Consider the following 255,764-nt stretch of genomic DNA (forward strand, 5'->3'; position numbering starts at 1 on the left):
AGCCTCATAACAGAACTCATTTTGGTGAAAATTTTAAAGTACAAAGACGGAAAATGTGTTGACAGATCAACTCGAATGAGTGTGAGGATTTTGTATTTCCCTTTCTGCCCTCCTTCTCCCATTTCACTGCTCACTAACTTTTCATGGAGCGGAGAGAGTAAAGGGTCTAAAACTAGAAGCATTTATTTTTGTAAGCCTCAGCAGCCAACGTAAAATTTTAGAAAACCAAAAAACCAAACCCAGTGCCATTGAATCGATTCCGACTCATAGCGACCCGATAGGACAGAGTAGAACTGCCCCATAGAGCTTCCAAGAAGTGCCTGGTGGATTCAAACTGCTAACCCTTTGGTTAGCAGCTGTAGCACTTAACCCCTGCGCCACCAGGGTTTCTGAAAAGAAAATTAACACAAGTGGCTTAGTGGAGTATGATAGGGTGACACTCTGTGGATTTCGCTTATCCATTTCCTTCTTATTCCATTACCAAAATACTCTGCGGACAGATTTGTGATCCACCAACCTGGATGGAAGGGGAGAGGCCCCAAAAAGATACAGATAGAGATGGAAAGAGAAACGCCTAGCGCATAATTACACAGTGGGAGGCAAGTTGGAGAAGGAAAAATAGACTTGGGAGAAGCAGTGTAAATAGTTGCAACGCCCTAGAGAGGAAATGAAAGTAGCACTTACAAAGTCATCCTCAGAGAGAAGCGGCAGTGTGCTGAGAACCGGGGAGAAGCAAAGACTGGGGTCGGGGAATGGGGAGGCAGAGGCTGAGCTTATGATGGGAGGGCAGTGTCACCCGCCTGAATGAATCCTGACACCCTGAGGAGACTCAGTCCAGCTGTCCCCCTCCCCTGCAATGCCCCTTCTCCAACTGCAAGTCAGGCCCTGCCTCTGCCCTCTTTACCAGGTTAATGATGACCCTAGTGGTACAGTGGTTAAGCATGCAGTTACTAACCGAAAGTTCGGTGGTTCAAACCCACCAAGCAGCTCTTCTGGAGAAAGATGTGGCAGTCGGCTTCCGCGAAGATTACAGCCTTGGAAGCCCTATGCGGCAGTTCTACTCTGTTCTGTAGGGTTGCTATGAGTCGGAATCGACTCAACAGCAATGGGTTAATGAGCTAACTGCGTTTGGAACAGGTAACGTTGTATAAGAGGAAAAATACAAAGATTCTGTTCATTGTCCCCCACTCTCCAAAAGAGGGCCCACTTTCCTGAGGCTATCTTAAACAACACACTCTGAGGGAAGAGAAGCAGCACACAGGCTCTCTAAGAGCAGAACTTTCCAGGAGGCGACAGCTGCTGCTTTCTCTGCTGCCCACAGCCCACTGTGTATAGCACACCACCTGCCAGTCCAGAGGCCTCTTGGGGTGAGGGGCTGGCTCTCTCTGGCCTGTTGAGGTCAAAACCACTGGGGTCTGCTCTGACCCCTGAGTCAAGAAATGAAGGAATCTGAGCTTCTCTTGGGAAGTGATTTCTCTCTGGTCTCCTCACTTCCTCCACCCCACCCATCGATCCCACACATTCCCTGTTGCAGACGGGATACAAGGAAAGAGCAGAGCAATAACAATTGTCTATAGGCGCTTTCCACGCACATTCCACAGGTATGAAGGAATAATGTTCAGGAAAGACAAAGACTGGAGATGATGGAGGGAAGAGCCAGTCAAGATGGAGAAAGAAATATCCATTCTGAAGAGCTGAGAGATGGAACCCCCGAACTATTATTCCTAGACCCTCTGCTAACACAGAGCTGAAACCACTCCCAAAGCCCACTTCTCAGACAAAGATTAGATGGGCCTATAAAACAAAAAAATAACACATGAGGAATGTGCTTCTCAGTTCAATCAAATGTATAAGACCAAATGGGCAGCTCCTGTCCAAAAGCAAGATGGGAAGGCAGGAAGGGACAGGAACTGAAGGAACGGACACAGGGAATCCAGGGTGGCAAGGGGGAGTGTGCTGTCATGTTGTAGTGATTGCAACCCATGTCACAAAACAGTGTGTGTATAAAATTTTGAATGAGAGATTAACTTAAGCTGTAAATTTTCACCTAAAGCACGAAAAAAAATAAATAAAGTGGTCTTTGCTGGAGGAAAAAAAAAAAAAAAAGAAAAGCACTGCAAAGAGTCCCACAGAGGAAAAAAAAATTGAGAGGAAAAAATACTGGCAAAAAATAAAGAAGGAATAGAACCTCAGGAAGCTGTGGAATGTTTTCAGAAAATCTAGCATTCATGACATCGGAGTCCAAGAGGAAGAAGAGAAAGAGACTGGTGCAGAAAGCATATTTGAAAAAATAATGATCCAAAACCTCCTAAATTTGGTAAAAGACATAAATTTGCAGATTCAAGAAGCTCAACGAATCCCATACAGCATACATTAAAAGAAACTATGTCCACACACATGATAATCAAATTGCTGAAAGCTGAGGGAAGGAAAAAAAAAATCTCAAAAGCAGCTAGAGAAAAGCAACATATTATTTAAAGGAAAATAATGGTCTGTTGTGTTGAGTAGGTTCCAACTCATAGCAACCCCATGCGTTACAGCGTAGAACTGCTCCACAGGGTTTTCTTGGCTATAATCTTTATGGAAGGAGATCACCAGGCCTTTCTTCTGCAGTGCTGCTGGACGCGTTCGAACCGCCAACCTTTAGGTTAGTAGTCAAGCGCAAACCACTTGTACCATCCAGAGACTCCTTTTACAGTTCTATCCTAAGAAACCATGGGAACCAGAAGACAGTGAAATGATTTCTTAAAAATGCTGAAAGAAAAACCCTCAATCCAGAATTTTGTACCTTATGGAAAGAGTCTTCAGGAATAAAGGAGAAATAAAGACATTCTCAGATGAAGGGAAACTAAAAGAATTCACTGCCAGCATTCTTTTCATTGCTCCAAAAGAAATCCTAAAGCAAGTTCCTCAGGCTGAAGGGAAATGGTGCCAGAGGGAAACTTGGATCGTTAGGAATGAAGGAGGGCAACCCCAAAAAACCCAAACCCACTGCTGCCGATTCCAATTCATAGTGACCCTGAAGGACAGGGTAGAACTGCCCCATAGGGTTTCCAAGTTCTAAATGTTACGGAAGTAGACAGCCATATCTTTCTCCCTCGGAGCAGCTGGTGGGCTCAAACCACCAACCTTCCAGTCAGCAGCCAGGCACTTAACCACTGGGACACCAGGGCTCCTTTCTCACAGTGTAGGAGGCTGTAAGTCCAAATCCAGGGAGCCAGCTTTGAGGAAAGGCTGTCCCTCTCTCTCTGCTTTGGGAGAAAGTCTTGGTGATCATGTGGCATGTATCTTTCCTGCCGTTTGTGCTTGCTTAAGAGATTGACTTAATACTTCACATTAACATAACAAAGAAAAGCCATTCCCAAATGGGATTATAACCACAGGTATAACGGAAACCAAACCCATTGCAGTCTAGTCAATTCTGACTCATAGTGACCCTATAGGACAGAGTAGCACTACCCCCATGGGGTTTCTAAGGCTGTAACCTTCACAGAAGCAGACTACCACATTTTTCTCCCACAGAGCGATTGGTGGGTTCCAACTGCTGACCTTCTGATTAGCAGCCAAGTGCTTAACCACCGTGCCACCAGGGCTCCTCAACCACAGGTATAGAGGTTAGGATTTATACGACACATATTTGGCGGCGGGGGCCACAGTTCAATCCATAACACTGCTACTTGTGCTTTTGTAGACTCTATATCAAAACATTTTGAAAATCAGAACAGTCAGGAAAGTTCTTTTGAGAAATCAAATCTCAGTTGTCAGTGGTGTAAAACAGAATGTAAATTGGCATGTAGGCTTTTACAGATGAATACCAATGTTGCCACCTGCAAGTCTGATATGTAGGGCTTAATCATCTCCCTTCATTCCGCCGAACAGAATGTTTTTATCACAGATTCTCACTGGAGACCACAATCTTGAATTGTTTGTTATCCAGTCTTTATCAAAAACCTTTCCTAAGGTCATTGATAATTTGAAGTAGATTTTGGAAGACAGAAATGTCCATTCATACTTCTAAGTAATTTAAACTCTGATTCCTTTCTTGGGGTATACCATCAGAAACTTATTTACCTACATTTCCCATAGAAAAGCCTTCACAAAATTACTTTTTGATGATATGTCTTTGGCTTTTAGTCAAAAGCTGATATCAGAAGTGGCCATATGAAGAATATCTTTGCATTTTTGCAAAACTACAAAGACATTCTCCATTATACAAATTTCATAATAAAAATTCCAGGAGAAAATGTACCTCTCCTGATAAATTAATACGTCTGCTTTTGTTTAATAATATAATTTACATTTATATTATTTATATATACACAAATATAATAAATATAAACATAATAATATATAATAATAATTATTATTTTCTCAACCTAGGTTGGAGCCCCAGCAGCACAATGGTTCAGAGCTTCTGCTGCTAACCAAAAGGTCAGCAGTTCAAAGCCACCAGCTGCTCCCTTGGAAACCCTTTGGGGCAGTTCTACTCTGTCCAATAGGGTTGCTATGAGTTGGAATCAACTCAATGACAATGGGTTGTTTTTTTTTTTAAAACTGAGGTTGCAGATTAGAATCACCTGGGACACTTTTACGGCTTAAGTCTTACCTTGGGGGATGGGACTCAGACATTGCTGTTTTTTAAAAAGTTCTCCAGGGGATTCTAATGTGTACCTAGTGTTAAAAATCCCTGCTATAAATAGTTTATTGTTTTACCCTTTTAGAAATATCTTGACTTTCAAGAAATGCAAAGCTAAATTCCACATGATAACTAGCCAAGATATTTGACATAGTTTATTCCTCATCCTCTGTGCTTTCTTTTTCTCTATTTGTCTCCTTTGGACTTCCTGCGTGGTGCAAACGGTTAATTTGCTTGCCTGCTAACGGAAAGGTTGGGGTTCGAGTCTACCTACAGGCAACTCAGAAGAAAGGCCTGGTGATCTACCTCCAAAAAATCAGCCGTTGAAAACCCCATGGAGCACAGTTCTACTCTGACATGCGTGGGGTCACCAAGAGTTTGGATCAACTCAGTGGCAACTGCTGTGTGCCATCGAGTCGATTCCGACTCATAGAGACCCTGTAGGACAGAGTAGAACATCCCCACTGGGTTTTCTAGGCTGTAAACTTTATGGGAGCAGATCGCCAGGTCTTTTCTCCCGAGGAGACTCTGGTGATTTTGAAATGCCAACCTTTCAGTTAGCAGCTAAGTGCTTTAATCATTGCACCAACTGAGTTCCTTTCAACAGCAACTGGTATTTGTCTTTTCCATTTTCATCAAAAATGCCTCATAAGTCCACTTAAATCATTTTTAGAAGCAGGTAGAGAGTAAATGCCAATTTTTTTTAAAAAAAGATCATCCATGAGATCATTAAAATTCTTCTAAAACCTTTGTATTTTTAAGTTTATCAATTCTTTGGATAACAGGTTCCATAAATTTATTCTCTAGTGTGTTAGGTCAGACTTTTAGTCATTCAAAAACTAATTTCATTTGGGCTTTAAATGGCGGACCCTAGTTCCAGGATTTAGTAAATGAGCTCTGTATCCGCTTTCTATTGCTGTGTTAAAAAATTATCACAAATTACTGACTTAAAACAGCATCCATTCATTACCTCATGGCTTCTGTAGGTCATGAATCCAGACACAGCTTATCTTGTCTTCTGTTCAGGGTCTTACATGGCTGAAGTCAGGTGTCAGACAGGCTGCATTCTCATCTGGAGGCTTGAGTAGAGAAGGACCAGCTTCCAAACACATGCTGCTATAGAAGCCATGGCAGCTTACTTCTCCAACACCAGCAATGGAGAGGCAGAGTTTATTACTTCGAGCCTCTCACTTCAGTACAGCCCTGTACGCATAGGGTTTTCTTGCCTGCAATCTTTACGGAAGTAAATCACCAAGTCTTTCTTCCCTGGGGTGGCTGTGAGGGTTCAAACCGCCAACTTTTCTGTTTGCAGCTGAGTGCAAAAGCATTTGTGTCACCAGGGCTTCTGACTGTAATGATACTTCACTGCAAAACAGTTGATAGGATATGTGCTCATTAGGCATCTGTACTGTGGATTCTGTTAGCCTGGGATCACCCCCTGCAGGAGCCCTGGTAGTGGAGTGGTCTAGCACTTGGCTGCTAACCGAAAGTCAGCGATTCAAACTCAGCAGCAGCTCCACTGGAGAAAGATGTGGCTGTTTGCTTCCCTAAGATTATAGCCTTGGAAACCCTATGGGGCAGCTCTACTCTGCCCTGTAGGGTTGCTATGAGTCAGAATTGATTCGATGGCCCAAAACAACAACAAATAACTGCTCAGTACATTTTGGTTGAATGAAAAGTTAAAAGAGGTTAACTTGGAACACCTAAGTAGACATCCAAATGTGAAACTAAATGTGGCCAAAAATAGAAATTAATGTTGATTCCTCAATTTTCCTTTAGGGAACTTCTCTGCTCCCAGTGAATGCAGTCTTGAGAGTATCACTAAAAAAGTGCCTGTCCCCCTTTGGCTAGGGTTTTGAATCAATATTTAAACATTAAGCCTCACACAAGTGGCCATAAACCTCTCCTCCTCCCTGAGGTCTTTGCTGATTAATATGCCTTCCATCCCCCAACTTCTTTGAATTTCTAGAGAACTATAGTCCACGTAGCTCAAAACTAACAGCTGGGCAATCAGACTGTCTCTCCTAGGATTCTCAAACTTGAGCAGGATAACAGCAACAGAAGCCAGATTCTCTCTAGTGGCCAAGCCCTGGAGATACCATCGAATGAATCTCTATAGTTCCTGTGTTCTTGTCCTCTCCACGGCCTGCTTACGCAGTGTTGCCTTTAATTCTCTGAGGTGCTTTATATCCTTCCAATACATTCCTTTTGCAGTAATTAACCAGAGTTAATTTCAGTTGCTTGCAACCAAAGCTTCTTAACTGATTTACCACATTTCTTCCCATTATTCATGTTTTGCCTGAGCTCTATTTTGCATTCCAAAATCCCAGAAGTGAGCAGATCATATCCTGGAATCTTTATCTCTCCTTTTCTAAGGCTCATCCCAGGGATTCTCATTCTGATTTCAAAGAAGAGAACTCCATGACAACAAACAGTGACAGGAAGCAGCCATGTGATATCCTTGCACATTTCATATCTCATACCTAATTTATTGAAACAGGTATCTGGGATCCTCCTGTACTGGACTATATTTTCAATTGCCTTTGTAAAACTTTGTATCACTTCCTAGGCCATCTATTTCTCCCACTCTGAATACCCTCGCAATGTCAGATGCCCTTGAACAGTCTTTAGGGTATTCATCTTCATCCCTTCTATCCTGTCCTCCTAGTTGTTGTGCTGCTGTTTGAGTGATCACTTTTCCTTTTCTTTCTTTCTTTTTTTAAGTATCTAAGAACTATAACGCCCCCAACATTACCAAAACTTGTGTGTGTGAGAGAAACAAAGATAACTTCTGGGTATGGAAGTCTGAGCTTTCATTAGTCCTAGAGTTAAATGCTTTTTACCAGACTGAAAACAAACATCCCTAAAGGCAACAATGTTACTTGGCATTTATGCAACACTTTTCATCTTCAAAGCAATTTGTAGACATTAAAGAACAAGCTGTCAGTTCTTCCCAGATAAGAATAAATACACAGTGCTGGGTATAGTCCTGTCCAGTTCCTTAGACCTAAACAATGGATCCTGCTTATCAACCGTGACTAAACAAGATGGTTTCTTATAGGCAAAAAAAGGGGAAAGGTGGGGAAACGAGAAGAGTAGGAAAGAAGAAAGAGATAAAACCTACAATTTATCTAGTGAATATTGTGAGTCTGGGATGACAGTTTGGAGAAAAACATCTGAGAGTTCTGGTCTGGTTCTGCTTCCATTTATCCCAGTTTATGACTGCACTGAGGAATTTCCAGAGAGATTAAGTCATTCTCAGAGTCTTTCCTGAAGCTGTGGTATTACATCTTTTGATGAGTTTTCCTCTGTTTTACTAGCTTACGTCCTTATTCCCACTTCAAGTGTTTCCCTGCATACCAAAACAAATCAATTTTAAAATGACATTTGTATTTAAAAAATATGTACATATGAGTGTGTGAATATACACACACACAAAAACACATATACACACCTGGATTTTTCTTGCTCCCATCTCTACCTCACCTTTCTTATTTGGGGGTGTGGTTGGGGATGGGGAGGAAGGTAAATAAGGAGCCGTGCCTATTAGTCCAATGTTTTATAATGATGTGACTGGAAGGAACACAGTGAGATTAAGGACTGGCTTACTCCTACTCAACAGATCATCCCATCAAAAGAACAAACGAGCCTCCACCTATTCAGAGAAATTGCTGGCTGGACTTCTTAGCAGTTAGGCACCCTGTGAACTGCAAATAAAGGCAAGGCATGAAGGCAGGGACCACAGATTTTCAACGGCTTTGTGCACGTGTGGTTCTTAAAGCCCACTGTACTTGTGAGTTTAGTCACCCTTAAAGTATCCTTGTGTGCCCTGGTTCTCCCAATCACCACCATGAATCATTCTGTCCAAGCCAAGGAAAGCTGACATAGAAGTGCAATTCCTTCAACGAGGCTCCTTTCCTCACTTCTCAAATGTCATACTAGTGTATGGAGCCTGTGTGACAGTTAACAGATATGCAACAAATTGTATAAGTGATCATTTGATGGGTAGCAATCATGGCAGGATTTTTTTTTTTAACTGTAGGATTATTTTCTCATAAACACAATAAACCCACCAAAAAATAAACACAATAAATTTTATTAAACCAACTTTTAATTCACAAAATTTTACTTATTACATCTTAACCCATTACTATAAATCCAAGCACATCTTCATTTGCCGTTATTTGGCCGTGAACTTAATATCCATGCACACATTTTTCCTTAGATATTGTGTGTGTATGTGTGTGTGTCCCTATTTCACCACTGGATTGTAAATCTCCTCAAGATCAGAAGTTACTGCCTCCTAGGGTTGCTATGAGCCGGAATGGACTCAATGGTAATGGTAAAGGATAACTGTCAAGGGCTTTTGAAAACTTAAACTAAGGGAATCAAAGAATCAGGAAAAGGAACAGTCAGAGAAAAAAACACATAGCAACTTAAGGCTCAAAAACCAATGAAAGTTCTAAAATTTTGCCCTGTTGGCAATTTTCATTCCCAGCAGCTGTACAGATGCATCGTGGTTATACTCTACAGTGGAGAAGAGCAATAACAAAATGGACCCACCCAGTATCAACATATAAGCTTTCAAATTTCAACATTGGGAAAAAAAAAAAAAAACTACTCACAAGGCTGATCTGTTAATAGCTGTTTCCCTCAAAACGTAATGAAAGTTGATTGAGCTATTCCATTAGAATCCATGTAACCCAAGAACACTATGGCACCATGCCCAGTCATACAGCTTCACTGTTGTTTTACCCGAAGGGACCCCATTAAGCCAACAGCTTACCCAGAGGCACACAATAAAAACAGAAACATGGGATGGTGAGCAGTGTCATTAACTGCAGAACCACAACAGAGCAGAGACGACTGTGGAAGCCTGGAGCAGAGTGAACACTCTCGGGGCTGTCTCCCTGGCCAGAGGGAAGAACAGTGGCCTCCCAGAATCCCACTGTGGCACTAAAGTGAACACAACCTGGCTGGTGAAATGGTGAAAGAATCGTTAACACCTGAAATAACACAATGAAAAAAGTCAGCTCTAAAAGGAGTAAGGAAATTCCAAGTATTATTTTGTATACTTCCAAGTTCCTGTACTTGGTATCTAGTTCATGAAAGGAGGAGCCACTTTATGGCCACCACTAGAATTTTCCCAGAAGACTGTATAAATTTTAACTTTTAGGTAAAAATTATAAGGGCTACAGATTGAATATAGCCTGCGTAAACCTGCACAAACTTCAGGATATTCTTAAGTGGTTTTTGAAGATGAATAATGTAGAGTGGAGAACACGGGCTTTGGATTTTAACTAACTAGCTGTTACCTCGGGCAAGTTATCTGAGCTGAAGATCCATCTTTTCTAAAATGAGGGGAAATGTTGCTGAACTCATATGGCTGTAGAGTTATAAATTAGATAATGTACAGATAGCATTTGGCATTCCTTATCCTAGAATTTTTTATTACTAGGTTTGTCATTTCTTGTGTCTCCTTAATGGATGCATTTTTCTTGGTCCAAAATTTATTCCTTTAGTCTAATTGTACTTTAAGCATTCCTGATAATGCATTTTATTTTCAGCAAAACATTTATCCTTATGCAGTCCCTTCCTTATTCCCAGGTCAAATGAGGTGGCTGTGGAGATGCACACACTGTATCTCAGGTACAGTGAGAATTTGGGGAGTTGGGTTAATACTGGTTCCACTCGAGGCAATGGCTCTCTACATTTATATTATGGTAGGGCAAAGGATGGACACGCAGATAGGATGGAGAAAACAAACACAAAGGAATCTCCCACCATAACCCTTCCCCCCAACGCAGAGGAAGGTAGAAAGCAAAAAATTTTATTGGATTATTACATTTTAGATGTAGACAGCTCATTGCTGAAAGTTATATAAAGACAATAACATAGTTCAATAGAAGCGATAGCTTATACTTACTGAGCATTTACTACGATGTTAGGCAGTGTTCCACATTGAATTCTGGCAACAACTCTATGAAGTAGGTACTACAGTTATCCCTAATTTATAGAAGGAAACAGAGGGTCAGAGAGATTCAGTAACTTGCCCAGGATTGTGCTGCTAGCAGGTGAAAGAGCCAATTCTAACCCAGGGAGTCTGGCTCTAGAGTCCATTTGAGTAACTGCCAGGTTATGTGATGTGCAACAACCAACAGGAAAATTTTCTCCTTAGATGCGAAACAAACAAAAATTTGAAACATGGGGAAGGCATAGCACCCCAGACAATGATAACAGTTCTGTTTGGGTTTAGGCTTGTACATGTCTAATATCGAGGTAGTGCTTGTTAATGTTGGGGATGGGGAGAGGGGAAAGAGATATTAGCGCTTGAAAAAAATGAAAGGCAAGCAGTCATAGAATAGGCCAGACTGAGTTTCTGCAGGATTTTTTTAGAACATGTAGGCAGAAGTAATTACTCAGATGGAATTTATTCACTTTAAGGGCTAGAACATGTTCAACCAAATGTTATGAGATAAAAGACCAGCAATAAGGTTTATGATAATTTGGTTCAGTTAAGGAAAGGCCAAGCACCCTTCAATAACTCTTTGTAGTAGTGATTCAATACTGTGAATAAAAAGAACAGATTAGCATATATAATTGAGTGTTGCACTATTCAAATTGTCAACCTCGCGAGTGATGCAATAGTTTCAGTGTTATCTTTGTTGTGGAAAATGTTTCTGAAACGCATTCTGAATTGCTCCTAAGTCAGAACACCGTCAATGATGCTAAATCACATTCCATTTGGCCAAGATAGAGCACCATACCAAGTACTATGAGGAAACAAAGCCAAGGCACAAAGCTAGGCCTTCCGTAAGTTTCCAATTAGTAGACTTCCCATTCCCATTGATGTTGAGTTGAATTCTGACTCACAGTGACCCTGTAGGACAGAGTAGAACTGCCCCATGGAGTTTCCAGGTGTATCAATCTTTACGGAAGCAAACAGCTGCATCTTTCTCCCAATGATCAGCTGGAGGATTTGAACTGCTGACCACTGCGCCACCAGGGCTCCTTTAGTACAGTTAGGACACAAATTCTACAATACGAGACAGTGTTCTAAGCAGACTTTTGAGGCAAGCCTTGAAGGCTGGCTTTTAATAAGGAGATGGTTGCATAGGGATGAGTTGTGGTGAGAGGGTGCATTGAAAGCAAAGGAAAAGGTGAGAAAGGTCAAAACATCCTTGAATATCTCAAGTAATACAGGTTAGTTGGAGAATAGTATGTGCAGGTAAGAGAAAAGTTAGGCCATACAGACAGACCGAGGCAATACTGCAATGGCTTTCATTGTCCATTTGAGAAGTTTGTACTTTTAAGAGGTTTTAAGCATTCAAATTTGACTACAATTACAATTCAGGAAAACTAATGTCCTAGTGGTGCATAGGATGGATAAAGTCTTCATGAAGCTAACATGTGAATTGTGGAAAGATTCTGAACCAAAAATGGTGAAAAAAGAAAGGCGATATGCAGCTGTATTAACACAGTCAGCCCTTCGTATCTGCAGGTTTGCATCCGAGGATTCACAAAACCAAGGACCAATATACAAAAATAGCACCCCCCATCCGCGGTTTTGCTTTGGGAGGTTTCAGTTACCCACGGTCACTGGTGGTCCCCGGCTCGCCTGGAGCCATCGCCTCTGCTGCGTGTGCCTCTTGGGCAGCAGACTGCCGGATACGGCTCCCCACAGACCTCAGACCTTCACCTCCTAATCTTCCTTTTTTGGAGTCACTTTGGCTTGGCCGCTCCAGGCAGGTGGGTCAGAGTGCCTGCCCTAGGTGGGGCCTTGGCGCCAGAGCAGGGAGGGGTGGGGGGGGAATGGGGACAGGGCTAGGTTCTCCAGCCAAAGTGATTTTGTGTAAGGGACTTGAGCATCCACGGATTTTGGCATCTGTGGGGGTCCTGGAACCAGGTAAAAATAAAATAAAGAAGGTATTGAATAAAAGTAGTAAGATTTTCTTCTGTGGCTTATGAATGGATCTGATGGAACTTCCAAAAGATGCAAGAAGAGGTTTTGGAATGCAGCAACTTCACAAAAGTGTGTAGTCTTCTTTAGAGCAGGTGGTTTCAAGGAAAACACCTATTCAAGTGAATAATCGGTTTGCTACTTTAAACAAACAAACAAAAAAAACACCGAATTACTTTAGTCACACAGTATACTCTTAAAATAGATCCATTACAACCCAGTGCCAGAACTAGCTTCTCAAAGTGCAACACCTTCCTAACCAGTCTGTGATGGCTTTTCATGTGTCAACGTGGCTGGGCTACAAAAAAAAAAAAAAACAAAAAAACCACTAAATCAGTCAAGCACTAATCTAGGTGGTACAGTGAAGGGATTTTTGCAGATGTAATTAAAGTCCCTATAAACTTTAAGTATGGGAGAGTATCCTGGTAGTCTGACTTAGTCACAAGGCTTTAAGAGCAGGGCCAAGGCTTTTCTGAGAGAAAAAACGCCACCTGTGGACAGCAGCTTCAGCCTGTGCCCAGGGAGTTCCAGTCTGCTCCTGCTTTTCCCTGCCTGACTGGCTGCCCTAAAGACTTCAAACTTGCTTAGCCAGCCTCCACAATTGAGTAATAAACCCATTTTATATTTTTAAATATAACAAAGATTATATGTAGTATAATAAATGTAAATACATATATTTAAAAATCTGGTTCTGCTTCTTTAGTTGAACCCTGACTGATAACAACTTACTTTGTTTATGAGAGCTGACAAATCACTTCTCTGAGGGGGAAGTACTATAAATTAATTACATAAACACCATCGTTAGAAATGGTATTTAAGCTGCAAGTAAAGCTGGTCTGCTAACTTGCTGTTTGTAAAATGGCTCTGTTCTTATGACTGCAGAAGCCTTCGTTCCTAATCTTACTCTACGTGGCTTTGTTGTTGTTGTTAGGTGCCGTCGAGTTGGTTCCGACTCATAGCGACCCTATGCACAACAGAACGAAACACTGCCCGGTCCTGAGCCGTCCTTACAATTGTTGTTATGCTTGAGCTCATCATTGCAGCAACCGTGTCAATCCACCTCTTTGAGGGTCTTCCTCTTTTCCACTGACCCTGTACTCTGCCAAGCATGATGTCCTTCTCCAGGGACTGATCCCTCCTGACAACATGTCCAAAGTATGTAAGACGCAGTCTCGCCATCCTTGCCTCTAAGGAGCATCCTGGCTGTACTTCTTCTAAGACAGATTTGTTCGTTCTTTTGGCAGCCCATGGTACACTCAGTATTCTTCATCAACACCACAATTCAAAGGTGTCAATTCTTCTCCAGTCTTCCTTATTCATGGTACAGCTTTCACATGCATATGATGCAATTGAAAATACCAAGCCTTGGGTCAGGCGCACCTTAGTCTTACAGGTGACATCTTTGCTCTTCAACACTTTGAAGAGGTCCTTTGCAGCAGATTTACCCAATGCAATGCAACTTTTGATTTCTTGGCTGCTGCTTCCATGGCTGTTGATTGTGGACCCAAATCAAATGAAATCTTTGACAACTTCAATCTTTTCTCTGTTTATCACGATGTTGCTCATTGGTCCAGTTGTGAGGATTTTTGTTTTCCTTATGTTGAGGTGTAATCCTTATTGAAGGCTTTGGTCTTTGATCTTCATTAGTAAGTACTTCAAGTCCTCTTCACTTTCAGCAAGCAAGATTGTGTCATCTGCATAACACAGGTTGTTAATGAGTCTTCCTCCAGTCCTGATGCCCCATTCTTCTTCATATAGTCCAGCTTCTCGGATTATTTGCTTAGCATACAGATTGAATAGATATGGTGAAAGGATACAACCCTGATGCACAACTTTCCTGACTAAACCATGCAGTATCCCCTTGCTCTGTCCGAACAACTGCCTCTTGATCTATGTAAAGGTTTCCCATGAGCACAATTAATTGTTCTGGAATTCCTATTCTTCTCAATGTTATCCATAATTTGTTATGATCCACACAGTCGAATGCCTTTGCATAGTCAGTAAAACACAGGTAAACGTTTTTCTGCAATTCTTTGCTTTCAGCCAGGATCCATCTGAGATCAGCAATGATATCCCTGGTTCCATGTCCTCTTCTGAAACCGGCCTGAATTTCTGGCAGTTCCCTGTTGATATATTGCTGCAGCCATTTTTGAATGATCTTCAACAAAATTTTGCTTGCGTGTGATATTAATGATATTGTTCTATAACTTCCACATTCGGTTGGATCATCTTTCTTGGGAATAGGCATAAATATGCATCTCTTCCAGACAGTTGGCCAGGAAGCTGTCCTCCATATTTCTTGGCATAGACGAGTGAGCACCTCCAGCGCTGCATCTGTTTGTTGAAACGTGTCAACTGATATTCCATCAATTCCTGGAGCCTTGTTTTTCGCCAATGCCTTCAGAGCAGCTTGGACTTCTTCCTTCAGTACCTTTGGTTCCTGTTCATATGCCACCTCTTGAAATGGTTGAACATCGACTAATTATTTTTGGTGAAATGACTCTGTGTATTCCTTCCATCTTCTTTTGATGCTTCCTGCGTCTTTTAATATTTTCCCCATGGAATCCTTCACTATTGCAACTCGAGACTTGAATTTTTTCTTCAGTTCTTTCAGCTTGAGAAACGCCGAGCGTGTTCTTCCCTTTTGGTTTTCCATCTCCAGCTCTTTGCACATGTCATTATAATACTTTACTTTGTCTTCTCGAGATGCCCTTTGAAATCTTCTGTTCAGTTCTTTTACTTCATCAATTCTTCCTTTTGCTTTAGCTGCTCGACGCTCAAGAGCAAGTTTCAGAGTCTCCTCTGACATCCATCTTGGTCTTTTCTTTCTTTTCTGTATTTTCAGTGACCTCTTGCTTTCTTCATGTATGATATCCTCGATGTCATTCCACAACTCGTCTGATCTTTGGTCATTAGTGTTCAATGCGTCAAATGTATTCTTCAGATGGTCTCTAAATTCAGGTGGGATGTACTCAAGGTCATATTTTGGCTTTCGTGGACTTGCTCTGATTTTCTTCACTTACAGCTTGAACTTGCATATGAGCAATTGATGGTCTGTTCCACAGTCGGCCCATGGCCTTGTTCTGACTGATGATATTGAGCTTTTCCATCGTCTCTTTCCACAGATGTAGTCAATTTGATTTCTGTGTGTTCCATCTGGTGAGGTCCATGTATATAGTCGCCGTTTATGTTGGTGAAAGAAGGTATTTACAATGAAGAAGTCATTGGTCTTGCAAAATTCTATCATTGGATCTCCGGCATTGTTTCTATCACCATGGCCATATTTTCCAACTACTGATCCTTCTTTTTTGTTTCCAACTTTCGCATTCCAGTTGCCAGTAATTATCAATGCATCTTGATTGCATGTTCAATCAATTTCAGACTGTAGCAGCTGATAAAATCTTCTATTTCTTCATCTTTGGCCCTAGTGGTTGGTGCGTAAATTTGAATAGTAGTCATATTAACTGGTCTTCCTTGTAGGCATATGGATATTATCCTATCACTGACAGCATTGTACTTTAGGATAGATCTTGAAACGTTCTTTTTGATGATGAATGCAACACCATTCTTCTTCAAGTTGTCATTCCTAGCATATATGATTGTCCAATTCAAAATGGCCAATACGAGTCCATTTCACCTCACTAATGCCTAGGATATCAATGTTTATTATGAGTTCCATTTAATTTCTGATGATTTCCAATTTTTCTAGATTCATACTTCATGCATTCCAGGTTCCGATTATTAATGGATATTTATATTTGCAGCTGTTTCTTCTCATTTAGAGTTGTGCCACATCAGCAAATGAAGGTCCTGAAAGCTTTACTCCATCCACGTCATTAAGGTCGCCTCTACTTTGAGGAGGCAGCTCTTCCCCAGTCATCTTTTGAGTGCCTTCCAATCTGGGGGGCTCATCTTCCAGCACTATATCAGACAATGTTCGGCTGCTATTCATAAGGCTTTCACTGGCTAATACTTTTCAAAAGTAGTCTGCTGGGTCCTTCTTCCTAGCCTGTCTTAGTCTCGAAGCTCAGCTGAAACCTGTCCTCCATGGGTGACCCTGCTGGTATCTGTATACCATTGGCATAGCTTCCAGCATCACAGCAACATGCAAGCCCCCACAGTACGACAAACTGACAGACACGTGGGTGTATATGGCTTTAAAAAACCAGGGATTATTAATCTGGGGTCTACAACTCCCTAAGCTTGTTTGTAAACATTTTTCTGAGTCCATGGGCTTCTTCAGATTCTCAAAGAAATCTCATGTCCTTTCAAAATACTAAGAATTTCACAAATTCTGAAGGTCATTCCATTATTTATACTCAGTTTCCCAATGATTGATTGCATATATGCTATGAAAGAATAGTTGACTCTCCCGGGACTTGCCTTGTTCCAAAATTACTGATGACATTTTATAGATTTTTTTTTTTTTTTTCTGAGAAAGGGGAGCAGCCCACTTGTAATTAAAAAAAAAAAAAAAAAATTTTTTTTTAGTAGAGGGAAATTCAGCTTAAGTATTTACTTGATTAAAAGTCCATAAATACATGACAAGATAATCCCATCTAAGAACGAGACACATTCAATAGTCTCAAATAGGCAAGAAATTCAATGATGCAGAAAATACATTTTGGCATCCTCAGTTCATATTGAGGCTTTAACAAAACTGAATCATAGTTAGAGAATCTCAAAGTGATTATATTCCTAAATAGTGTTAAATTCTATTGTGTGAAGATATTTGTACTTTATGCATAAAAAAATCAATATGCAGTCTAAATTCACCTTAAATACCACATTAGGTCTTTTGACAAATTAAGAGATCATTTCTCATAATACACAAGAACAATTATTTTCTGTCATCTTATTCAAAATCTTAGCAGTATTCATAAAGCTATTTCCTGATTTTCTTTCTTGATTTGGCCAGGCCTTTTCAACTTACTCCTATTATTCACCCAAATTCTAATCATTTGGAATTACCTCAGTAAGGCCTTGGGCCTTTTCTCTGTAGGTAGCACCATCTATTCCAGTGATTTTAAGTGTCAACACATGCTAACTCCCTCAATTTTTATTTCTAATCCAAACTACCCCTTTGACATCTATCCAATGGTCTTTGATATCTTCCTTTGGATAAGTCACTAGAATCTCAAATTCTTTATGTCCAAAACCAAATCTTGATTTCCCTCTCAAACTGATTCCTCTTTTAGTCTTTCCCATCTTAGCAAAACTGAATCACCTTTGATCAAACTGACAACAGCAACTTGAAAGATTAGAAATTTAGGGGGCAGCGAGTGTATGTTAATGGGGGAGAAGCGACTTGGAAAAGGAGGGTGAGAATGGTTGTACAACTCAAAGAATGTAATCAGTGTCACTGAGTTGTACATACAGAAATTGTTGAATTGGTGTACTGCTGTGTTTCTTCTCAACAACAAAAATAACTTTAAAAAATCGTGTCATCTACTGCCCAGTAGCTCGTTAGAAACCTCAGTATTATTCCTGATTTCTTCTTTTCCTTCATGCTATATCTCCTGTCATTACTACCTCTCAACTATATCTCTAATCAACGCAAAACCAGAACTACCTTCTATAAGCACAACACCATCCTAACCAATCATTTTATCTCACGTTCCACCACTGTAGCAGAAACCACCATTATTACCACCAGGCATTGTTCTCCAACTGATCTTCCTACTTTCCATATGTTGTTGTTGTTAGGTGCCATCAAGTCTGTTCCGACTTACAGAGACTGCGTACAATAGAAAAAACGCTGCCTGGTGCTGCACCATTCTCACAATCATTGCTAGGCTCAAACTCATTGTTGCCACCACTGTATCAGTCCATCTCATTGAGGGTATTCCTCTTTTTCTCTGACCCTTTTTTTTTTTACCTTACCAAGCATGATGTCCTTCTCCAGGGACTGGTCCCTCCTGATAACATGTCCAAAGTATATGAGATGAAGTCTCACCATCAGTGTCTCCAAGGAGCATTCTGGCTCTACTTCTTCCAAGACAGATTTATTGGTTCCTTTGACAGTTCATGGTATATTCAATATTCTTCGCCAACACCATAATTCAAAGGCATCAATCCTTCTTTGGTCTTCCTTATTCATTGCCCAGCTTTCGAATGCATATGAAGGGATTGAAAACACCATGGGTTGGGTCAGGTGCACCTTAGTCCTTAAAGTGATGTCTTTGCTTTTTAACACTTTAAAAGAGGTCTTTTGCAACAGATTTCCCCAATTCAATGCATCATATGATTTCTTGACTACTGCTTCCATGGGTGTTGATTACGGATCCAAGTAAAATGAAATCCTTGACAACTTCAATTCTTTCTCCATTTATCATGATGTTGCTTATTGATGCATTTGTGAGGGTTTTTGTTTTCTTTATGTTGAGGTGTAATCCATATTGAACGCTGTGGTCTCTGATCTTTATCAGTAAATGCTTCAAGTCCTCTTCACTTTCAGCAAACAAGGTTGTGTCATCTGCATAACGCAGGTTGTTAATGAGTCTTCCTCCAATCCTGATGCTACGTTCCTCTTAAACAGTCCATCTTCTCAGATTATTTGCTCAGCATGCACAGTGAATAAGTACGGTGAAAGGATACAACCCTGATACACACCTTTCCTGACTTTAAACCACACAGTATCTCCTTGTTCTGTTTGAATGACTGCCTCTTGATCTATGTACAGGTTCCTCATAAGCACTCTTAAGTGTTCTGAAATTCCCATTCTTCACAATGTTATCCATAATTTGTAATGATCCACGCAATCAAATGCCTTTGCATAAAACCCAGTGTCGCCAAGTCGATTCTGACTCATAGTGACCCTATAGGACAGAGTAGAACTGCCCCATAGAGTTTCCAAGGAGCGCCTGGTGGATTCAAACTGCCAACCCTTTGGTTAACAGCTGTAGCACTTAACCACTACGCCACCAGGGTTTCCATGCCTTTGCATAGTCAACAAAAACACAGGTAAACATTTTTCAGCCAGGATCCATATGACATCAGCAATGATATCCCTCATTCCACATCCTATTCTGAATCTGGCTTGAATTTCTGGCAGTTCCCTGTTGATGTAATGCTGCAACCACTTTTGAATGATCTTCAGCAAAATTTTGTGTGTGATATTAATGATATTGTGCAATAATTTCCACATTTTGTTGGATCACCTTTCTTTGGAATAGGCATAAATATGGATCTCTTCCAGTTGGTTGGCCAGGTTGCTGTCTTCCAAATTTCTTGGCATAGACAAATGACCACTTCCGGAGCTGCATCTGTTTGTTGAAACATCTCGATGGTATTCCATCAATTCCTGGAGCCCTGTTTTTCACCGGTGTCTTTAGTGCAGCTTGGACTTTTTCCTTCAGTACTATCAGTTCTTGATCATATGCTACCTCCTGAAATGATTGAATGTTGACCAATTCTTTTTGGTATAGAGACTCTGTGTATTCCTTCCATCTTCTTTTGATACTTCCTACATCATTCAATATTTTGTCCATAGAATTCTTCACTATTGCAACTTGAGGCTTAAATTTTTTTCTTCAGTACTTTCAGCTTGAGAAATGCCAATCATGTTCTTTCCTTTTGGTTTTCTAACTCCAGGACTTTGCCCATGTCATTATAATACTTTACTTTGTCTTCTCAAGCCAGCCTTTAAAGTCTTTTGTTTAGCTCTTTTACTTCATTTCTTCCATTCACTTTAGCTACTTGAAGTTCAAGAGCAAGTTTCAGGGTCTCTTCTGACATCCAATTAGTCTTTTCTTTCTTTCCTGTCTTTTTAATGACCTCTTGCTTTCTTCCATAAAGCCCTGGTGGCATAGTGCTTAAGAGCTATGGCTGCTAACCAAAAGGTCAGCAGTTTGAATGCACCAGGTGCTCCTTGGAAACCCTATGGGGCAGTTCTACTCTGTCCTATAGGGTCACTATCACTCAGAATTGACTCAACAACGAGTTCAACTTAATTCGCATATAAGCAATTGATGAATACGGCCCCAGGCCTTGTTCTGACTAATCATATTGAGCTCTTCCATTGTCTCTCTCCAATGAGTTGGAATCGACTCGACGGCACTGGGTTTCTTTCTACAGATGTAGTAGATTTGATTCCTGTATATTCCATCCTAGGAAATCCTGGTGGCGTAGTGGTTAAGCACTACAGCTGCTAACCAAAGGGTCGGCAGTTCAAATCTGCCAGGTGCTCCTTGGAAACTCTATGGGGCAGTTCTACCCTGTTCTATGGGGTTGCTATGAGCCGCAATTGACTCGACAGCACTGCTTTTGGTTTTTTTGGTTATATTCCATCCAGTGAGGTACATGTATATAGTCATGGTTTATGTTGCAGAAAAAAGGTTATTTGCAATGAAGAAATCATTGATCTTGCAAAATTCTATCATGCAATCTCCAGCATCATTTCTGTCACCAAGGTCATATTTTCCAACTATTGACCCTTCTTCATTTCTAACTTTCCCATTCCAATCACCAATAATTATCAACGCATCCTGATTGCATGTTCAATCAATTTCAGACTGCAGAAGTTGATAAAAATCTTCCATTTCTTCATCTTTGGCCTTAATGGTTGGTGCGTAAATTTGAACTAGTAGTCACATTAACTGGTCTTCTGTATAGGCATATGGATATTATTCTGTCACTAACAGAATAATATCTATTTCAAGCTAGATCTTGAAATGTTCTTTTTGACAAGGAATGCAACTCCATTCCTCTTTAGTTTGTCATTCCCGGCATAGTAGACCATATGATTATCTGATTCAAAATGGCCAATACCAGTCCATTTCAGCTCACTAATGCCTGGGATATCAATGTTTATGGACTCCATTTCATTTTTGACAATTTCCAATTTTCCTAGATTCATACTTCATACATTCCACATTCATTAATGGATGTTTACAGCTGTTTCTTCTCATTTTGAGTCATGCCACATCAGCAAATTGAAGTTCCCAGAGTTTTACTTCATCCATGTCATTAAGGTTGACTCTGCTTTGAGAAAGCAGCTCTTCCCCTGTTGTCTTTTGAGTGCCTTCCAACCTGAGAGGCTCATCTTCTGACACTGTATCAGACAGTGTTCCGCTGCTATTCATAAGGTTTTCACTGGCTAATTTTTTTCAGAAGTAGACCGCTAGATCCTTCTTCCTAGTGTCTTAGTCTGGAAGCTCAGCTGAAACCTGTCCACCACGGGTGACCCTGCTGGTGGTATTTGAATACCAGTGGCATAGCTTCCAGCATCACAGCAACACACAAGCCCCCATGGTACGAGAAACTGACAGATGTGTGGGGGGTTTTCCACATAGAAATCAGAAAAACACTTTAAAAAGATAAATCAGTTTACATTTCTCCTTTGCTTAAACCCTCCCAGTGGCTTTTCACCTCACCTTAGAATGAAATCCCAACATCTAACCTTGGGCAAAAAGGCTGTGCATGATCTGGGTCCTGCCCATCTCTCCCCTCCCCACAATGGTCCTGTTTGAGCTGCTCCAACTCCGCTCAAGGCCTTTCTCGCCTTGCTATTGTTGTGTGCCATCGAGTTGATTCTATCTCGTAGTGACCCTACGTAATAGAGTAGAACTGCCCCATAGGGATTCCTAAGCTGTAATCTTTAAGGGAGCAGATCGCCAGGTCTTTTCTTCTGTGGAGCAGCTGGTGGGTTCGAACCACTGATCCTTCAGTCAGCAGCCAAGCACTTAACCACTGCACCATGAGGGCTCCTTAGGACCATCTTATGCATGCTCTTCTGTGTGGGGAATGTGTCCCCCTCTTAACATATAGGTGGTTTCTTCTCATCCTCAGATCTCAGGTTAACTATTCCCTCCTCAGAAGTTCCATCTCTCAAAGTTGATATCTGTGTCCATATCCCATTGCTTATTCTTCTTTACCCTGTTTTGTTCCTTCACAGTATTTATCATAATTTCTATTCATTTACTTAGTTCTCATTGTCTATTATATTGTTAGGTCCATGAAGACAGTAACATGCAGGAAATATGCACAGCACTCAACACAGCCCTGGGCCCAATAAACATCTGTGAAATGAATGAGTGAGTGCAACAGTATACATACCTTAAGGACCCATTTCTATTAGCTTTTCAAACAGTCTATATTTATTTAGGAGTGTTTTATTTTGGTTTTCTTTGGTTAAAAAAAGGGAATATATTTGAATCCATTATCTCGTCAGGTTATTAACTGACAGACTCACTGCTGAAGTCCCATAACATACGGCTTTTAGTTATTTCAACTACTTTTTTGCTAGTATGTCTTGTATTCCTATTCTTCAGGCCTTTTCTTAATGTGTATACTTAATATACCTGTGTTGTGTATGACTGGCGAGTTTATCATTATTTATTCCTTTTTTTTTTTGGCATAGTTACTGAAACTGTTTTCTATGAACCAAGACAACACTTGAATAAATGATCACATTTAGTTAAACTGGGAAGTCTGCCTTTAAAATATCTTAAAATGGTTAAGTCATCTCTCAGGGTCAGCCTGGTTAATATGAACATGAAATTGCATTGATCTTTCAAAGACAGCTCTTTCCTCATTTAATTCCTCTATTATTTAATACTTCTCTATTTAATCTAAAATTAAAAAGAAAAGAAAAAAACCAAACCTGCTGCTGTCGAGTCGATTCTGACTCATAATGACCCTATAGGGCAGAGTAGAACCGCCCCATAGAGTTTCCAAGGAGCACCTGGCGGATTCAAACTGCTAACCTAGCAGCCGTAGCACTTAACCACTACGCCACCAGGGTTTCCTACACACAAATGTGTCAAATAAATTTGTACTTGCTTTTATTTAAAATTTTTTCTTCAACATTTTATTATTAAAATAACATTTTGTCTTGTCTAAAACTTACCGATAAAAAGTATCAAGGTAGAAACCCTTAGAAAAAAACCATTAGATCAGAAAATTCTTTTTTAGTTCTGATTCTGCTACCATTAAGATTTTCTACAAGTTTTAACTACTCTGGACAGCAGTTTTCTCATCTGAAGAAAGAAAAGAAGGAAAGAAGAAAAGTAGAGGAAGGAGGGGAGGGAAGACTTGAGAGGGAAGTGGACAAGCCGGAAGAGGGGAGGAGATGGAGAGAAGGCAGAGAGCGAGGGAGGGAGGGAGGAAGAGAAGAGAAACTGGGCTGAGTGACTTCAGATGTCCCTTCCTACTCAAAATTTTCTTGATTCTGTTAAAAAGAACTTGCCCTTAATACACCATGGTCTGCAAAAAAAAGAATGATGATAATAATAGCTACCATTTGTTGGGGGCTTATCTCTCATTTAATGGACACAATCAACTTATGATTATTATTCTGCCATTTTATAGGTAAGAAGACAAACTCAAGCCAAAAGTATCTGTCACATAAAGTTTTTTTTTTGCTTTTTTAACAGACACAATCCTTAATCACCAAAAAGAGAAATGGGTGAGGTAGATAAAATTCATAAACTGGGAAAATGCAAATCTAAATGGAAAAAAAAATTTTTTTTTTTAACAACTTTTGGCAAAGTCTGCTGTACTGGGGGCCCCTGCTACACACCACTGCTTGCTGGACAAAGAAAACATGTTATCTCAACCTATCAAAATCAGCAGCTGTAATGTCTTCTCTTCAAATGCAAGGATACTGGAACAGGCTAAGGCATCACATATGTATTAATTTTCTAAATTTAAGCACAAATCTTAAGGACCTCAAAGAAAGAACAGATACTGCCAATAAAATATAAAGATGATCCAAAACTAACCTTCGGGCAGCATAAATGATATCTGAATGAAGGAGGATATTTCCTTCATATTAGTCTATATTTAATATTAACATCAGGATAATCAATTAAAATTGAATATACTAGGGAAACAATGTACAAAAATCATGTTTTTGAAAGTGAAGTGAGAGTTAAACTTGAGAATTTCCTCAGGAAAATTAACGCATTTTAATCCAAGAGTTGTACTGCTTATGAAAAATTTGCTACATTTTGCTTGAGTTGTTTTTATTCTATATAGTCTACATTTTTTCAGCTGGTACCAAACACATTTACTTTTTTTTTTTTTTTTCCACTTGCGTAATTTTGGAGAAGCCAACTTTCAGTTCTAATCTTAAATCAACTCACAATACTAAATCCCTCCATCATAGATGAACAGACACCTATGAGCAGCTTAAAAAACAAAAAGCATTTTTTTCTACAGCATGAGTTTTTTTTTTTTTTTTGAGTGAGCCTGTACCCTCACTCAAATAAGTGGCCTCAGAAATGGCATTTGATACACGGAATACAAAGATCACAACCTTATCTTTGTATTTTTGTATTCAAAATACTTGTATCAGTGGTTGTAGCTGTGAAACCACAAACAAAGTCAAAGAGTTCGAGATAACCAAAAAGGACTATCTCCACTATTACGCATAACCTGCCTTCACTGCAAAGAAAGAGGAAACTCTGCCTCACTGCTCTCTACATCTTCCTATGGGCAGCACCCGGATGTGTCATCACGTGATAAGAAACATAACTCCCACTAGTAAAATATTCTTTGATACCACATTACCCTGGGAAATTGTGTATTTCCTTCAAACTGTGGTTGATATAAAATAATACACAAAAAACACAGCAGGTACCTGGCACACAGCAAGTGTTTAGTAAACTAGATATCATCATCATCATCATTTAGAGCACTAGAGAATGGCGACTAAAATGGTGGTTGAAAAAAGGGAGTCTACCCTCAAAAATTCCAATTTTTTTAAAGGCCAAATTATAATTAAATCTGTGATAAACCAAACCAAACCAAACCTATTGCCATTGAGTCAATTCTGACTCCCAGCAACCCTATAGACAGAGTAGAACTGCCCCATAGGCTTTCTAAGGAGCAGCTGGTGGATTCGAACTCAAACTGCAGACCTTTTGGTTAGCAGCTGAGTTCTTAACCACTGCACCACCAGGGCTCCAAATCTATGACAGTTTTACTAATATACAGTAAGGTGGTTATGATACACATAAATTTTCATGATTATCTGATAGTCTGAGAAGTCTACATTCTTTCAGCTATGCCGAAACTGAAGCTAACCTGATAGGAAAATTATAAGAAAAACCTCAAAGTAGAAAAAATATTTTCTATAGTAAATACGGTTCTATTTTTTTTTTAATGGAGAAGCAATTAATAGAGAATCCATTTCTGTATAACAAATATAAATCTGCCCATCTACTTGATAGGTACAAAAATACCAGCACAAGAAACCTAGATAACTAGGCAAGTGTTTCATAAAAAATACTTTATCATCAGAACAGCATGGTTTCCTGTGTTTACGATCTATTTATTGTTAGTTTTTACAAGTAGCAAAGTCCCTCCATTTTTATCCCAAATTAATATACATGAATATAAAAAGCTATTGATTTCCACACTGCCCGCTCCCACCCCCATCAGATTAGGATTAATAGGAAGTTGTGGCCTATGAACAGTCTCCTGGTGTAGGGGACGGCTTCCTCTTTAACTTGGTCTTGAATGCTAATCACTCATCCTCTTGCTGATTTCTTTTCTGTCAAAAGAAAGCAAGAATACATTAAAATAGCACTTTATAAGTGGGATATTTGCTCAGCCAAGATTGTTTTCTCTGCCACAAGAATAATTTTCTAGAGGTCTTGGAAAAAGATGTGGTTGCAAATTATCATGGAAAAACATGCGTTAACCCACTAGTTTATGATTTTGGCTCCTGGGCAAGTTGTCCTCAGGTATTTGAATATGTTCTTCCATACATACATACACTCCCACAGACACACACACACAAATAAAAATATTCACACTACCCCCTGAGAAACCACAGCAGAGATTTTATCTTCTCTTAGCCCTAAAATAGTGTACATATTTTCTTAAAAATGAGAAGTACTATGAAATTATTCAAACAGTACACACAACATAAAAACATTTTCTAGCCATTCTAAGCAATAAATTATTCCTTCGGCTCAAAGAGAAATGCTATTATATATTTCATTACAAAATGATTTAACTCAATTCTGTTCCTTTAATTCATAATCATAAAATTAAAGTCTAGGTAGTACAGGACTAGAACAAAATATTAAAAAGCCAATTTCAAAACAAATATGACCAATACACTTAAAAAAAAAAGCTACATAAATACATAGACGCACACACACACACACACACACACACACACACATATATATATCTTACCACTTTAAGAAAATCTATGAGTTTATAAGCATCTTCACCAGTAGAGAGGTCTACAAAATCCTTGGGCAGTCGATAGCTCAGGTAAGGACTGGGTTGTACTGTAACTTCACTGTTTGTACAACGAAAAGCTGGAGAATCCTTTAAAAGGAACAAAAAAGAAGTAATTACTGAGAGCAATTTTTTTTGGGGGGGGAGTCTATCCTCCAAACTAAAAAAGATCCTAGCAAAACAATTTCAAGATTTTAAAATAATTCTACATATTCACTAGAAAATAAATAGAAGGAATCTGAAAACAGTATCCTCCTAGAGAGCTAGGATCCGATTACACCAAGAGCGGAACTTACCAATCCTTAAATGCCACCAGTGTACGGCCACGTGTGTCGCAAATGGGCTATGGATTACTTTAGACCTGGGGAGGCCAGAGGCCTGAGGCCAGCCATCTTGGCCTCAAGCAGTCTCACATAGGCCAGAGCGCTTTGTATATACTATCGTTTGGGTGCCTGATTAGGAAGTACTGCGTTGGAGGATAAAGTTAATAGTGAGGGCAAATGACTGCTTTGAATTTCACGACACTTTTTTTTTTTTTTTTGGTACCTTTTTTTGGTCATTTAACTTACTTATTTGTATATCTGTCTCATCGTCTATGTAAATTCAAGTATCATATCTAGAGAATTTTCACATTCTTTAACGTATCTGCAGAGTCTTGCATATAATACTGACATGTTGCCAAGGGCCAAAAAAGATTTCGTATAGCTGAATGTAATATTTGCTAAGCCCATTAATAAGCAGAGACAGAAGAGCCTGCTTGGGTTTGGACTTCATGGATGGGAGATATCTAGGTGAGGAACAGTGGTGACCTTGGAGCCCTAGAAAGCAGGCCACATCTTATGACAGACAGGCCAAACATCTGGCAAATATTTCTTAAACATCTACTTTGTGCTGGGCCTTGTTCTAGGTACTAGAGATAAATTGGTAAAAAACGCTGGTAGACAGACAACAAAAAAAGCAAACAAACAGATTAACAGGATGATTTTCAGGTAGTACAAAATATTATGAAAACAAAGAAGCAGGGTGATATAATAAGAGGACAATTATGCAGGCTACTTGAGGGGGTGGCCAGGTATGACCTCGTCAAGATGACATCTGGACTGAGACCTGAATGGTATGATGAAATCAGTCTTGCAAGGATCAGGGAGCAGGACATAGCTTTGATGGCAGTGGACCCGACTAGTGCAGAGATCTTAAGGCAAGGCAGGGCTCTGCAGCATCAAGGCGTGGAGAAAAGGCCAGTTCTCTGTGCAGTGGAATAAGCACGGGGAAGGAGGCAGGAGCCAGTTTCTGTTTCTTTTGTCATCCCTCAGCCTCCACTATAATTTTGTTTATACGAAGAAAAGAGAATAACAAATTTGGATCATAGAGTTAATCTTGTACAAACTGTTTCTATCCAATAATTGTGTCCCCCATATTTAAAAATAACAACAGTGTTGATATAATTACATTCTCCTCCTTGGTCTCTCAGATTTAATGGCCCACAACTGTAAGATGCCAGCAGCGATAAAATCCCTTCATTCATTAATTCAACAAATACTGTGTCTGGCGTTGTGCTAAGCTCTGCAGATACACAGAGAACAAGAGACACACTATCCCTGCTCTCGTAAACTTACAATCTTATGCAAGGCATAGGCAAGTCAACATGCCAGTAGAATTCTGTGTGGCAAGTGTCATGTAGGGTAAGTAGAGATCTAGCTCAGGTTTAGAGAAACAGGACAAAAGAGCGCCCAGGACAAAGGAATGATAAAAATATTTCAGACATGGGCAAAAGAAAAGATGCTCAAAATGAAGGCAGAGATGCAGAAAGAAAACCAGGAGAAGAACATGTGCCACAGAAACCAAGGGAGAAGCATGACAAGAATAAAAAGGAGGGTAACATTTTCAAATGTTGCCAAGTGGTTATAAGATGAGGACTGTGCATTGTTCACTGAAATTTGTGACAAGTCCTAGGTGACCCAACTAACAGCAGTTTCCGTGGAGTGGTAGGGGCAGAAGCTAACTGGCAGAGGGCTGAACGGTACATAGATGAGAGGGTGAGAACCAACAGGCAATAAGAACGGATGACCATTTAAGGAAGTTGCCTGTGGCGATATAAACTACTCAACAGTTAAAAAAAAGCACTGACTAAAACTAGCATGATTCCACTTACATAAAAGATGTGTGTCTATGCATACAAAGAAATGCCTGGAAAAATATTACCTGACGTGTTAAGGATGGCTATTTCTAGATGGTAGGATTTCAAGTCCTGCCTTTTTATAATTCTATTTTTTAAAATGACCATGTGAAAATAAAACTATTTTTTAAAAGATATAAAATGCTCACACTATAATGCTAAGTGGAAAACTCAGGATACACATACACTGCATACAATCTCATTCATTTAAGAAGGTTCATATGTATGTGTACACCCTCTCTCCTCACTTATCCACATGGTTAGGTTCCAAAGACTGGGTTGTTATGCGAAATCAGTGTTATGTGAAAATGGACGAAGACCACATCAGATAACAAAATTGAGGATGACCACATTACATAACTGCCAAGTTACATCATTACGTAACTGCCAAATGACATCACTATATACCGGCCAAACCACTGAGAATCACGGCCCAGCCAAGGTGACACATAACCTTAACCATCAAAGCCAGTATTACTCTCACCTTGCACCTCAGCATTCGTTACTGTCTGATATTATGTTGTTAATGTGCAAAATAGTAATTTTTTACTACTGTCATAAATGCGAAATGTCAGATAATGAGACAGTCAATAAGTGAGGAGAAGGTGTTATATGTATGCTATATACTAAAATATGGAAATCCTGGTGGCATAGTGGTTAAGAGCTATGGCTGCCAACCAAAAAGTTGGTAGTTTGAATCCACCAGGCGCTCCTTGGAAATCTGATAGGGCGGTTCTACTCTGTCCTACAGGGTAGCTGAGTCAGGATCAACTCGATGGCAACGGATTTGGTTTTTTTTTTATACTAAAATATAGACGGTCATTCTCAAAGGGGTGAGATTATGGGTGATCTTATAATTTTCTTTTAAAATGAAAGTGTATGACTTTCATAGCCAGAAAAACAGCAATACAAAGTTGTTGTTTAAAGAAAGTTTGGCTGTGAGGAGGGAGAAAGGGGAGTAGCAAAAGGTACCGGGTTAAGGAATTTGTTTGTTTTTTAAGATGGAAGCTATCTGCATATTAACATGGTCAAATACTGATGGACAGGAGTTGGTAGAAAGGAAGAGACATAAAAAAATAGGAAAGCGTGAACAGCCATCTAAGATACTCCATTGATCTGACCCGGTCTGGAACAAGGCAGAATGAAGTAAACCAAAGACACGTGGGAAAGATTAGTCCAAAGGACTAATGGACCACAGACAGAGCTGGATAAATATGTAGAACAAAATTCACACTCACACACACATGCACACACACACACACAGAAAAAGACCAGACTTATGGGTCTGACAGAGACTGGAGAAACTCTGAAGAATATGGCCCCTGGACACCCTTATACCTCAGTAATGAAGTCACTCATGAGGCTCACCCTTCAGCCAAAGATTAGACAGGCCTATAAAACAAAACGAGACTAAACGGGCACACCAACCCAGCAGCAAGGACAAGAAGGCAGGAGGAGACAGGAAAGTTGATAACGGGAAACCCAAGGTCAAGATGGGGAGAGTGTTGACATGTCGTGGGATGGGCAATTAATGTCACAAAACAGTATGTGTATTAATTGTTCAATGAGAAACTAGTTTGCTCTGTAAACCTTCATCTAAAGTACAATTAAAAAAGAAAAAGAAAAAATAAGAAAGAAAATAAATAGTAACACAAGGTACCTGGAGAGATGAAAGGAAATGGTATGTTGAGCAGGTAGAGAGATGAGATTTAGGACAAAGGATGCGGGTAAATTTGTAGGTTTGATGACAATTAAATCGAATGAATTCTCATCGACAGATTATTTTTTCCTTAAGAAGAAGGAAGTGAAATCATCTGCTAAGAGGACAGAAAGAAATAACAGGATAGCAGATTTGAGGAGGGTGGAGAAAGTGGAATACGCTATGATAATGAAAGACAGTGCTGACTAGGAAAACACTGCATTAAGGGCCCACTTGAAAATGGAGGCCACAAATGTGAAGAGACATCAAGCAACCTGAGCACCTGGGCAATTTACCCTATCAGTGTTCAGCAGCCTTGGGAGGGAATCAGAATACACAGACGTATGTCTTGATGCAGGGCTGAGATTTCTTCCAGGTGGGCATGACAGAAAAAGCCATGAAAAAATTAACTAGAAAAATGTATCAGATGATCATTATTTTTTTTTATACAGGGCTAGCTGAATGAATCACAATGTATATCCTTTTTTGATCACCTCCATGAGCAAGTAACTATTAGTAAATCTGTGTTATACTATGCACTTCCCAAGGGTACAAGTCACTGCATATCCAAGTGCCTAAAGAACAAGCAAGCAATTATTTAATGAATTTATTTCCTTTCTATCTTTTTTAATGTCCCACCTGCTCCAGAGCATCTCCTTCATTTAGATCAGCTTTCAAGTTTTTTCCAGATATCAGTTCTTCCCAAGTAAACAGCAGTGAATCTGTTACTTCACCAAATGGATTAAAATCAATTAGCCACACCTTACCCTGTAGTATAGAGAAAAAAAGTTATTAAGCATAAATTAGAAACAAATACTTAAAGTCTATAATTGTTCTTATCAGAAAGATACTCTTTATATTATTTGCCCCAAAAGACAATCTTATAACTTATTTCAAAAGATGTTTCCTCCAGGTCCTATCTGAGGAAAGGCCACCTGTCTAGATAAAGTAGCCACAGATCTAAAGTGAAGGTCACCTATGAAGGCAGAAAAGGAGGATCTGGGAAGGAAAAGCCCTGAAGAAGAGATATATTCTAACTCCCTCCTCTAGTCACATTAAAATTTTAAGTAAAAAATCCAAGTGAGAAAAATGAAAAACTCACAAAACGTTTCACCCAAAGTAGAAGTAGTATGACTGAAAGGAGCCCTGGTGGTGCAGTGGTTAAAGGCTCAGCTGCTAAACGATACGTTGGCGGTTCGAACCCACCAAGCTGCTCCGCGGGAGAAAGATGTAGCAGTCTGCTTCCATAAAGACTACAGGCTTGGAAACCCTATGGGGCAGTTCTACTCTGTCCTATAGCGTCGCTATGAGTCAGAATAAACTCAATGGCAAGGGGTATAACAACAGCACAAAAATAAGTAGTATGACTGAGTTCAAGAGCACCTTCAACATACTTTCACAAGGAAGCAGGCAGATGAAGGGAAGATGGCTAGAAGTGTTCAGCACCACTTCTTACTCCTGAAAGGCTGCTATGAAGAACATTTTTTTTTTCAGACCAGACTTAGTGGTCTGACTGAGACTACAAGGACTCCAGTGGTCATGGGCCCCAGACCTTCTGTTGGCCCAAGACAGAAACCATTCCCGAAGCCAACTTGTCAGACATGGATTGAACTGGACAATGGGTTGGACAGGGATGCTGGTGAGGAGTGAGCTACTTGGATCAGGTGGACACTTGAGACTGTGTTGGCATCTCCTGCCTGGAGAAAAGATGAGAAGGTAGAGGCAGCTGAAGCTGGCAAGATAGACATGAAAAGAGAGAGTGGAGGGAGGGAGTGGGTTTCTTAGAGGGAGAAAAATTGGGAGTAAGTAGCAAGATGTATAGAAGTTTCTATATGACAGATTGACTTGATTTGTATACTTTCACTTAAAGCACAATAAAAATAAAAAAACACTTTTTTTTAACATACAAAAAAAACTATGGAAATGCTCAGTTTTATTTTGAATTTTAATGTAATATTTATATTACATTATATTTTAAATATCTGCATATGAAGCAGATATTTAAAGTATATATATAAACCTCTTAAAGAAATCTCTACCCTTTTTTATTCTGACAGTAGTGGTGGGCAACCTGTTATATTCTAGCCTCAAGTCAGACTGGTCACAGTTGGAGTCAGGTGCATCTCAATATAAACTGGCATAGCACCGACGTAACAGAGCTCGGGACTCTGGGAAATCATGCCAAGAAGTAAACCAACACATTTGATCACAGAGATATATGTAACATTTAGTAGTTAAATGTTTGATATTTTTATCTCTACTCTGCTGATTTTTATCACTGACCCATTCATATAGGTGTAATATTCTGTTGTTTACAATTAATTCATTTTTTGCTATAAATGTATACCAAACAGGTCCTGATCAGATATGTGAGTATAAAAATTACATATGCCTAAGGAGCTGGGCAGCATTACTAGTATCTAGCACTGTTTCTCACCTGAGTTGAAGTAAGATTTTAAGATGAAAAACTCTGACTAGGATTTGTTTCAAGCATCAGAAGCCTCTAATAAGTGGCAAAGAAGCATTAAAGGAATTTTCAGCCAAACACCATTTGGATAGGATTCTTATTTGATACAATCCCCAGGAGAAATCCTACAAATATCTCTTGCCACTTGTTTCCTCACATCAATTCAGTATTCACTTCTACATTCTTTGATTATGTGAAATAATATCGGCCCTTAATCAACTTCTTGGTAAGATGTCAGCTTTGTTTTCTGGGCTATTACAAAGCTATCTTTGATATACTGTATGTTATTTTAACAAAATGGATTATTTTCTAACCACCAAACCCTTTTTACTTGATTTTCTATAACCAGTAAAACCATTCCACTATTAAAAAAAAAAAAAAAAAGATCCCACCTGTTATTATAGGAATATTGAGTTCTACAAACTAAAAATGTGGCACACTACCAAAAAAAAAGAAAACAAATCACCACTGTTAGGACTGATAACAGCTGGCAGAGTTTATTCTGTAGTTTAGAAGCTATCCTCCAGTTCAAACAAAAACAAACTAGCTGTTGTTGTCCTCAGGTGCCGCCCAGTTGGTTCCGACTCATAGCAACCCTAGGTACAACAAAACAAAACACTCCTGGTCCTGCATGCTATCTTCACAATAGTTGTTATGCTTGATCCCACTGTTGCAACCACTGTGTCAATCCATCTCGTTGAAGGTCCTCCTCTTTTTCGCTGATACTCTACTTTATCAAGCATGATGTCCTTCTCCAGGGACTGATTCCTTCTGATAACATGTCCAAAGTATTTGAGGCAATGTCTAGCCATCCTTGCTTCTAAGAGCATTCTGGCTGTACTTCTTTCAAGGCAGATTTATTCATTCTTCTGGCAGTCCATGGTATATTCAATATTCTTTGCCAACACCATAATTCAAAGGCATCAATTCTTCTTCAGTTTTCCTTATTCATTATCTAGCTTTCACAAGCATAAGAGGCAACTGAAAACACCATGGCTTGGGTCAGACGCTCGTTAGTCCTTAAAGCTACATCTTTGCTTTTGAACACCTGAAAGAGATCTTTTGCAGCAGATTTGCCCAATGCAATTCATCATTTAATTTTTTGACTTCCTTCCATGGGTGTTGATTGTGGATACAAGTAAAAGGAAATTCTTCACAACTTCAATCTTCTCTCCGTTTATCATGATGTTGATTATTGGTCTGGTCGTGAGGATTTTTGTTTTACGTTGAGGTGTAATCCATACTGAAGGCTGTGGTCTTTGATCTCCATCAGTAAGTGCTTCAAGTCCTCTTTAATTTCAGCAAACAAGGCTGTGTCATCTGCACATTGCAGGTTGTTAATGAGTCTTCCTCTGATCCTGATGCAGTGTTTTTCTTCATATAATCCAGCTTCCCGGATTATTTGCTCAGCATACAGATTGAAGAAGTATGGTGAAAGGATACAACCCTGACACGCACCTTTCCTGACTTTAAACCACGCGTACCCTCTTGTTCTGTTCGAACAACTGCCTCTTGGTCTATGTACAGGTTCCTCGTGAGTGCAATTAAGTGTTCTGGAATTTGCATTCTTCACAGTGCTATCCATAATTTGTTACGATTTACACAGTCGATGCCTTTGCATAGTCAATAAAACACAGGTAAACATCTTTCTGGTATTCTCTGCTTTCAGCCATGATCCATCTGACATCAGCAATGATATCCCTTGTTCCCCTTTTCTGAATTCACCTTGAATTTGTGGAATTTCTGGAAGTCCTCTTCCTTCAGTACCATCCGTTCCTGATCACACGCTACCTCCTGAAATGGCTGAATGTCAACCAATTATTTTTGGTACAGTGACTCTGTGTATTCCTCCCATCTTCTTTTGACAAAATGACAGACATGTGGTGGAAAATGGCTGTAATCTGGCATAAAACTATAAAGATCAGGCTTTTATAGCTATATTTTTCATGTGATATCACAGACACAAGACTTCCTGGGAAATTCTGTTTCTAGGCAACCCATCAGTTAAGAACATCCAAACTAACCTTGCTTATCTCTACCAACTGACCATCTGTCCATCTACTCAAACAAGTCTCTATGTACCAGACCAGCGTGCGCACGTGCGCACACACACACACACAAACCATCCAACAATTACAATACAGAGTGATCAGTATGTTAACAAAGGTAAGAAAAGGGCATTACGAGACTACAGTGGAATATATGGAAAGGAATCTAACTAAATTTGCATAATGAGGTTAGAAAAACCTTCCCAAAGTAGCTGGATCTTAAAGGGTAATGGTTAGCCATGATGACCCAGGATGCGATGTTAGAAGGAAGGGTAGACCATTTCAGGGGAAAACAACAGCAGAGGTCCTAAAATGATGGCCCATTCTAGGAATAGGTTATTTTGACTACGATGTAAATACATGAGGATTCCAGAATTATAGTGGGCTACAGTGACCTTAAAAGCCGCCTGCAAACGGCCAAGCGCTGGGCTACTAGCCCAAAGGTTAGCAGTTTGAACCCCTCAGGGGTGCCTCAGAAAAAATACCTGATGAGCTGCCTCTGAAAGATGACAGCCATGAAAACGCTACGGAGCCATTGTGCACTTTAACACACGGGGTGGCCAGGAGTTGGAATTGACAGGTCTGGTTTTTCTTTTGGTTCTAAACAGAATGAAGTTCAGGTTAAAATGATCCCTTTAAACGTATAAATGAGATTACAAGAAAGAAAGGAGAATCTCCTGAAGCCAGAAATAAAGAAGAACCTGATAAACAGAGAGAAGTAAACTTAGGCTGTGGGAACCCTTGAGTTTCCTCCCACGAACCTGAGGGCATGGGTGTTAACGAACACAAAGGACTAGGAGAGACTGCCCTTGAGGAAGGGAATTAGGCTGAGAAGTGAACCTCAGAGGGCTGCCACCTCAGTAAAGGGAGAATGAGAAAAAAATTCTAGCTCCTGGAACAGGACATAATGAAGTATGCCTTTCTTTGACTGGATTTTGGGGAAAATGGTAAAAGCCAATGAAAAACTCAAAACTTTGGATCTTTGGAATTCCTACAAAACAAAACTCACTAAAGATGAACTCACAGTAAAAGAACAAACTGGTTAATTTACAAAACCAAAAGGAAACAATGAATAAAAAAAAAAGCAATGAATAAGAGTCTGCAAATAACAACAAATGGGATTAATGACTCAAGAGTTTGGCATAATCATCATCAATCTAAAGGGCAATATAAACACATTGGAGTTGAGACAAATCTATACAAAGATAAAGCTGGGTTTATATTGTATAACAGGAAAAATACCAAATAGATTAAAGATTTAAATGTAAAATAAAAAATCATTAAAGAACTAGAAAAAAACACAGGGAGGTCTTTTTTTTAAGATGATGACTCAAATTCAGAAGCCATAAAAATGATCAATATATTTGATCTCTTATAAAGGACTAATAACAAACTGAGATAATCATAAACAAAGGCCTAACCTCTGTAATACCTAACTGTTGTTGTTAGCTGCCATTGAGTCAGCCCTCAACTCATGGGGACGCTAGGCACAATGGTATTGGACCACTGTGATCAACAGGTTTTATTCACTGATTTTTGGAAGTAGATCACCAGGCCTTTCTTCCTAGTCTGTGTTAGTCTAGAAGTGTCACTGAAACCTGTCCAGCATCAATGCAACACGCAAGCCTTCAGGGACAGGCTACACCTGAGGTGCACTGGCAAGGAATTGAATGAGTCTCCTGTGGGGAAGTTGAGCATTCTACACTGAACCACCACTGACCTTATAACATAAAAAAAAAAAAAAAAAAAGAGCTCCTATATTCTGAGGGGCAAATAAATAAGACAACAGAAAAAAATGGAAAGGACATGAAACAAAAGTTCACAGAAATGACTCTTAAATACATGAAAAGAGGAACTTTAACCTCACTCATAATAGAAAAATAGAAATACAAATTACACTGAGATATCATTTCTCATCAATCAGAGCCAAAAAAAAAAAAGTCCCAAAGTTTGACAGTATACTCTGTTGCAAAGCTTGGAGAAAGCATGCAGGTACTGTCATACGCTCCTGGAGGGATTACATCTGGTCTAACTTCAAGAGAGGATAAATGCAATATCTATCAAAATTAAAATACGTTTTGCCTTTTGACACAGTAATGCTAACTTCTGGGTAATTTATCTTATAGATACACCTGCACATATATGAAATGACATGTGTACAGGATCATTTACCACTGGGTCTGTGTCTGAGATAATTCACTGAGAAAATGAAACCATTCTAAACTAACAGGTGTCTAAGAACATAACCCAAAAGTAACACAAATACTGACAGAATTACGAAGAAGGAGATTTTAACATACCTTGCTCAGTAATTGATAAATCGAGCAGACAAAAAGTTAGGAAATATATATATTTTTTCATGGTTTTTAAAGTTAAAAAAAAAAAAAACTTTTTACAGAAGCTGAAAAAGAGACAAAGACATCCCCCAGAGCCGAGAGGTAGAGAAAGCCTTCCCCTAGGGCCAGCACCCTGAATTCAAATGTCTAGCCTCTTGAACTGTGAGAAAATGAATTCAAACGTCTAGCCTCTTAAACTGTGAGAAAATAAATTTCTGTTCATTGAAGCCACACACTTGTAGCACTTCTGTTATAGCAGCACTAAGAAGCTAAGCCACCACAGATCTACTGAATCAGTGCGTCACCACTTTGACATACAAGATGGTTAGATCTATTAACACTGAGTCACCTTGCCCAGGCACAATAAGGAAGAGGAAACAGCAACATTGTGCCAAGTTCAAACACACTTCAATTATATTTCATCTAAGAGACCACCATAAAAGAAAAGTTAGTTTCCTACAGGAAGGGCCACAAAACTATATATTCGAGAAAGTGCACAGATACATGAGGAAATGCTCATCATCATCGGCCATTAGAAAAATGTAAATCAAAACTACAATGAGATACCATCTCACCCCAACAAGGCTGGCATTAATCCAAAAAACACAAAATAATAAATGTTGGAGAGGTTGTGGAGAAACTGGAACACTTATACACCACTGGTAGGAATGTAAAATGGTATAACCACTTTGGAAATTGATTTGGCGCTTCCTTAAAAAGCTAGAAATAGAACTACCATACAATCCAGCAATCCCACTCCTTGGAATATATCCTAGAGAAGAGCCTTCACACGAACAGATATATGCACACCCATGTTCACTGCAGCACTGTTTACAACAGCAAAAACATGGAAGCAACCATGGTGCCCATCAACAGATGAATGGATAAATTATGGTATATTCACACAACAGAATATTACGTAATGATTAAGAACAACGATGAATCTGTGAAACATTTCATAACATGGAGGAATCTGGAAGGCATTATGCTCAGTAAAATTAGTCAGTTGCAAAAGGACAAATATCGTATGAGACGACTACTATAAGAACTCTAGAAAAACACAGAAGAAAATATTCTTTGATGGTTACGAGGGTGGGGAGGGAGGGAAAGGGGTATTCACTAACTAGACAGTAGACAAGAACTATATTAGGTAAAGGAAAAGACACCACACAATACAGGAGAGGCTGGCACAACTGGACTAAACCAAAAGCACAGAAGTTTCTTGAATACAACCGAACACTTCTAAGACCAGAGTAGCTGGGATGGGGATCTGGGGGCCATGGCTTCAGGGGACATCTAGGTCAACTGGCATAACAAAATGTATTAAGAAAACATTCTGTATTCCACTTTGGTTAGTGGCATCTGGGGTCTTAAATGTTAGCAAGCAGCCATCTAAGATGCATCAATTGGTCTCAACCCACCTGAAGCAAAGGACAATGAAGGACACCAAAGACATAAGGTAAAGATGAACCCAAGAGACAGAAAGGGCCACATAAACCAGAGACTCCATCAGCCTGAGACCAGAAGAACTAGATGGTACCCAGCTACCACCCTTACTGCCCTGACTGGGAACATAACAGAGAATTCCTGATGAAGCAGGAGAACAGTGGGATACAGACCTCAAATTCTCTCTCATAAAAAGGCCAGACTTAATGGTCTGACTGAGACTAGAGGGACCTGGGAGGCTATGGTCCCCTGATCTTCTGTTAGCCCAAGACTGGAACCATTCTTGAAGCCAGTTCTCCAGACAGGGATTGGACTGGACTATAAGACAGAAAATGATAGCGGTGAGGAGTGAGCTTCTTGGCTGAAGTAGATATATGAGACTATGTGGGCAACTCCTGCCTGGAGGTGAGACGAGAAGGCAGAAGGGACAAGGAGCTGGTTGAACGGACACAGGGAATACAGGGTGGAGAGGGGGAATGTGCTCTCTCATGAGGGGGAGAGCAACTGGGAGTACATAGCAAGGTGTGTTTAAGTTTTTGTATGAAAGACTCACTTGATTTTTAGCTTTCACTTAATGCACACTAAGTTAAAAAAAAAAAGTGCCTAACAAACTGATACAAGTGCCACTGAGTAAATCCAAGTGAGTGTGAGATCACGGCTTAAATCTCTTCTTAAAAATTGTCTGAATGTTTATACCAGCATATTTCTCATAAAAAAATAAATAAATAATTTCAGTTCTGTGAGGTAACAGCAGTAATTATTCATGCACATGTCCAATTTCACGTAAGAAAGACATCCATATAACTCTCACCAACTTATACATTTGTACCTACCACCCAGCCCTAATGAATTATAGTACACCTTGACATAAGCCAGGGATATATTGAGAGACTTTGGCAAACTCTAAAATTTTCAAATGCCACTATAAAATACAATTGCCTTAGTTTTAGTATCTGTAACATGGGGGAAGTAATACATACCTGACAGGGTTATATTGATTAAGTAGGATACCAACTAAATGAGAATGGTGTTCTTCTAAGCTGCATATTCAAGGCAATGGGCTAGGTTTACTCACTAACTGACTTGATCCTGCTTGGCACCAGGCCATTTCTTGGAATGTTGACATCTCTGTAGACCCCACTTGAAGGTAAGCTCCTCAAGGGTTGGAATATTATCTTGTTTGAAACTTCTTGTTAGAAGCACAACATCTAACACATTACAGGCTCTCAATAAATGTTGGCTTCATGAGTGACATGTCTTGTCTAATGCCTATCACTTAGAAGCAAAGCCAGGACTAGAACCTTGGGCTCTTGTTCAGGTTTCTAGCCATCCCATCATACTGGCTTCCCATTCTTTTACTAAGGTTTGTTTCCACAAAGTTGAGACTTGGCCAAGTAACATCTCTTTTCTTTGCCAAATCTAAATTTATAGCCCCTTTTTTTCTCTTAATAGATATCATCATCCTTGAAGACAAAGAGGTGAAAATATAGTACGTGATGCCATCTGACATGCCAGAGTTAGTAAACAGTTAACAGTTATTCTAGAATTCGACCATATGGGCCATATCTTTTTCTCTAAAAACTAATTCAAGAGTATCACATGCGTCACTACAGTGAGGATGAAATGAGCACGGGAATAAGAAAATTCCGTAGGTGTATAGGTAACATATTTGGAAAATACATCTGCCATCTTCTTAACAGCTCAGTCAATGAGTACTAATCACAGGACAACATTTAATAGCCCACGTGTCTCTGAAAAGATTAATTTTCTTTTATTAATAAAATTAAAATTAATTTCATTATTAACAGTGAAATCTCTGTAGGATTTCTTTATTAAATAAGGTTTTTTTCTTTTTCATTATAGAAGTTTTCGTCACTTTTAAGATTTAAAGAATAAATCTTAACTATTCTAATCCTCACCTTCAGTCTAAAAATAAAAAGGATTCAAATCATGCTAAGAATCTTTTAGTAGACTAAAAAATGTTTATCTAAATATCAAGTGACGAATTCCTGGCCACATGTTAGTGTGCAAATGAACTGTTTTAAGCAGGCCCAGACCTCTTACAAAAGTGTAAAGGAGGACATAAAGTGGCCATTTAGCCATCTGTTAAATTAATAATCCTAAAACCTGTGACACATAATTGTGCAAGATATTATGTCTCCTCGAAACCAAAAACAAACAATTTCAACTCATAGTGACCTCACGTGTTAGAGAGTAGAACTGCTCCATAGGTTTTCTTGGTTGTAGTCTTTACAGAAACAGATCACCAGGCCTTTCTTCCCTGGCACTGCTGGATGTGTTCAAACCGCCAACATTTAAATTAGTAGTGGAGCACAAACCGTTTAGGCCACTCAGGGACCTATATGTCTCCTTAATTAGGTATACTTTAAGGGGAGATTCTTGACCACTGTAGAATATTTGCACAAAAATTCCAAGCACCTTAGTTGGTTTGGGATATATTTTGAGTAGTGGGATCTTTACACGTGTAATGGTACTCTGCTTACTTAAAGCATATCAAATATGGTTTTTACTTACCCTACTGTCTCGATATATATCAAATACAACTGTAAAGGAGAAGAAAACTCCAAGTTAATAATAAAGGAACACAATTTTAACAGATGATCTAATATTTTCAAGGTCTAAGTCTTTTTAAAATTAAAATGCATTCTATTATTAGTTTATCAAACACTGCAGAAAAGAATTGACTTTGAGGACTTAATGCTCGTAAATCTCAAAACTTCAAACATAAAAAGGCACCCTGCAATGCTTTATTTACATGATTTGCTTTCCTTTTCTCCACCTCCCAATCACAATCCCTTAAATTAAAAAATTCAAACCTAACACTAACATCATCCCAACCAGTTCCCCGTTCATAAATTCGCTATATGGGAACAAAGGATGCTGCCACTGAGGAAGCACTAGTGACAGAGCATCAGCCATTTATTTGATGGGTAATGAAATGAGTAAGATTTGCAGTAGGAAAGCAAAAATCTAGCTATGCTTATGGCATGATTAATGCTTTTTAATCAAAACTGCTCTAGAATCCAGGCTTGGCAAGCAGAGAAAATGTACATCATCCCCATTGCCATCAAGTGAATTCCGACTCGCAGTGGCCCTACGGGACTGAGCAGAACTGCCCCACAGGGTTTCCAAGGAGCAGCTGGGGGACTCAAACTGCTGGCCTTTTGGTTAGCAGCCAAGCTCTTGACCACTGTGCCACCAGGGCTCCATGTACATCATAACGGATATAATTTTAAGACATATAAAGACTCCCTATACATACAACGTACTTTCAATTCTTAAAAACAAATCGCAAATGTTTACCCTGTACCCTGTCCTGTCTGATCGTTCGAATAAAGAAGCTAGAAAGGTAGATCAGCTGGCTAGCGAATTTAATCATAATATGCCACCAGGGCTCCTCGCTATAGACAGACCCTTTAAAATACATAATAAAACATCTGAAATGAGAAGAGAGAAAATTGTCTCCGTATTAAAAGTAACCTCTAATTAAATAAAGTAAAATTAACATGCAAACTATCAACAATACCAAATAATAATAATAATAAAGCTTAAAATGCAGTGTTTCAATCTAGTTTTAAAATATTTACCACTGTTAAACAAGGTTTAGTAACATTACTATGTATTTCACTAGGTCAATAAATACTCACAGTCTTCATCTAAGAATTTATACTGGATGTGCTTCTTGAAAAAGGCTTGTATGGATCTGCAAATTTCTTCCTTTTGTTTAGAAATATGATCATAGTATTGTGTATAGTCCCTTTGAGAAATACCTGACAAGAAAATATTTTATATTGTTATTATACAATATTCTTTTCAAGAACACCAAAATGTGATTTTAACCTGTTTTTGAGAGAACCATTAAAGTAGATCAGGAGACCAATCAGAAGATTATGGCATTATAAATTATTCACCATTTTACACAATATAAAACTTAGCAGTTGTAGAGATCCATATGAATGGGTGACTACTAAAGTTCCATATTACCATGCATTCTTACTTTTGGAAATGAGTTATTTTTATTTAGTACAATGGAAAGAATCCAAAGGCATAAATATACCATATAAAAAATAAAAGAAGCAACTTTAAATGGACACACATAGTCAACTGCTTCTTTGATTTTTCCAAACATGTCTTGCCAAATTGGTATTCTTTTCCAATTTTGGGAGGGAAATTTAAAACGTTCCTCACCATATGTCTTCCATGTTCTCACTGTATTTCACAGGGGCAATTTTCTTGTTTATATACGCTACTCTGCCTCATACATCTGACCTTTTAAGCCATGGGAAAATAAACATTTCTTTTCAGAATGACTTGCTGATATAAGTCCTAACACACCAATGGGACTATTGTAAGAATTCCCTCAATTTGCTCCAGTCCTAGGAAAGGTCTCTGCTCTGAAAGAAGGCTTTCAATTCCTCAACCACATGCCAATACAACTCCCTTCCTAAGCTGTGTTTAGGCTGCATTTTTTTTTTCCAGGAATATATAATAAATTCAAACATCCCAAATTTCTTTTTGGTAGGTTAGTAAGTGTCAACATCATATTCAAGAAATAAATAGTGTTAATATGATTTTATTCAAATCATACTTTTCTTAGTTAAGAGAAACTTTACCTGATAGAAAACATGCATAGAGAAAAAAGAACAAATTCTCTTCAATATTTAACTTGAATAAAATCACAGCAAACAAAATAATCTGAGAGGAAAGAAAATGGGTGACTTTTGAAGTAATGCACTTACTTGTCCACATTTTCTCTTCCTAGAAGAATAAAAAGTACCTCAACAATAGAAATAAAGGTAAAGAAACTTCACTTTTTATGATGCCTAAAATAAGCAATGTACTGATAGCAATTTTCAAGAAAGTCTCAAAGAGACAGCAGCTAATATTACATAAACCCTAAATCTGGAAAGGTAAAGACCATCACTCATCTATGGAGTTCTAAGAGTCAACACCTTTCTCTGTGAAAGCTGATTTTGGCTTCAGGATCCTTATCAACACAGCATTCCAGACAGCCAGTACCAACTGCTCAGAGGGGGCATCAGAGGTTAAAGCTGATCAATATCCTTGCCCTAATTATTGAAAATTTACTTCCATCGAAAGCCTGTCTTCTTTTAAAGATTACTTTCAAAGATAAAAAAACTCACCAATAAGCTTGTTTTCCTTGACAAAACATCGGAACTCAGCCCCAGGAATTAATTCACACCATTTCCGAAGAACAAGCTGCAGTGAATTGAAAAACTGTTACACTACTATGCAACAAGGAAATGTTTACTGGCCTAATAGACTATTTTATGCCAACACTGTATTTACCAACTGTCATTATCAAAGGTTTAAAAAAAAAAAGTATCAGAAAACATTCTAGATAAGTGAGGAAGAGAATTGTGATCTATTATTCTAATCACCAGGGAGAAATTTGTTAAAATGCTTAATGAAAAATATATCTTTGTCACTTATTTATCATTTTGAAGCTCTCACATAATACTTAACACCAAAAAACACTAAGGGAAACTTTATCATGACTGTGTCATAAGTTGACCTGTAATTTATATGTGAAGTCCTGGTGGCACAGTCATTAAAGCACTCAGCTGCCATCCAAAAGGTCAGTGGTTCGAATCCACCAGCCACTCGGTGGGAGAAAAGATGTGGCACTCTGCTTACTCTGCTTTTTTAAAGATAAACAGCCTTGGAAACCCTATGGGACAGTTATACTCTGCCCTAAAGGGTTGCTATTAGTCAGAATCCACTCAATGGCAGTGAGAGTGGAATTTATATATTTTATCAAAAGATAAACACTACCTACCTTAAGCACCATTCTATAACACTTAAACTCGTTGTTGTCAAGTCAATACCAACTCATAATGACCCTACAGGACAGAGCGGAATTGCCCCATAGAGTTTCCAAGGAGCACCTGATGGATTCAAACTGCTGACCTTTTGGTTAGCAGCCATAGCTCTTAACCACTACACCACCGGCATTTCCTCTGTAGCACTTACTCTGATAAAAATAATTATTATGGCTGATGACAAAAAATCATTATAATCCTTCCATGGTTTTCCTATTTGAAAGTAAACCAGGGGCCCAAGTCATAAATGGGTCTTATTACTGTAATTGTTATTTAATATGTGCAAATACTCATATGTTATTGAATTGCTGTAATTTTATAAATAGCACACTTGACAAATGTATGCTTGTTTCCATTTAAAAACAACTCTTTGGGGAAAACCAATCCTGTTCTTTTGGACTATTAACTAATAATAAATTGCTAGCATCTCCACCCTCTCCTATCCTGGCATATACCTCTTTGCTCAACAAGATCTGTGAGATGGAACTTGAATTACTCTAGGCACTGTTCCCTGAAACTCCCTAGTGGGCTCAATATCGCCCCACTGTGTTTCCCATGGTTTCTTGTGCATAACTTTCTATAGCAAGCACATGCCATGTTGTACCATGATAATTTAATACAAACCTCCCCTATTAAATAGCAAGTTCCCTAAGGGCAAGGAACTGGGTCTTATTCATCTTTATGTTCCTAGCGCCAAGTAGGTAATACACAGCAGGTGCTTAATAAATGTTTCTCAAATGAAATAACAAATATATAAGTAGTCACTAAAAATCATGTTATTAAAAAAAGATTTAATAACCTGGGAAAATGATAACACTATGCTATAAGTGAAAAATAGCTTAAAATGGTACACAAGTATTTTATAAAGAATGTGTATATATATATATACACACACACAGAGATAATATACATATTCCAAGAAAGGGAAGTTAAAGACCAAAATGTTAATACTGAGGAATATCTGGGTGGTAGGTTTCTCAAATTTTCTTCTATTTTTAAATTTTTGGTAATGTGTCTTTTCCAGTAAAAAGGAAACTTAAAATGTATGTCTCAGAAACTCAAAATACACTGATTTTTCATTATTGCGAGCTCTTGGTCAAACTCTGTATATGTCATATTTAAAGGAAAAAAAAAACCTAATTATTAAATAGAAAACCCCAAACTAAAATCAGCCAATCAATCTGTCTGTATACACACATACACTGAAATACATATAAATTTTGACAACTGCAGTAACTTTTATTTGTTGTTAGCTGCCATCAAATTAGCCCAACTCATGGCGACCCCATGCATAATGGGATCAGACCATTGTGATCCATGGGGTTTTCACTGGCTGATTTTTGAAAGCAGGTTGCCAGGCCTTCTTCTACTCTCGGTCTGGAAGCTCCCCTGAAACCTGTTCAGCACCGCGGCAACACAAGAACCTCCACGGACAGACGGGTGGTGGCTGCACTGGAGGTGCATCAGCTGTAAGGAACAGTTGTGCCGTACTAACATCAATTTTTTTTTTGAAATTTGCATAAACCTTATTGAAATAATGCTCCGAATAGGCAATTTCTATGCTATGGCTGGAGGAAATACAAAAGGGAAAAGGTGACTCTCGCTCCCACCCAGTATCTCTGTTCTCCTTTCAGAGGAAAACAGTGCTACTGGTTTCTTATCTACCTTTCTAGAAGTATTCTAAGAGTATATACGCCTATACTGTACATCATTTTAAATACTCACAGACAGTAATACACAATACACAGGATTCTGCTTGTAGTTTTTCAAATTTTAATTCTAAGAATATCACTTTCCTGTAAATCCTATGCACTGACATGATAATAGCGTATTCAAAAAAAAAAAAGCAATAAAAGAGCAAAGTGCTGGTGAAATAAATCTTGGGACTAGATGATATTTCAACAAAGATCATGCCTCAGGGCATGGCTAAAAAAACAGCCTTTTTCATCTTTGTGTTCCCAGCACAAAGTAATAAACCACAGCAGGTGCTTAATACAGACGTTTGTTCAGTGAAACACAAGATGTGAATGTATTATACACTCCTAAGTAACATTATAAAAGAATGTTTAATGACCTGAGAAAACGTCCACACTATGCTATCAAGTGGAAAGAAAAAAATTCTCACAAGTGGTATGTAAAGATCTCAATTACAAGTGCTCTAAGATCTAGTAATTTTTTGGTGGCCTGGTAAATAATAAATTAAACAGCAAATTAACCATTCTACATACAATGTAGAATCACGGAAGATATGCCAACTTATATGCTCAACACACTATAATTTACTTGATATACTGAGTCAGTGGACAAATTTTGAAGGCTTACGTATATACAGAGATGGCTGGAAGTAAACAATGAAGAAATTAAAAAAAAATTCATTGGACTAATTCTAATTGGTGTTATAAATCTAATAATAAAAATGTTTTGCAATCATGGAGCTAAGATGGTCATCCTGTCTTCAACAAATTATAAGCTGTCAAAATTTTCAAAAGTACTGCATATGACAATACAAGCGCAAAAAGAAGAACCGGAGTAATGATAAATGATAGCGTATTGTGGATGTAGCTGAAACCTGGAAGCAGCATTTACAAGAAAGGTATGTCTCATATTCATTGATGACAGCTGATGAGCAGTTAGCTGCATCCAAGGACATTGCCCATTTCAGGGAATGTGTGTTTATGTGTGTGTAAAACTTCAAAACTAGGAAAACATGGAATAAAAAATTGGGTTTGCAATGTTTAAATTCTATTAAATTTTCATAAAGCTGCTTTTCACTATCCTTTTATTCTTCTGGATTTGTAAAATGAGTGAAAAATATAAAAAATAAAAAGGTCCATTGGACCTAAATGATAATTATAGACAGATAGATACATACACATATAAATTACATATATTCTGCATATATACTCTAATACATGAGAAACAAATTCTTTTATGTATATTACTTCATAATTTAAAAATTCAATGGCTCTAGGTTCCCAAAAATATTTCATTCATTTCACTTAAGAATAAATAGCAATTACCAACACAGCTTCATCTAGGATTATCAACTTCATTAAGATACAAAAAGTTTCTTACCTCAAATTCCATACAAGGATCTGGGGTATCATCAGTACAATGCATAAATCTTTGGGGAAAAAAAGGCAATAGAATCTTTTTGTATAATGATGTCAGTTTATGCACATATATTACTTATATTTCAACATAAGAATAAAGTTTTACTAATACAATGCATCCAGAAATAGACTAATTTAAATTCAATGAACATTTATTAAGCATTTTATTCTATGTCAGGCATTATCCTAGGCACTCTGCAATGTTCTTTTATTTAAGCTTCAAAACAATATGAGGTTGCTATTATAATCTCCATTTTTATGTCAAAAGGCTTCTTTATTAAGACCCAGAAAAATCCAAATTTAGAGACAAACCAGGACTATAACTCGAATAAACAGTCTAACTCCAGATCCTAAATGAAGGCAGGACAGCACTGCCATTTTACACATTTTCATCATGTCTATCGTTGTGGCTGAGCCAGAAGCCTACTTCTCTGTAACATTAATTCTGCCATCTAAGAGCACCCAAAGTTAAAATAATCCTTTTTCTACATACCATTAAAAAAAGATTAAAAAGACCTATTCAGTCCTCTATTAAATATATTCCTTTCCCCTCTAAAACTTCTCAGTTTTCATGAATAATTTTTCATATCATTTATTAAATGCCTACTGCATGCCAAGTGCTGTACTGGGCACTGGGGATGCTAAAATGCTAAGACTCCCTTGTTCGTTAGGAGGTTAGTTTGGTGGAGACAGTCTAAAGTAGAGAAAGAATTTCACAACACTGGGGAAAAAAGAAAAATACTCTGATAGCATAAAGAAAGAACTGATAAACTTTGTTTTTTGTGTGTGTGCATGTGAACAAGTTAAGAGGGCTTCATTCAACAGGAAGCAAAGGGGACCACATTTAAGGCAAAGGGAAACGTGCTAAGGCAGGGAGGGAGGTGAGAAATGCCACATAGTATTTGAAGAACTACAAGAAGATCAATATTGATGGAGAGGAGAATACAAGAGAATTGTCAAAAAATGAGTTTGGATGGAAACGATGAGCAAGGAAGGGTATCCGAATTGTGAAGCATCTTGTTTGTCTCACTAGAGACACTGTGCTTATTAAATAAAAAATGAGGAGCTATAAAAGGTTTCTAAATATGTGAGGGAGACAATGACATCTAGGCTTCAATTAAGAATATCACTATGGCAGTGGTACTGGATCACCTGGGGTGGGGGTGACAACTTGGGGGACAGAGAGACCAGTTAGAAGGCTGCTGCAATAGTCCTGGTGAGAGATGAGGGTCTATCTAAGGCAATGGGAGTGCAGAAGGAAAAGAGAAGCACTATATAAAAATATTTAGGAGGCAAAGTCAATACTACTAAACTTGGTGACTGACTGAAAACGGGGGATGAGGGAGAAAGAGGCCAGGATGACTCTGGTGTCTGGCTTTGATGACTGACTGGATGGTGATGGCGTACTATTCACTAATACAAAGGGCACAGAAGGAAACGCAGGTGGTATGGGGTGGGGTGGGGAAAAGATAGGACATAACTGTATTTGGCATGTGTAGAACTGAAGATATCCATGGGATAATCACACAAAGATGTCTAGTAAGCAACTGGAAATAACCGCCTAAAACTGAAAAAGGAGGAGGGACTGCAACGTAATTACTTATAAGTAATAATCATTTGAGTGTAACAGCTAAAATCAAAGAAGCAGAAAAAAATCAACTCAGACAGATGACAGAATCCTAGGAAATAACAATTAAAGGGTGAGCGGAAGCTAGAAAAGATGACTAACAGAAACAGGAGAGGAGTGAGAAAGCCGTGTCCTGAGAGCCAACGAAAGAGAGTTTCAATATGGAAATGGGAAGATGACTCAATTGTCACTGAGAAGTGAGACAAGGGACATTTGCTGCATCGAGTGACTTCTGCCAGAGCAATTTTAGAGTACTGCTACTAAGGTGGAAACCCTGGTGGCATAGTGGTTAAGTGCTACAGCTGCTAACCAAGAGGTCGGCAGTTCAAATCCGCCAGGCACTCCTTGGAAACTCTACGGGGCAGTTCTACTCTGTCCTTTAGGGTCGCTATGAGTCGAAATTGACTCGATGGCAGCGTGTGTGGTTTTTGCTACAAAGGTAGAAACCAAATTGCAGAGAACCAAGAAATGAACAGAAGATAAGAAAGCCGTGTCCTGAGAGCCAATGGAAGAGAGTTTCAACATGGAAACGGGACGATGACTCAACTGTCACTGAGAAGTTAGACAAGGGACATTTGCTGCATCAAGTGACTTCTGCCAGAGCAATTTTAAAGTACTGTTACAAAGGTAGAAACCGAATTGCAGAGAACCAAGAAATGAATAGAAGATAAGAAGACAAAATGAAATATTTCAAACCAGCTTGACGAGGAAAGGTAGGAGAGACAGGACACATAGAGAAAAGGAAGGCTAAAGTTTAGGTGGCTGTCTTTAGTTTCTGCTTTTTAGTCTTTAAGAATGGAGTGAATCAGTAGAGAGGGTTTGACCATTTGGAAGAGAAAAGGAAAGAAAGTGAGGTTACCTTATATTAAAACTTGGAGCTGCTACTTTTAAAGATGTCTTAAGCAGTTTATAAGTAAAATTTAGTTTGAAAAGCCTTTTAACTTCCCTGAATATACTACTAAATTGAAATTCTCCACCATTGTTTATTATTTATACTACAAACAATAACAATTCTAGTTTATATTACTGGCTGACATCCTGAGAAAATAAGAACTTTTATTACCACTAACAATTGGGCGCTGACTGACATAATCTGAGTTACAAAGGAAAGGTATACATAGGGTGTTCTGTTAAAAAGCCACCAGGTTTTCTACCAGTGAGTTTTCTTTTTGAACATTTATGTGTCAGGCATGGTATGAAGCATTTTACATTTGCGACCTCATTTAATCCTTGCAATAATCCCTTATGAAGGTGCTACTATTATTATCCACATTTATCATGTGAGGATACCAAGGCTCAGAAAGGTGACAGAGAGGACACTGAAGCAACAACATACCTCCCCTCTCTTAAGGATGAAGTTCTAGAGTTGCCGTTAAAGCTCTCAGATTTACGTTTTAAAAAGAAAAAAACCACCAACCACTGCAGGACTTTAAAGTCAAGCAGTACCACTGCTAAAAAAAAAAATAGGTCTCCCATTAACCAGGCCTATTTCTGTAATATAATGTGGATCTCCAACACACTAATATGTAAAACCTCAGCGTTTATATACATACAGGCAAATGCTGGTGCTATTTTAAGACCTTATTCTTCTCTGGAAAGCAAAAATCCCTTGCTTCGGATCAAACTAATTTAAAGGTGTATGACCTTTAGTTATAGAGTTATATAGTCTAAAACCAGAAAACTTTTAAGTTTATTTAAAGAAACGTTAAATAAAAATTAATCTCATGAATTATTTTATGTTAATCAAAATTAAGTTAATGAATTGTCAGGTTAATCAAAATTACCGTAATTATTTTTATCCTTAAAAGAAAGAAAACCCTTTTACCCCCAGCAGATTGATAACCATCAAGCACGTTTCTGGAACTGTCCACTAAACATTTTCTATCATTTATGAAATTTATGTTTGGACATATAACCAGTACAGAGATAAATAAAATATTCTGAATTGAATAACCTACATAAAAAAGAAAAATGTTCCAAGTAATAAAAAAACAATTGAGCAGAGGTTAAAAAAAATCAGGATCTGGGATTCTATACCAGCATATGATCTAAGAAAAGTCAATTAACTTCTCTGTCCGGCTCTCGCCTGCCTCAGCAGTAAAATGGTAGATGGAATTAGGTGATTTCTAAGGTTCTTTATGCAATTAAATTTGTAGACAACTTGCCTCGCCTCCTTTTCTTCCCATTCTGTCTTTGTATTCAGGTAACCACCTGTCCTGCACACTGAACCTCAGGATATGTCAGAGTTTCTAGAACACAGGTCTGAAAATGAAAGTACACATCAGAATGACTGGGTTGTTTTTTTCAAAATGCATCCTGAGGTTCTGATCCAATGGGTTCAAGGTGGGAACCAGAACCATATATTTTGGAAAATATAAGAGAAGTATCCCCAGTTCTAAAACTATAAGAGGTTCTTGGGAAAATGGATCTACACTTCACCCTAGGAGATGTTTGTTGGTCAGTTACAGGCCCCTTCAGTGGACTTGCACCGTTCTTAGGGAAATGAAAAAGCAAGGAAAAGACAGGAAGCATCCAGTCAGAGCAGCTAGGCATCCAAGCACAGCCTTCAAACCAGTGGCTTCAGCTAGAGAAGGTCAGTTGCCAAAACCAAACCCACTGCCATGAAGAGTCAATTCTGACTCATAGCAACCCTATAGGACACAGTGGGACTGCCCCACAGGGTTTCCAAGGAGCAGCTGGTGGATTTGAACTGCCAACCTTTTGGTTAGCAGCTGTAGCTCTTAACCACTGCGCCACCAGGGCTCCAGAAAAGGTCATTTAGGCTCCACTAAAGTCACTGCAAAATTCAGCATGTGTTCAATTGCTAGGAAGTGACCACTCCACACTATATCTCCCAAGTCTGTGACTAAATAAGATGGAATCCTGGATCTATCTTATTAAGAATCCTATTATACTAATTAATTTTATTCTCAAAATATTTTTCTCAACTCTTTTTAAAGTCTTAAATGAAAAGATGAAAAATGAATGTTAAAAATCCATAAAGTAGTATGAAGGATGAAAAATTATATGGTAAAATACTTTTTCATGATAGAAAAAATGTTTACAATACAGAATACTTCAAAAAAAGTGAAAAAAGGTCCCAAAACTATATACAGTATGATCTCATTTTTGTGAAATAAACCTATACCATACATGGGGTAACAGTACAATAAGTACCAAAATATTAACAATGGTTACTTCCCAGCACTGGCTGTTAATTTCTTCTAATACTTATATCAGTATTTGTAACATTATACTTATCATATTGAACGCATATTACTTTTATTTTGACTTCTAATTTTGAGGAATTACAAAGTATGCATGTATTGCTTTTATAACAAGAAAACCAATTCAAGTTTTCTTTAAAAGTTACTGTTTTAGCTTCCAACAAATAGTTCATTATCACAATAAAATCTGAACTAATTGCCTATTTTTTCTTAATATAAATGTATCTAAAAGATACAGGAGGTAAAATGACACAAGAATTAGAACCAACAATAACAGAACTATCTTAATGGTTAATGTAGTAATAGAACTACTATCATTTTAATTTTTGAACTGTTTAACTTCAAACCATGTGGGTACTAGAATCTTTGTAAAAAATAGAGGATTTTTTTTTTTATTATTAAAATAGTCTATAAAGAACAAGGTAGATAAAGATTTTGTATTTACCTAAAAATACTAAAGGAAAATCAAAAGGGACAATTCCAAAACAGAGGTCTTCACCATCAAATTTTTTAATGCTTCTATATCCCTACAAATACTGTTTTCAACTCCTGATTATTCTTCTTATGGCAACTTTAAAATAGGTATACATTTTGATATGTATTTGCATAGGGTATATGAAATTATTGTACAAGGCTTTTTCTTATTAAGGTGATTAACTAGATGACCAAGTATCCTTCTTGGAAGGAGAAGAAAGTGCTGAGCCATCAGGTTACGACTGGATATAGAGGTCAATGACAGTTTCAGGAGTTTAGCTGAAATATTGCAAAGAAAGTTTTGCAAGTGAATATTTAGATTCCATTTATATTCTTGACGATGTAAGTTTAAGAAGCAAAAAAAAAGAATGAGTAAGATAATTAAGAATACTAATAATAACCCTTGAATTTTTAAATTTCTTATATAAATTAACAATCCTAAAATTCCAGGTTAGGCAAAACAAAACCAAACCAAAAATCCTTAAACCAAGTCTACTGAAAATACTAGTAGAAAATATGAGCGCTCTAATAGAAACACTGAGGTATCTTAAGTCAGATCAATTTAAAATATGTGTATCATTCCCTTTGCTGGCTAAACTAGAACATAGATGATCCAAAAACTTTTGGCTGAAACAGGGAAAAAAATTAAACTGATTCCCTTATTTCCAAAATTATCATTTTTATGATTATCAAAGCAGTACCTCCAAGAGTAATAGTAAGTCACTGATCACCTCCCTCTTAAAAAGGAAAGCCATTTATACTGAGAAAGAATATTGTATTGTTAACTTTCTTTTAGCTTTGTTTCTATGAACATGTAAGCAAAAAATCAAGGTAAGAGGTAGCACAAATTTTCAAATCCCAGCTCAGCATATAACATAAAGGAATAAAAAAAAAAACCAAACCAATTGCCCTCCAGTAGATTCTGACTCAAAGTGACCCTTTAGGACACTGCAGAACTGTCCATAGGATTTCTAAGGCTGTAATCTTTATGGAAGCAGACTGCCACATCTTTCTCCCATGGAGCAGATGTGGGTTCTAACTGCCAAACTCTTGGTCAGCAGCTGAGTGCTTAATCACTATGCCACCAGGGCTCCAAAAGTTGTAGTACACGTTATAAATTAATTTATGAACAAAGGCAAAAAATATGCAGCAAAACTTAACACTTTTCCTGTTCTGACTCAACAACTAAGTTTAAATAATACTTGGAATATTCATTTGAATTATGAAATAAGAAAAGGAAAAGGGACATACAAGAACTATGCTTAGCTATCAATTGATGACTGATAGAAATGTCATCTTTTAAAAAAAATTTCTACCTAAATTATTTGCCAAATTATTCTCTGAACTTAAAGTTAGGTTTCCTGCCAGCCAACAGTCTAACTAGAAATAGGCATATTTGTCATGTCTTAAACATGTCTTAAGACTGACATACTTTTTTCTGTGGACTTCATAACTAAATATGATCAACACACAGTGTTTACCACGCTGGTCCAAATATTTCATACACTGGAAGAGAACACATTTTATACATTCAATGATAAGGATGCGTATCTGGAATTGTGGAAATAGGGGAGCACTGACAATCAGAAAAATAGGGTATAGTATAAAGAAGTGGAATGTTCCCGACGCTGTTACAAAGACAGAAGAAAAAGGCTGAGAAAGGATAATTTACATGTACTATGATGAGCTGAGCTACGCTTAAATATGTTGTGCAGGAAAAAGCTAGAAGGAGGTGGAAACAAGAGGCTCCTCTAGTGAAAAATACTTAAGTTGAAGACGAATCCTAATCGTTGGGGGCAAGGTATGAGGTTCTAGTACTGGTGGTGTAGGTTTACAATATCACCTACTAAAACAGTGTCAGTTCTATCTGACTGAGACCAGTCAGTGTGGCAGGAACAGTCGAAGGAGGATCACAGCATTAGTGTATCTTGAGAATACCTTTGTGAATTATTCACTCTGAACAACTTTGGTATTACCTAAACCCATTGACTGAGATCACAGTTTTGTCATCTTAAAGGTAATGAGAAAACATCATCATTAAAGCTTTTTAAGTGGCAGAAAACAAAAACCATTAAGGCTTTTAAGTTGCATACCATCCTAGGTATTTTCCGGGGCACAATCCTCACTGATAAGCTTTTCTGAAACACTGGCAAGTTATATTGTATCTCATAGTAAACAACTCCTAAAGCATAAGAAAAAAATTTTAAATCATGGGCAGAAAAATAGAAAAAAATTCAAAGCCAGGAAAAAGTTAAACTTCAAAGTTCTGGTATTGTAACTTTTATTGCTGTTAAAAGAATTAAAACTTAAACTAAGAGTTTCCATACACAAATCTCATTTCTTTAGACTGTCACTGGAGGTGAAAAAGAAAAAAGTAAAATGATAATTAAAAAAGTAAATGACTGGGTGTGTTCATTAGAATTGTTTTTCAAAAAGATACATACATATAGTACCTAAAATTAAAACAATCTAAAGCAGAAAAACTATCATCTAAATTAATGGACCTTATTCATCACATTAGCCAGAATGCTCCTTAGAAGTGAGGATGGCGAGACTTCATCTCACATACTTTGGACATGTTATCAGAAGGGACCAGTCCCTGGAGAAGGACATCATGCTTGGTAAAGTAAAGCGTCAGTGAAAAAGAGGAAGAACCTCAATGAGATGGATTGACACAGTGGCTGCAACAATGGGCTCCAACACAGCAACAATTTTGAGTATGGCCCAGGACCGAGCAGTGTTTGGTTCTGTGGTACAAAGGGTCGCTATGTATCGAAATTGGATCAATGGCACCTAATAACAACTACATACCTCACAAGGTAAAAGGTTCTGCTGGGTCCATTCACACACTAAATCTTATGACTGTTTCCTACTGAATTTTAGGAGTAATAATTAGTTTTATGTTATTCTTAAGAAAAAAAGTATAGCTGAGTTTATTAAATTACTGAAACAGGTGAAATTTGCTGATTCCTACTCAAATTTATTTCTCCTTAGCCACGAGTCCCTCAGAGAAATAATTAATGGGTTTATTTTTTCACTGATTCAACCCCTTCTTCTAAATGTCCAATGAATATCAGGTTTTTTTACATGCCTTGGCCTACTTAAGTGACACTTAATCAATAAAATAATTAATGAAAGTAACCTTGTGATTCACTAAGTCTAATCATATAGAATGTTTATAGCTAGACAAATAATTCAGTCAGCAAATACAATGCAGGCAAATTATGTTAAATGTGTCATTTTCAACCTCCACTTTTTCAAGTTTCGGGCCTATAATAACCACTTGAGGAACAGAGGGGAAAAAGGGTACTTAATATTCTATATCAAATTACAACTATGGCGGACACTTCTGGTCTTCCCTCCAGCTATCCCCCACTGTCATCCCTGCTAACAGAATCTTGCTGGTTCAGACACTGGAAGCACCTGTGCTTCATGATCCCCTTCTAGTCCCAGAGATGCCTGTGTTGATTAAGCTAAGTTGTCCTCAATGCCTGCATCAGTAGCTTCTGGGAACTTGCTAGAAATGCATTTATTTTAGGGCCCCACTCCAGACCTACAAATCAGAAACTCTGGAAATGGGGTTCAGCAAACTATTTTAACAAGCTCTCCAGGTGGTTCTGATGTATGCTAAAATTTGAGAACCCCTGGTCTAAACCAATCATGGCAATTCTGTTCTCCTTACCAGCTACTGGATGAGGATGGGCAAGTGTTTCTGTAACTAATGAGACCTGTGAGGAAGTCTTCTGGGAAGCCTCCAGGAGTGCTTTACTCAATCATATAAAGAGATGAGTGGGAGGAAATAGACCTATGCCTCCTATTTCTGATGTAGACGTAGTCATGTTTTCATGTGATTTCTGGAACTATAGCAGTAATCTTGTGACCGAAGACCAAACCAATAAATTGAAGATGGTAGAGGAGAAAGACTAAAAGAGCCTGGACCCTTGGTGACCTTTGTAAGCTGCTAATTAACCCTTGGAATATCCAATTTCCAGACTCCTTGTTAAATAATATATACTTATAAAACCTCATTGATGTAATCTATTTTTAGTTGGTCTTCTGTTAACTTGCAATCCTGACTGTAACATCTTTGTTTCTCTTTGCAAGGCGAGTGCCAAAACAGTATAAACAATGCAACCTTTTTTTTTTTTTTTTTTTGATATGTATCTTAGAAGCATTTTGAAAAGAAAAAAATGCTGTGACTTTACTAAATGAAACAACAAAGAACTTTTAGGATTACATTATTGCAATTCTATTCTGGTTTTGGTTCTACTAACAAATTAGCTATGGGACCTTTAATAAATTACTGAATAGATTTAGACCTCGACTATTGACACTGTATTATGAAAGGGTTAGATTAAATCATCAGTGAAATCCTGCGTAATCCAAAAAATTATGCTCTTCACATTTTAAGAACTCCTAACAAGGCCTTTTTGACAAAAGTTCATCTTTAATGAATTCTATCAATAAAGAATTTTTACATGATGACAATACTTCTTGTTAGGGAACTGACATTAATTGCTATGCAACTGACTACCAACAAGTATTTCCAGAAAAGGGTGACACATTAATGGTGTCCAGTTAAAACGCTGAAAGCTCAGTGCTTTGTATTTGCTCCTGCCAACTCCCAATTATTTATACTAGCAGAAGGATGGCATTCTGTGGGTAAACACTCTTAATCCAAAGCTTCAAGTTCAGCTGCTGATTTAACTTCCTCCCCACACAAAAGTCAAGGAGTACAAAATGCAAAACAAGTGACTGGTATTTCTACTTTCAACTGGAACCACAGTTAACTCCACATAAGGTAAAAAGGGGAATGGGTTAAAGAGGCAGCAAGTAGCTAAGCTGCAAAGATGAGAAACAAACAAAAAAAATGTTTTAAACCATCAGCTTGAGAGAATTAACAGTGATTTATACTTATTTTTGGAAAAAAAAAAGGTGTCCTCACACTCTCACTGCAACTAATACTACAGGTACATAAAAATCCGTATCAGATGCATTAACAGGTACAGAGTTAGTCTCTTCACTTAACTTATAAAAGTGTCAAAAAGCTTTATAATGGCAAAAAAAAAAAAAAAGACATGACTTTCTTCTAATCAGAGAGTATCTCCTAAAATAATGCTACTATAATATTACCAAAACAAGAGCTACTAAATATTTGATAACATCTATGCCAACACAATCATAAAAAGTTGACAACTATTTGAAAGGACAAATGGACCACAACTACCACAGCCTCCACCAGACTAAGGCCAGCACAACTAGATGGTGTCTGGCTACCACCACTGGCTACTCTGACAGGGACCACAGAACTGGAGAAAAATGTAGAACAAAATTTAAACTCACACACACACAGAAGACTTGACTTTCTGGTCTGCCAGAGACTGGAGAAACCCCAAGAGTATGGCACCCGAACACCCTTTTAACTCAGTAATGAAGTCACTCCTGAGGTTCTGCTTCAGCAAAAGATTAGACAGGCCCATAAAACAAACAAAAACACACATAGTTCAACCATGTATATGAGACTAACTGGGCATACTAGCCCAGGAGCAAGGACAAGAAGGCAAGAGGGGACAGGAACGCTGGACAAATGGAAATGAGGAACCCAAGATCGAGAAGGGAGAGTGCTGACATGTTGTTCATTTGGCAACCAATGTTACAAATAATATATGCATTAACTGTTTAATGAGAAACTAATTTGCTCTGTAAACTTTCACCTAAAGCACAATTAAAAAAAGAAAAGTGACAAATGTCAAAATAATATTTTTTCTGTAAATGAACTAGAAATTCCAATATAGGTAAAATCCTTCTATAATAAACTTGCAATACAGCCATACTCATTTAGTTACTTTGCTTCCTTTTTCATTAATTAATACAGTACTAACACCATATGCCTAAGCTGCAGCATTCAGGCGTAAAGAGTTGGTGCACAAGTGTCATGCAGTGAATTTATCTATTTATGCTAGGCTCCACTTCAAAAAAATACCTGAGGGCGAACTGCCAGGGCAAACTAAAATGAATGGATGGGGAAGAGTGACATGCATATGCAATATTTTCACCCCTGTTCTCCTGCTTAGCTTCTAGATTTTGTGATATGTTTTACATTAGAGGTCAGTTAAAAGATTAGTTTAATTGAGATAACAGATTTAAAATGGGAATGATTGAGGAGTCCGGAAGAATTGTTATTCCAGGACAGAACAAAAGAAACATAAAGATCACTGTAGGGGATCTGACCAAGGAGGCCTACAATGCAGATAGCAAATGAGTTCTTTAGCATTACAGTAACTGGCAAAAGAAAGAAAACACAGCAATTCCACTTCTAGAAATGCACATCCTAAAGGGAAATAATTATGGAAGTGCACAAAGATGTAGCTCAAGGCTTTCATGGCAGATTGTAATATTCAAAATTAGGAATTAACCTAAATGCCTAAGAATAGAGAATTGGTCAAACAAATCATGCTATAGTTATACAGTGGAATCCTCTTACAGGAACTAAAAATAATGAGGGATTAAGGTACTCAATGACCTGTAAAGATATTCACTGTATATTGGTAAGTACAAAAGCAGCCTACTAAGCAGTATGAACTATTTGATCCCATTTTTGTTAAAAAAAAAAAAAAAGATCTGGGTGGGGACAGGTATATCTATACTATATCTACCCACAGAAAGAATCCTAGAAATACACAGAGCCAATTGTGATGAGATGATGGGTGTTTTTACATTTCCTGTTTTTGTTTAGCAATAGACTCTAATTTTGTTTTTCTACAATAAACACACGTTGGTTTTATAATAAGAAAAAAATTACTAAAATATTTAATGTTCAGAGATATAGAAAGTACTTGATACATGGAGATATTCATCTTATAGCATTTACCTTAAAAGAAAAAGACAGGTTTGCTTTAATAGGTCATTTGGGAAACACGAAAGAGTGCTGTTACATGGAACTGTTGTTCATGGAATTTCACCTGTAGAAAAACTTGCACAAATACTGAAACTACTGACATCAGAGAACAAGAGACATACTTACGGTTCAGTGAAGTCACGAGTGATGAAATCAGAACTCTTGAAAAGTAGAAAGATGTCGCTGAGGGTTTTACATTTCAGAGAACTATTCATTGCTATCCAGTATGCATCCTAAACAATAAAGCACATGCTATTTAATAAATATTTCAAGTTAGTTGCTATGAATGAAGCTCAAGCTGCTATGACTGAAGCTCAAGCCTATAAACAAATCAATAAGGCATATGACTTCACTGGCTTAAAAAAAAAGGTCAAGAAATTTAACTATATTGTCTAATACCAAACTGCACTTTTAAACAACAGAGCGTTACAATGCATATCAGACACTCAGTTACGAAAATTGAGATGTTAGGGTCCTCGCCCTTCAGCTCAGGCCCACTTTCCAATGTTTTTCCTACTGATGATGAAAGAAGAGGGGCAAGAAGTATCAGAAACACTGATACACGAGCTGGACTATTAAGATAGTAAAGAAATAGCCTGAACAGCTACTCTCTAAGGAAAAAGAGGTTCATTCTTTCTTCCTGTTTCTGGAAAGTGACAACTGGAACACCTGAAGTTTGATGACTAGGGCAATGAAGACACATGTCTATTAAGTCTGAGAGAGAACGAGGTGAGTTATTCTGAACCATCACAACTTTAAATGCAGATTGTCTCATAAAGTTTAGTGAAACATGCCTAAAAGTGATAGATTAATTAATTTATTTAAAAAAAAAAATACCCCTCCTATAGACAGATCAGACACAGGATATCAACTTAATTTTAAGAAAATAACTGCAAGAACTACCCAATTCTCCATGCTACATGGAAGAAGGCACTGGTACCTAGATTGCACTCAATAATAACAAATAAATGAACAAATAATCTACCCACCTTAAGTGGAAAGCCTCAATCCAGATCAGCAGCAAGGAATGACTAGAAATATTCTCATATATAGATAAAAAGTTGACTACTGAAGGACTCAAAATGAGTTTCAATAACTTATTCATTGCTATAATTTTTCCCAGTGAAGAAGATGATGAACTTCTGGTTACAGATGGTGTACTGAACACACACATCTGCTTCACAAAGGGGAAAAAAACCCAGTATGTACACAGAAAATCACACACCTGAACAAACACGACAGTTATCAACTCCATGAAAAATAAAATGTTGAATAAAAAGCATAAGTAATCATGTTGTTGTTAGGTGCTGCTGAGTCAGTTCTGACTCACAGCGACCCTGTGGACAACAGAATGAAATGTTGCCCAGTCTGTGCCATCTTCACAATCACTGCTGTGTTTAAGCCCACTGTTGCAGCCACTGGGTCAATCCATCTCATTCAGGGTCTTCCTCTTTTTTGCGGACCCTCCACTTTACCAAGCATGATGTCCTTCTCCAGGACAAGTACTCATACATTCTACTACAAGTAATTATAGTAAATGTATATTGGAGGTACGCTTAGTGTCTGCAGTATCATCATAATTGTAAATACTACATCTTGATCTAACCACAATTATGATATAACTATAATGAGGATGAGGGAATAGAAATAACAGGGACAAGAGATGAAAGAGAGCTGAATCTTTCTGTTTCTGAGTGGAAGGTCAATAATACCTAAAGTTGAAAAGCAAGAAACAGAGGTAAGTAACAGAATAATCTACTAAAATGTTTGAGTGGTTGCCTCTGGGGAGAGGGAAACAGTGCAGCAAAAGAGGTGCCAGGGCCTGCTGACTTCTGTAGCAAGCTTCCAGATCTCCTTGAAATTTTAAACTATGTACACGTATGACTAATTTTAAAAAGTAAAATAAAACAAAGACTCAATACATTTCATTATTAATTTTACAATAAGAAAAATGTATGAGATGATTTTTGAAAATACAAATAAGTCTTCAACTCATTAAATGAGTTTTGCTGACATAAAATTGTTTTCTATCAGATTAGCAAAAAAAAAAAAGTAAATTTTTCCAGACCTTAACTTTTCAAAAAATCTTGTCAATGTAACATTAATAAAATATAATTCAAGAAGAAAATAATCACTTGATTTCTCAAACTGCTCTATTTCTAGATCCTGTGACATTTTTGTTTTTATTACTTTTCAACACAAAAAGCCTTTTTGTTAAACTTAAGTGAATGATTAAAATTCTAAAAAGTACAGAGAATGCATCTCAGAATTTTAACGCAATCTGCAGTATAAGAGGATGAAACTGTCTCTTGCCAGAAAGAACAGCATTTCACAAACCTAGGAAAGTGTATACCAAAACAAGAAAAATAAAATAACAGGGAAAATAGTAATAAATTCCAGAGCATCTTTTTTAGAATTAGGAATATAATTAGACCCTCGACGGGAATATAAAAGGAAATCAATAGCAAAACAAAGAATATTCAAACAGTAAGAAATTCACTTATGTATTCCTACCCTTGGAGCACTCCAGTTAAGCTTAGGAAATACACTGCCCCCTAAGGAATTGATAGCTTCTTGAACTTTAGTGGTGAACTCAGGAAATTCTGGTGCCTACGGAAAGAAAGAAAAGAAATCAGTTGGGCAAATCAATATAATTGAAATAAACATGGAAAGCAAGATCAAAATCTCAAGTTTATAGTTTAGGATATTACAAACAGAATTTAGAATACAAATTACTATCAGAGCTTCTGAACTCAGCTAAATAAAATCATAGATCAAATAACATTAACCAGAAGGGGAGGGTACGGAGGGGCACAGCTCAAATGGCACTTTCCAAAAGGATCAAATTCACAAAGCTAAAAAAGACAGAGTTCAGTAAGCATCTAGGAATGCGAGGAAGGAATGAATCTCTTAAAATATACCTACTTAAACCAATATTTAAGTGAAACGAGGCAGATGGAATACTACCTGTACACATACTCCAGTTCTTACAAACAACACCCCATATTTAAAGTGCCAGAAGACTTTCCATTTGGAGGGAAAGAATCTCGGACAGATCTCCAAAAGGCTTTATGAGAATGAAAAATTATGTGATAAACTGTATTTAAACACTGCTATTTCCAGACAAGTTTTAATGTAAACAAAACTCAGAAATAGAACTTTGGTCAAGTTAAAAATGTTCTTTCCTTTTCGGTTGATTTTAAAATACATTTTATATAATCAGGTGACTAAAACATTCTAAGTGTTCAACCAAACCAAAAAACCAAACCCACTGCCACCAAATCAATTCTGACTACAGCGATTCCGTAGGGTTTCCAAAGCTGTAAATCTCTGTGGAAACAGACTGCCACATACTTCTCTCGAGGAGCTGCTGGTGGTTTTGAACTGCTGACTTTTTGTTTAGCAGTCGATCCCTTTAACCACTGTGCCACTGGGGCTCCTATTTTATATAAGCAAATGACTAAAAGAAGAAGTGATTAAGGAACTTAAACTTGATGGTCATTTTGCACTGCCTTGAAAAAAAAAAATTTTTTTTTTTTGAGCCTTATGCCACCACCGAAGGATTGCACAGAAATAAACAAGAGGAAGGAGGAATAAATCATTTTAAGAGAGATGGAAGTGAAGCTTTCAGATGAAAGACAAAACAGAAAAATATTAACATATTCTTCACATAGCCACTTATTTGGGTTATCACCCTTATAATTGCTGCCCCCTACTGGGCAATTGCAAGTTCTGAGAAACTCCATTAATGCTAATAAACAACTTCCATACAAAAAAGTTAGAATGGATCTAGAGTTAGCTAAATTACATTGCCCAGGAACAAATCAACTGGTTTATGCTGACCTTCAAGACCTAACCCAGTTATAACACAGAGAGAAAACTATGACAAGAGTCTGGGAAACAGATCAAAGAAACGTACATTTTAAAAATGGCAGCGTATCCCCCAAGGTAGAAATCAGTTTTAAGCAAAGGGCTACTGAGTAAAGGAGCTCTGGTGGTGCACTGGTTAAGCGCTAGGCTGCTAATCGAGAGGTTAACAGTTCAAACCCACTCAGCAGCTCCGTGGGAGAAAGACCTGGTGATGTTTCCGTAATGATTACAGCAAGAAAACCCTGTGGGGCAATTCTACTCTGTCAGGTGGGGCTGCTATGAGTCAGAACGGACTCCACTATACCCAACAACTGGGTAAAGAAGGGAGAGATTAAGTGCAGACTAGGCTACATTTCTTTCTGTTGAACATGTCTGATCTTCACACTGGTGAACAGTATTTTTTAGTTATTTCTAGCCTTCCATTGTTTCAATCTTCTGCTAGACTACTTATTTAACTTCGATACTTGGAATAAAACTGTAGCACTTTAGAGAGGGTTTCAAAATGAATAAAAGCATTAAAAATTCCATTTACCTCTCCCCATCAAAGTACATTACAATTTACATTAAACCAATAATTTCCTTATAATCCCCTGAAGTTGCTGCTTTGGCTCCCCTAAAGTGGTATCAATAACCACCACTTAGATCTGCATCGGCAGTATTTCCTCTGAATGGCAGTTACACAAACCTTACCACATAAAAGGGTTCAACCTTCAAGGGCAAAATAATGTTCCTAGCCCATAAAACTTAAAATCTAAGGTTTGCTTTATATTTACATATTACATTTTAAAAGATGTGATCAGTTCCCTCAAATCCTCAAATTAGTCAGCTTTAGGAAATCCTGCCATAATGGTCCTAAAACAAACTTAAAGTTTGCACACCATAGAGAAAAACTTAGGCTTCACCAGAAGTCTATGGATTATCAACTCACAGGACACCCTCCCAGGTAATCTAATTCTAGCTTGGTTTTTCAGCTCTTTTACAACTAAGTGAAACATAGGGAAGTGAAAGCAATGTAAAATAATTCTTACAGACATGCAAACTCCATCCTGTCTGGAAGAGGTGGAATGGTCTACGTTTCTATAATGGAGAGGGACAAAACCAGCTTCGCCTCATTTACGTATTTATTTCAATATTCCTGATGTATGAATGTATCTGTCTGGGGGTTTCTGAACCAGTTAATATGTTTGCCTGGTTCCATTATGAGTTAAATAGGCTCTTTAGTATGTTAAAGACTTTTCTACCTGTATGAGAGTCGTGCCTTTTTACCTTTCCCTGAAAATTACTTTTCAACCGATTTCATTAATAGAATTCATTTAAGCGCACAGCTCAACTACCAATTTCAAATACATGTAGCACCTCAGTTGTCCCTGAAAAGGTTTCCATCGCAAATGGGATGAAACACACGTTTTCAATCTGATATGTGAAGACCTTCTGTGATGTGGACTCACTGATCTTTCCAACCTTACCCAGCACAGCATTCCTGCATCTCCCTCATTCACAAAGGGTAAGTTTCTTTTCTTAATTTTTTATTAAAATCATGAAGTGCTTTAAATCTACAAAAAATATATATACCCATGTTTCTGGATCCAAAAATTAAGTAATTTGGTGTATGTGATTCAGACCTTTAAATTTTATAAGGAAAAAAAAAATTAGCTATAGAAATGAAGCTTCTTCTGTCCTTGTTCTCCTCCCTGATCCTTCCCCTCTCTCCCCACAGGCAATCACCCTTTCAAAATTGGGTGACTTCTATATTCACGACTTTATACTTACGATATGTGTGCTCATCCATAAATAATAAAATTTTACATAAATGCTGTCTTTTGATTCTATATACTTTTAGCAACTTACTTTCTTAAACTCGTCACTGTGTTTTTGAGATTCACCCACCTCGGTTATTTCTTCCCCCCAATCATTTTTAATTCAATGTTTATGTAGTAACACCACTGAATTCTTCATCATTCTTACAGTATCTTTTACTTTCCCACCCTAGGTTCTGACTCACATTTTTCTCCTATTAAGGTGTTTGCCATGAGTGAGTTCCCTGCTCTACTCCACCTAGTTCCACCAATGAGAGTAAACCACTTTTTTGTTGTTGTTGTCAACTTTTCATTTTGAAATACTTTCAGAAAAGTTACAAGAAGAGTATCAAGGATTCTCAAATACTAGGGCAGTCATCTTTCTATTCTTCAAACAGCAACGCTTTCATGAATATTAAGTGAAGGATTCACTGTTTGGCCAGCTGCATGTTTAGTCAATGAATGAATAGTTTGGTCAATTCAACCCCCAACACCCCCCAAAAAATTCTTCTATACTCTTTACCCAGACTTCCCATTTTACCACATTTCCTTTATCATTCTCCGCCAACCTCCGCTCTCCTCTCTCTCTACATATATACATGTGTACATACACATGTGGTGACCAAGATCCGGAATGGACTTGATGGCAACTGAGTTTTTTTTCCCCAGTTGAGTGTTAAGTTACAGACATCATCTCTCTTTATCCCTAAATACTTCAGTGTGTATTTCCTAGAAAACAGTATATTCTCTTATATAACCCAATAAAATTACCAAATCAGGGAACTAACACTGACACAATACCATTACCTAACCTATAGGATTTACTAGTTTTTTGCCAATTGTCCTAATATCTTTTGTAGCAAAAAAAAAAAACCATCTAGGACCATACGCTGCATTTAGCTGTCATGTCTCTTTGATCTGCAACAGTTCTTTTCTGCTATTCTTTATCTTCCACAATCCTGACGTTTTTGAAGAGCACGGGAGGGCAGTTAGTCTCTACAATTTCTAAAACGTTAAGTGTATTAGATGTTTCCTCATGATGAGATGTGCAGTTTTGGCAGTGACGCCACCAGTGATGCTGTCTTTCCTAATACATCCTATCCAGAAGCACAGAAACAGCTCTGTCCCGTCACTGATGAGTTTAACTTTGGTCACTTGGTTAAGACGGTAGCTGCCAGGTTTTTCCACTGCAAAGTTGTTATTTCTCCCTTTGTAACTAAAAAGTAATTTGGGGAGAGATACTTTCAGAATATGCAAATATTCTTTCTCATCAAATATTCACCCTCTAGTTTTAACATCTGTTCAATCATTACTACAATGGCTGCTGTCAAATAGTGATTTCTAATTCCACCAGCTACATCCATTAGTTAGTGCCTTTTCTACTGCAAAGGGCTTTCCCTTCTCCCCCAACTAATTTAATCATTATGTTAGTACGGGATCATCAGTTCTTATTGTTTTTTCTTGTTGTTAGTTGCCGTCAAGTCAAATCCAACTCATGGTGACCCAATGTGTGCAGAATAGAATTGCTCCACAGGGTTTTCAAGGCTGTGATTTTTCAGAAGCACATTGCCAGGACTATCACCTGAGTAGTCTCTGGGTGGGTTTGAACTGCCAACCTTTCAGCTACTAGTCAAGCACTTAACCACTTGTGCCACCCAGGGACTCTAATTCTTATTACTATTACTTATTCAATCCCCTATGCAGCTGTCCTACTCTGTCCCATTGTATTATTATTACTACTTATTATTATCATTACCACCATTTTTTGTTATAATGCTCAAATTTTTTGGCCAATGAAAGCTCATTCAAGCTGGCTCTGGGTCTTTTTTGTCATGTCCACATCATTTTTTGGAGCCCCGGTGGTGCAGTGGTTAAGTGTTCGGCTGCTAAGTGAAAGCTCAGCAGTTCGAATCCAATAGCTGATCCTTGGAAACCCCACAGGACAGTTCTACTCTGTCCTATAGGGTCACTAGAAGTTACAATCGACTTGACGGCAACAGGTTTTTTTTTTTTTTTTTGGTTTTTAGCATTCATTGAGCATTTCCTTACCTTCTGGCATATGTTTTTTCAGGCTCATTTTACTTTCCTAACTTGGCACAGTGGTTAAGAGCTACAGTGAGCCGTGGCTGCTAATCAAAAGGTCGGCAGTTTGAATCCACTAGCTGTTCCCTGGAAACTCTATGGGGCAGCTCTACTCTGTCCTATAGGGTCACAGAATTGACTCAAGAGCAACGGAGTAGCTGCAGTACTAAATTTCTCCAAGAAGCTTTGATTCCTTTAGTGGAGAATGGTATTTAGAAAACCAAGATCAGGCCACTAAGTGTACTCATTGCTACCATGATGTCATTACTTCTAGACCTCAGTGGACAGAGTTTGGTAAATATACACACATACATACACACAGACACACTTATATTATTAATTTCAGTGTTTATTTATCTACATATATTAAAAACCATGGGTTGACACTGATAATCTTTCTCACTTTTAAGGTTCAGGTCAAATACCACTTTTTCCCTTAAGCATTTCAAGATACTTTGACTTGTAATTGTTCTCTCTGTTTTGTCAGTACTTTGTCACTGACCCCCTGCTTTGTGTCATCTTTCTTCTCTGGTTTATAAGCTCCCTAATGACAGAAATCAAATCATATTCAGCTTTGTTTACCTCATTACTGTTGCTGTGGTAGGCCGTGGAGTTGATTCTGACTTACAGCAACCCTGTGTGACATAGGAGAACTGCTCCATAGGGTTTCTCATGCTGTAATCTTTAAGGGAGCAGATCGGTAGGTCTTTTCTCTCATGGAGCTGCTGAGTGAGTTCGAACTGCCAACCTTTTGATTAGCAGCCAAGTGCTCAACTATTGCACCACCAGGGCTCCTTGTTTACCTCACAGTACCCAGTATAGTGCCTTGAATATGGTAGATACATAAGGTATATGCTGAACTGAACTAAATTCTCATAAAGGAAGAGCAATTGACCTGCATGATATCCAGAGTAAAATAAACATGCAAACTTTCCATTTCTACATATACTGAAGAAAATATATTGGTTTTACGTATCTCCACTTTTTTTTTTTCTGGTACCACAGAAACTGTTATACTTCTTTCGTTAAAAAAAAAAAAAAGCGTCTTCTTATTTAGTTGCATTAGAATATACCCTTCTCCTAAAGCTAGTCTTCTATTTTGTGACTTTACATTTATTTTTAGGAAATTTTATAAAAATCTTTCTCTTTTATCTCAGGGCATTTACCTACTGTATTTTTAGAAGTATACTTTTTGCTCAGTCATTCCCTTAAAATATTTTTTAAGAAAAATATTTTAAGTTAAAATTGACAAGAATACTCTTACTCTGAAAGACTATGTTTAATCAACTTCTATGTTTTTATATAAAATTTTGGTTAAAGTCATGTACTTCTCTGCTCTCACTTAAAAGGAACTGTAATTTTTATGTCATTTAAGTACAAAAAGCATAGATTTTTGTACTGAATAAGTAAGTATAGATTTTTTCACTTTGATTTAGGTTCCACAGATCCAGAGAAACTCAGAAATCTAACGTTAGGCTTGATGTCTTCTCTCAATACTCAAAAGAAATAAATCCAAGCATCACATATACATCTAGAATACTTCCTCTGTAATCAGAGGGGAAAAAAGGGCAAACCATGTTCACTCATTAAACAATTGCTTAAGTTTTTTTTTCAAAATAACACATAATAGCTCACAAAGAAAAAGATATTTAAGATGGTGAGAACATGGGGATTTAGAGAGGTGTGCATTTAATCCTTAACGCTAATCCTTGTGTGACAGTGTGAGGCTGTCTTCACGGAGGCGCTGCTCTGTTCTTACCGTCAGTGTGGCCGTGTTCTCATCATCTGACCACTGCATGGGGAAGAGGACGGAAACAAGACATTAGATTTAAATAGTATAAGTACTGTGCTCCTTTCAAAAATCATCTGTATGAGACCAAACAGTTAATAACTACTTGAAAACAAAGATGAGAATGTAAGGGGGCAGATAAATTAGATTAATGGAAATGAACAACCATGAACAGTGCTGAGAATGTGCACACATCGTAATGAATGTAACCAATGTCACTGAATAATTTGTGTCGAAATTGTCAAACAGGTACCTAAACTGCCATGTAAATAAATCTTCACTGAAAAGACAATAAGATATTATTAAAAAAAAATTTTTTTTAAATAGTGTATTGGCTTCCAAAAATAGTGTTCCATCTAACGATGACACATAAATAGAAGACATCTTTTCCCAGAACAAAAAACATGTAAAAGTATATGTCAAAGTGAGATGTTCATGTAATTTTCTACTTTTATTAAATGTATGCTAAGATCTAAATGTCAGAACCTTTTCAGAGATCACTTAAATTAGAACAGTCTACAGAACAGACATTTTATTTTGTACCAACCTGTATTTCTTCTGCCTCATCATCACTGTCTGGCTGAGAACGTGTTGGTGGGTCTTCCCTAGAAAAACGTAAGACAAGAAAAAGGCTTTGGTATCACAGAGTAATAATTTTAGGTGTACTGAGTACATAAAAAAACTAGAAAGCCTTAGAATTGGAGGGCAACATTAGGAAAAGTTCACTTTCTGAGACTGAAACTAATAAAAACCAATATGAAATAAATGAGAGTACACTTCCAATAAGCGATGGCAGAATAAAAACTTTCAGCTCTCATCTCAGAAATCACTAAAAACAAGGGAAAGAAAACCTCAAACACTACCTCTGATGATAATGAGAATGATACAACTCTCAATCCCAACATACAAGTAAGGAATGCCAAAGATGCAAAAAGAATTGCAAAATCAAGGAAATTACCCAAAAAGTAGAACAAAGAAAACAAAGAGATGGACAACAAAAGAAAAATAAAATTCACAGGATTAATCGAGTAGATCTAAATAACAGGAGTTCCAGAAAAAGAGAAGTGAAAAGAGGAAATTATCAAAGATAAAACATTCTTAAATGGCCCAAATTTAAAAATCTAAGTCTGTAGAACGAAAGGGCCAAACATTGCACACAGCACAATGAATGAAAAAGAATTCAGATGATGTGATGGGTTGTTTACAAAGATGACCACAGTAATTTTTCCCATCTCTTTATGTGACTCTACATGGTGACTCTTCCACTCTTCCCATCAAGAAATGGCATTTATTTCCCTCTCCCTTTAATTGAAGGTACCTAGGAGGTGGAAGCAGTTTGCAGTCAGCTGCTAACCTACAGGTTGGTGGTTCGAATTCACCCAGTGGCTCCACAAAAAAAAAAGAAAAGTCTGGTGATAGGCTTCCGTGAAGATTACATATGTAACATACAGGGTCATCCTGAGCTGGAATCAACTTGATGGCAATGGATTCCTTTACGCTAAGCTGGTTTCAGGACTCCTTTTGACCAATACAATGTAGCACAAGTGACACCATGTTATACTGAGCCTCGATGTCAAGTGCCCTCATAGCTTCCGTTCTCATCTTTTTGGAATGGCTGCCACTGCCATATAAAGACCCCAGAGCTGGCCTTCCTGAGGATGAGCAACCACATGGAAAAGAGGCTCAGCTGCTGGTCAGCATCAACCACCACACATGTGAGTGAGGCCATTTTAAGACTGGTTCAGTTGAGCCACCTGATGACTGCAGCCACGTGAGTCATCTTAACAAGGGCAACAGAAGACCTGCCCAGAGTAAAGAATTGTGAAGGGTCTAAATTTTACCCTACTTGCAAGCTAACAGCCTAGCCTGCCACAGTTTCATAGATGCTGACAGAAAACATGAGACTTCTAGGTCAGACAGAAAGGACTCTTATTGTTCATGACACGGCATGCAGCATGAGCTTCGTCTTCATATCAGTTCCTTCTTGTCCCTCACAGAGTGGTCCATGTGGATGCTGTGCACACAGCAACTTTGCATCACAACTGAAGAGCCCTGAATTTACGAAGCCCATCTTTTACAATGTGCTGCAAGTAAATCCGCCCAATTTTTACCTGAAAAGAGACATTATCTTCATTATACTGGACAGTAAACAAATCTGCTCTCTGCTTGGAAGAGAGAAACTGCATCTTCAAAGGCAGCTTAATATATAAAACACATCCTTAAAAAGACAGTCAGGGATAAAAGTTGGCAGTGCCTTTGCTTGAAGATGTACGATAATAATATGAGAGAACGAAGGAGAACTGTCTCCCAACACCAGTTGAACAATCATTCACAAACAGAATAGTTATTGTCTTAAGCCACTAAGTTTGGGGTGGCGTGTTAAGTCACAATTGATGGTTGACACAGATGATTATCATTAAATATAAAAACATTAGAGAAAATACTGAGAACCTTCATAAAGAAAAACATCTCACAATAAAAAACACAAATCAGAATGACACGGGACGTTGCAGCATACTAGAAGACAGCAGGCAATGCCTTCAAAATCACGTTGTTGTTGCTGTTAGATGCCATCCAGTCTGTTCTGACTCACAGCAACGGTTAAGTACAATAGAACAAAATACTGCCCAGTCCTGCGCCATCCACACAATCTTTGTTATGCTTAGCCCACTGTTGCAGCTACTGTGTCAATCCAACTCCTTGAGGGTCTTCCTCTTTTTTATGGATCCTCTACTTTACCAAGCATGATGTTCTTCTCCAAGGACTGGTCCCTCTCGACAATATGTCCAAAGTAAGTGAGACAAAGTCTTGCCATCCTTGCTTCTGAGGAACATTCTGGCTGTGCTTCTTCCAAGATGGATGTGATCATTCTTCTCACAGTCCTTGGTATATTCAATATTCTTCACCAACACCATAACTCAAATGCATCAATTGTTCTTTGGTCTTCCTAATTGACTGTCCAGAATTCGCATGCTTATGAGGCAACTGAAAATACTATGGCTTGGGTCAGATGCACCCTAGTCCTCAAAGTGACATCTTTGTTTTTCAACACTTTAAAGAGGTCTATTGCAGCAGGTCTGCCCAATGCAATACATCATTTGATTTCTTAACTGCTGCTTCCATGGACGTTGATTGTGGATCCAAGGAAAATGAAATCCTTGACAACTTCAATCTTCTCTCATTTTTATTACCTCAAACTCTGTTGTAGCATGATGTTGCTTACTGGTTCAGTTGTGAGGATTTTTGCTTTCTTTATGTTGAGGTGTAATCCATACTGAAGGCTGTGGTCTTTGATCTTCATCAGTAAGTGCTTCAAGTCCTCTTCACTTTCAGGAAGCAAGGCTGTGTCATCTGTATAACGTAGGTTGTTAATGACTTTTCCACCAATGCTGATGCCACATTCTTCTTCAGATAGTTCGGGTTCTCAGGTTATTCGCCCAGCATACAGACTGAATAACTATGGTGAAAGGATACAACCCCGACACACATGTTTTCTGATTTTAAACCATGTAGTATCTCCTTGTTCTGTTCGAACGACTGCCTCTTTGTCTATGTTCAGGCTCTGCATGAGCATAATTAAGTGTTCTGGAATTCTCATTCTTCACAATGTTATTGATAATTTGTTATGATCCACACAGCTGAATGCCTTTCCATGGTCAATAAAACACTAGTAAACATCTCTTTCTGGTATTCTCTGCTTTCAGCCAAGATCCATCTAACATCAGCAATGATAAACCTCGTTCCGTGTCCTCTTCTGAATCCAACTTGAATTTCTGCCAGTTCTCTGTCGATGTACTGCTACAACTGGTTTTTAATTATCTTTGGCAAAATGTTACTTGTGTGTGATATGAATGATACTGTTCAATCATTTCTGCATTCCACTGGATCACTTTTCTTTGGAATAGGCACACATACGGATCCCTTCCAGCTGGCTGGCCAGGTAGCTGTGTTCCAAATTTCTTGACATAGATGAGTGAGTGCTTCCACTGTTGTGTCCGTTTGTTGAAACACCTCAACTGGTATTCCACCAACTCCTGGTGTCTTGTTTTTCATCAATGCCTTCAGTGCAACTTGGACTTCTTCCTTCTATATCATCGGTTCTTGAACATATGCTACCTCCTGACATGGCTGAACGTCAACCAATTCTTTTGGCACAAGGACTCCACGTATTCCTTCCACCTTCTTTTGATGCCTCTTGCATCATTTAATATTTTCCCCATAGAATCTCTCAATATTGCAACTTGAGGCTTGAGTTTTTTCTTCAGCTCTCTCAGCTTGAGAAATTCCAAGTGTATTCTTCTTTTTGGTTTTCTAAACCAAAAAGGCCTTTGCACATTTCATCATAATACTTTAGTGTTCTCTAGCTGCCTTTTGAAATCTTCTGTTCAACTCTTTACTGCACCATTCCTTCCATCTGCTTTAGCTACTCTACATTTGACAGCAAGTTTCAGAGTCTCTTCTGACATCCATTTTGTTCTTTTCTCTCCTGTCTTTTTAATGACCTTTAGCTTTCTTCATGATGTTTTTGATTTCATACTACTTGTCTGTTCTTCAGTCATTAGCGTTCATTGCATTAAATCTATTCTTGAGATGGTCTCTAAATTCAGATGGGATATACTCAAGATTGTACTTTGGCTCTCGCAGACTTGTTTTGATTTTCTTCAGCTTCAACTGATGAATAAGTCATTGGTCTTGGAGAAGTCTATCATATGATCCCCGGTGTTGTTTCTATCACTAAAGCCGTATCTTCCAACTACAGATCCTTCTTTGTTTCCAATTTTCACATTCCAATCACCAGTAATTATCAGTGCATCTTAATTGCTCAGACTGCACTGGCCAATTTTTTCAGAAGTAGACTGCCAGGTCCTCCTTCCTAGTCTATCATAGTCTAGATGCTACAGTGAAACCCGTCCATGAAGGGTGATCCTGCTGGTATTTGAAATACTGGTGGCAAGGCTTCCAGTATCACAGTAACACGCAAGCCACCACAGTATGACAAACGGACACTGGGTGAGTAGAAGTAAGTAAATATCATTAATTTCTTCATCTTTGGCATTAACGGTTGGTGTGTAAATTTGAATTGACAGTCATATTAACTGGTCTTCCTTGTAGGTATATGGATATTACCCTATCACGGACAGCACTATACTTCAGGATAGATCCTGAAACGGTCTTTTTGATGATGAATGTGACATTGTTTGTCTTCGATTTGTCTTTCCTGGCATAGTAGATCATATGATTGCCCAGTTGGCAGTCCATTTCTGCTAATACCTAGGATATTGACCTTCAAGCATTCCATTTCATTTTTGACAATTTCCAATTTTTGCTTGATTCATACTTCATACATTCCATCTTCCAATTACTAACCGGTATTTGCAGCAGCTTCTTCTCATTCTGAGTTGTACTACATCAGCAAATGAAGATCCCAAAAGCTTTACTCCACCCACATCATTAGGGTCCACTGTACTTTGAGGAGGCAGCTCTTCCCCAGTCGTATTCTGAGTGCCTTCCAACCTGAAGGGCTCATCTTCCAGCACTGTATCAGGCAATGTCCTGCTGCTATTCATAAGATATTCACTGGCCAGTTTTTCTTCTGCAGTAGATTGCCTTCTTCCTAGTTCATCTAAGCCTGGAAGTTCCACTGACACCTGTCCACCATGTGTGATCCTCCTGGTATTTCAAACACCACTGGCACAGCTTCCAGCATCACAGCAACATGCAAGGCACCACTGTACAAGGAACTCATTTTTATTACCTCAAACTCGTGACTATTACTTTTCTACCTAGAATTCCCTACTAAGCTAAACCAAATAATCAAATATAAGAGTAAAATCAAGTTTTTTTCTTTTTTACGGACATGCAAACACTCAAAAGATATCCCTCCTGTGCACTGTGCAGCATGTGCTTCAATAAAACAAGTAAACCCCGAGAAACAAAAATGTGGTATGAAAAACCATAAAATCCAACACAGAAGAATAATGAAGAAAGGTCCCAGGTTAACAGCTGCATGCCACACCTGGAGAACTGCCAGCTCAGACTGGAACAGGAAGATGGAGGGTTGCCTAAGAGATCTCCAGGGAAGAAAAAATGGAATTGGCTAGATTTGAAACTGTACTTGAGTATTTAGAAAGACAGCTAGTAGGCATATGATTTATTGGAACATCTGCAAACTATTAGTGATAGACACATAGGAAATAAAGCAAATACAAAAACGTGATTATTCATTCCGGGGAAAACAAAGTCATAAAAGAAAAAAAAGGTAACTGTAATACATAACATAGCTGAGTAGTGAAGAGAGATGTTATAACACTGTAAACATTGACTACTGACTTGACCAAGAATTGTAACTAAAGTTAAGAGGGTATAAGAGAGCTATATCTTCAAATTTCAGAACAGAAAGTCAAGAAATAATATCTATAATGGAGAAAACGTTAAGAAATAATAGTACAGGTATATAGTTAGGAAATATAAAGCTACAGAGAGTGATTCAGTTCATACTTTTTGAGGGGGTACTATGTGTCGTGTTCTTCCAAGCGGTAGCAATCATTAGAAAGACATATCCTCCTCCTTAAATCAAGAAATTGACAAACTGGTTTATCAATCATTTGTTATGATTTTGGTCAATGTGTGTCCGTTCCCCAGATCATAATAAACTCTTTGTAATCCTACAGAATTGAGTTTCCAGATTCACAAGGCTAAGAACCACGTCCTATACTACAAAGATAATACTAACACACTATCGACTTGGGAATCTCTGCACAATCAGCTAGGCTTTCTTTCTCTTACATCTCTCTTTAATGCCACATTCTATATTTAACTGCGTCATTAACTTTATCATGGTTTACTTAGTCTTACAATACAAAAGGTACTTCGGCAACTTGAAAAATGTATTTTATCACTCTAAAAATCATTTATGATTTTTCTTAGTATAACAAAATATATTTTTAAAACATTTGTAAGCAGTGTATTCGTATAGTTCTTCAGAAGAATTTATTGCAATGTCTACTGGAGGGTATGTTTTAAAACTTGGTCACTCTGATAAAAAAGTGTATAAATTTGCAAATTTACTAAGATTTGGCTTTCTACAGTAAACCTCTAAATACTAAGGACTGGATAAAAATACAGTATTTATATTTTGAAGTATTTTATATTTTCTATATCTATCATATCTAGCAAGGTCTGGTAGTGTTATTACTAATCAAATCTATAAATATAAATCTTGGTGCTGTACGCTGAAGGGGAAGCCAAAATCTGTAACATAGTCCCTGAACGTAAAGAGATTACCACTTAGTAGGGGAGTGAAGGCATAAATATATGACAAAATATTATCAGGAATATAGAAGAAGGTCTTCGAGGTAGAAGAAATATTACAAACAAAGGCATTGATGTCTAAAAAAAAAAATTATGTTTGGAAAACAGCGGTAAGAGCACTGGTTTTGGAGAAGACAGACACAGTCTGAATGTCTTGGTTTTGCCATTGTTGGTCAAGAGATTTGCACCTCTATCTATAAAACGGATAACAGCAGCTACTCTACATAGTTGTGAAGATTTAAAATATGAACATAATGTGTGTTTTATAACTGGTATCTATCATTATCCTATCTTAAGGGAGATAGGGTCAGGAAAGAAAGAACCCTGGACCAATAGGCATGATGAGGATTAGTAGTTGGAGGGGAGAGATCCTCTGAGTCAGACCAACCTGTGAGCCGTGTTCAAGTATCACCTCTATTATAAAAACTTCCTGGATCACCTCGGCTTACAATGATTATTTAAACTCCAAAAACCCTGTTCACCTCTATTATAAAAACTTCCTGGATCACCTCAGCTTACAATGATTATTTAAACTCCAAAAACCCTGTTTACCAGAATACCTGATGCTTTTTTTACAAAATATTTTTCAAAACACAACTCAGCATTAGCTTGTAAATGTGGAAGTTGTTGCGTTGCCAAATGTTTTGGTGTGTATGTTTTCACCATAACAAAGAAATGAAAGAGAGAAATAAACAAAAAAACACAGAATGCAGATGTGTATTTTCATGTTTGGCTTTGTTACCAAGCCTGGATTCCCAAGGTAGGATGTCCCACTCATCTTGTTATTCCAGTAGCAAGCTCAGCGCTCACCTCATAGGAAGCACCCAAGAGTGAAAATGAATCACTCTCTCTACCAGAAATGCATGTCATCTGCCTCCTCTCCTACACTCACAGCAGCAATAATAATAAAACCAAGCTTTCCTTCTCACTGAATCCTGGGTACAGCCTCGGCATGCTTCTCAACACATCACTCCAGCTAACCATTACCAATAGATCTGAGCTAGTAAACAAGATAAACCCAGTTAGCATCCTTGGTCTATACTACTCATTTGACTCTTAGTATAGGCTATCATGGAAAAGAGTGAAGTAACCATATTCATTCATTCACTCAACAATTACTTATTGAGCCCAGATTCTCTGCTACGTTATAACTGTAAACATCTTAGAGTGCTTATATTCTGGTGTACTATACGTGAAAGTAATGGGAGATGGAGCATGTAGAATTAGGGACAATGGCAGACTCCAATAGCCACGAAATCTATTCAGGTATTAAGTGCTTCTGTGCTTTATGGCCCTCTCCCCAACTGTAATAAAAAAAATGGTAACTATAAATTAATCCAAGCCAATCATGGTTATGCCATCTCCCTTCCATGAACTGTGACCCGACTCTGACCAATGGAGTGGTCTACTAGAGTGCTCTAGGGAAAGTTTTATTTGATCTTAAAAATGGATTCAAGACAGGAACTCACCTGTCCCAGCCTCTGGATGTGATGGTATGAGGGAGGACATGATACATGGAAATACTGCAGCTAACTTGTACTCTGGGGAAGAAAACCAAGAAAGTGTCCTAACATCACTGAACGCCTTAATTTTCCAATAACTGCCATGCCTTCGAGTTTCTTATTAATGTAAAATAACATATTTGTCTCATTGTTTAAGCCACTTTTAAAGTTGGATATTCTATGACTTGCAACCAAAATCATTCCGACTGACAGAGAGAGCAAACATAAGAGGGTGATTCGTGGCAGGAGGTTAGGTACGAGTGCAAAGAGCAAAAAGTCCACACTTATTTCATGGTACTAGAGACTGATGAAATTATACTCAGACATGTTCTGCTTTTTTTTAACTTCTATATAACAAATAAGGAGCCCTGGTGGTACAGTAGTTAAAGTACTGGGCTGTTAAATGGAAGGTCAACAGTTCGAACCCATCAGCCATTCTTCAGGAGAAAGATGTGAAAGTCTGCTTCCGTAAAGATTACAGCCTTGGAAATCCTATGGGACAGTTCTACTCTGTCCCGTAAGGGTCGCTATTAGTTAGAATCGATTCGATGGCAGTGGGTTTGGTTTTATACAACAAATAACTTTGAAACTTAAAGAAAACTGAAAACTGTCCAATTCAGGAATTTCATCTTCTGAAATAGGTATTCTACTACACTAATGAAGAGTGCATAAACTGATACAACCATTAGTGAAAGTTATTTGCCTTATAATTTGTGTCTGGGAATCTTTTCTATGGAAATAATCCTAACTGCAAATGATGCTTTATGCAAAAATACATTCACTGAAGCATTATTTTTCAGTAAAGGTGTAAATCACCTAAATGTCTAAAAACTAACTATGGAAATTATTAAATCGATTATGGCAAATGCATATACATGAATATCATGAAGTCATTAAAAATAATTTCATGTTATTTTTTAAATACAAGAGAATGCTTATGCTACAATGCTCAATAAAAAGAATATAAAACCCTACAAGTAGTATGCTCACAACTTAGGCTAAAAGACGTATTTAAAAAGACTAAAGAAAATATGCTAAAATGTAAAAAGAATTTGCTTTTAGGTAGTAGAACTATGGGACTCTTTTCTCCTTTATTCTTTTACAGTATATTTTAAATATACTATTTAAGATCTGTAAATGTACCTCACTTAAATTATAACTATAATTTTCAAGTTTTTACCTACAAAAGTGATTCAATCTAAAAGAGCCTTATTCAGTATGAAGCTCTTCTCAGTCTCAGTAAATGGTATTTTCGTTCACCCAATGGCTAAATCAGAAATACGAGAGTAATTCTTGACACCTTCCTCTCCATCATCAAAAAATATCTCAAACCCATTCACTTCTCCCTGCTTCAGTGTCCACCATCTTAGTTTAAACGACTATTAGGTCTCATCTGGTCCGATGCAACAACCTCCTAACTGGTCTTTATTTTCTACAAAGTAACCCATCATATTCCAAAACTGAAATCAAATCAAGTCACTCTCTTGCTCAGATCCCTTCAATACCTTCCTATTGTCTTCAGAATAAATTGTAAGCTATGACACCCCCAAACACACACACGCGCGCGCACACACACACACACTTAACCTGAGTGCAAACCACTTCCCCCATCTCACCTACTGTGAATCCTGTACCGCTGTCCCCTTCCATCGCCATGCTCCTGCCACAATGACCCTCTCTGTTTCTTGACCATGTCATGATCTTCCATGCCTACAAGCCTTTGTTAATGCTTTTCTTTCAGCCTAGAAGATTCTTCCCTCCACCCTTCAACTGGTTACCTTCCACCCAACCTTCATATCTCAGAGACTCAAAAGTTACTTCTTCAGAGAATTCCCTGACTCTGCTTACAATCCTCTGCTCCCCAGCAATTTAATGTCAATGACTCCCCCCACCATTTCCTTCAAAGCACTTCTCACTTAGTATATAGTATTTACTTGTATGTTTAATGTTCATTTCTACTAATATTAATAATGATGATGACAGCAGTTGGCATTTCTTAAGAGCATACAATATATTAGGCATTGGGTTAATACACTATCCCTTATACATTATGTCTTCTTATCCTCACAAACCCTGAGGTGTTATTCAGAAAAATAAAGCAAAGGGAAGGATAAACTATGATGTGCCAACAAGAATTTCTACTATGCTATTTTAGAAAAGATGGCAAGGGAAAAACATTCAGATAATCTGGCTTCTGAAGCAGAGACCTGAATGAAAAAGTAGGAATCTATTAAATTCAATGATTCTTAAGCTTTTTCAAGTTTGCACTAAAAAAAGATTGAAAAGGGTAACTTCTTCCCTTTACAAATAAGGGAACTAACTGAACAAAGAAAGTGAAGGTGGGGCCGCGGTGGGTAAATTGTGGGGAACAAAATGTTAAGGAATTAAATGATAAATCCTAATAAAGCTTTCTGTTTGCAATAAACAACTAATATTTTATCTCAAAAACTCAAGGCTTTTAAAGGGTTATAACACAGCTTCCCCACCCCACCACCTTCAGGAGAAAAAGTTTCCATCCTATTCATTTTCTAAAGGCACCTGTGAAAGGAGCTGTTCAACTTCACAGCTAGTAATTATTAGAAGGCGGAGTGCTAAATCTTGGAAATATTATTGATTAAGCACTAACTGGGAATAAAGGAGAAAGATCAGCACAATCTTAGCAAGGAAAAAAAGAGAAGACCTCCAGGGAAAGAATGGTGCCTAAGCTAAGAATTTACTCATTTTAGACAGTAAAAGCTGAGTTTCAATCACTATTAACGTTTCTTTATGAAAATGTTCAAAGGCTTTTTTTTCTTATATACTTTACCTTCCTGAAACCACCAGAGTTCCATCATCGAGTAAGTAATCCTTCACATTCTGAGGAAGTGGAAGAATGACACTAAAAAAAAAACACACATACCAAAAAGGTGTCATTTTAAAAGGCCAGCCATAAGCAGAGAGAAAAAAATTCCAAACGAAATTAATTTTTGAAATATTTGTTTCCTTTACTTTAGTATGAAGTGAAAATGTTAATCATGTACACTTGGTAGCAGCTGACTAGGAATGTGAATAATGTTAATAAATATCACAACAAACCAACTTAGGGTCATATAATTACCACAATTGTCTTTGTGGTGTAAAAACCAACCAAATTCAAGGAACCAGACTGAAATCACAGTATGAAAGCTCAAAAGAATTCTGGGTGAGCACAATGATCATGTGCCTTTAGGAAAAAAGAGACCAGCAGATATTTGCAGAAACATAGGAAATACAACAAAACAAACCAAAAGATTAACAGCATTTGACGACTTTCTAAGACAAACAGCAGAAGCAGACTTGATCTGGAAACCATTCTGTGGTTGGCAAGAGCACGTAAGGTTAAGAATTCAAGATACGTTTTGGTGGGGATCTATTCAAGTGATCACCAAAGATAAAAAGCTGCTATACGCGTCTTTGTTTCAGATAATCATTAAGGAGGCAAAGTCCTACTTGAAGTTACTTAGAAACCAATGCGATAATTTGCTTCTTATCCTGTTACAACAAATCATCAAAAATCCCTGCCACTGATACCTAAGAGATACTACTGTTTTGAACTTGAAGCACATGTTTTTTAAAAAGTGAAAAAGGTAACAGCCAGCTTTTAGAGAGTTACTAGAACACCACTGACTTATAAAGTGCCTCATTTATTCACTGAGTTTTTGGGTTGCGTTACGAATGGTTTTTGTGCACAGAAAGGACTACTGGGCCACTTGGGTTTTAAGTGTTAATATTTGATTTATCAATGTTCAGTTTCAAATTCAAAAGCCTAGTCTTTCCTCAGGCTTTTAAGTTCAATTAACAAATCTTAGTATTCTATTTATAAATCTACTAAATTTTAACCACTTTTAAGTGAGCCTTTGCAGCTTAAAGCCCCTTAATAAATTTAAACTCTATAGAAATAACCTATTTGACTTTCTTTTTAAATACTTCAATTAAGTGTAAATAAGCCTTCCCATGTATATAACTCATAAGGCTAACAAATTAAACTGTAAATATAGTGAATCTAAGATTGTCTTAAACATTCCAATGGTATTTAAGAACATAAAATTTCTTCTTATACATTTTAACTCATCACAATTCTAAAACAATTACCCAATTTCAGTTGGTACCATAAGGCTAATATGTTATGTATGCACTAAATTGTTCTCCAAATTCTTAAAGACACCAAATAAATTTAACACAAAAAATAATACGGCTTGAAATTTGAGTTATTTGATTATCTCTGTATTTAATTGTACTTCTTCCTGGGGTTAAAGATACTTACCCACTAAGATAATATTCTTCCCGTGACGATCAGGGACTACCTTTCCAAGAGAAATTCCACTTTACCTTCTCGAAGCAGGGATGTGAGTTTCTAGATATCTAGGGTGATTTTTCCTCATCATAATGAGAGCAGATACAGTCCTCTTTTATGCCAACAATGTCTCTAAGTCCCCAGATGGGATGATTTCTGAGTCTGCATCCCTTGTTTTTGGTTTCAATTCTGATTTGAATCTGCAGTCCCCCTCCAGGTGGCATTATCCCTTGATTAGATACAAAATATCTACTTACTGTTTGATTCTATTCTAAATTCTTTACATATTCTTCCTATTTGGCAGGTCCACAATTCCCACAGATATTACATGACATCCAGTTAGATTCTGCAGAGTTCTCATGAGTCACCCAATTTTACAGTCACAGTTCTAAGGATATCCTAATGACATTATCTTGCATTTATGTTATGAAAGGTAACAAGGATCCAAAGGCGTTTCCATTAAGAACTCAAAGCCTGGGGGAAGAGGGATGATAGCTCCTACCCACCCCCAAAATCACAGTACAATGTAAGTGCTGCAATACAGATGAATCAAGTGCTACCAAAATGTGAAAGAAAAAGGAACTATGCCTGAAAGACTGAAATGCAAACTTTACACAAATGAGGTTGTCAAAAGAGCTTAAATTGGTCATTGAAATCCACCATGCTGGCAAGAGTCCAATGAGGCCTGACTGACAGATGTAAAAAAAAAGAAATACAAAATATCTATTGCATCAAATGAATATGACCCTATTCACAGTATAAACAAGTTGCTCTAAGAGAATTTTGGAGTTAGTAGGGACCTTTGAAAGATTACTTAACATCATCTTCATATTTTAGGAAAAAAAACAGATTCAGAAAGGTTAAGTGACTTGGCCAATGTCACCTAGCTAATTATTCTTAAGCCTAAGCCAAAGTTCCAGAACCTGTCAAAAAATAAACCTGTAGTCTTATCTGCATATTAATCATCTCAGAATCCAATAAATAGATATAATAAATAGATACTAAATAATAATGCTGAGACAATAACTAGAATATGGTCTTTCAACATTTAAGCTGATGTTGGCCAAAGCATGACTCCACCGGACTGGCCTCCAGTGTGGAGGGATATCCAGCTGTACGTTAGGTTGCAGTGATCACCACAGAACTAAATAGACTGAAGAAATGACTTAAAGACAGAGTAAAGAAGTTCGAAGCTACATGGTATAGTTGTGGACTGGCCAGTAGTATCAGAAAATACCATACCTGTGGGGTGTATTTATTTTCCACTTGTATGAATGGTACGCATTTTCAGTAAACTAAAATTATTTTGCTCCCATGAAGCTTTGATTAAATTAAAAATATAACAACAAGTAATATATTTGTGGGCTTACTATATGCCAGCAATAGTAGCAAGCATTTCAAATGCTTTATCTCATTTAATTTCCATGGCAATCCTATTATTTTCTGAATTTTCCAGATGAGGCTTAAACAGGATAAGCCATTTGCTCAAAGTGCTGGTGGGACCAGGATTCAAAGCCAGGCAGATGGCTCTGACTCCCAAGTCCAGTGCTTAACCACTATGCTTTGCTGCTAAAAGCAAAGACAAAGTCTGCTAGAGGCCATAAAGGTACATACACAGAAACCAAACGTCAGTTTTATGCATACTCGGAGTTAAAATGTCTGACAAGTTCACCAAAATACCTTCTGTCACACCAATACTAAAGAATTAACCCCAGCATCACCTCGAACCCAGAGCCTACTTCTAATCATGCAAAGTAATGAGAGACTAGAATACCACATAGGAAGATCGCATCTACATTTGAGGGCAATGTATGCTGCTGCTGCTGTTGCTGCTTGGACTCTTTTGTTCTGACGTGACTTCCATCATCATTAAAGGCAAAGACTCTATGCCTTTGAGTTGTCCAAGCCTCCCTTACACCATGGATAACTGGAAGCAGGTTCTACGTATCAATAAACAAAACCAAACCCACTGCCTTTGAGTCGATTACGACTCATAGTGACCCCACAGAGCTTCCAAGGCTATAAATCTCTAAGGAAGCAGACTGCCACACCTTTCTCCTGCAGAGCTGCTGGTGGCTTTGAACTGCCAATCTTTGGGTTAGCAGTCGATTGCTTTAGCCACTGCGCCACTAGGGCTTTTTAGGCATGACTAACACAATGAGAAAGAATTGTCTTTTTTGATAACCTCCACGTGCTCTTCCAACCCCTCAGAATTTCAAAAGTTTCCTCTGTACTCACTCTCTGCGCACAGATGCAGAGGAAGAGATGGTATCCAAATAAGTGACCCACTTTTTTTTTTAGACCTAAAGGGAGAGAGGGTAAAATATGGAAGATTCTATTCAAAGAAACTCAGTCCTTTGCTCCATCCCTCTTAGTGACAGCCTACTCTTGCATAAGTACTAGATTGCTTTTGAAAAGTTGGTAGTATTCTCCTGGCTGCCTTGCCCACAATACCTTAAATGACCAGGTGAAGGATGAAACAGTTAACCCTCTACTTTGTCCTGCAAACCAGGGGTGGAGTTCTTTTTCTAGACCAAAGAACTAGGAAACTAATACCGTTCCACTCCTTTTCCATATTGCTTTCTCTCACAGTACATTACCATCTCTAACAATATATATCTATACTTTACTAATGCTTTCCACATACATTATCATCTTGGAGCTTAACAACAGACTGACGTTGGACGTTTCTGTACCAGTGTTATTTTAACGGAGCGAAAAGCAATTAAGCTACTAGGCGAGTTAGTGGCAAAGCCCAGACTACCCAGCTCTCCTGATGTACTTTGCCTCTCTGGCCCATGCCCTCGTTCTAAACGGCACAACTCTCAAGCCTAAACTAGGTTAGTCCACTACTCATCCCGTCCTCGACCCTCACTGAACCACGACTCACCTTCCTTACTCCTCTAGCACACTTCGGACACGCAGTAGGGCGCACGGCAAATACTAATCTCCTTCATTAATCTCCCCACTTTAAATAGCACTGTTGTTGTTAGGTGCCACGGAGTCGGTTCCGATTCATAACGACTCTATGTACAACAAAACGAAACAACGCCCGGTCCTAGTGATCAAATACCACCAGAAAGTCGAAATCTCGGCACTGTCGCTCCCACCCAGTCTGTATAAGGCCTGCCTTTTTTAACGAAAATGGGCTTTGTCCCAAATATCGCTCTTCCCCTTTGCCTATCGTCCCGGGGTAACTCCTCCCACCTTACCTCTTGATGGTGAGGCTTCGGAACAGCGGATACCACGCGGAAAACTGACAGTGCAGCACATGCTCCTTCTTCATTCTCCAACTGCCACCGCCACTGCCTTTCCCTCTTCTTCCAGCACTCTCCCGGAACCCTGGTATCTGGTCCCGGAAGTGTCCGCCGAGCTATTTTGGTTCAAGGATTCTTCCGGTCTGCAGATCAAAGAGGCGCTAGAAGAAAATGGAAAGGGGAAGGTACTTTCAGCACGCACACTCACACACGCACACGCACACACACAGAGTTTGGGTCCCGGAAGAGGGATTCCGGAAATGTTGGGAAAAGAATTTTTATGAAGTTTACGGCTCCAATTTCTACCCCCTAGACGCGCGCGACCCGGAAGATAATCATCTAAAGCGATGTCACCGGCGGGGATTCTACGGGTGCCGGGAGGGACGGGAGCGCACATCATTTAGCCAACGCGAGACGCGGCTGTCTCAAGCAGTAATACCCGCATTTGCTGAGAGTGCTGCCTCGGACGCGCTTTTTCTTCTTTCATCGCCCTTCCCAAAGGAATAACCTTCCCTTCACTCGACACTTTGGAGTAAGTAACTGGGCACAGGCTAATTACCGTATCAAATATCTTTGGGGAAGACGGTGAGAGGATAGAGAGGGAACACATCTGGAGCGTGCGACCAGCGTAGGCAGCCGCGCGCGTGTCTCCCTTACTGCGGACTGGGCTCACATCCAGGAAAGCGAGGGAGGTAGCGCTCTGGAAGCGCGGAAAGGAGAACAAGATCAGAAGAAAACTAGGAATTGGGAGAGAAGAGGCCTCGGATACTTGGAGTAAAGAAAGCGGGAAACACCACAGTTAAATGATAAATTTGTGTGTAACGGTTGAGGTAGCTGCACATGGGGAGAATGCCTCCTCTTCGTTGGTTGGCCAGAGTTATGAGAGAGAGAGAGGGAGGGAATCCTGTCTATACCATCCTGAGGAGTTTGACTTTGGAGATAAAAGAGAAGAGGAAGTTTTCAGAGAAGAGTTGTCTTCTTGAAGTGTAAACATCATTTACTCATGCCCCGCAGAATTATAAGCCTAGAAAAACACAGCCAGATTTTACCAGTATCTTTGCAATGACGCAGTCATAAGACTGGAAGAATTCTAGTCGAACTTGAAATATCAGTCTTTTTTTCTCTTTCGCAGCCATCCCTTTATCACGCGTTTTTCCTCCTCTTTTGTCGTGTGCCATTGAGTTGATTCCGACTCTTAGTGAGCTTACAGACAGAGTAGAACTGCCTCCAAAGAGTTTTCTAGGCTGTAACCTTAACAGACTGCTAACCTCAACCAAAAGGTAAATGGTTGGAACCCAGTGGCTCCGTGGGGGGAAAAAAAGACCTGACCATCTGCTCCCATTAAGATTGGAGCCCTGGTGGCACAGCAGTTAAGAGCCATGGCTGCTCATTGTTTACAATAGCAAAAACATGGAAGCAACCAAGGTGCCCATAAACAGATGAGTGGATAAATAAATTATGGTATAGCCACACAATGGAATACTATGCACCAATAAAGAACAATGATGAATCTGTGAAACATTTCGTTAACATGAAGGAATCTGGAAGGCGTTATGCTGAGTGAAATTAAGTCAGTTGCAAAAGGACAAATATTCTATGAGACTACTATTGTAAGAACTCAAGAAACAGGTTAAACAGAGAAGAAAATATTCTTTGATGGTTATGAGAGTGAGGAGGGAGGGGGTAGTCACTGATTAGATGGTGGACAGGAACTATTTTGGGTGAAGGGAAAGACAACACACAATATAGGAGAGGTCAGCACAACTGGACTAAACCAAAAGCAAAGAAGTTTCCTGAATAAACTGAACACTTCGAAGGCTAGCGTAGCAGGGCCGGGGGGCTTGGGGGCCATGGTTTCAGGGGACATCTAGGTCAGTTGGCATATAATAAAATCTATTAGAAAAACATTCAGCATCCCACTGTGGAGAGTGGCATCTCAGGTCTTAAACGCTAGTAAGTGGCCATCTAAGATGCATCAATGGGTCTCAGCCCACTTGGAGCAAAGGATAATGAAGCACACCAAAGACACAAGGTAATTATGAGCCCAGGAGACAGAAGGGGCCACATAAATCAGAGACTGCATCAGCCTGAGACCAGAAAAACTAGATGGTGCCCAGCCACAACCGATGACTGCTCTGACAGGGAACACAACAGAGAACACCCGAGGGAGCAGGAGAGCAGTGGGATGCAGACCCCAAATTCTCATAAAAAGACCAGACTTAATGGTCTGATTGAGACTAGGAGGACCCTGGAGGTCATGGTCCTTAGGCCTTCTGTTAGCCCAAGACAGGAGCCATTCCCAAAGCCAACTCTTCAGACAGGGATTGGACAGGACTGTAAGATAGAAAATGATGCTGGTGAAGAGTGAGCTTCTTGGCTGAAGCAGACACATGAGACTACGTGGGCAGCTCCTGTCTAGAGAGGAGACGAGAAGGCAGAGGGGCACAGAAGCTGGCTGAATGGACACGGAAGTACAGGGTGGAGAAAAGCAGTGTAGCTGTCTCATCAGGGGGAGAGCAACTAGGAGTATATAGCAAGGCATATATAAATTTTTGTATGAGAGACTGACTTGTAAACTTACACATAAAGCACAATAAAAATTAAAATATATATATATATAACATAAAAAAAAGAGCTAAGGCTGCTAACCATGAGGTCAGCAGTTCGAATCCACCAGCAGCTGCTTGGAAACTCTATGAGACAGTTCTGCTCTGTCCTGTAGGGTCGCTGTGAGTCAAGACTGACTCTATGGCAACTGGTTTGGCTTGGGCTTTTTTTGTTTGTTTTTTTGATGCCAACTAGAAAACAGTACATGTTAAGAAATTTCAGTTTTGTTTGTGTATTTAAAAGAGAGCAAAATCACTCGCTGGTAATAAATGTCTTTTACTTCTGGTAGTGCTTAAAAGCCTTGGGCCTGTTCTAGGCACCTCCACCTAAGGGAACACATTTTAGGTCTCTCCTTAAAATTCCACATTCTTACTGGTTCTCTTAAGCAACTTTAAATTAGAAAGAAGTGAGAACCCCATCCACTGCAGGCTTCTTAAAGATTCATGAGGAAAAATCCCTGGAACTTGTGTTGGCTATGAGTCAGAATGGACTTAACCGCAGTGGTTTGGTTTTGATGTGTGTTTGAGTTACTTTTCCCCCATTCTCCCTGTCCGTCCTCTTTCTCACCCCAGTAATAAACTTTGTTTCATTTTCTCAAAAATGTTAACTGTTAAGTGGTTTAGCTGGAAACATTGCCTTTAAAGATACATTTTCAAAGCAGAGGTAAATGATTATAATGTTGCAATATGTGTCCCTGGGAGTTATAACAGTTCATTACACCTAATTCAAAAATTGAGGATTATGCAAACCTTTCTCTTTTGAGGGAAAGCTGGAAGCAATATTTTATATGTGCTGGGAGAATTGTGCTAGACTGCCGGATCTATGAGAGAGTAGAGAGGGCTCTACAATACTTGTTTTGATATGACCTAGAAATGAAGTCACAGCTGAAGAAAATGTAATCTTTGTGAACTTGAGTAAAGTAAACATGTTGAAGATAGGAATTAATAGATGTATAGAAGGAAGCGGAAGCCAGGAACATATTCCTTCAGGAGTCGTATACTTTAATAGCACAGGAAACATTATTTGAGTGAGAGGTTGAGGCTGCTGCAGAGCTTTAATACTGAATTGCAGTTGTTTGTAGAGAAGCAGCTAAATTTATAAACTTAAATATACACATACTACAGGGAAGGAATTTGGTAGAGATTCTTCACTCAGGCATACTTTCGAAGTGTGTTCAGTGAATTTTTAGTAATATTCGTGGTTGGTTTTAACTATTGATACACATGAAATAAATCGGCATTACTAACAGGAGATGCTCAAGTATTTTGAAAGGCTGTGGCTAAATTATAGAGTCCCTGGTTAGTGCAAAAGGCTAAGTAAGTGCTTGACTGTTAGCCAAAGGTTGGTAGTTCAAACCCACCCAGAGGTACCTTGGAAGACAGGCCCAGTGCTCTGCTTCCAAAAGGTCACAGCCTTGAAAACCCTATGGAGCAGCCTTAAACTGCACACGGGGTCTCCATGAGTTGGAATCAACTTATGGGCAGCTAACATCAGCAACATAGCTAAATTAGCATTCACTGTCTCTTAGCCACCATGTTTGTCTTTACTTAGGCATGAAGTGCTTATCAAGGTTGTTCAATAAAACGTTTACTGTTGTGTACCATCAAGTCAGTTTCGACTCATAGTGATCCCATGTGACAGAGTAGAACTGCCCCATAGAGTTTCCTTGGCTTTAATTTTTACGGGAGCAGACTGCTAGGTCTTTTTCCTAGCCGCTGGGTGGATTCAAGTTGCCAACCTTTTCGTTAGCAGCTGAGCACTTAACTGTCTTGCCACCATTAACTACTTAGTAAAACCTTAACAGTAGTGGAAACAGTTGAATTTTCTCATGCATGCTGAAAAATGTCACAGTCACATGATTTTGGTTGAGGACATTTATTGTGCAATTCCAAGTTAAATAATGAAAAACGCCTCTAATTCTCTGAATCCATAAAATTTGACTAATTTTTCTAGATTAATATTTCTAACTACAGTGGTTTTCTCCATTTGTATATCTTGCTAACATCTCAAACATGGGGTGTCCAAATTTGAACATTGCACCACCTCTTCCTCCTGATGTCCCGGTCTCCTGTAGAGCATCTCCTCCTTGAAATTAGGTTTGATTTAATCAGAAGCTATTTTAGAACAAGTAATAAACTCTCATCTGCAAGGAATTAAACCTGTTTCCTCACCACTGCCACCACCCTAGTCCAAACCTGTTATCTCTTGCCTGGACTATTAGAAGAGGTTCTTTACTGATCTCATTACTATACTGCTGTAAGTCATTAATCTTCCTGGGGTAATTATAGTCAGTTCACTCTTACTCAACCAGAAATGTGGTAAAATGATTATAAATCACCTAACCAATAGCATAATCTCAGTAAATGTTGGTTCCCGCGTTGGCTACTCCCCCAGACCTGTCAAAAGAAAAAACTATCAGTGGTTTCCATCCTTACCAAATTAAAGTACAGGAAGTCGTTGCTATCTGAGGATAATTGGTGTCAACAAAGAAAAGGTCGCTTAAAGTGAATTACTTGATATGAATACCAAGATTTTACCATAAATGGTACAAAAAAGAGTTGATTAGAGTATTATCTTTAAAAACTGAATTTTTAAATGTTTTCTTCTTATAACCGAAACTATTCAATATAACTATCTGGATTCTTTGGTTCTTTGTTCCTTATAAATTAAGTGGCTTTTTGCCACTTAATCCTAAGCAATATTTTCTTTCAAAGTGCCTTGTTGATTTCCCTATTCAATTATTAAACTTACCAACTGCCTGATCCTCTTTTTGTCAATCAAAAGGGTTCTTCTGATTTCAGCTCCTATATCCGTTATTTGGTTGAATATTGCTGGTGTTTATAATACTCAACTTTTGTCAGGGAGCAACTAGCCAACAAATAATTTATTGTTATGATTTTTTGCATTACTTTGAAACCTCAATAAATTACAGGGGTTCACTTATGGTAATGAAGGAGTCTGAGTGCAAACTCAGGCTGACTTTTGAGAGTCTCAGTTTAACTTCTTGAGTCTTAGTAATTCCCACTTTAGTCTAGCTGTTGTTACTAACACTGAAATACCCAAGTTTGTGAATGATTAATCACTTATTTTTCCCTTTCAGTGAGGGATTGCTTTCTAACTCCGAACTAGCTTTTATAGCAGCCAGAGTTTGTGGTATGCCAGCTGGATTGTTGTGTGCTTTATTGCATGAAACTTGGGAGGAGAGGGGCTGAGAGCCAATCAACTCTGTGTGTGCCCTTGCAAATGTTAACATCATCCATTATAATGTGTGTGCTTTTTGTTTGTTTAGGGTGGTGGTGGGGGATTGAGAACTAAGGGGCTTGCCAGACTCTCAAGTAATTTCTAGACCTTGCCCAACTTAGTTTTTCTCTCTTTGTTCATGTGTCTCTTTTTACCGGAATGCCTTCTCTGCTTTCTTGGTCTCTAAATCGTACCTTAATATCAAACTACCTTTTAGTAGCAGCCTTTAAAAAAAATTTTTTTTTTTTGTCTTCCTCACCACCTCCCTCATTTAAAATACCCTGGTGTTGTGTTCTCTGTGGCAGGCTTTTACCCTTCTGGTTATTTGTGTGCTAAAAGATAAAGTCCACAGGAATAAGAGTGTTAATTGTTGTGTGCAGTTGAGTGGATTCTTATAGAACAGAGTAGAGCCCTGGTGGCACAGTAGTTAAGAGTTCAGCTGCTAACCGAAAAGATCAACAGTTTGAATCCACCAGCCGCTCCTTGGAAACCCTGTGGGACAGTTCTACTCTGTCTTATAGGGTCACTATGAGTTGGAATCAACTTGACGGCAACCGGTTTGGTTTTTGGCTTGTTTTATTACACAGAGTGGAGCCCTGATGGTGCAATGGTTAAGAACTCACCTGCTAACCGAAAGGTCAGCAGTTTGAATCCACCAGCTGCTCCTTGGAAACCCTATGGGGCAGTTTTTTATAGGGTCGATATAAATTGGAATTGAATTGACAGCAATGGGTTTGGTTTGGTTTCGATAGCACAGAGTAGAACTGTCCCACAAGGTTTCCTAGACTGTAATCTTTGTGGGGAGCAGATAGCCAGGTCCTTTCTCCCACCAAGCCACTAGAGCCGCTGACCTTTCATTTAGCAGTCAAGTGAGGGCAGGAATCGTGGTCAGTTTATACTTAATATGTACTCAAACATTTGAATTGCCCACACTCACAAAGCTAGAGACTCCTTCCTGCCACTAAATAAGAATTCCAAGACTCTTGTGACGTTTTCTCTAACCTGTATATGATAACCCTGGAACATTGTACAGCTGATGTATCAGACTGAACTGAATTAAAACAGGTTGATGAGTTTGTGACTTAGTTGAACATTAAGGACAATCATAATTGAAATTGTAGAGCACTCAACATTATGTACATGTGTATTTTAAAGTAAACGTAGCACATATTAGCAACACAATATAAATGAGCTTAAATTCTAGTTAATAAAGTGAATAAAATGCAAATTAAACTTTACTTTTAAATCATGAAATAGCATTTTAAGTCAACCTGGGAAAGTCCTGTGTTAGTAATAGAGTATGAGGCATTGAATTTAAACTTGATTTGCTTCTTTCTGTGGCAGGTTACGTGGCAATGACTGGCCCCAAAAGGGTACCATTTAGCCTCTGCTTCTGAAATTTTTTTTTTTTCTGAAATGGTACTGAACATAATATTCTTTCCATGTTTCAGTCCTTATTTTGAGGTGGTTTTATACCTCTTTTTGAAACATTTTGGGAATTATATATAATAAAGAATACTTTTGACGTCACTCTTTAATGGCTTTATTTTTTGTTATTTGTACTGTGTGTAGATTGCTACAGGCTATGGTTTTTTCTTACTTTCCAACTAGGGCTGATTGCATTCTAAGTAATTACTTGCTGTAGAGGGGTCCAGCCTGTTTGCCACCTTTTTTTTTTTTTTTTTTTTGGTAATACATGCCTGTAGGCTGTTCTATAAGGAGCCCCGTAATGGTTAAGCACTTGGCTGCTAACGGAAAGGTCCAGAAAGGTGGGTGGTTTGAACCCACCAGCTGCTCTGCGAGAAAAAAGACCTGGTGATCTGTTCCTGTAAAGATTACAGCCTAGGAAACGCTATGGGGCAGTTCTACTCTGTCTATAAGGGTCGCTATGAGTCGGAATCGACTCGATAGCATACAATGACAGTTTTTTAGTTCTCTTTTTTTTTTCTAATGTTTTACCTTAAATATTTTTGAATAAAATCTACTTGAAACAACTCTTCTATAGCTCAGCATTTGCCAGGTTAGGGTCTATCTTGATATTGCCAAGACTGTTTTGTAATTGAGTTTAACTAATTTAATTAAATGAAAAATTGTAAATGAGAAACTGTCCTTCAGAATAGAACCATCTTTTTTGGCAGTCAAGAATCCCTTTGGAAATGTGAGGGTAACTATAAAGATATTTGAATAAGGGGGCCTAGCAGATAATATAAATGTCAGAGGTTTTATGTAAATCTGTAGGGACTAGCTAGTGCCCCTTTACTCCTAAAGATATTCACATGGTGGGCAGGTGTTACTATCCTTTCCTGCACTATGTGTTACCATTTTGCCTAGAGTTTCTGGGAATACAGATTAAGAACCCTTTTCTTGGAGGAAATAAATTATCTAGTTCTTCTTTCAGTGTCTTCTAGTAGTGCTTATACTTTTCAAGACTGCAGTTCTCTCCCTTTAAGAAATGTGGGCGTGCACAGAAAAGTTATATATGATCAGACTGTTACTTTGAAAAAAAGAGGTAGAAACTTAATCCAAAGCATTTTGTACTGTTGTAGACAAGAGTATTTTGTGCACTAAATGAGGCTGTATATTCACAGAGTTGTACCACCATCACCACTATTTAATTCCAGGACATTTTCATCAAAAAGAAACCCCAGCCACCTGGATTCTTCGTTCTCCTAGCCTCTGGCCCCACTAATCTACATTTTGTCTATGAATTTGCCTATTCTGGATATTTCCTGTAAATGGAACCTGTGATCTTTTGTGCCTGGCTTCTTTCACGTAGCATAATGTTTTCAAAATTCATGCACGTTGTAGCACAAATCAATACTTCATTCCTTTTTGTGGCCGAATAACCCATTGTGTGGATATTCCGTATTTTACTCACGCATCAGGTGAGGGACATTCGAGTTGTTTCTGTTTTGGGGCTGTTACACGTTGTGCTGCGGTGAACATTCCTGTAGGAGTTGTCTGTGTGAGCGTGTTCCATTTCTCTTGAGCGTGTACCTGAGAGTGGGCCACGTGGGAACTTTATGCTTACGTAACGTTTTGAGGAACTGCTCGACTGTTGCCCAAAGAGGCTACACCTTTTTACATTCCCACCAGCAGTGTATGAGGGCTCTAATTTCTCCACATTCTCAACATTTGCTATTCTTCTTTTTGATTATAGTGATTCTAGTAGTAGCTCATTGTAGTTTTATTATGGAGCCCTGGTGGTGCAAGGGTTAAGTGCTCAACTGCTAGTGAAAGATTGGCAGTTGGAACCCACCCAGGGGCTCTGTGGGAGAAAAGGCCTGGCAATATGATCCTGTAAAGATTACAGCCAAAGAAACCCTATGTTCTGCTCTGTCACATGGGATTGCTATGAGTTGAAATCAACCTGGCGGCACTTAACAACAGTAACTACTGTATTTTTACACAAATAACACACGGCTTCTACGTTTGTTTGCCAACCGTGTCCTCTCCCCATGAAGTATTTTCATAAGCGCGTTATGCTAACTTTTTTTTTTTTTTTTTTTTTACAGGAACATGTTTTAAAAAATGGTATAGCCGTACTTATAAAAATACCTCGCGGAAGGAAGCTGCAGTTGGCTAACATAGAAACACTCGTTATTTGCATAAAAATGTAATTATGTTGAACATCTTTTCGTGTGCTTACTGGCCATTTGCATATCTTCAGAGATAGTCTATTCAGATCCTTTGCGCATTTTTTAAATTGGGTTATTTGTCTTTTTATTATCTTTGTAAGAGTTCTTCATATATTTTTATCAGATACGTAATTTGCAAATATTTCTCCCATTCTGTGGGTTGTCTTTTCACTTTCTTGATAGTGCCTTTGAAGCAGAGAAGTTTTTAATTTTGATGAAGTCCAATTTATCTTTTCTTTGGCTGCTTGTGCTTTAGAAGACCTTTATAGTTTTAACTCTTACATTTAGGTCTTTGATCCATTTTGGGTTAATTTTGTATATGGTGAGGTAGAAATTCAGTTTCATTCTTACACATGTGTTTGTCTAGTTGCCTGAATACCACTTGTTGAAAAAAAAACATTATTTCCCCCATTGAATTGCATCCTTGTTTTGGCACCCTTGTTGAAAATCAGTTGACCATAAATGTATGGGGTCTATTTTTGGACTCTCAATTCTATTCCATTGATAAATATATGTTTATCCTTATGCCAGTACCACGCCATCTTGTTTACTATATAGCTTTGTTGGAAGTTTGGAAATCAGGAAATGTGAATCCTTTAACTTCGTGCCAACATAGTTTTCAAATTGAGTTTGATTAACTTAGTCAAATAAAGAGGAGTAGAGAAAGAACTGCTCTTTAGGACAAGCCTAACCAGGCCCCAAACTAACCTAATGTTTGAGAACAGAATGGATCTCTTGACTTACCCAGTTCAGATTCACTTTATTCATTCGTTTATTTGACAGTGATTTTAGGGGGGTTTTATATAAACATAACTGTCAGCAATGTTGAAGGTTGGGCAACATAAAGAAAAAACTAGAGTCTAGGAGATCGTTTTGGAAATCATTTCATCCCAAGTGTGAGGCACTGAGGTTTTTAACCAGAGCAGTGATGATAGAGAGAGGACACGTTCAAGCAATGTTAGAGATAGAATTTTTAGGACTTATAACTGATAAGTTATGGTTGAAAAAGAAGAATAAAGAATTGGAGATACTTAAAATTCTAGCTTGGGGACAATGAGTAGATGTGGTTAAGGGGGTAAACTCAGGCTTAGACGAGGTGAGTGTGAGGTATAGGCAAGACATCTGTAGGCACAGCTCAGCCAATGTAGGGCAGAAACAAGTAAAAATTAGTAATTGCTGTGTAAATGATTGCTGAATCCATAAGTAGATGAGGTTAATCAGAGAAATAGCTTAGATAGGGAAGTGATCAAGAAGAACTCTCGAGAAACACTAGTATTTGTAAGCAATGGAAAAAATAGTTTCCATTGGGTGTTAGAGGAGAAGATTGCTGGTGGCTAGATAAAGATAAACAGTGGTGTCATTCTTTCTCTCCAGAAGTCTGGCAAGGTTGGAAGACAGAACAGATTATGAGAAGTTGATTGATTTTTGTGTTGTTGGGTATTATATTTTGGGATAGAAGTAACTAGCTGTATGAGGTAGAAATTGAAGATTGATTAAAAAAAAAAAACCAAACCCAGTGCTGTCAAGTTGATTCCGACTCATATGGGTAATATAGTTACTGCTCTGGGTCCCAGAAGAAACAAAGAGGGAAGATGCTTTTTCCTCTAAGACAGTTGGTAAGAGAGTTGATTGTTGAAGGTCTCTATTTTCTCTGAAGTGAAGGTTAGGAGATGGCTGAGAATGGTAGATAAGATAACAAGGAACTGGAAAATAGAAATGAAAAAAAAATAAGAGGATCAATCCAGGAAGTCCAACAGCTAAATAAACTTTCTGAAAGAGAAAATGGAGTGGAGGAGATTATCAGTGAAATAATTCAAGTTCCCTGTAAAGAAGCACAATATGTAGTTTCCAGGTTAAAAGGACCCACTTGCGTACACAAAACAATGTAACCATTACCACCCCCAGGTACACCAACATGAAGACACACATAACCTACAGGCTTCCAGTGAAAGAGAACAGGTGAAGAATCAAGAATTAGAATGGCTTCAGACTTCTGAACAGTAACACCAGAAGCCAGATAACTGAGCAATGCCTTCAAGAATTTGATAGAAAATTATTTTCAACCTGTAGTTCTGTATTTGGTCAGATTATTTATCTGTTGTGAGGACAGAGAAAAGATTTTTAGACTTGCAAGTTCCAAACTGAAGGCATAAACTAAGAAAAGAAGAAGTAGTGGTATTCAACAAATTGGATCCCAACACACACCAGGATGACAGTGAAGGGAGGTCACGAAAGGAGAGCTCTGCCAGAAGCATAGGGGGCAGCCAGCCCTGGAGCAGGCCAGAGGGCTCCAGGAGAGAATTAAGAAAATAAAACTGATAGAATACAAAGAGTAAATACTTGATGCAAATGTGTAAAGGGGAGATTTTAGGGAACTGCAAGTGAGTTTATTGTTCAATTAGTAATGTGTTTATATAAAAGTAGGCAAATGGTACAATGGATTGTACATGAAAGGAAAAGTAAATGCTGCAGAGATCAGCTGCGAATCATATATATTGTCATAATTCTATTGAACTAGGAGCCCTGGTGGCGCAATGGTTAAGCGCTTGGCTGCCAACTGAAAGGTCTACGGTTTGAACCCACCCAGCAGTTCCACCAGAGAAAGACCTGGTGATATGCTCCTGGAAAGATTACAGCCTAGAAAGCCCTATGGGGCAGTTCTCTGTCACATGGGGTCACAATGAGTCAAAATCATCCCAATGGCACCTAACAATATTGAACCAGATCCCCTTGGTGGTGCTGTCCAAAATTAGGATACAACTGTTGCTCTGGGAGGAAAGTGAAATAGAAGCATGTTTCTTTAGAGTTATCAAAATGTCAGAGCTGTTGAGATTGGTTGCCTCTGGGGAGTGGGACCCGGGAGGGGAGGGTTAGGGACCTGCTCTTTTTATAAAGACCTTGTCCTACTAGTTAACTGTTTATACCCAAATCTGACTTCGATAAGTGTTAAAAGTGCTTTGAAGTGAATAGGAGGTAGAGACAGCCCACACAACTCTTAAAAAGTTTTGCTGTAAAGAATTGACAAGGAACGATAGTTGAAGAGTGGGCTTGGAGAGAGGTACACGATTTTTCTGCTGTTTCCCCTTGGAAAGAGTTTTAGATTTGAAGTAAGACTATCTCTTTAACAGTGTATCTAAGTGCCTCCTTTCCAGGCTCCCTACGTGCATGTGGGAACACAGTAGTTAATTGAATCTAACTGGGTGGCCTTAAGTTCTTTTCTGAATGTTTCCTGGGGCATTTGCATTTACTTTTTTGCATTTTTCCTTCTGGGGCAGTTCTCCCAGATCTTCACACAGGAGAAGCTGCTTTGCTGGTAGGTAAGTTTTTGTGTTTTTTTTTTAATCATTTAAGTGCTTTGACCGGTGGTCTATAGACAAATGTGTTAAATTCAGAAAATAATTTTAGCCTAAACAAATCTCATTATCTTACAGCGTGAACGTCTTACCTGAGGACTATAAAGACTAGTTTTAAAATGGAAAACCAAGAACCAATGGATTCTTCTCAAACAATGAAACAGTCTATTATTTCAGAGGAGGTATAAATTGGCTTTCACTTCCCTTCCCCTTCCCCAGATGATCTGAGTTTAAGAAAAATGTATATGCTATTTGTTGTTTCTAATGATTGTTTATATTCTTAAAGATAATTTTTGAACATTGTTCCTGCTCTCTTCTTAGGGCTCAGGGATATTTTGCACTTGTGTAGGAGCCATAGATTTTTTTTTTTTTTTTTAGGAGCCATAGTTTAGCCGTCTTAGTTATATGAACTAGGTAAAGTGAGACCATTTTAAAGTGGATTTTGGCTCTTGATAGAAAAATTTTCAGTTCTTCTGAAAAGTTTCTCTGGATAGAAAAATAAATAATGTGTGAATTATAGGGCTTAGACATTTGATACTTAGATATCACATCTGAGCTGTTTACACTTCTAACATGTCTGATTAAGAACAATAAAAACCTAAATTGTTAGTTGTAGTCCAATTCCAGTGAGTTCTAGAACTAACATATCTTGTATATTACTCAGTTTAGCCATTATCTTCCTGCAGGAACCATTGTAATGGATAAATTTTAAATCCTTCATCTTGGAACTCTGATCTTGACACCTTTTGGAATTCTTTTGATTTAAAATCTTTTCATGTTTGTGAACAGATCTGCTGATAATTATTAGGTTGCTGTTGGCAAGAAGTGAAAGATAGGATAGTAAGAAAAAGGCTACTGCTTTATGTATACAGTGAAGCTTTCCGCTCAGTTCAGTATAGTGCCATAGGTAAGTTAGTCCTTGTAAGTTAAACTCCCTAATGTCGATGCAGAACAATCCTGGGGTGGGACACCCATATGTCATTGTAGGAAATCCAGTCATTGGACATGGCTTCCCCACAATCAGCTTCCCTGTGTAGTTATTGACATAAAATACCATTGATAAATGTTTACACAGTAAACACACCTATGTGACTAGCACCCAGAGAAGAAGATAGAATGTTAGGAGCATCCCTTAAGACATGCCCCCCTTTGTTCTCCTTCCAGTTGCTCCTTACCACTCCCCACCCCCGACCAGGGAGTTTTTACACTATCATTTCTTTTCACCTCCAGTACTACCTCAAAAACCCCCAAAAGAAGCAGAACCACCCTTCAGGAAAACAACCTTTAATACTTACTCAACTGAAAACTTGACCACAATTAGGAGGAAAATAAGATTACTGGAGGGCCACATAGAGAAATTTGAAAGAAACACCAAAAACCTTTTTGATTATTATAAAACCAGTTTGGTTTGAAAGTTTCCCAATTTATTATCTGATCTCCTTTTAGTTGATTTCAGAAGGAAAATGGGTCAAGCTTGAAAGAACAACTTACATGGATCCTACTGGTAAAACTAGGTAAACTGTTTTTTTTTTTTTTACCCTCTTGTAAAATGCTCAGTAATGGGTTATCAGGGTTTCTGTTTAGTTTTGGCATAAATTGTGATATACTGTGTCCTCATTATAAACTCTGTCAAATAATCTAGCTATTATTCTCATTGTTACAATGTTTGAATCATTTATAGTCTCTGAATAAAACTGGGTTGTAAATTGGTTATAGCAACTAACCAGGAATCTATTTTAACGCCATTCTCCTTAAGTAGCTAGGGTGGACCTAAAATTTTGGAGCCAAGCCTTACTGAAGCTATTTCTGATAAGGTGGCAAAATAATCCAGTTAAATTTTTAGTCTCTAGAGGAATTAAAGAGAAACATTGCTATGTTTGAGGTGAAACTTATGTGCCTACACCATGCTCATGGAAATGTAAATTGGGTATACCCTTTTGTAAAGCATTTCACAAAATATGTATATGTATCAAAGATATCAGACCCTCTGACCCAGTAAATACCACTCCTGAGAATCTTTTAAGGAAATTATTATTTGTAATCATACTTATGAATGAAAAATGTTCATCGAAATTTTAAATGACAAAAAATGGAAAGCAACCTAAACATCTTAAAAATAGAGAAATTGTTTTCCATTATAGTGTATTCATTTGGTAACATCTGTGCAACCATCTAAAAAGCAGATTATGAAAACAGCCTAGCAATATAGAAAAAGTTAATAAGTTGAAAACAAAATAGAAAATCTTATATATGTTTTTAAACTCCATAAAGTTAATAATATGTAAGAAAAGTTTAGAAGAAAAACTAGCAAAATATTAATGGCAGCTGTGCAATTAATCCTTTTTATTCTACTTTTCAAACTATTTATAGTCTTTTGCTTTTATAAGTATCAAAAAAATATGCTAAATACCTTAAGTATTTATTTAGTGAAATGTAATATAAAAGAATAAAACAATGAGAAAATAGGATTACATGATATAAATCCACAAGTTAATATCAAAATTCTGTTTTGAAACTAATCAAATAAAAGTAACATAGTTTCTGTGTGAAGAAATAAGGTATCATCAATTCAAAAATCCTTCGTTTGCTGTTGTCCTTCATTTTCTGATGTGGTATGACTCGAAACAGCTGCAGACATCCATTAATAATCAGTACATAGAATGTACAAAGTATGAATCGAGGAAAATTGGAAGGTGTCCAAAATCAAATGGAATGCTTGAAGATAGATATCCTGGGCATTGATGCGCTGAAATGGACTGGTGTTGGCCATTTTGAATAGGACGACGATATGGTTGACTGCAACAAGAATGACACATTTGAAAAGGAACAGCGTCATGTTCATTGTCAAAAAGAACATTTCAAAGAGGCAGGGCCAAGGTGATGGAACAGCCAGACACTTCCTGCGATTCTCCTTACAACAAAGACCCAAAAAAAACAAGTGAAACAATTACGTTTATGACAAGCTAGGAGGCCTGAACATCAGAGGCAAAGTTAGAAAATGGACTGAGCGGCCAGGAGAGGAGATACCCTTCAGAAGCGAAGAGGAGTTACTGAACCTGAATCACTGGGATCCCAGGAGCGGCTGCAGCAGGCTGGTGGTAGCATTCGGCTGCAGTTTCTTCAGGGAGAAGCAGCCAACTGCAGAGCTTACTCACACCTCTGGAACCAGAGAAGAACAGCGCTATCAGCAAAAGCTGAGTACTTGCATATATTTTACTGTGTCCCCAGCCCCCAAGCCGGCTTTGGTGGCTGTTGATTTCCCTGGGCCTGAGATAGGCTGTGTTGAGCACCCTGAGCCATCCTATGGCCTTAGGTAGGAATAAATTCACAATTTGGGGAAAAGATAGTTTGCCAGCTCCACTAACCAGGAAAGCTCAGGACAGAAGCCGCTCCTGTCCAGGCATAAACAGTCCGTGGATTTTGAATACCTTTCCCCCCTGCATGGACCTGTGTGGGCCTATTTCAGGAGAATAGGCCCTTGTTGGCAGACTGTAACCATTTCAGCTGTGCGGTGAAGAGGTGGGTGTTTGATATTTGACAGTGCTTTGCCTATTAAATAGGGTCCTCACTTACCCACAACAGGGGCATAAGGACTGGTGGCTCCACTCAGGTCACCCAGCCCCCCGCGACAGGGGTCCAAGGATAACTGGTACCTCCCGGTCCTTACAAACAAAAGCATTGAGTGCCCATGGTCTGTGTGCAGAACCCACCCACCTGCATGCTTTAGGGAACAGGGACGTGCTTTCCTCACAGACTTTCGGGGGATGGTTCTCAGCCCCCTGCCTTGTTCAGAGCATGACCCCCTGCTGCAACCAGATGCCGGTACCTACACCAGTCACCCCTGCCCCTCTAAGACTGTACGATGCCTGTTCCACACACTTGATAATCAGCTACCTGGACACCTGAGCTGAATTCATACAAGAAAAGTGAATGGATTCCTAGACTGATTACCTGACATCAGCTTTAGCCATCTGGGGACAGGACGTCAGCACTTCAAAGGCAAAAATAATCAAGCTAGCTTGCTCAAGCAACCCATTTGGGCATATCAAAACAAAACAAAGCAAAAAGCTAGGATGCAGTAAGCAAACATAAACTAATGCAATAATTTATGGATGGCTCGGAGACAACAGTCAGTATCAAGTCACATAAAGAAACAGACCACGATCACCTCAACAAGCTCTCAAAACAAAGAATCAACAGATCTTCTGGATGAAGGTGCCTTCCTGGAATTACCAGATGCCTTTTTTTAGGGAGGACAGTAAGTTCAAATGTACTTATATTTAAGTATATTTGTGAAAATATAGAGAGATTGGAACCCAATTTATAGTGATGCAGTTTGGTTTTCTCTTTTCTGTAAAGTTGTTTAAGTTTATAACACAAACTATAACCCTTAACGCTAATTAATCTGTAGAGTATGTGTCGGTTTACATCAGCTTGTCTCTTCTCTGACTATCCTCCCCTTCAGTATTTTTTAATCAGAGTTGTGCATCAGAATCATTAGGGTATGTTTTCAAAACACCAATGTCTGAGCCTCACTCCTAAGAGTCTGTTTCAGTAGATTGGGAGTGGTACTGCCATTGAGTCAATTCCAACTCATAGCAGCCCTATAGGACAGAGTAGAAGTACCCCATAGAGTTTCCAAGGAGCGCTGGTGGATTCAAACTGCTGACCTTTTGGTTAGCAGCCATAGCTCTTAACCACCATGCCAAGAGGGTTTCCAAAGTCTCTATCAAACTACCACATTTATGTGGCATGTTTATAGCGTGTTCACCTTCATTCTTCCATACAGAGGACTTCCGTGTGGCCTCAGAAGAGATGTTATGTAAAGTATTAATATTTCATACCAGGTATCAGGCTTTCAAGAGTGAATCTCTGTACTTTACAGTAGACCATGATTTTATAAATTTATAAAGTGTTTTTTATCTGTTACCAGATACCAAAGCTTGTATATAAGGGGTAAAGTATCAGCTAGAGAATCCTTTGTGCCACTGTCTTCTCGTGGAAGAGGATATGGAATTAATTTTAGAACTATAAAAATATGCAGGCATATGCCCCTTCGTTGACATTCAGGATACTATTGAAGTCATCTTTTGTCATCCGTCCTGTGTCCCATATTGGTTGACTAGAGGGAAGAAAGCGAAACTACTATGTTTCCTTTAAGGTAGGAGACCAAAAGGTGGAGTAACTTAACTAGAATCAGAATTCTCAAACTAGAAGAGACTGTCAAGGTAACATACTCTTAATTTCCTAGTTTTACAAATAATCAAACAGTGTCAGGGAGGTTTTGGCTTAGGGTTTAGCTAGTAGGCAAGTAAAGGCTAAGATTTTCTACCCCCAGTCAAATGTACATCTCTCAGAGCTCTGTCTGGGGCACTGTCACGGGGCACTCTTATTTCAGTATTTCTTATAAATGCATTTATATTTTATTGCTTATCATTTATGGCTCATGACTGCTTCTTCACTACATCTTAATCCCTATAATGATACTATTTTTCCCCCTTATTCCTAGTATATTTGGGATGGGATCTGCAGTACTTTTCCCAGCACTGTCTTCTTCAGACTTTAGGACTAACCTTAGAAGGCAGATGTGAGAGCTGTGCCAAAGGTGGTTTTGTCTCTTATAACCTATATTGCTTACTTCTCAGAATTGCTTGTTGGTTGGCTTCTTGCTACTTACTTAACAGGAATGTTGAGAGGCTGTGTGTTGTCATAGTAGTCTGATTTTCATAGGTTCATTTTGACATGTTTCCTTTAGAATTTGGGTACAATGTGGATACATCTTCAGTACATAGAAATTTTTTATTTTTTTTACTAAATGAAGTATTAGAAATTTTTTACAGAAGTGTGACAAGGTCCAAACCTTAGGAACAACTAGGTAAAAAGTGAAGAACAAGAGGTTTCCTTAGGGCAGTGCATTTTTTAACCCTTACTGCAGGGAGGCAAAAGACACGTTGCATAGGGCAGATCTGCTGCAAAGAACCTCTTTAAAGTGTTGAAAAGCAGGGGTGTCACATTGAAGACTAAGGTGCACCTGACCCAAGCCGTGGTATTTTCAGTCTCATCATGTGCATGTGAAAGCTGGACAATGAATACAGAAGACCCAAGAAGAATTGACGCCTTTGAATTGTGGTGTTGGCAAAGAATGTTGAATATGCCATGGACTGCCAAAATAACAAACAAACCTGTCTCGGAAGAAGTACAACCAGAATGCTCCTTAGAAGCAAGGATGGCGAGACTGCATCTTACATACTTTGGACATGTTGTCAGGAGGGATCAATCCCTGGAGAAGAACATCATGCTTGGCAGAGTACAGGGTCAGCGGAAAAGAAGAAGGCCCTCAGTGAGGTGGATTGACACAGTGGCTCCAACAGTGGGCTCAAGAATAACAATTACAAGGATGGCACAGGACTGGGCAGTGTTTTATTCTGTTGTGCATAGGGTCACTGTGAGCACCTAACAACAACAACACAGGGAGGCAGATTTTAACACCTTTTCCCAGTTCCCAGAGCCACTCAGATGTCTTACTTCTGTTAGAAAAGATCCTAAAATTATTTGCGTCTTCATTCCTGCCTCTTGCCACTGCCTTTTACTATTTAAGGGATAAGAGAGTGAAAGGGACTGTCCCCCCTACACTACTCCCCGTTTAAACAACGTGATCGTTCCAGCACAATCCTCCCCCATGTTCCTGGGAGATAAAGTACTATCACAAATGTTACTGAAAAACTGAAGTAGGTAAAAAACCCAGCTAGAAACAAATAGCGAGTTAGAAATAAAGCCGTAAAAGGAAGCAGGAGTCTGTTGTTATTCACTTAACTTTTTCATTTAGTGACCGCTTTTCTTCTTAGATAAGATCTCGAATGCAAAGCATTTACCACAATTTAATAATTCCTCAGTTATTCAATGGAAAGGGCCTGTTTTCCTAAATTGTATATTTCAAATCACATGTTTTAAGAATATAAATTATGTAAGTAACTATCTGAATAATTCACATTGTACTCAGTCGTTTTTAGAGGTAGGGCTAGAATTTTCAAGCGTAAACTGCTTAAAACCTTTACAGCTGAAATCACCAGCTGTCTGCTCGACTGTAGACTTAATGAACCAAGTTAAAGTACTTAGAGTAAATGATTTGAAAGCTTCAGCTCAAGTGAACAGGCCTTATATTTAGACGGCACCCAGAGGGCTAGGTGTAGGGTGACACAGGTTTGTTTTTTTTTGGTAATTTTCAGAAGCTGTAGGAAAGCACGATTGGCTCTTTTTAAATACATATTTTTATTGATCTAGTCTTCTTAACCGATAACATTTTCATGCTTGCATTTGTGAAGTTCTGGTTATACACAGAAAACCTAAGAACATTCTCCTCTTTAATGATTTTGTTTTTCCCTCTCTGCTGAACAGAACTTGGGAAACTGTGAAACGTACAACCAGGAAAGGACAGTCTGCTGATGGTATGATTGCAGATTTATTATAACTATCTTTATAAGTTAGCAACTTTTGTTGTAGGAGGCCAGGTGTAGATTTTTTTTGCTCTAAGCAAGACCTCTGAGCAGTTATCTTCAATTGTGGTGTTGTATCTACTGTTAGTTTTTTCAATGCTATGTTACTAAAACAAACTTTCTTTATAAATAACTTCTGGCTCCTATTATCTATCTAAGCTTAGAACACTGCTTTTGCAGGGGAAGATATGCTGATATTTATAAAACCAAAAACCAGTTGCTGTTGAGTCGATTCCGACTCATGGCGACCCCGTGTGTTTCAGAGTAGAACTGCGCTCCATAGGGTTTTCAATGGCTGTGATCTTTCGGAAGTAGATCGCCAGGCCCTTCTTCCGAGGCACCTCTGGGTGGATTCGAACTGCCAACCTTTCGGTTAGTAGCTGAGCATTTAACCGTTTGCACCACCCAGGGACTCCTACTGATATTTATAACCAAACCTAAATCATAACTTGAAGCTACATATTGTCTAGATGTTATAACTTCTAGAAATGCTTAATATTCTGTCCAAAGGATCTAGCCTTTAGTTTGGAAAAATCATTTGGCACAACTTTATGCTTACCAAACACTTGCTTTCGAAGTTGAGAGGAAACAGAATTGGGAAAAAGACTATTCATTCAGTTCACTTTCCCTTCCAGGCATGAATGCTTTGACTGCAAAGATCCCAGAAACAATCCTGAAAATCACCTCTGGTCTAGGGGAAGTTGGGCAATAGGTCTTTTTTTTTGTCCCTTTTATTTTTCCACTTTGTGTTATTTTCTGTTTGTACTGAAGCAAACAGAGTTGCTCTGCTGCAGCTGCTTTTATTAACTGATGAAAAACATTTAGGAGGAACCAAGTGCTCCTCTGGCTGGTTTGTGTTTTCTAGCAGTGGTTTTTGTTGTTGTTTTGATTAAGCCAAATAACTTGAGAGAAAAGGTCTTTTACCCTAAAAAAATAAAATAAAATTCAGTCTAGCTAGCATATACTACAGTGAAACTTACTTGATTTATTGCTTTAAGGAAATTTAAGACTTCAAAAATGATCTAGCCACATGATGAGAAATGGTTCTACGTGGGGATTGATGTAGACAGAAATTTTATGTCCTTAACCTTGTGCTGAACGTTTAGCTTTTGTTTTGATTTTATTTTAAAGAAATTATGACAACAAAAACAAGTTTTTTATAAAAAAGAAAATTCAAACAACATGTAAGTGTGATTATTTTTTCTTTAATTGAGAGTAGCTTCCAAAGTTAACTGCCCATATTGTAGATTAAGTTCACTTCTTGTAAATGGCATATAGAGGGTAGGTTTTGGCTTCTTAAAATATGAGATTTTTGTTAGATTGCTCTAAACAAATGACTGGCACCACTGATCTTTCATTGTGGATTTCCTTGGTTGCATTTTCTGGTGGCAGGTGTGGCCGTCATCCCAGTGCTGCAGAGAACTCTTCATTATGAATGTATTGTTCTGGTGAAACAGTTCCGACCACCCATTGGTGGCTACTGCTTAGAATTCCCTGCAGGTGAGTGACTAAACAGAGGCAATAGAATTGCTTCTCAGGGGCTGCTGGACGGGCCCAGGGCAAAGCCTGGGAACTGCAGTGCTTCAGCATTTAACACCCTTTTATCTGTCCCTGTGGTTATACAATAAAGCCATTTCTGCAGAGAGGCTCCTCTCTAAAGATCATCTGAACCCAAGAAGGTGAAGTAAGACCTGGTGTTACAGCATACCTTTCAAGCCATGCCACCCTCTTCACAACATTCTCTGTAGCCTCTCTTTGAGTAATTTCTTGCTTTTCCACAATTTGTCAACTTATTTCATTTTCTATCACTGTTTTCCCCTGACAAGTAACTTACAGTAATAAGTAGGACACAAGCTACGAATAGAAAAACGTCTTGATCAGCCATACGTAAACTGACCAAGGAAATTGTCTTAATTTCAACTAGAACAATTTTTTATTTGTGCAGTAAGTATAAAGCTATCCAAATTTTTTAATAAACTGTTTTATTATAGGACTTCATTGGATTGTGTCAGTCTGTAGAGATTAAATCTCATTTATTTGTCATTAATTGTTTATATTTTGTATCTTTTAAAGTCCTGTCATAACGTATAGTTAACTGTTTTTTTTTTTCTTTTACTCACAACCTGATTGAAGAAATTAATTTGCATGAATTAAGTTTTTAAAACTAACTAAATAGCGTATATTTCACTTTTCTTTATATATTTTTATACCTTTCGGGAAGAAGAATCTGAGTTCCTGCTCTCCTCCTTTCATTTGGCCTCTCTCTACTTGGTCCTTACAACAACCATAGTAGTTACTTAAAGTCCACCAGCCTTCAGTTCACACCTTTCTGTTCTTCCTCCTCACAAGTGACACATTCGTCTTGGCATTTCACTATGAGGCCTCATTATTTTTCTGGGGTGGGGAGGAAGGCAAGATGTGCAGTATTGTCACCATCTTACATGTGAGAAAACAGAAGACGTTTACAGGCTTCCTGTGCTGTAGCCACATAGCTAGGCCATTTAACCACCACCAAGTCATTTATCTTCCCAGGAGATAAATGCTGTCCTTGCCCTGTGAAAATGTTAGTGTTGAGGTGCTCATGAAAACAAAAAAAAAAATCTAAGATCTTTAAATAAGAGGAACAGATGATAGCTGTCTGAGCCTACTTAATCTGCCTAGGGTATTATTCTTTTTGCTCTTTTTTTTTTTCTCCCCCTGTAGAAGTTCTACGCCTCCTCAGATTTATCTGTAAGACCACTTTTCACAATTCTCTGATTCTTCTAACATAGCTCAGCAGCAGCTATGTTAGAAGAATGAGAGGTTCAAAAACTACTGGACTTTCCCATCCCACCTTACAAATGATTTGGACTTCCAGGTCTCATAGATGATAATGAGAGCCCAGAAGCAGCTGCTCTTCGGGAGCTTGAGGAAGAAACTGGTTATAAAGGTGACATTGCTGAATGTTCTCCAGGTTTGTATTGCTTTCTAATTGTGTACTTCAGGACAAACTCGTGAGAATTAACCCAGCAATAGATTCTTCTGGGCATAAAAGAGTTGCTTATTTGGGTGTTCTTTACAATCAGAATTCAAGATGGCTTTTATTTCAGCTAATTCACTGAAGGGAAATAATCAATTAGGATGGTCACCATGTGTAAGTGAACTTCCTTGAGAGAATGTTTGAGCAGGAAGGAGAAGAACTGACATTAAGTTCCCTTTCAGAATTTCTTACATTCTAAGCTTTATTTTTTATTAGCATCTCATCCACATGCCACATTCCTCACTAGAAGATTTTGATTGTTTTTTTTTCTTGTTGTGGTGAAAGGATTTTACGAATTGACAGTACCATGTAACCCCTCAGAGTTACCAAACTTTACTCCAGAACTCTGGGAGAAATATGAATACTTACTACATATGTGCTCTGCAGTCCTACAACCTATACTGAGTGAATATGACAAGCTGTAATTTTCCTGCATAAATTCTATGCTAACTCTGAGTTATGAGCCCTTCTTATTACATATAAAGAGTGAAACAAATGACAAAAGCAATTGAAGCATCTGACTGGTGTCTTTTAAGGTTATCTGTTACTTCTCTCTGTAGTTTTATGTATGGATCCCGGTCTGTCAAATTGTACTGTGCACATCGTGACAGTAACCATTAATGGAGATGATGCTGAAAATGTAAGACCTAAGCCAAAGCCTGGTAAGTGTGTGTTGGCTGTGCTTAAGGTGATTGAATTGCATGAAATATTTTTAACTTGCTGCTGGTTTGATTTTAGACTTGTTAAAAGAATAGTAGCCTTTCACAGACATTTCATCAATATTCTTGGCTGTTTTCTTAATCTCATGTATTTTAGCATTCTTTTACTACTTCATTGATAGTTGTACTTTATATAAAATGTTAAATTATGTATTTCCATATTTTTTGTATGGAGTTTATTCTTATTTAGTAACATGAGCGATAGGCTTAAGTACGAAATAGAAATTTTAAAATCACCCTGATTTCTGTCTTCACGTGTATTGCAAGAATTGCATAAGTAATTAATTGTTAAGGGGGCAGCAGCTTAATTAATTATTCCTTATTGAGTTCAGTATTTAGAGAAGCTGCTAGGAAATTCTTTGCTCTATTTCTTTGAAAGTTTGGACTCAAAAGCTGTAATGCCTCTGTCAATCCCATGCTCTGTCTCCCATCCTCTTAAAGAGGGATATTTATATACAATCAGGCACCACATAACATACATTCAGGCAATGTCTGACCACATATGCATCCGTGGTCCCTTAAGGTTTATAATAGAGTTCAGAAATCCTGATCAGAGAGCAAGACGGAGGAGTCATAACCAGATAGAGGGCACGCAACAGCTTCCCACATGCAGCACATGTATCTCATGTCTCTTGTATAGAAAGTGGTTGTGCTACCAGGCATATAATGGTACAGTACATATATAATCTATAATACATATGCTTTGATAGTCATGATAAATGCTTATGTTACTGGCTTGTGTATGTACTGTACTTTCTATTGTTATCTTAATGTGAACTTTCCCTGTTGTTGTTAGGTGCCGTTGAGTCACTTCTCATAGTGACCCTCTAGGGCAGAGTAGAACTGCCCCATAGGGTTTCCAAGGAGTGGCTGGTGGGTTTGAGCTGCCAACCTTTTTGTTAGCAGCTGAGCTCTTAACCACTATGTCACCAGGGCTCCAAACTTGCCTTACTTACAAATAAAAAGTTTACTGTATAATAGTGTGTGGTTCATCTCGTAGGCAGCAGCATCCGATCTCGTGTATCAGGCATCTCAAGTGTTGTAGCATTATCTGTTTTTCTTTTGAAAATATTACGGTGAACTGCATCATAGCTCCCAAATGCAGCAAAACCAGTGCTTCACAGAGATAGCAGCAGCAAGAATCAGAGGAGAAGTATCGATTTGGAAGTGAGACAAAAGGTTATTAAACAACACAAAGGTGGAAAATCAGTGAATGCCATTACTCACTACTTAGGCACGTTCACACAACATCCAAATGACATAAAGTCCTATTTCACAGAACGTATCGTGGACGCTAAGCAACGTGTGACTGTACATAACCACAGTAAATCATGTATGAGTGATATTCTCTAATTTCTCACCCACTTTAGTTGTTCATATCCATGTTTCAGTATCACATTGCAGCCCATTTTAAATGCTGAATTTTTACACTAGTAAATATGCATATTACAGAATACACTTTAAATTTTGCTAATATTTGATTTGAAGAATAAGAACAACTTTGTACTGTTTGGATTTTTTTTTTACTATGTATATAAATTGTTAGTGGAGATCCTGGTTTCTGTTTAATTCTTAGAGCCTTTTGGGTATGTTTTGTACAAATATCTTTCAGTATCTTACCACTCTAGGCCTTGCTAAAATTTTCTCCCTCTGTTTATTTTCAGGGGATGGAGGTATGTTATTCAACTCCCAGTGGCTGACCACATATGGCTTAGTGGTAGTGGTAATGGCTAGACATTTTGGGTTGTTTTGGTAGACTCTCTTGTTCTCTGGCTCTGTTTTCACCTACACTTTGTTTGTTTAGAATTTGTGGAAGTAATTTCCTTACCAAAGAATGACCTGCTGAAGAGACTTGATGGTAAGCACTCTTAAGACTGTTACCTAACTTTTTGTATTTTTCCCGTCCCCGCCTCAGCAAATGGAGTATTAAATATAACTCCATTTCTTTTATCTTCTTCCTCATTTTAGTCAGATACCTAGAAATTATTGTAAAAATGCAGTTGACTGATATTAATTTTCCTTTCTGGATGTTGGCGTGTTTGAAATTATGACCAAAACATTCAATGCAATAAGGGCTGTTTTTCTATGGAATAGCCAAGAATATATTCCTGCTTACTAGCCACAGCTATTCTATACTTTAGCCCTTTTGTGCTCACAGGCACCTTAGGGACCAAGTACTTTTTCCTGCCTCTGAAGGTTTATTGGGAAGCTGCTGTATCACTGACAGTGCACGCTGCCTCAAGGCACAGGCATTTATGACGATTTGAAACTGAGGAAATGGGCGTGTGCCAGAAATCACTGTTTTTACAGGGTTGTATGAGGTGTCTGAATTTTGGGTAGGAAAATAGAAATTCTGAAAATTGTTGTTATATATATGTAGCAGTAGACCCCAGTGGGGACTGTTAATTATTGCTACTGCATATGTACCACTAAACACTCAGGGTAGGCAAGAAAAAAAAAATCCATACTACCTATCAAAAATTCAGACATACTCAGTGATTCAGCATGCTTCCATTAATGAAAACACATGGTGTCAACAAAAAACTCAAAGCAGAAAATAATTGGTTCACAAAAAGGTAAAATCTTTAATCCATAGCAATGTAAAGGTATAAGTAGATGTATCTTAGCTTTTCCTCAAATACACCATTATGTCGTATGGTTCTTTGTGTAAGATTTCAGTTAAAGGAGAATTTAACAATATTCATTCAATAAATATTTGAGGTATCTGTTGTTTTTTTATTATATACTAAGTGTGATATGCTGATATAATGAACAAAACTAACTAGCTGTGTGGCTAGTAAATCACTGCTCATGTAGTTACATTATGTAATTCCTGGCCAGCCCATCTCATAGGGCTTTTGTAAAATAAGTAAGGCTACGTGGACAGATGTCCTTTGATTTATAAAGCTTTATACAACTACATGAGATACTATACTGAAGACGTGGACTCCCAGATAGCTTCCATTCCTACTGTACCTTTTAAAAACTAGACCTAACAAGTGAAATCATTATCTTTGTTATATGTCCCCTTGTCTTAAATCTTTTTTTCTTCTTATGCTGGGACTGAAATCTCGCTTATATATCCTTTATCCCATCACCAGATTAAGATCCTTGAAGACAGAAAATGTTCTGTTCACTGCTGTTATCACCAGCAGTGATAACACCACCTCATGATCTCAGAGTTAGGATAATAGTGCTGAAGAATTGCAGTGAAGGGGTATTATCCTTTATTAACTGTATTAACTAGGCATTCATTCAGAGAAAGCCATGGCTATCTATAATAAACAGTACACTTTTGAGTCTGACAGGCCCGACTGAGTTTGAGGCTCATCTGACCAGGAATTCATTCTTAGTTATTGGTTAATTATTGGCTAGTCTCTCTAAGCTTTTCTCATCAAACAGAACAATGATAGCTTCTACTTCTGATGAGGCATGAGTAAAATGTATGGAAAACGCCTGGAACACAGTGCTTAAATGTTATATGCCATATGTTTATATTGTTTTTCTATATTGGAAGAATATCCTTTTATAAAAATTCCGTTATTCTCCTTTCCACATAACTGAACTTCTTTTCTGGTCTTAGAAGAGAGGGAAAATGGAGGTGGAGGGAAAAAAAGGGGAGAGAGATACATAGAAAGGGAGGGATAAAAACACCAGTTTGCCTAGCTTTACTAGAACAAGAATAATCATTTATTCAACAAGTAACATTTGAGAAGTTGTGAGGAAAGTATTTTAAGTTCAGTTTGCTACAGGAAATAGCACTGGACACTCACCCAGCATCTGCCATGCACCTGATTCCTGCTTTCAAGGATCAAAATGTCTCAGCTTGTTCCTAAACAAGTAGCTAGGAAAACTAGAGACAGATCAGAAGCCTGACAACCTCCATGTATCGTAACAAGACTCTGAGACCTCATTCTCGGTAGTATAATTCCAGTCCTACCCTGCAAAGTTTTAACTCACATGGGGAAAATGTGTATCCCCTGCCAGTGGAAAAGACACATGAATCCCTAAGATATTGTTTAATCATCACCATTTAGTTTCAGAACAGAGCCCGACAATGAACTATAAATGTGTAACAATTGGATCTATAAACTTAAAAAGCTTTGCTGTTTTAACATGTGAAATCATTATCTTTGTTATATATCCCCTTGTCTTAAATCTTTTTTTTTTTTTTTTTTTTTCTTATGCTGGGACTGAAATCTCACTTTTATATCCTTTATCCCATCACCAGATTAAGATCCTTGAAGGCAGAAAATGTTCTGTTCACTGCTGTTATCACCAGCATCTAGCATAGGAACTTTGCTCTGTAAATACTGACTGAATGATAAGCGGGTATTATCCTTTACTAATTGCATTGTCTAACTTGTATTCTTTGCTTCCTATAGCTCTGGTAGCTGAAGAACATCTTACAGTGGATTCTAGAGTCTACTCCTATGCTCTGGCGTTGAAACATGCAAACACTAAGCCATTTGAAGTGCCCTTCCTAAAATTTTAAGGTCAAAAAGGACACCGGCCGTGTTTTTGTAAACAAGTCCACCACGTCGTCTTCACTCAGACTTTGTATTCAACATAGTTTAATGCAGATTTAAAATTAGCTTTTTCACAAAATAAAGCAACATAAAATGCACATGGTGGTATGAAATTATAATTACGGGTAGACTGTCACCTTCATTTGAAATTATTAAACTCCAGCCAAGGTTAATGAAAAAGAACATAAATGCAGACATAGTTCCTCCGAATTAAAAAGCAAAACTGTTACTCTTTTAATCTAGCCCTAGACACAAGGATATTTTGTAGGAAAATAGACATGAATTCCAAATGAGGTCAACTCTTCTGACACTCAGCCCCAAATATAAAATCTGTGTATGCAGATAACTATTTACTGCATTAGTATTTCAAGCAGTTTAAAAAAAAAAAAAAAAAAAAAAAAACCTATATGGAGACTTTTTTGGCCTCTCCTAATTGAACTGTTTACTGTGTACAGTTCAACTGGATAGCCCAACCAAAAAACCCAGTGTAAAATCAATAAAGACGGTAACATTCTTGATAAGCAATTATTTACGCCTAACTACTGAAGCTGAACCAGCTCTTACGTAATGAAAACTGGTCAGTTCCATTCACTATACTAAGAATAAGAGACTAATGAAAAGATAGGTCCTACTCTTAGACATGAGCACATACATTTAGAATCTGATTTTCCATCCCTATCTCAAAAAGTACTTGAAATTTCCAAAAATGAAGTTGATTAAAGAAAAAGATTTATATGGATTTGGCCATTATTGTCTTGGTGTTAAACGACAAGTGTAGCTAGCAAAGTTTCCAAGTACCAGAAACCCAATACAAACTATCTTAAAGGGAAAAATGGGGGATTGTTTCTGGCTCATGTCATGCCTAAAGCCCGTCATCCAAAGGTTCTACCAAAATTACTCTCTTGACTAAGAGTGATACTGAGTCAATCTCTTGACTAAGCTTTCCTCTTATGTTACCTTTTATGGCCTTTAGTAGCTCCAGGATTGTTGCCTTTTCAGTTAGCCCACCTCCTGATAAATCCAACAGAAGTCTCAGGATGATTCTCATTGGCCAGCCCTGTCACGTTTCTAGCCCTAAATCCAGAGGTTAAGTCAGACCTCTCAGAACAATATAAAAGTGGTTCTCTACATAAAATCAGGGTGCTAATGCCAAAACTGCTGCCATATAGTTCATTTGTCTACAGGTTCACTGTCTTAACCAGAAGTATTTTTATGAGTAAAAATACAAGGTCATATTGGACTTCTTAAAACAAGGACTTAAAGAATTATAGAAGTATAGAACCTAGTAGGTCAAATCCACTCTCCCTGTAAATGTGCACACTAAGCCCCAACCACTTGCTTTAATGGCAGCCTTCCCCTGTGCCTGTAACCCTTTTTAAAACTCTGTTTCTAATCATGGGTATCATAAGTCTCCAACGACCTTAATCCTTTTCTCTGAGCTCTCAAGGACTAAGTTCTATAATTTCCTTTGTCATTATCCTACTTCAAAATCAAGAAATGAGGCATAAAGCAAACAGCCCACTTCCAAAGCCACTCCCCATGGGAATGAGAAACCTAAATGCTGATAGAGGAGTGACATTTTGTCTTGGCCATTAGGTCCATCTTTCCCTAGACTGGAAGCCTACATAGAATTATGTCTCTTCTACCATCTTCCTCAATGCAGAATGGCCTTTGCCCTTTTTGTAACCTTAACATTTCTTCTCTTTTCCTAAGAATGCGATTTAGAAGCGACACCTAAATCCTAGAAAATATATAGCCCCAATGCCATTTGTATTATTTATAAACATCAAAAGGCTGTGTTTTGGAAATTAAATCAGAGTTTGAGAGCTGGCAGACTGGATGTTTCCACTGGCACTGTTTTTACTGGCACTGTTTAATAAAAGTATATTTGCCAACATTTAAAATGTGAGGGTTTCATATAAAGCCAGATTTCCAACTTCTCGTGGAAAAAAAATCAGACGTAGTTAACACTGGGTCCATATTTCTCTGATAACAATGGTCTGAGCCCCTTAGATATCCCCCGGTTGACCGTGGTTACTATCTCGCTTGCCTTTATTTGCACCTACAATATTTGGGTTTGTGACATTAAGCTAAACAAGGTACACTTACAGAGAAGGTAAAAAAAAGATGGAAACTCATACTTCTGAAGAGGATCTTGAAAAAATTAAGTTTGATCTTTTTTGGGGGGAAAATAAAGTATACTTTAAAAAAGGAATTATTTGCAAAGAACTGTGCATTTCAAATGAAGATTAGAATGATATTGTTTTCATGAGACCATGGCTTTCCTGTTTCTTCCCAGATGTTAGTCACATAAATGAGTACTGTTAAATTAGTCACTGTCCCTCAATATTTTAGGAAAATATTAAACTGTAATTACATCTGACCTCTTTAAATAGGCACCTCAGGATGGATTTTGTATAAGTACAATGAACCTATACAAACAATCTTAGAAAACATTTAATATCAGATTTCTTTATTTTTCTAACACAACTGAAACAGTTTTATTAAATAAAAGTTTATTGTCTACTGTTTCCACTCATGTTGCTGCTGTACAACACAACAACATACACAAATCCCTAGCATGAATACTCATTGTTCACCCCCACTGAACTACAGACATTGCTGAAGAATTCAATCTTTTTTTTAGCAGTTTTAAAAACAAAAAAGAATTGGGGCATAGTATCTTGAAAGAGTATTCTCAAGTGACTTGTTGCAATTAGAAGGCATAGCCAATACAGTAAAACAGCACTGTTTATGCTGTCACCGGGAAGAAGGGAGAAATGAAAAACAGGAAGAGTATTTAGAAGCAGTTTTTTCTAGTGACATAGCACTTTGAAGCTTAACTTTACCCATCTGGGCTAAGTGGCTGCTTTGAAAAGGGCCAGATAAAAAGGGGTGGGAAAGGGGGGCACAAGGTGGGGAGGGAATGTGGATACTATGAGTTAAAAAAGTATAAAAAGGAATTATCTAAAATAGATTAGATATAAATGTTTCAGAACTCAAATACGCTCAAAAATACTGGAAAGAAGCAATTCGAACTAATTTATTTTTAAACCAGTGGGGGAATATTAAGTGTTCTGAATGTTGTGCGCAAAACTAATCCATGTCACCATCTCACTGTCGTGATTTAACACAGCAAGGTAGATACACTGGTTTCCGGCATTACAGGCAACACTAGATGTACATTATGAACAAATAATGTAAACTTTAGTTTTAAGGCAGCTGGTACTAATGCTGCACGCAGGCTTAGCTCAGTGCCCATTTCAGAAATGGGGCACAGTTAGCACTTGAAAACAAAAAACTGACAGGGAAGAAAAGGGGAATCAGCATTATTTGACAAAAACAATGTGTCAAAATATTTTCCCTTTCACACACACACAAAAATATTTGAACATTTAGAAAAACAAAGCACCCATCCCGCCAACTTCAGCCTGTTCCTTAACAAATATTTCAAAATACTGATAAATAATGGTGACTGCAAGCAGAATTCCTGTGCCAGATCCAATGGCCCCCAGGAAATCGGCTAACACCGACAGGGCACCAATGCATAAACCGCCAAATGCAGCTGCTGTGGGGATGTACCTAGAAAACAAAAATCCTTAGTCAGTGCTGGAGAATATGAAAAGGGACAACAGAACCAATAATATGTCAAAGCTTTGCCAACAGTGGTTCTCTCCAAAGTACAATTAAACTAATCAAAAAAGGATCAAGTATTGATAGGCTACATAAAAAATTACATGTGAATGAAAACTTTGTGATTATGAAAATGATTCTGACTCTCCAAGAAACCAAAAAATAGCCCAGGAAGACAATATGTGATTTTTAGGGCAAAAGATTAGAACCCTCAAGATTTAGATTTAAGCATGATGATGTTTAATATTTTAAAATAAGTAACCTTCAGCTGTCTCTAGTGGAACAAAGAAGCAAGTTTCAAAATGCGTTCTAAACATAAATTTATGTGGCAAAATTTTTCTGATACTCTTCAGTAATTAACCTTAGATGCATGATAGAATCACCTGAATAACTGTTAAAAACAATAAGGCTTTATTTAAAATACTCCAGCCCCCCACCCAAAAAATTAAAAGGCAAGGCAGGTAGTAGATGAACACAAATGGCAGGATGATGGTAACTAAGCCTGAATGTTGTTGGGTATATGGATTCTATTTCTAAATAAATAAAAACTGATGTCTTTTCAACAAATGGTGCTGACAATTGGGTACCCACATGCAAAAGAATGAATTTGGACCACTACCTCACACTAAACAAAAATTAACTAGAACATTTAGATCATAGACCTAAATGCAAGAACTCAAACTATATAACTCCTAGAATAAAACAGGAATAAATTTTCGTGACTTTGAGCTAGACAATGGCTTCTTAGATACAATACCAAAAGCAGCATAAGTAACCAGAGAGAAAAAAATTGGACTTCCTCAATAGTAAACATTTCTGCATGAAAGGACACCATCAAAATGTAAAGACAACCCAAAGAATGGGAGAAAACATTCGCGCAACTCACATATCTGACCAAGAACTTCCATCCAAAATACATTAAAAAAAAAAAATCTTACAGCTCAATAACAGACAACCAATTAAAAAAAAATGGGCTAAGTATCTGAATAGAGATTTCCCCAAAGAAGATATAAAAATGGCCAATAGGCACATGAAAAGATGCTCTACATCATTAGTCATCAGGAAAAAGCAAATCAAAACCAAAATGAGATACCACTTCACAGCCAGTAGGATGACTAAAATAAAAAGGACAATAACTAGTGCTGGCGAGAATGTGTCGCAATTGGAACCCTCCCTCATTGCTACCGGCAATGTAAACGATAGAGCCACTTTGGAAAGTTTCTCAAAATGTCAAGCGGTTACTACATAACACAATACTTCTGCTCCTAGAGATGAAAATACATCCATACAAAACTTGTACGTATGTATTCATAACAGCATTACTCACAATAGCCAAAAAAATGGAAACAACCCAAATTTTTATTGATGAACAGATATAAAGTGGTATCTATCTAATACAGTGAGATGTTACTCAGCCATAAGAAGGTATGAAGTTTTGATACAAGCTGCAACCATGGATAAACTCAAAACATGCTAAGTAAAAAGTCATTCACAAAAGATAAGTTTTATGATTCTCATTTATATGAAACCTGGAATAGGCAAATCTATAAAGAGAAAGTAGACTACTGGTTACATAGGGCAAGGGGGTAGGAGGGTAGCACAGGAATGGGGAATGACTGCAATGGGTACAAGATTTCTATTATGGATTGAATTGTGCCCCCAAAAATGTGTGTTGACTTGGCTAGCCATGGTTCCCAGTATTGTGTGACTGTCAACCATTTTGTCATCTGATGTGATTTTCCTATGTATTATAAATCCTACCGCTATGATGTTAATGAGGCAGGATTAGAGGCAGTTATGTTAATGAAGCAGGGCTTAATCTACAAAGATTAGATTGTATTTTAAGTCAATCTCTGTTGAGATATAAGAGAGACAAGCAAGCAGAGAATAAGGGGACCTCATACCACCAAGAAAGTAGTGCCAGGAGCAGACTCCATCCTCCTTTGGACCCAGGGTCCCTGCATTCAGAAGCTCCTAGATGAGGGCAAGATTGATGACAAGGACCTTCCCCCAGAACCAACAGAAAGAGAAAGCCTTCTCCTGGAGCTGGCACTCTGAATTTGGACTTCTAGCCTCCTAAACTGTAAGCCATCTACTTGAGGTATTTCTGTTATAGCAGTACTAAATAACTAAGACAGTTTCTTTTGGGGGTGATGAAAATGTTTTAAAATTAGATTGTAATGACTGCAGAGCTCTGAATATGCTGAAAACCACTGAACTGTACACTTCAAATGGGGGAATTACGTGGTATATGAATTAGATCTCAATAAAGCTGTTATTGAAGAACAAAAACTGATGCCTGGGACCCAGGCCAAACCAGCTAAATCCAATTCCTGAAAGTGGGGTATCAGCAGTTCTTAAAAGCTTCATGGTGATTCTATGTGCAGCCAGTCAGCACTGAGAACCACATTTTAGACCTGTGCTGGCCAAGGAAGGGAACATAATTTCAACTAAAATAACAGTTTAGATCTCGATTTTGATGTGAATGACAAGTTCTGTGTTAAATTTTTGCTCTCTCTGTATGAAGTAGAAAAATGCTTTAAATATGAATTTGAACAAATAAAGAGTAACATGGACTGAAAGAGCAAGTACATATGTACACACAAGTTCTCTCTCTCCTAGAAAGGATTAAATCTAAGGACCTTACCTATTAAGCTCATGAACCATAGAGGTATCCCTGTGGCCCCTCATTACCATTTGCTGTTCTTTAAGCTGTTTAGCTACCTGCCAAGAGAAAAACAACTTTTAAAATAAAACTCTAACATTTCTGTTTACTACCTATTAGGTTCTGTGAGAAGTGCTTTCTACACACTACCAAATAAAATACAGGAACACTCAAGTAGGCATTGTCACATCGCTCCCATCTTAAGCCTGAGGAAACAGGATACAATGCTGCAAAACTCCATGTTAACCATATATTACACTGGTGTTTCTTAACCTTGTTTCATTATCATCCCCCTAAGTTGAAATATTCAGTAACTAAGGAACAAGATTTTGTTGCGTAAGGCTGAGCTTTGGAGCGCTACAAACCACTGTAATATCTAAGAATTTTTCACCCTCTAAGAACCAATTTTTGCCCCCATGGGTGGGACACCTCCTCATTAAGAATGTATGAATTAAAGTTTAAATTACAAAATAATATGAGTGCATCAATTACTATTTTGACAGCTAAAAATTATGTTTCTCCCAAGCCTCCCATTTTTTTCTTCTTTCCAAATAAACCAAATACTTACATCTTTGGCTGAGGAACCAGACACCTCTATCCACGTCTTAGAAAAGAATGCACATGAGCCCAACATGAAGATGATATAAACAACTACATGGACAGGATCCTCAAATATGGCACCCATGGACTCAGGAGGAGAAAGATAATAACAAAGGCCTCCAACTGGGTAAGAGCGAGCAGGTCCTCCTCCACTGACATCCTACAGACCAAGAATAAAAAAGACAAATCAACCTAACTAGTCAAGCATACATCTTTATGGCTTCTCAGATTTCTCAAAAACTATGGCCCCGTTTTAAGCTCAAAGCACCTGTAGCCAATGATTCCTTAAGAATTTACTTTTGCCTCTAATATCTTCATTTCTTCAAAATCACAGTGACCATCTATTATGTGTAGGACACTCTGAATATATTATTAACAGAAAAGCTATTTTAAAAAACAAACACCATCGTAATACATCTACAAGATCTTTACTTCACAAAGACAGGAATATGATTACACCTACAATCAAGATTATGTTTAGAATCTGAAATTTTCTGAACTACATATTAAAATTCGTCTGCATGATTCTTCTATTTGAAAATATTTGTTAATAATGTAATCATTATGTTAATGATGGTGAAATAATTTCAAAAAGGATATCGAGAAAGGTGACATAACTTGAAGAATGCAACCAATGTCATTGAATTGTACGTGTAGAAATTGTTGGTGTATGCTGTGTTGTGTGTTTTCACCAAAAATAACAAACAATGCAATCAGGTGAAATACTGACAGAAGATGAACAATTTTGGCCTAACCTTTACATGGTTTGGATATTATTACAAGGCAAAATCTTTTAATGAGTATTTGGCATAACGGGAATTTTATTAATTTTTATAATATAAATGGGAATAGCATGCATTGCTCATATTACGTAAAGTTTTGGGGTCTAGGGGATAGGAAAGCAATGTTTAGTCACAATGATTAAAATATCTGGTTTCTGAATTTACAATTTCCAAATGATTAGTATGCCCTAGAATCATTCATCCCAGATCAAAAGTTCTGTTTATAGACAAATTCAATTTCCCAATAATTATCTCATTAAAAAAAAAATCTTAAGATCACAATACAATCTATGCATTCATTACTATGAAAATCATCTCTTGCTAGACTGTTAGCTCATGAGGGGAGGGACAGAATCCTTACTTCCCTCTGCATCCCTCTCTATTTATAATGACCACAACACAACAACACACAAACATCTGTCAAATAAATGGAAAAGAAATATTCTGGATAAAAGGAATCCTATTTCCTTCAATTAACATTCAAGAGTTCCCTCAATTAATATTCAAGAGTTTCTATCTTATCCTGTTAAACTTAAGCTAAAAAAACAGACCTTCAGTAAAGGGAGAAAGACATGAGTCACTACAATTTACAATGCCAAAGATAACTTATTAATTACCATAAATGAACAGAATAAGCAACATATTTCAAGGATAATGCTTGTTAAAAAAAAACTATTCTTTGATAAAAATGCCAATTCCAGAATTATATACTCTGCTAAAGAATAAGTGACATTATAATTGTACAGCTTTAAGTGTGAAAAATACCCTATGTCAGGTGACAGAATTAAAATCAATTTTACATTAACTCAGACTTCAAGAACAATGTGGCTGGAGTGCTTCAGAAGCAGCTATGATGAAGATGATCTATAAAAGGAAGTAAGAATTTGGTGGATTCTATTTCTAGCAACACTGCTCTCTCTCGTCAGTCTAGTTAATTACATGCCTTTCTCCAGTCCAGTTAATCACAAGTTAGTTTACTGCCGTTCTGGCCATGACAAGGGTGGGACAGGGAAGACAGGGAGAGGAAAGGATAATTCTAGTATCCTCTATATTATCAGAAAATAGCTTTAAAAAAAAATAAATGAATGAAACCTTGTTATTATAAAAAACAGTAAAGTAAGATTACAAAACAGGATCGTTTTTATGAGCGCAACTATGACTTTAGCCTAAAAATGAAATAAAAATGTGATGGCAAAATGCTTCCTACGTAGTAAAATAATAAAAAACACTTAACGGATCTTAGTTTTACAACACTCACTAATTCTTCCAGACATATAGTAAATCCTACTATACGTAAGAGAACCTCAAAATGTTAGAACAACTGCTTCAATTATGCCTCATCTCTTTCAGGTAAAAACGTAACGATGAAATTCAAATTATAATACATTTTAAACACTTAATATAAATAACAAAATACTCACAGCCCACTGTCCTAGTAAATTGACTAAGAAGTTGCCACTGAATCGAACGGACAGCATCTGGGAAATAACGTACAGGTTTGAAACCAAGGCCGACTGCAGGATAATGGGAATGTTGGAGGTGTAGAAGAGCTTGATGGGGTAGCTACTATACTGGCCTCGATACCGGGCTGACTTAATGGGCAAGTCCACTCGAAATCCCTAAAAAACAAAAATTAAGAGTAAGAGAAAATGTATACATCAAGAAAAGAGAGGCAAAACAAATAAATTTAGGGAATATGAAAGGACAATGCCACCAAAAAAATTTCCCCTTGCAAACAGACTTTAAAATCTTTTTCTATTTCATAACTACTAATATTTTTGCACCTTAAAATTAGAGACTAAAGAATGAGATTATTTGTGTGACTAGATTTTGAAACACTCATTTGTTAGACACTAACAACATTTCATGACATTGTCCTTAAGAGCAAAACAAAAACCCACAACCCCCTTAGTTCAGTGAAGAGATTAAGCTTACCTGAAAATATATAACAACGGCAAACACAAAAACTGTAGCAATGAGGTTCATGAGATTGGGTAAATTCTGACGGTAGAAAGCCTCTCTTAAAGCTCGAACTTTGTCTGTTCTGGTGGCCAACAAATGAAACAGAGCTATGACTGCACCCTCAAACTCGGTACCTGATAAATCAAGACAGAAATTAACTACAGATTCATTATCCAAAGTCGTTCCAACGGTCAAAACAAATAACGTTGAGACTCCAGCGTACAGTAGAAAATATGAGTCAAAATAACTTGTCAATGTTTGTTTCATGAAACAGCCATGTGTGGAGGTGCTAAAAATAAGTAATCGTTGAGGCAAATGTAGCTTTCTTTCACATAAAAACCTGAAGTTTTCTCAAGGGACTACTCTTGATGAAAATAGCCAAAATAGAATAAACCAAAGCAAATATTTAGTTCATAAAGATTTGCCTCTCTTTTACTTTAGGGAAAGAAAAAGGAGTATTTGTAGGGGGGAAAAGGCAGCAGCAGCAGCAGCAAAGCAAATAAAGCTGTCAGAATCAAAAGATACATGTTGCCCTACCAAGCTTGCCTTTAAATTTATTTTACCAAGAACATTAATAAGCCATCATTGCTATTTTCTTAAGGCTGGAATCAGAGTTTACATGTTAACCAAAAAGAATGTACGATGGCATTTGAGAGAAGTGGAGATGGCTAAGGGGAGAGACAGAATAAAATATTTCAAAATTCTGGTGCTATTACAAAGCCAAGTAGAACAGCAGCAAAGTATTAGTCCTCCCTGATGATATACTAAGTTTTTTTCATTAAAAAAAAATCTAAACCAATAGTTTATCCTAGGAATGTTGAAACTGGTCAAATAAATAACTTATGCAGCAATGGCTTAAGCAAGGTTAACAAACAAAATTTTAAAAATCTGTTTGCAACCACAAGTTTTAAATGAGCAAAGGCTAAACTGTACTTTTTTTTTTTTTTAATTGTTTCATACTCCACAAATCTCTGCTTATTAACTTTTGAGCAGTTAGCATTAGTTGTTCCCTGGGATAGCAAGTCAGCATATCTAGAGGCATGTACGGCTATATTATGTATTAGTTTTCAGCACACATCCAGCAAAACTCATGCAGTTGCAGTCACTGTGCAATGTACCTCTGCCAGTGTTAATGGTAGTGGGACTAAAGGCCTTCCAGACAATGGTTTCACAGATGTTGGTGGCAATAAAGAGGGAAATACCAGACCCCAAGCCGTAACCCTTCTGTAGCAGCTCATCTAACAGCAGCACAATCAAACCAGCAACAAACAACTGTGGGGAAAGAAAGGCAAGTAAGCAGAAGCAAGAATAAACTCAAGAAAGGGGGAAGGTGAACACCATTGACTATTTTCAAAGTATGGGCATTTGTAACATTAAAACCTAATTCTTACAATATCACTATTATGACTATCTGTATTTTTTAACCTGCTTTAGTTTAGACAGAAGCCAATTCTGAAAATTACGGGACTGAAAATAGTGTTATATTGTAAAGTAGACTCTTCAACTTTTAAAATACATTTGTACACCGTCTGAATAGTTTCCCTTAAAATGCTTAAATAAGGACTATTTAACACCCTAAAACAAAAAATGTTTGCAACTATAAAATTTATGATAGCAAGAGCGTGAAATCATTCCAAATACCTCCAAGTAAGTCAAAGGCCAAATGAATTATGGTATAATAACAAGATGGAATTGTGTACTGCCATTAAAGAACAAATAAGTGAACTAGATATATCTTTTAAAATATAACATATACAGGTCAAAAAGGAGAACATAAATTAATATGTACAAAGATTATAACAATGTAAAAATGTATTCTATACATACAGTGACAAGGACTAAACGTAAACTTGAAGACAGAGTTAAGAGTTCACCAGGTTCTTAAACTCATAATTTAAAAAAAAAAAAAGCATACTAACTTTAATTTATGTGATACTGAAAATTCTTAATTTTCTTCTTGGAGAAGATATTTCTGTAAAAGCATGCATCAATTAAAAACAATCCATAGCCTTGCAAGTGACACCTCCTCAGTCATATGACTCCTTCCCCGCACTTCAGTAACCTAATCAAAAGGGGAAGAAAATATGCTTCTATGCCCCCAATCTCCCACATGTCCCCACTTTAAAGACACCCTCCTACCAAAGCTGGAAAACACCACTTCCACTCCTCCCAGCTCTCAAGTCTCCCACCCTCATTATTTACTCACTTTACCCAATATCACCTGTTAGAAGAGAGATCAAACTAACTACATTATACCATTCTAAGCATGCTTACATTACATAGTGTTTTGTTTTGGTTTTTTTTTCCTTCCTTCTCTGTCATTTCAACGGTTGTACAGAGCCTAACTTGCCTACTTAAGTCTTTTTTGTTTGACTCTCAATGGACTGGAAAAGGGTACAATTCTCAATGAAGAGAGCTCATGCCCATCCCTTACTGCTTGAAAACCAAGTCTGACATTTTACAAAATAACAGAGAAGGTAAGATCTGCTGACTTTATTTTGACCACAATTATGTAATGAGTGTATCCAACTCTAAATACAGAAAGCCGTCCCAGTGCAGGGAGTAACAGCTGTCCATGAACGATCCCAACCAAAAAGTGTTATCATGGGCTTCTGACTGAATGACTCGTCCAAAGTCACATGGGCAGGTCTGAAACTACCAGGATTCTCAGACCCCCTGTTCAGATAAGATTACTGAGTGATTCATATATATCCTGTAAAAATCAAAGTCTTCTGCTCTCCTGATGGAAGAAGGGAATTAGAGAAACCTAAAAGAGAAATGGTCTCAATAACTAAGGGAATAAAGTAAAGGATGATAAAAAAAGATGCATGCCTATGAAAAGGATGAGAAATGGGTAGTTACAGCATCTCACTGACTAGAGCACTGGTAAGAACAGAACACTAACTGCATGTTCATGTAGAATATACAACATATACAAATCTCTAAAGTGGGAATAAAAACAACACTTTACATTTCAACCTTGCACTTGCATGTAGGTGCGTGCACAACGCACACACACATAAACGACTTAGTTTCACAAAATACTTACTTTTACTACGTGCCATGCATTCTGATATTTTCTATTCTTTTTTTTTTAATGTTACACAAGACCCACTATTTAGATTCCAAAACTCACTAGTTGAAAAACATGAAACACTGACCATGTAAATGAAGCAACAATTACGATACTATATATAATAGCAAGGAAACAGTTTTGAAAACCTATCTATGTGAAAATACACTAATCCAATCGTATCTATTCAGTGTATCCACACATTTTCAACATTAGCAATGCTACAAAAAAACACATGGGGTCACTGCCAACCTACAATCAAATACAACATGTTTCTTTATTCATTAACACTAGAACAGCCATAATTCAAGTATCTGTATACCAGAACTTATGTAAACAAATTAGCACATATCCACTTTACGCTATAGGTATTCTTCATACTGGGAAAATAAAACTAAAATGGCTTAACTCTTTTATAGCCATTTAAATCTCTATAAGAATACATTAACCCAGAACTCAGTTGAGGTTCTGTAAAAAAGTATAAATTTATCCTTAGTAAAATACCAGAAAATTTTTACTGATCCATGATGTTTTTTAGAGCTAGATGCCAATTTCGAGTGTCTTAAAAATCAGGGATATTCTAAAATACATGTTACAAAAGTAAATGCTATAAAGAAACAAAACATGAAGCAACAACTGGTCTATTAGTAACCTCAAAAATAAATGAAAAAGGGAATGTAAAATGGTACAACCACTTTGGAAATCTATCTGGCATTATCTTAAACAGTTAGAACTACCATACAACCCAGAAATCCCACTCCTTGGAATATACCCTAGAGATACAAGAGCCTTCACTCAAACAGATATATGCACACCCATGTTTATTGCAGCTCTGTTTACAATAGCAAAAAGCTGGAAGCAGCCAAGGTGTCCATCAACGGATGAATGGGTAAATAAATTGTGGTATATTCACACAATGGAATACTACGCATCGATAAGGAACAGTGACGAATCTGTGAAACATTTCATAACATGGAGGAACCTGGAAGGCTTTATGCTGAGCGAAATTAGTCAGAGGCAAAAGGACAAATATTGTGTAAGACCACTATTATAAGATCTTGAGAAATAGTAAAAACTGAGAAGAACACATACGTCTGTGGTTATGAGGGGGGGAGGGAGGGAGGGAGTGAGAGGGTTTTTTATTGATTAATTAGTAGATAAGAACTGCTTTAGGTGAAGGGAAGGACAACACTCAATACATGGAAGGTCAGCTCAATTGGACTGGACCAAAAGCAAAGAAGTTTCCGGGATAAAATGAATGCTTCAAAGGTCAGCGGAGCAAGGGCGGGGGTTTGGGAACCATGGTTTAAGGGGACTTCTAAGTCAATGGGCAAAATAATTCTATTATGAAAACATTCTGCATCCCACTTTGAAATGTGGCGTCTGGGGTCTTAAATGCTAACGAGCAACCATCTAAGATGCATCAAGTGGTCTCAACCCACCTGGAGCAAAGAAGAATGAAGAACACCAAGGTCACACGATAACTAAAAGCCCAAGAGACAGAAAGGGCCACATGAACCAGAGACCTGCATCATCCTGAGACCAGGAGAACTAGTTGGTGCCCGGCCACAATCGACGACTGCCCTGACAGGGAGCACAACAGAGAACCCCTGAGGGAGCAGGAGATCAGTGGGATGCAGACCCCAAATTCTCATAAAAAGACCATACTTAATGGTCTGACTGAGACTAGAGGAATCCCGGCGGCCATGGTCCCCAGACCTTCTGTTGGCACAGGACAGGAACCATCCCCGAAGACAACTCATCAGACATGAAAGGGACTGGTCAGTGGGTGGGAGAGAGATGCTGATGAAGAGTGAGCTAATTACTTCAGGTGGACACTTGAGATTGTGTTGGCATCTCCTGTCTGGAAGGGGGATGGGAGGATAGAGAGAGTGGGAAGCTGGCAAAATTGTCACGAAAGGAGAGACTGGAAGGGCTGACTCATTAGGGGGAGAGCAAGTGGGAGTACGGAGTAAGATGTATGTAAACTTATATGTGACAGACTGACTTGATTTGTAAACGTTCACTTGAAGCTCAATAAAAGTTAATAATTAATTAATTAATTAATAAACGAAAAAGTCCTAAGCACTGAAAGATATTAAAATCAGAGTATCATCTATACCAATCCATTGCCCTCTTTGTCCTCTAATTTCCAAGGGCTAAATAAATTGGCCAATCAAGTGTTTTGTTAAATAGGGAAACAGGACAATGTCATTCTTTAAGGAAATGGAAACCTGTTGCAGTCGAGTCCGACTCATAGTGAAGTTTCTAAGGCTGTAATCTTTAAAGTAGCAGACTGCCACATCTTTCTCCCACAGAGACCCTGATGGGTTCAAACTACCAACCCTTCAGTTAGCAGCCAAGTGCTTAACCACTGCGCCACCAGGACTCCTTAAAGAAATGCACCTTATACCAAATGGGAACACATCAGGATTCAGAAAACTACCAAAAACCCTGACAATCCATTAAAAATTCCTGCCCTGGTAAAAAGACAAACTATTCTCAACTCATTACAAAAGCCACTTCTACTGTTTGAGATATCAATTAATATTTGAACTATCTAACGTTCCTTGTTCTGAATCATGCTTACTAAACATCCTCCCTATTGTGATCTGCTCCCTATGGTTTCCTATAAAGAATGGCCAATCATGCCAGTCCGAAAGTCATACTTCTCAATAACTCTACTAATAAACTGGTATTTTAGTTTTATTTAAAAATATTCTTCTGACCTCAGTTCTTTCAACTGTTCCAAAAAAAAAAAAAAAAAACCCTAAATTAATCCTAATTTCATACAATGAACAAGAAAACTTCCAAGATAACCAGGACTCTACACCCCCCAGTTTAATTCTCTTCAAAAGCCAATAAGTAACTACACATGGCTTAAGTACAATCTGTTCTTGTCTAACTTCTCTAAGAAATACCTTCCAGATTTTACCTATTTTAAGACATTTAACACTGTGATAATTATGTTTGCCTTGAAAAATTCCATTACAAAGCATTCCTTTAAAAAATCCACAGAATACATGTACGTATGTATATTTGGTATTGTTTGACAATAGGAACAACTATGACCAACCTGACACACATGTGCAGGCAATGACGATGCTGCCCTAAGTGCATCTGACTGACAGTGATAGTAAAACAGTATCGACAGCAAGAAAACATCTTGATTTCAGAGACATCAAAATGTGAAAAATGTGCACCCTGGAATTAATGGAATTAATAAAACACCCATGATTCTTTATATTACCCAGCCACAAGGCTATTCAAATAAATTCTTATTTTTTCACATCGACACAATTTATGTCACTTTAATAATCAAAATGTTATAATTAAGTAAAATAATTCAAAAATAGGAAAATAAATACATCAATTACCTAAAAAGTTGTTAGAAAGGGAAAAAAAAAAGGATCAAACTGTTTCGTTACCTGATATGATAAAGTATAATTTCTTACCTGAATAATGATAAGAAGACAGATTCCAGCACCCATTTCAGCAGGATCCCCGTACATGCCCGTCATGACATACACAATGGCTTGCCCAATGGTTATAATCATACCAAATACTGACAAAAATTAGGGGGGAAAAGGAGTACATGCTTACAACCAAAGACAAAAAAGACTATAGAAAAACATCTTTACCCTTGAGTTTTATGCTCTTTTAAGCACTATCTACATGGGATCAAACTGACAACAGCAACTAGAAAGACTAGATGGGAACCTCAGGGGGCAGTGAGTTTACGTTAATGGGGGAGAAAAACTCCGAAAAGGAAGGTGAGGATGGCTGCACAACTCGAAGAAAGTAATCAATGTCAGTGACTTGTACATGTGGAAACTATTAACTGGTATGTGTTCTGCTGTGTATATTCTTAACAACAACAACAAAAATAAATAATTAAAAAAAGAAAGGGAAAAAAAGTCTTTATCATAAACATTCTCAAATTTGGAAAGGCCTCTTTAATTATACACAATTTAATGCTCACGTTTCTGGGCTCCATTGAATAGAGCTCTGTCTTTGGGTGTATCTCCAACTTCAATGATTTTGGCTCCGGCTAACAACTGCATAATCAAACCAGATGTTACAATTGGGGAGATACCCAATTCCATTAAAGTTCCTATAAAGGAAGGAGAAAGATGTAAAGAATAAAGAATAAATCTTTACTGTACACAATAATCTTTACCATACAAAATTACTATATGCAGAATAATTTTAGAAACATTTCCCACCCCTAACTACTTCTATTGTAACACACCCCTAAATTTTAACAAATTTTCATTCCTTGAACATTAATTTCTAAAAGGTTATCATTTATTAACACTACCCGGCAACAATGCACTGAATAAAAATGACAATACTATAAAAATGTAAATTTTTATAAATCCTAAACTTAAAATGTTAAAGAAAACCTTTGAAAGAAATCACCCACAACTTCTGCCCAAATGATTATTCCTAGCAAGTACACTAAACATTTTTGTTTTAACACACAATAAAAAATTACAAACCAACCCCCAAATTAATATACCAAGTCAATTAAAAAAAATTGAAGAATATTCTGTAACTTTTAATGCAAAATTTAAAAACAACATAGAAAGTCACCTAAAACAATACAGAATATTTAATGACATGAAAAATGTTCATGACCTAGTGGATGACAAAGAAAAAAAAAAAGACTAGAAAATAGCATGTACAGTATGATTTCATTTTATATCTAGGTGGAAAAATAGTTTTCTCTTATTTAGTCTGGTTGACAAGATGTTTACTGTTATTTTTACCCATCTAGATTGTGAATGATTTCCGTTGTCTTCTTTTTGCTTCTGATTTCCAAGTTCTTTTCTTTATAGAAAATAAGTATTGCATTTATAGAGAAAAACAAGAAGACCAAATATGCCAAGTGTGTAAGGTAAAATGTAGAACTGAATAATGCTACATGGTCAAGACTATGTTTTCACTGTACATTCTGTATTCTGTCACAGTATACCCTTAAAATCTTGGCTTTTATTAATACTGAAGAGGTGCCCTCAATAAGAGAAAATACTCCATTAAGTGGATTCTTGACATTGTCTAAGATAGGCAAAATTACCACTTTATTCAACAGTAAAAGATGAAAACATTTCTTATTGTTAAGGCCACTGGAATCTAAAGAAGAGGTAAACAATCGATAGATCTTTTTAAAGTCAAGTCACCAAAATGTATAACTGTCAACAGATCCACTCTAGAAATAGATCTAACTGAGCTTTAATGAAAATTTTATATATGGAATATAGTACTTCAAATCAGTAGACAAAAAAAAAAAAAAGGATAAATGGACTTTGGCAGATGACTGGCCATTTACAGCAATATAAACTTAGATTCCTTACCTCATACCCTACATCTAAAAAAATGCTAGATGTATAGAAAATTTAAACATAGAGGCTAAACCACAAAAGTTACTAGAAACAAACTTGGGTGAGTATGCTTATAATCTTGGGGAGAGAGGAGCCTTTCTAAACATTACAAAAACTTAGAAGCCACAAAGAAAAAGAGGGAAGATATAATTAGATGCAACTATGAAACTTCCATATGGCAAAGGACAGCATGAACAGGCAAAAGAAAAATACTCAAACACCAATGACAAAGAGCTCATGTCTCTGATATACAAAGAGCACTTATAAATCAATTAAAAAATAAACAAGCAATAGAAAAAAAAAGGAAATAACAGATTTATGGTGTGGGTGTTTCCAATGTTTCTTCCCAATGATCTTTCTCAGGAAAATGCCCACAATATGGGAGTGGACCCCTAGTACCAAAATTTGTACTATGTAACCCTGAAACTCTAACATAAGCTGATTGAACCTGGTAATTTGGAATTTTGAACTAAGAAAGAAGAAATGTGGGAGTTCACAAGTCCCTGCTGCTGAAATCTAAGGGCTCCCCCTCTTCCCAAGGCTTAATGGTTACCTCATCTTTAGATTCCAAAAATTAACCAGTATGCTTACAATAAATTCCATTTTTATGTTTAAACTAGTCAGTTATAACAAAAAGTAATTTAACAGACTAATAGAATTCATAGATACAAATATATAATACAAATACATACTTAGAAGATATACAAATATTCAGTAAGAATATAAAATGATGTTCAAGCTCATCAATATTTAAAGAAATACAATTAATGATATATACAAATTTTCACCTGTCTGACGATTAAAAAACTAATAATATCCACGTAGGAAGAGAAATTTCATTCTCATATACTGTTACTCAGGGTAAAAAATAATACAACCCTTTTGGAAGATAATTTAGCATATCCCTCAAAATTTTAAGTGTACATGCCTTGTAACCAAACAGTTAAACTTCTAGAAATTCATTGTACTAAAAAATTACAGAAGTGTGCAATAACATTCACTACAGCAGTATTTTTTATAATATAAAATTAGAAAAAATCTAAACGCATGGCAGGAGAGGACCCCAATGGCCTGCAACAGTCTCCTTTCATACTTAAAATATAACTTCCTTACTATGGTCTACAAGCCCTTCATTATCTGGCTCTTGGCCACATCTGCAACATCAAGTCCCACTCTTCCCTTTTTCCTTATTCTCTTCTAGCCATTTTGACCTCCTTATTGTTCTTCGAACATAGTAAGCACACTTCCACCTCAGGGCCTTTGCACTTGCTATTCTCTAGGATGTTTTCCCCCAAGATCTTCACATGGCCTTCTCTCGCACTTCCTCAGTTCTTTGCTCAAATGTCACCTCCTTAGAGGGTTCTTCCCCACCCAACATGCTTCATGTAGATCCCAAATAGAATATAAATGCCCCGACAATAGAAATGTTGTCTTGTTTCATGCTCTAATTCCAGAGTCTGGCACAAAGCCCATTATACAGTAAGAACCAATATTTGCTGAATGATTAAATAAATCATGGCATATCCATACAATAGAATAGTATATAGCCACTAAATGAAATAGATCATCCAAGATGTTAAGTAAACTAGTAACAGAACGGCATATATATCTTTTTTAGTTTAAAAAAAAAAAAAGGTATGTAAACGTATACATGTGAATGTATATACAGAGAAGAAATCTGGATGAACATTCACCAACCTGTTAACTTCCCAGGAGTTACCCTGAGAGCTGAAACTTCTCATTTTCAGGTTCATCTAAATCTTATATGAATGTGATGCATTTTTAAAATAATAAACAAATAATACTTTCATAACCTAAAAAATTACTAAAAAGTACCTGCCAACTAATTATAGTGTTTAAAAAAAAACAAACAAGCATCGCTCTGGTGGCACAGTGGTTAAGAGCTCGGCTGCTGACCAAAAGGTCAGCAGTTCAAATCAACCTTGGAAATTCTATGGGGCAGTTCTACTCTGTCCTATAGGATCACTATGACTCGGAATTGACTCAATGACAAAGGGTTTGGTTTTCTGGCTTTCCCCCTTCCTTACAGCAGAAAACCTCATGATCCAGCCCCTCCCTTCCTCTTTAGCCTCATTTATCAGCACTCCCCGCCCAAAATTTACCAGACTACATCATGCTATTATTATGCATTTCTGCTTTAGCTCATGCTTTCCTCTGAATGGAATGCCCTTTCTCCTACCATTCCATATACTGAATTTCAGTTCAAAGTGCTGTTTAGGCACCAGCTCCTCTCGACACAGCAGACCAGGGTTTCTTGGTCTCACGGAAAAAAAAGAAAAAAAGACAGACCTCAGAGGGTCCATGAATCTCCTGAAATTTTATGCAAAATTTGCATTGTGCGTGGGTACCTGCATTTTTTCTGGGGAGAATACACAAATTTAATTAGATTCTCAAAGGAAACATGATCCATAAAAGGGCTGAGAACCAAAGCTCTAGGCAGTGCTAATTGCTCCATTCTCTGGAGTACCTCTATACACTGCACATACTTCTAGTCTTACAATAAATACACTGCTTTGTAAAATTAATGACATGTTGGCCTCTCTTCCTAGGCAATGCGTTTCCTTTCTCATATCCTCCCCCTCCCTGCAGACACTGAAAAATAGATGTTAATACACATTGTTAGATCTATTTGATGACAGAAGTAGCGTGGACGGCAAAAACCAACAAGAGAATACCCACCTCTGTTGGACGCAAGAATAACTCTCATCCAGTAGAAAGGATCTGCGGAATCTGATGACATGATTCCAAAGAGTGGTATCTATAATGTTAAATAAAATCCTTTATAAAAATACACATGAAGTTCACAGTTAATTTATAATGCATTCACTTAATGTTTGGAACAGTTAGGGGGAAAAAACATGTTCTACAACAAAAACAAGCAAATATTTAAATGTAAGTTCTTTAATGAAAATAAAAACAACAGAAATTATTACTTAGTGCATTTCACTAGTAAATACTCCTATCAACAGATTATAAGATAGGATATCAATATGATAGCATGTGATATCTTTCTAATCACAGAATAATTTTGCAAAGGTATGGGTACCAAAGACAGTAAAGGTCACACTCCTAGGTGTACAACTAAAGATGGTATATAAAATGGAAAATCACACAGTCAGTAAAAATTATGCTTATGAAGCTTATGATACAATAAGAAAGTGCTCATAATATTAAATATAAAATAGCTGTTCTCAACCAAGGTAGACTTTGCCCTAAGGGACATCTGGCAATGTCTGGAGACATGTTGGGTTGTCACTACTTGGAAGGAGGTTGCTACTGGCATCTAGCAGGTAGAGGCCAAGGGTGCTGCTATAAATCCTACAAGACATGGGACAGTCCCCAACAATAAAGAGCTGTCTGGCCCAAAATGTCCATAGTGCCACTATTAAGAAACTCTGGTATAAAAAGAAAGGTACAAAATTGTATAAACAAAGCAAAATATAAATACTGTGCAACTACACATAGAAAATAAAACTAAGAGTAAGTATCTTTTTTAATCTTGAAAAGAGTGATGGTGGGATTACGGCTGACTTTTTCTTTTTTATTCTATTCAGTATTTATCAAATTTTTAATAAGGGGCACATATTACCTTTTAATGAGGAAAAAAAAAAACTTTAACTTCAGATTACTTCCTATTACGTGACCCATGTTTAAGATACAGAACTTGGTCATACTTCTTCCCTATTATGCGGGGACCAGACACATACACAAAAAACATATTTCCAATTTCAAAAACTATCTCTAAGATGCTGCCAGAAATTTTAAACCGTTTGGTCAACTTAAACCTCTCTGGATACCTAAATTTATTAGCTGAGTTACAAAACTGGTTTAGCAAGACTTGTGGATATTGTACGTGCACCCTGTAGCTGTAGATACTCTTCAGCTAACGTGAGGGATAGGGAGTAAGGAAATCATTGTTTAAAAACCTAGGAGCACTACAGGACAGCTCTTATCAAAATATTCTCTCTTAAGTGGGAAAGATGTTACTCACTCAAATTACTTTCCATAATTATGTCTAACAGAGACACCACTGCCTCCATGGTTAAACGCTTTGTGGGACTTTGAACAAAGTCAGCCTACCTCCCCTAAATAACGATATGCCCTCCTTTCCTGCAGTCAGTAGGATTATGAAAATCAGTTTCTAATTTTATTTCTCTTAATAAATTCCCCAACTACAGGACGATACCCAACAACAGTTAACAGTTAAGAGTCCAAAGTTTATATTGTAATACATATAATAATGGGCTTCGGCTTGACAAAATACAGTACAGCGCTTTGGAGAAACAAAGAATTCTGTACTTTAATGGAAATAGTGAATTAATCAGACAGACAAATAGAAAGTTATCACTAGGGGTTTCCAAAAGCAGTGGGATCTGAGAACCAAACAAGGTATTTCCAGATTAACATGGCAAGTTGAGATTACATTACATTTCCTTCCCCTGCTACGTAATGAGAACATGTAAAATAGCTAACAAAATGAAAAGGGGGGAGACAGGGGTCATAAAGTAGCCAAACAGAACTTCAAACACTGGTCGCTATGGGAGGCAAAAACACAACTAAGGGGTAAAGAGACTCATCACACAGCTACTCCTCACCAGCACACAGGAAGTCAGCAGGATCCCCAATAACAATCCAAATCTGAAGAAACAGTACACTGCATAGATGCCCTTATCTTTTCCGTCTTTTGGCTATGAGGGAGCAGAAACAGCAGCTGGGCTGACTTTCTCTGATGCAACTGAAAATTACACAGCTGCACTGAACTGGGACTGGGGAAGGATCTGAAGTCTGGAATGGAATACAGCCCGCCCCAATCAGGTGGTGAGAACTCTCACATTCACACCTAACAAAAATCTAAGAAGAGCAGAGACCAGGTTTTATCATTTACTACGTTTGTCTCAGAAAAGTTTTCCTTCCCTCCTCCCCAAAGAAAACTGGATAGAACAGGAATCACTAAACTCTTAATCTGGCTGGGAGGGGGAATAAACCTGTTTGAGTAGAAGAAAAGTCAAGAAATCACCCACACTGGGCAGAGCTACCTAAGCATGAAAAAGACAAAAATATGCAGTTCAACAACTATGTAAACATATTGGGGGTGGGGAGGGAGATAAAGTAACATAAAATGCATAAATTGTTCTGTCATTCTTTTCCTTGTTTATATTTTGTTCTTCTTGGATTATGGCTACAAAGGTTAAAATATTTACTGTTGTCCCTTTGCAGAAAAATGTCTGCAGACACCTGGATCAGAAGATTCAATACTGTCAAGAACGTAATTTTCTCTAAAGTGATCTACAGATTTAAAGCAATCCAAATCATAATGGCGGCAGGCTTTCCTGAGGAAACTGACAAGCTGATTCAAAAATATATATGGAAATATGAAGAAGTTAGAATGGCCAAAATACTTTGAAAAAGAACAAAGCTGAAAGACTTTAATGACCCAATTGCAGGACTTACTATAAAGCTACAGTAATGAAAAACAGTGTGGTTTAAAAAAAGCATAGACAAATAGGTCAATGGAACGGAACAGAAAGCACAGAACTGATTTTGAACAAAGATGCCAAGGTAATTCAATGGGAAAAGGACAGCCTTCTCAACAGCTGGTGCTGGAACAACCGTGTACCCACACAGAAAAGGTGAATCTCAACACTTACCTCATGGCAAACACGAAAACTAACCTGGAATAGATCATACGTCAAAACATACAAGGTAAAACTACAAAATGTTTAGAAGGAAACGAGAGAAAATCTTCACAATGTTAGGAGGGGCAAACATTTCTTAGATAGGACACAAAAACCGTGAACCATCAGAGGAAAAAATCCTAAACTGAAGATCAAAACTGAAAACTTCTACTCCTCAAAAACACTGCTAAGAAAATGAAAAGACGAGTCACAGACTAGGAGAACATATTCATGATATATCTGACAGAGGACTTATATCTAGAAAATACTAAAAAAAAAAAAAAAACTTATAATTCAATAATAAGATAATCCAATTCTTTCAAATGGTCAAAAGATACGAAAAGACACTTTACCAATAAACAAATACCCAATAATTTCAAGAAACGATGCTCAGTATCATTATTCAGGGAAACGTAAGTTAAAATCACGCTCCTTGGAATGGTTAATACTGAAACAAGCAACAATACCAAGTGTTGCCAAGGATACAGAGCAACTAGAATTCCCGTACACTACTGATAAAAAAAAGGAACAAAAAATGAGGCAAACTCTCAGAAAACATTTTGACAGTTTCTAATAAAGTTAAACGTACATTTACCACACAACCCAGAAATTACACACGTAGGTACTTGCCAAAGAGAAATGAAAATAAATGTCCACACAAAGACCTGTAAAGAAATGTTCATAGTAGCTTTACTATTTACTACCAAAATGTGAGAACAACTCAAATGCCTGACAACAGGTGAATGGATGAACAAACTACTCAGAAATAAGGAAGAAGTTACTGATATATCAACAACATGGATGAATTAAAAAAAAAAAATGGTAGAGAAAGGAGGGTAGGCTATCTGATTCTATTTAATGAAACACTGGAAAAGACTAACCAAATTTTAGTGAAAGAAGATCATCTGTGGTTGCTTGGGGCTGGGGAGGTGAGGTGAAGACTGATTGAGAAAGGCCACAGAGAACTTTCTAGAGTGATGGAAATGTCCTATAGCCACTGAGGTAGTGACTACCTGGATGCATACATTTGCCAAAACTCTCAAAACAAGCATTTTTAAAATGGGTGCACTTTATTGTTTATAAATTATAACTTAATAAAGTTGTTTTTGATGGAAAAGAGGGAAATTTCCAAGATGTTAAAATAAGATAGTAAAAATAAGGATGATTGTTCTTTTTTATTTTCTATTTTTCTGTATTTCTCACTCCCTGACTACCCAAAAGGGGGGAAGGAATGGAACTGAACTAAGCACAATTAAATGATCTAATCATTTCATCCAGCAAAAAATATATTTGGCGATCCTCCACATTAAGTACCTAATCTGTTTTACTGTTTCCCAGCATAAAATACATGTTAAAAAGCCCCCTATATGTATTTTGGCACCCTATGACACAGCCAGGTCACATCTTATCTTCATTTTATGAATTTAATCTCTTGGCAAAATCTTATTAAGCTATAAACGCTATATATCAGAGGCTCTAAATACTGGCTTCTCGGGATTCTTATACTAACATATGCTATTTGCAACATGATAGAAGGCAAAAAAAACTGGATAAAATTTGTAATATATGGCAAAGGTTTTGGCACCTTTATACACAAGAAACTGTTCTAAATCAAGAGAAAAATGGGAAAGACCATTAGCTGAAAACTAAAAATGAAAAAATGTTCAGCCCCACTAGTAAACCAATGCATAGTGGAACAAGATAACCATTTTCACTATTAAAATAGCTCAGATTAAAAATGATAATTATGCTGAATATATTTCCATATATTTATCATATGAAAATTAATTTTTCAAATTCTAACCAACCAAAACCTCAGAACAAATGTACTGCTGTTTGGATATTATGGTTACATACCTGACAACATACTAAGAAAATGAAGAGAGTTATAGCAGTCCATAGTACCTTCTCTCTAAACTGAATCTGTATAAAGAACCAATTGAAATCAATCAAAACCAAGAAATGGCAAATATAAAGCAAAAGACATTAAATCATAACCAAAATTCTCCCATTACCATATGTACCTATTTTTTATTCTTAACCTGTTCCTTTCACCCTAGTTAGCAGCAGCTAAAACAAACAGCAGACCTTCTCCAAAATAACCTCCTTAATTTTTCTAACAACAAAGTTAATTTAAATACAGGCAGTCCTTACTCACTACAGTACAATATTAACTGAAACTGAAATGGATGTTCAAATATGTACTGTGCAGCTAGGACTGCCTGTAACACTATTCTGCAGATATTTCACAGAACATGAAAAGCTCCAGTTTCTTAGGACACCTTAAACTTAACTGGAGGTACTATTTTTATTATCGCAAAGCAATAAAGGAGAAATACACTTCTAAATAAAACAGTAAGTTGAACGAAAGCTTTACCTATCTATGTCTCTATTCCTGCTAGTTTCTGAGAAATCAAAAGCCCTAGAGAAAAGGAATGTCTGGGAACTGACCAGTTTGGTATTAATAATGTATCTGTAATTTAAATACCTTAGCTCCAAAAGTGCACAATGACAGAAGAATTATTTGATCCAGCCAGAGTATCTTCTGAATGCATTCCCGTGATTTTTCTTTCCATTATGTGGATCAAAAAATGAGAGGTACATACGTGCACAATTGCAATTCATTTATTTAAAACAGCTTTACTCATCAAAATTTATCCAACAGACTGGATTGTTTATAGGCCAGCGGATCACATCATTAGCAAGTACGATGGACCGTACACTACAGGAATCATAAAGGATCACTATAGACAATATCAGGAGCCCTAGTGGCACAATGGTTAAAGCGCTGGGCTGCGAACCAAAAGGTCAGAGGTTCAAACCTACCAGCCACTCTGCATGAGAAAGATGTGGCAGACTGCTTCAGTAAGGATTTACAGCCTTGGAAACCTTTTAGGGCAGCTCTACCCTGTCCTATCGGGTACTCTGAGTCAAAACGGACTCAACAGCAGTAGGTTTGATGTGGTTATAGACCATCTGAAGAAGCCCTGGTAACACAGTGGTTAAGTGCTCAGCTGCTAACCAAAAGGTCAGCAGTTGAAACCCACCAGGTGCTCCACGGGAGAAAGGTGTGACAGTCTGCTTCCATAAGATTACAGCCTTAAAAGCCCTTTGGGGGCAGTTCTATTCTGCCCTACAGGGTCACTATGAGTCACATTCGACTCAACAGCAATGGGTTATAAACTTTATCTTACCTAACACATAGGCCAAAGACATACTTGGTTTGGACATGTTACAATTTAAAGAACAGTCATTTTTGAAACCATGAGATAACCTATCTAGACTGAGGTCTTTACGACCTTTATTTATTTTGTGCCTCATGCAAGAAGGATGAGCAGGTAATATTTTTCCAATTATAACCAAAAAAGGGTTCAAACCAAAAAACCAAACCGGCTGCCATCGAGTCAATTCTGACTCATAGCAACCCTATAAGACAGAGTAAAACTGCCCCATAGGGTTTCCAAGGAGCAGCTGGTATATTCAAACTGCTGACCTTTTGGTTAGCAGCCACAGCTCACCGCAGCCGTTAACTACTATGTCGCCAGGATCCAAAAAAAAATGGGGGGGAGGGGCTAAGGAGAATAAATAAATCTTGTTTTTTTAGCACGATGCGTCATTTAACCACCTTCTATAGTATTAAACTATCATACTTACTTTCCTTTCAGGTTTCTGAATTTCTGGTAGAACTGCACAGAAAGGCTTGATAACTTCTAAAAATTTGACTGTTAAAAAGAAAAAGAATAAATGACCCTATTACAAGTTTAAAAGAAAAAAGACATATCTTTTTATAGAATCAAATATAAATGCTCTCTAACTTTTAATAGCCATCAACCTTATCTTCATCCCACCCTACCCCACCTCTCAAACTAGTTAATTACAAGACTCTGTACTTCGAATGAATACATAAGGGAAGAGAAATAATTCAAGTGAAAAAAGAATCCAAAAGGACTGAGGGCTAGTTAAGTACAAGCAAAATAATAAATGAGTATCCATTTACCATGACTTTGCTTCCCCATGCTTGTATCCAGTGAGTGAGAGTGAGTGAGTGTGTGTGTGTGTGTGTGTAAAGGAATTATTCAAAGAGCATCACCACTAAGTCAAAAAAAAAAAAAAAAGCAAATGTAGTCTACTGTGGCATCTGCATTGGTGGAATAGACTGGATGGCGTTTGGACTGGACTGTACCCACAAAACACTGCATTATAAAAGAAAATAAGAAATCTCAGAGTAGGAGAATGCCATTCTCCACTGAGAATACAGATAACCTTTTAAAGTATACAATCGCTACTTCATTTCATTCAGCCACATTTTAATATTGCTTGATCATCCTCCCACAAGTAATGGCAAAGTACTTGTTTATGTACCACAATCAACCCAGGGAACAATTACATTTCATTAGAAGTACTGCTTTCCCAGACAACTCTTACAGTATATAAAAGATAAACTAAGGATCTTTAAGAACAGGTTAGAAACTGTCTTCTGTTATGGTTTAAGTCAACACCTGCCAGACAACTGGAGGATGAAGATGATAATCTCTCAAGTGTCAGTCCTTTGCCAGGAGTCTATAACACACAGAACACAAGAAGCCACAGCTAGCTATTAGATACGATCATCTTCCCCTATAAGCACTGGATTCTGTTTACTAACATCTTGACGTTGTTTTAAAACTGGTATGATTAATTACACTCCCACGGTTAGCTGAAAGTTGATTATACTATTTTTTTATAAAACCAAACTCCTTGCTGTCTCCAACTCATAGCGACCCTACAGGCAAGAGTGGAACTGCCCCGTAGGGTTTCCAAGGCTGTCATCTTTACATAAAGCAGGCTCCCACGTCTTTCTCCCATGGAGCAGCAGGTGGGTTCGAACCACCAACCTTCTGGTTGCCAGCCCAGTGCTTAGCCACTGCAGCACCAAGGCTTCTTATCTTTTTATAAAAACCTCTCAAAATGATGACAATCACTAACGTTTAACAGAAAAATTCAGCAATTCTCATGGGCTATTTGGAAAGTAAACCTGTACCTCTGAATTACAAAAGCACTGTATCTCTAGGGCAAAATAAATATCATTCACATCGGGAAACTTCCCAGAATCTTTTCCCTTTCCACCTCAATCCAAGCCACTCTCCCAGATTTCTTGGTACTTATGATCATCTGTACTGGGGTACTCATGTTCAAGCAATGCTTCTGGCTGCCACTTGTCTATTCTTGTGTTGTAGAATTTTACCCATTATACTGTAAATTCAAGGCCAAGAGTCTCCTCTACTTCCTTTTTAACTTCTTCCAAACGTCCAATAAATTGGCCAATAGTGCACTGCTAAGTATGTAGTTACCCATTATCCAGCAAACATCTGAACAGCTATGTTAAATGCTGTATACATGCGGTGGTGTTTGGGGAAGGGCCTCAAAAGATCCCCATAATACAAGGTCCTAGTTCTAGAACTTATACAACCCTACACACAGGAACATTCCAGTGAATGCTAAAGAATAATTAAAATGAAAATTTTAAGAAAAACTCCATGTTACTAATCACACCCCCTTCCGCCCCTAACATACATTTCATGCATCACTTTTTTTTTTTAATTAGTCGAGTCAGAGAGCTTTATTCATCACAACTAGCATAGCGAGAAAAGGTGGTTAAAAGAAATACAAGCTTCCAAAAAAGCTCCTAAAAAATTAAAAGTGGTACAGGTTTAGCCCGGTTTCCTAACTCCCCGCCCCCCAAACCAACAGCCTCCCCGCGCCATCCTCCGCTCCTCGCCCCCTATCGCGCACAACCCCGGGCCGCCGGGTCACGGTCCCCGAAGTCGGCCCGGCCAAGGCCTCGCACCGCTGGAGGAGCCTCGCTGGAGGCCCCCGCCCCGGCCCCTCCGCAGCGCTCCGGTCGGCCTGCGCATCCCCGGCCGCGGGCTGGCCAGCACTGGGCAAGCGCCGCACCCGCCCTCAGCGCTGTCGGGACCCGTGCCCCGGGCGAGAGCCCCGCTTCCCCACGCACACACCCGCCGGATCCGGCTCCGCCCGGGATACCTACTCCCCATGGCGGCGGCTGGGGAGGGCCGGCGGGAACAGCAGCCTCCGCGTCCCCTTCTTTCGGGTCCTGTCGCTCGGGCCCCGGCACCGGCTCCCGACGAACTCCGGCCGGCCCCACGCAGGCTCCGCCCCGCGTCACGTGCCCCGCGCGGCTGCCCAGGCAGGCCCGCCCCCAACCCGGGCTCAGCCGTTGGCCGCCGGCGCTTGGACTGACGTGCTCTCCATTGCCATGGTCACCGCCGGCCCAGCGCGGGGGCGGGCCCAGAGCGGCCGCCTCGCCCCGCCTCCTCTGCGCCGAGGGCTGCCTGCCCCGCCTCCGAGTTGCGTGGCTGCGGGCCGAGGCTCGGCTTCCCGTTGCGGGTTGGCTTGTTTCAGTCAGCTGGGGATTATTGGAGCCCTTGAAGGTCTCCGTCTTCCAAAACGGCCGTGGTGGCCCAGGCTTTTCATTTCTTGAGACACGTTTCAAAACTCAGTGTCAAGAAATGGCCGTGTCCGATCTTGGCTTCCTGGGCGCCCCTGCGGGGGAGGCCGAGATGCGGTGCTGCCAGGCGGGGGCGGCGCTGGATCCGGGGCCAATGCAGCAGCCCCAATGGCGCCCCCAGACCCTGGAGGAGCGCGGGGCCCGGGGCTCCTCCGAGACCGGGAGCTGGGCTACCTGGAGAGCAGGCGTGACCGTATCGGCCTTTTTTATTTGCTTCCATCTTGTAACCTTTTCGAGTTTGTTTCTTGTTGTTGTTTTTAACTTGACACAGTATGTATCGTTAATAGCTTATGAACTCTCATCTGTTAACTTATGCTCCTCCATCTTCTCCAAGATACAGAGGATTTTATGCCTCCTCCCGTTGAACTGTTTCCTGAAGCCACTGTTTTCTGACTGTAATAATGACATATACACTAAAAAAAAACAAAAAACCAAACCCGTTGCCGTCGAGTCGATTCCGACTCATACAGCGACCCTATAGTCTCCGTTTATACCCTCATGGGCAGCACAGTGTAAGCAAAAGCAGAGTCGTATGAATTAGGCAGCGCTGCATTTTAATTCTTCCTCTATTGGTTACTGATTGTGTGGCTTTGGGCAATTAATCTTACTGAGCTATATAGGTAAAATACAGACAATCTCTACCTACAGGCGTGGACAAAAAGCTAAGAAATTCATACATCGTAGACCCTCAAACTTCATACTCACAGGTTAAACCCTTGCAATCTAATTTCTAATGGCTACTGAAACATTTCAAAGGTAATTAATGACGTGTAGTCATCAAATCCAATGAGCTGTTCTAATATTTAAATCTTTGTCCAAAAAGGGAGCAAAATATGCGTGTGTATATATATTTTTTTTTTATCTGGGGGAGGGGCAATTTAGGCAGGGCTTGCACAGGTCTTTGTTCACGTGGAGTCAGCTGGGGTAGCTCCAAGGCTGGGGGGTGTGGGTGGGCTTGAATTATCTGAAGGCTTGCTCACACACAAGTCTGGCATTCAGTGCTGTCAGTTGAGACCTTAGCTGAAGCTGTCCGTGTGAACACCTCCAGGTGGCTTCCCCGTGTGGCCTGGGCTTCCTCACAACATGGTCGCTGGGTGCCAAAGGATGTCCTTGGGAGTTACCCAACATCACCTTCACTGCATTGCATTTATGCAATGAACTTGAGCAGCCACAAAGACCTGCTCAAGTTCAAAGGGAGGAGAAATAGACTCCACCTCTAGGGGGTGTGGCAAGATTTTGGAAAAGCACGTGGGGCTGCTGTTGTAGCCGTTTTTGGAAAATAGAATCTGCCACAGTCATAATCTCCCATTCTTTGAACTCATCCTTACCCCACTCTGTATTAGTAATTTTCATACTTATTTAATCTCAACTAGACAGCAACTGATTTGGCTTGTTTTTTGTTTACTACACTTCTAGATGGCAGGGAGGGGCTTATTAGTTTCTGTATTATCTAGAGTAACCTGCAAATGGTTAATTTAAATACAATTTTGACTTTGAGCTAATTTCATGAATACAATATCCTTTCAATAAAGATGCACTAAATGGAACATCTAATTGACAGAAAGAAAAGAGTAGCCTATACATCCTCTTTACTATTTCTGGGATAGCTCCATGTTTCAAGAGCCTAGGAATAAAGTTTCATACTTTGGACTCTTCAGTCTTTCCACTATTACATGCTGCTGTTGTTCTGTGCAACAGAACGAAACACTGCCCAGTCCTGCACCATCCTCACAGTGGTTGCTGTGTTTGAGCCCATTGTTGCAACCACTGTGTCAATCCATCTCATTGAGGGTCTTCCTCTTATTTGCTGACCCTCTACCTTACCAAGCATGATGTCCTTTTCCAGGGATTGGCCCCTCCTGATAATACATCTTAAGTACATGAGACAAAGTCTCAACATCCTCGTTTCCAAGGAGCACTCTGGCTTTACGTCTTCCAAGACCCAAAAAACCAAAACCAAACCCGTTGCCATCAAGTGGGTTCTGACTCATAGCTTCCAAGACAGGCTTGTTCGTTCTTCTAGCAGTCCATGCTTTATTCCTTATTCTTCACCAACACTGTAATGCAAAGCCATCAGTTCTTCTTTGGTCTTATTTATTGCCCAGTTTTTGCATGCATATGAGGCAATTGCATGCTGCCCAGGACTTTTCCTTGAATAACCATATTATGACACCTGATTTACATTGATCAAGAATATCACCCTACCTTGACATCCCACCTTGTTTTAGCCCATCCAACCAAAGAACTTCTCTACATGAAAAATGCTTTGTCTTCTCAGATTTTTAGTCTGTTGAGGACAGGGGGCAATCCATTTTATCTTTTACTTCTTTGTGTTTCTAATGTTTAGAACACTGTCATACATGTAGTAGGAGTTCCAATGAAGTATCTACTGATGAAACACCGTTCTACTCTTACAGGGCCATTTCTTGCTTTTGTTCAATTGTAGTTGATGCTCCATATGAAACAGAGAAGACTCAAGGAAACAAAGACTAAAGTAATATATTTCTAATAAAATTTTCCTAAAATTAAATGACTTTACAATTGGCAGTGGGGAAATAATAGTCTCCTTTAGATTGTGCTTTATCAGACTTAAATGAAAATTTTTTCGATAGGGTGATTTAGGATTTATTTATCCAATAGTATGCTATAAATATTGAGGATTTAAACATTTTGTCCAAATTTCCCAAAAATATGATAATTTTAGCCTGGACCCCATGAGAAAACTGAAACTAAATGTCCGCGTACATCCAAGACATGCAGGTGACGCTTTTGGAACCTCGACCCCCAAAAGTCTCGGTTCTTCATCGTGACTTCCTTCCTGTGCAAGTCCTAATGTTCTTAAACCTTATTTCCTCAGTTTTGTAAAAGGGATGTTGTTTCTATCGTCAGTCAAGGGATTACAAAAAATCGCTCAATATTCAAAGGTAGTAGAAGAAGTCTATGCTTTGGAATATTTTTCCCAAAAATGTGTATGTGGAAAACAGAGGGAAATTGAGCAAAATGGTTTTTACGAAGTAAAAATTTTAATTTTTCTAAAAATAATATATCATTTTAGACAAAAGAAGTATTTTCATTGTTGCTAATATTTCCATTCACTGAATATCCAATTTAAACTCTATTCTTCAGTGAACATGAATTTGGCATACACACACACACATAATATGGGATACAAATATCACATCAAATTTTAAGAGGAGTAAAGAAGAATAAAGTGAAATAAAGAGTGTTTGATTTGAAATTCTTCAGATGGTTCCTTCCTGCAAGATAATTCAAAATGCAGTAGGGACTCAGAGTAAGAAGGTTAAGGTGACAGAAAACATATTTCATGGTTCAAGTTGGATAAGATGTAACAACAAACCACAAACAGACTTGTGAGGTGTAAAGTTGGGGAGAAACGTGGAAAGATCTAAACTAAAACAAGGAAACAAAAACTGATTTTCTATCTCATTTTGTGCCTAGCCTTTTGAGGAACCAAGAACCAAGAGCTCTGAAAAACATGATGTTCTGCCTTTTTTTTTTTTTTTCTAGTTAAATACACAACATTGATAACCATTCTCATTAAATAGATCTTTGTAATTTTACTGATTTATGTAACTGGCACTAAGTTACAAGCATTAACAAGCATTAAGGTATACAGAGATAAAATGGATGTGAATATTATGGAAACATTAGATCAACGCACTAATGCTTAACTACATTCAACTGTAAATCATGAATCTACCGCTGTGGCAAGACCAGCATATACACTGATTCTGAAAGACACTAGTTGCCAGTAAAAGTAGAGAGGGCATGGCCTCATTCTAGTCCCCTGGTACTTTCCCCATCATTTCTGACAGAAACACTGTTATGATGCAAGAATGGTAGAGCCTCCACAGCACAAAATCAAGTGGAGTGATACTGTTTTTATGCTACTAGTTCTAATTTTAGGCTGAGGGGATGGGTCGGTGACCTCTAAAAGTCCCCAAGCACCTGGTGTTAGGAAGTTCCCTCTGTCAAAGTTAAAGTGTTCTTTCTTTATGCATTACAAACAGATATCACACTGCAGCAGGGACTTTCGGAGGCAAGGCTGATGAACAAGGGGCTGAAATCCCCTATCAGACACCCAAAGTCAGTTAAAAATACTAAGATGTGACTGCAACAACAATTTGAAAAGGAAAAAAATAAAGATACTATGTTCAAATAGACCACAAACCAATTTCGTTACAGCTAAAACTCCTTAATAATATTATGGCTGAAAGATCACACACCCAGGGATTTGTATTTAAAAGAGCTTATATTTAAGGACACATATATTGAAGAACACAAATCAGGAATAATCTGATTTCGCTACAGTGTTTGATGAAGCATTTTCACAGTGGCTGGAGAGCAGCACCAGATATTACATAAAATGAAAATACCAGTAGTCAGAGGAATTTTGAAAAAAGAATTAATGGAAGTGACACACATCAAACAAACTGAGAGGCAGTTTTGAGGTAATCTATCTGTGCCTGTAACTCAGGCTAGAGAACTTTTCCTGGCCATATACAATTAATTACAAAGAGTAGAGTCTAAAATAATCTGAATCGTGACCTGTTCTACACCTCACTCAGATCTAGCTAAACCATAACACTATAATACTTTGAAGTATAACGTTTATTTGTTGAATTCATGTATCTGTGAACGTTTCCCTTGGCTACTGCACGCACTCCCGGTTAGACTGCCCTCATTCATCCCGGAAACCCTAGTGGGACAGTGGTTAAGAGCTTCAGCAGCTAACCAAAAGGTCAGTAGTTCAAGTTCAAATCCACCAGACATTAGTTGGAAACCCTATGGGGCAGTTCTACTCTGCAACAGATTTGGTTTCATCCATCCCAATATCTTAGAGGAATACAGTCTTCAAGTATTACCTAATGCAAGGGGGAGAAAGTAAAGGAAGTAGGCTTTTCCTTACTTGGCAGCTGTCTACAAAGGAAATAGTGTTTCTTCAAATGATATCATCAAGCAAAGGTCTTGGTGAGAATATCTTCTTGTTGCTGCAGGTGAACTGCACCAATTCCTACAGCGGGTGCTGGCAAAGGGGGTCGGCTCACAAGACGGAGCTATAATTGGAGCAGAGAAGAAATAAACTGGCATTTTGACTTGATCAGAGCTCTGCTTAGCTTCCCCAAGGAGGTGCATGTATCTCTCTTAGCTAATCTAAACATGCGTTGCTTTTTTGGAAAATAATGAGTTACATAGACTAGATTGGAGGGAAATATATGTCACAACCAAAAACTAACTAAATCCCAAGCACGAGAGGGAGGGATAAATTCCTGGTTTTTCTAGTCTTAAGGTAACCATTAGTTGGTTTTAGTTGTGAACTTTCTTCAGTTAGAACTGTTTACATGTGAAAATGATTTGAGCCTAACAAACAAGTACCAAATGAGTGAACCGCATTCTAATCAAAGCAGAAAAGAAAGATAAACAGAAGCATGATTATTCCTCTAATTATTTTTCCCTTCCTAAGATTTTTTTTTTTTTTTTTTAAGATACCGTCAGGAAGAATGGGGCCTTTGATGTACGCCAGCTTTGTAGACGGGACAGGACAGAGTGTCTTAGTGGGTGTCTCTAGTCCCATACTATAAAACAAGCCTGCTCATCACCTTGCTTCTCCAGGACTTGGATATTGACCTTTAGGTCAAGACCTGCTGAGCTGGTTAGTGGGAAAGGTAGCAGACAGATAAGGGCTTTTGCTTTTTTGACTCTAACAACTTTTTTTTATATGATGTTAATATGTACACATACATACAGCTCGATAAACACTCAGCATTTTATTTTGAAGGAACGGCCGAAAAGTAAATTTTGTATTTTAGTTTATCTTTAAAGGGAAGAATTGGATTAGTAATGGGGATAAATCCATTTGTTAGTAATCACGGGGAGACAACACACACACACAGGCACGCACGCACAACACTATGAAAGCAAGAGAGAGAGAGAGAGAGACATTACCTTGCAGGCCAGTTGTTTTTCAAACCTTGGAGAAACAAAAAACCACGGACCCATGTTCTGAGGCTCCTCCTGACTCCAAATAAAATCTATAAAAGAAGAAAATTCGTTACCTCAAGTAAACATATGCTTCAAGGAAGCATATACAACATATATAGTAAATATATGCCTTTCCAAAATGCCATAGTGTTGCTTGTCTTTTTCTGACAAGTGCGTAGACATATGTCCACCACTACAATCATGATACAGAAGAGTTCCACCAACCCCCACCCTATCCCTGTGTAGCCAACTTCTCCCGCCCCAAATTCTGCCAACCACTGTTCTTTTCTCAGTCCCTACAGTTTTGTATTTACCAGATTGTCATATATATGGAATCATACAATATGCAGCCTTTTGGGTCTGGCTTCCTTGATTTAGCAAAATATAGTTGGAATTCATCCACGTCGTTATGTACAGCAATAGTTCATTTTGTTGTACTGCTGAGTAATATGCCATTGTGTGGATGTACCACAGACTGTTGTCATTCACCAGTTGGAGGATATTTTGGATCTTTCTAGTTTTTGGCAATTAGGGATAAAGCTGCTTTATAAATATTCATATACAGATTTTTGTGTGAAAAAAGTTTCCCTCACTTTAAAACAGTTAATTTTATGTTTTGTCAATTTCATCTCAATAAAAAGAAAAGTTTTCATTTCTTTAGAGTTAATGCCTAGGAGTGGCATTGCTGAGTCATACGGTAACTCTAATTTTATATGAAGCTGCCAAACTGTTTTCCAGAGTGGATGCACCATTTTGCATTCCTACTAGGAGGGTATGAGAATTCCATCTCCTCTGTATTCTTGAATTTGATATTGTCAATATGGGGGGGGGGATTTGTGTGTGTGTTTAATTTTAGCGATTTTAATTGGTATGTAGTCATACCTCATTGTGGCTTAATTCACAATTGCCTAGCGACTCATGATGCTGAGCAGCCTTTCATGTGCTTATTTGCCATCCTTTCTGTAGTGAAATGCCTGTTCAAATCTTTTATGCAGTTTTTAAATTGGATTATTTGTTTTCTTCATGTTGAGTGTGAAGAGTTTTAAAAATATTCTGGATAGTCCTTTGTCAGATAAGTGATTTGCAAATATTGTTTGTGCCCTCTCTTTTTTTCTTTTAAGAGTATCTTTCACAGTACCAAGGTCTTCAATTTTGATAAAGTCCAATTTTTCTTTTATGGACTGTGCTTTTGTTTGTCATATCCAGAACATTTGCGTAACAAGGATTTTCTCCTAGAAGTCCTATAGTTTTACATTATACATTTAGGTTATGATCCATTTTGCATTAATTTCTATATAAGGTACATATGAATATCCAAATTATTCCAGCCTCATTTGTTGAGAAGGCCTGTCTTTTAATAAAATTCTACTGAATTTCTCATAACTGATGGTATAGCATTGATTATCCTCAAACCTCAAGAAATCAGCTGTTTCAGATGAGAGAAGGGCAGACTCTGAAGGACACCAAGAGAGACTAGAGACAGAGTAACTTGATTCCCAAGGATACTTTTTTTTATATCCTCAGATTCCATAAGTTTCTATTTTCTAATAACTCTCAGTGCTCACACCCACAACCCTTTTTCATTTAAACTAATTTGAATAGGTTTCAGATACATGAAAACCCAAGAACCCTAACAAGAACAACCTCTTACCTTTAACATGTTTGTATTTGCTCATCTCTTGTTGCAAAGAATCCAATGGGAAAGGGCACAGTTCCTCTATTCGGATGATAGCAAAGTCATGCTTCTTGGCCCCCAAAGATTCTCTTTGCTTCAGCAAGGCATAGAAATGTTTGCCACAGCAAAACACTAGTCTCTTAACACTGTTGGGTGTAAAAGGGGTAGTGGGATGGGAGAGAAATATCTTAAACCGAGATATGTGCTCAGTGTTCCATTGTAATGAAAACATTTATTCTACAGAATAAAGGCCTTTTGTCAGAAGAAAGGGAGACAATGTAGGTTTAAATGCTTCACTAATGAAGCTGTGCAGTTGGAGTCAGTTGTACGTTATGCTCTAGCAATCCTTCTTTAGCTCCAAATGCCTCCAAAGTGTACTCTTCAAATGCATACTCTAACTCCTACTCCATCAACTAAAAGAACTTACAGTAGGTTAGAGGAGGTTTTGGTCACTTTGGATTCCTGAACATAAACTAGTTCTCACACTAATTAAAAATCTACTGCAGCGGATGAAAACAGATACACATCAGATTACGTTTTCAGGATCCACAAATGACTCACTAATGAGCAATTTGAATGTACAAGGTTGAAGAGTGTCCTCCAAAGGTTCGTGTCCACTTGGAACCTCAGAACGTGACCTTATTTGGAAATAGGGGCTTTGCAGATGTAATTAGTTAAGGTTAAGTTGAGCCGTAACTCCAGTGACTGGTGTCCTGATAAGAAAGCCACATAAAGACATACAGGGAGCACGGCCATAAGATGATGGAGGCAGAGACTGGGGTGAGGCATCTACAAGCCAAAGAACACCAAAGATTGTGGCAGCCACTAGAAGCTAGGAGAGAGGCATGGAGAAGATTCTCCCTCATGGCCTCCAGAAGGAACCAGCCCTAATGACACCTTAATATTGGACTTTTAGCTCCAGGACTATCAGAGAATAAATTTCTGTGTTTTAAGCCAACCAAATTGTGGAAATTTGGAAACTAATACCTCAGGGTAGAGGAGATTTTGGTCACTTTGGATTATTTAACATGAACTAGTTTTCACACCTAAGAGCTCTGGAGGCACAGTGGTTAAGCGCTTGACTGCTAACTGAAAGGTAGGCAGTTCGAATCCACCAGCCACTCCATGGAAGAAAGAGGTGGCAGTCAGCTTCCGTAAAGAACACAGCCTTGGGGCAGTTCTACTCTGTCCTATAGAGAGAGTCACTATGAATCAGAATTGACTCGATGACAATGGGTTTGATTTTTTTTTTTTTTTAGTTTCCACACCAATTAAAATTCTACCGTATGTACAGATTGAAAGCAGAAATACACGTCAAATTACTTTTTTGGATCCACGGATGAATCACCAATGACTGGTTTGAATGTTGTTCCTGGTGCCATTTCTTGAAGAGTTGACACAGCTGCCTAAGGAGGGGGGAGGAGGAAGCCACAAATGTATCAACCAATGGAAATAAGCTGAAGGTGCTTTTAACGATAAGAGATCTTTACCCAAAAATAGGGTAAAAAAAATTCTAGCCCAGCACAACAAGGAAACATACGTAACTTTTCTTTTTTTAAATATCAGTCTGTATACAAATTATTTTTTAGGTTAACCAAGATTGGAGCTCCCCGGTGGTGAAAACAGTTAACGCGTTTGCTGCTAACCAGAAGGCTGACAGTTGGAATCCACCCAGAGGCATCGTGGAAGAAAGGCCTGGCAATCTACTTCTGAAAAATCAGCCCCTGAAAACCATATGGAGCACAGTTCTACTCTGACACACTTAGGTTGCCATGACTTGGGATCAACTTGATGGCAACTGATTTTTATATAAGATTACCTTTTGTCTGGCTCTACAATAAAGATGCCACAATAAAAATTTAAGAAGAAAAATTTCAGTTTGATCACACAACTTTACTATCAATAAAATTATGTTTAATTTTTAAAATGAGAAACACTATTTTATACAATTTACATTGTGAACCAAAACAGCTAAACTCGGGCAATTATGGTTTCTGCTTTTAGGGTTTTTGTTTGTTTTTACTATAAATGAAACCTATTCAGTCAGTACAAGTAAGAATATAGAAATACTTGAATATTTCTATGATAAAAGCTAATTTATGGTCACCTAGCTCAATTTACATATATACTCGTTAAAAAGAATTTAGATAAGTGATAAAGCCAAAGTTGGAGATTTGATCTCTTTTTCTTTCATCTAGTTAATTTCCTTGTATTCTAGTCCCCAAATGGGTATATGACATTTTGATTAGGCCACTGGAAGCAGCCACATTGATGCTGGGATATTTTGATATAACTTAAAAAACAAACATCAAATATTTATTCTTACTACCAAATAATGTGTAATAGACGCAATGCTTCTCCATTCTAAACTGTGGTTCCCACTTCCTTAGGGCAGGAATTGAAAGGAGCCGGGGTACAGAGTTGGGTAGGGAATGGAGTGGGATTTAGGGACCACTCGAGACTCAAACTCCAGATAGCCCTGAGTCATGTGTGTCACATGGTAAATCATCTCCCAATAGGCCTTGAGAGAAAAGGTTGACTTGTATTCTGAAAGGTCGCTTATACCAATAATTCAGTTTTCAAGGAGAAAGCAAAATTCAGTAACGGTCAGGCTCATTTTCAATTAATTAGTGGAATTACTGTTTAATGAAGAAAACTGCTTAATAGTAGTTGTTAGTTTTTCACCTAAAAATCTAGAGGATGGCTGTTGCTATATTTTTAAGACTCCCAAGTACATATTGATAAATTAGGTAAGAGTTGGTGAGGACAGGAGAATATAAGGGCCAGAATACGATCTCTTAATCTCAGTTTCAAACAGCAAAAAAATTCTCAACAAATTTCTAATAGTTCACTCAGTACTTAACAATATAAATACATTATATCTAAGATTGTTAAGCTCCTTTATAGCCCTGGTGGTGCAGTGGTTAAGTGCTCAGCTGCTAACTACAACATCAGCAGTTCGAACCTACCAGTCACTCCATGAGAGAAAGATGTGCAGTCCGCTTCCGTAAAGATTACAGCCTTGGAAACCCTGTGGGGTAGCTCTACTCTGTCCTATAGGGTCACTATGAGTTGGACTTAACGACAGTGGTTTTGAGGCTCCTTTTATAGCTATGGCTGAGGAAGGAAGTGTAAACCTTAGGGATATAATGAAAGTTGGGTCAAAAGAATCCCAGATGTACATATTTCCTAGAAATAAATCATGGTGATTTTACATTTTGACTTGGTCCTTTAATATTGCTATCTGAAGATATATGTGTCAAAAGAGCTCCACCAGAAAAAGTGTGTTAAAGGGATTGCATTAAGTTTTCATGAAATACCTGTGATGCTCCTAGGCTCAGGAAGCCATGCCAAAATTGTTGTTTATAGGAACGCTGGGTAAGAGAGAATAAGTAGGCCAATATGAACGAACCACCACTATTGGTGAAATAACTTGAAGTGGATTTTCTCCATATTGACTCCCAGGGTCGGAACGATAGTGAGGCAATTGAGGTGACCAGAGCGCAAAATGTAAGGAGACACCCCCTCGAGGTTCATGAAAGTACCAACCCTACACTTGTGTGACAACCCTGAGTGTCTTCTCATCCCCCTCCAAATGCTAACACCTGCTTCAAAAGACAACTGGTGAAAGCAAATCACAGCCACTTTCCTCAGCACCCCTCAATTCCAAATATACACTCTAAAACCTTTGTGAGCAGCACAAAAATTCTAAATGTCTTATTTCACCTCGACAGTAGCATCCAAATAAATGCAAAAAGTTTTAAATGTTAATCCTAATTAAAACTCTTATATGACACTGAGGAAATGACAGCAGGTGGGATAAATTCGAGTTCGGTATTATTTATTATCTTGAATACTGCTATTGGAAAACTAGCATATTTTTGTGATTTAAAAATATATTGTGCACTTAACAGTTAAGGTAAATCAAGAGGAAATGTCTATTTTAAGCACTGTAACTATAAGCTTTATTGTTATAATATTTATGCTTATTAAAACAGGATTCCACCTGTGATAGATAAATCACTTAACAGAAAAAAACTAAATAAAGTTTGATGAATAATACCACTCATTTTCATCAAAATACGTTAAATTCCCAACTTGCTGCTATCTATATAGTAGTGCTTAGACTGTCTGGACTTTTAAACTTTTTCTAAAAAATTACTTCTGCTCTTATTAGGACACCAGAGTGATAGTCCTGGTGTCCCTGTCCTTCATTACAATGGAAACTCAGAGCTAGCTGTATTTCCCATTATTCTTGAAAGGTTAAAAAAAAAAAAAAGAAAAAAATGAAAGCAGCGAGGCCAATTAAAAAGATGTTTCTGTAATTAAGAAATATAATTACATCACAAAATACGGAAAAATAGAGTACAATAAAATGACAAAACGAGAAAGGCTGATTCACCACCTTTTTCTACTTACAGGGAACCTGAGTAACATCTTAGGAGAAGCAACAATGAGGGGTTTTCTGAAGTTCCGGACCATTTGTCTTCTAAGTAAGTGGAAATACTGTGCAGGCGTAGTTGGGTGTACCACGAACATGTTCACTGTATCTCCATCCACTCCCTCTTCTGCACTGTCACACATCTGGAAGAAAAATGAGAGCTTTCAGATCATCTATGTCAATCATCATTACAATATGCTACCCAAAGGGAAATGCACAGGTTCTCAACTGGTAAAAGAAAAGAGATTTCTCTTCAGCATAGAACAATACCACAACGTAAATTTACAACCTGTAGAGTATGAATCAAAAGAGAGCTCAGACAGCTCTCCCCATCTGCCCAATTCTGTGTCTTCTAACATGGTGCTTCCCAGACACAGCTGATTGCAATCATCATCTGGGGAAGACTTAAAAAAAAGATTCTGAGTACTATGGGGTTAGGATGGTAGGAGGAAACTATCAAAATCTCACTCTGAAATACATGAACGAATAAATGAATGAAATAAACCAAACTGGTGCTTTTTTTTTTAAGAGGGGGGAAAAAATCAAAATTAGCTAAAAAACGAGGTTGAAAGGTTGAAAGCAAGGAAACTAAATAATCTCGGAAGATCCTGGTGGGGCATAATACTGTGGCACAGCTCCTAATCCCACTCCACAAGCAGTGGGGAGAAAAGCAAGTGAGTTGACAAAATCCTGAGAATCCTTACTAACACCCTCCACTTTGGAGACAGTGAGTGAGTAGGCAACCCTGGGGAAAAAAAAAAAGGTAAAATCTTCTAGAGTAGAAGCCCCTACGGATCTCAGGAGAAGCAGTCAGGGCTGCCAAGCTTGCCTCTTCTAGGGTACTGCTTCCTGCCGAAGAAAGATGGCCATGGAAGTGATACACGCTCCTGACTGAGGGGAGTGGGCCCTTGTATGGGGTGGTTATTGGAATCTCAGAAGGGAGAGCAGAATTTAACATGAAGAATGCTCAGCCCAACAGGGCTCTCCCCTCCCACTTCCAAGTCCTCAGGGTCCAAAAAGTGGAGCCTAAACTCAACTGTTGTTTCAGGGAGATAAGTCAGCACCAATTGGAAATGGTACTTAAAGGACTTCGCCTACGCCCTCTCAGAGCAACTGTAAGATCTTGACAGAGTTGCTCCAAATAACCAAAGATGAAAAGAAATGACATAGTAAGAGTAAATATCATACAGCCAGAATAACTTTTAAGAAAAATAAGAAAGGAACGTAACATTTAAAAGGCAGACAGTTTTAAATAAAACACAACAGAATTAGATGAGAAAGGAGTGCAGTGCTAAGAAAACAAAGTGAGAACCAAAATCAAAACTCCAAGAAACAGAATAGAGAAGGCTAAAAATAAATGACGTGAACAAAGAGCTTGAGATAATCACAGTAAAAGCAGAGGAATTAAGCAAGCACATGTAAGCAACAAATACTCTTGTAAGCACTTTACAAGTAATAGTTCTTATACAGGGCTAAAAATAAAACTAATGGTATAAACAAAGAGTTTGAGATAATCACAATAAAAGCAGATTAATGATAACAATAATAGTAAATATATAAATGGTATGGTGCAGTGAATTACTTAACATGGCTTTTCCAGCCAGTCTCTGTAATGCCCACAAAATGACTGGGTGGGCTATGCAAATGAGGTGCTTGTGGCCCATTAAGAGGATTGGATAGCTTACTAATAATGTAAATAAAGTACATGGCACCATTGTGGGGGTGGGACCATGCAAATAAGGCATATGGAACCCTCACGAGTGGACTGGTCAGTTTTGCCATCTGTTAGCCAATGCCAGAGCAGAAGGGGACCTGACTACCACCAAGATGAAGAGACTGGAGGAGATGGTATCCTTTGGACCCAGGATCCCTGCACTGAGACCCTCCTAGACCCAAAAGACAGAGGGAGCTGTACCAGGGAAGACAGCGACAGTGATGTAGCAGTAGCAAGAGTGACAATCAGCAGCAGCAGAACCAGGAGACCAGCAGGAGATGGCACAGTGGGCTTTCCAGCCCACAGAGCAAGGGAGCTGAGCAACTTCAGGCCAAGACTTCCTGGTGGGGTAGGGTGCTCCTGGGCACTTATTGGTGGAGCTAATGTGTTTTGTAACACTTGCCTGAGCAGGGCAGAGGCTGGGGCAAGTGGGCAAGGGCCAGAGAGAGGCCTGCCTGCGAGCATAGCGAAGAGGCTGCCCTGATTGAAGAACTGTATCCTAAGTATTTTTTGATCCTGAAATTGTAACCTGGTACTTCCCTAATAAACCCCATAATCGTGAGTATAGTCTATGAGTTCTTTGTGACCACTGCAATGAATTATTGAACCCGGTAGAAAAGTAGAAGGTGCTGTGGGAGGCACAGATGGTGTGAGAATTGGTTAAAAGATCGGAGACAGGTGGCATGTCTGACCTCCTCCTTATAACAAGCAGCCTTGGGCTGTTGACGCTGATAATGATTCTCTCCCCTTTCCCTTTGTGAAGTTACCTGAGGAGGTCAGATGCCTCCACCACGCCGTTTTTACAAATGGCAATTATTATTCTGAGCCGTGTGCATATATTGACTATGCCTCACAGCAATCCTATGAGGTAGGTACTATATTATTAACACGGTGACTTTAATTTATGTGTAGATGACCCTATCAATACGCTGGCTTCTTGGTTCCTTGAACTCCTGGCCTCCAATAACTTTGTCCTTTCTCCTACATTTGCAATCCATCCCCATGGTAATATCTTTGTTATGACCAATAACAGAAATCTCTCCATAAGCTCTATTTATACATCCCATCTCTGACCACCACTTCCTATCTTTCTAGCTCGCTCCCTTTAATACCATGACTCCAGAAATCTTTCAACCTCATTGAGACCTTCAATTCATGGAACCCATCATCTTTTTAGTGTCCTTCACTCTTACCACATCTCCTCCTGCCTGTTTAAAAATATTGTTTATCCAGCTTAAATTCCATGGCCAATCCTTATAATCATTCTTTTCTGTATATTCTTGACTTCCTTGACCATTTCCCACTCTAAACCATAACCCTAGTTTATCCCAATTTTCCACATATTCCACATATGTGCCTCTGCAGGGAAAATAGCTGAAGAAAACAATCACATTGACTGATCTCACTTTAACATCTTGACCAAGCTCAAGTGGGCCCTTAATGCTGCTAGACTATTATACTCTATTTTCCTAGTCTATTCATTTGCCTCCTCTCCCAGATGACTATTTCATACCTTTCCAGCCCCCATCACATCCTCCTCAATCAAGTGATGACCTCAGAGTATTTCCTCAGGCCCCTAACACATCTACTCCTATACTATCATCTGCACCTTCCAATTATTATCCTGGACAAACTCACCATGCTTGTCTCTAAAACTGACCCATCCCTTTGTGTACCAGATCCTATCCTATCTTGCCCACTAAAGGAAATCATTCCCATTATTCTGCCCTCAACTCTACATCATCATCTTTTTACTTTTTGTTCTCTCCTGGGTCACTTGGAAACCCTGGTGGCGTAGTGGTTAAGTGCTACGACTGCTAATCAAGAGGTCAGCAGTTCGAATCCATCAGGCGCTCCTTGGAAACTCTATGGGGCAGTTCTACTCTGTCCTATGGGGTCGCTATGAGTTGGAATCGACTCGATGGAAGTGGGTTTGGTTTTTTTTGGTTTTACTGGGTTACTCCTACCATCACATAAACATGCTGTTATTTTTCCTAAGTTCAAAACAAAAACAAATACATCTATGGCCAATTGATTTTTGACAAGACCACTGAATCCATTCGATGGGGAAAGAAGAATCTCTTCAATAAATGGTGTAGGGAAAACTGTATTTCCCCATGCAGAAAAATGAAACAGGATCCATGCCTCACACTGAATACCAAAACAAATTCAAAGTGGATTAAGGACCTGTGATGGTTAAGATTGTGCATCAACTTGGCTGGGCCATGATTCTCAGTGTTTTGGCAATTGTATGATGTTGTGATTGCTTCCCTGTTGAAATTCAATATGTGATCACCCCCATGATGAAATCTGCTGAGTGTTACCAGCAAGGGTGGGGCCTGTGATGGCTCACTGCCCCCTCAGCCTTCATCTCTCCACCTTCTGCTGCCTACTTCCTTCCTGCTTGCCTTGCAAATGTTGTTGGCTTGTTCTGGATCCAGCAGCTGTCTCTTTTCTGACCTCTGGTCCTTGGGACTTGAGCTAGCAGCTTACCTGTCCCCCTTGGGATTCACTGATCTTCATAGCCTGAGAGCAAGATTCCTACTCCCCAACCTGCCTATCTTGGGTTTGCCAGCCCCTGCAGCTAAGTGACTCAGGAGAAACCTTGCAGTCTTGCTTACTGTCCTTAGAGATTCCTCGACCCTCACAACCTGTGGGTGGGATCCCTGCTCTCCAACCTGCTCATCTTGGGTTCACCAGCTTCTGCAGCTCCATGAATTGGGAAAGGACTCTATCCTGATCCAAAGACTTGGACGTTCCAACCCCTACAATTGCGTGAGCTGTTTCCTTAATATAAATCTATATATATTTATACGGTTTACTGGTTTTGCTTCTCTAGAGAACCCATCCTAAGATGAGAACATACATAGCAGTTGTTATTGTGTGCTGTCGAGTTGATTCCAACTTATAGCGATCCTACAGGGCAAAGTTGAACTGCCCCATAGGGTTTCCTTGGCTGTCATCCTTACAAGAACAGATTGCCAGGTCTTTCCTTCCATGGTGCAGCTGGTGGGTTCAAACCGCTGACCATTCAGTTAGCAGCCGAACACTTAGCCATTGTGCCCCTGGGGCTCCTATGCACGGCAAAACATAACACCAATTCAACAATTTCTACATGTACAATTCAGTGACATTGATTACATTCTTCAAGTTGTACAACCATTCTCACCCTCTCTTATAGACTGAATTATGTCCCCCCAAAAACGTATGTATTAACTTGGTTAGGCCATGATTCCCAGTAAACTGTGGTCGTCCTCCATTTTGTGATTGCAATTTTATGTTAAAGAGGATTAGGGTGGGATTGTAACACCCTTACCAGGTCACATCCCTGATCCAATATTAAAGGGATTTTCCCTGGGGTGTGGTATACACCACCTTTTATCTCTGAAGAGATAAAAGGAAAGGGAAATAAGCAGAGAATTGGGGACCTCCTACTACCAAGAAGGCAGCACCAGGAGCAGAGCACATCCTTTGGACCTGGGGTCCCTGCACCTGAGAAGCTCCTCGACCATGGGAAGATTGCGGACAAGGACTTTCCTCCAGAGCCGACAGAGAGAGAAAGCCTTCCCCTGGAGCTGACATCCTGAATTTGAACTTATAACCTACTAGACTGTGAGGAAATAAATTTCTCTTTGTTAAAGCCGTCCACTTGTGGTATTTCTGTTATGGCAGCACTAGATAACTAAGACAGGACCTAAATGTGAAAACTAAAACTATAAAATTCTTAGAAGAAAATGCAGAAACAAGACTGTCAGGACTAGCCTTTTAACTATAAATTATCTAATATAATAATAAAAGCACAAACAGTAAAACACAAAGTAAAGAAATGGGACCTCATAAAAATTAAAACCTTGTTCATCCAAAGATTTTACAAGCTAAATAAGTAAAAAGACCAGGTACCAACTGGGAGATTATCTTCAGAAACCACATATCTGATAAGAATCTAATAACCAACATATATATAAAACTTTGACAACTAACAACAAAAAGACAAATAGCCCAATCGAAAAATAGGCAAAGGACTTGAATAGACATTTCACCAAACAGGATATTCAAATGGATACCCAACATATGAAAAGATGCACAATATCATTAGCCATCAGCAAGATGCAAATCAAATAAGATACGATTTCACTCCCATTAAGATATCTAAGATTAAAAAAAAACAAAAACAAACGTTGGCGATGATGTGGGAAAATTGCTGGTGGAAATGGTATACTGGTACAGCTGTTACGGAAAACGATGTGGTTGTTCCTGGGGGAGAGAGGGGAAGAGCTGTTAAAAGATTACCACCTAAAAGTTGGGTAAACAGGAACCACACCCTGTCAACATGAGATAAGGCTGAAATAGCTCTTGAATTACTATCTCTTTCTTAGCATTTTTCTAGTCACTTCCCCCTTTACAGGCTCCCCCACGCACAGAAAAACAAAGTGTGACCACCACTTAACCTTCCTTAGCCCTCCGAAGATGGTGATATCATGCCAAAGATCAGTGAAGATGGTGATGTGGTGCCAAAGATCAGTGCGCTCATGCTATATCCCAAAATAAGTGATGTCAGGGGCTGCCAAGAGGACTCCATCTTGAATATCAGCAGGTTCCATCTTGGATTCCAGATGTGTGCACAACCCAATTAACATGCACCACCATTCTGAGAAGTACCTGCCCCTTGAAAGAAGCCCACTAAATATTCATTACTCAGTTGTCTCCACCGAACCCATATAAGCCCTAGCCGTGCTTCCCATTTCAAGTCAGTCTTTTGGAGAGGCTTAGATCCCCACTGACTCCTTTTGCTGGACTCAAGCAAAATAAAGCTTGCTGAAGATAAAGTTTGTCTTTCTCGTGTATTCTTACTCGGGAAAAGACAAGGACCCTTTGTGTCAGATTGGTAATTGTTAACAATTCCACTCCTAGGTATGTACCCAAAAGACCTGAAACCAGAGACTGAGACAGATATTTGTATACCGATGTTCATTGCAGCCCTATTCACAATAGCCAGAAGGTGGAAACAACCTAAATGGCCATCAATGGATGAATAGACAGACAAAATGTGGTACACACATACAATGGAATACTGTTGTTGTTAGGTGTCCTTGAGTCAGTTCCAACTCAAAGAGACCCCATGTACAACAGAACGAAACACTGCGCAGTCCTGCACCATCCTCACAATCATTGTTACGCTTGAGCCCATTATTGTTGCAGCCACTGTGTCAAACCATCTTATTGAGGGCCTTCCTCTTTTTCACTTACCATCTACTTTACCAAGCATGATCCTCCTCAACAATGTTCCACTGCTATTCGTAAGGTTTTCATTGGCTAATTCTTCTCAGAAGTAGGTCACTAGGTCCTTCTTCCTAGTCTGTCTTAGTTTGGAAGCTCAGCTGAAACCTATCTGCCATGGGTGACCCTGCTGGTATTTGAATACCAGTAGCATAGCTTCCAGCATCACAGCAACACGCAAGCCCCCACAGTACGACAAAATGACAGACGCATGGGGGTATACTACTTAGCCAGAAAGAGAAATGAAGTCTTGATGCATGCTACAATGTGGATAGAGCTTAAAGACATTATGCTGAGTGAAATAAGTCATTCACTAAAGGACAAATAGAGGAGCCACTGATCTGAGGTACTTCAACTGCCATTGAATCACGTATACATAACACAGGAAAAAAAAAAAAGTACAAAAATACCTAAAACCATATAATTAATTAGATAAAAAACTAACTTGCCTAAGGCATTATTTTTCCAGAAAAATACTGACATTGCGTTGGACGCGTTTTATTCAAATATTACAATGTCTTACACTTTAAAGTGCACAATAAGTTATTCGTAGGAGAAAGTTCTGTGCCTTTCAAAGTACCTAGGAAGCAGGAAAAAGCTTCTGGGAATCCAGAAGGCATTCAACATACCTGCAAGAAACGCTCTATTCGGCAGGATGAGTGCTCTGGGCCAGCCCCTTCATAGCCGTGTGGAAGGAGAATAACAATGCCGCTTTGTAGGAGCCACTTGGCCTCTCCTAGAAACGTGTAATGTATATAGGCTGAGAACGCTAGAAAGCAGGAACAAAACAGCCTGACACGACTTGACTAGTGATAACAAGTATTAGTGTGCTGCCAGGCCCCCTAAAGCTATCTTCATGACATTTACTTTCTAGCATTCGCCATGCCATATTTGTTGTTGTTGTCAGGTGTCATCATGTCAGTTCCAACTAATAGTGAACCTGTGTACAACAGAACAAAACACTGCCCAGTCCTGCACCATCCTCACAATGATCGTTATGCTCACGCTCATTGTTGCAGCCACTGTTTCAATTCACCTCTTTGAGGGCCTTCCTCTTTTTTATCGATCCTCTACTTTACCAAGCATGATGTCCTTCTCCAGGGACAGGTCCCTCCTGATAATATGTCCAAAGTATGTGAGACAAAGCCTCGCCATCATTGCTTCTAATGAGAATACTAGCTGCACTTCTTCCAAGACAGATTTGTTAGTTCTCCTGGTATATTCAATATTCTTGGCTAGCACCACTATTCAAAGGCATCAATTCTTCTTCAGTCTTCTTTATTCATTGTCCAGCTTTCACGTGCACATGAGGTGATTGAAAACACCATGGCTTGGGCCAGGTGCACCTTAGCCCTTAAAGTGACATCTTTGCTTTTTCACACTTTAAACAGGTCTTTTGCAGCAGATTTGCCCAATAAAATGTGTTGTTTGAGTTCTTGACTGCTAATTCCATAGGCATTGATTGTGCATCCAAATAAAATGAAATCCTTGGCAACATCAATCTTTTCTCCATGTATCATGATATTGCTTATTGGTCCAGCTGTGAGGACTTTTGTTTGCTTTATGTTGAGGTGTAATCCATACTGAAGGCTGTGGTCTTTGATCTTCATCAGTAAGTGCTTCAAGTCCTCTTCACTTTCAGCAAGCAAGGTTGTGTCATTTGTATATCACAGATTGTTAATGAGTTTTCCTCAAATCCTGATGCTGTGTTTTTCTCCATATACCCCAGCTTCTCGGATTATTTGCTCAGCATACGGATTGAATTAGTACGGTGAAAGGATACAACCCTGACACACATCTTTCCTGACTTTAAACCACATGATACCTCCTTGTTCTGTTCGAATGACTGCCTCTTGGTCTGTGTACAAGTTCCAAGTGAGCACAATTAAGTGTTTTGGAATTCCCATTCTTCACAGTATTATCCATAATTTGTTATGATCCACCGTTGAATGCCTTTGCATGGTCAATAAAACACAGGTAAACACATTTCTGGTATTCTCTGCTTTCAGCCAGGTTGCATTTGACATCAGCAATGATATCCCATGTTCTATGTCCTCTTCTGAATCAGGCTTGAATTTCTGGCAGTTCCTTGTTGATGTACTGCTGATATTGTTTGATAATTTCCACATTCTGTTGGATAACCTTTCTTTGGAATGGGCACCAATGTGGATCTCTTTCAGTTGGTTGGCTAGGTAGCAATCTTCTAAATTTCTTGGCATAGACTACTAAGTGTGTCCAGTGCTGCATCTATTTGTTGAAACCTTTCAACTGGTATTCCATCAATTCCTGGAGCCTTGTTTTTTAACAATGAGTTCAGTGCAGCTTGGACCTCATCTTTCGACACCATTGGTTCTTGATCATATGCTACCTTCTGAAATGGTTGAATGTCGACCAATTCTTTTTGGTACAGTGACTCCGTGTATTCCATCTTCTTTTGATGCTACCTGCGTTGCTTAATATATTCCCTGTATAATCCTTCAATATTACAACTTAAGGCTTGAATTTTTTCTTCAGTTCTTTCAGCTTGAGAAATGTCGAGCGTGTTCTTCCCTTTTGGTTTTCTATCTCTCCAAGTCTTTGCACATTTCATTATAATACTTTACTTTGTCTTCTCAAGCCGCCCTTTGAAATCTCTGGTTTAGCTCTTTTACTTCATCATTTCTTCCTCTCCCCTTTGCTACTTTACATTCAAGAGCAAGTTTCAGAGTCTCTTCTGACATCCATTTTGGTCTCTTCTTTCTTTCCTGTCTTTTTAATGACCCTTTTGCTTTCTTCCTGTATGATGTTCTTGATGTCATTTCACAACTGGTCTGGTCTTGGTCATTAGTGTTCAATGCATCAAATCTCTTCTTGAAATGGTCTCTAAATTTAAGTGGGATATACTCATTGTCGTACTTTGGCTTTCATGGACTTGTCCTAATTTTCTTCAACTTCAACTTGAACTTGCATGTGAGCAGTTGATGGTCTATTTCACAGTTGGCCCCTGGCCTTGTTCTGACAGATGATATTGAGCTTTTCCATTGTCTCTTTCCACAATGTAGTCGATTTGATTCCTGTGTCCACATGTAGGTTGTTGTTAGGCCATGGAGTCGGTTCCAACTCATAGCGACCCTACGCACCACAGAACGAAACACTGCCTAACATAACACAGCATAACAAGGATTGAGCCCATTGTTGCAGCCACTGTGTCAGTCCATCTCGTTGAGATTCTTCCTCTTTTATGCTGACCCTCTACTTTTCCAAGCATGATGTCCTTCTCCAGGGACTGATCCTTCCTGACAACAAATCCAAAGTGTGTAAGATGCAGTCTCACCATCCTTGCTTCTAAGAAGCATTCTGGTTGTACTTCTTCTAAGACAGATTTGTTTGTCCTTTTGGCAATCTGTGGTATATTCAGTATTCTTTGCCAACATCACAATTCAAACGTTTCAGTTCTTCGGTCTTCCTTATTAATCGTTAGCTTTTGCATGCATATGATGCGATTGAAAATACCATGGCTTGGGTCAGGCGCATCTTAGTCTTCAAGGTGACAGCTTGCTTTTCAACACTTTAAAGAGGTCTTTTGCAGCAGATTTGCCCAATGCAATTCATCTTTTGATTTCTTGACTCCTACTTCCATGGGTGTTGATTGTGGATCCAAGTAAAACGAAATCCTTGACAACTTCAATCTTTTCCCTGTTTATCTTGATGCTGCGTATTGGTCCAGTTGTGAGGATTTTTGTTTTCTTTATGTTGAGGTGTAATCCATACTGAAGGCTATGGTCCTTGATCTCCACCAGTAAGTGCTTCAAGTCCTCTTCACTTTCAGCAAGCAAGGTTGTGTCATCTGCATAACGTGGGTTAATGAGTCTTCCTTCAATCCTGATGCCCCATTCTTTTTCATATGGTCCAGCTTCTCGGATTATTTACTCAGCGTACAGAGTGAATAGGTATGGTGAAAGGATACTCCCCTGAGGCACACCTTTCCTGACTTCAAACCATGCAGTATCTCCTTGTTCTGTCTGAACAACTGCCTCTTGATCTACATATATGTATAATAGCTATTTTTGTTGTTGAAAAAAGATATCTGCAATGAAGAAGTCATTGGTTTTGCAAAATTCTATCATGCAATCTCTGGCATAGTTTCTATTACCAAGGCCATGTTTTCCAGCTACAAATTCTTCTATGTTTCCAACATTCCCATTCCAATTGCCAGTAATTATCAATGCATCTTGATTGTACATTTGATCAGACTGCGGAAATTGGTAAAAATCTTCAGTTTCTTCATCTTCGTCCTTAATGGTTGAGGCATAAATTTGAATAATAGTCGTATTAAGTAATCTTGTAAGTGTATGGATATTATCCTATCACTGATAGCTTTATACTTTAGGATAGATCTTGAAATGTTCTTTTTGAGGATGAATGCGATGTCTTTCCTCTTCAATTTGTCATTCCCAGCATAGTAGACCATATGATTGTCTGATTCAAAATAGCCAATGCCAGTCCATTTCAGCTCACTAATGCCTAATATATCGATGTCTATATGTTTCCATTTCATTTTTGATGACTTCCATGCCATACTTAGGGGAAAAATATCCATTTTATTGGGTGAAAGCTTTTGATGACACATGTACTGGGCTTAAGCAAGTGACAGACAAATGCAAAGATGACAGTCCAGGCTTCTATGACAGCATGCACCACATTGATTTCATCTCAGGCACATCTCTTACCAAGAATGGGCAGCTCCTACTTTTCCTCATTGCACAGCTTACAACATAGGCTATTGCCCTCAAACTGAGGGCAGCAAACACTTTAGAATACTCTTTGCACCTGTCAAAAGTCCAGTCAAATTAAGGCAGTTTTCTTCCTCACAACTACAAAGTTATAGAGAAATACAACTATAGGAAAGATCTGAAGTATACACTTAAGACTGAACAGTGGTTACACCCAGAAAATGGGATTGAGGGCCTGGGAGGAGGTTTTGACTTTTTACTTCATATACTTTTTATCCTTACAATAAGCAAGTGCTGCTTTTGTAAATGATGATCAAATAATAATAATAAAGGCATGCAACTTTATAACTTGCAGATGCTTGAGTGGACCTGAATCGAGGGAAGCTGATTTTCATCCACTCTCACCAAAAATCCTCACTATGTCACAGTTGTTGTTGTTATTAGTTGCCGTCAGTTCTGACTCATGACGACCCCATATGTGCAGAGTAGAACTGCCCCATAGGGTTTTCAAGGCTGTAACCTTTTGGCAGCAGATTGCCAGGTCTGTCTTCTGAGGCATCTCTGGGTGGGTTCAAACTGCCAGTCTTTCAGCTAGGAGTCAAGCGCAAAACCTCTTGCTCCATTACCTACAAATTATTCATGTTGTAGTTATTCAATATACCCCAAGAACAGACCCAAAATCAAACAGCCTGGGAGCTAGCAAGCATATCCACTGCTTCCTACAGCCATGCACATTCCTCATGAAATGGACAGGTGCTCCCTGCACAGAAGCTACTTGGTCCCCCAGTCCTCCTGATGGCAGATTTAACGCTCTTCCCAGGGGTTAATTTAACTGTATGATAGTCACCACACCCCACTGGACAACTCTCTGGTGGTGCAGTGCTACACAGGAGCCTCATGAGCAGCAACAACCCTTTTCATTCAATCCTCCTTGTGTGGCTGTTGCAAAGCATCTGTTTCACCTCCACAAACTAATACCAACCTCCAGAGATGAACGTGTCAAAGATGATCTGGGCACCATTGAAGAAATCGCCAAACTGAGCCTCCCAGAGGGGCAGTAACTTCGGACTTTCAATGCTCATCCCATATTCAAATCCCAGGACAGCCTCTTCTGACAGGGGGCTGTTGCTGATCTAGGCAGAAGCAACAGAACAGAAACACTGTCACGCAAGAAGACAGCTGACCTGTGTCAGTAGAGGTAAAGCATCACATTTATACAAACCTTTCATAGAGGAAGGGGGGTGCAGGGGGGCTTGGTTTTCATTTATCACCGCATTCCTTTGACAAAGGTCTACTGAGCTCTATCACAGATGCGTATTGGAAAAGTTGGGTCAAAGAGAGGATGAGATAAATGAGGTTGGAATATGAGTATTAAAGGTTTTCTTCAAGGATAAGCACAATTAACTTCTCAGATGCCCCACCTTTGGAGGTGAGGGCAAAACTGTGTTATACAAGCTTTTTTAAAATGTAAATATAAAACAAAGGAGAGAAAGTTGTAAATTAAAGGCGTACCTTTGAGTAGAATACAATCTTCTAACATCATATTTGCACAATAAATCAAAAGAACTATCATGATATGTTATGTTAAAAAAAGTAGGATACAAAATTACATGTCTGTGGAGGCTAACAAGACAGGACAATTAAATGTAACATGATTCTGAACCAGATTTTAGGAATAGAGGGTAGTAATGTATCAATGTATCCATGTTAACTTCCTGATTTTGATGGCGGTACTGTGGTGGTATAGGAGAATATCCTTGTTTGTAGGAAATACACACTGTAGGGCATCAGGTTGACAACTCACTCAGAAATGATTCAGGAGGAAGAAAAGCTTCTGTATCCAAATTTTTTGTAATTTTCTGTTCGTTTCAAAAAAATTTTTAATATTTAAAAATGCAGATATTATCTGGCTTTATGGGTATAATTTGACAATAAAAAAGAATGAAACACTGACACGCTGCACCATGGATGAGCTTTGAAAACATTATAGTAAGTGAATGAATCCAGTCACAAAAGGCCACATATTGTATGAAATGTCCAAAATAGGCAAATCAATAGAAACAGAAAGTAGATAAATGGTTATCAGGCCATGGGGAGAAGAAAGAATCTAATTGTCATTACTGTTAATAGACATGGGGTCTTTTTGGGGTGATGAAAACGTTCTGAAATTAAATATTGGTGATGATCGCACAACTCTGTGAAAATACTAAAAACCACTGAATTGTACTCATTGAAAGGCTGCATTTTATGGTATGAGAATTATATCTCTAAAAAGCTTTTATTAAATTTTTAAAAAACCTCAGAAAAATATATCTGTGTTATGTTTATAACTACAAAAATTTGTGACATATGGACAAGAACTCAAAGACAACACAGAATCATGAAAATAGATGATTTATTAATAGGTAGGATTGTATATATATAAATGACCTTTTCTGAGTTCTATTTCTACTTCAGTTATAATCTATATGTTAATTTTTAAAAAAAAAAAAAGACTGCTGTTTTTCTCAGATTTATGTGTGTGTTATAAATGGGGTTTGAACTGGTCACTTTACTTGCATCTCTGCCTATCCTCACCTCCTTCTTATTTTTCTTTCTATCCAAGGTTGAAATATCCACTTGTATTCTTAATCCATGCCTTCTTTCTGCTTCTTCCAGAATCTGGCTCCATCACCTCACCCCTCTTTCCTGAACCTCTCCTCATTGGCTTTCTTCCCTCTGTGTATAAACAATCAAAAGTTTGAAGACATGAAATATTCCCCTGACTAGTACTCCTCCAGCCATTGCTTCTCTTCAGTTAAGCTTCTAGGAGAATAATCTAATCTACTTGTCTCTACTTCTTTAACTCCTGTTTACCCTTCAACTAAATTCAATCTTGTTTCTGCTCTTAGCACTCCAATGAAGTAGCTCAATACAAGGTCAATCCTTGACATTCCAGGTGCTAAATCCAGTGGGCATTTGATTCTTCATCCTACTTGACTCACCCCTCCTTGAGTTCAATGACACCTTGACTCCTGGCTCTCCTCCTGCCTCTCTGTGTGGTCTTTTGTGACGCACTTTTCTGCTGCCAGTCCCTTAAATGTTATTTTTCCCAGGGCCCCATCCCTTGACCCTTTTCTCATTCTCCTCTTTCAGGGAGATTCTCCCAACACTATGGTTTCAAACATCCCTATACCCTGATTACTTCCAAATCTATATCTCAAGATGAGATCCCTTAATTAGTCATATATATATATAATATAAAATACACATATATGTATTATATATAAACATATATATAATACATAATGTGTATGTACGTATACTTGCCTGATAGAAACCTCTGTATCATTCAGCCACCTCAAAGTCAAAAATTCAAAAACTAACAGATCATCTTCCTTACCAAACCTGTCCCTTCTCCTTTACTCTCTATTTGGGTGAATGTCATCATTATATACAGTGGCCCACGTCAGAAAGCTAGGAGATAACCTAGATTCATCCTTCTTCTTTACCCCCTACATCTATCACTAAGTCCCATCACTTCATTTCCTAAATAGTTCTCAAATCTGACCTCATACTCCATCTACACTGCCATTGCTCTAATTCAGGTCCCCATGATTTCCTGCCTAGATGACTGAGAAACCTTAACAGTTGTCCTATCTAATGTCTCATCCTTCTTCAATCTCAGCTTCAAAAGTACTCTCAGGAGTGGTCTTTCTAACGCAAAAATCTGATCATCTGTTCAAAATTTCTGCATGGCTCCTCCTTTCCATAATATCCAAAGTCTTTCTCAGTTTTTTTTTTTATCAGACCAGTCTCCTCTCTGTGTCCTCTAAATATCCACTTAGCAGCTTAAACTCTAGTCACATGAAGCTATTTGTCGTTCCCTGAGCATGTCAGACTCTCTCAATTCCAGGCTTTTATATGTGCTCCTGTGTCCACCCAGAATGTTCTCTCTACACTTATTACACTAGAAACCCACTACCATTGAGTCGATTCCAATGCATAGTGACAATTCCTAATGTTCTTCAAGTCTCAGCTCATGTGGCTCCCTCTTCCAAGCATTTTCTGACTTCGCTAAGCGGATGCAACTGCTCTTTCTTCTATGTATCCATTGCACCTTGTGCATTTATGTACACTTGTACATCTTATCTTATTGACTCTATTAATGCTTTTACTTATTCAAAAAGTATTTAAGGTGGCTTATAAATATATATAATGTACAACATGATAGTGTAAATTAAGTGGAGGGAAAGAAGCTAAATAATGGTTCAGACATAGATCAGAGTTGGGAAAAAGGCACATCTGATAACCTACTCAATTACCAGAGATAATACCATGGCCACCAACCGTTCCTAGCAGCCAATATTGAAAAGGGAACGCTGGTCAGGTAGAGAATTCACGATATTCATACGAAGATCCCATGATAGAATTTTGCAAGACCAATGACTACTTCATTGCAAATACCTTTTTCCAACAACATAAATGGCAACTAAACATGCACACCTCACCAGATGTAATATATAGGAATCAAATTGACTTCATCTGTGGAAAGAGACAATGGAAAAGCTCAGTAGCATCAGTCAAAACAAGGCCAAGGGCCTGCTATGGAACAGACCATCAATTGCTCATATTCAAGTTCAAGTTGAAGCTGAAGAAAATTAGAACAAGTCCATGAAAGCCAAAGTACAGCCTTAAGTATATCCCACCTGAATTTAGAGACCATCCCAAGAATAGATTTGACCTATTGAGCACTAATGACTGAAGGCCAGACAAGCTGTGGAATGACATCAAGGACATCATATGGGAAGAAAGCAGAAGATTATTATAAAGACAGGAAAGAAAGAAAAGACCAAAATGGATGTCAGAAGAGACTCTGAAACTTGCTCTTGAACGTTGAGTAGCTAAAACAAATGGAAGAAATGATGAAGTAAAAGAAGTGAACAGAAGATCTCCAAGGGCAGCTTGAGAAGACAAAGTAAAGTATTATAATGACATTTGCAAAGACCTGGAGTTAGAAAACCAAAAGGGAAGAACACACTCAGCATTTCTCAAGCTGAGAGAACTGAAGAAAAAATTCAAGCCTTGAGTTGCAATACTGAAAGATTCTATGGGCAAAATACTGAATGATGCAGAAAGCATCAAAAGAAGATAGAAAGAATACAAAGAGTCACTGTACCAAAAAGAACCAGTCAATGTTTAATCATTTCAGGAGGCAGCATCTGATCTAGAACTGATGGCACTAAAGGAAGAGAAGTCCAAGCTGCACTGAAGACACTGTTGATGTTTACATATGCACACTAATGTTCACTGCAGCATTACTCACAACAGCACAAATATGGAAACAACTGAAGTACCCATCAATAGACAAATGGATAAACAAACCATGGTACATACACACAATGGAGTATTATGCAACGCTAAAGAACAACGATGAATCTGTGAAGCATCTCATAACATGGATGCATCTGGAGGACATTATGCTGAGGGAAATTAGTCAATCACAAAAGGACAAATATTGTATGAGACCACTATTATAAAAACTCATAAAAAGGTTTACACACAGAAATCGATGGAATGCCAATTGAGATGTTTTAACAAACGAAAGCAGCACTGAAGCGCTCACTCATCTATGCCAAGAAATTTGGAAGACACCTACCTGGCCAACCAACTGAAAGAGATCCATATTTTTGCCTATTCCCAAGAAAGGTGATCCAACGAAACGCGGAAACCATTGAACAATATCATTAATATCACACACAAGTAAAATTTTGCTGAAGATCATTCAAAAGCAATTGCAGCACTGTATAGACAAAGAAGTTCAAGCTGAATTCAGAAGAGGATGTAGAACGAGGGATATCATCACTGATGCCTGGTGGATCTTCATTAAAACAGTGAGTAACAGAAAGATGTTGGTAAAGTAGAGGGTCAGTGAAAAAGAGGAAGACCCTCAAAAAGATAGATTGACACAGTGGCTGCAACAATGGGCTCAAGCATAACAACAACCACGAGGATGGTGCAGGACCAGGCAGAGTTTCGTTCTGTTGTACATAGAGTCGCTATGAGTTGGAACCCACTTGATAGCACCTAACAAAAACACAACAACAATATACAATAAAGGCAAACCAGCTCCCAAGGGAATGACAACTATTCTCAATACCAAGATTAAGAAGGAGTTTCTCCCAGGGCCTTCATATAAAAGAAGTGGCATTAGACAAAAACTGCTATCTTTAACAGCATTCGCATAACAGATGCAAGCAGTCTAATTAAGGCTTTTTAAATAGCAATATTCAAAACAAATTGGTACTATATATCAAATCACAACCCAATAAGAGACATTTGAGGTGGGAGGAATAGTAAACCTTTCAATACCTAGATCATCAGTCCAACTTGATACAGCGATGGATTTTAGACTATGTTACAGAAAAGATGAGCCTCATGTCTTTTATGTAATCTCTCTAAAGTATTGTTTTTGCCAAGGGAATTTTTTGTAAATACTGAGTATCAGTGAACTCAAGATTATACTTTCAAGCCAATGCTAGAGAAGGAAAGAAGACACATGCCATTAATCTTATCCTAAAGAAGATTTATTTTAATAAACATTTTGTGTCAGGTGCTGTGCTAGCTACTGGGGGAACAAAAAACAAAAAGACTCAGTCCCTGCCCTTAAGGCTCTAAAGAGTATAGCACAGCAACTGGAACACAAGAATACGTGGTAATACATGCTCACCAAGCTGACTAAACCCAAGGGAATAAGGTAGCCTTGAGGAAGTGTTTCATTTTTTTTAGGAGGCAAGAAATGTTAGTTTACGAAAGACAAATAATCTAATTCAAAAGTGGGCAAAGGGCATAAACAGACACTTCACCAAAGAAGACATTCAGGGGGCTAATAGACACATGAGGAAATCCTCGCTATCACTATTAGGGTAATGCAAATTAAAACTACAATGAGATATCATCTCACCCTGATATTTCTGGCATGAATTAAAAAAAAAAAAAAAAACAGAAAATAACAAACGGAGAAGTTGTGGGGAGATTAGAACTCTTTTGCACTGTTCGTGAGAATGCAAAATGGTACAACCATTTTAGAAAACAATATGGTGCTTCCTTAAAAAGCTAGAAATAGAAATATCATTTGATCCAGAAATCCCATTCCTAGCAATACATCCTAGAGAAATAAGAGCTGTCATATGAATAGACATATGCACATCAATGTTCACTGCAGCATTACTCACAATAGCTCAAAAATGGAAAAAACTGAAGTGCCCATCAACAGACAAATGGATAAACAAACCATGGTACATACACACAATGGAGTATTATGCAACGCTAAAGAACAACGATGAATCTGTGAAGCATCTCATAACATGGATGCATCTGGAGGACATTATGCTGAGTAAAATAAGTCAGTCACAAAAGGATAAATACTGTATGAGACCACTATTATAAAAAACTCATGAAAAGGTTTATACACAGAAAGAAGCAATCTTTGACAGTTACAAGGGAGGGAAGGGGTGGGGAGGGGAAAGCACTAACTAGACAATAAATAAGTGGTAACTTTGAAGGGTAAGACAGTACACAATACTGGGGAAGTCTTCACAACTTGACCAAGGCAAAGTTATACAAGCTTCATAGATACATCCAGACTCCCTGAGGGACCAAATTACTGGACTGAGGGCTGGGAACCATGGTCTTGGGGGACATCCAGCTCAATTGGCATAGCATGGTTTATAAAGAAAATATTCTATATCTTACTTTGATGAGTAGTGTCTGGGGTCTTTAAAAGCTTGTGAGTGGCCATCCAAGATACTCCACTGGTCCCACCCTGTCTGGAACATGGGAGAATGAAGAAAACCAAAGATACAAGGGAAAGATTAACCCAAAGGACTAAAAGACCACAACTACCACAGCCTCTTTCAGATTGAGTCCAGCGCAACTAGATGGTGCCTAGCTACCACAACTGACTGCTCTGACAGGGACCACAGTAGAGGGCCCCAGATAAAGCTGGAGAAGAATGTAGAAAAAATTTGAACTCGCAAAAAATTGAAATAAAAAAGACCAGACTTACTTGGCCTGACAGAGACTGGAGAAACCTTGAGAGTAGGGCCCCCAGGAGTCATTCCTGAGGTTCACCCTTCAGCCAAAGATTAGACAGGCCCATAAAACAAATAATAATACATGTAGCTCAACCATGTATACGAGATTAAATGAGCACACCAGCCCAGGGGCAAGGACAAGAAGACAGAAGGGGACAGGAAAGCTGGTAATGGGGAACCAAAAGTAGAGAAGGGGAGAGTGTTGACACATTGCGGGGTTGGCAACCAATGTCACCAAACGATGTATGTATTAATTGTTTAATGAGAAACTAACTTGTTCTGTAAACCTTCATCAAAAAAAGAAAGAAATGTTTATTATCCACATCTTTGACTTGCTTTAATGAATTACAGCAATATGCAGATTATAATGTCAATTTTGGATTGACAAAACACACACCCCTTTGAAATTTGTGTAATTACAGATAAAGCCAGAGTAAAACAGCTCTAGCCTATTGCCTAGTATGTTACTTCTATTCCAAATTTATGACCTAAATTTTACAATAGATATTGAAATAACCTACCTCTAGAAACCCGTTCTGATTAGGATCCATATGGTTCAGAGGGATATAGGTGTCATCGGTCTTCTGGCAAACAATCATTGCATGCCTTTGACTAAAAGTTCCACGGCCAACATCCTGGCCACTCAGGCGGACATTAAAACCTTATGGAAGGAAGAGTAAAAAAAAATCCAGATTGCCATGAATAATCTAAGTAATAATAAGATATACAAACCAAAAAACTAAAACTGTTGCTGTTGAGTCCCTTCCGGTTCATAGCAACTCTATAAAAAAAAAGCCAAACCTGTCGTTTTTGTGTTGCTTGAGACTCATAGCAACCCTATAGGACAGGGTAGAACTGCCCCATAGAGTTTCCACGGAGTGCCTGGTGGATTTGAACTGCCAAACTTTTGATTAGCAGCCGTAGCACTTAACCACTACACCACCAGGGCTTCCCTATAGGACAGAATAAAACTGCCCCATGGGGTTTCCAAAGAGTGGTTGGTGGATTCAAACTGTTGACTTTTTGGTTAGCAAGCTGAGCTCTTAAAATAAGGTATAGTGATCCTGAATTCTTATAGATCAGTTCATCCTGAGGACTTTCTTTAGGATAATAGATTATCCCTACTAAGATATAAATAAAAAAAAAAAAAAAAGATATACCTGTCCTATATTCAGAAGACTGTGGTCAAAGTGAGGTTATATAAGGATGGAGAGTTATCACTTGCCCTACAATTTTTAGAGAAAATTATCTTTCCAATATGTCCAACACGAGCCCTTTGTTTCCCAGGTATAGCTGATCTATAGTCTATTCTCTGATGAAGATTGTCAACTTGACTTATACTATGATTAAGTAAAATTGTCAGGAAAGAAAAGTTAACACATTTTAGAACCTCTTTAGTCACTGAAAGCAACAAAAGGTAGTTACAACACAAAAACCACAGAGCTCACACATAACAAATGTCATATGAAGCATTCCCTACCAGCTAAGCAGCTAAACAGAAACTTCTTACCTTGAACAAGTAATGAGCCCAAGGCAAGAGCTTCTGCTGTGGCCCAGTCTAACTTTGTTCCATCCATCACTTTCTCCATTCTGGACTATACAATTGGGGTCAAAGAAAAAAGAAACTTTTAAGAGCCCACATCCTTTTTCACACTGAGTTCAAAAAATGTAATACAGGGGACCAAGACGGCTGACTAGGTAGAAGCTACCTCGGATCCCTCTTGCAATAAAGACTTGGAAAAACAGGTGAATCGATCACGTACATGACAATCTACGAACCCCGACCATCAAACACATCAAACATCTAAAGAGTTGACCTGAGTGACAGACTGAGAACGAGCAGCAACGGGGAAGCAGTGACTGTTTTCGGAGCCTGGAGCCAGCATCCCAGTTACAAAACCTTGGCACCGGGCTTTGGACTGGGCGCAGGGGAGCTGAGCACAGCATCCTGAGATGGCGCAAACAGGGGACACAGCCCTAGCCCCCAGAAGTGAAATCGGGGGAAGCCCAGCCAGTGCACGCAGGCAGCGCAGCGACACGGCTGACAGGAGGAGAAGTCACCGGGAGGCAGCGACTGGTTTTGGAGCCTGGAGTATGGCGTCCCAGCCGGGGAACCTTGGTGCTGGGCTTTGGACTGGGAGCTGAGGAACTTACCACAGCTTCTGAGACAGCACATGCGCAGGACGTGGGCCTGGCCCTCGGGTGCAATCTCGACCCAGCCAACTACACACAGGCTACCTACCCCTCGGAATCTCAGATAAAACAGTCCTCACCAAGCAAGATAAGTAACTTTGTCTATATTCCGGGGTGCTACTCTCTCCTATCTCCTGTCTTTCTGATCCCTCCCCTCCCCTTCCCAGGCGGCTTCATTAACATTGGAATTTCCTGAGCCAGAGAGTGAAGTGTTCTGTGGGTTTTTTTTTTTTTTTTTGTCTTTTCCTAACCCATTCTCCTGGCCTGAGAGAAGCAGCTACAAAACACACAGGGACCAAAAATCCTTCCCTGACTTCCTGAAATTGGAATAAAAATATAGAACCAGCTCCGGCCAAGCATATGAGATCCACAGTCTTGGGCTTTCATCCCTACAGGGAACAAGGTGGCTATTCTAAGGCAAAGGCAATTCTGATAGGGATCTGACTGTAATTGTTTTAGCGGATTACTGGAAAGACAAGTTTCCCAGGTCTGATATCTCTGCATATTAAACAGAACCCTCACTGACCCACAATGGGGAACTGAGGGCTGAAGCTCCCCCCAGACCACCTAGCCTCCTGTCCTAGTGGTCTGAAGATGGTGACACCTTCCAATCTGTAGAGGTACTTGCTTTGGGGGCCTAAGGTACAGCTGCAGTGCCCACCCAACAAAGTGCTTTAGAAATAGAGACACACGACCTCACTGGCACTTGGGGGAAGCCTGTCAGCACCCTGCCCCCCCTGGAGTGTGACCCCCTGCTGCTACTAGAATCCGGTGCACACAATTATCACCGCTGCTCCTCTAGGTGGATAGGTGACAGCCTGCACCACACACTTGGTGACCCAAAATCAGATTCTACTCAAGAATAGTGAATGGACTCTTAGGCTTATATATCTGGTAACAGCTCTAACCAGCTGGTAATAGGACATAAGTGATTCAAAGGCTACAACAATCAAGACAGTGCAATCTAGTAGCCCATCTACGTATATTGAAAGAAAACAAGAGAAGACTCAGTGAGCAAATATAAAATAAAGCACTACAATATCTTACAGATGGCTCAGAGACAGCAGTCAATATCAAACCACATAAAGAAGCAGACCATGATTGCTTCTACAACTCCCCAAATTAAAGAATCAAAATATTTTCCAAATGAAGACACAATCCTAGAATTGCCAGATGCGAAATATAAAAAACTAATTCACAGAATGCTTCAAGACATCAGGGATGACCTCAGAAATGAAATAAGGCAATCTACAGAAAAAGCTAAGGAACACACTGATAAAGCAGTTGAAGAAATCAAAAAGATTATTCAAGAACATAGTGGAAAAATTAATAAGCTGCAAGAATCCATAGAGAGACAGCATTCGGAACTCCAAAAGATTAACAGTAAAATTACAGAATTAGACAACTCAAAAGGAAGTCAGAGGAGCAGACTCGAGCAACTGGAATGCACAGTGGGGGACCTGGAGGATAAGGGAATTGACAAAAATATAGCTGAAAAAAAATCAGATAAAAGAATTTAAAAAAATGAAGAAACCCTAAGAATCATGTGGGACTCTATCAAGAAGAATAACTTGCATGTGATTGGAGTTCCAGAACAGGGAGAGATAACAGAAAATACAGAGAGAATAGTTGAAGATCGGTTGGCAGCAAACTTCCCCGACATCATGAAAGACGAAAGGGTATCTATCCAAGATGCTCATCGAACCCCATATAAGAGTGATCCAAAAAGAAAATCACCAAGACATATTATCATCAAACTTGCCAAAACCAAAGATAAAGGGAAATTTTAAAAGCAGCCAGGGATAAAAGACAGGTCTCCTACAAAGGAGAATCAATAAGTTCAGACTACTCAGCAGAAACCATGCAGTCAAGAAGGCAATGGGATGACATATACAGAGCACTGAAGGAGAAAAACTGCCAGCCAAGGATTACATATCCAGCAAAACTCTCTGAAATATGAAGGTGAAATTAAAACATTTACAGATAAACACAAGCTTAGAGAATTTGCAAAAACCAAACCAAAGCTACAAGAAATACTAAAGGAAATTGTTTGGTCAGAAAATCAATAATATCAGTTACCAGCACAACACAAGGGCACAGAACAGAACATCCTGATATCAACTCAAAATAGAGAAATCACAAAAATGAATTAAGATTAATTTTAAAAAGAAAAAAATGCTCAAAACAGGGCATCATTGATGTCAATATGTAAAAGATCACAATAATCAAAAAGAGGGACTAAATACAGGAGGCATAGAACTGCCATATGGAGAGGGAAACAAGGACAATACAAGTTAGGTTTTTACTTAGAAAAATAGGAGTAAATATTAAGGTAACCACAAAGAGGTATAACAACTCCATAACTCAAAATAAAAACCAAGAAAAACATAACGACTCAGCAAACACAAATTCAACTACTAGGAAAATGAGGAACACAAAATTTACAAAGAAAAACGTCTCAGCACAAAAAAGTAAGTGGAAAAATGAAATTGCCAACAACACACACAAAAAGGTATAAAAATGACAGCACTAAACACATACTTATCTATAATTGTGCTGAATGTAAATGGACTAAATGCACCAATAAAGAGACAGAGAGTCTCACACTGGATAAAGAAACACGATCCGTCTACATGCTGCCTACAAGAGACACACCTTAGACTTAGAGACACAAACAAACTAAAACTCAAAGGATGGAAAAAAATACATCAAGCAAACAACAATCAAAAAAGAGCAGGAGTAGCAATATTAATTTCTGACAAAATAGACTTTAAAGTTAAATCCACTACAAAGGATAAAGAAGGACACTACATAATGATTAAAGAGACAATAGACCAGAAAGATATAACCATATTAAATATTTATGCACCCAATGACAGGGCTGTAAGATACATAAAACAAACTTTAAAAGAACTGAAAAGTGAGATAGACACCTCCACAATTGTAGTAGGAGACTTCAATACACCACTTTCAGAGAAGTATAGGACTTCCAGTAAGAAGCTCAACAGAGACACAGAAGACCTAATTGCTACAATCAACCAACTTGACCTCATAGACTTATACAGAACAGTCCACCCAACAGCTGCAAAGTATACTTTTTTTTCTAGCGCACATGGAACATTCTCTAGAATCGACCACATATTAGGTCATAAAACAAACCTTTGCAGAATCCAAAACATTGAAATATTACAAAGCATCTTCTCAGACCTCAAGGCCATAAAAGTGGAAATCAATAACAGAAAAATCAGGGAAAAGAAATCAAATACTTGGAAACTGAACAATACCCTGCTCAAAAAAGACTGGGTTATAGAAGACATTAAGGAGGCAATAAAGAAATTCACAGACTGCAACGAGAATGAAAACACTTCCTATCAAAACCTCTGGGACACAGCAAAAGCAGTGCTCAGAGGTCAATTTATATTGATAAATGCACACATACATAAAGAAGAAAGAGCCAAAATCAGAGAACTGTCCCTACAACTTGAACAAATAAAAAGCGAGCAACAAAAGAATCCAACAGGCACCAGAAGGAAACAAATAATAAAAATTAGAGCTGAACTTAATGAATTAGAGAACAGAAAAACAATTGAAAGAATTAACAAAGCCAAAAGCTGGTTCTTTGAAAAAATTAACAAAATTGATGAACCATTGGCCGGACTGACTAAAGAAATACAGGAAAGGAAACAAATAACCCGAATAAGACACGAGATGGGCCATATCACAACAGACCCAACTGAAATTAAAAGAATCATATCAGGTTATTACAAAAAACTGTACTCTAACAAATTTGCAAACCTAGAAGAAATGGATGAATTCCTAGAAAAACACTACGTACCTAAACTAACACAATCAGAAGTAGAACAACTAAATAGACTCATAACAAAAAAAGAGATTGAAAAGGTACTCAAAAACTCCCAACAAAAAAAGCCCTGGCCCAGACAGCTTCACTGCAGAGTTCTACCAAACGTTCAGAGAAGAGTTAACACCACTACTATTAAAGGTATTTCAAAGCATAGAAAATGACGGAATACTACCTAACTCATTCTATGAAGCCACCATATCCCTGATACAAAAACCAGGTAAAGACATCACAAAAAAAGAAAATTACAGACCTATATCCCTCATGAACATAGATGCAAAAATCCTCAACAAAATTCTAGCCAATAGAATTCAACAACATATCAAAAAAATAATCCACCACAACCAAGTGGGATTTATACCAGGTATGCAAGCCTGGTTTAATATTAGAAAAACCATTAATGTAATCCACCATATAAATAAAACAAAAGACAAAAACCACATGATCTTATTAATTGATGCAGAAAAGGCACTTGACAAAGTCCAACACCCATTCATGATAAAAACTCTCAGCAAAATAGGAATTGAAGGAAAATTCCTCAACATAATAAAGGGCATCTATACAAAGCCAACAGCCAACATCACCCTAAATGGAGAGAGCCTGAAAGCATTTCCCTTGAGAACAGGAACCAGACAAGGATGCCCTTTATCACCGCTCTTATTCAACATTGTGCTAGAGGTCCTAGCCAGAGCAATTAGGCTAGACAAAGAAATAAAGGGCATCCGGATTGGCAAGGAAGAAGTAAAATTATCTCTATTTGCAGATGACATGATCTTGTACACAGAAAACCCTAAGGAATCCTCCAGAAAACTACTGAAACTAATAGAAGAGTTTGGCAGAGTCTCAGGTTATAAGATAAACATACAAAACTCACTGGGATTCCTCTACATCAACGAAAACAACATCGAAGAGGAAATCACCAAATCAATACCATTCACAGTAGCCCCCAAGAAGATAAAATACTTAGGAATAAATCTTATCAAAGATGTGAAAGACCTATACAAAGAAAACTACAAAGTACTACTACAAGAAACTAAAAGGGACCTACTTAAGTGGAAAAACATACCTTGCTCATGGATAGGAAGACTTAACATAGGAAAAACGTCTATTCTACCAAAAGCCATCTGTACATACAATGCACTTCCAATCCAAATTCCAATGACGTTTTTTAAGGTGAGGGAGAAACAAATCACCAACTTCGTATGGAAGGGAAAGAAGCCCCGGATAAGTAAAGCATTACTGAAAAAGAAGAAGAAAGTGGGAGGCCTCACTCTACCTGATTTTAGAACCTATTATACAGCTACAGTAGTCAAAACAGCCTGGTACTGGTACAACAACAGGCACATAGACCAATGGAACAGAATTGAGAATCCAGATATAAATCCATCCACATATGAGCAGCTGATATTTGACAAAGGCCCAGTGTCAGTTAATTGGGGAAAAGATAGTCTTTTTAACAAATGGTGCTGGCATAACTGGATTTCCATTTGCAAAAGAAGGAAACAGGACCCATACCTCACACCATGCACAAAAACTAACTCCAAGTGGATCAAAGACCTAAACATAAAGACTAAAACGATAAAGATCATGGAAGAAAAAATAGGGACAACGTTAGGAGCCCTAATACAAGGCAGAAACAGAATACAAAACATTACCAAAAATGACAAACAGAAACCAGATAACTGGGAACTCCTAAAAATCAAACACCTATGCTCATCTAAAGACTTCACCAAAAGAGTAAAAAGACCACCTACAGATTGGGAAAAAATTTTCAGCTATGACATCTCAGACCAGCGCCTGATCTCTAAAATCTACATGATCCTGTTAAAACTCAACCACAAAAAGACAAACAACCCAATCAAAAAGTGGGCAAAGGATATGAACACACACTTCACTACAGAAGATATTCAGGCAGCTAACAGATAGATGAGAAAATGTTCTCGATCATTAGCCATTAGAGAAATGCAAATTAAAACTACGATGAGATTCCTTCTCACTCCAACAAGGCTGGCATTAATCCAAAAAACACAAAATAATAAGTGTTGGAGAGGCTGCGGAGAGATTGGAACTCTTATACACTGCTGGTGGGAATGTAAAATGGTACAACCACTTTGGAAATCTATCTGGCGTTTTCTTAAAAAGTTAGAGATGGAACTACCATACAACCCAGAAATCCCACTCCTCGGAATATACCCTAGAGAAATAAGAGCCTTTACATGAACAGATATATGCACACCCATGTTTATTGCAGCTCTGTTTACAATAGCAAAAAGCTGGAAGCAACCAAGGTGTCCATCAACGGATGAATGGTTAAATAAATTATGGTATATTCACACAACGGAATACTACGCATCGATAAAGAACAGTGATGAATCTGTGAAACATTTCATAACATGAAGGAACCTGGAAGGCATTATGCTGAGTGAAATTAGTCAGACACAAAAGGACAAATATTGTATAAGACCACTATTATAAGATCTTGAGAAATAGTACAAACTGAGAAGAACACACACTTTTGTGGTTACAAGGAGGGGAGGGAGGGAGGGTGGGAGAGGGTTATTTACTGATTAGTTAGTAGATAAGAACTATTTTAGGTGAAGGGAAGGACAATACTCAATACACGGAAGGTCAGCTCAACTGGACTGGACCAAAAGCAAAGAAGTTTCCGGGATAAACTGAATGCTTCGAAGGTCAGTGGAGCAAGGGCGGGGATTTGGGGACTATGGTTTAAGGGGACTTCTAAGTCAGTTGGCAAAATAACTCTATTATGAAAACATTCTGCATCCCACTTTGAAGTGTGCTGTCTGGGGTCTTAAATGCTAACAAGTGGCCATCTAAGATGCATCAATTGGTCTCAACCCACCTGGATCAAAGGAGAATGAAAAACACCAAGGTTACAAGATAATTATGAGCCCAAGAGACAGAAAGGGCCACATGAACTAGAGACTTACATCATCCTGAGACCAGAAGAACTAGTTGGTGCCCGGCCACAACCGATGACTGCCCTGACAGGGAGCACAACAGAGAACCCCTGAGGAAGCAGGAGAACAGTGGGATGCAGACCCCAAATTCTCATAAAAAGACCAGACTTAATGGTCTGACTGAGACTAGAAGAATCCCAGGGGTCGTGGTCCCCAAACCTTCTGCTGGCCCAGGACAGAAACCATTCCCGACGACAACTCATCAGACTTGGAAGGGACTGGACAATGGGTTGGAGAGAGATGCTGATGAAGAGTGAGCTACTTGTATCAGGTGGACACTTGAGACTGTGTTGGCATCTCCCGTCTGGAGGGGAGATGGGAGGGTAGAGAGGGTTAGAAACTGGCAAAACCATCATGAAAGGAGGGACTGGAAGGAGGGAGCGGGCTGAATCATTAGGGGGAGAGTAGGTGGGAGTATGGAGTAAGGTGTACATAAGCTTATATGTGACAGACTGACTTGATTCGTAAACTTCCACTTAAAGCACAATAAAAATTATTTTAAAAAAATTTAATACAACAAAGTATCAAAAACATAATGTCAAATAAAAAAAGCAAGCACAGAAAGATACATTAACGTATGATAACGATTACATAAACTTCAAAAAAACGAACATGAACTTCAGGTTCTTGGCTGGTTACCCGTGCAGATGTATGAGAGGAGAAGTAATCAGGGAGGGAAACATGGGCAACTGTGTTTGTAATATTCTATTTCTGAAGTTGGATGGCAAGTATAATACATAGTCTGTTGTAATAGTCTCTACCTATAACAAAAACTTAAAAATGAAGTTAGTGCTTTGAAGTAACTCAGAGGGCAAAGTTTTTTTTATTCAAGCTTAAGAAAAACAAAGGCATTTAACTTGGGGTAACCAGCTGTCCCACTTTGCTCGGGGATCTCCTGATTTTAGCACTGACAGTCACGCAGTCAGAGAAAACTCTAAGTTCCGGGCCAACCAAGATGATTGATACGTGTGACCTCAGCATATTTAGGAGTCCAAATGGTTGCCATTGGCGTATGTGTGTTGATTTTTTATTTAAGCTACCCAAAAGAATTATATTCTACTCGCTGCTCAGAAAAAAAATCAAAACAAACATTTCTGTATTTTTTACAATGTACATATATTAAATTTGTATTATTTGAGAAAGACAGATAGTGAAAGCAAGGGAGGGGAAGGGAAAAAGGAAGAAAGGAACGAACAAAGGAACGAAGGAAGGGAGAAAGGAAAGAGAGAAGAAGTAGACAAAATGTCATCTAATTGACTGTCAATCCTGTAAGGTAATGCTATTTAGTTATATGCATTCCCTCCTAATGGAGTCAGCTTTGCTCTTCCCCACAATATGCTGGGGATGAATTCGGGATGGACTCGGGCTAAGGTACAAGGCCAGGAGTGGCATGAATGGGCTGGTGGCCAAGGATGAGGAATACCTTAGCAACAAGAAGAAAAACATCTAGGCCCGGGCATGAAGTCCCAGGGAACGCTGACTGCCTAAGCTCTTCAGAAAAAAAACAATAAGCCTCAGTCCCAGCTGGAACAGTATATAAGCTTGTGTCCCCTGCAAGGCAGTTGTGGAGTGCTGAACTGGTCCAGCCACTGCCCTGGGCCAACTATCCTGTAAGTAAAAACAGAAAAATCCTGTAAGTAAGCTCCCCAATAAACCACATGTCATGATCACTGGTTCCGGAGTCTTTCTTTGGTCTCTTGGAGACACAGCCGACCTTGGGTTCAGGTGCCGCTGGATTATTACAGAAATACCAAAACACTAAAATCAGTTTGTAGAACTTAGTGACGCACAATAAATATTTGTCAAATGAATTAGCCAACCCAAACAACCAGACCAGCACCAATTCCTTTGCTGAGCAAGAAGACAAAACAATAGCAAAAGATTTCAATGCTCCCCGGAAAGGACCTACCTGAACATACATCTTCAGAAGGTGACTGTGCATCTGGAGTTCCTCTGGTACCTGCACAGACTTTGCACCAATAAACCTCAGGAGCTCTAAGGGCACACCTGTGTTCCAGGTGGTAACGCAAGCTTCCGGCTGGACCAGGCCCCTCCAGTGTGCCTGCAGGTTAGTGGCAGGAGGGCTATAGTGGGCCACGTTAGTTAAATGATCATTTAACTTCGCATAGTACGAGGCTTTTATTTCAGACACCTCCTCCTGGGTCATGAGGCCAGTGGCAATAAGATGCTCTGCATATGTGTCGGGGATGCTTTTTCGGGCTCTATCCAAGAAAGAGGAAAAAAAAATCAATCTCATCTGTAAAAACCTAGGAGGGAAAGGTACAGTCACTGTTGAATGCATTGCAGAGCATCACTGCTACAAAAAGGCACTCACCAGGGTGGAAAACAACTTCTTCCAGGCAAGCAACAGAGAAAGCAAATTTATCTTTATAAGCTTTCATATGCATCCAGGTAGAAATAATTAGTAGTAGAGTTTTTCTGTGGATTGGGAACATTATTTACAAGACTGATCAACACTGTCTACCTACTCAGCACCTCTTTATTTAAAAAAGTATTGAACCCAAAGTTGCTGACATCTGTTTCTAGTTGCATTAAGAATCCCGTAGCTATACTAAGTGTCACCTGGATTTTGCAACACCAATAATAATGCCATGGTCTGCTCATGTATATCATTCTGTTTAACCCTAACAAAAATGACAAGTAGGCAGGATAGATTCTCAAAAATGTGGCAGTGAGGTTCATCAAGTCATTCAGCTGGTAAATTTGGAGCTAAACAGATTTGTTCTTCTCGGAGCAGAGCTCTTTCTGCTACTGATGACCAGAAAGGCTCACAAAGCGTCAAGTTTATTCCTTTGCTTTAATGTCTATCCAGGAAGAAATAAAATGGCAGGGGAGAGAGGGGGAGGTCTATTCTATTTTCTAGTATCTTAAAAAGAAACTTCCAAAATAGCACATTTCTTCCCTGTCAGGTTAACTTTCTGGATCAGTGCTGTCCAAGAGAAGCGTGATGCAAATTCCATAGGTAGTTTTAAATTTCCTGGTAGTCACAGTAGAAAAGGTAAAAAGAAACAGGGGGAATTAATTTTAGTAATAGATTTTTAAATATCATTATTTTAAAATTTTAACTCAATATATATAAAATATTATCATTTTAATATCTAATCCATGTAAAATCATTAATGAGGTATTTTACATTCATTTTTTCATACTGTATCTGAAATCTGGTGTGTCACTTACACATACACCACATCTCAGTTAGGACTAGATACATTTCTAGCGCTCAAAGGCCACACCTGGTTAGTGACTACTGTATTAGACAACACAGTGTCAATATTCATCAGGATTCCTCAGGTTACTTCTCTCCAAGGCACAAAGCAGCTCCATACGGACGTGAACCATGGAGGCTCTATTTCTAGTCCTGTCAGTGTCACACTAAGTAGCTTTGGGCAAGGCTCTGCTAAGTCCTTGTACTTCAACTTTCCCTGGGCCTGCTAAGTGAAGTTAAGTTGCCCTTTCTCTATTTAATGAAGAAGCATGTAGAGTTTAAAGAACATGGAGAACTCTCCCGAGACCCATAGGGTGACCAACCATCCCACCTTTACCCAGACTGTTCTAGTTTTAGCACTGAATGTTTCATGTTCCAAGAAACCCTTCAGTCCCAGGCATAGTTGCGCCTCTACTGGCAAGCATTTAATGAAAATAATAATAGAAAGCACTATGAGTGAATGGGAGGGGAGCATTAAAGGAAGATTTATACTAGTACCTGATGATTTTGTACATGACTGGGTTGGTGAAAAAAGGTTCATCCAGCTCATTGTGGCCCCACTGCCTGTAGCATAGCAAATCAATAATCACATCTTTGTGGAACCGGCGTTGGTATTCAAAAGCTAGTTGCGTGGCACGGACCACTTCCTCTGGGCTATCTCCATTGACATGGATGATGGCACAGCCTACAAGCTTCCCTGAGGTAGAGAAGACCAAGATGAAGCAGGCTAGGTAACCCAGAACAACTTTAGCCCACCTCCAAGTCATGTCGCCTGCGTGGAAAGGAGAGCCCACATCTTCAGAGGTAGTTTGGCTTGGTTGTTAAGAACCTGAACTTTGGAGTCAAGCTGTCAAAAGTGTGTTCAAGTTCCAGCTCTGTGACTTACTGTGTGACCTTGGTAAAGTTATGAAAACTCATTCAATCTCAATCTCTTCATCTATAAAACTGAGGCAATAGGTCCTACCTCTTAGTGATGTTATATGAAGTTTAAATGAGATAATGTATATAAGGTGCTTAACAGTGACTAGTACATAATGGCTAATATTTATTCTGTTATTGTATTTATTATAGTAGTAATAAAATTACCATATTTTATGCAAATAACGTGTGCCTTCTACATTTGTTTGCTGATTGCTCCCTCCCCACAGGAGGTATTTTCATAAGCTTCACTATACCAATTTTTTTTTTTTACATGTTGCTGTAAAAAAAAATCAGCATAGCACGTTTACAAAAATACCTCACAGGGGGAGGGAGCGGTTGGTAAACAACATAGAAAGTACACACGATTTGGGTAAAAATACAGTATAGTATGTAAATATTTTATATTTATATATGGAGCCCTAGTGGGTCAGTGGTTAAGAGCTCGGCAGCTAACCAAAAGGTCAGCCATTCGAATCCACCAGCCTCTCCTTGGAAACTCTGTGGGGCAAGTCTACTCTGTCCTATAGGGTTGCTATGAGTCAGAATCAACTCAACAGCAAGGAGTTTGGTTTTTTGGTTTTATATATATATGCATGTATGTATATATACGTATTTATGTATGTATATATACGTATATACCTACATACATATATATATAGTATAGATTACTATTATTTTACCTCCTAAGATAAAGGGTCATGAAAGGATGCATCCTAGAAAAAGATAGATTTTCTCCAAAGAGAAGGTCTAGAATGAATCTTAACTATCTCCATCAAACTAATCACAAAGGCTTCATACAGACATCCCCAAAAGGCATCTGGATAATAAAAGCCTGCCTTTGCACAAGTTGGAAACCCTGGTGGCATAGTGGTTAAGTGCTATGGCTGCTAACCAAAGGGTCAGCAGTTTGAATCTGCCAGGTGCTCCTTAGAAACTCTACGGGGCAGTTCTACTCTGTCCTACAGGGTCGCTATGAGTCGGAATCAACTCAACCACAATGCATTTGGTTTTTTTGGTTTTGTACAAGTTGACTTTGATTCTTCACGCTTTCCAACCAAATTTAGTAGTTGAATATATCCTTTTTGACTAAGATTCTGGGCACTTCAAGTTTCAATATCCTAAAGACAATATACTGTTGTACTATTCTGATCTGTGGTTTCTATCAAATTATTCAACTGGTTGCTTAGTCAATTTGAGATTGCACCTTCTAAGTTCCATTCTTTTCTTATCCCTTGGATCACACGCAGACTTTAAAAGGAATATTAAATACAATATTGGCAATACTGGGATAGCCAATGAGGCACACTGCTCTGCGTGAATTAGAAGCTTCTCTAGGAATTCCTTGTCTGATTTTGCAACATCAACTGCTCCCTGTGTTACATACCAATATCACTACAGTATAAGGACGACCGTCCTCTCTCTGCTGGAGTGGTGTAACCCAGCTGGTTATTGACAATCAAGTGGAAACTCCCACCAATTCTGAAATGTGGCAGGTTGGAGAGTGTAAATGTTTCGGGAACAATCCCTTGACCGCAGAAAGAAGCATCACCATGAACCTAAATCATGGGTAAAAAAGAAAGAACATAATTTAGGTTTTCCTACTGGAATAAACTGTTTTAAGATACTAAAAAGGATTAAAAACAACCACCCTCTCACTACTCCCCTGTCCTAAATTTTGCTAGTTATGGATCTTCTAGAATACTTGGGCTGATCTCAAAAAGCATCTTTCAAAGATGGTAAATCAGTCCTTTTCCTCTTGCAGGCACGACCAGTTGATCCATTCCTTTTCCCCATATCATCACCTGTCCTCAGTACTTAAGCAAACATTCCAGTATATACACTAACACCACAGAAGGAGGGGCTGTTGGGGGCGCAGAGAGAAAATCAGCTCTGGTAAAGTCTTCATGAAAACAGCTTGCAAGACACAAAGGAACAGTGCAGCGCACAAACCTTGAACTCTTCCTTCTGCCCCAATCATCTTGCCCCCCTGAAAAGAGACGGCCTGTAGCTCACATCACTTAATCCTCACTAGGTTAGGTGAACACCAGGGAGAGTAAAGTGACTGCAAAGACACAGAGGTGAGGGAGATAAATATATCATAGGTATTTTAAGTTAAGGTGGCCTTGAGGAAAAATAAAGTTAATGATTATGACAGAACATCCATAATGTGCTATTTGGCACAAATTAGACTGATTGGGCATGGAGAACAAAGGAAAAGAAAGAACCAATGATTGCTCCAAAATTTAGTGCCTGGAAGACAGTGAAAATGGTGTTGATGAGGTTTCTATCTGTAACTAGTGTAAACTTGAGACTCTTTTATTGCCCAATCCCAGCACAGTTCCACTTGTAGTAGCAATAGTTTGATACCCACTGTAATTGAAAATCAAGAAAATGCAGAGATTCAATTCATAATGCACAGCAAAACATTCTAAAGTCCTCTAGCCTCATTTGTTCGAACCTACTAGCTGATCAGTGGGAGAAAGATTTGCCAGTCTGTTTCCTAACGATGCATAGCCTTGGAATCCCTATGGGACAGTTCTCCTCTGTCCTATAGGATCACCAGGACTCAGAATCACTTAATGGCAAAGGGCGTAGGTATGACTGGAGTCCCTGGTTGGTGCAAATGGTTAACACACTTAACCGCTAATTGACAGGTTGGAGGGTCAAGTCCACCAAGAAATGCCTCAGGAGAAAGTCCTGGTGATCTACTTCCAAAAACATCAGCCACCGAAAACCCTACGGAGCACAGTTCTACTCTGACACACATGGGGTGGCCATGAGTCAGGATTAACTTAACGATGACTGGTTTCATAGGGATGACTGACAGTTTGGAGTTTCTATGCCTCGTATAGTATCTATGCCTATAGGGTCGCTATGAGTCTGAATCGACTCCATGGCAAAGGGCTTCATTTGGTTTTTTACATATATATGGTGTTCTATTGTTTACACAGCTCCATACATATAGGGTTGCTATGAGTTGGAATCTGCTCCATGGCAACTGTTTGTTTTTTGTGTTTTTTTTTTAATACACTATCTCCATTAACCCACTGAACAACCTACTGAGGCAGCCAGATAAGGAAGTCACTGTGATCTCTTTTACAGATAAGGAAACAAAGGCTCAGAAGGATTATATATTTTGCATGGCTTGGACTAGATGCTAGATATTCTGATGCCTCAGTTAACTGCTTTTTCTACTTAACCACCATATGTCTCCACCTTCTAAACATTTGATGCCCTTCTTCTGGGTTGAACACCTCATATACATGTTCTCATTTATTCCTCAGACACTGAGGAGTGGAATATATTGCCATTTTACCTGAGGCTCAGAGAACCTAAGTAACAGAGCCAAGCTCACTGAGGTAGAAAGCAGCAGAGGCAGGTCTGCTTGGCTCCATGTTTTTTCTATACCGTACTAGTAGTGAAAAGTTCAACACCCAGACCTCACAGGGCCAAGGAGTTCCTGATATCCAAACTGTTTTATTTTCTTGCTGATGAGATTTCTTGTGGGGAATGATGTAAAAAAAAAAAAAAGGAACCCTGGTGGTGCAATGATTAAGCACTTGGGTGCTAACCGAAAGGTCTGTGGTTCGAAACCACCAGCAGCTCCAAGGGAAAAAACACCTGGCGACCTGCTCCCTTAAAGGTTACAGCCTAGGAAACCCAATGGGGCAGTTCTACTCTGTCCTATAGGGTTACTATGGGTCGGAATCGACTTGACAGCACACAACAACAGTGTCATGGATTGAATATGTCCCCCCCAAAATGGGTGTATTAACTTGCTTAGGCTATGATTCCCAGAATTCTGTGGTTGTCCTCCATTTTGTGACTGTAATTTTACATTAAAGAGGATTAGAGTGGGACTGTCATACCCTTACCAGGTCACACCCCTGAGCCAATATAAAGGGAGTTTCCCTGTGGTGTGGCCTGCACCCTGAAAGTAAGCAGAGAGCTGGGAACCTCATACCACCAAGAAACCAGTGCCAGGAGCAGAGCACGTCCTTTGGACCTGAGGTTCCTGCACTGAGATGCCCCCAGACCAAGAGAAGACTGATGACAAGAACCTTCCTCCAGAGTCAACAGAGAGAGAAAGACCTCCCCTGGATCCGTCGCCCTGAATTTGGACTTGTAGCCTACTGGACTGTGAGAGAATAAACTTCTCTTTGCTAAAGCCATCGACTTGTGACATTTCTGTGGCAGCACTACATGACTAAGACAAACAGCAACAATGATGTAAAGGATCAGTAAAGCAATGAAGAGAGCATGTCTGCCTCTTCTGTTCCTTGTAAAAAATGTTATAGTAGTGGCTTTGCTCGTTTTATCTGATAAGAACATGACATCGTTTCACAACTTGCAACATATTTGCAGGGTCTTAGGATTCTTGGCATTAAGGCATGCATGTGTTTGTTATCTGCTCATTTTATTTTCCTTCTTAAATCAAAAGAGAAACCACTACACTATGCCCTATAAAACTTGGTGGGAGTAGGGGGCCATTTGCGCAAACACATGGTTGGTCAACCAAACACACACAGAAGATCACAATTGAGAATTCACTTTTGCCAGGTCCAAGACCAAGATAAACAGATGACAGGCAGAAAAAGTAACAGCAGTAATCTTATCAACTGTGATTTTACAGGTTCCACATTTAGAGTTCCCACAAGAAAGAAGAATGGTGTTTGGGAACAAAAAGCAAGACATGTACAGACATAGTAGGGAAAAATATATCTAGAATACAAAGTAGACAAAGGAGGGCAAGAGTTTTCATAGCTTTAAAAGAAAACGCCATTTTCATCTCTTACTTCCGAAGCTAATATTAAGATCTGCTTAACGTATTGGGTAAATACGAATAACTAAAATACTTCAGATTATCATGAAGTAGGACAAGTGAGAGGTAAAGCGAATGTCTGGCTAATGATTTGAAAATTTCTGTTTTGAAATACCATATCACAATCAAATTCAATGATGTCTACTCCCAATTTATTTACTACAAGTTTCTGGCCCATGAAAAATGAACATGAATAGGATAATGTGGTTATTTGTATACTTAGCAGAATATTCTATTGCCTTAAAGATTTATCTATTTCAGTTGGGTTTGAAGACTCAATCACTGATTGTCATCTGAAGTGATTTTCCTATGTGTTGAAAATCCTACCCTGCGACGGCAGTGGGTTTTGGCTTATGATGTTAATGAGGTGGTATTACTGGCAGTTATATAAATTAGGCAGGACTCAATCTTCAAGATTAGGTTGTGTTTTAAGCCAGTCTCTTTGGAGATATAAAAAAGAGATGTGAGCAGAGAGACAAGGGGACCTCATGCCACCAAGAAGCAAGAGCCAGGTGAATAGAGCCCCAGGGTCACTGCTCTGAGAGGCTCCACATCCAGGGAAGATTGACCTTCCCCTAGAACCAACAGAGAAAGAAAGCCTTCCCCTGGAGCTGGTGCCTTGGATTCGGATTTCTAGCCTACTAGATTGTGAGAAAACAAACTTCTGTTGAAGACATCCACTTGTGGTATTTCTGTTATAGCAGCACTAGATAACTAAGACACTGATATTCAGGATGGATTATTCCCTAGTAGTGAAAGATTTATATTTAAATGAGTACTCGAAGAAGAGAATGTGACCCACAGTCCAAATCTCTAAAAAATGCTTGTCGAGTTAGCAAAAATTGGGGGTTGAGGGTAGGAGCCACATAATTATTTGTATTGTTTGCCTTCATGTCAAAAATCTTCATTTTAAAACAAACTAAATCCACAATCGGTGGCCTTGTTAGATATATGAACACCATGCAGTTTCCTAGTGGGGCATACTTTCAGAGCAGCAAGACATCTGTCATTATAATGGCCTCATAATTAATACATAACTCAAGAAAGAAAAAAAGATAGAGAAAACCCCAGTCTAAAGTCAGCAGCCTTAAATCTAGACCTCATATCTACTATTAATTTTTAAAATGACCCCAGAATCTTCTTTTCCCATATGTTCATCTTGGTTTCATCTCGAATATCTGCAATCTCTTTTCAGACCTACTAACCTTGACATTCTTTCTTCCCAGTTTTCCCAACCTCTCGCCTCACTCTCTGCAACTACAAGTACCTGTAAACAAATGACTTTGTCCCCCGGCTGAGCTGAACTGTCCGGAGAGTAGTCCCCATCCTGTCGAGACTGTTGCCTTCCTCGAGTTTTCCCGACAGCCACGGGGTTAACAGCTTCGAGGTGTGAGGGATTAGGCAGCATTGTCACATGGAGGGGATGGTGTGCACCAAAGTCCAGGTCAACAGAAGAGGTCAGGTGAGACAGGACATCTCCAGTGGCTGAGAAATCTTTTGGAAATTCACTTAAGCCTCGCATTTTGCGGAACATCAGCTATTTTATGAATAGATATAAAAGAAAAGAATATTTTATCACACTAAAGACTAAGGAAGAGGTGGTTGTTCTAAACCATACAATAAAAAAGAAAATAGTTGCTTTACAACTATTATTACCAGTTGCTGTCAAATTGATTTGGACTCCCGGCAACCTCATGTATATGTAAGTAGAACTGCTTCATAGGGTTCTCAATTGCTGATTTTTTAGAAGTAGATCACCAGGCCTTTCTTCCAAGGTGCCTTTGGGTAGACTCAAACCTCCAACCTATCAGTTAGCAGCCAAGAGTGTTAACCATTTGCACCACCCAGAAACTCCCTATAACTGTGCTTATCTTTAAATAATGCATGTTATAAGCACGCATTATTTAAAGATAAGCACGAATTTCTAACTGCTCAACTGCATAGAATATTTGGAGATCTTCAGAATGAAATGAAGTACCAACATTTCAAGAGAGATATAACATGATACAAATATTAAGTTACTTCTGACTTGGAATAAGGAAAATCTTTTAAGAACTTTGTCTTAATCTGTTTAAGGTTAGAGAGGAAAATAATAGAATAGAAACTTAATATTTAATCCATTTGGACAGGTGGTCAAGTATACTGCTTAGCTCAAGTCTGATATAAATAACTGTATTGTCCAATTCTCAGAATACTTTTCTGTATATATCCTCTCACTTAATTTTCACAATCTTCTATGAGATAGGTATTTTTACCTTATTTAGAAATGGACAAACAAGAGAAGTAAATTGTTAAATGTCTTTGGTTAATAACTAATAAAGGATCTCAAACAAAAATATTTACCAAAAATGGCGTTTTTTTCTAAATTATCCAAATTAACTGAATGACCCAACAGCCTCTCATTGACTTATCTGCAAATAGGAACATACATACTTACATAGTATGAGTACATGGGTGTCTCTCAAAAATACAAAAATTTACAATAATCTCTACCTCTTTACTTAGTTTTTTGCCTGGAATATTTTTAAAAAGAAAATTTTGGTTTAAGAATTTCTGCATGTATTTCAGCATATACCTCCATTTGTCAATTTTTTTGATTCTGCCATATTCTACCTTTCTAAGGTACTTCTCTTTTAAAAGCTGATTATCAGCCTCTTAACGCAGTCCCTTGGAGCCCTGGTGGCACAGTAGTTAAGAGCTTGGCTGCTAACCAAAAGGTAAGCAGTTTGAACCCACCAGTCATTCCTTGGAAACCCTATGGGGCAGTTCTACTCTGTCCTATACAGTTGCTATGAGTCAGAATTGACTCAATGGCAAAGGGTTTGGTTTGTTTTGGTTTGGGTGATGCAAATAGTTAATGTGCTTGGTTGCTAACCAAAAGGTTAGAGTTCAAGTCTACGAGCAGCACCTTGGATGAAAGGCCTGGTGATCTACTTCCAAACAATTAGCCACTGAAAACCCTATGAAGCACATGACACACATGAGTTGGAGCCAACTCAACAGCAACTGTGTTTTGTTTTTTGTTTTTAACAACAGAAAAATTGAAGTATGAGTAGTAGTGACAGATTTTGGTCCTTAGACATGACATCACATATATTTTCTAATGGTCTTATGGCTAATACTTCCTTCCATAGGACTTGTGCACTCTAACTTTGACTGGCCCTTTAACATTTATAATTGTTTTTTACATCCTGCCCTAGAACATTAGTGAGGTTAACCCATGCATAATGGTCACAACTAAATGTCAGGTCTCACTGATGGTCCCTAGTATAAAATCTTCATTCCTGAATATCAAGTCTTTTGAGATACTTACAAAGCAGCTGAATTGAACCGAATGGGAATACCAAGATTCGGTTACTTATAAAAGCACTCACTTGGGTAGGCTCTTGAGAAAACAATGTCTTATTAGTTTTAGTGTATTGACTAAATATTAACTCTGCAAATAAATGGACCTATGACTTCTTAGGGGTAAAATTGCACAGATCTTTGTGTTCATTTCAACAACTTTTATTAAATAAGAAAACGTGCATCTGCTAACAGAATTTATCTCTTGCATCACCCTTGAAAAACACCCTTTAACTTTTAAATGGAAAGAATCCATGCAAGAATATGGAGAAAATCAACTAAATACCATTTCTATCCGAAGCATTAAGTTCGATCAGTTAACTAAGCTATCTCCTGGACCATTGGCTCATATGCTTAGCTGGCTTTCTAAAAGGAAGAATTATCATTGTTTTTATTCTGAAATGGTTAATTGTTCATTGCTAGTGAGAAACAGGGAAAGTGCCTTACCTCCGGAGGGAGTTGCAGGAGGCCTGTCAATAAATTAAGCCTCCCTCTGTGGGGCATCCCAATAATAACATCGGTTATTCCACTGTAGGCTGACATTTTCAGTAACTCATGGAAAAAGCCCATCATGCTTTCAGCCCCTTCACCTCCATATCGCTTCACAGTGGCAAACTTGGTAGCCAAAAAGTGGTCAAACTCCTATGGAACATCACAGCAGACACTTTAGTTACAAGAAGATAGCTGACTACTCCAGTAAAATACAGACAAGTTTATGTATGTTTTAAGAAGATACGACACTACTTCAAGTGGCTTGAGCAATGCCCCTTTGCTATATATCCCAGAGACGGACATAGTAATACAGAGCACAGTAGGAAAAACTTTGCAGAGGACACTAGACAAAAGTGTGGGATACAAGGAGAATAACCTGGATGGTAGAATAATTTACTCAAAAAGGAACCCCATTTGAAGGCTTTTTCTTCCAGTAAAAGAGCTGACCTCAGATTGTACTGCCTCACCTGGTCAGTTTTACTACAGGGCTCTACAGAGCTATTTAATCAAGGTTGCAAACTATACCAACTGGGAAATGGCACCTTATCATCTAAGAATGCCTGAGTCCTGATCATAGCCCTGACTGAGATTGGATTCCATTAATTTTTATTGACAGTCTCTTCCATACATAGTCCTTTCGATCACTTCAGGTAATAAAAAGAGAAGTCAGATCTTAAGGATTTTGTAGTATTCTGTAGAATGAATAGATAAATGCATAAAAGGTATTTTGACTGAGGAGAACCAACAGCTCATTTGTTTGAGGTTCTACTCTTTTCTACTCAGAATGAAGTGGTATGTGTGTTACATTGTCTGTTGTGTCGAGGGAATGGTGGGGCTAAGTTCAGAGAGTTTGTGCCTTAATTCCCTTTCTTCAATATTTATATCTTTGTAGAATATGAGCTGATCTATTCCATCAATATTAGCCATTACTTTGTGAACTTTCACTTAAAGCAAAATAAAAATTAAAAAAAAAAATTATCCATTACTTTTATACCTGAGATTCCAGCATTAGTTTTGACAGATATTTTCGCTCTTCAGTGGTAAATGTTTCCTTTTTCAGCTCCTCAAATCGCTTCGCAAACCAGTCTTTCTCCTCCTGGCTCTGAAGCTGAGAGGTTTCAATAGAAACTTGTCCACAGTAGATTTGGTTAAGATAGACTAATACTTCCTCAAGAGAAGCCTCTTCCTTCCCCATGTTCAATAATCCTATAAAACAGAATCAAAGGGATCATTTTAAAGAATAACCAACCATGTAGAAAACAAATATTAGAACACACCAAAATAAAAGTTTCAATTCAGGGAATTTCATTCCTAATAACTAGGGTCATTATCAATGCTTATCTTGATTTTTCTAAAGGCAAAACTAAAAATATGGCCAAAGGCCACAAAGTAGTAAAACTAGGAAGGAAAAAAAAATTTTTTTAACAAGAACACAACCGTGTTGTTTTATGCCAAGTTTTAATTCTACAGTAATTTCAAACTAAAATTTGAAACCTATATTCATCTGCTTTATAGCTAAAAATCATACATTCTACCTTTAGCTGAAACACTTATCTACCAAAATATTCAAATCTTACTAATACCTACAAATCAATGTCTATCATTGAACAGTTGATCTTAGTGTGAATTTAAACGTAAATTAATGTTAATATCAAAGCAACATTTTAAGGTAAAAGGAAATGTACCTGAATCTCAGCCAAATAAAAGGAAGGGTTGTATGACAGTTCATTAGCTCAGCACCAAATCAGTTATCAGTCATCAGTCACTTCTCTAATCCTACAACATGGATCTAACAAACCAACACTTACTTTATATTGCTTATGGTTTCTTACAATAAGCTTTAGCTCTTTGATATTGATTGACCATTCAATTGTAAAAATTGCTTTGGGTTTCTCATATTTTCTGTTTATTTTTATGAATTATATGTATTTCAAAACCCTTAAAAAAAGAGGATATAGAGATATGTAGTTATAGATAAACAGTAGTTTAGCTATACGTAGTTAAAGATAACTTTGTTCATCCTATAAACAGGTCTGGAGTATTCATTCATGCCAGGAACTGTGTTAGCACTGAGTGTACAAACATGACTAAGAAACAGTCTTTTCCCTCAAGGAAAATCATAGCCTTACAGGAGAAGAAAGATTTAGAGACAAATAACAACAATATGTCATATACCAACCAAACCAAACCCATTGCCATCGAGTCGATTCCAACTCATAGTGACCCTATAGACTGGTGGTTTCTTCCAGTAAGAAGAATGTACTTTGCGTTAAGTACCTTCATGTCTCAGTCAAATGCTGAATGGAGGATTTGAAAATATTTTTAAGGTAGTTTTATTCTGATGTCAAGTTAAATGTTTTGTTTGTTTTGGTAAATGTGCTATTGTTGAGGGTTGCCTACAGTACTGTGAGAGCATAGATGAAGGAATATTGAAGTCTACCTTGGCAAGCTACTTGGCAAGCTTCACAGAGCAGGATGGTTGCTACATCTTACCCCTTGAAGAGGATCCCACAAAAGAGATGAAAAAGATCTGAAAGGTAGAGGAGGAAGGACAGGAAAGAGGAGTGTTATGGGAACCAAGACTACCCAAATTCTTCTCCAAGACTGTTGAGTGTTATGTGTGTGTGGTTGTGGGGTGGGGAGGAGAGTGGGATGAGCAGGCTGGTGTCCTAAGAAATCAAAGGAGAGTGTTCTCAAATGCGAGCTTGGAATAGTTCAAAATATTAAATACAAAAGGGCAGCAGGGCAGAAAGGTAATTTCAAAAAAAAGAAAAAAATCAGTTTAAGTCTGGTCAGCAAGAGCAGTGAGCACGTTCTCATGGTCTGACAGAAAGCATGTTCAAAAAAGTGGAAGAAAGTCACTTTTTATAGGACACTAAAGAAGGAAATGATCAGCCATTTGTAGTGCCACTAAAATAAATCAAATAAGGGCTAAAATTTTCTATTTGATTTGGCAGTTAAGTGGACTGGTAAAATCTTCAAGAGAAATTTCAGTAGACCAGTAGAGAAAAGGGAGATCAAAGTTGGTATAATAGTAAATTAAAAACCCTTTGCTGTTGAGTTGATTCGGACTCATAGCAACACTATTGGACATAGTAGAACTGCCCCATATGGTTTCCAATGACCAGCTGGTGGATTCCAACTGCCAACCTTTTGGTTAGCAGCCAGACAATTAACCACTGAGCCATAAATTAGAGGTAAGGAAATAGGAACAATTTCCACAGGCTATTCAAGAATCTTGGCTAGAAAAGTAAGAAGAATTAAAGGCAGTAGTTAAAAAGGTGGAGGGATGAAGAAAGGATCTTAAAGATGTAAAAACCTTGACTTTATATGCTGAAAAGAAGAAGCCTGTGGAGAAGAGGAGTTGAAGAGAAGATAATTCATGAACTGAGATCCCAGAGGAGGCAAAGGGAGCAAGAACCATAGGTTGGTAGAAGGATTAGCCAAGGATAAGCTAAGAGATACTTCTTCCTCAAGAAAGGTGAGAGAGTTGTGGCTGGGTCTAGAATTAGATAACCTTGTAAGTCAGGGAGCAAAAGTGGTTCCTATCAGTGAAGTAGGAGGATGAGGGTGAGGGCAGAAGGGCAGGCATCATTTTAAGAGGGCAGAAGGAGTAGGGATATTTCAAGATGAGTCTTAATGGGATATGACTAAGGATGAATCAAAGGATAGCTGGGTGGCATTAATAGGACTGGTTGAAATTGTGAACCTGGAGTGGAACCATGGTTGCATGGATCAATCACGCTTAGTTCACTAGAAAGCCTGAAAAATCCATATCTTTGTACTATTACCATTGAAAACTTGTAGTACAAATGCAGCAGAAGATAAGGATGCAAGAAAGTTGAGGGTGGTAGTGAAACTGGTTGAAATGACGGGGCTTATATCGGGAAGCAAAGGAGGAAAAGCCAGAAAGGAATTGGTTAACTGGGAAAAAATGGAGAAGCTAAAGAACCAGGGGTCAGACTGAGCTCAAAGCTCAATGGTAGTAGGCCTGGTAAAGTAAAGTAGCTGGAAGGATGGATTAATTACGGTAAGAGTGTTAAATATTGTAATTAAGATTTCAGAGACATAGCAGCTAAAGTGGATTGTACGTGATGGTCTTGGACTAAAGAAAGCCACAGTGGTAGACTGTGTTGTCACATGAAGTGCTGATGTGGATGTTCAAGTCTCCCAAGTAATGGCAAGAGTTGTCATGAAGAGGAAGATCGAGTCAGATAACAGATGGAATGAACTGGAGGTCAGTAGTCACTGCAGTAAGGCAAAAGAAGGTATAGCCATACAGCATGAGTTGTAAAGCAGGAGGAATTTCTCTTAGAAGGTGGGAGGAAGTAGCCATGTAGGGCTTTCTCTATCCTTCCTCCTCCCCTGAGACTTGAAATACCTCAAAGAGAGAAAATAGGCAGCTTCTACTTGAAAGCTGCAAAGGAACAGGGAACTTCAAGAAACTTGAACTTTCAGGCTGCAGTTAAGAGAGAAACATTGATGGGATGTTGTGTAAATAGGTCGAGGATGGGAGGGTGCAATGGAATGGAGTTCCAAAGGACACGATAAAGAGCTGGGGAGATAACAGTGGGAGGAAGATGAACTAAAGGAGAAGAATCATATCAGCAGATCAGAGATGTCAGATGACCAAGGATTTAACATTTTGAGTAGTGACTAAGACAACATATACACACACAACCTTAACTCTAAATGTCTTCTGGCATTAAGTCAGTATATATACACTTCAAATTTTCATTCAACTGTCCCTGCCCTTAATACATACGTAATTAACTACTACTCAATATATATAACATTTTATAGATCACAAAATGTCTTCACACATATTTTAATTTTGGCAGAATTTTCTTTTTCAAAGATTGAATATTCCAAAAGTGGCTTCAACTCTATTTCTTATCCCACATGTTTTTCCAGAGCCTTGCCACTCTCCCACCACAAGTGGTGTCTTTATCCCCTCCCCTTGAACCTAGGCAGCCTCTGTAACTGCCTTGACTAGTAGAGTTTGGCAGAAGTGACACCATGTGACTCTCAAGGCTAGGTCATAAAAAGTGATATACAGTTTCTGCCTGGCTCCCTTTGTAGAGACACATACCTTTCGAGTCCTGAGAGCCATCATATAAGAAGTCTGGTTACTTTGAAGCCACCAAGCTGGAGAAACCATGTGGAGAGACTACACAGGCATAGAGAGAAATACCCAAGGAGCTGAATTCCAGCCCCAGCTGTTTGAGTCATAGACCCTAGACATGTGAGTGACTGAATCTTTAAATGACTCCAGCCTGACCATTGTTTGACTGGAACTTCATGAGAGACCCCAGCTGAGAATGACCTGCCTGGGTTCAGTCAATCCCCAGAACCATAACAGATAATAAAGTGTTGTGCTTTTAAAGCCACTGTTCTTTGGTAAACCAAAAACCCAGTGCTGTCCAGTCGATTCTGACTCATAATGACCCTATAGGACAGAGTAGAACTGCCCCGTAGAGTTTCCAAGGAGCGCCTGGCAGATTCAAACTGCCGACCCTCTGGTTAGCATCTGTAGCACTTAACCATTATGCCACCAGGGTCTCCTGTTCTATAGTAGTTTATAAATTTATAAACAATAAATAGCCAGGATATTACTAATTGATAAATAACCAGAATTTGACATTTCCAAGATTACCTTTAAGAAGTAACATGAGGCAGGACCCCAAGATCATGATTGGTGATGCAGGCCCAACTTTATTGGAGTTCCCAGGTTAGGAAAAGTAGAAAGTTATGGGCAAGAACACAGGCTGCAGTAAAGAAGAGAGGCTTTGAAAGTAGTCAGACCTGGGTTGTCATCATTCCACCTCTTCCACTTTCTAGCTACAAGTTATTTAAATTCTGAGTATCTCCATTAAGATGGTAGTAACAACTTCCGGGGGTGGTTGCAAGAATGTATTAACATATAAAGTGTATGGCTCATGTTGTTGTTATTGTTGGGTGCCGTTGAGTCAACTTTGACTTAGCAAAATACCATGTGACAGAGTAGAACTGCCCCATAGGGTTTTCTAGGCTACTACTATATATAACATTTTATAGATCTTTATGGGAGCAGATTGTCAGGTCTTTCTCCCATGGAGCCACTTGGTGGGTTAGAACTGCTAACCTTCCAGTTAGCAGCTGAGCACTTAGCCATTGTGCCACCAGGGCTCCTCTGGCACATACAGGAGCTCAATAAGTTTTGAACACAAGAAACAAGCCCTCTCAGAAGACCACTCTAGTGCCTCAAGACTCCTCCTCCCTGACAGCACTTGAAACATGCTCCTCATTGTCTCCTCAGAGAAGCCTCAGCTCCGGTGGGCATGCAGCTTCTTCAAGAACGGAGAACGGAGCTTGTTATGGATTGAGCTGTGTCTCCCAAAAACATATGTTGAAGTCCCAGTACCTGTGAGCATGACTTTTTGGAAACAGGGTTTTTAAACGTGCTATCAGTTAGGTTAACACGAAGTCATACTGGAGTAGGGTACAGGCACAGCAGAAAGAGGGCCATATCACTATGGAGGCAGAGATTAGAATTATGCTGCAGCTACAAGCCAGGGAATGCCTGGGGCTACCAGAAGCTGCCAGAGACAAGAAAGGATCTTCCCCTAGAGCCTTCAGAGAGAGCAAGGTCCTGCTGGCACCCTGAATTCAAACTTCTTGCCTCCAGAACTACAAAAGAATAAATTTCTTGTCATTTTTAAGCAACCCACTTTCTGGTGCTTTGTTATGACAGTCCAAAGATACTGATTCCCAGCTCACATTGGCAGTTCTCTGCTCCCACCATGGCTGTTAATGAGCTTTACCTGTGGTATTAAAGGGTCCTTGAAGGGTCTCCACAAGACCTTGAATTTCAGGCACATTCTCCAGCAGGGCTTGTCCCGTAAAGAGAGGGTTGATTTTGGCAGCTTTATGACCGTGTTCACGATATACTGTCACCAATCTGGCAAGGCCATGATCAACTAATTCAGGGGAAAACAAAACAACACAAACAGTTTAGGAAATGCCCACAAGTGCAAAATCAGCTTTTGAAAGAAGGCTTTGTGGCTTTAGACATTTTTTATGCATTGTTCCTGCCCACTACATCTGCCATTGATTTTCAGGTTTAAAGACTATCAGAATCTCAGTAAACATATGGATTTACTTAAATTTATCTTGTGATAGCTGAAGCTACTGGAAGGAAAAAAAAAAAAGGAAATAGAACAGCAGGCACATTTGTAAAAAACAGCTATGTAGATGGATAAGCATTAGAAATACCCCCAAAACTGAAGATATTGCTCAAATGCTGAGATTATGCATAACTATAGTTTTTTCCTGAAATATTTTCATATTTTATATCTTGTATCTTAACATAAAAATAAAAATTTGTAGGTAGAACTACAAAATCAACTTTTCATTTCCTCCCTTATGTCTCAAAGACCCCAGGTACATAGTTATTTTATAACTCATAAAAGATTAGGAAAAGATTTTAGAGATTATTTAGTCACTCATATAACACCAAAAAAAAAAATACCCTTTATAAAATCCCAGTTGAGTGACTGCCTGGACTCCACTAAAATGGAAGTCATTATCTTTCAATAAACCCAATCCTATCTTAGACTATTTTGTTGTCGTTATTGTTAGGTGCCATCGAGTTGGTTCTGACTCATGGTGACCCTATGTACAACAGAATGAAACACTGCCCCATCCTACGCCATCCTCACAATTCTTGTTATGCTTGAGTCCATTGTTGCAGCCACTGTGTTACTCCATCTCTTTGAGGGTTTTTCAATTGTTCGCTGACCCTCTACTTTACCAAGCATGATATCCTTCTCCCGGAAATGATCCCTCCTGATAACGCGTCCAAAGAATGTGAGACGAAGTCTTGCCATCCTAGCTTCTAATGAGCAATCTGGCTGTATTTCTTCCATGACAGATTTGTTCGTTCTTTTGGCAGCCCATGGTATATTCAATACTCTTTGCCAACACCGTAATGAAAATGCATCAAAATTTCTCTTGGTCTTCTTTATTCACTGTTCAGCTTTCACAAGCTTATGAGGAGACTGAAAACACCATGGCTTGGGTAAGGTGCACCTTAGTCCTTAAAGTGACATCTTTGCTTTTTAACACTTTAAAGAGATCTTTCGCAGCAAAGTAGCCCAATGCAATGTGTCATTTGATTTCTTGACTGCTACTTCCGTGGCTGTTGATTGTGGATGCAAGTAAAATGAAATCTTTCACATCATCAATCTTTTCTCCATTTATCATGATGTTGCTTATTGGTCCAGTTGTGAGGATGTTTGTTTCTTTATGTTGGGGAGTAATCCATACTGAAGGCTGTGGTCTTCAATTTTCATCAGTAAGTGTTTCAAGTTCTCTTCACTTTGAACAAGTAAGGTTGTGTCATCTGCATATCGCAGGCTGTTAATGAGTCTTCCTCCTATCCTGATGCCCCATTCTTCTTCATATAGTCCAGCTTCTCAGATTTTTTGCTCAGCATAAAGACGGAGTAAGTATGGTGAAAGGATACAACTCTGACACACATCTTTCTTGACTTTAAACCAATCAGTATCCCCTTGTTCTGTCTGAACAACTGCCTCTTGATCTATGTAAAGGTTCCTCATGAGTACAATTAAGTGTTCTGGAGTTCCCATTCTTCGCAATGTTATCCATAATTTGTTATGATTCATACAGTCAAATGCCTTTGCATAGTCAAAAAAACACAGGTAAACATCCTTCTGGTATTCTCTGCTTTCAGCCAGGATCCATCTGACATCGGCAATGATATCCCTGGTTCCACGTCCTCTTCTGAAACTGGCCTGAATTTCTGGTAGTTCCCTGTCAATATACTGCTGCAGCTGTTTTTGAAAGATCTTCAGCAAAATTTTGCTTGCATGTGATATTAATGGTATTGTTCCATAATTTCCACATTTCGTTGGATCACCTTTCTTGGGAATAGGCATAAATATGGATCTCTTCCAGTCGGTTGGCCAGGAAGCTGTCTTGCATATTTTGTGGCATAGACAAGTGAGCACCTCCAGCGCTGCATCTGTTTGTTGAAACATCTCAATAATAAATTATGGATAACATTGCAAAGAATGGGAATTCCAGAACACTTAGTTGTGCTCATGAGGAAACTTTATACAGATCAAGAGGCAGTTGTTCAGACAGAACAAGGGGATACTGATTGGTTTGAAGTCAGGAAAGGTGTGCATCAGGATTGTATTCTTTCACCATACCTATTTAACCTGTATGCTGAGCAAATAATCTGAGAAGCTGGACTATATGAAGAAGAATGGGGCATCAGGATTGGAGGAAGACTCATTAACAACCTGTGTTATGCAGATGACACAACCTTGCTTGCTGAAAGTGAAGAGGACTTGAAGCACTTACTAATGAAGATTAAAGACCACAGCCTTCAGTATGGATTACACCTCAACATAAAGAAAACAAAAACCCTCACAACTGGACCAATGAGCAACATCATGATAAACAGAGAAAAGACTGAAGTTGTCAAGGATTTCATTTTACTTGGATCCACAATCAACAACCATGGAAGCAGTAGTCAAGAAATCAAAAGACGCATTGCATTGGATAAATCCACTGCAAAGGAGCTCTTTAAAGTGTTGAAGAGCAAAGATGTCATCTTGAAGACTAAGGTGTGCCTGACCCAAGCCATGCTATTTTTAATTGCATCATATGCATGTGAAAGCTGGACAATGAATAAGGAAGACTGGAGAAGAATTGACATCTTTGAACTGTGGTGTTGATGAAGAATACTGAGTGTACCATGGACTGCCAAAAGAAGGAACAAATCTGTCTCAGAAGAAGTACAACCAGAATGCTCCTTAGAAGCAAGGATGGCGAGACTGTGTCTTACATACTTTGGACATGTTGTCAGGAGGGATCAGTCCCTGGAGAAGGACATCATGCTTGGCAGAGTACAGGGTCAGTGGAAAAGAGGAAGACCCTCAACGAGGTGGACTGACATAGTGCCTGCAACAATGAGCTCAAGCATAACAACGATTGTAAGGATGACTCAGGACTGGGCAGTGTTTCGTTCTGTTGTGCACAGGGTCGCTATGAGTCGGAACCAGCTTGACAGCACCTAACAACAGTAGATTTGATTCCTGTTATTCCGTCTGGTGAGGTTCACGTGTATTGTCACCATTTATGTTCTTGGAATAAGGTATTTGAAATGAAGAAGTCATTGATCTTGCAAAATTCTATCATGTGATCTCCGGTATAGTTTCTATCACCAAAGCCATGTTTTCGAACTACCAATCCTTCTTCGTTTTCAACTTTTGCATTCAAATCACCAGTAATTATCAATGCATCTTGATTGCATGTTTGATCAATTTCAGACTGCAGAAGTTGGTAAAAATCTTCAATTTCTTCATCTTTGGCCTTAGTTGTTGGTGCATAAATTTGAATAACATTCGTATTAACTGGTCTTCCTTGTAGGTGTATGGATATCATCCATTTACTGACAGCATTGTACTTCAGGATAGATCTTGAAATATTCTTTTTGGCAATGAATGCAATGTCATTCCTCTTCAAGTTTTCATTCCCGCCATAGCAGGCCATATGATTGTCTGATTCAAAATGGCCAGTACCAGTCCATTTCAGCTTACTAATGCCTACGATATCGATGTTTATGCATTCCATGTCATTTTTGACAACTTCCGATTCCTGAGATTCATACATCATGCACTCCACATTTCGATTATTAATGGGTGTTTACAGCTGTTATTCACATTTCGAGTGGTGGCAAATCAGCAAATGAAGGTTCCGAAAGCTTGACTCCAACTGTGTTATTAAGGTCAACCCTACTTTGAGGTGGCAGCTCTTTCTCATTAGTATTTTGAGTGCCTTCCAACCTGAGGGGCTCATCTTCCAGCACAGCAATGTTCTGCTGCTATTTGTAAGGTTTTCACTGGCCAATTTTTTTGGAAATAGACTGCCAGGTTCTTCTTCCTAGTCTGTCTTAGTCTAGAAACTTCATTGAAATCTATTCACCAAAGTGACCCTGCTGGTATCTGAAATGCCAGTAGCAAAACTTCCAGTATCACAGCAACACACACACCGTATGACAAGCTGACAGACACGTGATGGTATTCTCAACCTTAATTTAAGTTTTTAGTCCCTGTTTTATAAAGAAGAAAACCTTCTGTACTGGGTTGAATTTGTTGTTGCTGTTGCATGAGTCGTTTTCAACTCGTAGTAACCTCATGCAACAGAGTAGAACTGTTCCACAGGGTTTTCTTGGCTGTAATCTTTACAAAAGCAGATTCCCAGATATTTCTCCAGCAGAGCTGCCGAGTGGGTTCGAACCACCAACCTTTCAGTTAGCAATTGAGCAAATAACCATTTGCACCACCAGAGTTCCTCTGGGTTGAATAGGATCCCCCAACTCAGAACCTCAGAATTTGTGTCCAACTCAGAACCTCAGAATGTCACCTTATTTGGAAATAGGGTCTTTGCAGATCTAATTAAGTGAAAATGCGGTCATGCTGGATGGATTAGGATAGGCCCTAAACCCAATGACTGGTGTCCTTCTAAAAAGGCCATGTGAAAACACACGGTGACACAGAAAGAAGGCCATGTGAACACAAGAGAAGAGATAACAGCTACAAGCCAAGGAATGCCAAGGATTGCTGGTAACTACCAGAAGCTAGGGAGAGACAAGTAAAGGTCCTCTCCTACATCTCCTACAGCCTTCAGAGAAAGCATAGCCCTAATGACACCTTAACTTCAGACCTGTAGTCTCCCAAACTGTGAAATAAATTTCTGATGTTTTAGGCCACCAAGTTTGTAGTAATGGTTGCCCCAGGAAACGACTATATCTTCATATTTGGTGCTGAAATCTAGATAGACTATATCGAAGGCATTGCCTCTGTTGACCACTCTCTGCTTTAAAAAAAAAAAAAAAAAAATCTTGCCTAGGCTCTACAGCATTGCAAGCTCCTGGATTTCCTCCTACCTCACTGGTTACTCAACTGCAGTCACTTCTAGGGGCTCCTCTTCTTTGCCCATCTCTAAAACATTGGTGTTCCTTGGGTCTGTTCAGAGCCTTCTTCTCAATCTGTTTCTTTCTGGGTGGTCTCCTTCACTTTCCATGGCTTCAATTATCATCCACAAAACTACATCTTTAGTGTGATAAGTACAATAATAAATATACAGGGGTATTAACGACCCTTTGGTTAGCAGCCGCAGCACTTAACCACTACACCACCAGGGTTTCCGATTTTTATTAACACCCTCATAGGAATCTAGCACCCCTACTGAAAACATTTTCTTAACAAACTCACGTCAGCTCCTAAATATCACTGCTTCTATTTCTAACTACTCACTAGGCAGGCTTTTAATGGTACACTAGAATATGGATATGGGAATTGGCACAAAATGACACTGCTCACCCCCCAAGAACATGTGGCACAGGCTGTTTTGGCAGACCCAGAGAGAGGAATATTCTCCTCCCCGATAGTTCTGGGCACAGCATCCTATATCCATCCTGGAAATCTACTTTCTCTCAGGCCCTCCTTTCATTGTTCTGATTTTCTCTAACAGACCAATCTCATTTGCCTTCCCTCTATCCCTCCCAGATGCTGCACTGTGACCCCTGGAATGCTGTTTCATGATTAACAAAATTTACTACATTCTTAGCCTCTTCCCTGAATATCTTTCTTTTTTTTGTAACAAGACCAAATTTTTATTAGAATTAACAGATGTAAAATGACATTTTAATAAATATAACAAACGTAATAGGGAAAAATAAAAAGAATTCTAAAAACTTTACACAATCTTCAATGAAAGTGTACATATAGGCAATTTACATAAAGAATTGCTACTAATTATACTCACAGCTTTTCAGAGTTCTATAATTTTAACTAAATAGAGTTAAAAGTGAAATAGCAAATTCCTCACACTGTCTATATCCATACTTTGGACACCTTATATATCAATATTTAAAGTTTTTAATGTGACAAATGAGATTGCTTCTTGCTTGTGAATTTGTCTAGTTGAGGTTAAATTGATGACAATGCTACCCACAGGAGATAATGAATATTTAAAGTGAGTTTCTGTGGTTTGTTCTAACAAGGCTTAGAGAAGCCAGTTTCACGGAGGTATGTTGAAGGGAATAGAAGCGATTTTAAAGCAATCTCAGCAAGCTCAGGATACTCATTTTTAACTTTTACCTAAAATGAAGTAAGTGATGCTGTATTTTCAAAATTCATCTTCAATCCTTCATCAGTAGCCAGCTTCAACAACTTATCCTGTAGGGACACAGTTAGACTTAAATTATTTTTTGATGAAAGAAATGGATTTTGGATCCATGAATTTCCTATTTGTGGATCTCCTTTTGATGGAAAATAAAATTCAAAACATTTTAACATATTTGTTAGATGCTCATTGATGACTTTTCACAGATGTACAACGTCAAGATCATTACCTACTTCACTGATAATTGTTGTTAAATTATGGAACATGTCATAACAATCTGCAGACACTCTACTTTTCCACGTTTCTAACTTTTCTTTTTGTCCTTCAAGTTGATCAGCCATTGGAAAACATGCTGCGTTCTTTCCTTGCATAGAAGCATTAAGGTCATTAAAAATGCTGAAGATATCAGACAAGTCTGGCTGTCCAATTCGGTCTTTAAAAAGCTGGGAGCAAACTGCTTTCTTGCTTTGCAGAAACACTAAGAGTTCATCTCGTAATTCAAACATTCTCAAGGAAATTTTTCCCCACGATAATCAGCATGCAGCAACAGTTTCTTATGATCAGTTTCCATATTATCGCATAAAAAAAGAGAATAACCTTGAATTTAACGCATTGGCCTTCACATAATTCACAATTTTTTCTATGTCGGCAAGCACGCTATTTAGTTCAGCTGATATTTTTTCATAGCAAGACTTTCCCAATGAACGAAGCAATGGGTTGTTTTACATTCTGGTGCAATCACTTCAGAATGTTTTCCTGTCACTGAAGCTGCACCATCAGAACATACTCTTCCACAGAACTTAAATTCCAACCCACATTTGTTGACAATGTAGTTCTTCACAGCTTCATATAGTTCTGAGCTAGTTGTTTGTAGGCAAAAAAAAAAAAACCCCAAACTCATTGCCGTCAAGTCAATTCCGACTCATAGCGACCCTATGGGACAGGGTAGAACTGTCCCATAGAGTTTCCAAGGAGTGTCTGGTGGATTTGAACTGCCGACCTTTTGGTTAGCAGCTGTAGCACTTAACCACTATGCCACGAGGGTTTCCGTTTGTAGGCAAAGCAGCTGAAAAAAGAATTCTTCCCTTATACCATCATGTTTGAACCTCACGTATACTAAAAGAATTACCACATTAGCCATATCTCTGCATCCACCAAGTTGCAAAGGAAAGTGCTTTGCTAGGTTTATTTGTTCTATGAGTTGGTCTTCCATATCATTAGCCAGTTCCCGAATACATCGAGCTATGGTATCATTGGAAAGTGGTACTTGAGCTACTTTTTTTTGCTGCAGGTTCACCCAACATTTCCAAGTAAACTTCTTTTGGCAATTGTGTACAGCGTTTTAGACTTAGCAACTGGAAGTGCTACCTTATAAGAAGCCCACAAAGTACTAAATTTTGTATGTGAAACATTAAACACCTGCTTTGGTTGGCTTTTTAATTCACTTTTCCTTTCAAAGAATTCTTCTGGTTATGAACTTATTTCTTTATGTTTTGAATATAAATGCCACTTAAGTTTTGATGGTTTCATTTGCTTCATTAGCCAGTATAGCTCCACAAATAACACGCTGTGGTTTTAGCACTTCACCATCAATCACGGCTACTACACCAAACTCAGTATATGAGGGATCGTACTTCCAAGTAAAACTAGTATGCATTCACTTGGTTTTCACTTTTTGAGAATGACTTCCATTGTTACCATTTCTTTTCCTATTACTACTGTCTTCAGAAAGTGTGTCTCTTATTGACAAAAAAATCCAGTGAAGCTTGTTTCGCCATTCAATCTCTTCCTTTTCCTGGTAAAAACAGTGTCTCTGAAGGCTTTAGCATTTTACATGGTCGAACAGCCAGACGTCTTTGAGGCTCATCATGTTTCCTTTTCATTGGAGTGGTCTTATAACAAAGACTACAAGTTATCCTGCGGCCATCGCCATCAGTCTCACTTTGAGGGCACTCCACAGATTGCATGGACATTTCCATCCCATGATATACAACTCTTAGCACCTGTGCATTCTTTTTCACAAACTACACAAGATAAAAATCTTGGTCTACTTTCAGAAGGTTTTTTTTCCGCCATCTTCCTTGTAATAAAAAGGTTCTCTTCAATATTACTACTATCTGTTCCAGTCTCAATGTTTTCTTCATACTGGGTCTTAAAGTATTTTCTAACTCTTCGTCAGCTTGTTCTAACTCATTTTCTGTGCTCAGGCTGGCCACAAGTTCTTCAGTTAACTGAGAATGAAACAGGCCCGGTTTTGCTTCAGGGCTAAATGTACCTTCTCTTGGAGTCTGTTGCATGTCTCTGTGTTAGGGCTGATTTTGGGTCATCTGAATGAACCACAAAAATTCAGCCCAGTGTGATAAGTTGTTAGCTTGCCTCCAGGAGATAATCCTATTTTGGATATCCACATTAGTTTTCTCCATAGAGTTTTGGCTTTGGCAGGTCCAAGGGTTCCCACGGACAATTTTCAACTCAGACCAAATATTACTGAGTTCACTAACAATCTGGCTTGAAAATTCCCTCCCATTGTCAGACACTGGGTGCTCCAATAATTGTAAAAATATCTAAAAGAGCACGTGCAACTTCCTTGGGCCATTTGGATTTTAATGACCTCAAAACACTTATCCGTGTACGGAGGTCTTGATAATGCATAATAAATTTGTATTCCACATCAGGATTCAATTGCATATCTATAAGATCCACTTGGCATCTTAAGTTAACTTCCTTAATTGACTGTGATGTTAAAATTTTCTTGGATTTTGAATTTTTCTGTTAGCATGGTTTGCAGAGTGTCAGGTATAGCATAATAACTTCTTTTGTAATGTTTTTATATTTCACTTGTAATTCTTTTTTTCCATGCAGGTGTGTCCTCCATGTCCATTACTGAGATGCGTATCATGCAGAATGTCAAATTTTCGCTGTGTAAATAATACCATATTTTACCTGTTTCCCCATTTACAGCCTGAATCAGTTTCTCATTTCCTTGGACAAGGATCACATCAAATCCAGCCAAACAACAGTAGTGAACTGATTCCTTTTTTCCTTAGCTTTAGCCTCTCTCACTTCCCTTAACAATTGACAGTACCTTGTTTTAGAAAACATCTTACTGTTATTACCTTTATTTTCCAGTAACACTGCTAAGCTTCTGAAGAACTCTTCTCTCATGTTTTCTGGATCAATTTCTGTTTCATTAGCATCTAAGTTACTGAAGTTATCGTCACCTACACTTTGTGACACCATGGAAAGCCATGAAAATGACTCATTATCTCGAAGTAGATATGGCTCTGGAGATTCACATTCCATTCTGTCCTCCATAGGATGGAGCTGGGTACCTAAGGACTTCTTTGCAATAACCAGAGGGGTCATTTCGTCCATAGGAACTTCCTGCCCATATGTGCCTGGTGGAAGCTTTTGAGACTGAGGCAGCTCAGCTTTTTGCGTTCCTTGTCTCCTCAACTTCTGCTTCCTGGTTTCTTGGCCTCTCGGCTCCTTGTGTCTCACGCCTGCATCTGCCCTGCCCTGTTCCAAAGCTCTGTAGCTCCACCAATAATTGCCTGGAGGTACCTCACTCCACCAGGAAGACTCTTGTGCACAGGCACTCAGCTCTCTCGCTCCGTGGGTCGGCTCCAGCAGTGTCTAGCACTGGTCTCCTGGTTCTGCTGCCGCAGGTCCTCTGCTGCTCTTTCTTACCATCTGCACCTTCTCTGGTGTTTCTTCCAAGTCTTCTATCCATTCACAGTTTCAAAACCACTTCCACATTTTATGTATCTGTTAGAGCACTCTCTTGGTACCAAATTCTTAGTTATCTAGTGCTGCCATAACAGAAATACCACAAGTGGATGGCTTTAACAAAGAGAAGTTTATTTTCTCACAGTAAAGTAGGCTAAAAGTTCAAATTCAGGGTCTCAGCTCCAGGGGAAGGCTTTCTCTCTCTGTCCGCCTTCTCATCAATCTTCCCCCAAACTAGGAGCTTCTGTGAGAAGGAACCCCGGGCCCAAAGGATGCGCTCTGCTCCTGGCACTGCTTTCTTGGTAGTATGAGATCCCCCCCCACCCCAGACATTTCTTATACTCCTGGTCCTAACTGAAATCTGGTCTTCCCCAGAGGACACGAGTAGAAGGTGAAGCTGCTCCGACTCCCATACCCACAGCCCTCAGATTTTGAAGGTGGAGTCAAAGCTTCCTCATTCCTCACTGACATTTCCATGTCATTACTCCTCTACCTTCTTATAGACCCTAAGTCTTCCGATGGTCACGCGATAATAATTTTAACTAATCTTCATTTCTGTATAGTCACTACAAAATAATGTTGTAAAAGAATGCTAAATGAAAAAAATTCAGTCTATTTAGATAGAAAAAAAGACTCTAAAATGGTGTATATATAGCATAAGCTTACTTTTTGTTAGTTTGCATATATGTGTGTGGAGAAAGAGAATTAGTATACATATGAATGAAATTGACCAAAAACTTAACAGCGATCATTCCTGAGTGTAGAAATTCCTGGTTTGCGTTTCCTTTCTGCTTCTCGTATTTTCTAAATTCTTCACAGTGAACATGTACCGTAGAGCTCTTTTAACTGCAGCCATTTAGATGACTTGCTGCCACTGCACTCTGAGAGCTTTGGATTGGCAGACTCCTCTCTAGTACACCTGGCATACCTGTCTTCACCAGTTGACTATATATTTGAAGAATCATATAGTTGTACATTATATTTGTTCCTAAGCCTGTTACTGTGGGAAAAAAAGCAAAATATTGGGGAAGAAATCAGAAAGATCTAGAGATATTCCGCAAGCAGACTGCTTTCATAGGTTCTTTTCATTTCAAAGATTTGCATATACACAAACAAAAAATATACATATTTAAGCTAAAATAAAATACTTAAGTCATCTCTCATTTCTTCATGACACTGTTCTTTGTTGTTGTGTGCCATCAAGTCGATTCTGACTCATAGCAATCCTACAGGACAGAGTAGAACTTCTCTACAGGGCTTCCTAGCATGTAAGCTTTACGGGAGCTGATCTCTAGATTTTTCTCCTACGGAGCTGCTGGGTAGATTCAAACTGCCAACCTTCTGGTTAGCAGCTGAGCACTTAACCGTTGTGCCTCCAGGGCTCCTTCTCCGTTCTTTAAATTGCTTTTTTAAAAATTAACTAACCAGGTTCCAGTTTCAAATGTTTTAGATAAAAGTGCTTCTGTTGTATTATTTTTGTAGCAAATCATGAAATCAAAATATTAAAAAGGATGATATTATAGCAATAAACCATCAAGTCGATTCTTGACTCATAGCAACCCTACAGAACAGAGGAGAACTGCCCCATAGAGTTTCCAAGGTGCAGCTGGGGGATTTGAGCTGCCTACCTTCTGATTAGCAGCCGAGCTCTTAACCACTGTGCCACCAGGGCTCCATCATAGCAATAGAATGAATATATTCATTTTAAAAAGGAGCCCTGGTGGTGCAGTGGTGAAGCACTCAGCTGCTAACCGAAAGGCTGGTAATTCGAACCCACCAGCTGCTCCATAGGAGAAAGATGTGACAATCTGCTTCTGTAAAGATTTACAGCCTTGGAAATCCTATGGGGCAGTTCTACTCTGTCCTACAGGATCACTATGAGTTGGAATTGACTCAATGACAGTGGGTTTGGTTTTGGTTTTTGGTATTCTTAAAACAATAACATCAACAACAACAAAAAACCTTCCTGTTAAAAGATATTTTAGGCTGCAAGATCCAACTCCCAGTCTGCAGCTGCAGCAGTTAGGGAGGGAGGAATAGCCTGCAAAGGAGCACAGGAAAAAACTGGGAGTGATAGAAATACTTGTAGCTTCGTTGTGGTGGTGGTTTCATAATTGTCTACATCTATCAACAGGCATTGGATTGTACATTTTCAACAGATGCGGTTTGTTGTACATAAATAACTCAATAAAGTTGATTTTAAAAAAGAAAACTAGGGGGAAATAACATAAATAACTCACCCATGCGTGTAACATGCATAGCGTGCCTAGGAACATAATACGCAAGGGGGTGGTGCAGAGGGCAAAAACGTATAACGCACATGTTATTTGCGTAAAAATACAGTAATTGGGTGTTCAAGCCCGTAACAAAGCCAGAGGGATTAGGGAAAACAACATAACACATATACACATGCACATTTCTCTTCAAAATAAAATGGAAAATATTGGAGGGATGCATCTGGCTCAGGAGCCTGGCACATAGTAGATACTCAAGAAATATGTGGTATTACTTGAACAGATGGACAGAAGTCCTGAGATTCAGCATATTGCAAAAGAGTGAAAGCTCTCCAGTGCCCTCAAACTTGGAGCACAAGAACTAGATTCTTCTTGCTCACTTTAAATTCCTCTTTTCTGAGAACTGCACCCTCCCATACCAAGGATTGGGTCTCCAGGAGCCATGTCTATGTTACTCTAATCAGCCTCCCTGCCACAGTTAATGGATTCCAAAGACACCTGAGTCAAGGTGAGACAGATTCAATCTTTCCAGAATTTGAGACTTGGAATTCAGAGACATGTTGTGGGAAGAGAGTTAGCCTGAGACTGCTTATCCTCAGAAAGGCCTGCTTACAAGGTTGGCCCTTGGCTGGTGTCTGAGAACTTGGATTTCAGGAGGATTCCCACCTTTCCCTAACTGATAAAAAAAAAAAAAAAAAAAACTGATAAAGGTAGCCCAAAATGCCTAGCCTGTTTGTGCAGACAATGAGGTTTATGCCGATCACCTGCTTTCCTTCTGGAAGTGTGAAATTTTGATATAAGCAGAGGGTGCCTACATTAGCAGCTCACAAAAAAAACCTTGGCCTTCCCTGTGCAGAAATGTCATACACACGTTGCTAAGTTTTCATCACTTGAGGAAGAGTGCACTCTGTGTGGCCCCTCATGAGAGGGAGAGTGCATAAGGAAGCTACACAGGGATTCCTCCAGACTCTGTGCCTTTTTCTATGATGATCCAGCTTCTCACACCACTGGAGTACATCTCAGCCACGAGTACAGCTATATGCTGAGTGCTATGAGTCCTTCTCTCTACACATAAGGGTGGTCTTAGGGACCCCAACCCACATGGTGTAGTTGCCACAGGAGCTGAGTCACATTAACGGCTACGCCCTGTTGGTCTACACACACCTTCTGCTGATATTCCCAAAGTTAGGTCTGGTTTTTCCCTTCCCACGTCTTGGTCGTTTGATTCATTCTTCAATTCTAGTAGACATCCTTATATTATTCAAATAAAGTCCCCTCTTGGCTTAAGATAACCAGTGTGGGTTTCTGTTGATAGCAAATAAAAGAATCTTGACTAATACAAAAGCTAAAAATAATGATGATAGAGATGTCTACATCAATTACTTCATTCTCCGCCATAAAAAAAAACATGCTGGTGGGGGCGGGGGCAGCACTGAAGTGTTTGCTTTTAGGAGGAAAAGTGTTCATATTAGCCAGTGTGAAGTGTACTGACCAGTAACCAGTAAACCAGTTGCCGCTGAGTCAGTTCCAACTCAGGGTGACCCCGTGTGAGTCAGAGCGGACCTGTGCTACATAGGGTTTTCCATGGCTGCTTTTTGAGGGGAGTAGATCCCCAGGCCTTTCTTCTGAGGCACCTCTGGGTGAATTTGAACCTCCAACCTTTTGGTTAATAGCTGAGCATGTTAACTATTTGCACCATCCAGGGACTCCACACTAACAGGTAACTGTGCTTAAACTGAAAGTCAATGGTAGTTCTTTTTCATCATCTAGTCATAAATAAAAAAAAATATATATATATATATATATATAAATACCTTCCCAAAAAATATCTAGAACACATTCGCAGTCCTATTGTTATTCAAGGCAGCATATACTTAAAGCAAGTGGGAGAGCTGAATATATATAAAAACAATAAAGACTTCCGAAAAGGAGAATTTCCTTTAGAACTCTATGAAAACGAGATGGGGGTCTCCAACTTCACCTTAAAAAAAAACTTAGGAACTTCATAAATGGCCATATTAAAGGCTGAATGGCTTTGAATCAGAGCACTATATTTTATACAAGTAACTCAGCAAGATCTAGGTTGTGACTGAGTTCATTGTACATCCTCTCCTCCATTACCACCTCAAACACATACATATCAAAAACTCACTGCCGTTGAGTTGATTCCGACTCATAGCGACCCTATAGGACAGAGTAGAACTGCCCCATAAAGCTTCCAAGGAGGGCCTGGCAGATTTGAACTGCTGACCCTTTGGTTAGCAGCCATAGCACTTAACCACTACACCACCAGGGTTTCCAACACATACATAGCTTTATAAAATCAATTTATTTTGCTATATATTTATTTCTTATAAATAACCATACTTTCAAAAGACAGCTTTTTCTGGTCCTTTCAGTTTTGTTTTGTTTTTCCTAATTCTGTCTTAAATTATTGCCAAGATGGGTAAGTAAAGCTCGCAGATGGATGGTAAATTATGGTGATCATTTACTGCACACTGTATTGAATGTTTTCACACACACCATCTTACCTAATCCTTGCAACAACTCTGAAATAGGTATCCTTATATACAGAAAAATAAACTGAAACCCAATAGGGTAAGACCTGCAGAAGGTGACACAATCAGGTAATGAAGAATCTAGGACTTGAACTCAGGTGTGTTTGACTTCAAATTCAGTGTTCCATCAAACACACCGTAACAAAGGTTGAAAAGGAAAGTCAAGAGCCTATACAAAAAGCAATGAACAAACTAGAAGCCATTAGGCATTTTAAAAAAGAGAGAAAGTTTAAAAGCTAAGGTCCTTAGCCTTTTTTTTTCCTTTGGTCTGCATTTGTGCTATAGAATTATCTAGATTTTTAAAAAATTTCTAATGCAATCAGTTTTTCTTCAATTTTTTTTCCTATGACTCCTGTAAAGCCTCCTGTTATTACCAATATGCAACAACCCTACAACTTCATTTCAATGACCAAAGCTCAGTATGTCACTTCGATAGCCACCAAATGCTATTTGGAATCCTAGGGCTCCCATTTCCTGATGGTCTCTAAATTATGCTATGTTTTATAACAGGTCACAAAGCCTCCATTATGAAATTTATACCCACGAATCACTATTCACCTCCATCTTAAATTGGGATTGTTGAGAAATTCCAAGTTTACTTGGAAATTGAGGTTTGCAGAGGTTAAAGTACAAGCTGTTACTAATAGCCAGCTACACAGAACACCTACCACAAGTCAAATTTTAACTAGTCATACCACTACCATCCAAAAGGTTACTAGAAGCCAATTCAATATCCCTAAAACCTTAATACAAAGGAAGGCTCAGTGAATCATGCAGTCATCCTTTGCAGGAATTTACTTTATCCAAGATAAACATATGAAGAAAGAAGGCTGATCAAAGGGTACAGAAGAGTAGGGGTCACCATAACCTTGACCATATCTCCTTCCTCTTCACTGTGTCATCTTTAATGGAAGAAGATGCCATGTACTGGGTAGTATGTGGTTGCAGTGATGAGCCATTTTGGATCAAATAGTTGAGAACAACACCCATGGAATGGTAAAGGGACAAGACAAAAGGTAGTTGACTCTCCATGACTTTGCAGAGCAAAGCTGTCATGCCATTTCAGACTTTTACTTATTTAAGCCATTGTTATTTGAAGTCTGTCTAAACTCATCCTCTCTAGTACAGAACTTGGTATCAGAGGTGGCTGCTGTCATAACAGAACCTAAAATACATAAGACACTCTGGCTTAGCATTCCAGCAATAGGTGCCAAGGACATAGATATTTCAGACTGGAAAGCTGACGAGTAGTTTTATGCTATATGACAAAACATCTGGTAAACCTGTCATTTGTAATAAGCAACATCATGATAAACAGAAAAGATTGAAGTTGTCAAGGATTTCATTTTACTTGGAACCACAATCAACACCAAGAAATCAAACCACGTATTGCATTGGGCAAATCTACCACAAAAGACCTCTTTACAATGTTAAAAAGCAGATGTCACTTTGAGGGCTAAGGTGTGCCTGGCCCAAGCCATAGTATTTTCAACTGCCTTATGCATGTGAAAGATGGACAATGAATAAGAAAATTGATGCATTTGAATTATGGTGTTGGTGAAGAATATTGGCTATACACCATGGACTGCCAGAAAAACAAACAATGTGTGTCTTGGAAGAAGCACAGCCAGAATTCTCCTTAGAAGCAAGGATGGTGAGACTTTGTCTCATATACTTCAGACACGTTATCAGGAGACGAGTCCCTGAAGAAGGATATCGTGCTTGGTAAAGTAGAAGGTCAGCGATAAAGAGGAAGACCCTCAATGAGATGGACTGACACAGTGGCTGCAACAATGGGCTCAAACATAGCAACGATTGTGAAGATAACATAGGACCAACCAGGCAACACTGCATTTGGTTATACGTAGGGTTGTTTATGAGTCGGAGTCGACTCAATGGCACCTAGCTAACTACAGGGAGGTGCTCTCTGTCTCTGGCCTCAGTGCCTATAATGTGGCAAGGATGAAAAAGCCAAAAAAAAACAATAACAGAAGCAATTAGAAAAGGTGGTTCTGAAGAGGCTGTCTTAGCTGGAGATAAGAGAGTAGACTGGACCCTTCCTCTAGTACCTTCAGGTAGGCATTCTATGTCAGACAGTGAGCTTTAAGATCAGATTAGTGGTTATCTTCCCACTCAAGCCTATCACTTCAGATAGTCTCAAGGTTGTTGTTGCTGTTAGCTGCCATCGAGTTGGCCCCAACTCGTGGTGACCTCAAGCACAATGGAACAAAATGCTGCCTATTCCTGTGCCATTTCCATGATTAGTTGTGGATCAGACCATTGTGATCCATCAGGTTTTCATTTGCTGATTTTTGGAAGTAGATCGCCAGGCCTTTCTTCTAGTCCATCTTAGTCTGAAAGTTCCGCTGAGACCTGATCAACATCATGGCAACACACAAGCCTCAACTGATGGATGGGCAGAGGAGGTGCATGGACCAGGCTCCTCAGGTCTCTCTCATGGAAAGTAAGAATTCTATTACTGAACCACCACTACCCCCATCAGTCTCAAGGTAGACACCATTAAAATTTTAGAGAGAGGGAAATGAGTAGAGCAAAGATGCAGTGAATAAAAGACCAGAATTTTCAGGTTTAAAAACTGTCTAGATGAGATCTGACCGCGGCAATTTGCTCTCGTAATGACCAGAAGCATAAATACTGCACATCGATGAATTTTATAAGAAAAGTGCACTGCCAAAGAAATTCCAAATGTGGCTAGAAAAACAAATGAACAAAAAAAACCTATCATTGATAACCCCTATGGTACAAATGGTTAAGCATTCAACTACTAGCCGAAAGGTTGGCAGTTCAAACCCACCCAGGGCAACTTTAGAAGACAGTACTGGCAACCCACTTCTGAAAGGTCACAGCCCTGAAAACCCTGAGGAGCATGGTTCTACTCTGCACACATGGGATCGCCATGAGTCGGAATCAACTTCACCACAACTAACAAAAACAACAAAGTAACTCTCAGGCTCCTTATCAGAATAAAGCAGGTTGTGGAAGTTGTGCAGCCTCAAAGGAGGATACTCTACAATGCCCACCTCAGGTATGGCCACAGAAAATAATGGTCAAGGAAGAACCCAGAAGGCAAAGCCTGGGGAATGAAAAGAGGGCACAGCTGGCGGAGGTCAAATAAACTAAGGAATTTACTACATTGCCACATCGAGGAGTTTTTTAAATTCCTGCCTAACAGGATTTGATAACTGGTTCGAGCCAGTGACTGCTGTGGACTCCTCATTCTTTCCTTTTACAAATGGGAGTTATCTTTGTATACTGGATGTGTGTGTTTATATACATATATATATATGTATGGGGTAGATGGCAGTTCATAACATGCCAGACCATGAGGAGCCACAGCCAGACTTGATGGAGAGAATTGCACACTTCCTAAAGATAATGGACTTAGAATAGAGCTGGATTCAGGAATTGAATAGGACTTTGGGGTTTTCTCCCTTACAGAGAAGGGGAATACATTCTATGTGTAGAAAGAAAAGCTTAGGATACTTGAGTAGAAAAAGAAGCGGAATGTGGTGACTACTAGTTGTTTCCCAATATCTACAGTATTCACTTCTCTCTCAAAATAAGTTTTAAGTGGTACGCAGCCACTCTGAATAATGGTTATGCTTTGCAATCTCCCTTGTAGATGTGTATGTGTAGAGATGTGACTGAGTTCTGGCCAATCGGATACTATTGGAAGTGATATATTCAACTCTGTTTCCCCCTTTCTCCCACACAGCCTAGTAGGAGATAAAGATTTACAAAATGAGTTATTAAAAAATAACCCGAGGGAATTATATTACTAAATAGTAGACAAGGATTATCTTAGGTGAAGGGAAGGACAACACACAATATAGGGGAAGTCTGCACAACTGGACTAAACCAAAAGCTAAGAAGTTTCCTGAACACAACCAAACAATTTGAGGGACAGTGCAGCAGGGAAAGAGGTCTAGGGACCATGGTTTCAGGTGACATCTAGGTCAACTGGCATAACGAAGTTTATTAAGAAAATGTTCTGCATCCCGCTTTGATGAGTGGCGTCTGGGGTCTTAAAAGCCAGCGAGTGGCCATCTAAGATGCATCAATTGGTCCCAACCCACCTGGAGCAAAGGAGAAGAACACCAAAAACACAAGGAAAATATTAGCCCAAGAGACAAAAGGGGCCACATAAACCAGAGACTCATCAGTCTGAGACCAGAACTGGATGGTGCCCCGCTACCACCAATGACTGCCCTGACAGGGAACACAGCAAAGAGTCCCTGACAGACCAGGAAAAAAGTGGGGTGCAGAATTCAAGTTCACATAAAAAGACCAGACTTAATGGTCTGACTGAGACTGGAGGGACCCCAGATGAAATGGCCCCTGAACTCTGTTAACCCAGAACTAAAACCATTCCCAAAGCCAACTCTTCAGACAAAGAATAGACTGGACTATAAGACATAAAATAATACTTGTGAAGAGTGTGCTTCTTAGTTCAAGTAGATACACAAGACTAAATGGGCAGCTCCTGTCTAGCGGCAAGATGAGAAGGCAGAAAGGGATAGGAGCTGGCTGAGTGGACATGGGAAATCAGGGGTGGAAAGGAGGAATGTGTGGTCGCACTAAAGGGATAGCAACTAGGGTCACACAACAACGTGTGTATAAATTTTTGTATGAGGAACTGACTTGAGCTGTTAACTTACACCTAAAGCATAATAATAATAATGTGATAAGTCCTGAAACAGAAAACAGAAAAAAATGACAGATCTATGTACAACGGTAATTTTGAAGAAAGTTACAAAATGGCCCACTTGGCTTTACGTTTTATTCGAACAATTACAAAAACTAAGGAGAGTGAAAAGAAAGTTATTACTCTTAGCAACAAAATACCTTAAGCCACATCCTGCAACGGTGCAACAACTGTATTTCTGAGTATTGATTTTTTTACCCTTCCCTCCCAACGCCACACAAGATTACAGTAGCCAGCCCCCTTTATCCACAGTTTTGCTTTTCGAGGTTTCAGTTACCTGAGGTAAACTGTGGTTTGAACACGTTAAATGAGTATGCATGATGAAATCTCATGCCATCCCACTCCGTCATTCACTTAACTTTTATTACAGTATATTGTTATACCAAAAAACCCAGTGCCGTTGAGTCGATTCCGACTCATAGTGACCCTATAGGACAGAACAGAACTGCCCCATAGAGTTCCCAAGGAGCGCCTGGCAAATTCAAACTGCTGTCCCTTTGGTTAGTAGCCATAGCACTTAACCACTACACCACCAGGGTTTCCATATCGTTATAACTATTCTATTTTATTATTAGTTATTGCTGTTAATCTCTTCCCGTGCCTAACTTATAAATTAAACTTTATCACAGGTATGTATGTATAGGACAAATCATAGTATACATAGTCTTCTATGTAGGGTTCGGTACTGTTCTGGATTTCAGGCATCCACTGTAGGTCTTAGAATATATCCCCCTTGGATAAGGGGGGACTAATGTATACCCTTGGCCTGTATTTCTGCCTCAATACTGAACTTTCAAATTTCACCAAACACCCCACAATAAAGCGAATTCACTAACAGAGAGAGGGTAAAACAATTTGATGATAAGTAATAGGAAGGGGTTTATTATAAAATTAACTCCATAGATATTTTTCAAACCACACCAGTCCAAAGATCCCAAGATGATTCTGATACAATCTTCCAGTTGAGAGTGAACCACTGGCCCAGGTAATCTCCCAAGCAAGCCTTAACTCTCAGCGGCCAGACTGTTAATAGGAATAAAATAGAGACTCAACTGTAAGGTAAAACATCAAGCGAGGTCACTGTGCATTGGGCACAGGCTGAAATGACCTTAAATGGAGAGGGAGCTATTAAACACGTTATGTACATAAATCATTTACGACTATAACAGTGTTTGGCCAAGGATGCCCAATGCACCTCCTGCTAGAGAACCAGCTGGAGGGTGCTTAATAAAACCACATATCTCTGGACCTCATCTCAGGCCACTGAATTAGAACCTCAGAGGAGGTGAGGCCTGGGAACTGGCATTTCAAACAGCACTCAAGGGGATTTGAATGCATACTTACGTTTGAGAACAATTGACATCAAATTCTAGACTGTCAATTTGCAAAGTGGGATAAAATATATGCAGTCTTCTCTCCAAGGGATTAACAATTTAGTTGACCAAAATGCTTCCCTAGAGAAGAACTTCAATGAATTTAAGAGAGAGAAATCAGTTTTATATTAAATTCCCCCTAAAGTGAAGAGCAAAATATTAATGTTTCAGTGTGTGAAATAAGATTCAAAGGTCAGTTACTTAGATGAGGATAGGGATCTTAATTGTTAATCTGATAATTGGATCTAAAGATGCCAAATGGTTTTTCTCTAATAATCAACCCACATTCATTTTCTACTCTGGGAGGAGAAATGAAAATACATGAACTATGGAGTATAAACCAAATACTCAAAATTTGTCTCTTGCAGATAAGCATGTAACAGAGTGTCCAAAAACTGATACTCATTTTTCCTGAGCCATTAAAACCACCAGTAACATGGTTCCAAGTTTAGTAAAAGAGGCCAGGACCAGGAGGCAACTAGACAATAAATACAATGCCGTTACCCAAGTCAATGAACTAAGTGCCCTTTTCTCCCAAGCAGCAGTCTTGGACCCCACACTCCTCTGGCTCACCCCTTTCCCTTCAAGAAACAAAAGTTTTGGAGATGGCCCGGGAAATGTATCCCAGTGTTACTTCGAGAAGCTGGGAGATCTGTTTACTTGTCTTTTCCTACAGCCCTGCCTCGGCGAAGTGCTAAGTTGCCACAAGTTCCCACAAGTTTACTAACCAATAAATAGAACAGACAACAGCTCCTAAAACCAGGTTCTAACTCAGAAGGCGGGAAGACGCCCCAAGCGTGGAACCAACGCTGAGACCCCGACCCCGGGATCCCCAGTTATATAGGATGGACAGGAGGGTGCCCCCGACACTGCCAACACCCACGCCTGCCTCCCGCTGCCCCCTCGGCGAGTCAGTCCTAAACAAGGGGCCGAGCTCGCGGTCAGCCTCCCCTTCCTGCCCACTGGCCTGCGCACCCTCGCAGGCCGGCTGCACGACCCCCTCCCAGTACCCCACCGCAGGCCAGGCAGGGGATCCCTTTCCTCCCCAGTCGCAGCCCCCCACTCCCCACCCCCAACGCCGGGGCCGCATCCCCAGCCGCGCGCCGACCTGTAGGGCGCTCCAGGCCGGCCCGGGGCTCCCGGCTCTCCGCCTTCCTCGGCCGATAGCCGTAGACGCCCCGCTCGGTCTGGTAGCCGCGCCGGAGGAGGCAGGGTACCCGGCCGAGGCCCCGTGTCGCTGCTGCCACAGTGGCCGAGGCCATATTCCAGCCTGGCTCCCGGCCCGGGAGACAGCAGCAGCAGGAGGCCAGGAGCGCAGAAAGCCTCAGGGACCGCAGACTCCAGCCCTGGGGTCCGGAACCCCGCCCCGGGACGACGCCCCCGCGCGTGACTGGCCCGGAGGGACCCGCCCGCCGGAGCGTCCAGTGGAGCGAAGGCTTACTCGCGCAGTGGGGCGGGACTCCGGGGTAATCCTCGGGAGTGGCGTTAGTCCCGGATTTGGTTGCGGGGGAAAGTGAGGCAATGCTGAACGGAGCATTACTGGCTTAATAGTACAAAACACGGTATATCTGTATATCCTGCACTCTCCCGCTACTGAGCATTCACCTATCACCCTTCTCCTGAAAACCCCAGAATACAAACACACAGACGCAACAAGGGTTCTCGTACAGAAATAAAAAATTAACGACAGGGTTGACGTAAAGTAGCTGGAACTGAAACCAGGGGAGGAAAAAAGGGAAAGAATGTATGACAGAGCTACCAAATCAATCCCCTCTCCCTCCCCCCTCCCCTTTTTTTTTCTTAAGAAACACTGAAGAAGAAAGAAGAAAATAGGAGAGGGGGAAACGTTCAAGAAAGTGATGAGTCAAAAGAAATCGAGCATGACAGATTACATCCATGTAGAGATGTTTGAGATTCTTCCTTAGTCTATCTCTGACAAAGTTTCCCAAACTATTTTATTCTGTGACTCACCTTTAACTTTTGCTGTATATTTTTTTTTGGTATGGTGAAGGAGAGAGGGGTCTGAATCCTTTCCCAGTCAGCCATTCAACATTCCAGTCAGTTGTGCAGCCATACCCCTATACTCCCAAGAACATTATACTTATGATCCCAAGATATCTTTCCTCCTCACTCATTCATTCAATATCCTTACAAAGGACTCTGTTGGGTTACAAAGATTAATAATATATGGTGTCTGCCCTTAATCAGCTTCCAGTCTAGTTATAGACTGGACTCAACACGGTATCATAGATGCTACAACACAGGTATGCACAGGTGCCCTTCAGGCACAGAGAAGCCACGTTCAGCACAGACAGGTGTGCCAAGGGAAACCTCCCAAGGGAAGAGACGCTAGAATAGAATCTTGAGGGATGACGAGTTAGGTAAATGCACAAGAGAAAGGTGTACCAAGGAAAAGAAAAGGCATGAACAAAGAAGCCTGAGATGGCAAGTTGTTAGAAAAGGCTCGAGAATTGGGTGCATATTAAGAGATAGAGCTGGAAAGGTAGATATGGGATACTGGATAACTAAAAGAGTTTTGAGTAGAAAGGGAGGAACCAGTTACAGGATCAATGTCCTTTTATATCAAGTCCCAGAGAAGACTTGATCCACAAGTGAAAAGGTTATCCTTGGACAGGAGTGGGGACACCTCCTGTATACACAAAGAGGAAAGGCAGAGAATAAGAGTACATATTCAGGTGGATTGATAGAGTTGATGGTGGAAGGATGAAGAAGTTATTTTCTGCTGCTGCTGCTTCTTTTTTTTTTTTTCTGGTGAAATATTAAGCAAGATCAAGCTGAAAGAAGGAGGGAGGAGATATGGGAGGAGGTTTGAAAGGGAAGAAAAGGAATAGCAAATGCAAATGTTTGGAAGTTAGTGTGAAAACACACCACGTTGAAGCTTCTAGCTGGGAAAAAGGGAAGACCGTAGTTTTAAGAAATGACTGAAGATCAGGGATCTTTAAAGAGCTTTTTTTTTTTTTTTTACTGTGCTTTAAGTGAAAGTTTATAGTTCAAGTTAGTTTCCCACACAAAAATTTATACACACATTGTTATGTGACCCTAGTTGCTCTCCTTATAAGGTGACAGCGCACTCCTCCTTTCCACCCTGTATTTCCTGTATCCATTCAACCAGGTCCTGTCCCTTTCTGCCTTCTCATCTTGCCTCCAGACAGGAGCTGCCCATTTATTCTCATGTAGCTACTTGAGCTAAGAAGCACACTCTTCACAAGTATCATTTTATGTCTTATAGTCCAGTCTAATCTTTGTCTGAAGAGTTAGCTTTGGGAATGGTTTCAGTTCTGAGCTAACAGAGATTCCAGGGGCCATGTCTTCTGGGATCCCTCTGGTCTCACTCAGGCTGTTAAGTCTGGTCTTTTTACTATAATTTGAGCTCTGCACCCCATTTTTCCCCTGCTCCATCAGGGACTCTGTTGTGTTCCCTGTCAGAGCGCTCATTTTTGGTAGCGGGGCACCATCTAGTTCTGGTCTCAGGCTGATGGAGTCTCTGGTATATGTGGACCTTTCTGTCTCTTGGGCTGATATTTTCCTCATCAGTTATGTTTTGTATTCTGTTTATGCCATGTTTTAGGCTGCTAGCATTGTCCCTATTTTTCCTTCCGAGATCTTTATCATTTTAGATTTTTATATTTAGGTCTTTGATCCATTTTCAGTTAGTTTTTGTGCATGGTGTGAGGTATGGGTCTTGTTTCTTTTTTTTGCAGATGGATATCCAGCTATGCCAGCACTGTTTGTTAAAGAGACTGTCTTTTCCCCAATTAATGGACTTTGAGCCCTTGCCAAATATCAGCTGCTCATAGGTGGATGAATTTACGTCTGGATTCTCAATTCTGTTTCATTGGTCTATGTATCTGTTGTTGTACCAGTACCAGGCTGTTTTGACTATGGTGGCGGCATAGTAGGTTCTAAAATCAGGTAGCGTGAGGCCTCGAGGCCACTTTGTTCTTCTCTTTCAGTAATGCTTTACTTCTCCAGGCCCTCTTCCCTTTCCATATGAGGTTGGTGATTTGTTTCTCCGTCTTATTTTTAAAAAGCCATTGGAATTTGGATTGGGATTGCATTGTGTCTGTAGGTTGCTTTGGGTAACATGGACATTTTCACAGTGTTGAGTCTTCCTATCAATGAGCAAGGTATGTTTTTCCACTTATGTAGGTCTCTTTTGGTTTCTTGCAGTAGTGTCTTATAGTTTTCTTTGTATAGGTCTTTTACCTTTCTGGTTAGATTTATTCCTCAGTATTTTATCTTCGTGGGGGCTATTGTAATGGTATTGATTTGATGATTTCCTCTTTGACGTTCTCTTTGTTGGTGTAGAGGAATCCAACTGATTTTTGTATGCTTTATTTTGTAGCCTGATACTTTGCTGAAATCTCCTATTAGTTCCAGTCATTCCTTGTGAATTTAAAGAGCTTTTAAGTCATGTTAAAGCATTTGAACTTTAGCCAAAGAAGAACGGAGAGCTATTGAATGGGTTTAGGCAACAATGACCTGATCAGATATTAATTTTTAAAGATCACTCTGACTCAATGTGTATTAAGTATGGCTAGCCAGGGAAAGATCCAAAACAAGGCAAGTTAAAAAAGCTAGTGTTGCCCCCTTTCTTTCTTGTTGGTCTTAGTCTGGAAGCTTCATTGAAACTTGTTCAGCATCATAGCAATATGCAAGCCTCCACTGTCAGATAGGAGAGAGGTCATGATGGCCTGGACTAGCAATAATGATGGAGAGTGGACAGATTTGGGAACTATTTTGGATGAATTTAGGGTCCATAGGTGGAATCTATATCATCCTTAGCCCCAGGAACTGCCTACTGTCTTACAAATTTCCTGGCTGATTTGAATTCACGTATTAGGGATGTACTACATCCACTTCTCCTCATTAATATCATCTGCCAACTTCTTAGTCACTCCTTTTCATTTACCAAGTCTTCCTAGACACCTCAGTTCCTGCCATTATCCAAGATGATACAGACAACTCATCTAAAAACCCACGCTCTCAGTCTCTGATGACATTCTTCCCCATTCCTTTTTAGTCAACCACTCTCCTGGTAGTTAGAATTTGCATCACTTCTAAAATCATCAAATCAAACATCCTATTTTTCTAACTATAACTTTCTGTCCTTCTGGCTGAATTTCTCTAGCATCCAGTCTTCAACCTCACAGGAACCTGTAACCCATTTTCCCTTCCCTTTTTTCATCAATCCATTCCATATTGGTTTGCCTATTTTTTCAGCTTGGATCCATTTTTAATTATTGCACATCATTTTGTAACCAATATCTTAGACTTCTTTGCCTCTTGGTCTTGGTCTTTCTATCATACCTGACTCTATTTTTAGTTCCTCGAATATCCATACTTTTTCTGCTTCAGGGTTTTCACACTTGCTATTTCCTCTGCCAGGCTCCAGGAATTGACATAATACCAATTGAGATATTTCAACAAATGAATGCAGCAGTGAAGATGCTCACTCATCTATGCCAAGAAATTTGGAAGACAGCTACTTGGCCAACCAACTGGAAGATTCGTATTTGTGCTCATTCCAAGGAAAGATGATCCAACAGAATGTGGGAATTATTGAACACGATCATTAACATCATTAACATCGCACACAAGTGGAATGAGGGGTATCATTGCTGATGTCAGATGGATCTTGGCTGAAAGCGAAGAATACCAGAAAGGTGTTTACCTATGCTTCATTAACTACACAAAGGCATTCGACCGTGTGAATCACAACAAATTATTGATAACATTGTGAAGAATGAGAATTCCAGAACACTTAATTGTGCTCACGTGTAACCTGTACGTAGACCAAGAGGCAGTCATTTGAACAGACCAAGGGGATACTGCGTGGTTTAAAGTCAGGGAAGATGTGCATTAGGGTTGCACCCCTTCACCACACTTAATCTGCATGCTGAGCAAATATTCCGAGAAGCTGGACTATATGAAGAAGAATGGGGCATCAGGATTGGAGGAAGACTCTTTAACAACCTGCGTTATGCAGATGACACAACCTTGCTTGCTAAAAGTGAAGAGGACTCAAAGCACTTACTAATGAAGATCAAAGACCACAGTCTTCAGTGTGTATTGCACATCAACATAAAGAAAAAAAATCCTCACAACTGGACCAATAAGCAACATCATGGTAAATGGAGAAAAGATTGAAGTTGTCAAGGATTTCACTTCACTTGGATCCATGATCAATGACCATGGAAGCAACTGTCGAGAAATCAAACAACATATTGCATTGGGCAAATCTGCTGCAAAAGGCCTCTTTAAAGTGTTAAAAAGCAAACATGTCACTTTGAGGACTAAGGTATGCCTGACCCAAGCCGTGGTGTTTTCATTTGCCTCGTATGCACGCAAAAAGCTGGACAATGAATACAGAAGACTGAAGAATTGACACCTTTGAATTATACTGTTGGCAAAGAATATTAAATAGAGTGCCAGAGAATGAACAAATCTGTCTTGGAAGAAGTACAGCCAGAATGCTCCTTAGAAGCAAGGATGTACTTTGGACATGTTATCAGGAAGAACCAGTACCTGGAGAAGGACATCATGTTTGGTAAAGTATAGGCCGTCAAAAAAGAGAAAGACCCTCAAGTAGATGGATTGACACAGTGGCTGCAACAGTGGGCTCAAACATAACAATTGTGAGGATGGCACAGGATTGGGCAGTGTTTCATTCTGTTGTAAATAGGGTCGCTATGGGTTGGAACTAACTCAGTGGTACCTAATGACAAATAACAAATTTCCTCTGCCTAGAAAGTTCCCCTTCCTCCCCACTCCACCCTCAGTAACACATATCTGGATAACCGCTACCTCTCCTCCTGCACTTGGCTTAGAGTTACTTCCTGAAAACTGTTCCCTGATTCCCTGGCTACTTTAGTTTCCCTACTATACATTCTGGTAGTACAGTGTACATTTCCTCATTAAATGGTTACAATTTTGATAAGTGTTCCCTGACTACCAGATATATCATAATTGTACTTATTTAATTTTTGTCTCATTATAGTATTTAAATCGGTCATTCGCTCTTTCTCCCTCCAAGCATAATTGCGTAATTGATTGAATTCATGTAACTTAAATGCGATTGTGATGTGACTTCATTGTGAACTATAAGCTACAAGAGTGTGGGTATCCTCAGTGCCTGATGCACAGTATCCAGTACCTAGTAGGTTCTTAGTAGATAAATTTCGAATACGTGAATTAACGGAAAAAAAATAGAATATAGCACTTCGTGATTAGCTATGAAGAACAAGTAGGGAGGCAGGGAAACAAGGATCACCCAGTTTGGGCCTCTGTATGGTTAATGATGCCATTAATGAAATAGAGTGCGCTGGAGGAAAAGGCTTGTAGGAGCCTTCTGGACATACCAAATTGCACATACTGATTTGGAAGTGTTTGTGAGACATCTGGGTGGAGATACATAGTACATAGTTGGAAATACAGCTCTAAAGATTAGACAACCTTTAAGGCGGGTTGTCGTTATTAGATGTCATTGAGTCAGTCCGCTTTATTCCTTGTCTATCTTAGTCTGGAAGCTTCACTGAAACCTGTTCAGCATCACAGCAACACGCAAGCGTCCACTGACAAGATGGGTGGTGGCTGTGCTTGAAGTGCATTGGCTGAAAATCAAACCCAGGTATCCTGCATGGAAGAATTCTACCACGGAACCACCACTGCCCTCTTAAGGTGAGTAGTACCAACTTTATTTTATAGATTTGATTTCCTACAGACCCCAGGCACGTACAACTAATACATAATAGAGGTAGGACTTAAATTCAGTTTTTCAGATCTGAAGTTTAATTTAATACTTCCCATTCTCCTCCAATGTTGCTATAATGCATGTTATTTTATAAAGGACATTATTCATTTTAAATATCTGTCCTTCTAAAATATTCATTCTTAATAAAGCTAATAATAAAATGGTAAAAGTTTAAATTATGATCTTCAATTTCTACTCACCAGTTCTTAATTTAAGGATGACACTAACTCTTAATCTTGGGCGCCAGTATAAGATTGCAGAATGCTTTTCCTCCCAGAACACAACAGGTCTTCAGAGGCTAAAGAACAATGTGGCCTAGTGGAAAGAATATGAGCTTTGGGTCAGAGAGATTCAGACTTGAATTCAGGTCCTGCCACTTAGTGCATACCCTTGGACAGGTTCTTTAAACTCTTAGGCCATATAAAACCAAAAAATCAAACCCAGTGCCATCAAGTCGATTCCGACTCATAGCGACCCTATGGGACAGAGTAGAACTGCCCCACAGAGTTTCCAAGGAGCGCTTGCGGATTCGAACTGCCGACCCTTTGGTTAGCAGTGGTAGCACTTAACCACTATGCTCCCAGGGTTTCCTTAGACTGTATGCTCATCTATAAATTGCTTACTTAAGTATTTATGTAAAACACCTATCGCAATGATTGGAACCTAGTTGATGCTCAATAGATGGCAGCTATCATCATCATCATTTTTATTTATTTATTTATTTTTCTTAAACTTTCTTCTCCCAGATGCCACTCACCAAAGTGGGATGCAGAACAATTTCTTAATAAATTTTGTTATACCAGTTGACCAGTTGTCCCCTGAAACCATGGTCTCCAGACCCCATGCCAGCTTCTCTGTCCCTTGAAGTGTTTGGTCGAGTTCAGGAAACTCCTTAGCTTTTGGTTTAGTCCAGTTTTGCTGACTTCCCCTGTATTGTGTGTTATGCTTCCCTTCACCCAAGATGATCCCTATCCCTGTCTATTATATACTTAGTGAATTCCCCTCTCCCTCCTTCCCCACCTTCGTAACCATCGAAGAATGTTTTCTTCTCTGTTTAAAACACCATCATTATTATTAAAAGGGTAAGAGGGTAATGGAGACCCTGGTGGCATAGTGGTTAAGTGCTATGGCTGCTAACCAAAGGGGTCAGCAGTTCAAATCCACCAGGCACTCCTTGGAAACTCTATGGGGCAGTTCTACTCTGTCCTATAGGGTCGCGATGAGTTGGAATCGACTCAACGGCACTGGGTTTGGTTTTTTAAGAGAGTAATTACGAAGTTGGAGTTATGTATGACAGGAGTGAATAAAGAAGGGAATAAACTAAGGTAAGGGGATTGGCAGAAAATGAGAACTCAAGAAGCTTGATATCTTGTGGAGATAGAAGAGAAGGTAAGTTAAAACTCAAAAGGGGCGTCACTGAATTGTACATGTAAAAATGTGGAAACAACAAAATTTTTGTTATGTATGTACTTATACACACACACAAAACCTAAAAAGGATAGAGAGCTGAAGGAAAGGAAGTTGTCAGCAAGTGATACATTGGTGTTTGAGATTTTGGAAATGTAACCTTTGCCTGTCAGTCCCGCCCCAGGGTATGGTCATTGGGAGGAGCTTGCTAAAGTGGGGTGTGGGTAAAAATTGTCAGAGCTGAAATTAAAGTACAGTGAGGGCAGTGTGCCGGACAGGATCTTCCATTTGGACAATGAAATGGCTTAGGATAACGGTGGGCCTTTCATACAACTTCGTCACTATCAATTTCTGCCTGTCTTCCTCACTAGATTTTAGCTCCTTGAGGCCAAGAATACTGCTTTATTCATTTTTGTTTTTCGATTTCCAAAACAGTGATTGATAGATAGTAACACTTATTAAAAATTGCATGCATGGATAATGAATGGGTGAATAAATGAAAATAAACTATGTTCTTAATGCAGGAATCTGTTGAATTCAAATGGGGTTAAAAAGAGAGGAGTTTATAAAGGAGACTGTGGGCCAGATCTGAAGTCTGAATAAATGAGGAGAAAATTACCAGGAGTTTTGAGGCAGAGAGCATCCAGGATGATATAGCCAGTTGGCAATGAGCTCTGAAGGGATAAAGTTTTTACAGGAAGGAAGAAGAGAAATATTTGGAAGTGACACACATCCAATCCCCTACTCACAAATACTGCAGTGGGAACCAGGCTTCAGGCAAGTTGAAGAGGTGAAAGGCACATTCTCCAAAGATGCCAACACTTCAGGTTTTTTTTTTTCTCCCTACAAAGTCATTATACTTCAGCATTTAAAGAGCTTCTAGAAAGTAGGTGGATAATAATACCTTTTCCTATAGAGAAAGAGGTTATATGACTCACTAGTTCTTTAGGATAAAGCAAAACGGGATGAAAATTAAGAACTCCCGACTGTTAGAATTGCTTTTACACAAATGCTGTGTCAAGGAGGGGCTAGTATCCAGATGCCTAGGGGCTATATAGCAAAAGGGTTAATGTGGTCATATTTTTAAAGCGTTTAGACTTGAATATTTCAAATTCACAAGGCCCATCAGTTGCCAGTGGCATATACTGCATTGTAGTTTCGTTATAAAATTCATTTTATTTGCTTTATCCATTCAAGAAAGAGATGGGTTTTGGGGTTTTGATTACGGAAAATAATGTAAAAATTTCAAAATCTGTCTGAATGGGCTTTCCCAACTAATTACCACATCCAAAGTCAATCTCTTGTATTAGGACTGTTATAAACAGTTTCTTTCAATCTTCTAGTCAACAAAATTAAGTATTTCTGGATTAAATGTGGTAAGGCATAGGTGTTGAAACTACTTCTTCCTTTAAGGAGATGACTTTGGAATTACAGTCCTTTGTACATGCGACAATCAATACGTCCCAGTCAAGTGAATGTACAAGTAACAGTGGAAAAGTTAAGCAGTAAGAGAACAGAAGCAGAGAAGAGGATCAGCTTCCCCTGCATTTGTTCTGGGAGAACTAGGTTTTAGAATGGTACCTCAAATTTCCTGGAGCCTTTAGTAGTAACCAAACTAGGGAGAGAGCCTCATCCTGAGCAGTCAGGTCTTCTTATCTCCTAAAGAAAAGCAAAACATAGACACAAAAGTATTAAAATAAGAACATTCAATTTTTTTAAAAATACTTAAATAGCAGACTTTGGGAAATGCACAATTACAAACATTAATAGATTATTAATGCTATTCTTATTTAAATTCTCTTGTGGTAAAATATAGATAACATAAAATTTGTCACATTAGCCATTTTTAAGTGTACGATTTGGTGACATTAATTACATTCACAATGTTGCTCAACTTTCATCATTATCTATTTCCAAAACTTTTTTCATCAACGCAAACAGAAACCGTGTACCCATCAAACAATAAATTCCCACTCCCTCCGCTCCCTAGTCCCTTGTAACCACTGATCAACTTTCCGTACTTATGAATTTACATATTTTAGGTATATCATATGAGTGGAATCATACAATATTTGTACTTTTGTGTCTGGCTTATTTCACTTAGCATAATGTATTCAAGGTTCATTCATGTTGTAACATGTATCAAAATGCCATTCCTTATTGTGGCTAAATAACATTCCATTATATGAATATACCATGTTTCATTTATCCATTCATCTGTTGATGGACACTTGAGTTGTTTCCACCTTTTGGTTGTTGTGAATAATGCTGCTATGAACCTCGGTGTACAACTATCTGTTTGAGTCCTTGCTTTCAGTTCTTTTGGGTATATACCTAGGAATGGAATTGCTGTGATTAAGGCTGTTTCTTAGACTATAGTCTATATCATTTAGCTTAATAATGTTATTATTCCTGGAAAACTTTAATATTTTGTTTTCCTTTTTTTAATTAATATCTTATTTCTATATAGACATATAAAGTACAGTGTTGTAGTAGTTGAGAGAGCACTGTGCTGGCTCTCAGGCTAAACTAAGTAACCAACCAACCAGTTGCCTTCAAGTCAATGCTGCCTCGTGGCAACCCTGTGTGTTTTCAGAGTAGAACAGCACTCCGTACAGTTTTCATGGCTGTGACCTTTGGGAAGCAGATTCCCTTGCCTTTCTTCCAAGGCACTCCAGGTGGGTCTGAACAGCCAACCTTTTGGTTAGTAGCCAAGTTCTTAATTATTCGCCCTTCAGGAACTCCATGGGTATCAGGCTATGACCACGACCACCAGTTGTTGTTGAGTTGATTCCAACTCCTTGTGACCCCACATGAGTCAGAGTAGAACTGTGCTGCATAGGATTTTCATGGTTGTGACCTTTTGGAAGCAGATTACCAGGCTTTTCTTCCAAGGTGCCTCTGGGTGGGTCCGAACTTCCAACCTTTCAGTTAGCAGTTGAGCGTTTAACCATTCGTGCCGCCCAGAGACTGCTGCTAGGTTCTAATTCCATCTTTTACACTGATTGGCTATGTGACCTCAGGAGAGCACAACCTTTCTATTTCCTCATGGTCTTACACCGTCTTTAAAGTTCCTTGAAGTTCTACATGTGTTTGATTCTAAGACCTAATATAAAAACTAAAAGGATGCACATTGGGCCACTAGATGAGAAGTTAAAAATGTGGGCTTTACTTATTCATATAATGAAGTGCTGTCTGGAGGTTAAAATGAATGAACCATATCTACACATATCAACATAAACAGATTCCAAGACTACAAAGTTGAAAGGGAAGATTATATAAATGATATTCACATAAATTTAAGAAATATACCAAACTAGTCTATGTGTTTTATGACTGTTGTGCATATAGAGTAAAAGTATAATATATGGAGGGGTAAGATGCATATAAATTTTAGCGCATTTGACTATAGTTGGGGCGTGGAGAGGAATAGGAGGGGAGGGATAGGAGGCTTCTATGACGTCTGCAATGTTTTAGTTCTTTAGAAAATTCTTACCCCAACATGGTAGAATGCTAGTATTTATTAAATTGTGGGTGCTGGGAACATGGGTGTCAACATTTTAAAATACTTTCAAATTTAAACATTTAAAATGATTAAAAATTATAACAAAAAAAAGAAAAAGAATGTTATATTCTCAGTGAGGTCATCATGATACCTTTTTTAAAACTGCAACACATCTCATCACTCCTTGTATTTCTGATCCCCTTAACCTGCTCTATTTTTTATTTTTACCATCACACATACTATCTCCTAGCTTGCTATATAACCTCTTTATCATTTACTGCCTGTCTCCCCTGACAAAAATGTAAGTTGCATGAGGGTAAAGATCTTTGTAGGTTTTGCTTATTCCGTCTCATTAACAAACCAAATTACCAAACCCACTGGCGTTGAGTCGGTTCCGACTCATAGTGACCCTGAGGACAGAGTACAGCTGCCCGATAGGGTTTCCAAGGCTGTAAGTCTTTCAGAAGCAGACTGCCACCTCTTTCTCCCACAGAGTGGCTGGTGAGTTCAAACCACTGACCTTTCAGTTAGCAGTCAAGTGCTTTAATCACTATGCCACCAGGGCTGCTTGCCTCATTAATAGAGGGTTCAAATATACAGTTAGTTCACCAAGCTAGCCAATGGCCTATTATACTTTTGAAGAGAAGTCCTTTTCTTTATTTGTTAAAGCAATGGACATTCTAGAATTTATACCTTTGAAACTAATTTCTTCCATTTGTAACATTTCGTTAAAAGCAATTTTCAAATTATTGTGATAATGGGGCACATGAGTGCATTATTAAATTTTATATATAGTCCAAAATTTACCTATCACCAAGTTGACTAATTTCATTTCCTTACACCTTCCCACTTTTATTAGAAATGTTAAGAAGAGTAGGGTATACATGACCAACTATTCAGACCCTGAGAAGGAAAAGGTGAAATTTATTCACATGAATTCTTTAGGCTGAAAACATCTTTTCTCTATTGCTGTCACTTGGTTTCATTTCTTTCCTGATTAATAACAATTCCTTATAAACAACAACTTCTGATTTCTTTTCCTCTGGCTAATACTCAAGCTCTTTGTTTTCATGATTTTCCTCCCTAAATTGTGAAACATTTCATATGTATGAAAATATGTGTATATAAATATATGTATAAAACCAAAACGAAACCTGTTGCCGTCGAGTCAATTCCAACTCATAGCAACCCTGTATGTACAGATTATGTAATATTCACTTAATCATTACCCATTATATTAGTTATCTGTTATGTGTAACAAATTATCACAAAAGTTATTGGCTTGAAACAACAGACTTATATTATCTTACAGTTTCTGTATGCCAGCCATCCAGACATGGCTCAGCTGAGTGTCTCTAATTCAAGGTCTCTCAAGAGGTTGCAGTAATGCTGTTGGTTGAGATTTTGATCCCATCTGAAGACTCCACTGGGAGAGAATCAAGCTTCCACGTTCACTCGTGTCGTTCACTTACTGGCAGTTGGTCAGAAGCCTCCTTCAGTTCCTTGCCATGTGGGCCTCTTCATAGGGCAGCTCAAACATGGCAGCTGGCTTCTCTCAGAGTGAGAGAAAGCACACCCAAAATGAAGCCACAGACTTTTTGTAACCTAATACTGATACTAACCATCTCCTCTGCTGATTAGTGAAACACTGCCCAGTCCTGCACCATCTTCACAGCTGATTACAGCCTTAGAAACCCTATGGGGCTGTTCTACTCTGTCCTACAGGATTGCCATACTTGATGGCAATGCGTTATCATGCACTCTCTCATGTAACTCCTCCACCGGCTGCCATGACAGTCTTGTCTTACTAATCTTCTCCTATTCTTTCCATTTCTACTCTGACTCCTTTTCCAGTCATTTTCCTCTTCCAACTTCTGATTTTCTATCTCTACACTCACTCTCTCAGAAGGTACATTCATCAGGATTGAGACTCTCAGTCCAGCCTTCTCACCCATGTTCTGTGAAACTGCTAATTAATTCAACAGAATCAAACTCTCCCTTTCCTGAATTCCTATAGTGCACAGAGGCAGCGCCATTCTATTTAACTTCCTCCCCCTTCCTCCCCCACTTACCTTCTCTCCCAAAAGACAACATCTTCAAGAGCGGGGATCATGTTTTTAACTGTGACATCGCTGTTTAAATGAGTCTTTCATTAAGTATGAAAAAGGGGTAAAACACAATAGAATGATGATTTCTACAACTTCCATAGGGAAATTTTATGTAAGTACAATGTATACATTATTATGTCTGCAGGATGATACCTTCTAGAAGAAAAATAAGCCATTTATTTACCATATCTTTAACAAGTGATACAAGAAATGAAGTGATTCCAGAAGACTCCCAGCAATATTTTTTCTGGCTATGTTTCTCAATGTGACAATATAATCCTGGATTATGAAGGCAACCACTTTTCACTTGGATTTTTAGCTACTTGGAAGTAGTGAAGTGTTGCCAAAACTAAATTAAAATCATAAAAGTCTAATTATGAAATCTAATCTTCATTTTGTAAAATAATTTTTGTTGTTGAGAATGTACACAGAACATACACCAATACAACAGCATCTACACGTACAATTCAGTAACACTGATTACATTCTTCAAGTTGTGCAACCATTCTTACCCTTCTTTTCTGAGTTGTTCCTACTCTGTTAACATAAACTGACTGCCCCCTAAGTTTTCTATCTAATCTTTTGAGTTGCTGTTATCACTTTGATTCCATAAAGATATAATCTACTCATTTTTGAAATGAGTGTCTGAGTCATAGGGAAGTTAAAAATGACTTGCCCTAGTTTGACAGGTTGGACATGCAGTGGCAGGGCTCTAAAACCAGACACTAGGTCTTTGATTTGTGGCCCAGTCCTCTTTCTACTGTACTACCTTGGGTACAGAGCCCTGGTGGTGACGTGGTTAATACCTTGACTGCTGACCAAAAGGTCTACAGTTCAAATCCACCAACTGTTCCTTGAAAACCCTGTGGGGAAGTTCTACTCTCTTCTGTACTATGAGTCAGAATCAACTCATATGCAACTTTTTTTTTTTTTATAGATTTAGTAACATATAGGTCTGATCAAGGTATATGTTCTTGTTTTATTAAATGTATTGGTTGATCTTATTAGAACTAGATTATAAAATCATTACTTTTCTCATTATATACTCTGATTGTGTAAAAGGGAATATATGTATTACCATAAGTGGTATATTCAGTTGTATAAGGTGGAGGAAGTATCCTAAAATAGAAGGAAATATTACATGAGAGCATGAACTTTGAAATCGCATAGGCCTGAGCTGAAATCTTGTTTAGCAGCTGTGTGATCTTGGGCATATTATTTAACTACACTAATCCCTAGTTTCCCCATTTGTAAAAAACGGAAAATATTACCTACCAAATAGAATCATTGAGTGGATCAATGCCCAACACACTCTAACATAGAGGCATCTGTTTATCTCTCTCTGTCCATCCATTTGACCTATCAGTGTCAAAAATTGGAGTTAGTTTTCATGGAAATCACAAGAAGGGGTATGGAATCTTATACTTGGTTTGTTAAGAGTTGGTATATTGCTTGGTAAATAAAAATGCAACTCCAGCCTATGATTACTTCCTCTGAAAAATACTTTTCCTTCTAGTTTAATCCTACATGCTACTGCTTCCATATGCAGGTTACCTCTCCTTACCCCTCCAGGAATGCTCTCATTTATTTATTAATCCTCCTACTAAAATGTTCTTAAATGCCTTCTACGTTCCTAGAAAAAAGCCCTGGTGGTATAGTGGTTAAGCACTCAGCTGCTAACTGAAAGGTTGGGGGTTTGAACTCACAAGCCACTCTACAGAAGAAAGATGTGGCAGTCTACTTCCAATAAGATTACAACCTTAGAAACCCTGTGGGGCAGTACTACTCTGTCCTATTGAGTCGCTATGAGTCAGAATCAACTCAAGAGCAATGGGTTTATATGGTCCTAGGATACAACCTAGGTGCTAGGTTGTATCCTTTCACTATACCTATTCAATCTGTATGCTGAGCAAATAATCCAAGAAGCTGGACTATATGAAGAAGAACGGGGCACCGGGATTGAAGGAAGACCCATTAACCCACGTTATGCCAATGACACAACCTTGCTTGCTGAAAGTGAAGAGGACTTGAAGCATTTACAGATGAAAATCAAAGACCATAGCCTTCAGTATGGATTACAGCTCAACATAAAGAAAACAAAAATCCTCACAACTGAACCTATAAGCAACATCATGATAAATGGAGAAAAGATTGAGGTTGTCAAGGATTTCATTTTACTTGGATCCACAATCAACACCCGTGGAAACAGCAGTCAAGAAATCAAAAGATGCATTGCAATGGGCAAATCTGCTGCAAAACACCTCTTTAAAGTGTTGAAAAGCAAAGATGTCACCTTGAGGACTAACATGCAGCCTGACCCAATCTATGGAGTTTTCAATTGCTTCATATGCATGTGAAAGCTGGATAATGAATAAGGAAGACCAAAGAAGAATTGAGGCCTTTGAATTGTGGTGTTGACAAAGAATACTGAATATACCACGAACTGCCAAAAGAACGAACAAATCTGTCCTGGAAGAAGTAAAACCAGAATGCTCCTTGGAAGCAAGGATGACAAGACTGCGTCTCACATACTTTGAACATGTTGTCAGATGGGATCAGTCCCTGAAGAAGGGCATCATGCTTGGTAAAGTAGAGGATCAATGAAAAAGAGGACGACCCTTGACAAAATGGATTGACACAGTGGCTGCAACAGTGGGCTCAAGCATAACAGCAATTGTGAGGATGGCACAGGACTGGGCAGTGTTTTGTTCTGTTGTGCATAGGGTCACTATGAGTGGAAACCAACTCGATGGCCCCTAACAACAACAACAAGACGCAAAGATTAAAACCAAACCAAACCCATTGCTGTCGAGTTGATTCCAACTCATAGGGACCCTATAGGACAGAGTAGAACTGCCCTACACGGTTTCAAAGGGGCACCTGGTGGATTCGAACTGCGGACCTCTTGGTTAGCAGCTGTAGCTTTTAACCACTATGTCAACACAAAGATTAATGAGATATAAATCATAGGCTCAAAGAGCTCACAGTCTTATGAGGAAAATGGAAACAAATTATTTCAATATAACATAATGAATGTTATGACAGAGGTGTTCAGAGGCTATTATGAGAACCTAGGTGGGGACAGGGACCGAATTCAAGATATGTGAGGTGGTGGTAATAAAGAATGGTTTCCCTAGGAAAATAATGCTTAAGCCAACTAGTCTGCAAGCATCCACAGGAGGAAGGGCATTCTAGGCAAAAGCATAACATGTGTCCTGAGGGAAGAAGTCTGGTATATGCAAGTTATTTGTGGGGTAGTAGCCGGCAATGATCCTAGATATATAGGCTAGAGTCACATTATGAAGGGCTCCTACTAGTGACTATGAATTTTACCCTGTAAATCACTGGCTTCCAAAGTCAATTTGCACATCCCTGAATATACAAGATGGTGCATTTAGGCAAAAATATTAGAACTTCTGTTTATATTTATTCTCATCTTATCTTTTCTATTTTGGGGTGTGTATGGACTTGACAGCAACTGGTTTGGGTTTTTGGGGGTTTATTATAATGTGCATAATACATCTGTGTAGTAGTACATATATATCCAATTTACAGCTAAATAAATATACGTGGATCGTGACAGTGCCCCCTACCCCACCCCATTAGGTTGCATGATCAAAGAAGTTTGGAGACCATTGCCACTGAAGGGTTTTTAGCAGGGGGTAAAATGTTTAGACTTGTGCTTGAAACAATACTCTGTAATGTAAGCAAGAGGCTCAATTAGAAGCAATTAGGGAGAAGAACTAGGAGACATGGCAGGAATAGGGTGGACTTGAGATGACTGTGCAGTGGGGACATGGAGGAAGACATAGTCAAGGTCTTTTTCAGACATTTTGATTGCATTTGGATAAGGGATGGTGAGTGAAGACTGAGACACCACTAACCAAAACGGAAACAGAAAAAGAAGTAGATGGGGTGGAGGAAACCAACACTAAGTTCGGTGTTGGACATTTTAGGTTTAAACATATGTGGAATATTTCATCATAGATATCCCACAGCAGAGACTTAGAAATACAGGTCTGTCTTAGTCATCTAGTGCTGCTATAACCAGAAATACCACAAGGGGATGGCTTCAACAAAGAGAAATTTATTCTCTCACAGTCTAGTAGGCTACAAGTCCAAATTCAGGACATCGCCTCCAGGGAAAGGCCTTGTCTTGTTGGCTCTGAAGGAAGGTCCTTGTCATCAATCTTCCCGTGGTCAAGGAGCTTCTCAGCACAGGTACCCTGGGTCCAAAGGACTTGTGTTCTTGCTCTTCATTCTTGGTAGTATGAAGTTCCCATGTCTCTCTGCTTGCTTCTCTCTTTTATATCTCAAAAGAGATTGGTTTAAGACATTATCTAATCCTGTAGATCTCATCAGTGTAACGGTCACTAATCCATTTCATTACATCACAGTGATAGGATTTACAACACATAGGGAAATAACATCAGATGACAAAATGGTAGACAATAATACAATACTGGGAATCATGACCTAGCCAAAGTTACAGATATTTTGGGGGGACACAATTCAATCCATGACAAGCTCAGAAATTTAAAAATTAAGGCCATTTAGTTTTCCAAAGAATACTAGTTATCTGCAAATGAAGTGAAACCAGAGATTACAAAGTGTCATTATATTACACTTTCCAAAGTACAACCGTGTGTATATCCTACCTGAATTTAGAGACCATCTCAAGAATAGATTTGACACATTGAACACTAATGACTAAAGACCAATCAAGTTGTAGAATGACATCAAGGACATCATACATGAAGAAAGCAAGAGGTCATTAAAAAGACAAGAAAGGAAGGAAAGACCAAAATGGATGTCAGAAAAGACTCTGAAACTTGCACTCGAATGTCAAGTAGCTAACGAAAATGGAAGAAATGACAAAGTAAAAGAGCCAAACAGAAGATTTCAAAGGGTGGCTTGAGAAATAAAATATTATAATGACATGTGCATAGACGTGGAGTTGGAAAACCAAAAGGGAAGAACATGCTCAGCATTTTTCAAGCTGAAAGAACAAGAAAAAATTCAAGCCTCGAGTTGCAATACTGAAGGATTCTATAGGGAAAACATTAAATGACACAGGAAGCATCAAAAGAAGATGGAAGAAACACATATAGTCACTTTACCAAAAAGAATTGGTCAACAGCCAAACATTTCAGTAGGTAGCATATGATCAAGAATCAATGGTATTGAAGGAAGTGCTCCAAGCCGCACTGAAGGCACTGGTGAAAAACAAGGCTCCAGAAATTGCTTGACTACCAATTGAGATGTTTCAACAAAGAGTTGCAGTGTGGGAAGTGCTCTCTCGTCCATACCAAGAAATTTGGAAGACAGCTACCTGGCCAACTGACTAGAAGAGACCCATATTTATGCCTATCCGAAGAAAAGTGTGTGTTACTGTTTCCAGAATGATTTAGTAAAAGCTAACACAGAGCACATACTATAAGCCCTTTGCTAAGTGCTTTTATCCGAATTACCTCATTTACTCCTCACAATACCCTACAAAAAGTATTAGTATTATCACAATTTTTAAGGATAAAAAGCTGTGATTTTAAACTGGTTAAATAATTAGCCCAAGTTCAAATAGCTAGTAAGTGTTAGAACCAGAATTTGAACTCAGGAAGTCTGACTTCATAGCTGCATGTTCTCTGCTTTCCACTGCAGCTTCTAAACTCATTGTCTTTCATTCCCTTTCAACATCTGCTCCTTTGGACTCAGTCCTTCTGTCTGTACCCCCAGCTGCCTCAGCTCTTTTTTTTTTTTTTTTTAATTTTTATTGTGCAAATCAAGTAGGACTCTCATTCAAAATTTATAAACGCCTTGCCATATATTCCTAATTGCTCTCCCCCTAATGAGACAGCACACTCCTTCCCTCCACTCTCTCTTTTCATATCCATTTGGCCAGCTTCTGACCCTCTCTACGCTCTCATCTCCCCTTCAGACAGGAGATATCAACATAATCTCATGTGTCTACTTGATCCAAGAAGCTAAGTCTTCACCAGTATCATTGTATATCCCATAGTCCAGTCCAATCCCTGTCTGAAGAGTTAGCTTTAGGAATGGTTCCTGTCTTGGGCTAACAGAAGGTCTGGGGACCATGATCTCCAGGGTCATTCTAGTCACAGTCAGACCATTAAGCTTGGTCTTTTTATGAGAATTTAGGGTCTGCATCCCACTTTTTTTTTTTTATCCCGCTACTCTCCTGCACCCTCAGGGGCTCTCTGTTGTGTTCCCTGTCAGAGCAGTCATTGGTTGTAGCCAGGCACCATCTAGTTTACCTCAGCTCTTGAGTTACCTTCTGATGTCCTAGTCTATCCCCTTAATTCATTGAAGTTAGTGACTCCTTCCTTACTGTTTTCTTTGCAACTTCTACTGTCAACCTATTTACCTCATCTGCCCCACTCACACCCTCATACTCATACTTCATTTCCTTTCCCTTCCCTCCTTACCCTGTTTAGGTTCCATGATCCTGTGTTATAATCTTCTTTTGCAAACACCTTCAACTCCCTTGCTCTTCTCTGTCATTACTGTCATTGGAAAACACCCAACCCAAAACCCAAAACCAAACCTGTTCCTGTTGATTCCAATTCACAGCAACCCTATAGCCCTGATTAAATCTAACTGTCCATTTTTTCTGGAGAAATTGCATAAGCAGGCTGGATGGTTTTGCCATAAATTCATGACCACAAACCTCAAGTAGCTACTCAGCATTATCTGGCAGTTTCTACATTTCTGGCATTTCCACCCCTTTCATACTCTTCAAGGTATTTCTTTCATATTTTCTTTTTTCAATACCCACCCACACTCTCCCTCACCTCAGTCATAGCTGATAACCTTGCCTCAAATTTCATTGAGGAAGTAGAACTGATCAAGTAGAAGTCGCTTCTTCGTCCCCTCTCCAAATCTATAAGCTGGTCTGTACTTTCACCCATCTTCTTTGTCTTCTCCTCTAGTATAATGAAGAAATGTCCCTGCTTCTGCCAAAGGCAATCTTTTTTTTTTTCTCATTCAAAAATTTATGCACAAATTATTTTGTGACATTGGTTGCAATCTCTGCAATGTGATGGCGCTCTCCTCCTTTCCACTCTGGGTTCCCTGTGCCCATTCGTCCAGTTTTACTGTCCCTTCCTGCCTTCTCATCTTGCTTTTGGGCAGGAGTTGCCATTTGGTCTGGTATATTTGGTTGAACTAAGAAGCACGTTCCTCACGTGAGTTATTGTTTTATTAAAAAAAAAAAATTGATGCCATTGAGTCAATTCTGACTCATAGCGACCCTATAGGACAGAGTAGACCTGCCCCACAGAGTTTCCAAGGAGCACCTGGTAGATTTGAACTGCCAACCTTTTGGTTAGCAGCCATAGCTCTTAACCACTACACCACCAGGGTATAAAAAAACCTGTCGCCATTGAGTCGATTCCGATTCATAGCAACCCTATAGGACAGAGTAGAACTGCCCCGTAGAATTTCCAAGGAGCACCTGGTAGATTTGAACTGCTGACCTTTTGGTGAGCACCCATAGCTCTTAACAACTACACCACCAGGGTTTCCCCACCAGGGTATAGACTTGTCTAACTTTTGTCTGAAAAGTGGGCTACAGTTCTGAGTTAGCAGGGTGTCCAGGCAACAGTCCCAGGGGTTCCTCCAGTCTCTGTCAGACCAGTAAGTCTGGTCTTTTTTTGTGAATTTGAATTTTGTTCTACATTTTTCTCCCACTCAGTCCAGGACTCTCTACTGTGATCCCTATCAGAGTGGTCAGTTGGCCTCAGGCTGCTGGAGTCTCTGGTTCATGTTGTCCTTTTAGCCCTTTGCGCTAATCTTTTGTTTTAGTTTTCTTCATTCTCCTTTGTTCCAGACAGAATGGGACCAATAGATGTATCTTAGATGGCCACTTGCAAACTTTTAAGACCCCGGATGCTACTCACCAAAGTATGACGTAGAACATTTTCTTAATGAACTATGTTATGCCAATTCAGCTAGATGTCCCGCTAGATCATGGTCTCCAGCCCTCAGCCCCAGCAAGTAGGTCTGGTGTTTGGAAGTGTCTAAGAAGCTTCTATGACTTTGCCTTGGTCGAGCTGTGCTGTACTGTTTGTTGTCTTTCCCTTCACCAAGGCTGACACTTGTCTAATTAGTGATTTCCCCTCCCCACATCTCTCCTCCTCTGTAACCATCAAATATTGTTTTTGATTCTGTGTGTAAACCTTTTGTTGAGTTCTTATAATAGTGCTCTCATACAACATTTGTCCTTTTGTGATTTACTTATTTCACTCAGCATAAGGCCCTCCAGATTCATTCACGTTGTGAGAAGTTTCACAGATTCGTCATTGTTCTTTAACACTCCGTAGTATTCCATTGTGTGTATGTACCAAAATTTCTTTATCCATTCATCTGTTGATGGGTGATTAGGTTGTTTCCATCTTTTTGCTATTGTAGTACTGCCATCAACATGGGTGTGCATATGTCTATTCGTGTGATGGCTCTTATTTCTCTAGGATATATTCCTAGGAGGGGGATTGCTGGATCATACGGTATTTCTATTTCGAGGTTTTTAAGGAGGTGTCATATTGTTTTCCATAGTAATTGTACCATTTTACATCCCCACCAGCAGTGCATAAGAGTTTCAATCTCTCCACAACCTCTCCGACATTTTATTATTTTGTTTTTTGATTAGTGCCAGTAATGTTGATGTGAGATGGTGTCTCATTACAGTTTTGATTTGCATTTCTCTAATGACTAATGATCGTAAGTATTTTTCCATGTGTGTGTTAGCCACCTGAATGTCTTCTTTGGTGAAGTTCCTGTTCATATTCTTTGCCAATTTTTTAATTGGATTATTTGTCTTTTTGTCGTTGAGGTGTTGAAGTATTTTGCAGATTTTGAGATTAGACCCCTTATCAGATATGTAATAGCCAATTTTTTTTTTTTTTCCATCTGTAGGTTCTCTTTTTACTCTTTTGGTGAAGTCTTTTGATGAGCATGTTTAATTTTTAGGAGCGTCCATTTATCAAGTTTATCTTCTGGTGCTTGTGCATTCTTAGTTATGGTTTACATTGTGTTTACGTGATGTATTAGGGCCTCTTTCCTTCCATGATCTTTATTGTTTTAGGTTTAATATTTAGGCCTTTGATCCATTTGGAGTTACTTTTTGTGTATGGTGTAAGTTATGGGTCCTGTTTCATTTTTTTACAGATGGACATCCAGTTATGCCAGCACCATTTGTTGAAGAGCTTGTCTTTTCCCCACTTAACGGACTTTGGCTGTTTGTCAAATATCAGCTTTCCACAGACGGATGGATTTACATCCAGGTTCTCAATTCTGTTCCATTGGTTTATGTGTCTGTTGTTGTACCAGTACCAGGCTGTTTTGAGTGGCTGTATAGTAGGTTCTAAGATCAGGTAGTGTGAGGCCTCCCTCTTTGTTCTTCTTCTTCAGTAACGCTTTACTTATCTGAGGCCTCTTCCTTTTCCAAATAAAGTTGGTGATTAGTTTCTCCATCCGCTAAAGAATGCTTTTGAAATTTGGATTGGGATTACATTGCATCTAGAGATCACTTTGGGTAGTGTGATAGTTGAGATTGTGTGTCAACTTAGCTGGGCCACAATTCTCAGTGCTTGTGATCACTTCCCTGCTGAGACCTGATACGTGATCACTCCTATGATGGGATCTGCTCCAAGTAGCCAATTAGCTGAAAGGGAGTTTCCTTGGGAATGTGGCCTGCATCTGAATATAAGCAGACGTCTGGCAAGGCTCAGGGGCTTCTGTTCATTCTGGATCCTGCAGCTGGCTCCTGTTCATCTGACCTCCGGTCTTGGGACTTGAGGTAGCCATTTACCTGCAGTCTTCCCTGCCTATCTTCAGATGTGCTGATCTTCACAGCCTGTGAGCAAGAGCCCTGCTCTCCGACCTGCTGGTCTTGGGTTTGCTAGCCCCTGCAGCTACGTGAATCAGGAAAAGCCTGTATACTGATCCACAGACTTGGAACGTTCCAGCCTCTACAAACACATGAGCCATTTCCTTGATATAAATCTCTCTCTACCTATATATTTATATGATTTACTACTTTTGCTTCTCTAGAGAACCCAGCCAAAGACAGGTAGTATTGACACTTTCACAATGTTGAATGTTCCTAACCATGAGCATGGTATATTTTTCCACATACTTTTCTTTTTTGTAGTTTTCCACTTGTACTTCTAGATTCTGTCCTTCCTACCACCACGAGGATTTTCTCCTACGGCTATCTTTTTTGTCTTTCCCTGCTATCATTAATATCTCCTTGCCCTCTGAGTATAAAAACACTATATATCTCACTTAAAAAACACATCAGGAATAGGAGTAAACGGAATGGGTTGCTAATTGTTTACATGAACAACTGCCTTCTTTGCCATGAGACCAGAAAAACTGAATGGTGCCTAGCTGCCATTACTGACCAGTTTGATAAAAAAAATTCTATAGAATCCTGATCAAAAGGGGGAAAATGTAGAACAGAATTTCCAATTATCATGGGATCCAGACTTTATGGAGTCAGAGAGGTTGGCTGAACCCCTAAAACTATTGCCCTGAGATCATCTTTAAACCTTAAACCTCAAACTAAAAATATCCCCTGAAGTTTTCTGAAAACCAAGCAATAGTTTAGCTTAACTAGTAAAGAATGTTTGCCTTGAGTATTGTGCTCTTTTAAAATCTATCTATATGGAATGAAATTGACAACAGCAATTCGAAAGATTAGACAGGAAACTTGGGGTGGCAGTTAAAATTTTTGACTTCTCAGGTTTCTTGGGCTGCTAGTGCCCCACTTATAGTATGTGCTCATGTCTGATTGCTAGGAAATCCAAGTCCCACTTAAATTCTTTGCCTCTATGGTTCTTGGGATGCTAGTGCCCAATTTATAATACATCCTGCTGTCTGAAGGGGACATGTATAAAAAATAATTCAGTCATGAAAGGGCTTTTAAACTAAACTTCAGCTCCTAAAAGGCAGAAGTTGAATTTGTTCAAGGTCTGGCACACATCTGCAGGCAGTCCACATCATTGTATTATATTGGCCTGAGGTCAGTGGGTATAGGCTGTAGTTAGAGCTGGTAAGCCTCACCTGATGCCTGTTTTTTTTAAGTCAGGCTTTGCTTTGCCCTGTAATTGTAATCTCTGTCCTCTGACTTTGATTTCTTCTGTGAAGCAGCAACATTGTGGCTAGGTTTTAAGTAGAAAATAGTGTAAGTTTATATAAACAGCAATATAAATAGCAAGTTTTTTTTGTTGTTGTTGTTTTTGTTTTGTTTTTTAAATCCATATGGTAGTTATGTCAGTTCTGTCAATTGGAGCAAGCAAAAAGGAGGATACTGGATATTTTTGAGAATTTTCTCAAATAATGAAGTATCTACATAACCAGTTAAATGCTTAGTACAATATATTTTCAGAAAATAGTGGTTTGAATTATTAGAATGCAAAAATGATGACCTCTTTAGAGTGGCATGTCTCTTCAGTTAGCGATGTCAGTGATGTCCCCACATCAGAAGGCTTTTGGTGGCAAGCTTGATAAAAATGATCAGCAGCATTTTCAGTCTATGTAAAAGCTTACATAAGTGTAGCAGGATATAGTGAAAAGAGCTTGGCTTTTGGAATTAGATTTGAGTTGAATACTAGATACTATGGCTACTAGTGACTTTGGGTAACTTTTCTGACTCAGTTTCCTTATCTACAAAATGGAGATCATAATACCTACAAGATTTTCATGATTATTAATTAAACTAGCAAATGCTATTTTAAAAATTGACGCCTTTTGAATTATGGTATTGGTGAAGAATATTGAATATACCATGGACTGCCAAAAGAATGAACAAATCTGTCTTGGAAGAAGTACAACCAGAACGCTCCTAAGAAGCAAGGATGGCGAGACTGCATCTTATATACTTTGGACATGCTGTCAGGAGGGATCAGTCCCTGGAGGACATCATGCTTGGCAAAGTACAGGGTTAGCAGAAAAGAGGAAGACCCTCAATAAGATGGATTGACACAGTGTCTCCAACAATGAGTTCAAGCATAATAATTTAAGGATGGTGCATGACCAGGCGGTGTTTCGTTCTGTTGTGCACAGGGTCGCTGAGTCGGAACCAACTCCATGGCACCTAACAACAACAACAAAAACAGCAAATGCTCAATAAAAATGCCCTCCTCCTTTCTTCTGGAGCCCTGGTGGTGTAGTGACAAAGAGCTACAGCTGCTAACCAAAAGGCTGGCAGTTTGAACCCACCAGCTGTGGCTTGGAAACCGTATGGGGGCAGCTCTACTGTGTTCTATAGGATCGCAATGAGTCAGAATCGACTTGAGGCAATGGCTTTGGTTTTTTGTTTGCTTTCCTCTCTTCCGATCTCTGTGTTAAAAACGGTGAGATTTTGACAATTGAAGAGATCAACTATTAGAGAGAAAGAGAGATGTCTGCAAATAGGCAGTGAGTTCTAAAACTGCTGTGGCTATTGCAAAGCAGTTTTTTGCTTATATCCAATTTACAATGCACAGTTGGTTCTTTGAAGGATATACAGTGGTGCAAAAGAACATGTTGCATGAAATACACAAAATCTTAGAGATTCAGGTCTTGGGGAAAAAAACCTTTTAGGTTAAACACCTACCATTTGTTACCTTAAAGTGAGCAAGGTCCTTGGGAAACAAGGAGGGGGATTTTTGAGATTAATGAGGTTGGTTTGCAGGGGTATATTTAATGATAAGATGCACAAAAGTCTTGGACCATTGTACAGGCTTGGGAATTGCTTAACACCTGTATTCACATGATTTCCTTTTAACAACCTGATGAAATGCAAAGGCTGATGTGATTTGAATGGGGCGAGAAGGATTTATGTATCAACAGCAGAGGCAAGTCTTCTTAAAGTATTCAGGCAAATTAAGAAAAAGGAAACTTGGAAGAGAAATGTGGGTGGCTATTTATGGCAAGCATAGTACTTTGAGAGCAATTATTTGTCTCTTTACTACTGTTTAAGGACCCTGGGAGGAGCCCTTGTGGTGCAGTGGTTAAACAGCTTGGCTACTAACTAAAAGGTCAGCAATTTGCATCCACTAGTGGCTGGGTTTTTAGCGGCTCCTTGGAAACCCTATACTGTCCTATAGTGTCGCTATGAGTTGGAAATCAACTCCAGGGCAATGGGTTGAGTTGGGTTATGAGTTTGAATGGTCGCAGCACACAACTACTACCTTTTAAATGATTGACCTATTTGGTGTTTTGGAAAAATTTTTTTTTTTTTTTTTTAATACGAGAGAGAGAGAGGCACCAATTATTCAGTTTGGTAAGGGAATTTGTGTGCTAACAACGGGAAGACAAAACAGTAAATAGAAGCAAATAAGCAAAAGCTAATTAAAGGGAACCCAGACCTGCTTGTTGATGCCTTTGAATTGTGGTGTTGGTGAAGAATATTGAATATACCACGCCAAAAGAACAAACAAATCTGTCTTGGAAGTACAACCAGAATGCTCCTTAGAATCAAGGATGGTGAGACTGCGTCTTACATATTTTGGACATGTTGTCAGGAGGGATCAGTCTCTGGAGAAAGACATCATCATGCTTGGCAAAGTACAGGGTCAGCGGAAAAGAAGACGACACTCCCAGTGGCTGCAACAATGGGCTCAAGCATAACAACGATCCTAAGGATGGCTCAGGACCCGGCAGTGTTTCGTTCTGTTGTGCATAGGGTCGCTGTGAGTCCGAATTGACTCAACGGCACCTAACAACAATAAATACCTGCCTCCAGTGTTGGAGGTGGATAGCAGCTAATGCCGTAGGCTTGGATACCTGGTAGGGCGCTGCAGGTCAAGCAATGAACAAGACCAGCTTTACACCTTTGTTCCTTTGGCTCATGACCATGTTCCTTTGGCTCATGATCATGTTGGCAGAGCCTCTCTAGCACTGTTTTGAGGCACCAACTTCAGGAATTTAAGGGGAACTAAATAGTGTGTGGATACTCTGATACCCATTTGAAAACTCGACCCGAGTTTATATTTGGAGGAAACATGGGAGCTGCCGATTTTTTTTTTTAAGGGAGATTTTGCGCAGTAATTCAAGAACATTTCATTGTAATTTTAAAATTTGCTTGCTAGTACCGGGCACTTTCTAAGCCGTATGGGAAAAGTCTTGACTCTTCACTCTGGGATATATTTATACCGAACACCTAAAACTGCTCTGGAAATTCCCCCACGGAACTTTTGTAGTCTTACTAAGGCATTCTTAAATCTAGACCCATCCCTAATCACCTTCCTTTCCAGCCATATTCTATAGCCTCCCCACTTTCCAATTTCCTAAATTTTCAACCTCCCTCAAATTAGTCCAATCAAACTTTCCCTTCTTAGACCTCTTCCTTACGTTCGCATCTAGAAACTCCTGTAACAGTCACATGGCCAACCTTGTCCTTAACGGCGCTCCGTAATTCCC

General features: G+C 38.8%; 4 protein-coding genes across 13 annotated transcripts; 1 reads left to right on the forward strand and 3 right to left on the reverse strand.

Moving 5' to 3' along the window:
* Window positions 1-25,682: 25,682 nt before the first annotated feature.
* CDC123 (cell division cycle 123) lies at window positions 25,683-86,343 on the reverse strand. Its single transcript, XM_049881988.1, has 13 exons — window positions 86,045-86,343; window positions 81,327-81,398; window positions 70,255-70,312; window positions 69,678-69,710; window positions 62,685-62,780; window positions 60,297-60,403; window positions 47,907-47,955; window positions 44,133-44,208; window positions 42,636-42,758; window positions 41,503-41,531; window positions 31,310-31,438; window positions 26,748-26,885; window positions 25,683-26,094 (listed from the first exon to the last, which is right to left on the reverse strand). The coding sequence occupies exons 1-13, from the start codon at window positions 86,116-86,118 to the stop codon at window positions 26,068-26,070; spliced, it is 1,011 nt and encodes a 336-aa protein (XP_049737945.1). The 5' UTR covers window positions 86,119-86,343; the 3' UTR covers window positions 25,683-26,067.
* Window positions 86,344-86,393: 50 nt separating this feature from the next.
* NUDT5 (nudix hydrolase 5) lies at window positions 86,394-116,609 on the forward strand. 7 transcript variants are annotated; one of them, XM_049881997.1, is made up of 11 exons: window positions 86,571-86,621; window positions 98,850-98,891; window positions 99,006-99,109; window positions 100,374-100,441; window positions 106,323-106,372; window positions 107,813-107,920; window positions 109,278-109,373; window positions 110,000-110,101; window positions 111,823-111,831; window positions 111,963-112,016; window positions 114,544-116,609. In XM_049881997.1, the coding sequence occupies exons 3-11, from the start codon at window positions 99,047-99,049 to the stop codon at window positions 114,651-114,653; spliced, it is 660 nt and encodes a 219-aa protein (XP_049737954.1). In that variant the 5' UTR covers window positions 86,571-86,621; window positions 98,850-98,891; window positions 99,006-99,046; the 3' UTR covers window positions 114,654-116,609. The 7 variants fall into 7 exon arrangements, with proteins under 7 accessions (XP_049737949.1, XP_049737952.1, XP_049737948.1 ...); XM_049881992.1 differs by lacking the exons at window positions 111,823-111,831; window positions 111,963-112,016; window positions 114,544-116,609 and adding an exon at window positions 95,452-95,552 and having other exon boundaries at window positions 86,394-86,621; window positions 110,000-110,292; XM_049881995.1 differs by lacking the exons at window positions 111,823-111,831; window positions 111,963-112,016; window positions 114,544-116,609 and adding an exon at window positions 95,452-95,552 and having other exon boundaries at window positions 86,394-86,621; window positions 98,850-98,887; window positions 110,000-110,292.
* Window positions 116,610-116,928: 319 nt separating this feature from the next.
* Window positions 116,929-144,671, reverse strand: SEC61A2 (SEC61 translocon subunit alpha 2). Of its 3 annotated transcripts, XM_049881982.1 has the most exons (13): window positions 144,511-144,670; window positions 142,137-142,204; window positions 140,971-141,050; window positions 140,340-140,405; window positions 135,487-135,565; window positions 131,385-131,516; window positions 130,858-130,967; window positions 125,448-125,601; window positions 124,303-124,463; window positions 123,789-123,986; window positions 121,554-121,745; window positions 120,968-121,044; window positions 116,929-118,269 (listed from the first exon to the last, which is right to left on the reverse strand). In XM_049881982.1, exons 5-13 carry the CDS (start codon window positions 135,545-135,547, stop codon window positions 118,083-118,085), a joined length of 1,272 nt encoding a protein of 423 aa, XP_049737939.1. In that variant the 5' UTR covers window positions 135,548-135,565; window positions 140,340-140,405; window positions 140,971-141,050; window positions 142,137-142,204; window positions 144,511-144,670; the 3' UTR covers window positions 116,929-118,082. The 3 variants fall into 3 exon arrangements, with proteins under 3 accessions (XP_049737939.1, XP_049737937.1, XP_049737938.1); XM_049881980.1 differs by lacking the exon at window positions 140,971-141,050 and having other exon boundaries at window positions 144,511-144,671; XM_049881981.1 differs by having other exon boundaries at window positions 140,971-142,204.
* Window positions 144,672-148,091: 3,420 nt separating this feature from the next.
* DHTKD1 (dehydrogenase E1 and transketolase domain containing 1) lies at window positions 148,092-227,901 on the reverse strand. 2 transcript variants are annotated; one of them, XM_049881974.1, is made up of 17 exons: window positions 205,530-205,617; window positions 204,383-204,494; window positions 199,721-199,932; window positions 198,682-198,876; window positions 196,157-196,426; window positions 191,452-191,623; window positions 189,645-189,843; window positions 187,830-188,142; window positions 178,398-178,482; window positions 177,409-177,548; window positions 169,795-169,945; window positions 164,730-164,836; window positions 157,088-157,252; window positions 153,992-154,074; window positions 152,645-152,814; window positions 150,958-151,043; window positions 148,092-150,068 (listed from the first exon to the last, which is right to left on the reverse strand). In XM_049881974.1, exons 2-17 carry the CDS (start codon window positions 204,417-204,419, stop codon window positions 149,967-149,969), a joined length of 2,487 nt encoding a protein of 828 aa, XP_049737931.1. In that variant the 5' UTR covers window positions 204,420-204,494; window positions 205,530-205,617; the 3' UTR covers window positions 148,092-149,966. The 2 variants fall into 2 exon arrangements, with proteins under 2 accessions (XP_049737931.1, XP_049737930.1); XM_049881973.1 differs by lacking the exon at window positions 204,383-204,494 and adding an exon at window positions 227,655-227,901 and having other exon boundaries at window positions 148,095-150,068; window positions 205,530-205,685.
* Window positions 227,902-255,764: the final 27,863 nt, after the last annotated feature.

Source organism: Elephas maximus, chromosome 4 (genome assembly GCF_024166365.1).
Source record: "Elephas maximus indicus isolate mEleMax1 chromosome 4, mEleMax1 primary haplotype, whole genome shotgun sequence".
Lineage (NCBI taxonomy): Eukaryota > Metazoa > Chordata > Mammalia > Proboscidea > Elephantidae > Elephas > Elephas maximus.

Excerpts from the sequence above, each read along its gene's own strand:
- CDC123 (XM_049881988.1), bottom strand. The coding sequence starts at position 86,118 with ATGAAGAAGGAGCATGTGCTGCACTGTCAGTTTTCCGCGTGGTATCCG. Across the intron at positions 69,711-70,254 it reads ATGAGGCAGAAGAAATACAG|TGGTCAGATGATGAGAACAC; the intron begins GTTGGTACAAAA and ends TTCCCCATGCAG. Across the intron at positions 62,781-69,677 it reads AGAACACGGCCACACTGACG|GCACCAGAATTTCCTGAGTT; the intron begins GTAAGAACAGAG and ends TTCTTTCCGTAG.
- NUDT5 (XM_049881992.1), top strand. The coding sequence starts at position 99,047 with ATGGAAAACCAAGAACCAATGGATTCTTCTCAAACAATGAAACAGTCT. Across the intron at positions 99,110-100,373 it reads AGTCTATTATTTCAGAGGAG|TTGATTTCAGAAGGAAAATG; the intron begins GTATAAATTGGC and ends ATCTCCTTTTAG. Across the intron at positions 100,442-106,322 it reads GATCCTACTGGTAAAACTAG|AACTTGGGAAACTGTGAAAC; the intron begins GTAAACTGTTTT and ends TCTGCTGAACAG.
- SEC61A2 (XM_049881980.1), bottom strand. Across the intron at positions 131,517-135,486 it reads TATTCTTGCGTCCAACAGAG|GAACTTTAATGGAATTGGGT; the intron begins GTGGGTATTCTC and ends CTTCCTTTATAG. Across the intron at positions 123,987-124,302 it reads CCGTTGTTATATATTTTCAG|GGATTTCGAGTGGACTTGCC; the intron begins GTAAGCTTAATC and ends TTTGTTTTTTAG.
- DHTKD1 (XM_049881973.1), bottom strand. The coding sequence starts at position 227,808 with ATGGCCTCGGCCACTGTGGCAGCAGCGACACGGGGCCTCGGCCGGGTA. Across the intron at positions 191,624-196,156 it reads ACAAAGTCATTTGTTTACAG|GTTCATGGTGATGCTTCTTT; the intron begins GTACTTGTAGTT and ends CCCATGATTTAG. Across the intron at positions 178,483-187,829 it reads TTCTGAAGATGTATGTTCAG|TCCAGAATGGAGAAAGTGAT; the intron begins GTAGGTCCTTTC and ends CCAATTGTATAG.